Source organism: Astatotilapia calliptera, chromosome 6 (assembly GCF_900246225.1).
Source record: "Astatotilapia calliptera chromosome 6, fAstCal1.2, whole genome shotgun sequence".
NCBI classification, from domain to species: domain Eukaryota; kingdom Metazoa; phylum Chordata; class Actinopteri; order Cichliformes; family Cichlidae; genus Astatotilapia; species Astatotilapia calliptera.
The window spans coordinates 14,891,059-15,179,416 of record NC_039307.1 but is presented as its reverse complement, the minus strand read 5'-3'; the positions used below and the strand labels follow the sequence as shown (position 1 = coordinate 15,179,416).

Sequence of the window (288,358 nt, the reverse complement as noted above, 5' to 3'; positions counted from 1 at the left end):
GTTTGCAGCACCCCCAGAGTAGAAACCTGTCCCCATGGTGACAGATCACCACAGCAACTGCCTCTGATGTTCAGCTTGAAGCTGCATGGGTCTCTGTAGCTGGTGAAGTCAGTAACATATCCCAATACACTGTCCAGCCTTCAGTAATTACACATGCACGCACTTACACTCCTGTCTGCTTTAAAAATTACTTCATAGTGCTACACACAAATAAAACCTTATGCTGCACATACACACTTTATCATTGTTAAAGTCAAGCAGGTTTACACTCACATATTACACTGTATATGCAATACTGATCGCTCTGCAACTCCAGAAGACAACTGTTGTGTCAGTTGTGAGCTAGTCAGGCCCAGTTCTGTAATAGAGAGGTGCACCACAAGCACAGATAGACTGGGCCATGTGCACAGATGATTATGATGGAAATGATCCCACACACTAGTGGGAGGAATTGCTGAATGAGCCATATATTTTTGCCAGACCGTGAAGGCGAGGCTGCTGAATATCTGCTAATGATTGGCTGGCTTGCACGTGATAAGAAAAACTGTCTAGAGATCATTATAAGACTTTTCATCAAATGGAGAATTAAATTACTTGTTTTTTGTAATTTAATTATCCATTTGCACTAGACACCTGCCTACCTGAGAGAGATTTGGCAACTTTATATCACTGTGAGCCTCTCAGACCAGGATTTGTTGGTTGTTCTCCCTCGTATTTAGACTCATACTGTGGATACTTTTTTAATAAAGAAAATTCAAGATGCATTTTAGATCTGCTTTTGGCTAATTAAAATCTATTTAACTGATTTAACTGATTACTGCTGTACAGTGTCTCTAGAAAAATAAAGAATTCCCCCCAAACACCTTAAAAGCAATACACCCTCGAAATAATTTTAATCAAACTCAGAATAGAAAAATCCACGAACCTAGTTGGTCATAATGTCCTGATAAGTATGAAAAGCAACTAAGAGTTTAAAAAAAGTTTTGAATAAACTAGAACTTTGTCTTAAAATGTGGAGTTATGAGAAACACGTTTTGAACTACAGAGACTATATACAAACAGATTTTAAATTTTAAGCTGCAGAAGCCACATTATTGATTAAAAGCAGAGTTTTAAAATTACTTTTTTTTAATGCATACATGCAGACTGGTTTTTTTTTAATGTTATTTAATTTTAAGAGTAGATGCCCAAATATCTCAAACTTCTAAGCACCAGAGTAGCGGTATTTTATACAGTTAAGTAGTGGGTTTTTTTGTCAAGTCAAGTCAGTGGGGGACTTGATCAGTGTCTTGATCCATTCTTTCTTCCATTACTCTGATCTGTCCTAGTAACTCAGCCAGCAGCGAGGACAGAGAGAGCTGCAGATGTGTAGAAGTGACAAAAGCTGAAGGGTGCTGCATAAATCACTGTCATGAAATCGTATGCAGGCAAGGAGCTTGCAAAGAAAAGCGTCTGGACTTCTTTAAGTTACTTGAAGACGTTTCACCTCTCATCCAAGAAGCTTCTTCAGTTCTAAGGTCAAATGGTGGAGAGTCCCAGATATAAACCTAGTGGGAGTATCCCCCCACAGAGGGACAAAAGGACCCCCTGATGATCCTCTAATCGCCTGAGCCAAGGTGTGAAACTGGGTGTGGGTCCCAATCAGCCAGAGTTTCGGGTGTGTTCATTGTGAAACTTGGCCCCACCTTATCATGCGAATTCCTGAGGTCAGATGGCCCAGGATGTGAGTGGGCGTTAAGGCGTCTGGGAAGGGAACTCAAAACTGGATTATAGATGGCAGAGAGTTGGTGTCGTAAACCCCCGCCTCTGTTCAAAGATGGTCGCTCACAGTGGACATAGATGGCTTCTTTCACTCCTCTTTCAAACCATCTGTCCTCTCTGTCCAAAATGTGAACATTGGCATCCTCGAAAGAGTGTCCTTTGTCCTTAAGATGCAGATGGACTGCTGAGTCTTGTCCTGTGGAGGTGGCTCTTCTGTGTTGTGCCATGCGCTTGTGAAGTGGCTGTTTGGTCTCTCCAATGTAGAGGTCTGAGCATTCCTCGCTGCACTGTACAGCATACACCACATTGTTAAGTTGGCGTTTTGTCTTTCGGGTGAACCAGTTTCTGTCTGAGCGTGTTGCTGGGTCTGAAATACACTGGGATGTCATGCTTGGAGAAAACTCTCCTGAGTTTCTCTGATACACCGGCTACATAAGGGATAACAATGTTGTTGCGTCTGTCCTTCTTATCCTCCCTCGCTGGTGTCTGGTCTTCTTTTCTGTGCCTCTTTGCTGACTTTAAGAACGCCCATTTAGGATAGGAACGTCTTCAAGCAACTTAAAGAAGTCCAGACGCTTTTCTTTGCAAGCTCCTTTGACTACGATGACCTGGATGACTGAGAACCTTCACAGACGTATGCAGGCAAAAAAACCCCCAAAAAACTTCATGACATATTCTCATGCAGCAGGTGACAGTCAGCATGTAACTGTTTGATAAATGCTTAATTATCAGCCTTAAGAACAATTTCCAAATGTATCAGAGAAATATTAGGTAACCAAAATAATACACTGCAACTAAGGACCTTGGGGGAAAAAATCATTCAGTATTCCTCAGAGAATTTTAATGAATCAACAGCATGGATTATTTAAAATATGTTAAATAATAAATGAAGAGTTGGGTAAAAACCAAGGCCTTTCCTCTTGCTACCAACTTATGAGCATCAAGCTCACTTTCCCATGAGACACAAGGGTTTTTTTTTTTTACAGCTACCTGAAAAGCTCCGTGGGATCTTTCCCTTATTGTTCATTGTAGCGATGAACAAGACAGTCAGATTCTGGTTAAACTGTGGCACTCTACTCCACAGTCTCCTAGACGAGCTGAACTTATAACACTCCAAGAGCAGCGTCCCTCCTTGGATCAGTTTATACATAAACCCTTCTCATATTCTCCCTCACATACTGGATTGTCTCTAAGGAATCTCTATTCAGGATCCACAACAACCACTCTTTTCCTCTGCCAGAAAAGCTGCTCCCAGTGACAAGATCGATCTCCTTGAGCTTCCTTCATACCAGTTCCTTACCTGTGTCAGATTCCTTTGTAAATAAGCTCTGCTAAACTGTGAAACAGTCTGTTTTAGGGGTTCCTATTTGACTCCGCTTCTCATTCTCATTGCACAGCCCCCACAGGTGGGGTTCACTGGAAGCTACTGCTCACATACTTTCACCCTTCATAGATGTATAACGTTAAATAAGTGTTATCATTAAATATGTGACTATATGTCTCATATGTTTAATTAGGTTCTGTCTTTAGGGTATTTGTGTGAAGATTTGATTTGATGTTTTGGATGTGGTATGATGATGTCTTAGATCCCATTTATGCGAAAATATTAAGTTCTAAAGGGTTGACAAACTTTCAAAGAGTTACTGTACACTCGGTATACAGTGGTGCCTCGCTATAACGCGGTTCACCTTTCACGGCCTCACGGTTTCGTCGATTTTTTTGTGTGCAATTTTGCATGGTTTTTTTCTGCATGTTCTGCGTCCTGATTGGCTGTAGGCCATTGTCAATCAATCTTGTGCCATGTCTCCTGTACAGTACAGAATGCGTTCAGCTTGTAAAATTTACATAAATCGTCGATCGTTATCAGTGTGACTCTGAAGTGCTGCACTGTATGTTTGTAAGTTTTCTCCCCAACAAACAGAACAATGTCGACCGACCAAAGGCGACCGCGGGTGCTTTTGGTGTCATTCTATAATACTGGACTTATTTTTCTATGAAGGTTTGAACTTTGTGAGTGTTTAAACTAGAGATGGCACGATACCACTTTTTTATGTCCGATACCGATACCGATATCATAAATTTGGATATCTGCCGATACCGATATGAATCCGATATAGTGTTTTTTAATCAACAAAACTGTTTTTTAAAATATCTTGCTGCATTTTGCAAGTCTGCAAGTTCATACTCAAGTTTAAAACAACAACTACACTAAAGCTATTCTGTTATACCTGTATACAAAAAAAATATTTCATAGTTCAGCAATACTGATCAATCTAATAAACTTAGACCTACACCATCCTCCCTATTCTGGTATTTTAAAGAGTACTTAGCGTAAATATTAAGCAACCTAACTAATAGGGTTCCAACTCCCAGCAACAACAAAAATAAATAAATAAAAAATAGGGAACCACCCCTCACGCGCCACCTCATGATGCTTAATCGACGTAATCAACCTTAATTTGATGCAGTGTGAAAAAAAATGCACAGAAATCAATTATTTTTCAAGAAATATTAAATAGATTCAACATCTTTCTTCAACAAAATTGCAGACTGCACAGATGGTACCTTCCCAAAGTAAAAAGTACTATAGCTTACTAGGGTATATATTAGACTTAATAGTCACTATATACAGTAATTGACTTCTATTCATTTTACATCAAATTAAAACTTTGGGTGTCAGATAATTATTTATTAAAAGCTCGACATTTTAAATGAGAATAAGAAAGAAAAGTATGTCTTTGTGCCCCCTTTTCCCTGTTCATGCCCTATCGGCCCCCCTGGCTAAACTTTGCTAGATCCGCCCCTGCACAGTTACCAGCGTCAGCTACATAGAAAAAGATCCTGGTGTAGAAAGAAATATTAAATAAATTCTAACAACAGCTTATCAAGCTTAAACGTTCTGCTGTTGTTCAGCCGCTGGTTTCCTCTTTCTGGTGCAAAGTGGGCCAAAAACAAACAAGAGAGACGGACTCGCGACAGAAAAGCCGATCAGCTGATCATTTAAGCAGTTTCATGATTGAAGTAGTAGCCGGAGAGCGAGAGGCAGTCGCTTGTTAAGCTTAACGCAGGAATGCTTTACAAACATTCAGAGATGGACTTACACACTTGCTTTACTTCTCTTGGGGATAACTTTGTCGGAGATGAAATGCCAGGTTGCTAGCGAAGCTCCAAATGCTATCCAGACCACCGACAGGTCCCGCATGCCACAGCTGCTCTATCACGTGATGCATACTGCTCCGACTGCTAACGTTCTGAGGTGAGTTACGGCGCGTTGCAAGTTTTGTGAGGCGCTTTCGTGATATTTAATGGATCGGATTACATTTTTTATTTTTCTCCGATATCCGATCCAGTAATTTAGGTCAGTATCGGACCGATACCGATACGTAATATCGGATCGGTCCATCTCTAGTTTAAACAAGAGAAGTGTGAAAATGTTTGTGCCTGTCTGAGAAAAGTGTAAAGTGTGTAGTGACGAGTTCTACAGCCGTAAAACATCTATAATAATTGTAAAAAATAAAGTTGGCTACTTCGCGGATTTCACCTGTGGCGGGTTAGTTTTGGAATGCAACTCCTGCAATAAACGAAGGACCACTGTATACCGTCTCAAAATGTGTTAGTTAAAAGCAGTTTAAAAAATGGAAAGACAAGTGAAATGAGCTCAGGAAAAAGAAGGCTCTAGAAGGACTGCTTCAAAGATCCTTAAAAATTTCCAGATATAAGCTAGCTCACAGACCTTGTGAGATAAGTTCGAAAAGGAGCACCTAGGAAGCGTGAACCAGTCGAAACCATTCAAAAGCACAAATAATAAGAAAACGCAGGATTAAATTTGCAAAAGAAAATGCAGAAAAACATCGAGAACAGCTGCTTCTGAGACATTTTTTCAGACAATTCCACATTGATCTGTGTGGAAAGTTTGTGCAGAGAGAGCCAGAGAAAGAATTCCCAGACTGCAGTAAGGTACTAAGCATGCAGATGGGATCGTCATGGGCTGGGGCTGTTTTTCTTACAGTAATATAAGTGAACCATTATTAGTATAGCCTAAGAACAACATTACAGAGCTGGGAATGAGCATTATACATGAAATAAATATATTTTAACATAATGAAATTAATGCACTTTTAAATGTGATTTAAGTACTGAAAGACATCCTCTACAAAATGCTTATGTTCCAATGATACTTAGTTGCCCAACTGGAAAAAAAAACAGCAGTTTGAGTACTGTTCTTTATAACTGGCACTCCTTGTGTGTCTTGTTTTAATTAAAGGTTCATATTTTATGTTTGCAATAATGGTACACACAAATCCAGAGGCCTATAAACACATCTACTCTCTCATGGTCACCCCTTCGAGGACAAAGCTATTACAGTATATCCCACTATGAAAGGTCCCAGTCTTTCCATTGAAAGCTCAGTATAACCTGCCCATGATAGATTCCACCTGCTCTCTCCACCACAATTCCCTTTAATAGCCTTTCCCCAATCTAGACTGCAGCTCACGCCTACAGTCCAACCGCACTTATATACACAAATACACTCCAAATAGAAACTAAAACACGCTGCACCCAAACATAAGCACAAAGGAGGAGAAATGAGCAAAACTTTAAAGTGAAGGACATATACTGGTTTAAGGGGAGACAGAAGCTATCAGGGGAAATTTATTTAGGCTTGCAGCTAACACTGAGGCTGGTAAACAGGCTTTATTGGCGTTTGGTGCGAGGTGAATGTTAAGCCCTCTGCAAAGTGAAGCAGAAAGTTTTTCACTGGGTAATGGCTCTGACAACAGTGTGCAGAAGATAAAATTAGGCAGATATATGCAAAAGCCACAAAATCATAACACTTCCTAATGTTTTGCGAAGATAAAGAGCAGGCATGGAGAGAAGGGCAGAATATCGGCCACGGAAAAATATAAAAGAAACAGATTTGAAATTCTAAATACTATTTCATAATTTGTTACTTACATAAATGTGTGTTTTTTAATGTGATTTTTGTGGGTAGAAACTAAAAGCGAAGTTTATTGCTTCACATTAGGACTAAAGCACTCATAAATATGAGCACAGACGCTGTGAAGGAGATGTCAAAGGCCAGAGTCTTGTTCCCCATTAAAGCAACTCAAACAAACAACACAATAAATGTAACCTATAAAACTACAGTAAAGCAGGGGTGGATGAAAAATGCACCTACTATAAAGCCCCCTGTCTTCTGCGGTGTAGGAAAAAGCGATAAAAGAGAGATTTAACACTGGTGTAACACACTTTTTCAAAGTCAAACATCTGCAAAGCTTGAATATGACCAAAATCACAATGCAAAAGCCTTCACAGAGGCAACCGTGCACAGGCGGGCTTTTTTTCTTTAGCCTACTCGTCTTTCAGCGGCCTTATTGTCAAACATATCCCCAATGGTTTTTTCATTTGTGAAGAGAATGAACAGAATGGAGTCAACTGTACATCTTATGTAAATTTGTTCCATCTATTGTCAGTCCTCTCTCTCAGATACACACTGTGAGCACTCCCCAAGGCTTTATATCACTTCCCCTGGTCTTGTCATTATTGTCATCTTATTGCATATATTTTTCCATCATCCCACAGTGTTTCAATTTCTCTAACTTCCTCTTTATTTACTTTCCTCTGTTCTCCCTCTGTGTGCTTTTTCCATTTGTGGTTTACTCCATCACTAATGCTCCTTCCTATCTCGAGTTCCCCGCTGTCTTTAAAACACACACAAAAAGTAAACACACAAACTGGGACAGTGACACTTCATCTCTTATTTTCATAAGCGAACACACATCGACTGTGCCCTTCTCACTTCGTGTGCTCCTCGCACTTCCTGTGTCTGTACAACACAAGTATACACACTGATCCCTCCCCCTTATGTTTAATCTGAGTCAGTCTCCATCGGGCTGACATGCCCGCTCCAGCCAAGGTCGCCTTGGTGACATGATGGAGAGCTCTGCCGAAAACATTTAGCCAGCTTCATTACTACCCTTCCCAGGCCTGTGTGTGTGTGTGTGTGTGTGTGTGTGTGTGTGTGTGTGTGTGTGTGTGTGTGTGTGTGTGTGTGTGTGTGTGTGTGTGAGTGAGAGAGAGAGAGAGAGACTGAACTGTGAAGTGATAAACAGAATCAGGGCTATCAGAGCAGGAGAAAATACAGAATATAGCAGCTCAGAGGGGATAAGAGAAAAGAGGAGAAGACTGGAGAGGCTAGGCTTGTTCATAGTGTATGTGTGTATGGTCATAATTTAGGATTTTCTGTGCACAGTATTCAGTCAGTATGTCTTTCCAACATTTTGGTCTAGAGCAGATGATCTCAGAACTGCGAGGCATGGCTCTGCTAGGAACCTGTTGTCCTGCTGATTTGACATGTTTGCTATTACAGTTACCAGCTATAGTAGCAGGAGAGGGAATGAAAGCTGCAGGATTCATTTAACCTAGCTCTACTTGTCTGACTGTAAAGGCTTCCCACTAAACAAGTACAGGTTAGAGATGGCACGATACCACTTTTTTATGTCCGATACCGATATCATAAATTTGGATATCTGCCGATACCGATATGAATCCGATATAGTGTTTTTTAATCAACAAAACTGTTTTTTAAATATCTTGCTGCATTTTGTATAAGTTCATACTCAAGTTTAAAACAACAACTACACTAAAGCTATTCTGTTATACCTGTATGCAAAAAAAAAATTTCATAGTTCAGCAATACTGATCAATCTAATAAACTTAAACCTACACCATCCTCCCTATTCTGGTATTTTAAAGAGTACTTAGCATAAATATTAAGCAACCTAACTAATAGGGTTCCAACTCCCAGCAACAACAAAAATAAATAAATAAAAAATAGGGAACCACCCCTCACGCTCCACCTCATGGGGCGATCGTGGCTCAAGAGTTGGGAGTTCGCCTTGTAATCGGAAGGTTGCCGGTTCGAGCCCCGGCTTGGACAGTCTCGGTCGTTGTGTCCTTGGGCAAGACACTTCACCCGTTGCCTACTGGTGGTGGTCAGAGGGCCCGGTGGCGCCAGTGTCCGGCAGCCTCGCCTCTGTCAGTGCGCCCCAGGGTGGCTGTGGCTACAATGTAGCTTGCCATCACCAGTGTGTGAATGGGTGGATGACAGGTTGTGTAAAGCGCTTTGGGGTCCTTAGGGACTAGAAATGAGAATAAGAAAGAAAAGTATGTCTTTGTGCCCCCTTTTCCCAGTTAATGCCCTATCAGCCCCCCTGGCTAAACTTTGCTAGATCCGCCCCTGCACAGTTACCAGCCGTCAGCTACGTAGAAAAGATCCTCGAGTAGAAAGTAATAATAAATAAATTCTAACAACAGCTGATCAAGCTTAAACGTGCTGCTGTTGTTCAGCCGCTGGTTTCCTCTTTCTGGTGCAAAATGGGCCAAAAGCAAACCAGAGACACGGACTCGCGACAGAAAAGCCGATCAGCTGATCGTTAAGCAGTTTCATGATTGAAGTAGCAGCAGGAGAGGCAGTCGTTTGTTAAGCTTAAACTGGACTGGGCTAAAAACACCACAGCACTTTACAGGAAGGGCCAGAGTCGTCTCTATTTTTTGAGGCGACTGAGGTCCTTCAACATCTGCCAGAAAATGCTGAGGATTTTCTATGAGTAGGTGGTGGCCAGTGCGATCCTCTATGCTGTTGCATGCTGGGGGAGCAGGCTGAGGGTCGCAGATGCCAACAGACTTAATAAACTGATCCGTAAGGCCAGCAATGTTGTGGGGATGGAGCTGGACTCCCTCAAGGTGGTGTCGGAGAGGCGGATGCTGTCCAAGATAAAGACAATGTTGGATAACACCTCCCACCCACTCCATGACATGTTGGTCAGTCACAGGAGCTCGTTCAGTGAGAGACTGAGATTACCGAAAAGCACCACTGAACGACACAGGAAATCATTCCTGCCTGTGGCCATCTACCTGTACAACGCATCCACTTAACACACTGTTTGCTGCAACAGCTACACATGTTTCTTTTCCAAATATTTATTTATAAGTGACTTATGTATGTATGTATGTATATATATGTATATATTGTACTATTCTTAGTTAGCATATTGTCTGTCTTGTCTTAATGTTGGCTTAAAATGGAGCACTGTAACAAAAAATAATTTCCCCCAGGGATCAATAAAGTATTCTGATTCTGATTCTGATTCTGATTCTGATTAACGCAGGAATGCTTTACAAACATTCAGAGATGGACTTACACACTTGCTTTACTTCTCTCGGGATAACTTTGTCGGAGATGAAATGCCGGGTTGCTAGCGAAGCTCCAAATGCTATCCAGACCACCGACAGGTCCCGCATGCCACAGCCGCTCTATCACGTGATGCATACTGCTCCGACGTGCTAACGTTCTGAGGTGAGTTACGGCGTGTTGCAAGTTTTGTGAGGTGCTTTCGTGATATTTAATGGATCGGATTACATTTTTTAGTTTTCTCCGATATCCGATCCAGTAATTTAGGTCAGTATCGGACCGATACCGATATGTAATATCGGATCGGTCCATCTCTAGTACAGGTATGAACATAAATCAGTGCTGATGTGACTTAACTTTCACCCACTGTTGTCAAGGGCTCTAAAGCTCGAAAACAGAGCCTACACTAGGTTTGGGACACTAGTTAAATTCTAATTAATTAAATGGTAATTATGAACTATGTGTTCAGTAATGCCAAAATATTTGCCTACCCAATCTTCAAGCTTTTTAAAGAAAATTTCGATGTCACGCTCCCGCGCTGTAGATTTATTGTGAATTTTCAGCTGCCGGGAATAAATGATCACTGCGATTGTTCAGTCCGAACACTTACTGAAAGCTAAATATCGATGTGCTGCCTTTCTCTGAACTTACAGTATTTTGGAGAAAACAAAAGTACCCTCGAGGCTGAAGGGTATAGGTTGTTGTTCAAATACCCCAATCATGTACATTTGCTTTGTACAAGAGCAGGCAAAATAAAACCAAAAAATCTACAAGTATGATTTCTTTCAGTCTTCGTGAGGAAAACAAACATCTGAGGATGGATCTGGATAAAGTCAGGCATGCTGTCGTTTATTTACCACAATAGAAATCTATTCTCAAGGTTTTCAAGCTGAGGATGTTGAGGGAGACCATTATCCACAGCATTCACAGTTTGAAGAAAAACTATTGCAGAGTCAAAACAAAAAGTCCAGCCCCCAGCTGCTATAATAAAGATTGTCACAGCAAAGCCCTGCAAACAGTGTTTATCGCCAAATGTGGGAAATCTTACAGAAGAGATTTTTTCCAGTGTTTACATCCTGGTGAGAACATCCAGAGAAGAGAAACTGGGTTCCTTGTAGAAAAAGCAAAGGTCCAATATCTTTCTATGTGGAAACAATTGAAAAACAAAAAAGGGAAGCAGTCTTTGCCGTACAGTAAGAGCAGACTTGATGATAGGTAGCTGGCAACCATTGATCTCTCCAAATCAAATGACCGAAAAGATTGTTTGTGATTGCCCAAAAATCAAAGATGTGACCAGCGATTTATTTTAGGAAGACATTGATGGCTTACAGCTATTACAACAGTTTGGCTCTTTAGCAAAAGAGTCCTGATGCTAGAACTGGCCTTCCTGCAGTCCAAACCAGCATTGTGAAACAAAACCATACAAGCCCCCAAACGGTAAAGCTGCTCAAGTCCTGTCACAGAATAATGGGAAAACATTTTCTTTTTCTAAAGTACAGCAGCTGCTCGGATCAGTTCCCAAACACTTACAGCTCGTATGAAAAGAAGAGGTGATGCAGCACAATGACTAAACTTTTGAAGCCCATTTCTGGAATCAAATTCAAAATTCCCATTTCCCTGTCAAAAAATAATCATATCTCCTTTTGCTTTGTTTTCATGTACTTTTCACACATTATAACTTTGTGGGAAACTAAGTTCTGTATCCACTATGTGTGTACACAACAGGTATTCAAAAAGAAATGGCTTTTATGGCCCCATGCTACTATAGCCAAGGTAGAAGTGCCTCCAAGACCGCAGGAAGGGTGTCACAATGCACATCCCGTGTTGTATTTGCATCTATCTTCAAAGCGTTTCTAATGAACAGATCATGTCACAGCCTTCTGGAGGATTTTATTTCTGTTCACCCATAAGCTTCAAGATATCAAAAGCCACAGTTTAACTTCAGCTGAAACGAAGCTGGAAATTTCCTCTGATGTTACTACACAGTGTGGAAAATCTGAAGCTCACGATCACTGGAAGATTAAAAGAGCCCGAGTGACAGAGTGTGTGACAATGCAAATGTTTTAAGATCACTCAAATCTTCTCTCACATTTAATCTTCTCTCGAGCCACTTTAGTTCAAAAGTATTTCTTTCTTTTTCAGCTTTTCGGTGTCAAAACGTCTGTATGTCACCTGCCTCCCCCCCCCCCCCCCCCCCCATCTATCTAGCTTATGTACACATATGAAACTTGATCTATTTCCAATGAGTGAAGGACTATTACCCTTAATGTTTTTTTAGTTCATAACCAATACCCTGTGACCTTGCAAATGAATATTTTCAAAGGTAATTACCCTCAATCCCTCGAAGTGTGATTAATCATTACAAATGACCCTGAGGAAGTACTGAAATGAACCCGGTATTCATCACATACATAATGTATGCGATCACATTTTAGTCCCCAGCTGAACTTACAGGCAGAGGTGGCAAAAGTACAGACTTCCTTTCTTTAAGTAGAAGTACAGATACCAGGGTTAAAAAAATAAATGCTCCCGTAAAAGTTGAAGTAATGAAGCAACTTTTTTATTCAAGTAAAAGAGAAGAAGTATAGGCTCTGAAATGTACTCAAAGCAAGACAGTAAAAGTAGCTCCTCAAAGGACATTTCTAGTAGCAATCTTTGTACAGAGGTAACTGAACCTTGTGTTATATTAATGTAATAATAAAATATTAATACGTAGGAATATAACAATTATTAAAATTTAAATTCTAATTCAAATGAATGTACTTGAATCTGTTATATAGAACACAAGCAGTGAAGCATAATTTTGAAAAATACCTATTTTCTGTTGCCTGCATTGTAGTGGGTGACTTTGCCTCCACACCTAAACAGTAAAATGAGTACAGTTGAGGTTTACAGTGGGACTCAGCAGGTCGGAAAACCCTAAAATCTCTGTAGTGGCTCAGCAGAGAGAAAATAATCACAACTCACAATAATTTCCAATGTGAGCTTCAGTAGATTTTATTTGTGTATAGACTGTGATCAGCTGGCCTGGTGCACTTTGTAGATTTACACAACTGAATTTAACAAGATGTAAGCCGTTTCACAAGTTATCATGGCTGATGTCCATCCTCTACACTGGCACTATACTGTTTATACTACCTTAATATTAGACAGTATACAGTTGCTATAAAATTGGAATCTAAGCATCCTCAGCTTAAATGCAAATTCACCTCTGCTGCACCTGATGTAACCTAACTCTGACCATAAGCACCACAGCCACTGTGAACCAGAGCTTTAGTGTGAATTCACCACATTAATGCAAGCTAACCTCTTTATCCTGCACAAAACTACCCAGTATTTTCATGCAACATTTGAATAACACAAAGTTAGTATAGCTTTGTTTGTTTTTTTTCAGGACATTTCCCAAAGTTAAAATAATTTATCAAAACACATCATAGATAAATGACGTATGTGATTAAAATTATGACATCACATGTAAGCAGTCCTTACATTACAATTTAACGTCTCTTCTTCATCTCCCTTCCTGTCTTTCTCATTTTCTCCATTTCTGAGTGAAGTTAGCGTTTGGCTATGAAAAACAGCACCTGGCTCTTTAGCTAGCGACACACTGTGAGACAAACTGTAGACACAAACAGTTTGTGCGTCTGAAATTACCTTCCACTTAAACAAACGTAACTTCCTAATGCTTCCTCCTCTTCTGTAGCGTTAGCTAGATTCTGAAGTACCGCAAACACAACATGGGGACAGCTGCATTCCACCCACTCCTGAGCATAAACGGTATAAATGTTACAACTAGACCAAAAGTAACGAGCCTGTTTTGAAAGGGTAAGAAGTACAGATATTTGTGTTTAAAATGTAGCGAGTTAAAGTAAAAAGTTGTCTAAACAAATAAAAATAAATACTCAAGTAAAGTATAGATACCTAAAAATTATACTTAAGTACAGTAAGGAAGTATCTTTACTTCATTAGTTCCCACCTCTGCTTACATGTACGTTAATCAAGTCATTAATATTTTCTCTGACTGAACAGATTACCTCAAGGTAACTGCTGCCTGTAACATGTTCTGTGTCATTGAGAAATAGCATCATATCTAAGCTAACTACCTGTTTCATGTATGTATGAATGTGAGCCACAGTAAATAATGACTTCTCATATATTTGTACAGTACATTAGACATGTCCTAAATCTTGCTTTTTGAATAATCCACATCACATAGAGTTATAAGCTCCCGATCAAAATCCACGCACTAAATGTCAGATGTGGGGTCATGACCGAGTCGACTCAGAATCAAATTTAGCAAGCAATCATTTTCAAAATGACCACAAGCACACACATAAGAGAGCCCAAATTTTCTGATTGACACCGAAATAACTTGATGAAAAAGTACTGACCTAGTTTTCTCTAAACTAAAGAGGAGCCCATTGGTGCCAAGGAGTTATTGGTGCCAGCATCTATTTGCTGGCATTCGCTCCTTTCATGTTGGCTTCAGCTTCAAGCCTGGCTGCCAGTTGGAAAGGCGTCAGAGGGTCCACATTGTATCAAACAAAGGCTTTCCAATGTTTTCTGTTTGCCCTTCTTGGTATGTTGTTGTGCCCATTAGTAGTATTCACGTAGATGTTATCCTTTAAGCTCTCCCTTTGTCTCATCTGTGGCTTCAGACTGAGGCTAATCACTTGCTTTGATTGGGACTAATGATGCTCATCAGGGCTGTTTATAAAGGTTTGGCCCTGAGCGTCTGTGTGTATGAGTGGGTGTGTTGTTGGTGCTTAATGACATGCGGCTTTTCTGACCTCCAGGGAGCCTTTTGGAAAGAAATGCCAGTTGACCAATTACACACACTCTGACCTCATCAAAAGTAGCAGGGTCACCTTGGTTCAATGTCTAACAACGTAAGCTTCCACAGAGAGAAATGGTCTTTGTGGCATAGATTATATCATTTTGTCTTTGTGCATTGTTTATAAATTGTACTGTTATGAGAACAACTATATAAATATATAAACTTATATTCGTATCTTTTGCAAAACTCAAGTTTTTACACTCAACAGCCATTCTATTAGGCACTTCTTGGTAGTAACAGGTTGGGGACGACTTTTGCCTTCAGATCTGTCTTAATCATTCATGGTAGAGATTCATCAAGCTGTAGGAAGGTGTTGGTGTCCTCGGAGATTTTGATTCTTATTAACATGAAAGCATCACACAGTTGCTGCATATTTCTATGATGCAACTCTCCCATTTTATCACATCACAAAGATGCTCTACTGCAATCAGATCTAATGACTGTGGAGGACATCTGAGTCCAGTAAATGCTGTAAGATGTTCAAGAAATCCCTTTGAGATGATCTGAGGTTTGTAAGATTGTGAGTTATCCTGCTGGAAGAAGCCATCATGACGCAGGCAAAGTTTTTCCAGTCTTGTGTTATGTAAGTTTGGTGGTCTGTGCCTCAGTTTCCTGAAAGGAAAGGCACCCCATGTGGCCTCCCTGCTTCAAGGTTCAACTCGTTGTGCATTTAGTAAAGCTGTTCTGCAAACTTGGTAGTAATCAGTGCTTTTTTTTTGTTTGAGTTACAGCTCAAAGCCATCCTACTCTTTCTCCTTCTGCCATGACTCATTTCAGTGTGTTTCATAAGTATCAGTTTCCTAATAATGTGAATTATTCGGCAGAGTATCCATAGTCTGAATCCCTATAAGTTCTTCTGTTCTTGCATATAGACTTTTGCTTTTGAAGGTTATTCAGTCAGCTATCAGATGGCTACCGTAGAGGGTGTTTGTGTATTTGTATTTATGTGTATAGGTGAGAGAGATGCTGTGCACTGTATGAGCAGGTTGAGGTTAACCAGCATCACAAAGGTCCAGCATGTGGAGCTTCTTATCTCTATTCCGACTGATGCATTTGGCCCAGGGGCCAGAGAACAGTCATGCCCCTCACTCTTTTAACACAAACACGCACACTCAAAAATTAGCACACTCATAAATATACATAATGCGCCTACACACATACCTGCCTCACAAGTGATTATCTTGGCTGTGCCTCACTTGGTCCTCTCAAGGCAGGGGGAAAAACACAAACAGGAGGTAAAGTGTGATTATTTAATTCACAGTCAATCCATTTTACTGGGTGTGTTTTTTCTAATGACCTTTTCACTTCAAGCAAAACACAGTCCTATGAGAAGACAGTGCAATTATCATTTCATCTACCAAAACTTATTAGCATAATTAAGTCATTGTTATGGTGCTCCGCAGTCTCTGAGAGCAAAGCAGAGAAAGAAATGTGCTTATGAGTCAAGCTTCAGATCCATTAAAGATCCATGAGCTCAGAGCATCTCATTTGCACAACATGCTTTCATTTCATTTGACCTCTAGGGATCTATTTTTATAAATCATGGATATATGTTTGTTTGTTTTTTTTGTTTTTTTAAAGCGTCAACGCTCACCTTTGCAATGATAAACATTTCGACTTGTCATGTTAGGGAGAGCGCGGATGCAATTAATGACGGCTGGGTTCCATTAAAGGTGCGAGTTTAAAAATAATTTGAAACACTCTAAATTAACTGAAATTGTCAGCAGAATGTGAGGATTTAACAGCAATGATGTTACAGCAAAGACATCTTCATATTTTGCTGCAGAGATATTCAGTGAAATTAGCATGCTACTATGGCCCTTTATGTCATGACTATAGATGTGCATGACTAGTCTACTAGCTGACTATTTGTCACTGTCATCATTAGTCAGATTAAACGACTATTAAGTCTGATGTCAATTGTTACCTAATGCTGGTAAACTGCTGTGTCCTAAATGTTGTTATAATAATAATAATAATAATAATAATAATAATAATAATAATACATTTTATTTAGAGGCGCTTTTCAGACCCTCAAGGTCACCTTACAGTAACACGTAAACAATACCATAAAAAACATAAGAAAAATGTATATATAGCAAACATGGTAAGATAAAATTTAGACATAAACAGTCATAAAAGTATAAAAACTGAGCAAGGTAAAGACAGATCAGGTGTATGCAATTCTAAATAGATGAGTTTTGAGACGTGATTTAAAAGTGGTGAGACAGTGTGTGGTCCGGAGAGCAAGTGGAAGTGCATTCCAAAGTCTCGGGGCAGAACAACTAAAGGCTCTGAGTCCCATGGTAGTCAGGCGAGCAGGTGGAACTGACAGAAGGGAAGCTGAAGAAGAGCGGAGTGTACGAAGGGGTGAGTATGTATGGAGAAGATCGGATAGATATGGAGGAGCAAAGTTATGAAGCGCTTTGAAAGTGAGAAGCAGGATCTTGAAATTGACACGGAGGTGAATTGGGAGCCAATGGAGCTGTTTAAGAACAGGTGTTATATGTTTAGTGGATCTAGTTCTGGAAATAATACGAGCAGCTGTATTTTGAACTAACTGCAATTTATGGAGGGATTTATGAGGTAGATCATAGAGAAGAGAATTACAGTAATCCAGACGAGATGTGACAAGAATATTGACAAGTATGGCGGTACTGTGTGGTGTGAGTGAGGGACGAAGACGGTTAATATTACGAAGATGAAAGTAGGAAGACCGAGTGATATTATTTATATGTGCTGTGAAGGACAGAGTGCTATCAAGGATGACACCAAGACTCTTAACCTGAGGGGAGGGTGTGACAACAGAGTTATCAATAGATAACGAAAGACTGGTTGGAACGGTAGTCAGTTTTGATCTGGTGCCTATTAAAATGAATTCTGTTTTATTGCCATTAAGTTTAAGAAAGTTGTGAGTAAACCAGACCTTGATTTCACTTAAACAGTCAGACATGGATGTGGGTGGGAGAGTAGCTGTGGGTTTGGAGGATAGGTAGAGCTTGGTGTCATCTGCGTAGCAGTGAAACTGGATGTTATGCTTCCTAAAAATATTACCTAGGGGTAGGAGATGGATGATAAAAAGTAAAGGACCCAGGACAGAGCCTTGGGGTACACCGGAATTAACTGGAGTAGATACTGATCTGTGAGGGAGTATTTGAACAAACTGCGAGCGGCCAGAGAGATAAGAAGTAAACCAGGCGAGTACTGTACCATCGATGCCAATAGATGCTAATCTGTGAAGGAGCATGCAGTGGGAGATAGTATCAAAAGCTGCTGTAAGGTCAAGGAGAATGAGGATGGATATAAGTCCAGAATCAGCTGCAAGCAGAAGATCATTGGTGATTTTTACTAGGGCTGTTTCTGTACTGTGACATGAACGGAAGCTGGACTATGTCGTCATCTGCCACCAGATGGCGAATCGTTATTGAGAAACGCCATAAATCTGTTAATAAAAGTGTGGCACTTTTATGTCGCAGTTTATTCGTTTTTAATTTGCTGTATTTTAATGATAAGTTTACATTTTTTGTAGTAGCGTGTTTTCATATCATGTTCAACATTGGCTTGCTTTAAGTGTTTTTCTTCTTCCTTGTCTGTCTGGAACATTGATAATGTTTGATGCATGGTGCCGGACATATAAGGCAAAGTTTCAAATGCCTTTTTTATTAGTTTTTGAGATTTTCCATTAAATGGCTCTCTTTAACTTAATTTAACGTAATATCTGAGTGTTTCTTAGTTTTAGACTACTCAGTCTAATTTTTTTCTACGGTTAGTCTAGTAGGATGTTAGTTGCCAGGATCATCCCTAGTCATGACTTATGCCCAAAATGCTGAATTCAAGTATTTTCATTGTGGGTTCCTGCAACTGTTTGTCGGACTAAAAGGAGCTGCTGCCTCAGAACCTTCTGCTGTCTCTATGAGTCATGCTTTATAAATAATTTATGTTCCATTCATAGTAATTATTTTATAATATTTTGCAGTACTCTGACAATGCATCTTAAAACAGCATTGATGTCAGTTTACATTTCAATAACCTAGATCTTACTTTGTGCTTTTCTCCTGAATATTCACTTCTTATATCTGTCAAATCACCATTATTCATACAGTTTGTCGATTATTGATGATCACATTTTGGAGTGCAGCATTTCTTCCTTTACTTTTTTTTTTTTTACCTCTGCTGGTTTTTGAGATTCCTGAGTGGGTCATTATTCATAATCAATGAGCCAAAATTTGTTGTTGAAAGCCTTGGCTCAGTTGTAAATCTTGCGCTGACCATGAGCCTCTTTACTGCCTACATGTGTAATTTACTGGTTATATTAATTGGCCTGGATTATGGAGACTTAAGGAAGGTTTCTTCCCGTGAAGCATATTTATAGCACTGATGTTAGCAGACGCTTAAAACTAGTGGCATGAAGTCAGCAGTAGTGTAAAGAATGTTTAAATAAATTCAGCAAGTAGGTTTTTAGCATAATTATAGTATGATGCATGTGAAATTTACAACCAATATTTAAATAGTTCTACCTGAATACTGAAAGTATTAATGTTAAATGAGCCAAAGTGTTTATGTCTTTAATTTGACAAACCATAATTTTCCTGTAAATGCAGCACACAGAGAGGACCTAATTGATCCAGTTATATGAGAGAATGGTGCATGCATTATTAAGATTTCTTGCTCAGTGGTGGCAGAAGCATAATACAGTATATATTGCAAAAATAATTCAGTGTATCTCTGGGACATTGTTTAATATAAAATAGATTCTACTTATCAAATTCAAATTCAAATTCAAATTTTATTTGTCACGTACACAGTCATACACAGTACGATATGTAGTGAAATGCTTGGACAACTGCTCGTGACCTAAAGAAAACAAAAAAGGAAAAGGCTATGAATAAGATAGGAAATAAATATGAAAAATTTAAAAAGGTAAATTTAACTAGGAAGGAATAAAATATAAATTAAGGTTAAAAATGAAATAACTGTACAACACAAATTAGAATGAAGGGTAAATTTAACTGGGAAGAATAAGATAAAATATATAAATTAAAGTTGAAAATAAAATAACTGTACAACAAAATACACAATATAGAACTATATAAGAATATATGAAGAAATCTAAATAAATATATACACAATAACAGCAGCTGTACAAGTATTAACTGGAAATTAAGAATATAGTGACCAGTGTTGTGCAATCCACATTATGTCTTGTGCAGTGCAAATATGCTTAAAGTGATTTAAGTGATGAAGTGAAAACAATGTCCAGTGTGTGTGTAAGAATTGTATGTGTGGGTCAGTACTGTGTGGTGGTGTGATTGAGAGACTGTTTCGCCTGCGGGAAGAAGCTCCTCCTCAGTCTCTCTGTGTTGGTCTTCAGGGAGCGGAATCGCTTTCCTGACCTCAACAGAGAGAACAGTCTGTTGTTGGGATGGCTGAGGTCCTTCACGATCTTCCTGGCCTTGGTCCAGCACCGCCTGCTGTAGATTGAGTGCAGGTCAGGGAGCTCGGAGTGGATGGTGCGCTCAGCTGACCGCACAACCCTCTGTAGAGCTCGTCTGTCCTGCATGGTGCTGTTCCCGAACCAGGTTAAGATGTTTCCCGTCAGGATGCTCTCTATGGTGCACGAGTAAAAGTTCCTGAGCACCTTGGAGGGCAGTTGGAAGTCTCTCAAGCGTCTGAGGTGGTAGAGACGCTGTCGGGCCTTTTTCACCACGGTGTTAATGTGACAGGACCATGACAGGTCCTGCGTGATGTGAACTCCGAGGTATTTGAAGCTGTCCACTCTCTCCACTGGGCACTCGTTGATGACAGGGGTCTGGTAGTTCCTCTCCTGCTTAGTGCTGAAGTCCACTATCAGCTCCTTTGTCTTACTGACGTTTAGAAGGAGGTTGTTCCTCTGGCACCAGTTCTCCAGATTCCTAATCTCCTTCAGGTAGGCCGTCTCGTTGTTATCAGAGATCAGGCCCACCACGACGGTGTCGTCAGCAAACTTGATGATGGTGGTGGTATCAATTTTCTTCTACTTGTCCAATTCAGGCTTGCAGTGGGACTGTGTTGAAGCATAAAGTTGTTCATACAAAATATTTACTTTCAACCTCAGAAACTGAAACTGTTTCTGTTGACCCGTGTTGACCCTATTCACCGTTGTATCGATTTGTCATTCTATTGTTGAAGTGGGCACAGAAAGCAAAATAGAAAGTCAATGTAACTTTGCAAAGGCTTAAGAACTGAATCTTCCCTAACTGCAAGCTCCACTTGAGCAATAAAATCATTTCCTTTTGTTTTTAATCACACTGCAGGGCACTAATTTGCTACATTTACATTACTATTCACTTAAAGCAGCGGTCCCCAACCTTTTTTGCGCCACGGACCGTTTATGCCTGACAATATTTTCATGGACCGGCCTTTAAGGTGTCGCGGATAAATACAACAAAATAAAACTAGTACCGGTACCGAAAAAAGAAGATTTATTCATAACACACGTGAAAAGACCCAGGAAAACCGAGTAAACGATAAAAACGATAACAAAATAACGCTGAAAACCGATAAAAACCCTGAAAATTATACATTTCACACCTGAGCCTCAAGTCTCAGCCCGGTACCAAACGACTCACGGACCGGTACTGGTCCGAGGCCCGGGGTTTGGGGACCGCTGACTTAATGTACTGACTTTGCTGTGTTCTAGTCAGCTGCTGCGTTAATTTGATACAGTGTAATTGAATATACAATATTTATATGTAATGAAATTTGATATTGACCTGGTGCAAACTAAAGATAAAAGAGTTGCCTTGACCCATGGGTAATAATAAAGGATTGTTTTTTCAAATAACTTATTAGTCGATCCCATTTGTAATTCATATCCTGCCCTCAATACATAATTTTACACTGCATTATTTAATGATACATGTCAAACAATGCATAAATAAGCAGTAATGAAACAATATTCAGAGCAGTAGTACAAGGAACTGCATAACGTGCCCAGGTGCTTATCGGTTAAAAAAAACAGCACCGTGGACAAAAACGTGAGCTAGTCAACGACAGAAGACAAAAGAGACAAAAGAGTGAACTGGTATTGAGTTTTAGATGTGCATAACATTCAGCTGGAAGGATCATCATTTTTTATATCAACAAGGGGTAGAATTAGAGGTTATTTATGCAAGTTTTCAACCAATTTCAACCAACTGTGCAGCTCTCCTGACCACCAGGTGGTGTTTTAGCACCATTACTCTAACATTTCTGTGGTGAAACTGCGTTTTTTTTTGTGACTTGCAGTTCAAATAATGTACTTACAAGATTAATTACCTATTTTTACAGTCAGTGAACGTGAAGATAAAGATGGAGTGAATTCAATTGAACCTCGGACATTAACCAGGGAGGCTCCGGAACAACAGACATAACATTGTCCAACAATAAGATCATGGTCCCCTTTAGACCCAGCAACACCCGTTGGTAATGGGTAATGATGTTGTGTGTTGCAGTGAGGATTGTTCCGACCTTTACATAGGAGAGGTCAACGAACCACTCCTTAGGTGCACAACATAGGAGAGACATTTCAGCAAGACTCAGTTGTACATCTACACTCTTTCAAGAATGGTAATGTTCACAGTTAAAAGTGAGTTTTTCCTTTGCCAAGTGCCCGCTCATATAGGGTTGTGTGATTATTGAGGTTTCTTTCTAATATTGCAGGATCTCTACCTTAGAATAGAAAGCTGATATTATCCCAGTCACTCATCATCTTTCCTTGTTCCTTCTTGATGTGTGTTGGCTGGATTTCCTTGTCTTCATTGATCTCTGAAAAGAAAGTACTCTTTTCCAAGCCTGACTGCATGCCCTGGTCTGAGTTTGATTCCAATAAACCTGATCATTCATAATAGTTTTGTCCTGCAAATGATTTTTTTCCCTTTAACTACACTTTGTGTAAGCTGATCACCTCCTGTTACGGCCGCTGGCCTCAGGTGGCCCCGCCTTCCTCCCTGGAATCTACAGTGCTCCAGGACTCACGGGGGATTGGCTGGCCCGGACATATGCCCGCCCCAACTTCATGCGGATCCGAGCCTGTCAGACTACACACACCATTGGCTCCCGCAGGAGCCTGGAGTACGACGGACAAGTGACACAGCTGTCTGCAGTTATGACAAGTGACACAGCTGACTGCAGTTACCTGATAGTATAAAAGGCTGAGGAGTCGTCATTCGTCGAGGGACTTGTTGATTTGAACAGACTGTACAGAGAGTCCCTCCCGTTTGCCTGTGTTTTGTGTTGCCTCCTGCGAGACGTTTAGTAGAGCAGTGCTCTACTGGTGCTATTAATCGTGGTGTTTGTTTAACGTTTCTCTGCTGCCTAGTGAGTTGTTTCACTAACGGATTTCAGTTGTGTTAATAAACCTTATGTTTGTCGTCCTATCTAACTCCTTGGTCTCTGGGCTCGTTTATGTTACGTCCGCTGCCGCCTAGCAGAGCCGGGCCGTAACACTCCTTAAAAATAATGTAATTCAGCATACTTTACATAATGAGCCTCAAACAGTTGATTTGTATCTGACCTGATTTTAGGGCTGGGCGATATGACCCGAAATTCATATCTCGATATTTTTTAGCTGGATGGCGATATAAGATATATATCTTGATATTGTTTTAAAGCCATAAAGTAAGAACAAAAAGAGAGTTCTTAGTCAAAGCTGTGTCCCAGATGTCACACAGGCACTTTTATTAACATACAGCATAGATGTACATGAAAAAAACTACTCAAAAATAAATTATGAGCATTTATTAAATAATAATGCTCAGTAAATAAAACAAAACTATGTTGTTTTTTTGCATAACAAAAAGCTCACAATTGTGCAGTCAAAATGTAAACTAAAAGACGCTGAGCATAATAACATAGACAGATTTCACAGCTGCTCTGTTCCCAACTTCTACTGCGTGACTGACAGCCTGGAGTTTGAAATCCGCTTCGTAACCATGTCTCTGAACAGGTGCCATTTATGGTCCTTTTACACAATACTGTAATATTACCTTGAAGCACAATACGTATTACTACATGTAGGAGCCATAATTGAATGTTTTGAATTTTGATGATCACTGGGTTTTTATTTGTTTGGTTGTTATGGGAGTCACGTGGGTGCTAGCGGTGACATAAATGGGCGTTGTCAGTCTGTCATTCACTGGTTTTGATTTTGACAGAGAGGAGGGCTGGGTAGCCGTAGTTTTTGTTGACCGCTACATTAGAGCCTGTGACGTTGTAAGAGTCTGAATCAGGAGCCGATGACATTACTCTGTAAACTCTCAAAGCACTTTAATAAACAAGCAAACAATTCCACCTCTCGCCTTATTGCGTAGAGTTGACAGCGCGTCAGGCAAATAGGCAGGCTTCATCTCCGGCCTCTAGCGACTGTGGAAGTCGCTACACTACGCGAGGCTCCTTGGTAGCCGTAATGCTCCGACAATCCATCAAGCGGTGCAGCTCCGTAGCTTGAAAGGATTTTAGGCCGTGCAGCCGTTAGCATGGTTAGCTTGTTAGCGTGGTTAGCTCGTTAACACATTGATGCCGTCCAGCCCCACGCACGGGGCGATGCGCAGTAACTCGTTAATGGAGATTTGCTGTGTCCATCTTGTCGCTGCCTGCAGGTGAAGCGATGGGGGAGGAGGGGGAGTTGTGTTCAGTGAAGGAGAGGCGAGGCCGAGTAACGTTGCGTAAACACAAAAGTGGACGAAAGAGCGGCAAACTTGTGGCTCCACAACTATAATTATAACATAACATAGACTATATCGATATAAAGGATATTGTCACATCTTATATCTCATATAAAAATATATCGATATTTTTTTTTTAAAACTCAATATATTGCCCAGTCCTACCTGATTTTACATTGTCTGTTTACACTCTCACATCATAAAAACTGTATATACAGGGAGTGCAGAATTATTAGGCAAATGAGTATTTTGTCCACATCATCCTCTTCATGCATGTTGTCTTACTCCAAGCTGTATAGGCTCGAAAGCCTACTACCAATTAAGCATATTAGGTGATGTGCATCTCTGTAATGAGAAGGGGTGTGGTCTAATGACATCAACACCCTATATCAGGTGTGCATAATTATTAGGCAACGTCCTTTCCTTTGGCAAAATGGGTCAAAAGAAGGACTTGACAGGCTCAGAAAAGTCAAAAATAGTGAGATATCTTGCAGAGGGATGCAGCAGTCTCAAAATTGCAAAGCTTCTGAAGCGTGATCATCGAACAATCAAGCGTTTCATTCAAAATAGTCAACAGGGTCGCAAGAAGCGTGTGGAAAAACCAAGGCGCAAAATAACTGCCCATGAACTGAGAAAAGTCAAGCGTGCAGCTGCCAAGATGCCACTTGCCACCAGTTTGGCCATATTTCAGAGCTGCAACATCACTGGAGTGCCCGAAAGCACAAGGTGTGCAATACTCAGAGACATGGCCAAGGTAAGAAAGGCTGAAAGACGACCACCACTGAACAAGACACACAAGCTGAAACGTCAAGACTGGGCCAAGAAATATCTCAAGACTGGTTTTTCTAAGGTTTTATGGACTGATGAAATGAGAGTGAGTCTTGATGGGCCAGATGGATGGGCCCGTGGCTGGATTGGTAAAGGGCAGAGAGCTCCAGTCCGACTCAGACGCCAGCAAGGTGGAGGTGGAGTACTGGTTTGGGCTGGTATCATCAAAGATGAGCTTGTGGGGCCTTTTCGGGTTGAGGATGGAGTCAAGCTCGACTCCCAGTCCTACTGCCAGTTTCTGGAAGACACCTTCTTCAAGCAGTGGTACAGGAAGAAGTCTGCATCCTTCAAGAAAAACATGATTTTCATGCAGGACAATGCTCCATCACAGGCGTCCAAGTACTCCACAGCGTGGCTGGCAAGAAAGGGTATAAAAGAAGACAAACTAATGACATGGCCACCTTGTTCACCTGATCTGAACCCCATTGAGAACCTGTGGTCCATCATCAAATGTGAGATTTACAAGGAGGGAAAACAGTACACCTCTCTGAACAGTGTCTGGGAGGCTGTGGTTGCTGCTGCACGCAATGTTGATGGTGAACAGATCAAAACACTGACAGAATCCATGGATGGCAGGCTTTTGAGTGTCCTTGCAAAGAAAGGTGGCTATATTGGTCGCTGATTTGTTTTTGTTTTGTTTTTGAATGTCAGAAATGTATATTTGTGAATGTGGAGATGTTATATTGGTTTCACTGGTAAAAATAAATAATTGAAATGGGTATATATTTGTTTTTTGTTAAGTTGCCTAATAATTATGCACAGTAATAGTCACCTGCACACACAGATATCCCCCTAAAATAGCTAAAACTAAAACCAAACTAAAAACTACTTCCAAAAACATTCAGCTTTGATATTAATGAGTTTTTTGGGTTCATTGAGAACATGGTTGTTGTTCAATAATAAAATTATTCCTCAAAAATACAACTCGCCTAATAATTCTGCACTCCCTGTAATATAAACCCTGTGAGACTCTGAATATAATCTTTAAAAATTAATTAAACTGTGATGCATTTGTGTATTTATTGATAAAATATTAATTCAACCTCAACATAATGAAAATGGAAAATGAACTCGTGAAATTGTGATTAAAACAGTCATAAAACATAACTTATTGTCAATACTTAATTCTATGAAAATCTAATTATTTAGGGATCAGTTGCTCATACACAAGAGATGAGGTACTACAGTTTAAAACCACTACCTCTTAAGTTGGATGCCATGTTTATTATAGCGAATAAACTGAAATTATTTTTAGAAATATTTTCCTTTCACACATGCATCATTAATTTGTGAAAATGTGCAGTTAGCATGCACATGTGTTATCAAGCAGTAGCAAAAACCCCTCAAGTGTGGCATAGTTTAATGTGCAGTATAACCTTCAGTACAGCAACAACAGAGTGTGATATTTGCTGATATGTGTGCCTTAATCAAGCTTGACTGTGTAATTAGGTTATTTTAGTATGTGGAGCATATAAACACATGCCAAAAGAAACCTATAGTCACATGAGAGGAGGGGTTATATAGCAAACAATCCAGGCAGCTCTGACACTTGATGAGATTACAAGAGTACAACGTCAGCAGAAGAAAAAATACTGACACAACCTCAGCAATACTGGAAACACACCTACTTCGCTGCCTGGCAGTCTGCCAATCATTGGGTTCTCCAGCTGACTCCAGATATGGCAGCAGACCTCAAAGATCAAGTCCAGCTGTCAACCAAAGCCTCCCAGCTCAGTGCAACAAGTCATCCAAATTAAACGACAAAATATGTCGTTGGCCCATGCCCTCCAGGACAACACACAGGAACAGCAGCAGAAATCTGTCCAAATCCTTTGCTAAAGTAAAAGTATGTGAGAAGCTGCCACTTTGTCCCACTGTGAATAGTACAGCAACAAATTAATAGCTAAATAGCTAAATATTTTTAGCATCAGTAAAAAAAAAGTCACTTCTTTTTTTTTTTTAATGAAATGTTTTATTGTTTCAATACCTTAATAGTAAACATATTTGTTAAAATAGCTTATGTAATTTCTCAAGAAAAAGAAAGATGTCCCTACGTGACTTTGAGTATTACCCTTGGAAATTAAATATTTCCTTCAATAATTTTTAAACCTCAAATCAAACACCTAAGCCCCTCTGACAGAGAAGGAGTCTAGTGTGCTTCACAATCAAGCCCAGTGTTCATTAACCTCTTAATACCGTCTCTGGGTGATACCTAAAATAATTTCAAAAATGTCTGTTATCATTCAGACAACTGACTGCTGAATCTCTGGATTAACACCAGATAACACAGAGCAGCAGTATTTGATGCTCTAGGATAAAAACATGTTAAGAGTACTGCTTCCAGACCAGTCTAGTTTGAATTGACAACATGCCTTAAGTCTGTTCTTGAAAATTATAATTTAGATACATATCTCGAGGCTACATCATGGTGACAGGTGCCCTTGAGATAGGCCTTTATCAGACAGTGGTTGCACTTGTACTTGCAAATATTGATGAGATTGTGTTTAGCCGAGCTACAGGAAGGGTATAAATGTGTCTTGAAGCAAATAAAGGGAAAGAGTGTAGATGTACAAAAGGAGGCAGATTTTTTGTTGTCATTGTTGTTCTTTTGCTTTTGTTTTGAAATTAGATCAGATTAGACTTCAACTGTTTGCAAGGAAATTTGTTTTAGAGGCTACAATAAAAAATCTTCACACCTCATAAATGAAAATATATAGGTCTTTAAGGGGTTTTTGGCAGTGTTTGCTTCGAAAAGCAATGAAAAAAATGAAAGCAAGGTTAGCTGCTTTTGTAGCTAAATCATCGTTAATGTCCAATATGTGAATGTAGCATCAAATAGAACACTTGCCTTCTGACTGACAGCTGCTGAGGCTGAAAATCCCTTTTTCACATTGCTCTTTTCCTTCTGTGTCAACACCGAGCTAATACCTCAGTTTTGTGTGCATCAACCTCATGGTCCACCTCCTGTAGATCTATGTTTTATAGTGAAAAAGAAGCGCTTCTTCGTAGTACCTTTATCCTCTGTTTTTTCAATCTAACTGTGCAGGTAGGTCTTAACAGTAGCAGCAAGCACTGCAGGACTGGGGGTTTTTTTGTGTGTTTTTTTACTAGATAAACTATCCTTTTTAGTCTCTAAAATTCTATTTTACAATTCTATTTCAGTAAACTCTCTTGCTGTTGATCACATACATATAGGTTCTCAATAAAAACAGTAAGTATAAACAAATATGTGCATAAAGCCTGAGTACCCTGAATTTGTTCATTCTCTCCTTTACAAATTTCAATCAATGAAGGTCTAGCTGTCTTACAAAGTTTAAACCCACATCTTTGAATTGAATGCTATTACTGTTACTATAACTACTATTACTAATAACAGAATAGAATAGCCCTTTTTTGTCATTGTACATGTACAGCAAAATTGTATGTGTGATTTGCAGGTTAATTGTAAGGTATTTGTTTTTGTGTAGGGTAAGGGCATTTCAACACGTCTTGGTGAACGATACTCACCGAAAGCATATAAAGCATATATATACACACGAGCACACACACGGGCAAATATTGTCCCAAAAAATTTCTTTTTTTCCTTTTTTGGGCAAAAAAACACCACAAACGTTTCATCAAACACTTTTCTCCGAGCAAATCATCACTTTATGAACTACTTTTAAGCATCAGCTTTTCACATCAAAGGAAATCAAATTCATTCGCAAATGCCCTCATTTCTACCATGGTTTAATTTCAGGTTTTTAAAAAAAAAAAAGGAAAGAATGCAGAGCTCAGTGTGCCGATAGCCTACATTCCCACTAAATCCATCAAATTCCTCTTTCATCTGCAGGTTTTTTACTTATAATACTGGTGGCACTGTGTGTGTGTGTGTGTGTGTGTGTGTGTGTGTGTGTGTGTGTGTGTGTGTGTGTGTGTGTGTGTGTGTGTGTGTGTGTGTGTGTGTGTGTGTGTGTGTGTGTGTGTGTGAATAAAAAGATTTCTGTCCGTGAAATTCAACACTACAGATGGAACAACCTTGGGCTACTTTGGTACACCAGATGGTAAAACTTGGGTTTAGTATGGTACATGGTCACTTACAATTAAAATAAATACAAATAGAATCTCATTTAATTGATAGTCTTGAGTAGTAGTGATATCATTTGCTCATCTGTAGGAGATGGATGATGTCAGAAGCTCATCATCATCTAGAAACTCTCATATCGTGTCTTTGTATAGGTATTAAATTGCGAGCAATCAGAGCAATAATAAACAGTTTATGGGTTTGAATCTGCTTGTTTTTACTTGTGTTTACTTATTATTAACAAACAAGAACACAGAGACAAAGACGAGGTCTATTTTTGGTCATGCTACTGGTAATCCCACTCATGCGTCCATTCTTCCATGTGCTGTTTGTATGATACTGAAAAGCCGTCCTTTCACCACTGATCACATGATATGACTTTGACTCTAACACAACCCATCGCTGTGATATTGACTCATTCTAAGAAAATAACAAAACAAAACAGGAGGTTCTGAAGTTATGACTTTTTAGTGTGCCAAAAAAGAAGGCTGCACTATGTCCTTGATAAATGTTTTGTCTTTTGGTTGCTGCTTCTCGACGTAGCTCAAGGTGCCAGGGTGAGTGGAATACACTGTTTTTTATGGCCTATTCTTTGTCTTCATTTTAAATTAAACATTCCCGCTCTGCCTTATAAATTTCCCCTCACACGCACCGAAGCACTCATGACTTGTACGGAGTTTGCTCATTCTTTGATTTATTCATGGCTTCCTGCTCCTGCGTGGAAAGAAAGGAATGGAAGTAACATCGTTTTGGCATCATTTTTGTCTCATCCCTTGATTTTAGTATCAGTTTCACTCTACTCAGTTTCCAAACACAGCAATGATTTTAGACAATGTGACTAAGTTTCTCCAACCAAGAATGTCATTTGGAAGAGCTCAGTGCATGCACAGCAGAGACAGACTGTTTTATTGTTTGTTTGGGTTTTTTAACAGAAACAGAAATGTTGACAAATGAAAATCAAGATGCCTGATGCCTATACCAGAATGTCCAGGGCCCAGGTTAACGACAACCACCAACAATGCCATTGATGACCAAAAACAATAAGATACAAGGGATAAGGTGGTGACGATACACTGCCTTTTATTTTTTTTAGATTGTGGGACATGCTCAGGTGTCGTTTACATTTAAATGTACATTATGTGATTGCACTGCAGTGTGTATAAGGAAAAGATGAAACCCTGTCTCTGTTTAAACATGGTCTGTGGTTCCAAGTTAAAATATTCTATGGGTAGAGAGGAGAACTAGATTCATTGTGTTAGCTTAATATAGTCACGAGAGTGGGTTCAATTTTCCCATCATTTTCTGACCCTAATGACTAGTCTAGGTGCATTTCCAAAAATAGTGCCTTTTTGTAATATGAAAGAGTCACACGCTGAATCTGTTTCACACCGGATTGGTTTTCTATCTGCCATCTGAACCATATCAGAGTTACAGAGTTTGACTTCATTTCCTTTATAATAAAAATGTGATGAACTATAGTTTAACTTCTCAAATGATACAAGCTTCTCCAGCAAAGCTTGTATGGTCCTTTGTTATCTTCACTGAGAACAAAAAAAAAAGATGCTGTGAACCTGTCAGGCAAGACACTCAGAGGAATGAGAAAATTCCACGGGAATTCCCCACCATAGCTGCATAGGAAGCAGATGGGAGGAGGGTAAGGAAGCTGAGAGGAGTCATTTATCTTCATAAGAAGTGCATTCCAGTGGGGTCGGAACAAGCGGAGAAAGAGAGAGTGGGGAATGCAGGGTGGAGTGAGAGGACAGAGAGAGAGATGTTGGTTATCTGCAAATGCTGCAGACTGACATATCTGTGTTAGTCTGTCTGTCTCTGCTGAAGAAAGGTTGCATTTGTTGTCAGCTTGAGGTGCATTTCAGTGCAGATGGGGAGAAAAGGATGTGTGCTTGTGGGGAATAGATGGCGAGTAGCAGTTCAGAATGGGATGCATGGCTGGGGACAGATGGAGTAGGAGGAGGGGGTTCTGGAGTAAAAGACAAGAAGTGAACTGTACCGTCACAACATGCATGCAGTTTTACACCATCTTGGAATCTTGATATTATGCAGAATTATTTTGATAGTTTACTGAAAGTGTACATGGTTGTTCACACTGTGAAATAGAGAAAAAAAATTGTTAACAGAGAAACTGAAGCTGGGAAACTGAATTTAAAGACAGTAGCTAATCTTGCTAACATCACCATGTTATGCTCATATCGTATAATGACCCCCTATGAGCAATCACTTGGTGACAGTGAGAAAGAAAAACTTACTATTTACAGGAAGAAACCTTCAGCAGAACCAGGTTCAGGTATGGGAAGCCATCTACCATGAAACCAATAAAAAGCCATGGATTACCAAAGCTGATCCAAAGGAAAATGTTAAAGCATATATAGAGGTCTCGCCTGATGTCATCCACACATTGCTTGAGAGATGTCTGCCATACTGGATGTGTTGCAACCGCTTCTTGTAAGCGGAAAATATATATTTCCTAGCTTGTTTGTGATTGGTTTTTGGAAGTTTGACTGTCGCCAGGTAAAATTATTTGCAAATATGGTGCTGTAACAAAAATCTCCTTAAGATTACTTTGTCAGTGAGACAGATTGTCTGCAAACACTAGCTACAGTCCTCCAACATGTTCCAACTTTTACTTGAAGGCAATTGGTCTCTTTTTCACTACTGCTTGGGCCGTTTGTCTGAATGAAAACTATAGACAACCCCAACAATCTGGTAGCAATCACAAAGAGGTTTTGCTGACTTTGGCATGCACAAGGTCTCCCTCACAATTGGTTGTTGCCACATGGGCAGAGACTGGTCTCTAGACCTATGTGACTGGGGCTTATCCAATTGACCTTACAGTGTCGCCGTGACTTGATTAATTAAGGTCACATGGTTAGCTGTCAAATGTCTGCAAAACCTCAATACTACAGTGCACCTCGTAGAATTTCACAAGCACACACACCCATCACTGATGGCAGATTTCTCATCCAGGTGTTCATCTGCTGTTTGGAGAAACACTGAGATTAGTGTCTTGTTCAAGGACACCAGCAAGTTTACAGTTAATGGGCAACCTGCTCACCACCTGAGCCATGGCCACCAGTGGTCAGAGTGATGGAGTGGCTCAGTGAAGGAGGAGCCTTATCATGTTATATTAAACAGAAAAATCCAGAAGCAAATTACTGAGAAAGATATTAATAACCAGACAGTAGCATATGGTGCTGAAATGAAATGCTCTAACCAGTATTTCTTGGGAAGATGACTCATTCCCGCCAGCTTACGTTTACATTCTCTATCTCTGCTGTAATGAGTGTGACTGAACCACAGTTAAAAAGCATGTGGCTTAAATCCACTAAAAATCTTTACATAACATCTATTGGTTACAGTGTACCAGCCTGAGCAGCATTTTCTGTCATTTTTTTTCTCGAACCAGCACCAAGTGATCTGTTTTCCAATGTAATTTTCTAAATTTCATGTAAGTGGGTATTAAATATCAAGGGCTAAATCCTATGTGTCCACCCTTACAGCAGCTTTTGAAGAACAAGCTCCCATATTTGTGCCTTTCAAACCCAACACTCCCATATGGGAAATGAAGGATCTAGCAGCCGGCCAAAGGGTAATCCCCACCTCCCAGATGACTGGGATATTTAGGCTTACAAGTCTTGAGGCAGTGCTGCTACTCTACCTGGGAAAAGCTTTTTCCTTGCCTGTCAGTTAGCTGCTGTGAGCCTTAGTGACTGCTAAGAAGGAGGGGGCAGACTAATCAGGAGACCATGGGTGATGGGAGACAAGAGCGTGCTCTGAATAAAACCGGGTTCAAAGCCGCTGTGCTCTGCTGTCACAGTCTGGAGAAAGATAGGAGAGGAAGGCATGAGGGAAAGGGAGTCAGTGAGGTTTAGTGAAAGGAAATGAATTGAAAAACCAAGAATGGGGAGGGGGAACGAGTGATATAAACAGAGAAGATAAGGAGCGAGAGTGAGGGCGAGAAGATCCCTCATCAGCTCCACCACCTACTCACAGTCTGTTGATAAGAGTTTAATTAAAGATCAGGGAGGGTGAGCAGGCAAAGGAGATGAAAGTAACAAAACATTCATTAGTCGTGCAGCAGGAAGATTTTCCAATAAAAATCGTTTGATATGGACGTGATCTGTAACCCATGATTGCCTACATAGTTTGCACATTCCTGCCCACGACTAGTCAAAACCCTCCTTTTGGACTTTGAAAACAGCAAGCCGAGTAGTGTTGAGCTTTCACCATGAGGATTCATGGAGCTCTTTTGTGTATCTGCCTATTCAATGGAACGCAATCGAATCTTAAATGGCAAAAGATACTTTTGCTCATATTGTAGCATTTGGCTCCATCTTGTGGAGCATTGGGAAAGAAAACAGTCTCTGCTGTGCATTATCTGCAAAAGCCTCATAGACATTCATGCCATCAAGAAGCAGCCCTGTGTTTGTCTCAGTTCAGGAAAAATTAAAGGACTGTCCAAGTCAGCTTTTTTTTTTTTTTTTTTTTTTTATCACCGTTTAAATGTTTTTCAAATCTTTGATTTCAATGTTGTGTGTGTATGGGGTTTTTATTAAACTTCCACAAGAGGGAGAAGTTGCTTCAAGTATTCAAGCAGTTCATGGACTCAGTCGGCCAGGTACCATCTCTTCTCCTCAAAAACCAGAGTCTTGCTCTGTTATGTAACTTTACAATGTTTCAAACTTCACACTTCATTAACACCAGAACCATCTGTCAGTGTCAGATTTCAGATTTAGCACATATTCCATTGCACATTATACTATCACTTTGACGAGGGTAGATGTGGTGTATCCACACTGTATCACCTGAGTTCTCACGCACAGCCTCTGTATCTGTCAAAGATAATCAGTGCATGAGTTTTGTTTTGGTTTTTTGGGTTTGGTTTGTTTTTTTTTAAATAACCTTTATTCTTCCGCTGTTTTGAGAAAACAGTGTAACGACCCTGTCATCTCCACTTGCACTTTCTCTTCCTGTGTTTTCTTTAAGCCTCAGTTTCATTCTCCCATCTGTATAATTACCTTTAAATTACCTTTTCTATCATGCGCTTCCTTACATATGTCCATATGTGTTTATAAAAGTCTGTGACCTCTGTATCGTGTAATTTGGTTCATGTGACCTTAAAGGTGGTATGGGCAGTAATCCCAGCTGTCTGTTTGTGTGCGAAATACCATGCCACCAGACTGCCATGTACCCCGTCATGGCAGAGCAGACTAGTCAGCGGGGAACTTGCTCACTCCTCCTCTTGAAAAAACAAATTCTCTTACTTCGAAACACCTGTCACCACAAACCTTCACTTCACCGAACACACATAAACACACTTCTCCTGCCACCCTTGTACATAGTTTTAGTCACTGTTCTTTCCTTTGGATGTTTCCTTATTTTCCCACATCAGCCTTTTCTCATAAAGCTGTCACTCATATTATATATTTTATGTATTGTGCTGCCATTAAAAATGCCGCTCAGCCACATGAGAGAAAAATATATATAACAGTATAGGATCATTCAGCAGCTGACATCACTTTGTTTTTTTAGTGAGTGCACTATACTGCATGTTCTATACATTTCATTATTGTTTTTCCCTCAGGGGCATCGGTTACATATAGTTAGTAATGAGTGGTAACGTAACATTTTGGATTATACTTTGCTTGAGAATTTCTATTTTCCACCACTTAAGATATTTTTTTAAAATTAATAACAACAACAACATACTATTTTTGAACACTCTGCACTGTCCCAAAGTCTTGAGGAACCCCTCATTTTTTTTTATTTTTTGCTATGAAAATGGTAGTAGTGATCTCTACAATGATTAATCAAAAATAGAGTTTTTATAATTTTAACAAGCAGTTGAAAGGCAATTTTTGTTATGGCCACTTTTATTAGTCAACACAGCCTGAACTTTCTTGGCAATCTTTCATGTAAGTTCTTTGAGTAGTCTTCAGGAACGGTTCTCCAGGCTTCTCGATTGACATTCAAAGCTCTTCTTTGGATGTTGACTGCCTTTTGTTCCCTTTTCTGCTTCAGTAATGTTGTTTGGGGCTTTGAGGAGGTCAGTCTATGACTAATAGTGTTCCACTGTGTTTTTCTATCCAGGTTTTACTGCATATCTGGGACCAGTGTGTTTGGGATCATTAGTGTTGGGATCACCATGTTGAGAAATGAAGCTGATGCCAATCCAATGTTTTCAGATGGTATTGCATGATGGATAAAAATTTGATGGTACTTTTCTGGGTCCCCAACACCACTGACTAGAATGCAGCCACAAAGCATGACAGAGCCGACTCTTCTGACCTCTTCCATATGTACTGACAATAATTTCAACCAAAAAGTTCAAATTGAGTTTTTAGGCCTGCTTTTAGGTCTTATTTTCTCCCCCACTTGTCCAGTTTCCTCAAATCTTTTAAGGACACACTATCCCAAGAAATGCCAAGTTTGCAAATAATAGCTCTTTAGGAATCAGGCTCTTTGTGCAACAATACTATTTTAGGAGTTAGGTGCATTTTTTATGTTAGAATGATTCATAGATAAATATTAAGCATTCAGGTACAAGGGATGCACTAAAAAACTTTGAAATATCTTTATAAATCCTGGAGAACTAAAGCTCAAGACCACTTCTGCTCCTTGGAAGTGAAATATAAAGAATTGAGGGATGACTCGACACTTTTGTGCCTTTTATGTCCACTTTTATTGAAAGATCTTGGCATACATACTAAGTAAGGTGCTGAAATGAAACAAAGTTAACATTTCTGTAGTAATCTAATAATAAAAAGGCAATATTCTGTTTGTGAAAGTAACAATTCTTCATTGTGAGTTCTTTAATTTTACACTTGAGTATATTTATTCTCTGATATTGTGTTAGTTACAGTAGTTGGTTTTCATTGCCTTCTCAGAACATTTTATTTAATTTTTATCAAACTCTGGGCAGGCCTTTAATCTATATCAACAGTCCCACCAAATGGAAACAACATTGAGGCCTGTGTGCAACATCAGATTTTGAAAATGTTCCAAACTAAGACAACAAATTTGTGCGCTGCAAATTTTTTTCCATTCTTTTGTCCTCTGGTAATCTTCATACAGCACCTCAAATTTATATGGTGCCCCTTTCTAGGTGCTCAGTCTTTCGCTTGAGAGCCCCCTGGGCTTATGTTACATAACGGTATTTAAAGAATGTCATTATGGTGAAACTGTAGTCCACTTCCTCATTAAATTAGAAGGAAATTTTTCCCAGTAGTCACTTAAACTCTATTTTAATCTCAGCTTGGAGAAAGGTTATTTATATCTCCCACATTAAAGTGTTCTGAGTTAAATGAACATTATAATTCTCTGAAGTAAAGATATTTAGAGGGCTAAAATCCTTCAGATGAACCGCCTTTTTTCAGGGTCACTAAGACACAAATACATAAACAAGCAGAAATCAAATAAAACTATAGAACTACTACAAATCCTAATAAAACTTCTCACAGACAGTTTCCTGCATAAAGTGTTTTCCTGTTTAAAAACAGTCCGATCCCCTTCAGCATTAGCTTTCTACCCTCGTCAAAGTGAAGTGTTCATTCTTCTGATTCTCTCTTATTAGGCATCAGTGGAGACGCTGAGAAAAGAAGTAGTCACAGGACTTTCAGACCTCTCCCTGTACCATGACCACCAGAGGATTAAAATAGATGGGCCATGACTTTGTCTCTCTCGTCATACCATTAGAGCTATGACTGACAGTTTCCGGACGTGGTTTCCTTTTATAAAGCAGGAGCCATGACTCCAGTCAGGAAATTTTAACTGGTGTACTCAATGGAAACACTAGTCCAGTTCTGTCCAGTGTCCACCAGCATCCTTCTTTTTAACACTCCATCTCTCTACAGTGTGTTAACAGTTTAAAATCACAAGTAAGGAAACTCTGTGCCTGTTCAAGATGATTATTCATTTTCAAGATTCAGTTTGTTGACTTGGTGCACCTATAAGATCTGCAGCTTGGGCTCAATGAACTGCTCAACTGAGTGGTGGCACTTTTCTGGGTTGTCAAGTGGGTGCCATCCTTCTTCCGCGTTTCGCTGATAGGAAACAACATCTCCAGAGGGTTCAGTGTTGAATCCAAATGTCCCAGGATTACTCCCAAAACACCGTCTACCCAGATGAGGTGTGTTTTAATGCCTGTGCTCCATACACGATACAAGATTTTCATTGTTATTCTGAAAAAAAGTATATAATCCTGAGTTAATTTAATAATATAAATAAAATAACATATACTGTAAATCAGGATCAGCAAACTGATTCACAAGGCTGCAATCACCACTGGCCAGAATCTGGAGTTGTTTGAGTCAGTGAGGGTCAGGAGGTCAATGAACAAACTGCTTGCCATCATGGAAAATCCATCTAACCTACTCCACTCAGCACTAGTGAGGCAGCAGAGCTCCTTCAATCCTGCTGCCATAAAGAGCGCTTCAGGAAATCATTCCTACCATCCTCTGTGAAATTGTACAATACCTCTTCTTGCTGTGACAGGTGTACACACCTGTTAGGCTTGAGATTCCACACATATATTTCTGTATTATACATTCTTGTAGCTCTTTCTCAGGTTTATAGTGTAGACATTATTTATTAATTCAATTTGCATTACTCTGTTCAACAATCTCAGCCTCTTACATTTTCTGTACCTTAACCTATTTTGTATTTGTTGTTTTTATCACTGTTGTATTCAATTAAAAAATCTCAGGATGCACCTGTGGCACTTTTACTTTAACTATGTTGTTTATATATTTTAGATTGTTCTATTTTTCTTATTTATGTTGCTGTTAGACAAGAATTTCTCTCGTGGGATCAATAATGTATCCATCTATCTATCTACAGAGTTAAACTGTTGTTAGAATATCTATCTGAACCACAAAGCTGGTTTCAAGAAACCAAACCAAAGTCATAAAGCTGATCTTAGAAACTCCCATTACTGATTTAAGAGTGGTTTGCCACATGGCTTTGTCAGGACTGAAATCAGCTTAATGAGTCACAAAATTTTGGTCGCAAAATGAGTCACCAGGAAGACTCATGATGGGAAGGAACAGGAAACATGCATATCTTCCTTGTTTTGACTCTTCATGCTGTAGCAACTGGATTAAAACATTAGTTGGGAACCACCAAATAGCCATGAGATGTGCAGCTGTGCTCCCAAACTGAAGAGCATTGCTTGTCAAGTGATTGCAAACAACATCTAATATATGTCACATGGTAGGAGCACACCGTGGGATTAAGCAGAAGGGTGGGCACCTACAGCAGTGCTCAGTTTCCACAGGAAAATTTCAGAAGGAAGTGGGTTATTTCTTATACAAATATATTATGTGCAGAGCAGTGTGCAGTGAGATTGTCAGTTCCCATTTTCATAGATTGTGACTATTGTTGTGTACAACTGTACGGCAGGCAAGGCAGGACCCAGACGCAGGACTCAGACACAGGGGAATAAACGAAAGGAGACAACTTTATTTGCTGTAATAAGATACTTGAAAATGCAAACATACAAAATACAAACCCAACCCAGGAGGAAACCAGGAAGCTAGGGAACTTGGGATAAACAAGGGAAACACTGCAAATAGGAACAACCAGACAACAAGCAGAGGGAGAGGGGGAACTAAAATCCACACAGGAGAACGTGAGGATGGGCAACAGGTGGGAACACGGCGCTAATACAGACTAACAGGACAGGGGAAGCAGAACTGAACATACTGTACGCAGGACAGGAGACTGTCCAAATAAAGCAGGGAGTACAATAAACACGGAGATGAAGACTAAGCCACACAGGCTTGACACAGGGACACAGGGAGAAACAGACATGGAGACATGACTGACTGGGAAGACAGAAAGTAAACTCCAAACACGGAGACAAGAGAAAAACAAACGTGAAGATAAGACACAGGAGAAGACACTAAGGGAAAAAACTCACAAGTCACAAAGAACTAAAGGCTAACAGAAACATATACATGACATAAAAATAACCACGAGGAAGAATCACATTGAATATCTGAAAATAAACAGCATAATGTCCAGAAGCTTGGAAACACGGGGTCATACACCCAGTACCATGACACCTATATGTACAAATGCACTGAGAAATGCATCTTAAATTGATACATAAAAATATATTTTAGGGGGAAAAAGCAAAGAAATTAGTTAAAATGTAAAAGTTATAAAAAATTACATAATAATAATTTTTGAGTTTTGTTATTATTTTTGAAAATTAAAGCACAGAGCTTTCATCCCTTTAGCTGGAGGTAAAAAATATTTTGAGTGAGTAGTGATGGTAACGCAAATTTTAAAAAATTAAATCCTCTTTAAAGCCTAAAATTAAATGAGCCTATAAACCAGAACTTTACAAGAATACTTTGACATTCATAGCAGGATCCTAACTTTCAAAACACCTACCTATCACGTTACTTTCTTCTAAAGAGGTCTCTGTTTTAGGACAGGCGTGGCTGGAAACCTGTGGTTAAAGAAAGAAAAAAAAAGATGGCAGCGAAAGAGGAGACCGACCAACATGTGTTACCCTTAAAAAAAAAATCTTACTTTTAACCTCAGCTTCACCATTCTTTCCAAGCAATCATATCATCATCATTCCCGTGTCAGCACCATGTGGTTAGAAATAATAGAAACAGGCAGTCCACCTGAATTCACAGCGAAAGCAAAACAATCAAAATCTACACTTAAAAACTTTGGAAACACTTATTCTTAGAACATGATGGACACAGACAAAGTCGAGTATTTTCACTCTGCCCCTCATATTATGTTAATGTTTGTTTAATGCACTCCACTTTAATTTTCTGCCCTGGCTTAGAACAAAAAAAGAAGGAATTCCTCCTGCTCCCTTATTTCCCCAAAGGTGGAGGTCTTATTAATGTTGCATGGCTGTCTGGCTCAGCTGAGTGTGTTTACTCAGTGGTAGCAGGAATGTGCTAAGTGTGACTTGAAAGGAGTTGTTACAATTTCATTTTTAACTCATAAAGCAAACAGAGCGCCCCTGAGATTTTTATCAATGGCTCCATTCATTTCAAAACCCGCCCACCAATCAGCAAACTATCCGCTCGGTAACGTCACGCCCATTGGGGGGGAAAAAGGATCTGGGCTGTTACCTGCACGCTGATTGGTTAGAAGTACGGAGAGAGGCGGGGTCTTACGTAGTCCATCGGCTATAAATTAGAGTTTAGCTCCTCACCCCTTTAGAAAAAAAGGATAGAAGTCCGAGCTAATGAGAAAAAGAAACTAGAATCTTCATGTGAAATTAATTAAGATCAATAATATTTCCCTCGATTTCTGCTTGAAATTGTTGTTTTAAAATTACTTGTAGGGTTTTTTTGTTTGTTTTTTAACTTTTAAGGATAATCATGACATTTCTCATCTATCTGACTCTACTGACAACAGTCGTCATCACACAGGTAAGATTAAGTATGTGAGTCTACTTAAAGATTAAAAGTACTTGTGACAGTAAAAGTGCCCTTAAACTTTGAGCTACCGAGTCTGAACAGCAAACACTCCTTCATTGAAACAAATTAATCCTCATGAGCCAGCAGCAGATTTTACTGTACTTTATCTCGGTCATGTTTAAAGTAATTAAAAAGAGAGAGAGAATGAGAGAAAAGAAAAGAAAAGAAAACGAACACAATAAGGGGAAATAGAGTGCAAGTGAGTTTAACAGTGGCACTGCACCCCCACTTATATAATGACGAATGTTTTTTTCTGATGAAGTTTGCCTTTCTGGTAATCAGCTTGTCTACTCATGTCTTATTTTTTTAGAGCATAGTAGCATGCTGATTCCTAAAACACTGGAACAAGTTGGCTCTAGTACTGAGCCATGACTCAAATCATGAGCCAGCAGGGGGCTGAGTACAAACCCTGAGTTGTCTAGACACTCGGAGAAGGCTGACCAGCAGTAACTTGACTTACTGTAGAGATTTACTACAATGCTTCATATCTGGATGAATGACCAACAAAATGATGATCTGTCACAAACCCTGGGGTGTCTACAAGATAATAGAAATTCAAACATACATGTGCCAGAGCACATCCACACAATTTGGTATCGTAAGAAATGCTGAAATTGGTAGATTAACAGCCTGCTGATGACAGGCAGTCAGAGGGGATGTGGGAATTTTCTGTTCCAAGTACCAGGAGACTTCTTTACAATTGGGTTATAGATGCAAGCCTGTGGGGTTTATTGTTTTTATTTTTGACTGTTTTATTTTGATAATAATAATAACAGTAATAATGGAAAATGCTACACACACACACACACACACACACACACACACACACACATATACAAGTCGTGTTCTGAGCTTTGTCTGAATATGTGAATCTTTCAGGTGACTGCTCGCTGCCCAGCGGTGTGTGAGTGCCCCGCAGAGCCTCCGGTCTGCCCTCCAGGCGTGAGCGCCGTCTCAGACAGGTGTGGATGCTGCAAGGTGTGTGCTGCACAGCTTAACCAAGATTGCAGCCCTGCGAGGCCTTGCGACCACCACAAAGGGCTGGAGTGTAATTATGGCAATGACGTGACCATGGCCTGGGGCATATGCCGAGGTGAGAAAACAATGAATGCTGGGAGGGAAGAAATCTCAGAGGAGGGGGGGGAAAAGCTACATCTGAAGTATTAAAATACAAGAAAATGTAGTTTATATACTGAGTGTAAAAGAAAAGCCAAAATGGTGCGACAAAGGTCATAAGAGAAGCTTTCTTAGGTTTGTGATTTAGAAACATGGAACCTTGCACAGCAGGAGACATTTTAATGAGTAGTAGATGTTTTATGACAGCAACAGGGGGTTTCAGGGATAAAAATACTCTTTCCTTCTGCACCATGCCGGTGCTGCCCCACAAACTATGAATAGCTGGTTCTTCCATGCCTACGAGACGGGGGGGTCTGACTCTTCCTGCTTCTTTGTATCCACTCACTTTTTGATCTCATTTGTCCTGTGGGATTTTTTTAGTGTCCTGTGTCACTGTTGGTGTTGATGAAGTCAGAAGCAGCGAGTAATATGTGTCTTTTCAGCAAAATCGGAGGGACGCACATGTGAGTACAATGGAAGGATCTACCAGAATGGCGAAAGCTTCCGTGCTGGATGTAAACACCAGTGCACCTGCATTGATGGCGCTGTTGGCTGCGCGCCTCTCTGTAGCAACAAGCTGCCACCAGCTTCACCATCCTGCCCCTACCCACGCTTGGTTAGGATACCTGGGCAGTGCTGCTTCACTGTCGACTGCAATAAGGGCACATGGCGCCTTCCACCTAAGCATCAGGTTTGTTACATTGAGTTTGTAAGGAATTTGTGAAACAGTTTGATGATACTGGAGGTAAAAAATCACTGTGGATGAACTTGTTAATTGTGTATTGAATTAAACAATTTGGCCAAAAACTTTTTAAAAACTCAGTTATCAAAAATTATATTTTCTTATTTTGTTTACTATAATTTGGAGTTGCTTTGGCAAACTAATACAAGCCACTGTAGTAAAGCCTCTGGTGCAAGGATGCCGAAACCTTTCTGATTAACAGTATCTGGTTCGCTTGCTGAGAGCAGGTACTGTTATTAAGTGCTTTAAAACACCTAACCCCTTGAAAATCAGGGGTTACGCCCACTGTGGGGAAAAGCACACGAAAGTCGGACACCGTCATGGCAAAGATGAACTGCAACCATCTAATCTTGCGTATCTCTCTGCGCAGGTGCATCCTCCACAACAACACCCGCACAGACCTCGGCTCCATCCTGTGCCGCGCCACCCTGAAAATGACCTGGTCCTAGCCAACCAGCTTACAGACGTCAAACCCAGCAGCTGGCACAGTGAGCGTGGCTACAAACACTTGCCTGGTATGCAAACTGTTTCTCGCAGTGTAGTTCATATTTTAGTAACTTTAAGTACTGCTTATTTACATTGGTTGTATAATATTAAAGATTCTCTATATAGGTAGTTCAATTGTTCTAGGCTGTGTGAATAAGGTGGTAGAAAGGGCTCTTTCTGTCCTCATGCTGAAATATCTTCAGGCCAGACGGTGGTCATGTTATCCCCGGTGGCAGACCAGCACCTTGCATTACCATTCATGTGCAAATGAATGAATGGGTGAATAAGAGGCAACAATTGAAAAGTGTTTCTTAAATCACAAGGTAAAGTTGTTCCATAATGGCAGTACTTTTACTGTACTCTGAGAATATGAGAACAGAGTTTTTCACAATCACAATGTTAGACACAGATGTGCTCACATTTGCCTTTCACAAGAGCAACACTGCAGGAGATCCCAAATTTATCATCTGCTTTGCTCTGATTTGCTATCGGTTACTTATCTGTATTTATATTCTTGGTGACCTTCTATCTTGCTTTTAACAATGAACAAAAGACAATTGGGTAAATAAACCTGACCAGCAGATAAACTATCACTCAATAGTAGTGCTAGATTCAATTTAATTCAGTTCAGGTTTACTTATATAGCACCATTTCACAAAAACAGCTGCCTTGAGGTACTTTATATTGTAAGGTTACAACCCTACTATATTAGATAGAAAGCCCAACAATCGCACAACTCCCTATGAGCAAGCACTTTGTGACACTGGGAAGATAAAACACCCCCATCTGCCACGACCGGCTGGGGATGAATGGAAAGAGAATGAAAAGCCACTAATCACCAAAGCTGATCCAAAAGTGGGGATGAACGTCTGAACCAAATTTCACGGCAGTTTATCTCATAGACATTGACGAGGTACCTGACCTCCAGATCAAGAATCTCTGCTCTAATTGGTGTCATTTTTCTCCCTGCCTTTCACCCACCCTCCGTAACCCTTATACATTCCTCAGTGTGGAGCCCGCTGAAGGAGAACAAGTGTGCAGTACAGACCACCGACTGGTCCCCGTGCTCTCGCAGCTGTGGGATGGGTGTTTCTTCTCGTCTCACCAACAAGAACCCTCAGTGCAAGATGGAGAGACAGACCAGAATCTGCACCATACGGCCGTGTCACAGCCTGGCGGTCCCAGCTAAGGTGAGATGGACTGAGCGTGATCTGAACGAAGGAATGAGACAGACGCAGACAGGGACCATAGTTCAAACAGCCGTATCACTGCCGAGATAACTTGTAATAGCAACTTATCTCTCACGCAGTACTCTGCTGAATTGTGATAACACTTATTATTTAACCTGTATCTGCGTTTGACTCCTCATGCAAAAACAGTACCTTTAATTTTGCTTGAATGAAAAATTAGATGTTCTGGCACTGAGTAAACATGCTCTTAGTGCTAAAGCCATCTTTATCCAGAGCTTAAGAACAGAGATTATCTTAGCGGTACTTTCGGGAAGCTCCACATCCACTGGGAACTGGGCAGTGCTGATTTACTCAGCAGTGTTTTGGTGGCAGCCCGGCGCCTTTTTAAATATAGTCCCCCACCCTCAGCATTCCTGCCAAGCAACTGTCCATAGCTAGGCTCTGTCTGTGTACTCAAGCCCAGGGAAGTTGTGTGTCTATATTAATCCTACACGTTGGACACGGTAAGAACTCTTTTACTCTGCTCCACTGAGTTAAAAGCTCTGCTGCCAAGAGCTGTCATAGGTGTTGGTGTATTTAACAGCAGAGGACACTCAAATGTTGAATAAATATTTAACCTTAAATATAATCACATTTATCTAAAAATAATCCCTCTCTGATTCCCTGCTTTGGAAGTCTAGTCCTCTTAATGTGAAACAGACTATGAGTGTAAAGCTGCTTTAATCTGCCGCTCTGTAAGGCGCAGATGGGGGTATAAATCAGATCTTGTTAGATTATTTATTTATTCATTTATCTTGATTCCAACTAATAATAATCATTATGACCCAGGTTATAACTCTTATCTCTCTGCTTTCATAACTCGATCACAGAAAGGGAAAAGCTGCTCCCCAACTGAGAAAGTCGCAGAGCCAATCCACCTGTCCTATGGGGAATGTGTGAGCATCCGCCTCTACAGGCCCAACTACTGCGGCGTGTGTACGGATGGACGGTGCTGCTCGCCACGTCGCACCCGCACCGTGCCTGTGACCTTTGCGTGCCCGGATGGTGAGCGGTTTCAGAGGCTGTCCATGTTGATCCAGTCATGTAAATGCAGCAGTGATTGCGGCCACCTTAATGAAGTGGCCCTCCCTCCTCAGCACTGGATGTACGGAGACACTCACAAGTTCACAGACTAGAATTGAATTGAGGGTCTTTTTTTTTTTTTTTCTTGCTTGGCTTTTTTTTTTTCCTATTTGACTTTAATGTGACGAGGTTTGTTTTCTTAAAGAAGGAAGCCGCTTGAAGATGAGGAGCCATTTTTTTCCTCACCTGGCTCCAAGTGAATGAAGGCCTCAGGCCACCCGCCTCACTGCAGAGACCATAGGCAGGAAGGACTGCCTTGGTATTATTCATCTTAAAGACAACCCATATTATAATATCTGTGACCCTGTGCTCCTGTTCAAACTGATGTGGGACTTAAATTAGAGCCCCGAAATACTCTGAACTTCCTGCATTTCCTAAGTCCTGCTTCAGGATTTGAGACTCTCCAATCAGCCTGAGAGGACAAATGCTACAAAAGCAACAAAGCACTTTATTTATTTAGCACTGAAACTTTGTGAGCAGTGCACAAGAATCTGACAGGACTGCCTTACCCACAGACGGGTGACAAATGAAAGGGGAGGAAAAAGGTGTTGAGCCACTATGTGCTGCCAGCACAGCTTCACTGTGCCTTGAAGTCTCTAATGGTCTGTTGGAGGGATCTTTCTAATCATTTCCCTCATTTGGTAATGGTGACAGAGAGCCCTGTCATATTGGTCCCAAGCCTCTGATTACAATATTGAGATTTAGTGACTGTAAAGCCATGTTATATCATTCATGCCCTGGATATTGTCAACGGGTTAAAGGTGATCACAAGTTTTTAATTTGACCCTTTGCTGCCAGTTTCTTTCATTGTAGGGGCCAAAGATTATAATTTGTCACCCATTTATTAATCTTTAGCTCAACATACTGTAAATACTTCATATCTCCCAGTGCACTGTGACGACTTGCTGACAACCAGCTGAATTAACTTTTGCAGTTTTATGTAGAAACCTAGAGGATGTTATGCAAATGTGGATGACTTGTTTTATTCAAAACAGAAAATCACCATGGTGTTATAGCTATATCTCTCTATATGGCATGATGCCATGTAAAGCACATGAGTGAATTCCCTTGAAACTCACACTGTTAGATAAGAGACATTATCTTTAACTGATAAGAATTCAGGAAGAACTGAATCAGAGCCAATTGCCTTGGTTTAGCATTTAATACAACTTAGATAAATTTATTAGCCAAATAAATGTTTTCTTGATGTTGGATCACAGTGTATTCTGCAAAACACATTTCTTGATTTTGATCCAAGATTGTATACAATCATGTTCTATTATAGATTAAGACACTGTACAGTGTAGCAGTCACCAGTTTTTTGTTGGTCGATCTATGTGATAAAACTGGCTCCTGTGCTCAAGCTTCATGTGACGTTTTATTTTAATTCAACTTTGACGGTTTCAAATTAAGTTTCTCCACAGTGCAACATCACCAGCTGTTTATCAACAGTGGATACCTCCTCAAACTGTGTGATAGCGCCCTCTGCTTGTGGGTATCAATATCTGCAGATGCCAAGCTATGTCTGGGTCACTCCTGTTATAGTTTTATATGTAATGCTAACATCTGACATGCGTTAAATGTTTAAAGCACACAAAGTGAAGTTCATCACCGTCGAATAAGGTATAAAAGTTTATTTCTTTAACCAAAACAATATATCCACAGATTTTTGCTTCTTTTCTTTTCTTTTTTTTTTAAACAAGGAACACACTAAAACAAACACTCTGCAGCGAGATGACAAAACACGTTTTATCACTATGAACGTGCCTTCACAAATGGTTGGATGGAAACATTAAAATAAATGTTGAAGGTTTCTTTTCTTCCACCAAAACACAGTAACAACAGGGATCACATGATCTTCACTGGAAGGGCGCTTCATTCATCTGGACTGTTCAACTGCAAAGAGACATGAGGTTAACATGAGGTAGAGAAAATTTCTATAATAACTTTATACAGTAGCTATCACACTTGAGTATTTCTACACAGCAGTGATGTAGTATGTGAACATGGCCTGTTATCTGCACATAATTACAGGCTTTCATTTGCAAATGCATGGCTACTTCTTAGTTTAGTTTTAAAGAGGAGCTAAAATCTCAAAATGCATTCAGAATTTTAGCAGTCAAGACAACACAATACATACTAAACAATGTTAATCACCACTTCCTGTAATCAAAAGCGTGATACTACGAAAAGGTTCTCCTAGTGATAAAGAAGAAGAAGTGATGTAGAGTGGTGTGACAACTCCTCAGGGGGTGCCACCAACGGCTATACCTCATAGGGAACTCAACTCCTTTGGAGTCAGCACACCCATCATGATGACTTTTTACTATGCCTTCCTGGAAAGCATCATGACCTTCTCCATTACCTGCTGGTTGGACTCTGTCAGCCTTCAGAACAGGAACAGACTGCAGCACACTGCATCAGTGTGCTCTAAAATCATTGGCCTGCCTGTCAGAACTCTGGCACAGGTTTTCAGCCAGCCGGCCCTTAGACAGGCAGCCAAATTCATCAATGACCCCTCTCACATTCTTCACCCCACATTTCAATGGCTCCCCTCTGGGCGACGCCTCCGCTGCATTTCCTGCAGGACTGAGAGGAGGAGAGCCACCTTTGTCCCCAAAGCCACCCTGCTTTAACTCCAGCCGATAAGACCATTTCCCACACCAGAAACATAAACTACTCTATAAGGCTGGGCCATATCATACCGTTCACGGTAATACCGGTATAACGTTTGGCAAGGATAAGAAAATGAAATATCGCGATAGAATATGAGTAAAGTGCACATGCGCAGTGCCTTTGTTTTCATACGCACATGGCGGAAAAAGCATGACGGCGACAGAGAATGAGAAGAGCGAAAGTGGATCGTTGAATGAAACGAGTTTGTAAAAATGCTGCAACTTCAGTGGCGTGGAACTGGTTTGGCTTTCGTCCTTCAGATACATAACAAAGCACTTTTTTTGGTAGAGCATGCTAGCGGGCCGTCGTTATTACCGTGTTTTTTGGAAAATACGGCACACTTCAAATCAATCCTTTGAGTTTTCTGAAAATCGACAGTGCCCCTTATAATCCCATGTGCCTTATGTATGAATTCTGGTTGTGTTTACTGACCTCAAAACAATTTTATGTCGTACACGGCGCTCGAAAATCTGTCAAATGTTTTAGTGCGACTTTGCTAAGCTACGAACCCGCACCGCTTGATAGATTGTCGGAGCATTACAGCTATCGTAGGCAGGAGCCTCGCGGAGTGATACGTACTGTGCTTCAACATAATATTACAGTGTTGTGTGTGTGTGTGTGTGTGTAACCTCTTTTAAGTTTTGTGGATATTATACATGGTTATGCTGAGGATATGTCGGCCAATTTCCACTGGAAATGCCTTTTGGTTAAACTGTCAGCAAGGAATTTGCATTTGCACTGTTGAATTTTTATATAACTTCATAAAAAACAGCTGCTTCTTTAAGTGAAAATACATTGATGGGTTTTTTTGCACTAATAAAGTTGTGGAGTTGTAAAGTATTTTGTCTAGTGTCAATTATATCGTCAGTTATTATCGCAAATTTTCAAATGTATATCGTGATAAATATTTTTGGTCATATCGTCCTGCTCTACTACTCTAAACTCTTTTTATACTGCTGAGACTTTATTCACTTGTAGTCACTTACAGTTATTTATTCACCTTTAGGTCACTTAAATTTTAAAACTGTGTAATTTTAAAACTGTATATATACTGTATATTCTGTTTGCCTGTTTATGCTCTGTCCTTATCTTCAACGTCATGCTGCTCTATTTATCCCCAAGGGGCAATTAAGATACAACAAAGTCTTTCTGACTCTGATTCTGAAGTTCTCAGTAAACAAATACCTGTTGCAGCTAAGGCCTACAGACCAGTCAGGGAGCTCCTGGAAACCTCCCAACACTAAGAAAAAATGTGCATTCCCTGACCGGTTGGCTAGTGGTTGCTGGCTGTCACTAGGTGAAACTGGTCATAAAGAGGTATACAGTGTGACACCAAAATACTTAGTTAATATTATAATACTTGTATAGTTATTAAATGGGCGTCTTTAAGCCAGGTTCATGACGCCTGCAAGCAACAAGATACTTACTGTAGGAAGAAATATCGATTTCTTCTGGTAGCTCTGCTACATTGACCTCGAAGCGGTCTTGAACCTCATTCAGGGTCTTGGCATCACTCTCGTCTGACACAAAGGTGACGGCCAGGCCTTTAGTCCCAAACCTGCCAGCACGGGCCACCTGAACGATACACAAGAAATTTACTGCTACACATGGCCTCAGCTTTAAAGACCAGAAATGGGAGGTTTGGAAATGAAAATATACCAATGTCTCAAATTAAATATTACTCACTCTGTGAAGGTATGTGTCAGAATCCTCTGGCATGTCATAATTGAAGACAATGTTAACTCGTTCAATGTCCATGCCACGGCCGAACAGGTTGGTTGCCACCAAAATCCGCCGCTGGAAGTCTTTGAACTGCTGATATCGGGATAACCTGGCAGGAGTAGAGAAGCAACAGCATCATGAACTGCAGAACTGAATAAGATTATATCCAAAACTAAGAGTTATTAGTCAGTTGGGTCTAGTTTTAGCCTGTCTTTTACAGGTACTGACACTGTCTACAAGCATTTGAGCCTGGGAAAAAAAAACGTACACAATGAGGACAGTCTCACGTGACAATAACAAAAAATATGACAAACTTAAAAAAAGAAAAACACTCTTCTTTCTAAAGTGACGCAGCACCAACCTCTCTTCCTGCGCCATGCCCCTATGGATGGCTATAGCAGGGAAGTTCTGCTCCACCAGTAGCTGGGACAGAGCAACACAGCGAGCTACAGACTTCACAAAGATCACCACCTGCGAGGAATATAAAAGAAACTGCTGAGTCTTGCATATTTTCCGATTTGTACTGGAAAAGGCAGACATGGGAGGGTTTAAGAGAGGACAAGACACACAAGTTATTTTAGAAAATAAATTAAAAAAAATTAAAAAAGGATAAAAAACAAAGCTGCATTTGTTAACAATTAGCAAGGATTTAAAACAAATAAAATGGACATAACAGATTCCAACTCCTTTCAAAAGTATTACCACTGATACCTGGTTGAACTCGAGCACATCGAGCAGGTCGAACAGCTTTCGGTTCTTCTCGCTGTCCTTCAACTTGCAGTAATACTGCTGTAGACCATGAAGTGTCAACTTGGTCTCATCATCCACAAACACTTCCATCGGCTACACAGCAAAGGACAGAATGACCAGCATTAGTCTCTCAGACAGATCTACAGATTACCTGGAAAAGGACAATTCTAAACTGCTGAGAGGTTCAATTTGCCTGCTTTATGAGCAAATATGACAAAGGCACCAACAAATGGCCAAAAATAAAAGGAAACTCGACTATTTTCCATTACATTTCTGACGATGAGAAAAACAAAAAACAAAACACTGAACATCATTTTAATACTGCTAGCACTCTGCAGGCAGCAACATTTGTAAGTTTAAGGAAATGGAGGTTTTTTTCCATCCTTTTTCAATAAGCTGCTCTCACTGATGACACATTTACTAATTTGCTGCTGCAATCTTCAAACAAAATGCCAGTGGCAGCATTATAGTGCAATAGTAGTGATACAGCACTGTCACCAATGACTTAGCATAAGTAAAATGTAAGGACAAAAGTAGTCTAGATAGTGTTTTCCCTGGAATTTTTTAAGTGTAGGCTTGCTTTGCTGTAGTGCACACTAAGGAACATAATGTTGCGATAGACATTGATGTTTTTGCCATACATGAAGCTGCACAGATATAACGTGTATGGCCACATGTAAACTCACATCCTGCATGAACTTGCGGCACACGGGGCGGATCTCCTTGCTCAGAGTTGCACTGAACATCATAACTTGCTTCTCATGAGGCGTCAGTCGGAAGATTTCCTGGACATCACGTCTCATGTCTTTTGCAAGGAAATAAATGATACATCCAAAATTATATATATATCTATATATGGTGTAATTTCTTAATGATGACCTTTAATAAGCAAAATGTATGTAATCACCATCAGAATTTATCTCAACAATATTTACTTGACACACTCTATCGCCACTCCTACATACTGGTCAAAAACCTTCACCAAGAGTCGACTATAAACAGCTTGGTTCCTCTCACTTACCCAACTGCTCCAGCATCTTATCACACTCATCAAGCACAAAGTGTTTGATGTTCTTCACACTGAGGGTCTTGTTACGAATGAGGGCCAGTGTACGTCCTGGAGTTCCCACAACAATGTGAGGGCAGTTCTTTTTCAGGACTTCCTCATCCTTCTTGATAGCCATGCCACCAAAGAACACTGACACCTTGACAGTGGGCATGTACTTGGAGAAGCGCTCGTACTCTTTGCTGATCTGGAATGCCAACTCTCGTGTGTGGCACATCACGAGGACAGACACCTGCAAGGAAACAACACAGAGGTTTTATCAACGCTTTCATCTTTATATAGCATGTACATTGTTGTTTATCTCATTTCTGTATAATGCTATTACAATATCACAAACTTCCTTTATAAATCCCCCAAATCATGACTACTTTATAATGTGAAAGAGCAAATTAGAAAATACTTAAAAAGATCTTAAAGGCACCGTGCTGGACTAGAAGCTAAAGACATCGGACATGAACTCAAACGCTTCTGGTTCTCATTCAGACAGAGACGTTTTGATTATCTGATTTCATCAAAGCCTGAGTAATTCCAGATTAAAGTTTGCTAATGCTGAACATAACGTCTGTATTGTTTGTAGTCAAAAACACTGGGTGTGTAACACATGCAAATTACAGTAGATAATCATACACCGAAATGTTAACCAACAACACAATCTATAGCAGGGGTGCCCAATCCCAGTCCTCGAGAGCTACCGTCCTGCAGCTTTTAGACGCATCCTTCTTCTGACACACCTGAATCAACTGAATGGCTTGTTATCAGGCCTTTGCCAAACTTGATGGCATGCTGAAGAGGCAATCACACCATTTGATTCAGCTGTGTTGGAGTAGGGATGCATCTAAAAGCTGCAGGATAGTAGAGCTCGAGGACTGGGATTGGGCACCCCTGATCTATAGGCTTGTCTTGGGAGTTCACTTCTACTATTGTAGAAATGTGTTTGAAAATAAATGTGATCAATCAAAAAAAAAAAATTCATATTGATCTGAAAGAAGCCTTTCTTCTTCCTGAACTGTGCTCCCAGAGCATAACAGAGCTACCTGTTCTTTTCGCTGCAGGGGTTAAGGATTCACATCTTTTCTTTAATTTCTTAGCCAACTATGTAACGTCCCATAACAACGCAGAATTAGAGAGCTTGTAAAACTGTAATGACAAACTCACCTGACCATCCACAGGTTCTATCTGCTGCAAGGTGGCTAGCACAAACACTGCTGTCTTTCCCATACCAGACTTGGCCTGACACAGGATATCCATGCCCAGGATAGCTTGAGGGATGCATTCATGTTGAACTGAAAGTAAAACCAATTGGCAATTATACATTTTTCTTTATATACATACTAAGCGTGCAGTTACAACATCATAAGAAATCATTTATTATGTGTGGCTGTAGTTCTATGATCAGGATCATGTCCAGGAGTTTATTTGAACTTTAAATAGCCCTGCTATCCACCTTCTGAGGGATGCTCAAAACCACAGTCAACGATGGCACGGAGCAGCTCTGGTTTGAGGAGAAAGTCTCTGAATCCCGAGCTGTGGATGGATACATATGACCCCTTCACCTCCTTTTTATTTGCTGGGGTCCCACTCTCTGGGACTCCCTGAGGCTCCTCATCCTCTTCATAATCCAGAAGTTCATTATCAAGATTATTCTCTGACATCTGTATAAAAGAATGTACAGCAAGGACATTTGTTATAGTAGAGATTATATCTAAGAACCCTCTTTAATATGTGGATTAATAGTTTATGAGAAAGCCAGGAGGTTTTAAAAGTATGAATAAATAAATCAAATGTATATCTTTATACTTTTTACAATTATTAACCAATAAATAAATCATCATTAGACACGTACCTATATAAATAACAGTGTACATAAATTAACAGATGAACAGTGTTAATAACGAATTGTTGACGTGCTAGGCTGATAGAATAATTAAAAAAATAAGAATAAAAATGCTCAATTAAGTCAAATCTAATCAGCGAATTTAAGGCTGGGGATAGTCAGAATGGACCTCTGTCTGCTCACTGTTTAATGTCTAGTGTAATACAAAGGATAACTATCTCAAGTCAAAATGCAGGTCAGCGTGTGACCCGGTATAAACAATGGAGTCCTTCCCCTTCATTCATACCGGCTAGTTAGCAAGATGGGTCGGCAAACATTTCCATTTATGTAACTCTAATATTGTTAATTACACGGTATTTAAAATATGTGTCTATTTAGAAACAAAATTATCTATTGCACCTAAAGCTAAGCTGTCTATATTAAATCAAAACTGAATCGGAGCGAAGCTAACATGAATTTGCATAGCATGCTAGCTACCGAAGCAACCTTCAAATCAACAAATTTGAGACGGGTGCAAAGCGTTCAAAGCATTTCTTAGTTTTTAAACACGTCTACGCATTTCAGAATGTAATGCAGAAAAAATATGAAGGAACATCAACGTCACCTTGCTATGAAATTTTACACTCCGCGGATTATCGATCTGCGTGAAACTAACGAGCTAGCTAGGAGCTTCTAACGAGCACACACGTATGCTGCGTTCAGGTACAATCTGGATAATGTTTAGCTTTCTGATTCCATTTCCAACATTAATACTTAAATAAAACACTTCGATGGCTGAATTTTCCGGTTCTTCGCCACCTTAACTCTCACGCATGAGCTTACGTACGGTCTATGTTCTTAAGCCAAAAATCATGGTCTTGTCTTTTATACCTATACTTTTTTTTATCATTATTACGGTATTTGGAAGAACACCTGAATGCATCAGCAGAGGGCCGGTGTTGTGCCAAAAAGTGATTGTCTGCCAGTACCGGTATCGATGCTTGTTTTAGTAAAATTATAAAGAAAATGATTATACATACATTACTCTGAAAAGGTCTTCAGGCCCCCCTTCTTTATATTTTGTTAGGAAAATTGAAAATGGGTGCATCGATCGATTGAAACAGGTAAACATACATGGAGATACAGTATATAAGTTTAAAAAAAAAAAAAGCTTGTACAATTCTAACAAGATTTAAAGTCTGTATTTTGTAAAACCACTACCATGCCAATCAGGTGCTTCACAGATGGTTATGCATGGTAGATTTGACTGATTAAACCTTTCTGCAGTCATAATTCCGTAGAAGAGAGAATATCTCCATCAGCACTAATTGAAATGCAGTCCCAAACCACGACAGAGCCTTCACCGTGTTTTACAAATGGCTATAGGCACTCACTGTTGTGTCTCTGTCCTGACGTCCTTTGTATGATTTGAACGAAAGAATAAAAATATGTATTCCATCAATCCATGATTTTCTAAATTTCTTAGTCTTGAGCTGGAGCTGGTATACTACTGTCCGAGACCACTTTAAGAAACCATATTAAGCATGGCTCATTGAAAACAAAATATGAAGAAATGCACAATGTCTCCAAAATTTTGTACACCAACATCCATAAATGCCAATAATTAGATTTAAAATTAATAATAAAACAAACAAAAAAACCAGTAGGTATCAGTTAAGCTGTATTTGCTGCTTTGGGTATGGAAAAGTGTAGTATCCAATTTGTCCACTTGATGGCAATAAAGTAATTGCCCAGATGATGCACATTATCAATACTGTGCACAGTAAGTCAGTCACCCTTCAAGCCCTGCCTTTAGAGAGTAAGAAAATAAAAGTCAATTAAAATATATCCTGTTATTAAAACACCATCATCGTTTGTTGTATTGTGGCATGTCTCAATATGTTAGGTCACATTTCCATATATAACTGAAATTCAAGATGTGAATGTGAATTTGGGGGGAATAGAGGACACTGAGACAATATTTGAATCTAAATGTTTATCACTTTACATTTGTACAGTCCAATTAATCATAGTTTAACTATAAAGTGACAGTTTTGTTAGTCTATTAAAAACCGGGTGTCTCTTGGAAGGTAAAAATAACAGAAACTAACAAAAATAAAGAAAAGAATACTGGGATTATTTTGATTACGTATTGTGTGTTTGTTCACTTGAGTGTTTCCCTGGAACCAGGTCTGCCTTTCCATAGGCAATGTGCAGAATCTCACACCATGTAATATAATTATTTTTACTTCATACACTATGTACGGACTTTCTGACCACGTCATGATCCACCTAATCCCCGCGTACAGACAGAGGCTGAAGCTCTCCAAACCTGTCGTGAGGACCAAAAAACTGTGGAGCAACGAGGCTGTGGAGGAGCTTCGCACGTGTTTGGAGACCACAGACTGGGACACAATGAAGGCTGCTTCTAACAGCTTGGACGAGTTTACGGACACTGTCACCTCCTATATCCACTTCTGTGAGGACAGCATTGTGCCATCACGCACCAGGGTGAGTTATAACAATGACAAACCCTGGTTTACTCCTAAACTCAAAAAGCTGTGGCTGGAAAAGAGAAAGGCGTTCAGAAGCGGAGACAGGGACTGCTACAGAGAGGCCAAGTACAGGTTCACTAAAGAAGTGGACATTGCTAAACATCAGCACTCTGAGAAGATGCAGCAGCAGATCTCAGAGAATGACTCGGCCTCTGTGTGGAAAGGTTTTAGGAATATTACAAACTACAAGCCTAAAACCCCCCACTCCACTGATGACTTGCTCTTAGCCAACACCCTCAACGACTTCTACTGTCGTTTTGACGAGCCATCAGGCAGCCTTCACACCTCCAACGACCCCAACAATAGAGGCACTTTGGACACTCATTCCCCCACCTCTCCCCCCTCCATAGAGCCATCACCACCTTCAAACTGTTTACCTGCAACACCCGCCCCCTCACCCCACACAAAAGAGGATTTCACACCACCTCCTCCGACCACAACTCTTCATATTCATGAAGCAGATGTGAGGAAGCAGTTTAAGAACCTGAATGCTCGGAAAGCTCCCGGCCCAGACGGTGTGTCTCCTGCCACCCTCAGACACTGTGCAAACGAGCTGGCCCCAGTGTTTTCTGGCATCTTCAACTCCTCACTGCAGGCATGTCATGTGCCTGCCTGCTTCAAGTCCTCTACCATAATCCCTGTCCCCAAGAAACCTAGGATCACTGGACTAAATGACTACAGACCCGTGGCTCTGACATCTGTGGTCATGAAGTCATTTGAGCGCCTAGTTCTCTCCCATCTCAAGACCCTCACGGCCCCCCTCCTGGACCCCCTGCAGTTTGCATATAGAGCCAACAGGTCTGTAGACGACGCCATCAACATGGCCCTACACTTCATCCTGCAGCATCTGGACTCCCCAGGAACCTACGCCAGGATCCTGTTTGTGGACTTCAGCTCTGCCTTCAACACCATCCTTCCAGACCATCTCCGAGGCAAGCTTTCCCAGATGAATGTGCCTGATCCCATCTGCCGGTGGATCACTGACTTCCTGACGGACAGGAAGCAGCACGTGAGGCTGGGAAAGAATGTCTCGGACTCCCGGACCATCAGCACCGGCTCCCCTCAGGGCTGTGTTCTTTCTCCTCTGCTCTTCTCCCTGTACACCAACTGCTGCACCTCCACCCACCAGTCTGTCAAGCTAATCAAGTTCGCAGATGACACCACCGTCATTGGGCTCATCTCTGACGGGGATGAGTCTGCCTACAGGAGGGAGGTTGAACGTCTGGTGTCTTGGTGCAGCCACAACAACCTGGTGCTGAATGCCCAGAAGACAGTGGAGATTATTGTGGACTTCAGGAAGCACACAGCCCCACTCCCCCCCATCATCCTGACTGACACCCCCATCACCTCTGTGGACTCATTCCGCTTCCTGGGTACCACCATCACCCAGGACCTGAAGTGGGAGCCCACCATCACCTCCGTCATCAAGAAAGCCCAGCAGAGGATGTACTTCCTGAGGCAGCTGAAGAAATTCAACCTGCCAACACGGACGATGGTGCAATTCTACACTGCAATCATCGAGTCCATCCTCACCTCCTCCATCACCGTGTGGTACGCTGGAGCCACTATCAGGGACAAACAGAGACTGCAGCGTGTTGTGCGCTCTGCTGAGAAGGTGATTGGCTGCAGACTCCCATCTCTGCAGGACCTGTACACCTCCAGGACTCTGCGGCGTGCAGCTCGGATCTCAGCTGACCCTTCTCACCCTGGACACAGTCTGTTTGACCTGCTCCCCTCAGGCAGGAAGCTCCGGTCCATTCGCACCAGAACCTCTCGCCATAAGAACAGTTTCTTCCCCTCTGCTGTGGGACACATGAACAATAACCACATGACTGTCCCCGCCACTAACACATGACCCTACGCTGTGTCACTGCATCATTTCATGTCTGGCACTGATCACCACCTGCACTCATGTATATATCTTTCTACGTAGCACTCATAATTCTTACTCTCATGTATATATGTCTGGCACTGATCACCACCTGCACTCATGTATATATCTTCTACGTAGCACTCATAATTCTTATTCTCATGTACATATCTCATGTATATCTCATGCACATATCTTTCTTTCTACATAGCACTTTAATTCTTATTGTCTGCACTGAAGCACCGCAGCAAATTCCTAATGTTGTAAACCTCAACATCTGGCAATAAACCCATTCTGATTCTGATTCTGATTCTGATGTGAAATGTGCGTGTGTTTTTATTGGCAGCATTGGTAGCAAAGCTGTAGCAGAATTCTCAATGGGGCTATTGTGATTCAAAACTGGCAAGTCTCGGCCAAAGATCTGGCCCAGATGATCTAATCTTGGCTCCTTTTTTCCAGCTTTAAATGCTGTATTACTAACCTCATCTTAAAAGCAACTGCACTTTGATCGCCCCCTTTCTTTACTGAGTTTACATTCTCTAATCAGATCTTGATTGAATCACATCTTGATTGATTAGTTCACATAAGTTCACATTAAACTCAGGAAAGTTAAGGTGTTGTTTCTAGAGAAACAACTAGATGTTTCTCTAGTTGTTATTTAACAGAATAACGTCTCCATACAAATCATTAACATCTCAAATACAAACTAGACTAGTCAATACAATAACTAATAGGTTAGTTTAAATGCTACTTACATATGAGTGATGCATCAGCACTTATAACCTCCAGCACATTTAGTTTTGACAGTTTACATTATACTTATTATACTTATTATTATTATTTTTATTATTATTATGCACTCTCACTATCCAGTAACAGGTAGCTGCTTCTGTCGGTTATAAGATAATCAAAAGTATTACCACAAATTAGTTGAAACAATTACATGTTTTTTATTTTTATTTATTTATTTTTTGTCAGATAATGAATAATATCGTTGCCAAATACCGATAAATCCGTTTAACTGACACCGCTCTGTGACACCTGCGGAGCCCGCCTTCTAACAGAATAAAGCTCCTCGGTGATTGGTTGTATACGTTGTCCTTCCACTGGAATCCCGTAATTCGGCCCTGCCATTGGCTCGTGGCGTGTCGCTCTCGCCTCGTTCCGCTGTTTGATTGGTTCGCCTTACCTCGAGCTCAACCTGAAGCCTAAGAACGCCAGCCATTCTGTGTGATTTACTTGCAATGATTGATGCATCCGTTTATACCACATCCCTGCTGAGCCGTTGACTACATCACACGGCTGTCATGGTTATTTCAGTGGACGCCTCCAGAAATATTTTTCTCCTCTAAATTCGGTTCGCACGCGCACGTCCCCTCTCACCGCGTGCGCTGCCTCGCGACCAGCGAGCGAGAGACGCGGCGCTTCCTCCCCGGTCGAACGGCGGCAGGAGGATGGCACTGTGCTGGACGGCGTATTTGTCCTCGGTGGTTTATTAAGATTTTAATTAGCCGGTAACACACGTTTGACGTTTACGACAGACCGGCTTGGGAGCGACGCTAAACACACCGCTCCGATTATGGAAAAGGAGTGCAGGTAAGCGTTAACGAATCTTATTTGTTTATTTGACGGTTTTATATTTAAATTAAACATTAGCGTTTTCACGAGCAGTCAGTTGAAGGGCTTGCGAGCTTATTGGTTTATTAAATGCTATGATAACTGAACGGGCCGACATCAGTAGCAGCCGCTGCTTCCAGGGTCTGCTCCATTTGTATCAGTGAAAAAAATCCACTGTACAACATGCCAGCGGAGACGCGGCCCATTCATTAGCACATAAACCATATTTCTTGCTAATGCTTAGCACGCTGCTGGTGTGCCATGTTTATATCGTCTTTTCCTCAATGTCCCGTCCTCGTTTCGTGTCGTTACACAATCATGTTGCCGTAGGAAGCCGGAACATTTGGTGCCGCAAAGCGAGAGGATGATGTGTCATTTTGGCCACAGATGTTGATCCAGCCGAGCCATGAGCCGACTGCAGAGCATGCAGGCCCCTGTAGTCCAGGCATTCTTAAGCAACAGCAGCAGGCCAGGATAATGAGCTGTCATGTCCAAACAAACCAGGCCAGTAGATTACAGGATCTTGGAGTATGAGTTTGCAAGATGGGATTATAGATAGCAGAGGGACTGCTACAAATATCTCCCTCCAGATGTTTACTGTACTGCTCATGCATGCCCTCTAACTACTCATCATAGGTGAATCCGGTTGTTCTTGCTGTATTTATCTAATCAGAGTGGGGTTAACAACTAAATCCCTTGTAATGTGCTTGACTGGCTTTACTGCTCTTACTACAGGCGAGTTAAATAACTCACTACTGACTCATGAGGGCAGATATGCTGTATAATTTTAAAAACCCAACTGTAATAACAAAAATAGAGAAAGGGTGGGTCGTTGCCCTGTACCTGTGCATGTGCAATGACAATAAAGTTGAATTCTATTCTATTCTATTCTATTAAATACACCACACGCCTCACTAGTCAAGAAATTAAACAATTCTCCACCCTTCTTCCCCCAAGTACTCTTTCTTATCTTTTTTAAGAGGGCAGACAGTCCAAGGATGCTCCATGAATGAGGGCTTGCACTGAGTAATGGGTGAATAATGGGCTTGTCATGTGTTGATGTGAGATTCAGTGAGATAATGTTTATTTTTACCTGTATAATCCACTCACTGTGCAAAAGCCTTCTCACACATTTTGCTGTCAGGGAAACCGGTATCAGATTCTCACATCCTGGTGACCTTGTTTTTTAAGCGCAAAGGCCTGAAACTTCATCTTTATCTGATCCAGCAAAGAAATAGAAACAAGTGACTAGTACTCTGTGACATGCAAACACACCCTAGTTCTTCCCAGCCAATCTTTTCCTTTGCACTCTGCAACTGACACTGCTTCCTCATTATCTGTGTAAGACTGTGGTGAGCAAAAAGGCTCCGGGCAGTGTCTTAAAGATAAACAATCTCAGAGATGTGTGTACACCTTACATGTGTGCATTTGTTTAATGTGTGTAGCAAGAACAAGAGAAGGGCTATCACCTCACAGCTTTGTCAGTGTACTATACAGATTCTGTACATGCTGCCGTCCAGGGTTATTGTTGTCTGCCACTGTGTGTGGTTGTAGGAGAGGACCATCAGTAATAAACAGGAGCCCCATGTGTGTGTGTCCTCACAAGATGGAAAGATTGATTTTTTTTTTTTCCTCACGCCTGAAACAGGACTGGTCTTTAATGACTGGTCTCAGTAAAGATGTCTCTTCTTTGAAATCTTATGCTAAAGCAAAACATTTGATCTACTATAGTGTCTTAATGCAACAACAGCAGCATAGATTAATAATAAAATAGTGACATTATGATATATTTTTTATTTTTTTGTTAACAGTTCTATTCATTGATTCAATGGGGAATCATTATTATCATATATGCGCAGTTTCTCTTCAGATGGACTTAATTTTTTTCATGTACAGGACAATGATGTTTTACTCAGTGTTTTACTCCCAAGGTTTAAATGCAGCTTTTCCTCACACTGTAGATGTTTTGTTCGCTGATTAGGTTAGTATGCGGTGCTGTGCAAAAGTCTTGTGTCACTCCTTATCTCTTTATATTTTGCTGGGTAAATTGGGAAGTGGCTGTGGTGAATAATAGAAACATAAATGAAAATGCAGTATATGTTTGCATAATTCTAACAAACTTGAAAGTTGATATTTGATATGGTCACCTTTGTTCATCAACAATGCCTGAACCCTCATACGCTCTTCTTTTGATGTTGGCTGCCTTTTGTTTTGATGATCCCTCACTGCTTCAGTAATGTTGATTTCTGGGCTCTGAGTCACGTGCTACTCCATACTGCCCTTATTTATGTTAGTTTTTGCAGTCCTTCTTTATTCTGAGTGCACCTTAATTTACTGTTACACACACACACGTTGCATGCAGGGTGGAGCTGACAGAGACAGATGAAGTGAAGAACTGTTAACACGGCTGGTTACAACATCTTACATTCCTGTAAATGTGGTAAAAGCTTCCAAACACGTACTGCCTCTAAGATACAAATGACAGTGACTTTTCTTTGTCGCCACTGTCTTTTAGTCATACCTGCTCACATTGACCACAGTTGCAGTTAAATTGAAACTACGGCAAACATAAAGAAAAGCTGTTGTTGTAGCCAATGTGAAGGGCCTCCAAACTGCCTTCCTTTGCTGTTAGCTAACTATGCTCTGTTGCCGCTGTGTAGTGTAGTAAACAACATGTAGCTCATCATCACCTATATCCTATCCAGCTTTACAAGTAAGGATTGGACTGGTATGTGATCCAAATATCAGATCACGGCATCCCCAGATGCAATCCATGCAAAATGTGATTAAAGTGTAGATTTATGGTATAGTAATAATAACAGAATAGTGTTCCTTTAAAATACTCTGTTTGGACTGATGCTTGGGGTTCCTGCTTGGTTTGCTGGCTGTCTGTGTTTATGGTTGCCTGGCCATTTGCATGGCACTGCACTTCATTTCTTTTGCTGACACATGGAAACAGGGAGCTGCTTGATGACCTGACTGCTGTGGTTCAAGCTCACTATGACTGCAGCTCCTCCTCAGCCCTCCTCTGTCTGGTTTATTGTTCTCTGCAGATTTGTAACTAGATTTGTGTTACCCTGCAGGTTTCACACAGACTGAATTGTGATCTCATTTTCATACTGCTGCTGCACTTGGGATTTATACCAAAATGTAAATTTGACTTATATACCGTAGGGCCATATTTATCAAGGCTTGTGTACATGAAACTATATTCATTCATTCACCTGTTTGAATAGTAATTTGATGTAGCTTCTTTGGCAAAAAGAATACCAAAAGAATATGTTATTGTTATGTTCATGCCTTTGATTACCAGTATTTATTTATTTTTTTAAACATGGGGTTTTTCTGTACAAAAGATTGATGCCTTGCAACTGAACAGTTAATGTTTAGCTGTCATTTAAAATTAACACGAGGGAATGATTTACCATAGTATGAACCTATGAGAGTATGATTAAAAAAAGTGAGATACTGACATATTATGAAATCCATGTCATCACATGGGGCTCTTGCTGTTGTATAAAGTATAAAGTGGCACCGTTTGTATTTAAAGCCTTAAATGGTCTACCTATCAGCATATCTACAGGGTAGAAATAGTTATCCAACACAAGTTTTTAAATTAAACACAGCATGCTGTGTTTAATTTAAAAACTTGTGTTGGATAACTATTTTGCAAACTCGATAAACAAATATTTAGTCCCTTTACATAAGTAAAAGTTGTAATTCTACCTTAGTATCCTTTAGTGCATCTGTTTTCAAATCAAATATATATTTTAAGTTCCTACAGTAAAAACATTCATTAAGAAAAATGGCCCTTTTCAATCTTTATTAGGGGAGCTGAGCAGTCCTATGCTCCCCCTGAGCTTTATTATATTTCCATTTTCCTGAGAGACTTCAGGCAGTTAAAATTTAATTTGAGAAAATTTAACAAAAAAAAAAAAAAAGATCAAACAAATACAAATTTCCAGCAGCAAACAGCAGATGTTTGTAATCAGAATGGGTGATTAAACAGCTCGACAACTGATTAGTGCTTCTGACGGCACTGCTGGGAAAGTATGAAATCTTTAAATAATGTAATGAATGCAACAGGAAAGCAAAAATAAGTCAGCGACTGAAAAAGCTTAACCACCAACTGGCTTTAGGCACGCCGTGCCAAGCCGTGAAAACATGCGTTTCCTTCCACCCCAGCCTCACAGCAGGGATGGTTGTACTGAGCTACACATCTGTGATCCTGTGAATCTTTGCGGGCTGGAGTTCAGCTTCACTCCTGTAGTCTGAAACAACTAGAAGCTTCATTTATTGTTGACTTCACACCTTTTCAGATCTTCTTTAGGCTAATGGACAGCTTTCTCCTGCTTCACAACATTAGTGTCAGAGAGGATTCTTTTGTTGTGAAAGCCTTTGAAAGAAGTCATTAGTTTAGCAATCATTGCCTGATTGTCACTGTTCAGTACATAGCTTTTTGTGTTTACCTGTATGGAGAAGAAATAGAGTTAACCATTCAGTTATTCTCGGTCTTACCATCTTGTAGTTCACTTTTGACATTATGGATGTTTTACTTTTTTTTTTTTTTTTCCAAAATATTGATTAATCTGACCTGTTCAAATCTGATCATTCAGTGGCACAAAAGAGTCAGCTGTGACTTGAAGTCAACAGTAGGTTGTATGGATGGCCATTTCTAGACAATTTCCTGTCACAATGGCACTCAGGGGAACCAAACCTTCTAGAAAGGGATACTAATTACATTTAGAGCAGGAAACCATCAGTCATAGGAAGTGAGCAGGGTCAGTAGACTTTGTGAAGTCTCAAAACAATATTCATTGGCTTTGTTAGTTAATTTTCCCCAAATGTGTCTCCTCCTCATTTACAGTGGGGCAAAAAAGTATTTAGTCAGCCACCGATTGTGCAAGTTCCCCCACCTAAAATGATGACAGAGGTCAGTAATTTTCACCAGAGGTACACTTCAACTGTGAGAGACAGAATGTGAAAAAAAAATCCATGAATCCACATGGTAGGATTTGTGAAGAATTTATTCGTAAATCAGGGTGGAAAATAAGTATTTGGTCAATAACAAAAATACAACTCAATACTTTGTAACATAACCTTTGTTGGCAATAACAGAGGTCAAACGTTTACTATAGGTCTTTCCCAGGTTTGCACACACAGTAGCTGGTATTTTGGCCCATTCCTCCATGCAGATCTTCTCGAGAGCAGTGATGTTTTGGGGCTGTCGCCGAGCAACACGGACTTTCAACTCCCGCCACAGATTTTCTATGGGGTTGAGGTCTGGAGACTGGCTAGGTCACTCCAGGACTTTCAAATGCTTCTTACGGAGCCACTCCTTTGTTGCCCGGGCGGTGTGTTTTGGATCATTGTCATGTTGGAAGACCCAGCCTCGTTTCATCTTCAAAGTTCTCACTGATGGAAGGAGGTTTTGGCTCAAAATCTCACGATACATGGCCCCATTCATTCTGTCCTTAACACGGATCAGTCGTCCTGTCCCCTTGGCAGAAAAACAGCCCCATAGCATGATGTTTCCACCCCCATGCTTCACAGTAGGTATGGTGTTCTTGGGATGCAACTCAGTATTCTTCCTCCTCCAAACACGACGAGTTGAGTTTAGACCAAAAAGTTCTACTTTGGTTTCATCTGACCACATGACATTCTCCCAATCCTCTGCTGTATCATCCATGTGCTCTCTGGCAAACTTCAGACGGGCCTGGACATGCACTGGCTTCAGCAGCGGAACACGTCTGGCACTGCGGGATTTGATTCCCTGCCGTTGTAGTGTGTTACTGATGGTGACCTTTGTTACTTTGGTCCCAGCTCTCTGCAGGTCATTCACCAGGTCCCCCCGTGTGGTTCTGGGATCTTTGCTCACCGTTCTCATGATCATTTTGACCCCACGGGATGAGATCTTGCGTGGAGCCCCAGATCGAGGGAGATTATCAGTGGTCTTGTATGTCTTCCATTTTCTGATGATTGCTCCCACAGTTGATTTTTTTCACACCAAGCTGCTTGCCTATTGTAGATTCACTCTTCCCAGTCTGGTGCAGGTCTACAATACTTTTCCTGGTGTCCTTCGAAAGCTCTTTGGTCTTGGCCATGGCAGAGTTTGGAGTCTGACTGTTTGAGGCTGTGGACAAGTGTCTTTTATACAGATGATGAGTTCAAACAGGTGCCATTCATACAGGTAATGAGTGGGGGACAGAAAAGCTTCTTACAGAAGACGTTACAGGTCTGTGAGAGCCAGAGGTTTTCCTTGTTTGAGGTGACCAAATACTTATTTTCCACCCTAATTTACGAATAAATTCTTTACAAATCCTACCATGTGAATTCATGGATTTTGTTTTTCACATTCTGTCTCTCACAGTTGAAGTGTACCTCTGGTGCAAATTACTGACCTCTGTCATCATTTTAGGTGGGGGAACTTGCACAATCGGTGGCTGACTAAATACTTTTTTGCCCCACTGTAAATGAGGAGGAGACACATTTGGGGAAAATTAACTAACAAAGCCAATGAATATTGTTTTGAGACTTCACAAAGTCTACTGACCCTGCTCACTTCCTATGACTGATGGTTTCCTGCTCTAAATGTAATTAGTATCCCTTTCTAGAAGGTTTGGTTCCCCTGAGTGCCATTGTGACAGGAAATTGTCTAGAAATGGCCATCCATACAACCTACTGTTGACTTCAAGTCACAGCTGACTCTTTTGTGCCACTGAATGATCAGATTTGAACAGGTCAGATTAATCAATATTTTGGAAAAAAAAAAAAAAAAGTAAAACATCCATAATGTCAAAAGTGAACTACAAGATGGTAAGACCGAGAATAACTGAATGGTTAACTCTATTTCTTCTCCATACAGGTAAACACAAAAAGCTATGTACTGAACAGTGACAATCAGGCAATGATTGCTAAACTAATGACTTCTTTCAAAGGCTTTCACAACAAAAGAATCCTCTCTGACACTAATGTTGTGAAGCAGGAGAAAGCTGTCCATTAGCCTAAAGAAGATCTGAAATTTTAAGTGGGGGAACTTGCACAATCGGTGGCTGACTAAATACTTTTTTGCCCCACTGTATACCTAATACCATAGCATGTTCAAACTTGACAAATCTGGAAAACCTCTGCTGCACTATATGCACATAAACACTCATTGATATATACTGTGCAGTCGATACATGAGAGCTGTTTGGAGCGCAGATTGTCATTACAATACTACTAATGACGGTGGATGATGTCTGCAGGAGTGTCAGGTAGCTGGTGAATATAGACTCAGATTCACTGTTGAATATCTCTAGCAGACGGAAGACAGGATTAGAAAGTATATTGGCTTCACAGATTCAGTGGTAATTAACAACTAGACAAAGCTTTGCCTGGAAGCGGGAGGGAAGCTGGATTTTATGACCTTGACGTCATTTGATTAAAAATCAGTGTACACAGAAGTTAAAAATAGTGACTGAGCTGTGACTTCAGTTATATTCATGAGTTAAATGATCACCCAGAGACAGAGTTTAAAGTAACAGCATGTCTTACTTTTCAGACATTGCACAGAAGTACGCTCCATAGAATGTTAAAATCAAAAATAAGAACATCCCCATCTTACAATGGGATGTTTTGAGCAGTGTGGAGACCAGCAGCAGTCACAAGGATAACGGGTACAGTAGTTGAATAGCGTGCCAGAGAAAAGTCCACGTGTCAGAAGCTAAGCATGAGATCATGTTGGGACAGCGAGGAGGTTAGCAGCTACAGATTAACAAGGGTCATGCTTGTTGTCACAGCAGGAAGACTGTGACAACTTGCTAATTTTTGTGTTTGTTTTTATTTTGTTTTTGTAAATCTTGATATATTTTTTTTAGCTTTGTGTTTTTGTGTTTTTCTTACACCTCCAAGTGTATGTATAATGTAATTCCTCTAAGGAAACTGCGGATCCATCTGTTTATTACTTGATCTCCTAAAGAGATCAAAAGAGAGCATTTTGTTTTTGTCACCCTCCCTATTATAACTGCCTCAGGGTGGATCAGTGTCAAAGTCGAGCCCAGATGGGGACTGTGAAGACTTTTTTTTTTTTTTAAGCACTAATGTTTTGTTAATCGTAAACATCGTAAAGTAAGGTTCCCATGCAATATATGCATATAACATTGTAAATGCAAATTCATGTTAAATCACGGGGGGTGGTGTGTGTTTGTGTGCAGAGGACAGTCAGAGGGGGAGATAATGGCCCTGTCTGTTTGTGTGGACAGTGAGAGCTCGGAGAGGATGCATTCAAGCATAGACTATGCACAATGCCATAATTGTACACAGTGACGCGGTGGTGGAGAAACTAAACATGTGCATCACACAGTCGTTCACATATTTATCAACAAATCATTATCGAGATAGGATTTTATAAACACAGGTTACGAGTGTGGAGAAATGCCACGGCACAACTAAAAACTATCCTTTCATTTGGTGCACACGCATGCTCAGAAAAGCAAATATAAGTGAAATACCATCACCACCACTTATTACCTTAATACTCTCTGTTCTCTGCAGTTCCATGCCCACAATGACATTACTGCAGGCCTGCAGTCATATACAGAACAACAGCCAAGCTCTGAAAATATGGCTTGTTTTGCTTTGCCAGAGACCTTCACAATGTCACTGTGTGTGTGTGTGTGTGTGTGTGTGCGTGTGCTTGTGAGTGAGAGAGACAGAATGGGGCAGGGGGACTTTAAATCCTGCATGACTCACACCTTTTACAGTGTGGGTTGACCACAATGACACGGCTGAATAGTCCTTTGTAGTACTGAAAACCTCTCAAACGTCTTCTCTGTTATTCCTAAAAGGCAGTCCCTTTAGAAGATGCTATAATGGCATGTAGAATATTTTTAATGCAGTACATTAACCCAGTTTTCAATTAATCTAAAGACCTCTTTATTAAGTCTTTATGTATTAGTCTAAGCTTGAGTCGTATTGTTTGGTCAGCAATAATTTAAGCCCAGCAGGGCTTAAGCCAAAGGAAAATCTGGCGTGGATATTTGTCCATATCGCTGTAATAATAGCAGTTTGCTGTCCATAAAGAGTCGGCATTGAGACATATATAATTTAAATATTCTATGATATACTTTTGTGTCTTTGGTGCAAAACATCAAAGCTTGGCCAGGATAGTGAACACGAGCCCTCTGTATTCACCTGCTGCTTGCTGGGAAGCGAGAGCCAGAGGCTAAAATGCCGCAGGTATCTTGTAGAGTTATACATTATGTCAATAACCGAGCTCACTTCAGTCTTGCTGCTGGGGTTGAGGCTTAATTGACAAGGCAGTTTCATCAGGTGCTACACCAGTCTGTCAAATGAGTTTCAGAAGAAAAGGCAGATTGACATCATCTTTTGATTGTTACAGCAAATCCTGTTAAATCAAAGTGATTGTATTTCAGATTGGGTTTTTTTGTTTTTTTGAAGAAGCCCTTTTACAAATGTGATTGGTTTCATAGGCTTGTTAATGGCTCTTTTGATTGGACTGGTTAAGATGCATGAATGTGGGCCTTGTTTCTCCCCATGCACTGTTCAGACAGTTATGCTCCTCTGCTTTCCTCTCCCCTCCTGCAGGCTGTATTTCTGCTTTCCTTGCTGTGTATGTCAGCTTCTTGTGCTTCATGTTTTTCAGGCCAATGAATGTTTCTCTTTAATTTTAATGCCCTGTGACAGAGCTGAATTTCTTTATTGCGCTGTTTTGGAGTTTTTTGATGTGAAGACAGTTTGATCTGAGTCAGTTAGATATGATAGTTTTAATGAATTCACTACACCGCTGTTGTTCGTTGGGATTAAACTGACTATGAATAGACGGATTATACAGATTATTAGCTGACCAGCAGTTTGTGTGTGTGTGTGTGTGTGTGTGTGTGTGTGTGTGTGTGTGTGTGTGTGTGTGTGTGTGTGTGTGTGTGTGTGTGTGACACACACATCTATAAAGCAAGCTTGGGAGATCCAGAGGAGTCAACTGTGACCATTTTTAGCCACTTTACAAAGCAGCACTACTGCTAATGTTCTGCACAGACACACTGTGTCAGTCCCTTCATTTCTGCAGCCCAGTCCCACACCACAATATGTAATGTCTCTGTTAGTCCACAATGCAAAACAGTTTATTTTCAGCGTAAAGACCTGCAAACTGTGAGATGCATACCTTTTGGGTTTTTTTGTTGTTGTTTTTGGTTTAGCTTGTTGTAAGGACAAAACTCATCTGACATCCTATCAAAATGCAAAGTGCAGCAGAGTTAATGTTGTGAATGAGCGTCATCTTCTCCTAACCCAGACTAATTAGTTTTTTGGTGCTTTTTAAATGGAGGTTCATTTCCCCACTTGGTACGGTTCATTTGTGCAGATGCAAACAAATTAATCAAATTTGGGCGCAGACCAAAACAATTGCAGCGAGAACATTTGGAGACAGTGGTGTCAGTCCAGGTCCAAACAAACTCCAGGCACTGAACCCAGTGGCACGCTGCAAGTTTATGCAAACACCTTCTCATCGCCAGTATGTATCTCAGATGTGATAGAGTACCAAGAACATGCGGAATGTAGTAACCAGCCCTAAAATGAACCAAGGGCTCACTAGTCCAAAATTGTCCAGAACACAGCACCTTTTCATGCATTTATTTTTGTTGCTTTTTCTGAGACACATTTGGCCAGTAAATGGACACACCTGGTTTGTAGGGACTCATTTTGTTTTGGAGTTTTCTCTGTGAAAAGAAACTTAATCACAGGAAAAAGCTACAAGTACTCATGTCCTGATTCTAAAAAATTTACAGAGAATTTGGGTTGTCAGATAGTCAAACAAAACGGCAACTAAAATGTAATCTTAAAGTCATGCAAAAATAAATATAATTCTACCACACACGTGCTCTGCAAATGTGTAGCATTTGAGTGAAAGTGGGATTTTTACACACATAGAATAGTTTGTATTTGTATATGTGTTGAGTGAGTATTTGCTTTGCTTGTTTTCTTTGATATGGGTAAAGATTTTTACACTGGCCTTCCATATCCAGATATCTTCAGACATATTAGGATGAAAATGTGGGAAATCCAAGGTCAAAATGTGCTGTCTAAGAGAAGTGGGAATCATTGTTACTGTGATAAAAAGCATTTTGATTTATTGCTTCAAAATAGGACTGTAAAGCAGGCACACTGACCAACACTGCTATTACAAGCTTTCATAAATGTTACATTCACCTGGCCTGCTAAACAGTTTGTATTACAGTCATCTAGCTTAATTGAAAAGGTGTCGACTATTGTACTGTTAAAGGTATTTTGAGCTTAAAATGGCATTCAGCAGTCGCTTTTGTTACTTGTTTTGAACAAGTAAACAAAAGTCTTAGTTTTACATAGCCTTGTATCGAGTAGGTCTGCACATAACGTAGGTGATGAGATTGTGTTACTTTTTTAGCTTATCCCAAATTGGAAGCTTTGTTGAGCTAAGTGTGTTGAGTTTTAGTTTAGTTTAGTTTTTTTCGGTTCAGTTGAATGAACGTTAGCTTTGCCATACTTGGCTAACATCCTCTGTATGTGAGCTGAGATCTTACAGTATGTTTGCACTACTCCCCAAGTACTTTACTTTCATATAATATTCCTTACAAATCCCACATGTCACATCCATATGCTTCATGTTTAAAAAAATAAATATGTCCATGCATCTAATTCAAATGTGGATGATACTTTTCAGATTTTTTTATTTTTTACTTTGCCTGATCCCTGCTTCCACCTTGGGTTTACCAACTTCCTACTGTGCGACTGACGTTACCTCGCTAGAAAAATCATTAAGCTCAATGGCACCATCTGGTGAAGTGAAAAAGTAATTGGTTTTATTATTCTACTGCTGACAAGTTACTTTTTATTTGAAACCATATGATATTGTATCGATATCTGGTGTCTTTGTTTCAACACAGCATCATGGCGATGCTGTGTTGAAACAAAGAATGTTATATCATTCGATTGCTGTATCGATTGCTGTATTGATTTTTTTTTTTTTTTTTAATTACCCAGGCTAACATTAGCTAGTAAAATATTACGTTTATGCCAAGCTTGTGCTTTGTAAGGTCCTTATCGCTGAAAGTATCAAGCACACAAATGCACATGTAGTAGGGCTGGGCGATATATCGAGTTTTTTAAAAAATATCGATATATTTTCATACGAGATATAAGATGTGGCAATATCGTTTATATCGATATAGCCTATGTTACGTTATAATTATACTTGTGGAGCCGCAGGTTTGCCTCTCTTTCGTCCACTTTTGTCTCTACGCAATGTTACTCGGCCTCGCCTCTCCTTCACTGAACACAACTCCGCCTCCCCCATAGCTTCACCTGCAGGCAATGACAAGATGAAAGCGGAAAATCTCCGTTAGCGAGTTACCGCGGATGGCCCTGTGCGTGGGGCTGGATGGCGTCAACGTGTTAGCGAGCTAACCGCGCTAACGACATGCAGCCCGGAGGGGCTGCACGGCCTAAAATCCTTTCATTTTCTCAAAACTCGACAGTGCGCCTTATGTATGAATTCTGGTTGTGCTTACTGACCGCGAACCGATTTTATGTGGTACACAGCGCTCAGCAATCTGTCAAAAAATGTTTTAATATGACTTTGCTAAGCTACGGAGCTGCACGGCTTGATGTCGGAGGATTACGGCTACCGGGGAGGAGCCTCGCGGAGTGATACGTACTGTGTGTGTATAAGGACCACAAATGGCACCTGTTTAGAGACGTGGTGCAGCTGTGAAATCTGTCTCTTTGTTATTACGCTCAGCGTCTATTAGTTTACATTTTGACTGCACAATTGTGAGCTTTTTGTTATGCACAAAAACAACATTGTTTTCTTTTATTTATGGACCATGATTATTTAATAAATGCTGATAATTTATTTTTGAGTAATTTCTTCATGTACATCTACGCTGTATGTAAATAAAAGTGCCCGTGTGACATCTGGGACACAGTGTGACTAAGAACTCTCTTTTTGTTCTTAACTTATGGCTTAAAAAAAAAAATCGAGATATATATCTTATATCGCCATCCAGCTAAAAAATATCGAGATATGAATTTTGGGTCATATCGCCCAGCCCTAACATGTAGCTTCTTTTTCTTCTTTTTTTTAATCCTTTATTAAAGAAATTCAACTACAGCTCAAAAAGCATGATTGCATCAACAATCTGCTGAATGATGAAGCCTTTTTTTTCCTCCTGGGAAATCACACCTCGGTTTATCTTATGAAGAATTCAATTAAAAACTGCCCTCAGCAGGGGCGGAGCGTGGGGGTGGCTTACTGGGCTTAAGCCCGGGTTGTTTTGTCAGAGCCAGCCATACTAAGGAGAGCTTAAGTTTGACCAGGTACCAAAGCAAATCATTCGTACTGTACAAATAATGTAAATATGACGGTGAATCACGAAAGATTGATATCAAACTGATCACTTGACCAATATTACGTTACTTGCTCTTCAAGTGAATCAACAAATGGCGAAATGAAAAGCCGAAGAAATGCTATTTTTTTTTTTTTAGAGAGTCTTAGCTTACGTGTGTTTATTTCATATTTTCAGTTCTTACCCTCCCCGACTAAATCGGTTTCAGTAATGCACTGAAATATAAGACTGGACATTAGAGGGCTCTTTCAAAGAAAAAACTCAGGTAAATGTTATTTTATATATTATGCTTTGTATGTTGTTCAGTATATTTCTATGCAAAACAAGAGGGATTTCAGTACACAGCAGGATATTCACATTTGTAACCAGATATTTACATACACTTTAGGGAGAAAACATAAAACATTTTTACTGTACAACATTAATTTAGAGTAAACTTTTGTTTTAGATAAATATTGAAATGTCTTTTGAATTAGTTAAATGTCAGAATAAAGAGAGACAGCTGTCTATTTGTTATCACTTTCATCAAATTTAGGAGTACATGTACACTAAGTTTATTGTTAATTAATAAGAAAACTGCAGACGATTCCATTCTGAGCTGAAGAAGCTTCTGGTAGGTTAGTAGAGTCCATGTGAGTAAATTGGTGGCACAGCTGTGGATGCATATAAGGCAAAACACAGAGCCTGTTTCTGTGACATGGGAACATCAAGAGATGTCAACCAAAACACCAGGAAAAGAACTGTGGAGCTCCATAAGTGTGGCTCAATTTTGAATACAATTTGGTGTCATTTACAATTAAGAAACACAGATAGGTTCTCTCTTTACTCTTAAAGTTAACAAATATGTTTTTCATATTTATCAATCTAAAAAAATAAACATTTAGTCTGATTTGATGTTACAATTAAAAAAGTGTTTGTGTTTTTATCTGAAGAGTATGTAAATATCTGGTTTCAACTGTATATTTGATGATTGTCAGCACAAAGAGGAAGAAGGAGGAAGAGAGAGGAGAATGAGGACAGATGGAACAAGAGCAGGTGAGACACACATGTTAGTCAAATGGTTGTTTACCAAAAGTATCACCGTATCATAGGTCCTCATGTATCTCGTACCTAGAGCTGGGCGATAGAACGATAACGATATGTATCGCGATATAACTTTTACTCGATAGAGAAATTAAGCTATCGCGATAGACCTCGCCGCTCTTGTCCTCTTTAAAAAAAAAAAAAAAAAAAAAAAAAAGGTCAGCCAATCTAAATTAAGTAGCGCAGAGCCGAACCAATCACAGCCGCAGCGTCACGTCGCGTGACTTGTTACATACAGCACAAGTGCCAAGCCGCACGTGGGTTTGTTTGGGAAGCAGCCAGCGGGTAATGGAGCCAGCGCATAATGGAGGAAATGAGTGTGCCGACTAGAAAAATCAACCGAGCGTGACCGAAGAGAAAACAGATGATGGTTCCAACGCCGGAGAGATTGTCGAACGGAAGAGCCATAGAAGTTCCGTAGTGTGAAGGTATTTCGGCTATTTCAAGTCTGACAAAAAATAGAGTAGCGTGCACTGTAAATTGTGCCGAAAGCAAGTCTGGAAATACAATAAACTGGTGCATGCGTCACACTGCGCCACGTTATTGTTTCGGTGAAATGAATTTCTACAATACTGTTACTGTTAATTCTACTCTCTGCAGTGTTTAAATGCTTACATATACACACAGTTACTGTCCCTCCACACATACGACTCGGTTCTGCTTCTATGCCCCAGCTTTGTTTACTTTTTCCCACCGAGGCTTCTAGACTTCTGATTGGCCAACATTTCTGCACGGTTAGGAATCTAGCGCCACCTGCTGCTTTGGCATGTTCATAGCAGCGTTTTCCTTCATTTCTGCCTTTATGTGTGGACGGGATTATTTTTTAAAACGAAAACGGAAAATCTCCGTTTTCAAAAATACCCGTGTACGTGTGGACGTAGCCTCAGTCTCTGACTGGAAGCGCTAATTCGTCATTCGGCTTTTGTCAGACTAAAGTAACTGTTAAAACTGTTTGAAAAGCTCAGCTATACAACAAGGAGAGATTGAGAATTTCCTTTTAGTTCTCAGTTTATTTGATATTGACAAAAGTTAGTCAGTTTTGTCTGTTCTTCTGTAAAACAAACTAAGATTTATTTTTAGAATTAATATTTTGTTTCTAAGTGGAATTGACAATTTAGTCTGTTTCGTTTGTTCTGTTTTGAAACTTAAACGCTTTAGCGGCTGCCTTTTGTGTAGTTTGCAATATTTGCCTTTATTTATCTGAAAAAGTCTCATGTTCCTTAAGTACATCTACCCTGTTGAACTTATTATGGGAAATAAATATTTAAATAAAAACAAGCTGCTGATTATTTCACATTTTACTTGTGAGCAACAGCACATTTAAATCTTACAAATATAGTTATTTGGCTTATATCGTGATAGATATCGTTATCGCCTGAAATGAAAAAAACATATCGTGATATGAAAAAATCTCATATCGCCCAGCTCTACTCGTACCTAGTGTTTCTTTTTAGGTTTACTATTTTTCAAATTCTATATTTATTAAGTTTTGCAGCTTGTTTGCACAACAAGGCTAAATAATTATATAAACTTTTCTCAATCTAAATAGTGGACTTTGGTAGAATTAAAAAATAAGTGTAGTGGAGGTCTATGATGATTTTTAGTGCTACTATCATCTAGTTCTGATTCTGGTTCTGTCTTGGTTAAATCCTAAGTAGTCCTGATTTTGAACTGTTGTAGTCCTGTTTTAATTCTGGATCAGTTTTGGGTCTGGTTGAATTGGGGTTTAGTCCTCATGTCTTGATACAGCCCCGATTTTGTTCTGCCTTGCTGCTTAATTAAAAAACTAGTTTAAGGTGTCCTGCACATGTGATATATATTTTTCCCTATATGAAGTCATTCTTTTTTGAACAAAACTCAAAACAGAGCCTATTAATCTTTCAGTCATTTCTAAACCCCCCCCCCCCCCAAAAAAAAAAAAAATCCCACATGCATACTACCCTTTAGGTTCTAAGCCCTGGGTGTTTCAAATGTCTGGCTCCGCCTCTGGCCCTCAGCCTTCTGTTCCAAACCAGCGGTGTCAGCTGCTCATAAACTGTGTGAAATCTGAGTTTATCTCTCTGAATTTACTCTGTAATTCATTTGATTTGTTTAATAGTCTGGTTTTAATAAATTCCTCAGCTGCTTGCAGTCATTTTGTGGCACTGTTTCTGAATGTAGATGAATGTGTGACCATGTCTTAGTCCTTCTGAAAGCTGTGCAGTGTGATCTTAACCGAATAACAGTGTAACAAGTAATTTGCAGTAACTTTTTATTGTGATTTTTTTTTTCTTTTTATATGCTGACAGGTCAATTCTTCCCTCTGATGGAGGAAAAAAAAAGTTGTGATTATGTCTGTGTAAACCACATTAGAGCACTCAAATCTGTGATAAAGAGAAAATTAGCTTCATACTTATTGATTTCTGACTCAGAAACTTGATTATTACTATAACTCATTGTTCTACATCAGACTTTCAGCTTCACCTTCTTTATCCTTCATAGAGCAATGACATGAAATTTACACCCCAGGGGCCAAATCAACCCAGTAATAGGTTGCCATCTGGCCCGCAAACAGTTTTCTGTTTTACTAAATGAAACTGACTGAAGAGGATCAAAGCTTTGTTTAATGTTGTGTTAACTCTTTTCAATGTAACCACAGTATTTTTACCTGTAGCTTTAGAATAGATAGAAATGGATTATTAGGTGTGGGTGACATAGCCTCCAAATTATATCACTATATTTCAAGGAAATTCTGATAATATTTCTGACAGTAATGGGAGAAAACATTATTGGAAGCACTTTTTGGTGCTTCCAGCTTACAGGCAGTGGTATTTAGTGGTATTTATTAGTGTGAATAAAAATAAAGGACAGTTTCCATCCTTCTTTTCCAGTGAGTTAATGCCATGTTGACAGAGTACCTGATTCAAAGGGAGAATCTGTTGCTACAAGGCACCAGCAGCAGCAGTACAGTGCAATAGCAGTGACACATTAAATTAAGAACAAAATTAGCCTTCGTACTATTTTCTTTGTAAACTTTAAATCAAATTTGCATAACTGCTAAATACTTTAACAGAAAAGTAACTTAATCATGTAACTCCTGAGGAGTCGGCACAATAGTGTGAAAGTTGAAAAATATGTTGTACCTGGAGTGTTTGATCTTGAGTTGAGCTTGTTAAAAGCTGCTTAAAGCCCACACATGACCAGCTAGCATATAGCTAGCATGTCCGCCTTCATAGACTAGATGTTTTTGATGGTGTGTTTTTTGCCTCAAGTGATGAAACAAGTTTGTTGTTTCCACCTTTAGCAGGAACAGTTTTGTTGCATATTTTGTAAAACGTTGAGCTTTCTTGGAGGTTGTTGTAGTAACTCCCTGCTCCTTGTTAGTAATGCCTGGTTTATTTTTGTCATTGTGTGCACTAAGGAGCATAAACGCTTGATATCGTTTGATATCATGATATGATACTTTCATATCGCATCATTATACTGGTATTATCAGGCAATATAGTATGGCACCTGTGTATTAACTTATCAAGTTAATAATAATGACATGAACTAAACTATGTTTGGTTTTTATTTATTTAGCCTTTGCTCACATACATTTCTTTTAATTCTTGGCAGGTTTGAGGACCTCTGATCATATAGGCTTGCCTGGTGGCCAATCAGGCAACAGCCAGGCTCACTAAGGAGGGAGACATACAGTGAGACTGGGAGACGTTTTTTTTGAGCACACCAGCACTGCTTTACCCACCTCACGCCAACCTCAGCGTCATGTCTATCCCCAGCGGCAGCCCGGAAAGAGAGGGCTCTGGTGGGGCTCCCCCTCAGCTGGAGTGCCCTTCCTCCCCACCTGGCATGGATCCAGATCCCTCATCGAATGGCAGCCCTGTGCTCAGCCCAGACTCCTCTTCCCACGATGCAGTGCTGTCAGCACCTGCAGCCTCCCCAGCAGACTCCGAGAACTTGAGTCCTGATGAATTAGAGCTGCTAGCCAAACTGGAGGAGCAGAACAGGTAAGATCAGTAGTTGTCATTGTTGTGTTAAGCTTTTAAACTGAAAACACAGCAGTTTTTTAGCTTCAATGTGGCCCAGGATTTATTAACTATTTGACTTTTTTTTCTTGTATAGGAAGCCAGTCAAATCTAAGTCTTTGTAACAAACCTTGTAGCACCATATCAGACTAAAAAAAAAAAAAACAACAACTGCGTGAGAGCTGCAAGTTTAATTGCAGTTTTCACAAGAAAATGAAAACTGCATGTTTAAGAACCCTGTTTATGTTTGATGCACTGATTGAGGCATGTGCAAAGTGTTATAGCAGCACAGCATTGTTATCAGAATGCAGTAGTCTCTTTTTGCAGAAAATCTTCCCCAAAAAATCTGCTTCTGCCTTGATTTAACACGGAGATGCCTGAAGAGATTCGCCTGTTCACAGGGAGATGAAGCTGAAAAGACACTAAAGCGTATTGCATGCCAGCAGTTATGACTTCACATTTGGCACACACCACTGAGCACAAGGACAACAGTGAGGATGAACTGCTGTTAGAGTCACCAGGCAAATCTAATAAAAACACTTAAAAAGATTGGCAACTTTGGCCCAAAATAAGCATTTTTTTTTCCTCTGCAGATTTACTCACTATTACATTGTCAATATCTGCCTCATCTCACCTGAAACTCTGAATGAATGTCTTGGTAATTGAAAAATTGGAAAATTACTATTATGTTCATGCCTGTGAGTGTATGTAAACTTCTTACCACAACTGTAGATACTGTGAAGGAACGAGCTGGTTAGGCATGAAGTCACAGAGCAGTTACAGAAAAAGTAGATTTTATTTTATCTAAAATTGCCAAGAAAACCCAACAAATTTTTACAAAAGTTAAAATATTTTTATGAATCCTTGAAAGAGATCAAATAAATAGCTAAACTCAAGTTGTGTTATATAATCCCCTGTTCAGTGTTGGGAAGGTTACTAAAATGTATTCCACTACAGATTACAGAATACATGCCCCAAAATGTATTTTGTAACGTATTCCGTTACATTACTCAATGAGAGTAACATTCTGAATACTTTGGATTACTTAATAATATATTATCATGCTTTTTACAACTACATGACTGTACTATTGCTGTGTGATTTATTACTATTACTGAAGGCTACTCGCCATACCAATACCAACTAGATTTTTAAATCTTAATATAAAATGAGTAACAGTAGGGTGGACATTAGGTAAGGCTGCACTTTTTGCGGCGATCACAAACTATTCAGCACGTATATAAAACAGGTCCCATAGTAAAGGGACCTCTGGCTAATACGTCGGGTTGCGTGTCGGGCTGGTAACCGAAAACTAGTTTTACTTTCTTGCCTGGGTCAACTTTGCTAGCGAGAGGCAGAGAGAGGCGTTGAAAGGCTGCTCCAACAGAACTTATTGTTTCGGAGAAAAACACGAACACAGTGTACAGTCGAGTCTTAATAGCTTACTTACAACTGGGCTACACTGCCCATGAGGCTACATTCTTTAGGGCTATGCCTGTAACACTCTGCCTATTGCCTTCATATTAAATAATTTTTTGAACAATAATTTTTACAAATATTTTGTCACATCATTATGCGGGCCGCAAGTAGAGGTGACAAGGGCCGCGACATTGAAACACAGGCATTAGAGGCTCTTAATGCGTGTTTTGTTTGGGTTTCCACCAGCGTGAAATTACCAAAAATACAGAGGGGACAGCCTAACATATGAAACAGGAAAAGACTCCTGTGTAATCCCTTTTTTTTTTTTTTTTTTTTTTTTTTTTAAATTAACAAAGTAACCGTATTTGGAATACCACCCTTTAAAATGGTAACTGTAATGGAATACAGTTACTCATATTTTGTATTTTATATACGTATTCCATTACTCCCCAACACTGCCCGTGTTAATATTACAACTAACTGCTCAAACAGAACAGACCCAAAATCAGCTTAAACAAACCAAAGACTGACCCGACAAAGGAGAGATAAAAATACTGCCTCATCCGATCAAATGAGAGACACAAGAAGAACATACACTCTAACAAATGAATTCATTAGAAGGAAACAAACCCAAGAGTTATAGTTATAGTAACTATTGGTTACTTTATATTAACATAAATTAATTAGAACTAAAGTCAAGAGTCCAAGGAAATAGTCCTGCATTCCTGGGCATTCCAGGACGTCAGCAGCTAAACGGACTCCACGGCATACTAAGGTTAAACTGTGTACCACAAATAGAACCAAGGTATTTCAATAAATGCTAAACAATTACGAGAATGATGTGCGATATCAAAGATTGTGTTGTCAAGTTTGTGTTCGTGGAACTCAATTATGATGAGAGGTTCCCTGCAGCAAGGAGCCTTCATGGTGTTACGGCTTCTTTCTAGGATTGTTAAAGTTCACATATGGAACAGAAAGGAAACACACAAAGGTACATCTAGATAGAAATTCGCATTGAAATTACCATTTTTGACATCCAAGTGTAATGGAGTCAGGCATGATGGAAAGTAGGATTTATAGCAAATATAAAACTTTTCTGGTTTTCTGATTAATACAGCTGAATTGTGTAGCCTCTGTTAATAGTCACGATAGCGGGAGGGTCACATGAACCACCATGGGGTTCACTCAAGACCAACTTTCTTTAGAGAATAAAATTTTATAATCAAAAAGGATTAAAATAAGATACTTTGCAATTTCTATGTTGTGTGTTACTTCAGGAAGCTCTGTGTTTCAGGATCTATTTTTCCAGGGATAAATTTGAACATTTATTTTCTTGGCTTCAGAGAAAATAATTGTTGTTGTTTTTTTAATTCAAGGTTGAGGTTTAATCTGTGTTAGGTAATGTTTAATCCCACACAACCAGGAGCACTGGCCTTTGCATTGGAATTTGTATTTATAAATGTGTTACCTTAAATAATCCACCACTGCAGAAGGAGTGTTTTCATTAGGCTGTATTTACTGCCATCAAGCTAAAATCCCAAGAAATCACATTGAGAAGAAGAACAACAGTAGCACATTTTCAGCTTCACAGCCAGTCCCAGCAGAATGGTCAGAGTGCTGGACGGAGGTGTAAAGTGACTTAAAAGAAACCGACATTTGAGGTCAAAGTGGACTGAACCTTGGAGTAAAGAGCTGCCCTTCTTAATCACATCACCTCTGCATTTTGCTGCCCTGCTGTACAGCAGACTCCACAAGGACTTAAAGGAAATCACTCGCCCCAGCCTATATTTGAGTTCGAGTTCTTCCAAATTCAAACTCATAGTTCAGGAGCATTTTAGCTTTAGCTTAGCATATAACCATTAAACGCCCTTCCCACCTAAATAAATGAATAAATAAACCAAGGGGAACATGCCTTGCAGCTGCTGGTGCCTCTCTAAATTTAGCATTTTTTGCAATGTCACATTCTGCCTCTCGCTCTCGCTTATCTTAGCTTAACTCTCCAGTGTGTAACATAAATAAGCTCTCCTGTGTGATCAGTCATAAATTCAGCTTCCTGTTCTCATAATCTGTGTCTTCACGCAGGTTGCTGGAGGCTGATTCCAAGTCCATGCGGTCAATGAGTGGCTCGCGACGCAACAGTGGCTCCTCGCTGGTCTCCAGCTCCTCGGCCTCCTCAAACCTGTCGCACCTGGAGGAAGACACGTGGATCTTATGGGGCCGCATCGTCAACGAATGGGAGGAGTGGAGACGCAAGAAGGACAAACTCCTGAAGGTGAGGGGAGAGTCTGGCACTTGAAGTGGAGAATGAAGTATTTGGAAGGCACATGTGGTTTTTTTCACTGAGAATGAGTCACTGAGTGCGATTCAAAATAAGAACACCAGTAAGGAAATTATGAGCCTCCTCATTTTATTTTTATAGTTGGCGGGTCACATTTCACAAGTCGATTTTCCAATTTGTTTCCTAATGTCTGACTCATATTCTAGTTTGCTTTGTTTTTTTTAAGTGGCTGGTTGGTCATTTATAGCTTTGCTCACAGACTATGACTGGTTTATTTCTATTCGTGAAGTCACAGTGGGTGTCCTTTTTCTAGCTGTCTGCAAGTGTGCTCAAAAATGTCTCGCAGTGTTACCCTCAAATTCAGCACAAACAAAAACACTATTGGTATGAAGCTGTCTTTTTTGTTTGTTTGTTTTTAATACAGTAAAATACCAATAATCCCCTCTATCTGCCCTCTGCCTCCCATCCCTCTCTTTGTGTCTCTGTGTCCTCCATCACAAAAAGACTAAACCCCCAGGGAAGACAAGACGGATGAGAGAGGACACAATAAAAATGAGTCAGGGGAACCTGGGAGCTCACACAAAAATCTATAAGCAGGCTATAAATGCTGAAAATAGAAAATAGCAATCCATCATAATTTACAACTGAGTGTGATTACAAAACGATGCTAGATTGTCCTTGTAAATATAAATCTGTTAGCGTTTCATAATTGAGTTTGCATTGATGTCTTTTCTTCTGACGTGCTTTAATATCTGTAAAATGACATCTTTCAGTATATAAAGAGGCTGGGTATTAATAATGGATTGCATTTATATAGCGCTTTTTGGGGCCCTCAAAGCGCTTTACAATTCCACTATTCACTCACACACCGGTGGAGGCAAGCTACAGTTGTAGCCACAGCTGCCCTGGGGCAGACTGACAGAAGTGAGGCTGCCATATCGTGGCTCGGCCCCTCTGGCAATCAGCAGTAGGCAGTAGGTGAAGTGTCTTACCCAAGGACACAACAACCGAGACTGTCCGAGCCGGGGCTCGAACCGGCAACCTTCCGGTTACAAGACAAACTGCCAACTCTTTGAGCCACGACCGCCCTGTACTCTATTTTAATATAACTCGTTTCACTCTCTCTGTCTTCCAGGAGTTGATCAGAAAGGGCATTCCTCATCATTTCCGGGCCATCGTGTGGCAGCTTCTGGGCAACGCCACAGACATGCCGGTGAAGAACCAGTACTCTGAACTGCTGAAGATGTCCTCCCCCTGTGAGAAGCTAATCCGCAGAGATATCGCCCGCACCTACCCTGAGCACGAGTTCTTCAAAGGCCAGGACAGCCTCGGACAGGAGGTCCTCTTCAATGTCATGAAGGTGAGAACTGCAGCGTTTGATCACCTCAAGGTCTGAATTTATCAGGGGGAGGGGCTTTTTTGTGTTTTTGAAACATGGTTTATCATCTGTAAAAACGGACTTATTTACACTGTGAGCTTTGAAATATGTGTATTGGTCACACTGGAGAAAAAATAAGACCAAACCAAAAATGGTTACAAGCACTAAGCGCTGATTTTGGTTGAGCCGCAGTCTTCAATCACTCTGTAGTGTCACTGTAGCACAACAGATGGATGAACAGTCAACTTTCTGGAATTTCCTTCACTTGCTTTCTTAAATGACACATCTACAAATAAATGTCTGGATAAGAACGACTAATATGGATATGTTGATTTAACAGTGGTGTGAAATTATTGTATTTAGCTATTGTATAAATTTTTTTTTTTTAATTCCGACTTTATTTCAGAATGACAGGAAGTGCTGTGTAGTTTTAATGAAACCCTAACATGCAAAACTAAAAGCCATTTTTAAACCTTTAATCTTTCTGCAGCAAATGGAAGGATTTGATTGGCTGTGTCTTTTTGATCAGACTGGGTTTTACCTTCATAATGTGATTTTTTTGTTCCTGGGGAGAAAAACAAATTGCAGAGACACACAAAAATGTGGAAATATGTTTACTATCATGGAGACAAGCTCGTTTCCTGTCTGCAAATCAGTCGAGCTCCCTTGTAGCTGAGCTGCTCAGGAAATGAAGGGACCTCTGTTGACTTGTTGGTCCTGTCGCTAGGTCTGATTGTCCTGTCACAAATAAAGATGTATTTTTCTAAACATACAGAACATAGTAACTGAAATCTGTTGTGTGTGTGCATCCTTTTTTTCCTTTTTTCAGGCGTACTCTCTGGTGGATCGAGAGGTGGGCTACTGCCAGGGCAGCGCATTCATTGTTGGATTGCTTCTAATGCAGGTAATTGTCAAACGGTGTGCTGCAGGAAACTGAACCATAAGAGAATATTTTTGCTTCAAGGCTCAGCACATTTTATCTGTAAACAATGTCTTTATTATAGCCACAGTTATTTATGTAGCAGGTCTTTGAAAAATTAAACTGCAGTTAATTTGTTTTTTGAGATGGTGTATAATACAGAGTCCAGCACAGTTTGATTTCTAACAATCTTCTCGCCTTCTCCCAGATGCCAGAGGAGGAGGCCTTTTGTGTTTTTGTTCGTCTGATGCAGGAGTATCGCCTGAGGGAGCTCTTCAAGCCCAGCATGGCAGAGCTCGGTCTCTGCATCTACCAGTTTGAATATCTGCTACAGGTAAAGAGGAAGCAGGAGCGTGCATCTAAAAAACGATAAATGTTGCAGTGTGAACGCTCTCCACAAAGGGGCAGCAGATCTTTCTTTTCTTTTTTTGTTTTTTTAATCTCCAGCACATCACTTCCTTTTCAGGTATGTTCTCTTGGGTCTATTTTAATTTTTTGAGATGTTAACTTTCTTTCCTGTTTTTGTTTTTTGTTAACATTTGCGATTTCAGGAGCAGCTTCCAGAGCTGAATGTCCATTTCCGGTCCCAGAGTTTCCACACTTCCATGTATGCCTCATCCTGGTTCCTCACGCTTTTTCTCACCTTTCTCCCTCTTCCTGTCGCCACACGCATCTTTGATATTTTCATGTATGAGGTAAGAAATATACAAAGCATACAAAATATCAAAAGATCGGTTATAACTGTGGATATGTTCCACCTTACTAATTGTGTTTTTCATACATATATATATATATATATATATATATATATATATATATATATATATATATATATATATATATATATATATATATATATATATATATATATATATATTATACAATATCTGACCTCTCTGCAGGGCCTAGAGATTATCTTCCGTGTAGGCCTGGCAATCCTGCAGTACAACCAGACTGACCTCATTCAGCTGGACATGGAGGGCATGTCACAGGTACGCAGCTGTAGCTTTGCGGTGCCTTCTGCAGAAATTGTTTTGTGCACAGATTGAGCCATGAGTCAAAGGCTGAACGTCCCACTTTCCTTTTTGCACGCAAGCTTCCTGAGCTACAAATCTAAAGTTATGATCTAATTTGATAAAAATAAGCTGCTCTCGTTTACGTCCATTCAACGTGATTTTATCTGATTGTCTTCTATGAAATGGAACACTGACTTGCTGCTGAATTTCACACTATGTTTGTGTTTAAATTTTGTGTCCGTCAGGCAGCGTCCACAATCTGGATTTACAGCAATTCAGTAGAAAACGTGTAATTTTTTGTTGCTCACTAATAAAAACCTTTTAGATAGGTGAATTTGATCTGGATCTTAATTTCTTATCTTTGATCATTTCTTATCTTTATCTTCCTCACAAAACCTACGGAAAAAACATTAAGTTTGTACCTGTACATTTCCCAGTTTTTTGACTTGCACTGCAAACTTGAATTAATTTGAATACTGTATATGCTTCCAGTTCCTAGAAGTGCATATACATTTTTACGCATGCCAAGTGAGACTGTCATGTCATTAAATCAAAGTATATTAAAATATCTTAGTTTCTTTTTTTGTTTTTGTTTTTTTAAGCAGGAGCTCCTGGCTTGCCTCAAGGCCTTTTGTAAATCTGTGGCTGTTTTTTCTTTACTCATTAAAAAAAAAAAACGAGTCTCTGCATCTTCATTAAATATGAATGACCATCTTTGTCATGTGCGTTTCTCCCTTGGGGTCTGCCAGCATTTCCAGAAGGTGATCCCCCACCAGTTTGACAGCTGCCCAGACAAGCTGATCCTCAGGGCCTACCAGGTCAAATACAACCCCAAGAGGATGAAGAAGTAAGAACGCTCGTTAGTCGGCTAACAAATAGTCAGACTTAAAGCTGGAGAGCCTTTATGTAGACCAGTGAGAGCTTTGTTTGTGTCTTACTAATGCTGAGGTTTCTACACTTAAGCGTGTGCATGGTTGTTGTTGTGCGTTTGAGCTGTTTAGGTAACTTCTGAAAGTTGTTTTTCTGCGCTGTACACCTCAGATCTTTGGCTTTTAAACATTATAATTAAAAACAAGGAAGATTGAGGTAACATTACGTTTTCTTACTGTTGTATCTTTCTCCTCAGACTTGAGAAAGAATACACCACCATCAAGAACAAAGAAATGGAGGAGCAAATTGAAATTAAGGTGCTTATATCTTGTTTGTTTGTACTGCAATAAAATATTTGAAAAGTGAAGTGAAGCAAACATTTTCCACTTGTCTTCCTTCTCTCTGTGTTCAGAGGCTACGCACAGAAAACAGGCTGCTGAAGCAGAGGATCGAAACCTTGGAGAAGGTGAGATAGGCAGATGTGACTTCAGTTTATCTAAATGCTAATAAACATGAGAACTTCACTGAAATAGAGAAATTGGATGAGGCTGAGCTAACACGCTTCACATTTTGATTCTAGTTAAATTCTGTGTGGTTCGGGGTTGAAATTTACAACTGACGAATATATTGTTATTGGTTTTCTTTCCTGTGTGTGTGTGTGTGTGTGTGTGTGTGTGTGTGTGTGTGTGTGCCCGCCTTTTGTGCTGTTTCAGCACGCTGCTTTTGTTCATATTTTCCTCTTCTGTGAAATTGTTTTCTGAATGATCTCACTGCTGCCTCTTTATTCCCTCACAAACATGTCTGTGTTTGGTATCTCAACTTTTTCTTACGTCCCTCCTTTTGGAATTCATCCTGGTTTTTCTTGTTTTATCCTTCCTGGTGACCCACTGCTTTTCACTCTCTTCATCTCTTTATTTTCATCCTCTTGTTCCTCTCCTTCGTTGCGCTGTAGGAGAGTGCTGCTCTTGCAGACAGACTGATACAGGTAGAGTACTGTAAACCACTTTCCCACTGACCTTGCTGTCCTTTGTCGTACTCACACTCTGCTCCTCTACCGTCCTGCATTGCTTCTCTCCCTCTCCTGTAACAGCATCCTGCCAAAAGTGCATGAAAGCTTTTTGTTTACATCGTATATTTGTCTCTAGCCCACAAGACAATCCTTTAATGCCTGAATGCATGTAGTATTTATCCATGATGGAGACTGATGACGTTGTACAATCCTGCATGAGGCATGTTGAAGTTCAGCTATTACTATCATTCATTTATATTTGAATACCTACAATTAAGGAAAATTTGAATGAAATGTGCATTTATTTGCTTTCTTGCTAAACGCTCTAGAAGGTATAGATACGTGATTTGATATTGAATGTGTTTGATTTAATTTGTACAAAATTGTAGAAAAAAATACACCAGAAACTTGTTTTCTTCATGGTCATGCTTGAGATCTAATAATTGTTAAAAAACAGAGACTGAGACTGAGTTTTAAGTTTTTTATTGCTTTCGGATACAGCCAGGTTAGCTTTCTGTCTGTGTTTCAATTCATCATGCTAAACTGAGCTAGTTGGTTGTTAGCTTTAGCTTTAAAGGACAGATGTAAGAGTGTGAGTGATATCCTCAGGTAGGCGATTTACAAGAAAGCAAATAAATCTCCTTACTAAAATGTTGACTCTCAGTATGACATGAAGCAAAGTTCTCTATAACCATTATATTGTTGTTTTGTCTGGAACCACCCTTTTCCCCCTGCATAGTCTGAATTTGAAAATTGCACTCCACTGACGATTTTAAATGTCATCCTATTTTGGTCACACTATTCCAGGGTCAGGTGACTAGGGCGCAGGAAGCAGAGGAGAACTATGTGATCAAGCGAGAGCTGGCGGTGGTGAGGCAGCAGTGCACCACAGCTAGCGAGAGCCTTGAGAAAGCACAGGACACCATCCGAGAGCTACAACAACAGAGGGTAAAAGAATGAATTAATAAATGAACCAAGATAGCAAGATGAACTGTTTCCCTCCTGCCTACAGTCTTTATTTTGTCCTATATTTAACTTACAGATAGGCTCTGTAAGCTGTGTATTTCCTGATAATGCTTTTACTGTTTGTCAGATTATTTGGACTCAAAATCAGGGCACAAATGTCGCAAACGTTTAAGTGATTTCACTAGAATGCAACACAATTTGATCAGATTTCAATGTCAGTATATCAAAAGGTTTACAACTTTGTCAAGTAACCGAATATATCAAAGTTCACTTTGTTGTCAAAGACACACACACACTCTAGTATGATTGTTAGTATGAGCCAGTCATAGACTGTATATGGAAAAAGGACAAAGCCACTATAGCATCATTTGTGAAGCGCCAAAGTTGCCCATCTGGCTGGCGCCATGTTGGCCAATTGTGGAAAAAGTTGGATTGGGAATCTTCCTGGTGACTGATTTCTTAGTCAATTAAACATGGGGTAAAAAATCTGACTAACCGACTAGTCTAAAACCAAGAAACACTCAGATATTAAGTAAATTTGAGAACCGTTTAATGCCAAAAACTAATAACAAAGGCTTTTTAAACACTTAATCAACTTCTTCAACAATGAATCATTCCACTTAACTAGATTAGTCATCTAGTCGACTAGTCGCACACATCCCTAATTTGGATGAGAGAGTGGTGCGCAAACTTGTCAGCTAACTCACGCAAGTTAAATAAAATATAAGTAAAATATATGTATAATTACAAATATACAATTGTTCCAGTACTAACACAGTGGGGAGGTTAAGCTCAGTGAATTAGCAGGAAGCGATTAGCTGAAGCTGGATTGGTACCCGTCAGTCAGTCTTTGCGGCGATGTTTTCAGTTTTCAAACTCAAACGTTGCAGCTTGGTATGAACAGACTGTCAGACTGACTCATAGTAATGGCTCGTTTAAGTTATCCCATGGTGGGAGTGATGTACTAATGCTATATTTTATACAAGCTTGTGGAAAACGGATTAAAAAAAAAACAATTGGGGCCGACTGCGCCTCTCAAATATGGTCAGACTGGTCAGACTAGCGTTGATTTGTTTCCGATATGTTCTTTATGCTGCTTTGATAACAAAGTAGTGAGTCACGCATTTGTATTTTCTCACAAACCTTCAAAGAAAATCGGTGATTAACCCGTGAGCTAACCCCGCAAAGGTGCAAAGCTCAGCACCCAAAAATGAAACCGTTCAAGTTCTGTTTTAGCAAGATGTTTACATACAGATGAGGCACAAAGACTTCTACAGTTTTCACACCATGGAGGTGAGGTGAGGTTTATGAGGTGAAATCTAGTTAGTCTAGCTCTGGAGGAGAGCCAAATAATGTGGAACCTATCACTGTCTAAAAAATACTGTTGGACGCCAGTGAAGCCAGTCTGACTGTTACGGGTGCCATTCAACAAGCTTTTAGTAATGGAAATATAGTTACTCCCAAAGGACAGAACAAAAAGAGATGTGAGCCCCAGCTAAAACAAACAAAGAGGAAGAAGACCATGAACCAATCACACAATGGGCCATCGAATACAGGCTTCTCACTCAAACTAGTCCTGGAAAACTAGAAGAACAGAAACCAAACTGAAAACAGTAGTTCCAGGAGCTCCCGACTCAACCTGTACAGAATAAACAAAGCTATGAAAGCAACAGATTGGTAAAGCTTGTGCTGATGGAGATCTGGTGGGATCCAAGACGCCAATGGCCGACCCTCCTGCTCCACTTTCTCCGGGTTTATATTCATGCAGCAAGCCATCAGCAGCCAACACTAACAATAAATCTGCAAAGAAAGAGGGCGCAGGTTAATCAGGGTGACAATAAAAAACTGGACCAACAGGCTGAGGTCGCACGTAACACTGATGGCGGCTGTAAAGGTTGCACGTGTACATTTTACAGAGCAGCTGTTTGTTGTTTTGAGTTGTTGTACGTGTGATACACAGCCTGATTGAAAGTAATAGTGTGACTATGATTAAATGTTGAAACTTGTTTTGTTAATGTAGCATAGATTATTAAAACGTGGTTTCAGTTAAACACTGAAGGAAAAGCTAATCAAACTGTATTTGGTGCATAGTACTGTAAAGTTAAAAGAAGTGATCCTACATTATAGGATGACTGATTTTTGTTTTTAATTCATTCAAGTTCTGTGAGTCACATGATATTGGAATTATTATACAAATTAGAGTTGGGTGTAATTTAACATGTAATTCATGTATGAACTGTTTTTGCCTCCCAAAACAGTATAAATAACATATTTTAATATTATTTATTTATTTATTTTTACATATAATATTGTTCAAGGAAAAATATGAAAACTGACTTTCCAAACATTTTTATATGTACGAGAGACTCTGCTTCTCTACTGTGAATTTCTAGTAAATATGATGTTTAGTATAGTATTTAGTATTTAACGCCACATTGGGTTTAACAGAGAACACCCACGTTTGCTTTTCCACATGAGTAAATGTATGCATGTCAGTTTCTGTATGTTCCGCAACCGCTTTACTGACTTACTCAAAAAAAAAAAAGTTTTGTGGTCTTTGCCAGTGCTGTTAACCAAAGCTTTGCTCTTAATATTTATAGGTTCAACTCACACCTACCTGTGGGAAGGTGGTGTGAAGAGCAACAGCACGATGTGAAGGGAGCAGATGGTTCACTAAAATTATAATTTGCTTTGCTTTAAAAGAAAAACTCCAGTCACTGATTTTTCTCTAAATGATGTCATTGTTACGTGTGCGTCTATTCCAGCTCAGATTGCTGGTACCCATCACCCACCAGGGTTCACACACCTCCAGACACTCTCAATCTTCTTTGATAACCAAGACTGAGAAGCCAAAAATGACAAATCACGAATCTTGCAGTCACGCTATGTACTTGCCCGATTTCAAGCGTTTGTAATTTGCCTCATTGGAAAGTATTTTTCCACTCAGCTCTCTCTTTTTTTTTTTTTTTTTTTTCTTTGCTGCTTTCATATTCATAGCTTTGCAGTTTCCCCTTGATGTGGTGACATGTTAGTGTACAGTAGCATGCTGACATCACAGACAGCGGGACACAAGTGCACCTTCATGGCAGCTAAATTTAGGTTGTCGGCTGTTTTGAAGGTTGTACACAGACATTTCTAGGCGTAGGTAACATATTTGGATTTTACTCGCTCACTAGTTGCAGTTGAGAATGGATGCTTTTGGTTTATTTTTTAGAAAAGTGTAAGTCTAACGCTGCTGCTGGGAATCACGTCCATTTATTCCCCCACAAATAGCTCGTTGATAGGTCATGTTTCCATCTCTCTGTGGAATTCCTTGTCTCCCGTTTCTTCCTTTTTCAGGAAACTAAATGTAAAAAAAAAGAAAGACAGATACATAACACTACCTTGAGTTTTCACCCCTTGCAAGATTGTGGTAATCTTAGCTGAACTGTTAAACTGGTCTGCAAATGAGAGTGAAATGGAAGCCAAGCTCTGTTCAAAAACCTAATTGTCTCATCAATAAATAAATATCAGTATACAAATACCAGGTAGAAAAGGCTGCTCAACTAAAACTAAAATAAATAAAAGTTGACCTACATTATATCTTTAACACTAGGATGTTTGTTTCAGTACACAGAGCAGTTTGTGAGCAATCTGCAGACCGAGCTGGAGCAGTCGAGGCTCCGCGAGGCCGAACTGCTTGGAGCTCTGAAGGAAATGCAAGACAAGGTGCTCGATCTGGAAAAGGTGAGCTCACAAACATGCCTTTTTTTTTTCTTTTTCTTTTTTTTGAAACTGTGTGAAAGAGAATAGTGTGAACAGCAAGCAGACAGAAGGCGTGTGATTCTGTGAATGTGGTAAAGTCTGTCTGACCGTTAACCAACCTGTCTAACGTTTAATCCAAACACTCAAACAAATGACAGACGCGTTCCATTTCTCAAGCTTTCATTTTCACTTGATGAGGTGTTGGAACACAAACGCTCTGCTGCTTCCCGATGAAGATTTTACTGAAAATTAACTCAAAACTGGACAAACCTTTTGTTTGCTTATACAGCGTCTCAAAGATTGACAAACCTGCTGGTTTGTAGTCAGGAGGTAAACATGCTAATGTTTTTATTAGTGGGTTGTTGCACCACTTTGGTTAGGAGTGAAACAACCTCACAACTGTCTGATGTCTGAACAAAATTTCATATATCAGATAGTTGTATTAATCTATTCCTGTCCCTCTCATACTACATTTAATAAGTCTGTCGACTCCTGGTCGTCAGGATACAGATGCCGCTGATTAGGCATGGTCACATTTAGCAAATGTAATATCTGATCAAAACTGAGGTTTTCATTCAGCAGCGTCACAAAGCAGGTCAGTTGCTACATCGGCCCCCTCGTCACCAATTTCAAATTATCTGCTAAAAAACTTGATTCTGTTTTTGACCAGCATTTGAACGCTTGGCGAGCTAAAGCTGTTTTTCTTATCTAGGAAAAACAACATTTCATGTAAGTCAATAATTTGAAACTAAACTCCTATGCTTTCCCATGTCTAGATTATTTTATCTCCCATGAATGTGCACCCCTCAGTCTCCTCTGGTCCATCTTCATTTCAGCCAGAAGTTCTCACCACTGCTCACACATCAGCTCTATCATTGCTTTCTTTTAGTCCTGTAAGATTTAGAATTTTAAAATTAGATTACCTACATGCAAAGCCTCATGTGACCAGGCTCGTGTTTAGATATAGCAGATCTGCTGAGACCTTACTCTAGCAGTCAGCTTCTCTTATCATCTGATCAGGGCCCATTTCAGCTGTGGTTCACACCACTGTTTGTATATATTATATATTATATATTATATATTAAGATGCATACAATTCTTTAATGTGTGGTTTCTATTCAAGTGTTACAAAAGTAGTTATTGTTAATTATTATTATTATTATTATTATTATTATTATTAACAATAACGATAATGATGATAATAATAATAACAATAATGTTGTAGGTACTGTGGTACATTCTGTATTAATCACCAAGGTATATTGTGTTTCACTGAAATCTAATAAGGATTCCCTTCCTCATAAAACCTTTCCCATGTACGTCTTCATATATGCATTAGGCTGCGTGTGTGAATTTGCTAACTTATAACCGTGAAATGTTTACTATCTAGAGGAGCAGTTGCCTGCCAGATGAGAACAACTTGGCGACCCTGCAGGAAGAAGTGAAGCAAATGAAGCTGAGGGAGCTGGAGACGCTGCGCTCATTCAGGGAGATGCAGGAGGCTGTCACTGAGCTGAACCAGCGCTGGCAGGTAAAATGGGAACAGATCTCTCATCTGTTTGGTGGAGTGCATGAGTGCGCATAATGTACCAGCGGCCAGTTACACCTGTCTGCTCTTTCGCAGCATCATATGTCCCGTAGCAGCAGCACTGGTGGTGGGGGCGGGCACTGGAAGGAATCGCCGAAGAAGAACGCCATGAATGAGCTGCAGGACAAACTGATGACGGTTAGGCTGAGGGAGGCTCAAGCCCAGGCGGAGCTCCGAGAGGTTAAACTTAAAGCCCTGCAGCTGGAGAGTCAGGTAGGTGCTGTATAACTACATTGTACTGTCACACTGCAGCAGTGGGCTTGTGAGTCCTTCTCTGATGTATGCATGATTGTGAAGCATAAAAGTTGTCATGTTTGTTTATTTTACACATTTATAAGAATGAATATAACTTGCTGAACTAGGGAAATCAGCCCTGTGGTGTTGGGATATTACATTTTGTTTTGCTTTTTCAATTATGAATGTGCATCGTGCCTGACATGCACATAATGAAAATGAAACAAAGTATAACTGAATCAGAACAGATTTTATTGTTTGTTAATTGTTAGACCATAGTGCCACTTGTGAGATGTTTTTGTTTTCATTTATTGGGTTTTGTTGTTGTTGTTGTTTCATAAATATAAGAGCTCTACTCTCACCATCTACCATTTAACCTCTTGTTTTAGAACCAGATCCACAGCAAACTGATCGGACGCAACGAGCAGGAACGCTCTGCCCTGCAGGATCGACTCCAGATGGTGGCCAATCAGAACAAAGCTCTGCAGGCCCAGCTCAACGAGATGAAGAGGAAGCAGGCCGAATCAGACTGCAAGGTCTGGATAGTGAAAGGTGGAAAGAGAGGCAGAGGAGCAGATTTAACAGAAAAGAGCAGAGTGACGTGGAGAGCAGCATTTTCTTATTATTATCGCCTCTGTCAGTGCGCCCCAGGGTGGCTGTGGCTACAATGTAGCTTGCCATCACCAGTGTGTGAATGTGTGAATGACTGGATATGTAAAGCGCTTTGGGGTCCTTAGGGACTAGTAAAGCGCTATATAAATACAGGCCATTTACCATTTTACCATTTAAGAATTATTAATAGGAAACTAAAATCTGTAATAGAAAAAGAAACCTTTTGACTGAAGACAAAAAAAAAAAGATGCCTGGAACAGAGAAGATAAAAAGATACATGAGAAATGTTGAAAAATGGTCAGAGCATAAATTCTGGGGTTCACATCCTGAAAAAGATCAACAGATGTAATAGAGGAAGTCTAGAATGAAAGATGAATGACACAGCAGGATGTAGAGACAATTTATTGTTCTTTACTATCTCTAATTGAAATCCATTAAAAGGTTGTCATTATAAAGGCTCACTTATTACCCAGAAAATATTGTTTAACTTTTTTTTTTTTCTTCCTGTCAATGTGCTTCCTTCCTCCCTGTGATGCGTGTAGAGTAAAGAGGAGGTGATGGCAGTGCGACTGAGGGAAGCTGACAGTATGGCTGCGATGGCTGAACTCAGGCAGAAGATCGCTGAACTTGAGATTCAGGTGTGTGTGCTCGTGTACTTCAGTGTCTGTCTGAGTGCATCCTTGAATAAACATTTGGATCTGTGGTCTTAGCCAGTTAAGTGATCAATGTATTAATCAAAGTAAATTCAGCTTTAACCTTGTGTGTCTGAAATTTGATTTTTAGAAGGAGGAAGGGCTGATCCAGGGCCAGCTGAACCACTCTGACTCCAGACAGTACATCAACCAGCTCCGGGACCAGATTGCCGAGCTCAAGAACGAGGTGAGGCAACCTTCTCCACATAGTCACAGACGAGCAGGCTCACATATTCAAGTCAGCCACTTGTCTGAAATGCTGGGTGCAAACAAAAAAACACCCTATTTGTAGGGTTTTATACTAAAACACAGCAAACCTGTAGCTGTTAAAACTACATACCAATGCAGTATTCACCATGGAAACATGAAACAATAGAAACATTTTTCAAAGCTGCCTGATTTTTTTGTTGTTGTTTTTTTCCACTCCAAATGATTAATTAATTGAATATTTGTCAGAATAATGAGTAGTTTAAACCATTTCATGCTTTGCTATACTGGGAAGAAAAAAAGGAAACAAGTTACGGCAGTTAAAAACATGTAGTGATATTTTAATCCCACTGATGTAAATGTCAGTTCATGGAAGCAGATGTTAGAAGTGGTTACCTGATAAAGATCTTAGACTTAGACTTAGAGAAGCAATTGTCCCTGCCCATCAGTCTGGGGTGGGTTACATCCATTTCCAAAAAAGCTGTCAGTCATTCTACTGTGAGAAATATTATTTACAAGTGGAAAGCATTTATGAGAGTGGCCAGTCTTCCCTGGAGTGGACATCCCAACAAATTCACTTCAAGGTCCGACCGTGCAATGTTCAGACAAATTACAAGAAACCTGAGATACATCTCTTACTCTACAGGCCTCAGTGATCATGTTAAATGTCAACAGTCATGACAGTACAGTTAGAAAAAGACTGAACGAGTACGGCTTGTTTGGAAGGACTACCAGGAGAAACCCTCTTCTCTCTAAAAGGAACATGCCAACATGGCTTAGGTTTAAAATGTTGCTTCAGAGCAAACAAGACTCCTGGAACAATGACATTAGGACAGTCAAGACCAAAGTGGTGGTGTTTTGTCATAATGCACAGCACCACGTTAGGTCAACACCTAATATCAGCACATATCATATGCATATCAGCACAAACACCTCATACAGACTGTCAAACGTGATAATAGTGGAGGGGCAATTTGCGTTTGTTTTGCAGCCACAGGATGTGGGAACTTTGCAATCACTGAGTCACATGTGAACATCCCTGTATACCAAAGTATTCTAGAGTCAAATGCGAGCCCATTTGTCCATGTTTCCACTGAAGTTTCCACCCAAATTTGGTCATCCAATGGGTCGGTGATCCGAAGCACAGAACATCTAGAAAATCTACAACAAGAAGGCTGAAAAGAAAAGAATCAAAGTGTTTCAATGAGGTCAAAGTCCAGAGCTCAAGCCTTGTGAAATGTTGTGGCATGATCTTATCAGAGATGTGCATAAACAAATGCCCACACACCTCAGTGAATTAAGTAATGAGGAGTGGCCAAAATGTTCCACAAAAACAGATAGTTATACAGAAAATGATTGTTTTCTCTGATTTTTCTGATTTTTATCAGAAATATTTTTTGCTTTTTTATCATGGACAAAAACAGGACATCCAGTCCAGATAAGTTTTCAAGACACCATTAAATAGAAAGAAGCAGAGACAGACTGGAAACCTGGCCGGTGGACTTTTTAACCATACTGAACACAATCATGGAGAGTGAGAGGATGCCTGAGGAATGGGGAGGAAGTGTACTCAAACTGGTTTTCATGCCAAGGGTGATGTGCAGAACTGTAGTAACTATGGAGATAGAGTTGAAGAGCCACACCATGAAGGTGTTGGACACAGTTGCTGAAGCTAGGTTAAGAAGAGAGGTGATCATCAGGCATCAGCAGTATGGCTTTTGATGTGATGTTTGCTTCAAGTGTTGATGGAGTAGGTCAGAGAAGATCAGAAGGAGCTTCGCTCAGGGTCTGTGGATCTAGAGCAGGGGTGTCGAACTCTTGGTCCGTATATTGACGTGAAGAAATATCATGCAATTTGACCCTTGAAGTTACTTTTTTGTTAGGGAGGATTTGTTTGTTATTGAGTGCGATGTTAAAATAAGTTCTTTAAAAAGCCAAAGATTATTTAACATGAAGTCAATATGAGCAGAGAGTACAAACGTGTTGAGGGATTGGCTGTGTTAGTTCAGTGTGAGAGTTTTTTGTAAAGAAAACAATTTTAACTAGCTGTCAAAAACTAATGTTTAAACTTGTGTCTGCATTTTTATTTTGTTAAATACGAACACAATTATAGCAGAAGTGCTGCCGCGTGTCTGACCAGAAGGAGAGTACCAATTTGTTTATTTGGTAGTTCAATGAAAGGTTGTAGTTAGTTAAGAGTGAGGGGGAATTTTTTATTTTTATTTTTTTGTAGTTTTTCTTGTTATACAATATTTTAAATTTTAAAAAAACAAAACACTATATTTTCAGAAATATTTGTGGGTGTTTGTTTGGGTTTTTTGTACTACTTGAACACTAAAGTTCCCTCCAATGAGATGGCAGTGACAGCAGTGGCCCACAGTTCATTTAAGTTTGAGACCCCTGATCTAGAGGAAGAATGTGGTAGAAGGCCAAAAGAGGAACTGTGACACTGCATGAGGAAGTCAAGAGTGACAGAGAAGTAGTGAGGGTGATGAGGTGTGCAGTAAGAGAGGCAAATGGGTTTAAGGTGAGGGTGACAATAGATCATCGAGTGGCTTTGAGATTCTTGTTTTCAATGGTGATGGACAAGCTAACCAATGGGGTCAGGCAGGATTCTCTGTGGACCACGATATTATGTTGCTTGCTACGATGTTGACAAAGGAATTCCAGATATATTAGACAAAGGATGGTAGATGTGGTGTTGCTAGGCAGCAGGAAAGGCAGGCAGGAAGTCCTCAGAGGAGCTTCATGGATGTAGTTAAGGAGGACATGCCAGGCGGTTGGTGTGATGCTAGCGTGAGATGGAGGCAGATGATCCCCTGTGGGGGGCAGCTGGGGGGAAAGAAGAAGACAAAGACAGAGTATTGCCAATAATTAAAAACATTTCTAAAGGAATAATCCAAGCTGATGTCTCTTCCACATTTTAGGAACAAAAGCAGCTAAATTACAAGCACTCAGATTACTAAAATTACTTATTTATTTTTGTCAGCATACTAAAAAAATCTCTGGATATTTACCAAGAATTCATTAAATGCATCCATTCATTATTTCATTAACACGTCACTTACTGTAGACTCAGTCACTTGGTCAGTTAGGTAGCTTTGAAAGGATATGACACCATCCTGGATTTCAGCTACTAAGCTGTGATTGGTCGATTATTTCTTCAACAGGAAAAAAAAAATTCAGACCGGTTTGAATCTTGGCCGCGGTTCGATGCTGTGTTGAAACCTGCGAAAGCATTTAAGCCATTTTTTCATTAGCTATTGATACGTATAAATGTGTGATCATTTATTAGGGGTATAAATGAACAATTTGTTTCACTTTTTCTGGCTTTTCAAAATGGCGTGTGACACACAGATGCACATTGTGTGTGTGTGTGTGTGTGTGTGTGTGTGTGTGTGTGTGTGTGTGTGTGTGTGTGTGTGTGTGTGTGTGTGTGTGTGTGTGTGTGTGTGTGTGTATAAGATGCTCTGCAGCTTTTGGTAACCACCACAGATGAATCTTGTCATTTATGTACAGTCTCAGAACAGATACCACTTCCACCCCGACACACGCTCAGTTGTTTCAATGTCTTTCTCGTAACAAGAGATCAATTTTCTTCTTAACAGCTGTGTTCTCATTGTTTAGTTCACACTGGACTTTAATTCTGAAAACGGGGGGTCGAAAAGAATACAGAAGCCCTGCTCAATAACTTGTTTTTGGTCTGTTATAGGCTGAGCCCACAGCTCGAGTTCTGCTGATTTTTATGATGTAATTTGACAACATTTAGTGTTATCTTGGGTTCATGAGGATAATCTCCAGCCCTGATTGGAGACAGAAAGTTATCAGTCAGCATACACTTGGGTTTGTTCATTCAGAGAGTGTCTGTGCGTGACTAGGAGGAGGGAGTATGTTTAAACTTCAGAGTGAGGGGGCGTGATGAGACGGCCCTGCCCTTTAGCGCTCCTCTCCTCTTTTCTTCTTGTCACCCCACCACTTTTGATCAAAGCCGTGGTTTTCATAAATGAGACCGAAACTTGCGTGAGTACAGATGAGGAAGCAATGAACCATTTAGAAAAATCTCAGTATAGAGCTGAAAGCGATCATCGTACGATTGAGTCATATTGGCGTTGCTGACACATAATGAGCCATTTTATAAAATGCAGCTGAATTAATTTTACATTTTTACTCGCGCACATTTATTTTGATTCAGGTGGACATTGATTTTTTTGTGAAAGCAAATACTTTTCCATAGCATTTGGAGACTTAATTGTCTGCCAATTTTGATGTTCCTGTTCATATTGAGAGAGACTGGAGAGAATATAACCTATGAAGCCCGGTACCTTCTTATGTTTCTCTGCTGTAGCGTGAAGAGCTCAGACACAGTCAAAATATTTCCACTGGTTAACCACCGGTTTCCCCCTCCCCCCCACCTGCCCGCCCTGCAGCTAGCTTGAGTTTATGATTGGGGGGAAAACAAAAACCTCTGAGATTTGTCATGAGTCACTGTGGTACATACAAGGCTAACATGCAAAAGGCATGCATGTGAAAAGTGGTGGCATCGCTGCTGCTCACAAGAAGAACTCTGCACTCTGCTAGTTGGACATCAGCCGCGGAGTAGAAACATGCAAACGCGTCCTTTTATGCTTGTACGTTTCCACAAAGCTACTTTTCTTGTCAACTTGAATAAAATTCAAATCGTACCACCACCTTCACCCTAATGACAGGTGCACGCTCAGATTTAGCTGTAAAGATCCCACAGTCCTATTTGCACATCTTTTAATGGTAAGAAAAAAATGCATCAGTGGGTTTCACAGGGTTTAGGGTTTTTTTGGTTTTTGGTTTTTTTAACACCCAACAACCTGTTTAAAAAAATTCCAATCACCTGACATTTAGTGGCTTTGCAAAGACGTGTCAAACGTATTTAAAAGCATTAAAAACCACTAGGCCTCATGCTACAGTAGTGTTCAGTAACATACACTCATTTGTCCTGTTACTTGCAAAATTCTTAACCTTTTGTCAACAGGTATTTAGGAGGAGAACGTTTAAGATAATACTGTTTATTGCACGGACGTACTGATGAAATTTCTATAAAAAGAAGTTTGCAGGCAGATGGGAGAGAGGTTGTTTTTTTTTTTCCCTCTGAAATGTAAATACTGTAAATTATATCACTTCAGGGAATTATCTGGGAAGGGATCGGCTTTTGGGAGATGGACTTTGCACATAAACCTTATTGTTTCATCCAAACTGAAGGCATTTTGCTTTTTTTCTGGCTATTGAGTAAGCAAAAAGTCTTTTATGCTGGAGTAAATGAAAATTGCCACCATAATTAATAAATGGTGCTAATTTTTCCCTGGCTCTGCTTAAAACGTTTTTCTGGGGTATTGAGAAAAAATTTCCTTTTTTAGATTTTCCTTCCTCAAAAACATTTTGACCCTTCTTGTTGACGTAATAAAGTATGAAGGACCCAATTCAAGTAATCAGGTTTTAAGAAACAGCTGTGAGTTTGTTAACCCGGCGCTTAAGGAAACTGAGATAACTGAGTTCTCAGAATTAACTAATGGTAACACACTCTGTTTCTAGGTCAGAAAATCCCAGAACGTTGATTAAATTTGAAGTTAAAGTTTGTTAAATGCGCTTCCTGGAATAAAACCCAGAGGTGCTATAGTTAATGTGCCGTGCCGCTGCCACTAAATGTGTCACGTCTAACCCCAAAAAGAAAACGTGTAAACTAACGGAAGGAAGCTTGAATTCAGGAACTAAAAACAATCTGGATCAGTAACCAGGGTCCACCAAACTGGTCATAAACGTGTTTTTCTACTGTTAAAAATAATCAGCACCAAATACAAATGCTTTTTCCTGTTTTAATAATGCTGCTCTATATACATCTATGTGAGCCAGTTCAGCATGAACATACGGTCTATATTTCAGTGCAATCAGCGTTTTCACAAGATGTTCTAACAACCTGTACTGGCTGGTGATTTTATCCAGATTAGCTGAGGGTGGGGGGGAAATACATCTGAACCACAGCCAGCCTACCTTTGACTAAAAACCTCCTTCTTTGTTCTCAGATCAGGCAGCTGCGAGGACAGAAGGTGACCCCCAGCTCCAGGGTCACCAGTGGAGGGGGAAGTACCAACTACCAGGATCTCTGCCTGGCCAGCCCCGCCTCCGCTGAGGGGGACTTCCTCAGCTCAGATGAGGACCTCCTTCCCAGCCCACTGCCGGCCACCGCCCTTTACCCCAGTCTTTCTGGCCAATGTCACCCGTCTCCACGCCTCGACAGCGAGGGCAGCACGGACAGCGAGGCAGAAGAGCGGGTGCAGACGCATCCGGACCCACAGCAGCTTTATGGCAGCATTGTGTGCGCCGAGGCACTGGATAACTGAGACCTCGGGAGGGTGCTGAGATCCCCTATGATCTGAAGAGACGCTGGAACTGGGATTGTAGTATCCAGTCAAGTCCTCCTCCTCGGCCTCTCCAGTCTTTATCTTTTACTTGATGCAGACATAGTGGCATTGATTGGACCTGTGCTGATCATCACTACCTGTTGTCTCTGCTCCTCGTTACTGTCTCCAACACCTGTTTCCCACACTGTCGCTCCCTGGCAAAGAGCTTACGTACAGCCTCCCTCCTCATCCCCACGTGTAACTGTGCCACAGACTGTCAAAATACACGTCTATCAAAAACATGAACAAATCACATACGAACAAAATGTACCGCTCGCTGCTCAAAATCTACCACTGGACCTGAATCTGTGACTGTGGCCACGAGTGAAAGACGAGTACACACAGAAGGAAAATCCTTCCTCCCTCTAAGCTGAGTAAGACATATGACGCACTGTATACTCTGGCCACCCCTATACGACTCTTCTCCCTGATTAGTTCAGAGTTAAATACATCCTTATCCTCCCCTTTCGCCCTCATCCATCTTCACTGCCTTTAAAAGAAACTTCTAGCCGCCACCTGTTCATCTCTGTGTTTTAAAAAAAAAAAAAAAAAGGAAAGACAAAAAGGAAAAAGAAATTTAAGTGGTGATGATTATACGAAGAAGTGGTCCGGAGCAGGAATACGCACACATCTGTATCAAACTCTACAGGCATATCACGTAAAGGCATTCCTAAATGAACCCTTAGCATACTGAGTACTTGTGCTGCCTGTGTGTGGCCTGCAGAAGGCAAGTGAGTTACACGCACAACCGTTCACGTTCACAGCAACCCACAAAAAGGCAGAAACTCAGTGTTGCCAAATCTTTTTGTTTGGTTTTTTTATGTGTTGTAATTTATTTTGATATTGTTTTTTTTTATATATCTATATGAAACTTGTAGGAGTGTAGACATACTGAAAGAGGCCAAACTTTCTACAACGTCCTTTGTGCCAACTAGAGTCATCTGTCACGGGCTCACTGTGACACACGCCGAGTGCTTCAGAGACAGAAAATGTGCTGCTATGATTTGACTTATTTCCTCCATTATTGTATTTTTTTGTTCTGTTATTTTATTTTATTTTTGTCAGTCTTGTGAGGTTACCATCCAACCTCAAGATTAACTCTATATCAATGTAGATTACTACTTGGAGTAATGTCTAAAAAACTGAATGGTTTAACTTTCTCCCAGAAGCTTTTCAGCTTTTAGCACCAGACTCTGTTGGGAGTACTTCAACATATTGGCAAATGCCTTTATTCCCTGTCAGACTGAGACCGAGATGAGACCACTCTGATATCTGTGTAAAGCTACAACTTGGATGGAGTTGGCTGATTTCATGCACAGCTTTGTTTTTACACTTTTTTGTATGGATTCAAGTAAGACTGCGTAGAGTTTGACGGACACGTTATATTTGCTATTATGGACTAGTTATCAGCAACTCGGCATACTAAACCAAGTAGCTAAGGCTGTAGCTGCTAATAAACTTTTGAGAGTGCTGAAAGTCAGACTTCTTTATATTTGGACAGCCCTGAGCTTATGCTGTGCTAACCAGTTTCCATTACTTAGCCTTCATATTCAAGACAGAAATGAGAGTGATCAAATGATTCCAGGAAACAAAGTAGATAAACCCAAGTAATCTGGCTCTTATCGCTTTCTGACAGCTAAAAGTGTGGGCCAATGACTGCAGAGGGTTGTTTCCTTGGCAAAGGTCAGTGTCTTCACGACAGGAGAGAGCATGGGTAGAAAAACGTTTAACATATCAAACAACATATTCTATTTAAAAAAATGGCTGTAAAATGAATGGAAACATATGAAATATACTGTGTGACAGGAACATATAGATGATATTTAAAGCTGTACTGGAGTGTGTATAGTTTATCAAACAGGGTGTTATATCTACAGAGCAGTGATCTTTGCTTTTTGCACTACAGAGAAAGACACGCCCAGCTTTGTGGCGCTGAGCCGTGAGAGCTGGTGTGGATTCGTGGAGTCGTGGTGGGATCATTTTTCAACATGTGCATTTCTTCAGAGGGACCTTAAAGATAGTCTTTGTCTTGTGTTTCTTCACTCTATGGACCAACTGTCTCTAAATCCTTTAGAGGCTTTCTGCTTCATAACAAAGTATGTTTTATGTAATGCAAATCTAAAAAGAGCAGAGCGTTATTGCCATCCTCTCAGAAATTAAGTAATTGGATCTTCCAGTAATGGCCTTCAAAGAACTAAAGAGGATGTCAGTTTGCCCACCATACTGTTGCAAGTAACAGCTTTTTAGTGGTCACTGATGGTTGTGGCAACTGAAATCTCTACCCTGGAATCACTGCTAAGATATTGTCAAACCAAAATGACCGTTGTACAAGCGTTTCAGTTTTACAAATTTGCATCTGCTCTGTTTAGTATGAGAGTTGGACCCTTGTGTGTGTGGCCTGCAGAAGGCAAGTGAGTTACATGACATGATATTTTGCATCATGTCAGACTAAATTTCATGCAGAAGGTCATAATCATCACGATTTCTGGATATATCGGGCCCCCTCTATAGGGATGCTTTGATTTCAGTGCATTTATGTAATGCAATTAGCCCTTTTTTCATTATGGAAGACATAAAAGGCCGTGCTGTAAATGGGAAAAGAAACTCGATCTATTAGAGGCTTAAAATGCGAGCAACCATGAATAATTAGATTTATCAAGAATCACACAGAGGCTATAATTTTCTCAAATAAATGCACGGAATACCCTCATTTTTATGACTGCTTTTCATGGTTTGAGGTTTAAACTGCACTCTTTTAATACATTATCTTACTGCACATTCAGGAGCAGTGTAATAATATAATTAGCTCCTAAAAATATTGGCTGAAAATTATCATCAATTTCCCTTTTTATTGACGATTTTCTGGACATTTTGTGTCAAGTTTGCACCATATTTTGAGGAAAATCTGTCTATTTACTTTCTTCTTCATTAATGCATTAAACATACTTCAAACTAAACTTAAACCTAACCCACCACTATTAAAACCTTTAGGATTTGAGTACAGTTTGTATTCCAGTCCAAAAGAACCCCAAGAAGAAAACACATCAACTAATTGAAGAAAGCTTGAATTCAGGAACTTTCCATAATTAACCAAAAATATGGATCAGTAAATTAGGGTCCCTCAACACATCTGTAAACAGCTGTTCAGTAACGGTGCTTCTGTTCTCACTTCTGTCTGAATTCAGCTCTTACCTACTGTGATGAAGCATTTTGATATGTTTGTAAATCAGTTTTGAATACGGTTCTAGCCTTCATCCTTCATGTTGGTTTTTTAGAATTCCCATCCGTACTTTGGCTCGTCCCGCTAACAGCATTACACATGATGATGGTGATTAAATGTCATGATGTGCCATAAAAGTAGAGAGATTTACACACTTTGTTGCTTTACGTCACACTGTGTTACTCCAGATTCATCATCTTAAAACTGGAACATCCGCCACGTTTTCCCTGATTCGAAGCAGAAAAAGAAATAAGAGGAGAAGATTTTTCTCTTGTCAGATGGTGTCAGTCTGGCCTAGAGTTTCTCAGATTTATGTACTGTATGTGGCGACTGTTTGAGATCCACAGCCGCATCATTCATCATCCATCCTCTCTCTTTCTCTCTCTCTCTTGCAGTTCAGCTGATGTTGTCAAATATATTAAATGACAGTAAAAATTATATAAAATTCCAGTATGATGGGGAAAAATGCATTTCAGTGTTCTGTATCCTACGAATGATACAAAATAAACTTTGACATTGCACCTTTGCAACCGCCTGATTTCTCTTTTAAACTTGTCTTAGTCGCTAACGAGAGATGCATTGTCACCGTGCTGCATAGTGTTGCATAACAAATTGATTGTTGCGTGAGGTTAAAACACGTACACGTACTCTCTTTTCTACTAAAGACATGTTTAGTTTAAAGACTAAAAACATGGCAGACTGAGTGAGAGGGAGGCAGGTGGAAAGGTGAACATGCAGAGCAGGACGAGTTTAAATACCTTGTGAAAGTCATACTATGGAAAATAAACAGGAAATGATAATATGATAAAATCACACTCTGTAACAGTCTTCACTGGTCAAATTAGCATAACAGAATAGTTTTGACTCATTCTGGCCTACATCAGTATTACTAAGTCTGAAACTTCTCGATCTGTTCGTGCAAAAATCGAGTGAAATCTTTATTTATAATAACAAGACTGTAAACACAGATGAGCTTTTACATATGGATTAAAATTCAGGGTTGCATGCTGACGTACGAGTGTAACAGCCTACTCGGTAGCTATGAACTATGAATCACCAGGTTGTTGTTAGTAAGACTTGAGAAAGGATTTCACACGCAAACGTAGTAAGATTATTACAAAACGGTGATGCAGCCCAGTTCAGGGGAGCATGGTTTGGTCATAAACTGAGCATTTATGAGTAATGTGTGGTATGAGGTTTTGAGATAATGTAGAACAACATGTCAAATTTTGCCAAAGTATTTACAAAGATTAATGTGTGTCTGATTTGCCTTTTTTCCATCCTGCCTCAGAGGGATGCTGAAAACTAGGTAATTCATTTATTATTTATAGGCTGGACTACCAACATAGCAAAATGTGTATGGCCTGAATGTGGCCCACACAATGTGCTTACACATGGCCCACATACCGCAAAGAATGACGGCCCTTTGGTGGCCCAGATCTGGTTTGCCAGAGGTGGCCCACACATGGGCCAGCACAAGGCCAGTTGCAGACACACTGGTGGTCCTGTGCAGGCCCATATGTGGATCACCTCTGGCAAACCTGATCTGGGCCACCAAAGGGCCGTCATTCTTTGCCGGTGGGCCATGGGTAAGTTGTGTGCATCCATGGGCCGGTTGCAGACACACTGCTGGCCCAGAACAGTTTCAGCTCTGGCCCCAGATGTCAGCCTAATGAGTACCTTAATTAAGCCATGTAAAAACAACAAGTGCATAACAGTGCAAAAGTAACATGACGAAACTCTGTTCAGACAGTGAATGGACTGATTCTTATATAACATTTTTCAACTCTCCCAGATTACTCAAAGTGCTCTATACAACATGCCACATTCACCCAACCAGACACTTTCTCTTAACCAAGTGCTTCCTAACTACATTCATACACATTTACACTCACAACATGCAGACTGGAGGAACCAGGGATCGAACCACTAACCTTCAGATCAATAGGTGACCTGCTCTACCAACGTGGGAAAAAAACTTGCAGCAAAGATGAGCCATTAGTTATTATAAATCTCTGCCTCTCTTCAACAGCGTGCCTTTTGTCCTGTCTCCCTCCCATCACCCCCACGGTCGCAGCAGATGACCGCCCCCTCCCTTTATATTGGAGGTTACTTCCAGTATAAAAGGAGTTTGTCCTTCTCACTGTTGCCAAGTGCTTGTGTTTCTCTGTATTATTGCAGGGTCTTAAAATATTAAGCGCACTGAGGAAACTGTTATTGTGATTTTGTGCTAATTAAATAAAATAGACTTAGTATCCAAAGGAAATGCGCCAACTGTGTTTAAAAATATTTGGTCAAAACTGCTTCCTGTTATACGACATGGAAACAGTTAAATATGTAGAGCACGCATCCATTTATCCAGGTCACAGGGGCACAGCGGCCTGTTCCAGCTGTGATGGGCCGAGAGGTGGGGTGCACCCTGGATATTCACACCTGCGGCCACTGTCAAAGGAAACCAGAGTACCCACACAGGCACAAGGAGAACATGCTGGTTTCACACGTTAAAGCCTCGGTCACTAATTTCAAATCCAGGTCCTCCGTGCTGTGAGGCGACAGTTCTAACCAGGAGAGTCGCTCCGAGGTCTGCTTTAGTGAAACGTAGGCGGTAATATTTCATTTGTGTATGAAAGTATTTCTCAAAACCTTCCACAGAAATGTATTCACACTTGTCCCTCTTGTGTTTATTTGTCACTGATGTTTTAGCTTAATGATTTCATTAAATTCTATGGAAAGGAATCTGCCGTTGCATCAGCCGAGCTTCTTTATAAGTTTCACCTCACTGGTGTGTTTGGTAACAACACTGTGTCAACACAAGAGTGTCAAAACTTTCCTAAGAACTTTCAGCACAGTCCATCCACTTCCTCTCTGATTTATGCCGGTGTGTTTTTGTGCGACGTGTCATGTATCTGCACATTTTTTTTAAAGTAAAACTGGACTGATTTTGCGCTGCTGCTGCTGCTGCTGCTGCTGCGAGTGTTTGTGTGTGTTTTGTCTGAGGAAGCTGTGTGGTTGGAGTGTCAAATCTAAAATACTTCCTCATCCTCTTGTGCTCGCATTAGAGCGACCTTCAGATGTCAGCAGCGTCTCACAGTCCACCTCGGCGGCAGACTGATCGCACATGTGACCGTTTTAACTCCATTTCAGGGGTTCCCGTATTATTTTATGCAAAGTGCGTATGAAGCTCAGAAGTGCTGGGAGGAGAACTTTGGTGAGTATTTACACTTTTATTTCTTTTCTCTTTTTTTGTAGATTTTTTTTTCTCATTCCAACTCAGGTTAAGTTAGATTTTAAAATTATATATAGAAAAGAAATGAGGTGGATTACTGCAAGCGTTACCTGACTGATTCAGATTATGACTTACTTTAAGAGGCCATGTTTTGTTTTATGCAGCAGACTCAAAAAATGTGGAAAAGTTTCATCTAGAAGTACCTTCTTGTCATTTTATCATCCTTAAAAGAAAGGATCTTAGTCAGGGCAGAGTTAAGCTGGTGGCATGCAAAGCTTTTTGTATGCCAGGCCAGATTTTCTGGTGCAAAGATGTAGAAATAAACCGCTTTCTTCCTTCATCTAGCTGCCCATTCATACCGAAAGTGGCTGCAGCATGTCGACATGTATGTCAGATCTAAATTTTGTCAGACACTTCACAAAACACATTAACATGGGCAGCGGTCCACACCTGTCTGAACACGTCATTTCTTTGTCTAAAAATGCACTGCAGCAGTTGTTTTACTGCAATATGTAGCGGTGTTTTTGTTAAACATCTCTCATCTAATAAAGAAAATTTGAGGTGAATGACTAAACTTTTAAGTCAGTGCACATATATGTCAACATCAGGCCTCTGAAAGCTCTGTAAGCTCACTTGATGTTAAATCAAAGGCAAAGAGTTAGTTCTCCTTCATCCATAAATCTACCCTGAGCAAAACAAATCATCAGCAAGTCAGCAGCGCAGACCTGATCTTATCTGATTTCCAGAAATTTAAATCAGTTTACTTTGTCTGTAATAACTACATAAGGAAATAACTTTCAGTAGCTAAATATCAATAAAGCGGTGAAATTACATTTACTAAACAGATTTCTGTTACCTGTACTTGAGGATTTGCACCTAGTTTATTTCTATGCATTACTAAAGTTCAGACTGAAATAATTTACTACCCCATTGTTTTTGTCTGATGCTGTTTTTTTAAAGAGTAAGATTGTATATATGAAAAAAACATGAAAAACACCAAAGCGCTGCAGACGTTTTCGCAGAGTTGTCACGTTTCTCTATTCGAGGCGCAAACACGTTAAATTCATTCCATATTTTGCACAGAAAACATAATTGAAGGCTCAAAATTTATTGCAAACTTGTGTGCCAGAAGTTTATTTTTGTTTTTTCCTGTATAATGATCTACACATATTTATCATGCAACATTTAGGAGGGGCCCTCCTGCCCCAGATTGGGAACCCAGTTAGGAAACTACCTAAATGCAGAATATGCTGTTAAAATAAAAATAGCCTTACTTCGGTTGCAATAAAATAACATTTATGAATCTCCGCAGCACTTTTATTTAAAATAAGTCAGGACATGGGGCCGTTTTTCTATAGAACAAGTTATTTTTAAGTACGTTTTTGCATTTTACTACTTTTAATACAGGATATTTACTTTTTTTTTTTATTGTTCTTCTTATTGCTACCTTTACCCAAGTAACAGATCTGAGGGCTTCTTTCATCACTGTAAACAAGCTTACAAACTTGGGCTTGAGTATCTGGGAAGCTTCTTTCATTTTAAGAATTCACCTACAGCTCCTGGTACTACAGACAGGTGACAGGTTCGAAGAAAAACCAGAACAAAGACTCTCAGTGAGGTGTTTGGCCACCAGATAAGAGCCTGTGCATCCTGGTATTTGTTCTGTAAATCACTTGTACTCTTCTGGAGATATTTATCATCCATCCTTTTACTCATTTACCCATTATATAATAGATATTTGGTATTCTTCATATGTTGATGGTGGTGGTGCTGTCTCAGATGTCGATCCAAGCTCTGCAAGGGCTCTTCAGCTGCTTTGATATCCAGTGAGCACATAGCGTGTGACATTTTTATGCTCATCATGCTTTGAATCAGCGGCGTCTCTCTGGATGGAGGGTTCGTCGTACTAGAACAGACCACATTAGGATAAAGACGATCGCTCCAAATGCTTTGCATTGATTTGCACCTTGAACAGAGCCTTCAGCCGTCCGCTCACTGCTACTTTATTTAACTTGTCACCCATGTGCAAGTCCTATCAGTTAAACCATATTTTTGCTTCATTTGAAAAAAACGATTTTAAAGCTGCAGCGTTTTTTGTTTGTTTGTTTTTTATTCGTGGTGTGATACCTCAGTTTCTGCACAGCATGCACATTTGTGCACTGAGTCATGATTTGTGGTGCTGTTAAGTGACATTTTCACAGCTCTGATATGACTCCGAATGTCTGAAACCACATTTGGAGAAAAGATGATGATGTCAATAAAAAATAATACTATTTCTAGCCTTCAGTGTTAACTAATGAAACAAAACAAAAGGTGTGAGGAGTTTAACTTGTTTTTCTTCAGGAAGCAGAGATCCTCGCTGTCATCTGTGATGGAAAAACTTTGTCCTGTGTGCACAAGAGTAAACCTTAAACAAGCTGGCAAAACTAAGAAGTTCAATAAAGTAGTTAAATAAATTAAAGGGCACCAAAGGTTGCCATTCTAAATGAAGTTGGAGACAAATTAAAGTTAAAAGTTTAGGCACACTTGATAATAGTGGAAGTTTTTTGTTTTGTTTTGGGGTTTTTTTAGCATTTTATAGCAAAATAATCACAGCAACAAAACAATATCAGCTGAGTTTTTCAGTGGCTGACAGCGAGCTGAGCTTTCTTCGCTAAACTGAAGGAGGAAATTGTGTTTCTCCCAGACGTGTGCACTCTGGTCCTGGCTCACGTTTCTGCTAAATAACAGTTTCAGATAAATCGTCAGCAGCCCAGTGAGAGGAAAGCTAAACCACAGATGCACCCTTATAGGCACACAGAGTGCAACTCAAGATTCCAGATTGGTATTTACAGATAAACACAGGCTAAAAATCAGGATGACTTCACTTTAAAATGTCTCACTTCCAAACATCACCAATGAGGTCACAGGAATTTTATTTGTTCTGATGAAATTTTAAGAAATTTGAATTTATAAAGAACTCGCTGCGCGCTGGCTTCATGCTCAGTCTGTGTTAGTTTCATTTTGTGCATTTGTGCCTCGTAGTTGTTCCTAAAGCTTGTCTCAGTTTATCCACATCCACACCCTCAGGTGTATCTGTGCAATAAGTATTGCACCCCAAATAAGCATTTAATGTAACTTTAATGTTTAAAATTATTTACATTTACAGAACATAAAAGGGTGAGAAGCAGCCTCATCAATAATTGTTACATTAATCAATAAATACACATTTTGGGTTGTTTTTTCTGATTTACTTATCAGAAAAACAGTATCTGCTGAACAGTCTAACTCTGTATATGTATTTGACTTTCAAGCAGGAAACTATATAGAAAGTACAGTTCTACTGCCCTCTTTTGGGTATTATAGACACAATGTGTGACCTGTTGGTCATTCACCTTGTTTTATGTCTTTAGTGTAAAATTTTACTGTGTGCATAAAAAACTTACTTTAGTTGCTTTATTTCTTACATCTTTTACAACAGGCTGTTTACATATATTGCATTTGAATTAACTTTATTTTCATTTTCTAGGTACCTTAAAAACAGGATTACAGCAGGAGCAAAAGACCCCGGAGCAATGCCTCGTTCTTTCCTGGTGAAGCGCGGTGGGCTGCACCACCTTCGTCACGTGGCAAGAAGCCCCAGCCCTGGAGCCACTGCAGTAATGTTCAGTGAACTGGAAAAAAGGGCGGGAGCCTGGGACGCATCCCTGGAGTACACCAAACCGAAGACAAACGGTGATAATGCAATCGCCGCTGTGTTATTACAGCAGGACTTAAAGTTCTGTAATGAAAATGGGAGCCGTCACCCATTCAGTCCTCAATCATACGGTGGGTGACAACGTCTTTTGTTTGTTTTAGCTCTCCTAAGACTAAACTTTACACTTTTAAATGTGATCAGCAGCAGCTCTGTTTGGTCCGATAAAAGAACAAGGACCCAACTTTTTTTCCCGTGTTAATTAAAGAAAAAAAAACATATTTTTCATATTTTTCAAAAACTGTCTGTCTGCTTTTCTTTTCAGACCACAGTTCTGCTGAGGCCTGCAGTCCTGTCAACGCAAATATTTTTAGCCAAGTGGAGAAAGTTGTTTCTCAGCCTCCCAAACCAGAAGTATTGTCGAGTCTTCAGGTGAGGTCTGGATATCCAGACAAACTGTCCGAACTGAGAGAGTTGGAGCACCATCAGATCCTGAGAGAGACCAGGAGCAGCAGCTGCTCTAAGATCTGCGCTCCGAGGCAGGAGTGCCTACTATGTGGAAAGGTTACAACAATTTTTTTTATGAAGTTCCTGTTTTTATTTCATTTTGACTTTTTATTTTTAGATTTATTTTCTATGATTTTTACAGAAGTACTATTTCATTGGATTTTATTGCATTTTAGTTTTTTATTATGTACTGGGTATTAGTATATTATTATTATTATTGCTGTTGTTGTTATATTATTATATTTTATTATTATTGTGTAATAATAATATTATTATATATCTATAAAGATATCTTTACTTAAGACAGATTAACAAACATCCACCAGAAGACAAAGACTAAAAAGACATATATCATCAATCAATCAGCATCAGCATAGGGCCGCAAGACATATATCGTAGATTGTGTTTATTGGAGTCATTTTTACAACAAATAAAATATTAAAATGCACAATACAGTTATTTATTTATTACGTTTCATTTTAGAAATGCCTTTTTTCAGTTATTCTGAAGGTGATGCAATTTTTTTGATGGGTAACCTTCCATATATTCATAAAAATCCTCCGAATGTCCTCCAAGAGACCCATGAACCATGAACTAGGCTCAACAATTTCAGTCATGTAAAAGTTTATAGACTGAAGAAACACAATATTAACTAATGAATACATCAGTGCTCCTTAGCTTCCTTTGATTGTTTGAAAAGTCTAACCTCTAATGAGCCATAACTTAAAAATTCCTCATTGATATGTTAAATTGTTGCAACTTGTCTTTGCAGATATTTTCATGTCTGTCAAGTCTGAAAACTCACATATGTAAGAGTCACAGAGGCAGAGCCCGTATGTCAGTGGCACACATCAAGTCCGGCAGGGCTGGTAATGAGCAGGCACCTTGCAGGGGGAAGGTCAGCATCACTTTGCCTTTAAATGCATTATTCTGTTACATCTTTGGATGTAAAATCAACCATTTATTGGGATAGAGCTTTGTCAGATCCATGACTGTCTGCTGTTTTCAGGAGCGGACATTCAGCTGTACGGTGTGTGCAAAAGTGTTCAAGCGCTCCTCCACCCTCTCCACTCACCTGCTCATTCATTCAGACACCCGGCCCTATCCCTGCCAGTACTGCGGCAAACGCTTCCACCAGAAGTCTGACATGAAGAAACACACCTTCATCCACACCGGTGAGTTGGTGCACTCCTGCTCTCAGTAAACCAGTCTGGTGTTTTCTGCTAAAATGAGCACTACTAACATACGTGTGTATATTAGTATCCTTTAAGTTAGTCAGTTTGCCTAATATGAAATCTGGCTCATTAAAATTGGCATAAAAGTCAGACTGTAAAAAGGCTCAGACTACTTCCTGATGATGTTTCCAGCACACGTAAAAGTACAACGTTTTACGTTATTAATGACCTTCAGATCCACTACACAGAGTTAGTACATATGTAATTCCTTTATATGTCTTTTTATTCTCAGGCTCTACTAGAGTAGCGTTGACTTTTTTTAATAATAAAGCTTATATTACATATATATATTCCTGGACTTTGTTGCCACCCTTTCGTTTATCCACTGTCTGAAACAAGCAGTTTTAGCACCATTTTAGCCAGCTTTCTTGTGATTGGCTGCCCCTCAGATGGTGGGTGGGGCTTTCTGTGTTCAAAAGTGTTCATCTTAGATGACGATATCCTCTCTGTTTGATGTCATACACATCGAAGACCAAAAAAAATCTGAGCTCTTTGCCCACAGGGATTATTATAGAGCACACTAAGCTCATTATTATCCACCTTTGTAAAAGCAACAAATATGAAAGAAAGGAAAACATAACAGTTCCCTTTGATAAATCTTTTAACCTTAGATTCTAAACCTGATTGGTTAGTTTTTGTGTCATATCTGGATTCTGAAAGCAAACAATAACAGCGTTCAATTCTCTCTGTTTGTCTGCCAGGGGAGAAGCCCCACGTGTGTCAGATATGTGGCAAAGCATTCAGCCAGAGCTCCAACCTCATCACCCACAGCCGAAAGCACAGGGATGACAGGCCCTACCGCTGCCCACAATGCCTTTACAGCTTCCAGCATAAAGTGGACCTGCGGCAGCACCAGGAGCAACACTGCGCCTACCGCTGATTCTGCCCCACTCGAGACTTTAACCTTCTCAACGAAGAGGAACAGGAACTTGGATCTAAATCTTTGACTGTGTTGCTCCCAAGACAGCGTTTAATATTTCATGCAAAGCTGTGTACAGTGTTGGAGGTGTATTATATACCACAGGCATTGTGGTAGGGTGTGTTGAGTCTCAGCAGTGTAGTGAAATGACTTTATTTATGTGAAGGAAAGTACAAAAAACAGTACTGGTTACAACAATACTTTAATAATTTAAATTGTAAATGCAAAATACATCCTCGGTCAGTGCATTTGATTTAACTGATGCTTATTTTTCAGGTGTACTTAGTGATATCGAGCTATTTGTTTTTTGTTTTGTTTCTTTCCACATACTGAGGAATATAGTTGTACAGGAAAAATCACAGCACTGTTAATGTTTCCATCCATCTTCTTTATAGCTTATCCAAAGTCAGAGTCACTATTGTTATATTAGTGATCATTATTATTATTTCAGTTAAGCTGTGTTTAGACTTTAATTCTTGTGGACATGTGGTGTGTTTTCCAGTGTTTTTGTATTAACGGGACACCAAGTATGAGACTCCCACTGATTAATCATTCCTGGTTAGATATTCAGAGTTATTGTTCAAATATTAATAAAAGCAGTGCTGTGTGCAACAAAAGCTGAGCTCTTAATATAGTATAATGTTGTGTATATGTACTCTTAACTTTGTAATAATTAAAAAAAATTGAAGAAGAAAGAAATATTGATAGGGGATTCTTTTGAGTTTATTCGTTTTAAGATTTGCTAAAGTAAGGTGTATCGTCCAAAGACAGGGTCTGATAAACACATCCTACTACATGGAAAAGAGGATAAAGTCTGAATAAGTTAAAGTAGTACAAAGAATTTTACTGATCTCAGTTTGTCCGTCAAGCAGTAATGTTTGATACTACGAGCGTGGTTGGAGCTTTAACTTATCTAAACTAAGGCTTTTAAAGTGCACTTAACTTAGAGGTGAGTAGTATAGCAACAGTTGTAATTTTCTTTGTTGTACTTGATCAAGGTTTTAACAGTTAACTAAAACCAAACTAAAACTAGATGTGCAAAAAAACATTTCGATTAACTTAAAAAATAAAAACTAGGCTTTACTTCAATACCTTTGGAAACCTATAATTAAATACAACTAAAATAAAAAAAACATAGAGAGGAAATATCCTTAGTTGTAATATTTGTTAGTTTGGTATAATTTTATTAAAACTTGTGTGTCTATTGAGACTGTGGAGACTAACACTGAGCTAATAAAAACTAAAGATAAACACATTGAAACAATAAAAACTAAACTGAAACCAGAAAAAACCCGACCAGGAAACGAACTGAAACGAAACTGAACCAAAAGCAAAAAAATTCTAAATTAAATGAAGATAAAAACCTAAAAGATACAAAACTATGATAACTCTGCACTGGATTCAGGGTAGCATGACTTATCCACCTTAAACATGGCACACTCAATATACAAAGGTCAGCAGTGCTTCCCCCTCTCCTATGTGGCATTGCATAACTGCAAAGGTTACACATTTGTTTTAACTGAAGCCAAGTTATCAAGTTTTTCCTCTTGTACAATTGATCCCACATGAGTCAGAGTGAATCAACATTTCAGCCTGTTTGGGGAAGAAAACTCTGGCATCTGTTCAAATGGTAAAATAATTCATTTAATTTGATTTTACTCAATTGTGTTCAGAAGATTTCTTCACACCACACGTACCCGACTGTTGTGGTAATTTTGTTTTTATTGAAACCGAAAACAAAAAATACAGACAACTTTGTCTAAAGTCATGAATCATCATTTTTGTTCAACTCTTTGAATCAACGCTGACAGCCTGCACTTCAGTCACATACTAATCTGAATTTCAGTGGGGTTGTATACAGAGGCAAAACCACAAAATCTGTTTTTGTCCAGCAAATTATGGACCGAACTGTTTAAAGTAAGTACTTAAAATTAACATGATGTTGTTCATACTTAAGAAGAGATCTTTACCATTTGGTTATGCATGGCATGCAAAGATATTTCAAAATTTACATTAGTATGTTTTAGAAATAGGGCAGTAAATAACGTCTCTGCAAGCCTCCCACTGGTCCTAACATGTGGTCAAAACACCCTCGGTGTTAAATTGTGCAAGAAACAGGAAGTGATGGACGACGACCCTTTGAACTTTTACGATGCTTCTGAAACATGGTTTAAATCCTGGGCAGTTCCTTGTATTTCAAAACTAATGCTTGCAAAAACACTATTAGCAATATTGCCACAGTGATCAGCATGTGTTTACAAATGTTTTCATTTCATTTCATTTTTGAGATTTTTTGAGATTTTCTAGTTAATTAAAAGCACCGAGGCCAAAAGAGAGCGCCGTGTAGCTCAGTGGAGCCTGGAGATGCACCTCTGTTTACACACACACACACACAGGCACAAAGTGGACAGTAGTTTGAGTGATTTTGGCCTGGGTTTATTTTCAGGTATGCAAGATTGTGACAAATCCTTTTAGAATGTCATGTTTCTGTCATAGTTATCTCCACCATGGAGGTTATGTTTTTGGTAGCAATCGCATGTGCATCATTCTGTTTCTACACACAATAGTGGAAAACGTTTTGAATGAATTCTGATTCAGCTTTGTAAGAGTGCAGATTGAGGTCATGTTATCAATTTGTTCAAATTTGTCTTAAAGCCACCAAAGTCTTAAAAGTCAACTTCATGATTTATTGGTTGAAAAATAACACAAAAAAACTACAACTTAGAAATGATTCTTACAAGTGTCATGTCTATTATCATATAGAAAGTACTGTGTAAAATTTTAAATATACTACATTTGACCTTTGACCTCTCGTTGAAGGTCAATAGATTGATTCAAAGGTCAAAATGAGACATTTTTAGGTTATTAAAACTGGCTCTTACTGCCATTGTTTGTATTGAAAAAATGGGGAATGATCTATGACAGCGGTCCCCAACCCCCGGGCCACGAGTCGTTTGGTACCGGGCCGCGAGAGTTGAGGCTCGGGTGTGAAATTTATGGTGTTCAGGGTTTTTATCATTAACTCGGTTTCCCTGGGTCTTTTCCCGGGTTGTAGTTGTGCGTCTTATTTTGAAAGAAATATCTACACGTTACCATAGCGACCAGAGAGCATTAAGGGGCAGAGAGGAGGATGTTACTCTCAATGTTGTTAGCGCATTTCAGGAGGACGCTGCTAATAAAGTTACACAATTACACAGTGAATTTGCCTTTATTAATATATTTACAAAATACTACAGTTTTTGTCTTGGCCGTGTCATTTTATTTTGTTGTATTTATCCGCGACACCTTAAAGGCCGGTCCGTGAAAATATTGTCTGACATTAAACCGGTCCGTGGTGCAGAAAAGGTTGGGGACTGCTGATCTATGAGGATTTTAACTATCGCGTTATGTTATATTGGCTTTGTTATTACTTTTTTTTAACCACATAAAGTTGTGTTAAATATGTTTTTCAATTGATTTTTATTACTAAACGGGTGAAATGAATATTACACATGTATTATAGCCACATAAATTATAAAATATATATTAAAAAAACTCTACCTTAATCCTGTCTGGGATATTAAAATGAATTTAAACGGGTCAAATAACAAAAGCCTGCAGTTTTCACTTGCTTTTACTGAACTACAAACATAAAAAACAAAAAACAAAAACAGGTAACAGCTGACGGCGAGCCACACACACAGGCGCCATCTTGACTATCTGACATCTCAGAGCATATTTATAAAGAAGAAGGAAAATGAATCTAAACAAAATACAAAAATATTCCTATAAAAGTAAATACGACTAACAGAGTGTGTAGTTCTAATGCATTTCTGAAATCTAAAAGAAGTCATCTTATCCATATTGTCAGCTAGCCAAACAATCTTTTTCTGTTATAAAGATATCTGAGACCTGCTGGAGTCTCGAGCTACTTTTATTTTTGTTAATAAATGCTTTATAAAGCATAAATAGTCCTCATTTGACATGAGCTCACGCAAAATACTTAATTCACTTGTAACTGCCTGAATTAACCATGAATTACAATATGAAATAACTATTAATGAAACCTTTATCAACACACTCACAAAAAGCTTATAAAACTTTATAAATGCTCAATTAACTGCTTATTAATAACTTACTAATGCTTAATAGTGTGACATTATTATAAAGTGCTATATGACTCACTCAAAACAAAATGATTCATAAACTTCCAAAAACTCAAAGCCCGGGTCCAAAACCTCAGCTTTCATGTCTCCCTGAGCTCAAAGAGAAGGGTTAGCGATATAAAACTCACTAATATGATCTCTGGCTGTGCAGCGCCACCCTCTGGTTAAACTGTGTTTTTGCAAGGGAATACACTGTGCTAGCTGTACCGATCAAATGTATTACTGCGGCTTTGGCTGTACTCTTACCTGTAATTCATTAATGTGTGATATTATGTGCACATTTATTTAAAGCTAGATTTATCTTATGTAAATGTAATCATTACACCTCAAGGTTACTTAGCATATTTGATACATGTGGTATTTTTTGTTTAGTTTTTATAATTTGTTTTGTTCAGTTTTTTTCCTAGTATAAGTAGTTTGAGGTATACTAATACTAATATTAGTAATATTTGTTTGTTTGGCTGGTGAAGGAAGTTCAGTATTAAAACTCTTACTTATTTAGAAACTCCCAGCCCCCAAACAGAGAACGTTGTCTGCCCATGTGAGCACAGAAGTCCAAGGTCTATGTGTGGATGGACTTTGGTTTTCTCCTCTACAGCACACAGAAACAGAACTTTGACACAGACTGGCAAAACTACAGGATTTAATTACACCTCTCACTCTAATAGCAGTGGAGCAGCTTCTGTGTCAAATAAATGATCACAACCCAGATGCCACCTTAGCACCACTGCAATTAAAAACCTTTTATTACTGTTACACAACTCTTAATTAGTGATACAGCATAATGAGCTCTGCCAACACCCTCATTTGTGTCGTGTTTATGTGCTGCTGCTATCCCTCCTGCAGACAGAAATATAGAAGTGTGCTGCATGTACAAGTTCCAGTAAAACTACTGCACCAGTAAGGAAAGCAGATATTGGCTATAAAATCCACCAAGGTCCTTGCGACAGGACAGAGATGTTTTCAGTGTCTCAGAATTAAATGGGATGAATGTAAAATGACGATAAGAAGTGCTCCAAACAAAAAACACTTAACTGAACATATCCAATAACCTGTAAAAGCCCCTGAACAACGCCCCGGATTAATCCAATCTATACACATAATTATGTTTAGTTATTTTTTTTAATACTGTACATAATTCGTTGTTTTATGGTTTTCTCAGATGCACTAATTGGCTTAAACCTGTAGATGGTGCTGATGTCTTCTACAGAGTAACCACGAAAGAATGAAACAGAAACATGTTTAAACAACAGCTGACGTGTTTCAGGGCTGCTGATACTCTTTGATAAATTCTTAATGGTTCAATGAGTCACACTAGGACTCCAAGTCTGTCTTTGAATTTGACACCACATACAGTCCATTCCTAAATTTTGTTTACACATTTTCCCTATCCATCCATCCGTTCATTCTCTTCCACTTATCCTTGTCAGGGTCACGGATGGAAGCTGGAGCCTATCCCAGCTGTCTTAGGGCGAGACGCATTTCCACTAATCAAACAAATGTTAATATTAAACAGATATTAATTTGATTAAATTTTATATTTTATTTATATAGCACCAAATCACAAAAACAGTCACTCCAAGATCCCAACAATGAAATGGCCCCCTTTAAACAAACACTTGGCAACCGTAGGAAGTAGAAACTCCCTTTTAATAGGAAGAAACCTCCGGCAGAACCAGCTTCAGGGAGGGGCAGACGTCTGCCACGACTGGCTGGGGGTGAGGAGAGGAAGACGGGACAAAAGGCATGCTGTTGAAGACAGGCAGAGCTTAATAATAACTAATGATTCATCTCTGCTGTAAGGTTTTTCCATTTGTGGATAATAGCTCTCACTGTGGTTTGCTGGAGTCCCGATGACCTAGAAATAACTTTGTAACTCTTTCCAGACTGGTTACAACTTTGTTTCTCATCTGGTTTGAGTTTCTCTAGATTGTGTCATGATGTGTTGCTCTTTCAGATCCTTTCACCTACTTTACATAGTCAGACAGCTTCTATTTCCATTATTTTTTCATTGAACAGGTCTTGCAGTAATCAGGCCCAGGTGTGGCTGATGAGACTGTTTTGTTGCATAATCTTTATCAAAAGCTTTCTCCTGTCACACAGACTGGCGAGCTGTTGGTGCTGATGTCTCTCTGGGTTCACTGTCTCAACAGCTGCACTGTGAAGCCATAGCTACTTTAGTGTTTTCCTCTGGAAAGCTTTTTGCAGCGTTCATATGATGGACTTTACACAGTAAACAATCTGTCAGATCAGGTTATTTATCGTCAGCATGAGGAGAAATGGGTCAGTTTAAAGTGCAGAAGCATGAGAAAACATGCTCATGGGATTCTGTTGGTCCCAGCAAAAGTGAGTGACCTGTTGAAATCAAGTTGCATAGATTTTTACACCTGTGTTTTCTTTTCTTTCTTTCTTTTTCCAAAGAAACACACAATAGACATCGATTTCATTAACGTAATTTCAATAAATACAGAAATTAATTTACCAATGACATTTTGACTGAGGTCTATGACCTCTTAATGGAATAGCATTCATTAAAAATGTTAAACATGCAGCACAAATCTACAGTTTTGGGCCATAAACTAGTCATTCTGAATCAAAAAAGAAAAAGAGACACCCACGAGTGTTACTGTCAGTGTCCTGGGTCAGTGACCCAGTGTTTTGGTTTGTTTCATTATTATTATTATTATGATCAATCTTTGGTTTCATCTTGGTTTATTACTACCAGTGTTTTGGTTTTTTGTATTTTAAGCTCCCTCTGTTCTGTCCAGTTTGTCTCTGTGCCTGTCGTGTGCTTCCTGTTTTACTTTAAAAGTCCATGTCTCATGTCAGTGTTTCTGGTTTTGCTTCCCTTGTCTTGTTAAGTCTGATTTCTCCCAGCTGTGTTACCCTCCTGTCCCCCAGTCTCTGAGTACTCCAGTGTGTATTTAAGCCCTGTGTTTTTCTTGCTCTGTGTCGTGTTGTAGCCTCATTTTGCCTGTCTTCCCAGTCTCTGTAGCACCTAGTTTTTTGGTTTCTTGTTTTCCAGTTCCCCGAGTCCCTGGTTTGTCAGTTCTAGTCACTATACTTCGTCTTTTGTTTTCTGTGTTTCCCACAGAAAACTAAGCTGCACTTTCGGGTAATCTTCCTTCTTTTGGGTCCTGCACTTGGGTCCTGCCACACAGCACATCCTGACCGTTACAGCTGTAATAGTGTCACACAGTGAAAATTTGTATTTATCTTCTATATTGATTTTATTCTGATTTTTAGTGTTTATTTATGAGTGTAATTTTTACTTGCATGGTTTTATTCTGTTTCTATTGCATGGTTTTTAGTGTTTTATTTGACATGGTTTTAATCCACTGTGGCGTGGCAGAGCATGGGATATATTAGTTGATAGGGATCACCTGCTGAGGCATGGGTGTGTCCAGAGGTGGCCTATCAGCTGTTTAAAGACCAATTAAAAGCAGGCTAGTGGAGCACTATGAGGAGAGAGGCCCCCGAAATGAGGAGGAATGTGCGAAGGCCACGTGAAAAGAGGGACCCGCTGCCTGATCGTGGGGGTGCGACACCTAATCAGTGTGACGTGGCGACCCAGTCCTGACAGCAAGGAACGGCAACAGTAGGAGACAACACGTGTTTTTGGCAGCAGGGCAGAGGTGTACCTCTACCTGCATTTGTGAGTAGTGTCTACACTGTCGTTCATTGGGTGCAGTCGTGTTGGGTGAGGGTCGCCATGCATATAAGTCAGGGCAGCTTCCGGGACCATTGTTCTGGCCCCTATTTATTTACAGGGCACTGACACGAGGGGAGCCGTGGTGGCATCGCATGACGGATTCGGGTGCAGAACGCGAGCTGGGATGGGATGTGATGGGCCCAGTGAAGGGACAAGAGGAGGATGAGAGGTTCCTCCTCGTCTGCCTGAGACGAGGCTGGCATGGACTCCGCTCTGGAGAAGAAATTCCTGGCCTGCTGGTGGACCCATAATGAACGTGTGGCATAATTACATCAGGGGATTCTTATGAATGTAGAAAATTGTATTTTTACGGGTTTTAGAATTGTTTTTAGTCTTCATGGGGATTTTGGTATACTGACAATATTTTATTACATACATTTTTAAGAGTTGTTGTTGTTGTTGTTGTTGTTGTTATTGTTATTATTATTATTATTATTGTTATTATTATTATTATTTTCTGCTTCCTGGCCTGGAAATGAACTGTTTCTGATCAGACCTCCCACCATCTCTGTGCCTTGGGTTTCTGACTGGCTTGCTCCCTCCTTGTATTCAAGAACCATCCTCTTTTGTATTACATTCTGGCGCGACTGCTTCAGTATCTGCGTTACAATAGAACAAAACTGACATTTTTAATACGCAGTCACATTAAACACTATTCGACCGTCTCTTTGTTCGTCTCTCTTTAGTGTGTCCGCTTCCTGCAAAATTCAAACAGAATGGAAAATTTTGTTTTGTGAAGACATTTTTTTTTTACTTTCAGACAATTAACAATAACATGATCAGACATGTACTCATAGCACTAATATGTAGCAAAGGTGTATTTTATCATCATCCTCAGTAACGAGTGTTTGTTCCTTATTGGTTTTTCCTGAAAGAAAGAGAAATCTTATTCTCTTGAACTGTTGCTTTTGAGTGCACTAATTTTTATTTGTAACTACATTTACAAATGAATAGCATATATTTTTCTCGAGTTTTAAGGTATCGGCAAGCAGTACTTGAGTAGTTAATACGAAGCATTGCGTACAAAGCAACATTTGTATTTAGCATTATTTGGAATGGATCGTAATGTGAAGCTCGGCCTGAAAACAAATGCAAGCCATCAGTTTTGAATGTTATTTGCCTGTTGAAACCTCCCATCTGAGCCTGCGAGTAGGAACAGTAGGACACGTACTGGCCACACCGTGAGTACTGATAATTAAGACTGTTTATCCACCCATATATCACCCAGAGGACTGATAAATAACATTCATTTGATTGATAATTGGGTGGATAAACATACTGACCAGCTGATTAATAGGTATAGTACATCATGGTACCACTTTGTATGCTGGATCTAAGCAGAATTCATTTCTTTCTGCACTGAACTATGCAAATTTTAAATGTGACCTCTACATTAATAAGATAGAATGATCCAGAGTATAAGACATTTCCAAAAGTAGTGATGAACCTTTGATGACAGAATGCTGCCTGTCCTCTTATTCGCTGAAATGCTCCCAGGTTCTTATTTCTGAAAAGAAGGCGTCTCCAGGGCAGGCGGTGTAGTTCACCACCTGTCTGTGGCCATGGATGATGAAATTGGAAACCAGTCCTCCTCCGTGTAAAGCACATTGGACAAGTCGATGACGTAGCAGGTCCATGGCATAGCGAGATGGCAGGGTGGCAGTGTAGTTACCGATGATTGACACGCCATACCCAATGGCATTGTGTCCCCTGGTGTGAGTGCCGAGATGATGCCAACCCCTACCCTCATAAACGTAGCCGTCAGACCCAACCACAAAGCTGAAAGTGCAAAAATATGAGAGCAGGTGATCAATGGATGAGGTGGATGGTTCCTAGTCTGCAGACAAATAGAGCGAAATGCTGAGAATTTATTCCAGCATATGTGATGAATTTTCAGCAATACAGCGTTTTAACAGCATTCCTGAAAATTCTCCCGCTAATAACATAGATATGAAATATGGCTACTTAAATGAATGTTTTGGCATTTTAGGAATTTTCTGTTGTAGTTTTTTTTTTTTTTTCCGAATCACCACTCCCATGTTCATTTCCTACCACTTCAAGCACCTGTAAATCTTACAATTTACAAAAATAAAAGTATAAAAACAAGAATTTGTTCAATTAGAAGAATTATTTTTGACAGAATATGACCAGAATTTGACATTTTTACAGGAAAGGCAAACTATAGTGATTAGTTTCAAAGGTCGCTAAAGAGTAGGCAGCACCTGTCTACAGCAGATCCATATTTTGAGGCAGTGACAGTTGTATACATCTGTTGTATACAACTAACAAACACTGCAACAACGTGTAAAAATACATTTCCCTAGATTTCCAATGATTCCTTTAAAGTTTTGTTACCTGTATCCGATGTCAGCCCACCCACGGTCCTCCTGGTGGAAACGCTGCATGGACCTCATGTCACGAGAACAGCTTGGGAAGGATAAGCAGGGTGATGATGGCTCATAAGTATGATGAATGTACAGATACTGGAGGGGAAGAGAGAGCGGGATAGGTGTACCTCGGTGGGGCTTTGCCCCCCACTGACAGCGAGGGATGATTTGAGGGCAGTCTGTGGGTAGGAGGAGACAAGGTGAGGATTAGGAAAGTAATAACACTCCAGACCTTGATAGGCTGCAACAGAACATATGGGCTAGTGTCTAAAAAAAGGTCTTTGTGACAGCTCGGAAATAATGACTCAGTTTGTCCAGCATCAATGAGCTTATTACTTAAACAAGCTTGTTTTTCCAACTGTTTAAGCCCAGTGTAGTGCACACAACATCTTTCTTTAAGGTCTAAAATCTGTCAGTGTTTTTACCAGATGACTGCTTGTGGTTGGTGCAGTTTTTTGGAAATGGAGCTTTGACCTTTGAAACATCCGAAACGTGGGAGTGATGTTTGAAAAACTGATTACAGTTTATAGATAATGAATATAGCAGAGACCTGCCAGAACTGTTCTGACAAATGTGGGACATTTTCAAAAGTGAAATTTGCTTAGAAAGAGGATGGCATAATGTTTGCACCAGGAAGGACTGTGCAGTAAGTCCTTTAGAATAATCTCATGAAATTGTTGTCCACACACTTAATTTTATCAGAGCCAAAAGTCTGAATAATTTGCAAACTTACAGAACTTACATTTCCCACACCAGAAGCAAGGCAGCTAAGCCAAGCATGGACGAATTCCTTTGTAATAACATTTGACTGAATGTGGAAAAACTGAAACATACTTCTTTCAGTCTGTTTTGTAAATGGACTGAAATGTTGAATGTTAACATTTCCAGAATGAACTTGAGCTTCCATGACTAAAAAATTGAATGGTTTGTGTCTTTTTATTCATTTTAAAGTTGAGCCTTTAAAGTATAAAGTATCAATGGATCACAGGACCAAGATGACTGAAAACTAAAAAAATACTATAAAAGAAATACCTCTTCCTCTATGAGGCCTAACTATTTAACGGTGGATTTAATCCAGTCTCCACGGGCATAGTGATCACAACATGCAATTGCAGTTAAAAACTTCATAATGAGTTTCATAATAATGTTGGTAAAAGCCTTGCACTATTTCAGTGCTGGCTTTCACTTCAAATTGAGTTTTTTTCGACTGGCCGGCAGCCAAAATACACAAATGTTAACTGAAGTTAAAGATAGTTAAGTAAAAAATATGTTTGAATTTACAAGGTTTTTACGAGTTCATGGTGAGATTACTGTTTAACCTAGTGTGACGTTATCCTCTTTAGATCCTTATCAAAAATATTTGTCTCATAAACAAAAATTTAATTCTGATTATTTTAACTGCAAAGTTTGATGAAAACATCCAGGTTCACTAGACTCTTGCACAAAAGAATGATTAAATGTCTTCATTCATAGCTCACCCCAGTACTTCTTGACAAATGTCTCCAATCCATCTTTCACCGCCTTTCCCACCCCAGTGTCCATAGAAATCCATTCTGTCTTCTCCAGTTTCCAGACCAACGCTAGTGTCTCCATCACCTGGCTGTGAAGATCAACAGACTCTAGGATGGATCTAGAGAGCTCCCTCCTCCTTGGGCTAATCTGACTGCTCACAGCATCCATGCCCTGCCCCTCACTCAGAGTAAAATTGTAGTATCCTCTCAGAATCTCACTGAGGGCCTGTGGCTGTTCAGATGCAGTTAAATTGCTGAGGTCTGTGCCCAGTATAAGGCCATCCATGCCCCCATTGATCATGGCATCGGTGGCTAGAGTGGCAGGCTGAGACAGTTTGAACACCCTGGGGTGCTCCACGTTGTCCCAGCACCCGTCAGGCCCCAAACGGTGAGATGGTGGGAAGTCCTGGAGGCTGAGAAATGATAAGCCCAGTGTCCTGCCGAAGGTGAGAGGGAAGATCCCAGCTGCTGCCACCTCTTCCATCTTGGCGTTCAGTCCTGATTCAATTCCTAGTAATAAGGGTACAAGCGCCACCGTAGTTCCATCTCTTGTGAGAACCACCCCTCGTTCTTCTCCATGGTCCGTCACAATGTGGTGGATGGCCTTATCAAAAAAGCTGAAGGATGAGGTGTTGAGAATGGCCGTCTCCAGGAGGTCAGCATCGCTGAGATTATTGGAAGCGCCCAAGAAATGGATGGTCATCACGTCATCATGGCCTGCAGTCCTCCGCAAGGCCCTGACCAGAGCCAGCGGGGGCAGACCAGGGTTGGAGTGTTCAACCTGCTGCACGGCTTGAATAAAGCCTTCCATGTTACGCAGGTGGACGCCTGACAACAACACAAGCCGAGAAAAGTGCATTAATCCCTCAGTGAATGAAATGTTCAGTTACTTCAGAATGAAACAGTGGTCCTTGCTCAATATTAGTGTAAAGCCGGTTTAGCAAACCATTCATTTATCTGTCTTAACAGCTTATGCAATTTACAGGCATTAGAGTCTGTCTGAAGTGATATAGAGTTCACATCAGCTAAGTTATGAACTGGGGATTAAAGAAGGTGGAAACTGATAGCACGACAAGAGGTTGTTGCCCTATAACTAGCATGACTTCCTCAAATGCTATACAGATGGGAAAGAACTATACCAACACTGAGAGAATGAGTGGAGGAGCTCAAACATACAGCTGAAGCAATGTACATTTAAGATCAGGCATTAGACACACTTCCATAGTATACTGAGTTTGTGCTACCAAATACAGTATATGTCTTTGTCTTACTCTTTTAAGACCTATATTTTGGGAACAGTTGAATAGCCTTTCTAATTGATCAGTTAATAACCCAATACTTAAAGAAAGAGGGAAAGCTTTTTTTTTTAGTTTGAGAAAGAAAGGAAAGAGAGAAAATTCCCGATTACAGATAACAAGGAACAAGTGAGTCAAAACACATCAGGTTGCCCAAAGAGAAAATATTCCTTATCAACATGCCAAGCAGGTACACTGTGGCCTGTAATGGAAATTCTAATGCAAGATAACTGAATGCTTGCATGTTTTAAATAACTGCGCTTACCTGTCGGCCTGCTGTAGACAGTAACAAGGTAAAATAAAGTCAGAAGAAAAAATGTGAGTCCACAGAAAGCCATTCTGCATCTCCCGGTTAGTGCTTCTTAAATCGTTTTATTGTTTTATTTTTATTCTTGCAAAACAAATGAACCTAAACAGTGAAATTGAAAGAATCTCTGCAATAATCCAAAATGTGTGGGGCTCCCTCACTTGTCTAGATGTATTTAAGTAGGTGTACGTGCATGACAGCAGTGCTCTGTCTCAGAGGGAAGAGTACTCTCTGTACACAGATGGCCCCAAATATTGATTTAACCTACAGCACATCAAAGAGCAAAATTTCTCTTCCATTTATTTCAGTTTTCATCACAAATTTATTTTATTATTATTATTATTATTATATTATTTATGTTTCACTTTTTTTTTTACTTCATGCAGTTTCCTTTGTATATGCCTGGACAAAAACAATAGAAGCGAGGGATAAAGTCAGTTATGGTTAATGTTTACAGTCCCCTGTAATATGTACGTCTGATATGTGCTCACCTGTGCCGGGAAACAGCTTAGTCACATGAACAAACAAGTAGACGTGGACTTGGTGGCAAAAAACAACACAAGCTGATTTGGTTTGTATTGTATGGTTATTCATACAATCATGTACATTTAGGTTTGTTAAACCAAAATCTTGAATTAACTTTCTAATTTTGATTGACTACAAGTCACACACACACACACACACACACACACACACACACACACACACACACACACTTTGCAGTCAAATTAGCTAGCTACCCCGCCGAAAAGCAATAAATAAATCCCTCGTGGACTTCGTGGACTCCGTAGCTGTGAATCGATCGGTGAGGTCATGTGACAAGTTACGTTTTTAATAAACAGGAAGTACTCAAACCTTAACAACTCAGGTGTAGGAAGTGATCGGGTGAGTGTTGATTATAGTCTTAAAGAAAGCTGAGTTGAAAGATACTAATTTTAATAACTGAATAATTTTCGTAAATGTCATATTTGTGTTTCTCGCGTGCCTGTAGCACCTTGGTTAGCATTAGCAGTTAGCCTGTAGTTAGTTGCAGCCTCACTAACAATAATAATCTCCTCGGTGTTTCCTCTTACAGCTGTCCGTTAAATCATAATGGAGGCTCGCTTCACCAGAGGCAAGTCAGCTATTCTCGAGAGGCCTTTGAGCCGGCCGAAAACCGAGGTGAGCGTGAGCGCCTTCACCCTGCTCTTCTCAGAGGTGGTGCAGTACTGCCAGAGCCGTGTGTACTCGGTGTCCGAGCTGCAGGCTCGCCTAGCGGAGCTGGGGCAGCGAGTGGGAGGCAGCCTACTGGACGTGCTAGTGCTGAGGGAGAAAAACGGCAAGAGGGAGACCAAAGTGCTAAACATACTGCTGTTCATCAAGGTATACTGTGTGTGTGTCAGGATTTCATTCAGACCGCTCACAAAGATCTTCCTCACTAACTAATAATAACTTTGCAATGATGAATATTAAAATCAAGCATATATTAGTGTAAATACAGCTCCACATAATACTTGCTGTGAATGCAGAACATCAGCAGTAGGGATGGGTGTCATTTAGGTTTTATCCGATTCCAGTGCCAAACCGGTACTTTTGAAACTGTGCCGGTGCTTAAACTGTGCTCGAACCGGTGCTTAAAGAATCAAGAACACAAACTTTGTCCAAAAACCTCTCATGTTTAGCTGGGGGGTTTTTTTGTAAAAAGATAACAATGTTAGCCTTTTCTGCAGCTATAGGGCATATATGGTATCACTCTTGGCTGGAAACAGTGCTTAAACAATGAAAAAAACACAAACTTTGTCCAAAAACCTCTCATGTTTAGCCGTTTTCCACTTTTTCTTTGGTCATTTTAGCCTTTTTGGCCAGGGTGAAGGGAGTATCTGCCATCAAAAAGGAGACAGCCGCATGTAACTACGACGGTGTTTGCTAGTTCACCTTACATGCATTAATTTAATAACGTGGTTAGCCTACACAATGTAAATTACACACGAACAACATTAAGCTACTCGCCCAGAGAAGAACGGCTGCTGCTGCCATCATCATCCGTCATCATTTCTGCTACACTGGCAGGGCTAGGGGCCAGGACTCTACTCTTCGGGTTCTTGCTAACTCCGGGTCCGAGGCACCACTTCCCGCAGTAGATGTACTCGATGTGAGGTCTCACAACAAGCTATCAAATACGACGCATTTCTCAGCTTTAAAAAAAAACGCTATGCGTCGCCAGGTTCGTCGTCAGATTCGAGGTGTTACCTCCTTTGCACAGTATCAGCTTAAAGCACTTGTTGCAGGCTGCTGAGTTTGCATCTTTTGCTGACTGTTTGCAGACTGTCTTTGTGTTTGCTGATTCAGCAAAACCTAAAACTCCAGTCTGAGATGAGGGATATCATAATGTTACACCAGGTGATCATTTGAGTTCATATGTAAATATATTCATTAATCTGCTTAGTTCAGGCTCAGTGCTGAATTTTAATTGCTCATGAGATGACTGCATGTTAGAGCTCTGAAAGATTAAAACTGTTCATCACTGTCTGTCCCATGTTGCGTAACAGACACATGGAAATTACATTAGTTTTTGCATAAACAAAGGTAAAATAGATCTTGGCACTATTTAAATGACTAAGTTTGCCATTTTCTTTTAAATTTTTATCTCAGTTGTGTTATCTTTGTTATGCCTCTACCTTTAGCTGCAGAAAAAAGTCATTGCCTGTCACTTTGCACACTTTCTCCCAAAGCAAATAAAGTAATTTTTTTTTGGATTGCACATGTTTTGTGCATCCCCTGTCATCCTGTCATTTTCTTTGTCCTTCTCAGGTATCTGTGTGGAGAGCACTCTTTGGTAAGGAAGCAGACAAGCTTGAGCAAGCCAACGACGATGACAAGACTTACTACATCATAGAGAAGGAGCCCCTCGTCAACACCTACATCTCTGTTCCCAAGGAGAACAGCACCTTAAACTGCGCGGCCTTCACGGGAGGGATCATAGAGGCCATTCTCACCCACAGCGGCTTCCCTGCCAAGGTCACCGTCCACTGGCACAAGGGCACCACGCTCATGATAAAGTTCGATGAGGCTGTCATCGCTAGAGACAAAGTACTGGAAGGAAGATAGGAGGGAGTTGGATAAATGGCTGGAGACTTGTCGTCATTATGGATTCTAAGGATTCAAGTGGTATTAAAATTCACGTTCAACTATAAAACGAGTTCTTTATGTTAGAGAAGCAGGATTAACAAAGCTGTGAAGAACATGACTTTACAGCCTTTCAGTGGAGGTTGAGATTTGGGAGGAGTTCAGAATGTAAACAAAACACTACAAGCTCTTTATTTAAAGCCTTTGTTGCTCTAGTGCTCTTAAAAAAGGGGTTTTGTTTTACCGCACAATGTAGACCGACATCAGCAGCTCCCAAACCAAACAGCTGATAGAAAATGTCCCATTTCCTCATATTAGCTAAAGTTAGTGACTGAATCTGTGTTGGCAGGCCTGATGTCAGCACAGGTGTCCACATGTTTGTACTGCAGGGTCACCGCAATGCTGCTACCTCGACCTATTCAAGAGGTGAGGCAGCGGCTTTGCGGTTAGCATGTGTTTATGCTAAATAATGTTTGTACATGCATTTTGTTATTATAAAATATAAGTAAATGTATAAGAAAATGTTTGGGAATGGATGTTTTTTTCTGTCTTTTTTTTATTTTTTACTTTTTGGTATTTATAAAAGAAACTGTGGTGGTTTCACCAGAAACTAGAAAATTCAGTATTGGTAAACCAGGGAGGGGCAGTGAGTCATTTGTCTCAGAAAGAAAATAAAAGCACTGCTCTTGTTTCTTAAACTCACAAATATGAAAGTAAATGCTGTGCTGTGAAAAAAGCATTGACCCATTTCCTTATTTCTTCATTTCTCCTCATTTCTCTTTTTTTTTTTTTTTTTGCATATTCGTCACATGTTCGTCACAAAATGTAATAATTAAAAAAAAAAAATCGTATTTAATTGGGTTATATTTGTTATATTAAATTTTTAAAAATTTGATGATCGCAAACATGCCAGCATGACAAAAGTACAACTGAAAGTTAGAACGGGATAAAAGAATTTCCACAGCACGGAAGGTGGTAAATGGTAGAGTCAGGTGCCGAGGGTGGCCCTTTTTTAGCCAGTAATCCTTATTAAAACAAATTAAATTTGTACTGCATTCAGTTAATTTTCACATGTTCACTTTTTTTGCGGACAAGGCTTTGTCTAATTATCGCTAACGAGAGTGTTACTGCCCAAATCAGACAGGGATTGGAGTCCCTTTCGTCAATCATAAAAGCTTATTAATGGAATCTTTTTCATCATGCTTTTTTTTTTTTTTTTTTTTTTTTTTAACCAGTGTTTTGATGCTCACATCAACTCTTTGAACCACTCTTGTTTTCCATTTAAGAAATACTGTTAAACTCAGGACTGTTGCCTTGAAAGCCGCCCCCAAGACCTTATGGAAATAGTCCCATCTCTATTTTCCTGTTACTTATAAGCCTTTTACTTTTTTTTTTTTTTTTTTTTTATCTCTTTGGACCTCAGATTATACAATATCCTGTAAAAGTACTTTAAACTCATCTGTTCAGACAAGCACATATATGTCCACTTTACCTTTGGTATGAGAAACGTTTCATTTATTTACTCATTTAAAAACCATGTACCTCTGTAAATCACTTTGGACCGTTCTTGGTCTCAAAACTAAACTGTACTTACTACTATAATTCATTTACAGGTGACTATGCATTTATGTTGTAACTTTTTTCCCTTATTCAGTAAAAGGACTAGATGTTATAGTCCCTGATATTGCATTGCTTTAAATGGAGAGAATCTTGAGGGATGGCTGTTATGAGGAAAGGCAGCCCACAAACTACCGGCAGCACACATCGTTGTGTGCCTCAACTTTCGGTCTTTTACCCAAGCTAATCTGCCATTTTTGGGGATTAGAGATCTGATCTAGATTATCATATTAAGATTTGGTACACATCGTCAGTAGTGGACCTTGGATTCATCGGGTGTTTTGGCCATCATCACAAGACACCCTCATCCAAGGAGGCCCTGCCAGGGTTGATCAGGCCCTGGAGTGTGTCACTGGTTTATGTCAAATTGTTATTTCATTTCTCCTCTTCTTTCTTCTGTTTAGTTTTCTACAGTTTATTTTCTCCTATCTATTCACTGCATCCAAAAAAAATAATTATTACCTCTTTAGCATTTATGGAGCCTCACTTCTTCAAAGGGATAGAAAAGGTGATAAAGAGAAGTAAGACAAAAGGGAGAAGAGAGGAGAGCCGGAAGGGGGGCACCCAATCTGACTTCCGAGACCTCCCAAGTCCCCGCCGTATCGGGCTGTACGCTCTACCTCCCCACTGCCTCCCAGAAAAGGGAAGAAGAGCGGAATATTTTCTTCTCGCGCGGTTAGCTGACTGCCTTAGCTGCCCAAGTGATGTTAGCCCTTTTTAACCATAGCCAGTGACTGGTCCTCTTAGCAGTGTTAGCTAATTCTCTTATAGCCTGCTGTTGTGCCTGTCCTCTGATCGGCGATGACAATATCCCGTCGCTATAGAGTCCAACGCTGCTGAGGCATTTGGGAAGTCTGAGCCAATTCTTAACGTAGGAGCTCACTAGCCACTCTAGTCGATTGGCATGATTGAGTGAGACCTCATACATTGTCAACGGCCACAGTAGTCTGGGTAATAACCCAAACTGGAAGCACCAAAGCTTCAGTTTCCCTGGGAGTGCAGCGTTTTTAATCCGCTTGAGGTCATTAGCCATTTTCTGCCTTAGTTGTTCTAGTTGCCACGAATCATTGAGGTCTGCATTATACCACCGTCCCAGGCTCTTTATGGGCTTCTCTCAGACTGTTGGAATTGGTTCTCCACTGAAATAGAATTGCTCGGCTGTCAGTTTTCGTTTTATGATGGAGATGCTGCGAGATTTACTTGGCTTAAACTCCATTCTTGTCCATTCGATGTTTTCCTGGAGCTTCTGTAGCAATCGCCTAGTACATGGTTTTGTTGTTGTAATGATGGTCATGTCATCCATGTAGGCTCTAATGGGCGGAAGACGAAGGCCACACTTGAGTCTCTCACCTCCCACTACCCACCGAGATGCCCGCATGACCAACTCCATTGCCATAATATATGCCAGAGGGGAAATCGTGCAGCCTGCCATAACCCCAATTCCCAGGTGCTGCCAGGCTGTGGTGGTTTTCTCAGCTGTCACACAAAACTGTAAATCTTGAAAGTAGGTCTTGACCAGTCCTGTGATGTGGTTTGGTACGCTGAAATAGTTGAAGGTCATCCACAAGATCTTGTGCGGAACTGACCCAAAGGCGTTGGCAAGGTCTAAAAAGACCACGTCAAGGTCTCTTTGTTCTTTCTTGGCAGTTTGAATCTGGTGCCAAATGACGCTGGCATGCTTCCACAGGTACAGTGGGGCAAAAAAGTATTTAGTCAGCCACCGATTGTGCAAGTTCCCCCACCTAAAATGAAGACAAAGGTCAGTAATTTGCACCAGAGGTACACTTCAACTGTGAGAGACAGAATGTGAAAAAAAAAAATCCATGAATCCACATGGTAGGATTTGTAAAGAATTTATTCGTAAATCAGGGTGGAAAATAAGTATTTGGTCAATAACAAAAATACAACTCAATACTTTGTAACATAACCTTTGTTGGCAATAACAGAGGTCAAACGTTTACTATAGGTCTTTACCAGGTTTGCACACACAGTAGCTGGTATTTTGGCCCATTCCTCCATGCAGATCTTCTCGAGAGCAGTGATGTTTTGGGGCTGTCGCCGATCAACACGGACTTTCAACTCCCGCCACAGATTTTCTATGGGGTTGAGGTCTGGAGACTGGCTAGGCCACTCCAGGACTTTCAAATGCTTCTTACGGAGCCACTCCTTTGTTGCCCGGGCGGTGTGTTTTGGATCATTGTCATGTTGGAAGACCCAGCCTCGTTTCATCTTCAAAGTTCTCACTGATGGAAGGAGGTTTTGGCTCAAAATCTCACGATACATGGCCCCATTCATTCTGTCCTTAACACGGATCAGTCGTCCTGTCCCCTTGGCAGAAAAACAGCCCCATAGCATGATGTTTCCACCCCCATGCTTCACAGTAGGTATGGTGTTCTTGGGATGCAACTCAGTATTCTTCTTCCTCCAAACACGACGAGTTGAGTTTATACCAAAAAGTTCTACTTTGGTTTCATCTGACCACATGACATTCTCCCAATCCTCTGCTGTATCATCCATGTGCTCTCTGGCAAACTTCAGACGGGCCTGGACATGCACTGGCTTCAGCAGCGGAACACGTCTGGCACTGCGGGATTTGATTCCCTGCCGTTGTAGTGTGTTACTGATGGTGACCTTTGTTACTTTGGTCCCAGCTCTCTGCAGGTCATTCACCAGGTCCCCCCGTGTGGTTCTGGGATCTTTGCTCACCGTTCTCATGATCATTTTGACCCCACGGGATGAGATCTTGCGTGGAGCCCCAGATCGAGGGAGATTATCAGTGGTCTTGTATGTCTTCCATTTTCTGATGATTGCTCCCACAGTTGATTTTTTCACACCAAGCTGCTTGCCTATTGTAGATTCACTCTTCCCAGTCTGGTGCAGGTCTACAATACTTTTCCTGGTGTCCTTCGAAAGCTCTTTGGTCTTGGCCATGGCGGAGTTTGGAGTCTGACTGTTTGAGGCTGTGGACAGGTGTCTTTTATACAGATGATGAGTTCAAACAGGTGCCATTCATACAGGTAACGAGTGGGGGACAGAAAAGCTTCTTACAGAAGACGTTACAGGTCTGTGAGAGCCAGAGATTTTCCTTGTTTGAGGTGACCAAATACTTATTTTCCACCCTAATTTACGAATAAATTCTTTACAAATCCTACCATGTGGATTCATGGATTTTTTTTTCACATTCTGTCTCTCACAGTTGAAGTGTACCTCTGGTGCAAATTACTGACCTCTGTCATCATTTTAGGTGGGGGAACTTGCACAATCGGTGGCTGACTAAATACTTTTTTGCCCCACTGTATTTGAGGACTCGTGGGGGTGTTTTTATAGAGCCTATATGAGATGCCATTAGGTCCTGGAGCCGATGCTGCTCTTGCCTGCTTCACTACCTTCTCTACTTCACTCCATGTAGGTGGTCTTTGACCATTTTGTGTCCAGGTGCCTGGATAGGAGGCATATTACTCGGAATGGTAACTGGCTCGTGCCTTGGATCCTCAGAGTAAGTTTTTCTCGGATGATCTTCCAGGTCTTTAATGGGCATTTTTAAGGCACCCGCTCTTCTCTTCAACAAAAAGGCCCATAACAAAGTTGTATGGGTTGCTGTAGAAAAGGCCCTCCTCCACTGTTTCCTCAGTTGTCTTCTCTCTTTCACTAATCTGTCAATTTCCCACAGTCTCCTGGACTTTAACTGGTTATTCATTGGCTCTGGGCCACAGAATCTGATCTTTCCTACCTTCTATCTTCCTTTCCCTTGCTGGTAGTGGTTGGCTAGACTCAGTGTTGGAAGATTCTGTTGGTTGTTTCTGGATGAGCTCTGGGCTGGAACATGGTGTTGATTATGGCTGGCTTACATCTGTACACAAATCAAATCACTTTTATTGTCACATCACATGTGCAGGTACATTGGTACAGCACATGTGAGTGAAATTCTTGTGTGCGAGCTTCACAAGCAACAGAGTTGTGCAAAATACAATAATGTAAACAAGCAAAATACAAGAATGGCTACATCTGAAACTAATAAATATATGTACAATATGTACAAAATGTGTTGCTAGCTGTTGGTGGCTAACCTCCAACCTAGGGGCTGATATTAAATGGCCGGGTCCTGGGCTAGAATCTAATATTGGGTGTGGCTGACTAAGCTCTAGACTGGGAACTGCTACTGGCTGGATCTGACTGAGCTCCAATCTGGAGACTATGAGAGGGTCTGTACGACAAAGAACTTCGAACGGGGTGCTGATACCCTGAGGACTGTGGGGATTCTCCTGCCTCTGAACTTCCATCGACTGATATGACTTACTTCTTAAAAAGTATGTGTCAATGCGAGGCCCCTTTCTCAGCTCGCTGAGGCACTTCTTCCTGCCTTGGTGGATTTTACGGCCCATGTCAGTTGTTAGTTTTGACCAGCCACAAATGCAGTTCTGCAGCTTCTTTCCTACCATCATTGATGGTCCATTATTTGCAATGCTGGTTCATCTATTCATCATTGGTGCTGTTCCGTGGTTCATTGCAATTAAATCCGTCCAGAAAGGGTATTTATTTATTTATTTTTATTTTTTTATTGAGGATGTAGATGTAGATTTTGAATAGTTAAAAAAAAATTTTTTTTAAAAAAAAAAAAAAAACATTAGCTAACAAAGTTGCTATGGTTAATCAAAGTTAAACTAAAAAGCAAAACTGGATGTGCACAAAGAACATTTTAAAATAATAGCTTTTAAAAGTTAAACCATACTGATTTTCCTAAATATTTTCTCTGATATATACCATAGTGTGATAATTTAAGAAAGACTAAAACTAACATTAAAAGTACTAATAATTATAATTTAATATTAATAAAAGTAAAACAATATATTTCCTCAACGAAAATATATAATTACAGTAGAATGGATGTTCCAAAAGAATGAACAAACCATTGTATTTTAGGTTTATTTATGTCTTACACAGCATCCCAACTTTTTAGCGAACGTAATAACTTGAGCTAAAGTAAATAATTGTTTAGTCTAATTAATTAGTGCACAAGGTTCTGCACAAAGCTTTTATGATCTTCAAGGGGTGGTGTGGGGCCGGGGCTATTATAAGCTAGGGTGACCATATTTTGATTTCCAAAAAAGAGAACACTTGGCCCAGTCATGAAGAACTTTAATAATACTGTTTGCTTAAAGAAAATTTTAACATATTTAAACGATGCCTTCTCTGTGCGGTTAATGAATGGTGAAACAAAAATGTCATATAGGCTTTTACAAGTCAACAAGGGCAAAAAAACTTAAAAACCTCTGGAATTAAATAATGGTACAGAAATAAGGCCTCATCTGTATAAGAAAAATTATCAGTACCGGGACGGTACGAAGGAAATTTCTTTTGCAGTTCGTCTGAAAAGCTGCAGTTGCGCTTTGGCATTTTCGAAACATCACCAGGCGCGCTGTTGCGCCCCGTCTGTCCCGTCTGTGAGGGCAGAACAACATTTTTTTTTTAAGGGAAGAACAACAACACAAAGCAGCACCTCGGGGATGACGTCACACATATGGGTCCTCTGTAGGAAAACCCGGACATTTTCATTAATCTCGAAAATCCCCCCCCGGACGTCCCGGACAGAACATGAAAAGTGCACATGTCCTGGGAAAAGAGGACGGTTGGTCACGTTATTATAAGCGGGTCAGACCCCATGTCCCTGAAGTGATTGGGCTGTCCTGGACCCACGTGTTCCTTGTTGAGCTTCCGTGATTGGCCATGCCAGAGGGCGCTTCCCATAGTGAGATACTGAGGGAGGTTTGAAAAAAAGAAATAAACTTAAACAAATAATCAAACAATAAAAATTAACCTGAAACAAGAAAACTCTGGAAACGGAAATAAACTAAGCTGAAAGCAAATAGTCAAACGAATTAGAAAATAGAAAACCATATAAACTGTTAAAAATGTCAGCGCGAGAGGGTTCCTGCAGGAGTCACGTGGTCAAAATTGATATAGGTCACGTGCTCTGCACAGAGCGGAAACGCTTTTAGTTTTTAACCTCGTCAGTGATCAACAGTTACAGCTCCCGAGAAAGCACCCGCTTGGCGATAGGTTTAACCGTTTTCTTCACCTATTTATGTATTTTAACAGATAACTACATGGCTACGACAGGACGGAAGGACTCCTCTGGTAATGTAGCGCTAACATTTAACTACATAATTTATCTTATCCGTAACGACTGTGGTTTTGTTTACTTTGGTTTCTAGTACACTCCCCTGCTGCTGGCTCTTTGCGATGCGTAAATTAGCTTCAACCTGATTTTTTTGTGTTTAAAAGCTAACAGGTAATGAGTTTAAACCTGAGTAACATTGCAACCTCAGACGAAACTGTTTTTCTGCTCTGTCATCTTCTGGGCTGCTAAGTACAGCACTCAGTGTCATCAAGTGGTTTTTGTGTCCAAATGTTCCGCTAACATCAGTTCTTTTTTTTGCTCCATGACTACATATTTGAATCCTTGTTGACAAAGTGGGATTTTCCTTCTTTTGCTCCTCCATCAGACATGCAACTCGGACATGATATCATGATATACTGCATGTTTAACTCTAAAAGATTAACACAGAAGTTGTTCGGGGCGCTGTTTTAACGCAGAGCATTAAAAACCAATAAATGCAAATCAAAAACACATTATGACACAAAGAGAAAGATCTGCTGTTTTTATTAATTTTGCAACACTGCATTTAATATCTTTGTATTTTGTCATAAGTTTAGCTCGTGTGGATTCATCCTATAATGTCCTTTCTCTAAGATGTATGAACGGTGGGATTATTGGTTAATCTTGAAACTCTGGTAGTTATGTCATTGTTTTCGTTTTTAATGATGTTGATACCTTCAACTGCATGCATTCCAGACTGTAATTACTAGATTATAATAAAATTAGATGCCTTGGTACTAATTAGTAGTTATTGTGAAATCCTCCAATAAAATATCATCCATATGCAGTTTTCAACATAATAATGCCAGTGATAGTGGTCCCTCTAATCATAGTCTCAAGCTAACCTGTGAAGCAAACCTTTCTTCCAATAACTGTCTTCACATTATAGGAAGGGTATGGGGATCAGTACTGGAAGTAACAGAATAAGAAGGTGACAGTCGTAGTGTTCTTGTACATTCTTGTACTTTTGAAACTTTACTTTTTGAAAGCTGTGTGTGGACTGCAAAAGTGTTTAAAGGGAGCACAGCATTTAATTTCATTTGTTTTAAAACTTGATTTACTGACTATTTTGCAGCCAATATGAATCTGCTGATAAATGATGCACTGTTTTTATAGATTAAAATGTACAGCAGTGTATAAAGTTATTTCCAGTGAAGGAAAAGTATTACTATGGTAATGAAGACTGTCTCCCCAAACCCAGATCAAATCCTGCACTACAACCATGAAGACCACCACCCTTTTTAGCAAACCTATGAAATCAGCATCCGAAGTCTTTCATGCATAGTCACACTGCCTCTGTCTGATAAGCTACTTACATGCATGGTTGAGTCTCTGTTTTCTGATGGATTATTAGTGTGTATAAAATGAAGTACAGCTCCAGTGAGACATGCTGATGAGAATTTTCTAACTGATAGTGAAAGTCTGTTTTTGACCTCAAGAGAAGAAAATTGACTTAACTGAAGTAACCTTTTGAGACTTTCTGACAGTGTTGAAAACTTACAGTAAGCAACAAACCTCAACGAACCTCAACGAGACACATGTTAAATATTCCTAAAATATGTATGAGCAATAACTTAAAATTAAGGATTGTTTCGCCCTCCCCTTGCTGGTGACAAGTTACTCATGTGCACAGACTGTAGTTTCAGGTTGTACATCAGACATCTTCGTGACTTCGTGTACAATATTTCTAGAACTATGATAAACTGTTGAGTTTTTCTAAGCAGTAAAATGACATTAAACTTGTTTTTAGTGGCAGCACCGTGGTGCAGTACTACCATAGTCCTCTCACAGCAAGAAGGTTCTGGATTTGAACCTGCTGACTTGCTGGAGCCTTTTTTTGTGGCATTTGCATGCTTTTCCTGTGTGTGTGGGTTCTGGACAAAGGAATGCCTATTAGGTTGTGATCCTAAATGTATCTGTAATTGTGGGTGTGAGAGCGTGGGGTTATCCACCGATCCACCCATATGACATTCCTGTAAAGAGGAAAAATGGATGGATGTTGAGTTTTTAACTTGTATTTCTTTACCTTCTAGTTTCTCACATATTTGTAACAGAACTTTGAGAGATGGCTATATAAAAAAATTAGCATATAAAACCATTATCAAGGCTTTTTCACTTCCAAAGAAGATAAACCTGAAAAAAATCTTAACCAAATGCTTAAAGTTGACAAGATGGCGCCAGTATGTTCGGCTCGCTGTCACTCCACCTGTTTTCTGTTTGCTGTTCTTGCATCGCCTCCAACTGGTGCAGAACGCTGCTGCTCGCATGCTGACCGGTTCCAAAAAGAGAGACCACATCACTCCGGTCCTCTGCTCTCTCCACTGGCTCCCAGTTGCTTTTAGGATTGATTTAAAAATTTTACTGCTGGTTTTTAAGGTTCTTAACGGTACTGCACCTCCTTACCTGGCAGAGCTTCTTAGCATTTACCGCCCCAGGAGATCTTTGAGGTCAGCAGACCTGATGCTTTTAGATGTTCCCAGGTACAGATTAAAGACTAGGGGAGAGAGGGCTTTTGCTGTGGCTGCACCCAGACTGTGGAACAGTTTACCTCCTCACATCAGATTCTCCACAAGCCTAGGAACTTTTAAAACTGCTCTTAAAACTCACCTCTTCTCATTGGCTTTTAGCAAGGTTTAACTTATTGTTTTAATTTATTGTTTTATCAGTGAGGTGTTTTATGTACTTGCGTTTTATTGTATTTTATATTTGTATTTTATTGTACAGCACTTTGGTCAGCCTTGGTTGTTTTTAAATGTGCTTCATAAATAAACTTGACTTGACTAAAGTTAAGCATATTGCTGCAGAACAAAGACCAATTTAAGTTCACTCATGGATCACTTCCTACGTGCAAAACAACCCTGAACACAGCTGCCAGTCTTTCTGTTTTCATTTAAGATTTATCCTTTAAGTTTTTTTTTATAAGTGGAAGAGTTTGATTCTTAGCCTGTGTGTGGCCTTTTACTTTGGACAACTAGACTAGATCTAAACACTGATATGAGAGATTTCCAGTTTTTGATTGATAGAAAGGCAACTTTATCAGTGTTTCTGCGAGTGCCACAGGCGACAGTGAACCAGAAGAGCCAGATATTTCTATAGATTTCTGCGGCATCTGAGATCCTGTCTTTTAAGTGTCAAATGGGATGGCTTAGTCATTGGCCTGCGCCCACTTTTGTTTGTTTGATTGCTATCTGCCATGTCAATCAATGCACTCCTACGATCATAGATATAAATGAATGCTGCCCCAGTTGTCTGCGTAAAATGTTAAGTTGTTGGATTCTTTTGGATGCTTCACATTCCTCTCACCGAGGCACGCAACCAAAGCCCGGCCTCCTTTCTAGCTGAGATAATTAAAAAACTGTTTCCATCATACTGTGCTAACACCAAATGTTCATTGGTGTGTTATTTATTTAACTTTACAGCCAAAAATTCTCACAGGTTAACTGCAGGTGTTGGTTACAGCAGGAAGTGACCCCTACAAATATGGCTTTGGTTTACTGCAGTTTACCACATGCAGATTCCATAAAATCTCCTTTTACTGTTGATTTCCTAAATTAAGCAATGTATTTTACTCAACCTTAGATATAAAAAAGCAAAACTGTGACATTTAAACTATGACATTGATTTAAATACATCTCAGATATGCTTGTCACTTGAAACAAAAGCATGCGGACTGCTCCTTTAACAGTCCAAGAAGCCATTCATCAATCACCTGTCAAAACTTTCCGCCTGCATCCATGTCAGTAGAAGTAAGACTAACAGCCGTTCTCTCCTTTTGAGGTTTCTTGTTTGTTTACTTTTGTGTCACGGGTAATTACTTGCAAAAAGAGGCTTTTCCTTTCAGGAACGGTAATCTTATAAACAAAGTGAAGGAATATTGCACGACAAACCTGGCGTTATTCCAGCTCCAAACTTTGCTGTGTAAAGTTATTTCGCTGAACTTTCTTCTTACAGGTAATGCTGACTAATACTGGACACAACAGGGTTTACTTCTCCTGTTTTACTTCCCATTTGCAAGAGACACTGCTAAGCTGGTAGTTTGCTCTGCTGACACGTCGAGAATGATTAACAGGTTTTGCCTCCCTAATTCAATCGTGTATGTGATCTTGCAAGTGATCATTTTGAGAAATAACTCATAACTGTCGATTAAAGGTCAGTAAACAGATTACGTAAAGAGTTTTAGGTTTATTGCCACCGTGTTGTTTCCTCAGTATAAAGCGAACAAACTGAATGACCCTGTTCTTTGTTCCTTTCTTTATAATAAGCAGGGTAAGCGAACCAAAAAACATGTGACAAGTATTAGCTGTGATTGGGTCACAGTGTGTGAGTGGGGCTTTTTTTTGTTTGTTTTTTTATAAAGGCAGTGTTAAAACATGATATATTGTCTTGTGGATGAATGGATAGGATTGATTTATTTCAAACATTTAAAAGAATGAAATACAATTGATCTGTATGGACATTCGCAAAACAAAAGTTTTGATATGTGCATATGCACTTAATATGGACACGTTCTTTGTATCATTTTATATTTGATATTTATTGTATAATTATCTTGTGTGTGTTTGTCTGCAGTATGTAAAAGCTGCTGATTACTGTGAACAGATGAAGTTTTATCATTTTTTTTAAAGCATCTGGCTCAGTTCAAAGTGCCGATAGAGTCAGGGGTTTTGTTAATTTGCACACGTGCACATTAACACACATTTCACTCAGCTCATCAGAGAAAAGGTTTTCTTTTAAAGTGCATTTATCTAAATTTGATATTAGATACAAGAAGTGCTCGGTCATGGAAACCCATGCCATGAAGCTCCTGGCGCAGTTTTTCTGCTGATGTTAATGCCAGAGTCAGGAGTGTGCTGGTGACATTTACGCACTATGCACCTCTGCACACAGTGACCCCACTCTGTAACTTCATGTGGTCTGCCACTTCATGGCTGAGGTGCTGTAGTTCCTCAATGCTTCCACTTTGCAGTAATACCACTTTCTGTTAATTGTGGAATATGTAGGTGGGAAGAAGTCCGTGAACTGACTTACAGTGGTGGCATCCTTTTATAGTACCACACTCGAATTCAGTGAGCTCTTTAGAGCCACCCCTTCTTTCACAAATGTTTGTAAAGACAGACTGCATGCGTAGATGCTTGATTTTAGACACCTGTGGCAACAGGACTGAAAAACCTGACACAGCTGTACCTGTCTGTCATTGATATATGCTTGCGAAACAGCTGCTATCTGTGATGTTCCAGAACTCTCCATCAGACTTACATTAAGGATTTCATGAGTGTCATAACGTCTCTTTATGTAACTTATCTGATATAACCAGTGTCATAGAAGGAAAAAACTAAACCTGACATCTTGTTTGTGTAATTTCAACTGCAAAAACCCATGACACGTAAACATCACACCACAGTGTGTTTTGCATTTGATATCAAAAGCACCTTATCATCGGGCCGAGGTCAAAATCAGTGTGCCCTTACTTCTCTGTTCTTAGCCGTGGCTAACAAAGTCGGGCCAGATTTATCATCTCTTACCAATCGCAGAAACCAGATACTTGATATCTGCAACGGTCTCTTATGACTCTTTTGGGAGAGCAGTCTCTTCAGGAATATAGAGTTTCAGACTTTCTCACAAACTTTTCTATTTTTTTCTCAAGAAGGAAAAAGTGGAAAGTAAAACTACTCAATAAACCTAAACAGAGTGAATGAATCGGCGTCATTTAAAAAAAACTACGTTAGAGACTAAAAGCGTGTTGGTTAATTGAGAGCAGCATTTCTTCTTTCACATGAGTCTGAATAGACTCTGAGTTGGACAGGTTAGCTATCGTGTGATGCAGAGCTGACCTCACTGAGATAATGAGATCTGAGATAAAGAGAAAGTATTAGACACAATGAGGACTATGATGGGTTCCAAGAAAACCGTGGTGTGTTCAGGAATCTGTTTCTAGAAGTAGTCTGGGGAAGATTAAATCACGTATTCCAGGAAATGATTGCAGTGTTATTCCTGAAGAGAGGACTTTTAGGCCTAGAGGTTCTTTTCAGTCACCAACATTGTAACTGTAAAATGCTGTTAAGTGGAGTTTCATTTACTCAAGCATGGACATTTTATTCAATAGTCAGAAATAACAGAAAATGCATTCATTTCCTAATTTCCTTTTACCAGTCATTTACCAATCATGCTTGGATGCACAGTCAGCCCATAAATGACTGGTCTCAGCTGAAAAAAAACTTAGATATGTGAAATTTGCTCAATTCACATGACGGCTGCTTTCCTTGCAACACGTGGTTGCAAGGAAAGCAGCCCAACTGCTTGATTGCACAAAAAGGAATTTCTGTGTTTTGCATAATTACTTCATTGCCACAATTTATCTTTGCCTTTGCCTTTTTAGCTTATCGTGATTTAAGTTTAGCAGTTAAGTTCATCTTTTTATTTCACCACAACAAGGCATGTTATCATTATAAATAAGCATCTGATATAGATTATATTAAAGTCAATAAAATGCAAAGATTTTTGCGATTATCAAAGTGTTACTGACTGAGAGGAACAAGCTGCGTTTTCAAAAATGAATAAAAAAAACAACTGCATGAAGAGTGAGTAAACTAAAGTAAGTTCAGCAGAAGTTTCCAGTAGTTCGAGAAAAACGCTGCACATGTGGGTTTACCTTTCTTAACATTGATGAATACCAGTCCTCAGATACAATGCTGTGTTATGTGAATAATGAAAACCAGACCTGAAAGATTTCACAGCATGTTCTATTGGACCAAAGTCTGCTTCAGATGTTGGATTTCAGTTCTAGTCTTGCATATATTCTACGCCATTATCAACTAACGTGTTGCATTAGTAGACCAGGTCAGTTTATTGGTAAATTACTGATACATTGGACAATATTTTTTACTGAACAACCAGGGTCTCATTGTAAACTTGTTGGCCAATTTAAAGAGTGTTTTTAAAAAGATATATTTTAGAAAAATTAAAATCTTTTTTTTTTTTTTCCCCAATCAGAGCGGGAAAGACTTCCCTCTCCGGTGACTCGCTACGGCTCCACAGACAGCAGTGGCGAGGATGACTATCAAATTAACAGTCATGACAACAACTGTAACCACCACCGGTTTGCCACAGCAGCAGGATGTCACTGGGTCCACGCTGGAGAGGAAGAGGAGGCGATTTGCAGGAAGCTAAAATACTTCTTTATGAGCCCTTGTGATAAATATCATGCCAAGGGGCGCTATCCTTTTAAACTGATCCTGCAGCTAGCCAAAATTTTTTTTGTCACCACTCAGGTACATCATATATTATACTTGGGGGTGCTCTTGATTTGGATACATTTCTGGTTCTGTACATTTTAATGGGAATCACGCTGATGATGTAGAAGTTTCAACATTCACACAAATTGAATATCAAATATGAAACATTATCTGTTTAGGGGCTGTAACAGTAACGCACCACATAAGGGTTTTTTCTTTGTCACAGCTTCTTATCGTCCTCACATCATTCTCTATACCCCGTGCCTGTTTTTGCTGCAGTTGGTGCTGTTTGGCCTCAGTAACCAGGTGGTGGTGACCTTTAAGGAGGAGAACACTATGACCTTCAAGCACATCTTCCTCAAGGACTACGATGAGTCCTCAGATGACTCCTTTGCCGTTTACACACAGCAGGACGTCTACGACCACATCTTCTACGCCGTGGATCAGGTGATAATCTTTTCTTTTTTTTTTTAACTGAAATTTGTAACCGTTTATCTTTAAACAACTTTTTAAACAGAATTTCCTGATTAGCCACAGCATGAAAATTTTCTGCTTTATATTATTGAAGTCTCCATCATTCTCCCCAAACATGGGCTAAATTATAAGTCTATGGGAATCATTGTAGCGTGAGTATGGTTTGCTACTGTACTCGCTTTATTCCCATAGATAAACACTGAGTGAAGTTAGAAACTGATCTGCACGAATGTTTGGGTGTGTGGTCCATGTCACAGTGTCCTCCATTTAAATACCAGAATCTGAGATTCTCCAGCCAAACTTTGCATTGCAATAGATCATCAGTGCTATTCACTGCTCACCTGTTCCACACATTCAGTCTTATATACCCAAATTTGACTGTATAAATATGAAAGTAAGCCTCATGAAGTTTTATTACCATGGTTTACAAAATAAGTCGCTGTCAAGGATGTCAGCAACGCTGATTAGATCTGCACACAGTGGGTCTGACATACAGCTCACTTCCTGTTTCTCTGCCTGTGCTTTCACGTTATTTCAATGTCACAGTCAAATAAATCTATAGTATGAACGAGGCTAAAAGGTGTTGGACAGTGAAGACATTACATTATTTGGTTGATAACTAGAAGACAAAGGGCAGAGCCTACACATACAGCACGTGCATAGTTTAGTTGGTGAGCTGTAGAAAGCTGACAACATAAAATCTGACAGTTTTATTTGACTCCAGACAGCAACGCCATTCCCTCGAAGTTAAGTGTTTGACTTTCATTCTTGTATTGATTGTACTGATATTAGCTGAAAGCTAAGACCTGTGTGGCCTGTTTCTATGGAAGCTTGTATTCTCTTCACTTCATAAAACCCAGTGATAATCCTGAATTAGTCTAATCTCATCCTTTTTCCCAGTATCTGGCCTTGCCAGAGACCACAGTGGGACGCTATGCATATGTCTATGACCGTGCCGAGAATGGCAGTGCCCTCTTTCTCTGCCAGCAGTACTACAAGAAGGGACACATCGACCCCGCCAACGACACGTTCAGCATAGACCCCCGTGTCATCAAAGGTAGGCAGCGTGAACTACATTGTACAAAAGAACAGTCTGTACAGTCTGCAGAGTCCTCGCCTCTGCAGACTGCTAATGTGTGAAATTTTTTTCTCGATGTGACAAGACGTTGGTTCTGTAAAATGACAGTTCACGTTTACTGGTGGCGGGTTGCATATGAAGAGTTTTTGCCTTTGTGTACCAAGTAGTTCAGCAGAGAATTTTGTCAAACACACTCAAAGAAATGAAATCTGGGCTCCCACTTTACAACAATGCAAGAAAAATGCAGAGATTACTACAGAGAGAGAGAGACCAGATTAAAAAAAAAAAAATCTTCTATGGAAAGTGGTTAGGGGCAGGATTTCACACATATTAGAGGTCAAGCAGAGTGTGGTTATTTGCAAAAAGTCCCCAGTTGCATTTGTTGCCTGAGGTGGGCATCACAATGTGTTCTGTCACTTTAAAAGGAAAAGTCTGACTCAGAGGAGCAGCTGTATTACAGAGCAGTACATTCCCCACAGATTTCAAATAATTAAGTTAAATGACTAATGTCTTGTCATTTTTGTCAAGTCATGACTGGTCAATAGATCATAACAGGCTCAACTAATCGTATTTTGGATGTAATAATATGCAACGCAAAGAACTTTCTCTCTCCAAAGCAGAATTTGTTTATCTTGTCGACAATGCAGCTATAACTCTTTGGGATTCAGTTTCAAGAAATAAAGTGTTAAATTACAGAAAGTCTATTTTTTTTTTGTTGATTTACAGAAAACATTCTTTGTCGACCAACTATAAAAACTGAAATCTATAGTAGATTTTTTTTTAAAAACAGGAACTTTTCTGTTATTTAATTGTTTAAATAACAGAAAGTAATTTAAACAATGACTTTCTGTCATTTAAACAATGACTAACAAAGTAGGTTGGTGCAGTGTACAGGAGGTCTTTATCAGCAGGGGAAGCTGTAAAGCAATACAGTTAAGTCTGAAATTGCTGTCCTCCTTTCTATAAATGATTAAAATTGAGGGCATTAAAGGGACTACCAGTCACCAGCTTTTCTTGACGTATTACATCAAACATGTGTCATAACGATAGTTCCTATTACAGAAGTTGTTGCACAGCCTAAGAGTTTCTTACTTCCTCATGCCAGTGTCTGTTTCATTTAGTTTATCAACGTTAAGAAAAAAGATTAGCAGTTGAAAAATGATGTTGTGCTTCCTGTATATAAAATAAGAAAGCAAATTCAAGTTTGACAGTAGTTTCTCAGCATGATATTCCTCTCTCTTCTTTGTTTGTAATCTTTAGAGTGTGTTGGCGTGAACCCCATGACGATCCCCCAGGGTCCGCTCACAAGCAACTACAAGAACTTTACACTCAAGTTCCACAAGTACGGCTTCATTTTTCACATGGCTTCGTTTCCTCTTTGTTGACAAGATTATCTAATGATCACATACCTCTGCAGCACACATAGACAAACAAACAAACACAAGCATGTATACAAGGACAGCGACTCAAACCCACAGAGATATGATATGAATCATGTTGTGTTTCTTGTCCTGCATGTGTGCCTCTGGTCATTCTTTTAGTCACCTTGGTTTCATTGTTAGAAATTAGATGTTTTTGTGTTCATTTGTTTGTTTTCTTTTTCTTTTAAAACAGGTTGATTAATGTTACCATAGAGTTCCAGCTGAAGGCTATAAATATCCAGACTATCATCAACAACGAGATCCCAGACTGCTACACCTTTCATATAACAGTGAGTTAAAGACTTTCAGACTCAACACATGCTTGAGCTGTCATATGTCAAGGCTAGAAAAACATTACAGGCTGTGCATTAGAATTTAGTGAGGGTGGTCTTTCCCCATACATCTACCCTTGGAAGAACCCAGAAACTATTCTAATGGTTGTCAAACCAAGTCTTTACTGATATAACTTAGGGTATCGAAGCTACAGGGGGAGGTTGTAGAATATGGGGGAAAGAGTTAAAGTGAAAACAAACAAACCAGCCTCAGCGCAGTCCATTTATGAAACCAGCCGTGTAAGTTTACTCTTTAGTTCCAGTTGACTGCCGCTCGCAAACAGGTTTAAACAGCTGCTGTGCTCGCAGGCCGAGCTGTGTGCGTCATTTAAAACCTTCTTCTCTCTTTTACAGATAGTTCTGGACAACAAGGCTCATAGTGGCAAGGTGAAGATCCGGCTAGATAACCAGGCGTCAATAAAGGAGTGCAAAGACCCGAGCATCTCTGGACAAGGTGAGAAAACAGAAAAGAAGAAGCATCTGTTAGTGGTCATGGGACTACTGTGCAAGTAGTACAGCAAGAAAAATATGATACCAGTGATGAAACTAGAAACATGTAAGCAAAGGTGTTACAAAATATCACAAAGTTGTTTCTAGTTCACAATAATGAACCAACAGGAAGTTACAATGAGTGAAGTTATTTATACAGAAGTGTGTAGCAGTAGGCTTAGACTGCAGCCATGAAGAGGAGACAGACTGCTCACATCTTTTTTTTCTCCTCTTTAACCTCCAGTTCAGACGTACGCACGTTTGGCATTTGATATTATTGTGGTTCTGATCTGCATGCTGTCGCTGGTGCTGTGTGGACGCTCCATAATACGAGGCATCATGCTGCAATGGGTAAAGAAAATCTCCAATACAACTTTACTATCACCTGGGGCCACTCACATTAGAGGAACATCAGGTTCTAAGGAAATGTCAGACTAGTAGTGAATAGTAGGTTCTAGAGATGGAACGATCCGATATTACGTATCAGTCCGATACTGACGTAAATTACTGGATCGAATATTGGAGAGAAATAAAAAATGTAATCCGATCCATTAAATATCAAAAAAGCACCTCACAAAACTTGCGACACGGCGTAACTCGGCTCATAACTGTAGCACCTGATAGAGCGGCTGTGTGTATTTGTAGCCTCGCTACCAATCCGGCATTTCATCTCCGAGGAAGTTATCCCAGAGAGAAGTAAAGCAAATGTGTAAGTTCATCTCTGTTTGTAAACCATCCCCGCGTTAAGCTTTACAACCGATATATGGAGCGACTGTCTCTTCTCTCTTCCTCCCTCTCCTGCTGCTACTTCAATCATGAAACTGATTAATGATCAGCTGATCAGCTTTTCTGTCGCGAGTCCGTCTCTCTTGTTTGTTTATCTCCCACTTCGCGCCAGAAAGAGGAAACCAGCGGCTGAACAACAGCAGCACGTTTAAGCTTGATCAGCTGTTGTTAGAATTTATTTACGATCTACACCAGGATCCTTTTCTACGTAGCTGACAGCTGGTAACTGTGCAGGGGCGGATCTAGCAAAGTTTAGCCAGGGGGGCCGATAGAGCATGAACAGGGAAAATGGGGCACAAAGACATACTTTTCTTTCTTATTCTCATTTAAAATGTCTAGCTTTTAATAAATAATTATCCGAATCTTACACCCAAAGTTTTAATCTTATGTAAAATATATAGAAGTCCATTACTGTATATAGTAACTATTAAGTCTAATATACCCTAGTAAGCTATAGTACCTTTTCCTTTGGGAAGGCTGTGCAGTCTGCAATTCTGTTGAAGAAAGATGTTGAATCTATTTACTTATTCTTGAAAAATATTTTATTTCTGTGCATTTTTTTTCCACACTGCATCAAATTAAAGTTGATTATGTCAATTAAGCATCATGAGGTGGAGGGTGGTTCCCTATTTCTTTTATTTTTTATTTTTATTTTTTATTTTTTGCTGGGAGTTTTAGAGCCCTATTAGTTAGGTTGCTTACTAGGGGTGCAACGATATTCGTATCGATATTGAACCGTTCGATACAGTGCTTTCGGTTCGGTACGCATATGTATCGAACAATACAAAATTTGTAATTTATTTTATCAACTTTCCTTCTGACGATGCTGTCTGTGTTGAGCGCTCAGTGAATCTGCGTTCGACTACTCTGCCTAGGCTGCACTGTGGAGCGCAGATCCACTGAGCGTTCAACACAAACAGCAGAAGGAAGAGCGCAGGGCAAGCTAGCAAGACAGAAGTTAAGCTCTCCTGGCAACATGGCAAATTGAACCTCCCCCACCCTCATTCAGATCTGGCGTTTGGAATTATTTTGGTTTTCATGTGACGTATGACCCTGAAGGTAAGCGCGTCATGGACTAAAGTAAAACAGTATGTCGGATGTTCCACGCAATGCTCAATTACATGGGTGGGAGCTAGTGTGTTAGCGCAGTTAGCTCGTTAACGTGTTGGCCGTCTAGCCCCACGCAGGGGTAGCCGTTAACGGAGATTTGCCGTGTTGTGGCGTTAACGTCATTTCAACGAGATTAACGCTGACAGCACTAGTGGGAACACAACGAATATGACTGCACATTTACGCCGACATCATCCTAGTGCAAAGACAAGTGGAAGCAGACAAAAACAACAAGCATGCTACAAACTTTACCCGAGTCATTTAGACAGCCGTTAGCACATGATTCTCCTTATGGGGACCTGATATGTTTAATATTGTGGCGAGCTCAGACAAGGAGGAGACGGAGGTAACGTTTGGTCTCGCTCTCACATCTGCAGAAGAACACTCCCGCTAGCTAACTGCTCAGCGCGGCAACCGCACAGCAACAACATCAACAACACACAGGGCACCCTCTGACCCCGGAAGGACACACCGTCGCAGCGAGAAGGCGTCACCCGTCACTATGGCAACATAAACAAAACATAACTGTACAAACAGAACCCCGAACAGCCCTGACCCGCTACATAGCCCCCCACCTAAGGGGTCAGTCGTCCCCGACGACCCCATTGCCCCACACAAAGTCCTGCAAATGTCCAGGTGCCTTCTTTTGGCGCACCGGCCGGTCACGACCGGCGGGGGAAAAGTCACTCGGGTCAGAACATGGGGTGCCACCATCATCCCACTTCTGACACCAATGTGGCGAGCTCAGACAACGAGGAGACGGAGGTGTCGTTTGGTCTTGCTTCCCGTGAGCTAGCCAGGGAGCACAGCCGTTTATTGAAATCTGCAGAAGAACACTGCCGCTAGCTAACTGCTCAGCGCGGCAACCGCCCAGCAACAACAACAACACACAGGGCGCCCTCTGACCCCGGAAGGACACACCGTCGCAGCGAGAGGGCGTCACCCGTCACTATGGCAACATAAACAAAACATAACTGTACAAACAGAACCCCGAACAGCCCTGACCCGCTACAATATGCTGCTGAGAATATAGCCCAGAAGAAGCGTATAGTATAGCTTTTATTTTGGAAAGAGACATTTCTCTGTAATAAACTCTCTTTTCCAAAGATGAGTGATTCCTCAATCAGATACAGCGCTCGCAAAATCACTAGCTCGACGTACCGTGGCTAGCGATTTTTCCAGTCGGGCTACCAAAATCTATCTCTGCCCTGCCCGTCGGGCTATTGTAGGAAAAATATATGTCAATGCTTTTGCATTCTTTCAGAAATGTAGCTGGGTAATTATGTCATTGGCATCGGTGAGCCACTGTCAATATGTGACATATTGAAATCGCGTTTGAATTTGCGCTTGTTTTTTTGCTTTCACTTTGCAATCGTGCGAACTGTGTATAGATATAGAGAGCGACAGCACTGATCTGTGAGTGATGATAATTTGCGCACCAATTCCTCTGACATCGTCTTATTAATCGTTAGCTTACTATGCAAACATGACAAGTGAAATCTCCCGCAGCAAGCTTAAACATGTGAGAGGTTGATCGCGCAGAGAATCGCTGACCGTTATGTGTGTGTGTGTGTGTAAAAGCAGCAGGATATATATTTTAGTTCTGCTGAGCCAAATAAGACAGGTCAGGGTGAAGAAGTGACAGCCAAAGAAAAGCTTACCACAAAACTGAAAAGTTATGACAAATCAGACTATAAGGCAAAAAGAAAGTGCAGCTTTATGGTTTCATGGACAAAAGAATTTCTGTGGCTGCAATATGACGAGCTATATAACTGGGGCTGCACATAAGTGGTCCGCAGGTGCGCATTCGCTGTCAAAAAAACCCCCCAAAAAACTGCGCACAAGATATGAAGTTGCAACGCATGTTTGCATACATAAGATTTTCTGGAGGACAGACATTTGTTTAAGACTCTTAAAGATGTCGAAGAAGCTCCTTTAAGCAATTACTTTGGTGTTCCTCTACCTCCAAAGAAATGTCAGAAGGAGTCCGAACCACAAAAGAAGCGCGTATTCTCGGAAAAGTGGTTGCAGGAGGTGAGCTGGCTTCAAACAAATGATGAACGCACAGAGATGTGGTGCGGAATCTGCCGTGAAAATCCCACTCTAGCGGACAAAAACAGTGCTTTTTATATGGACGCAAACGCGCGTTGCAACTTCTTATCTGGTGCCCGTCTTTTATTTTGACAGCGAATGCGCACATGCGGACCACTTATGTGCACCCGTGTAAATAACATAATGTTCTGCCGGGTGTGTTGTTGGTTTTCTCTCGATTTCTGAGTCGACAAGCGCCTTTGTTACTGGGACCAGTCATTTTAAGAAAGGCCCCCATTAGAACCATGAGAAATGCAAGAAATGCATTATTGCTCAGTCTGCAATATCTTTCCCAGAACAAACACCAATTGCAAATAACATACTAAAAATAAACCTGAAAAATCTGTTTAGAACAGCGTACTATGTTGCAAAGAGTGAACTAACACTGGCAAAATTTAGCAGTCTTTGCAAACTTCAAAAAGCAAATGGCCTCGATCTTGGTTCCACTTGTCTCTTACCCGTGGCTTCAGTGGAAATTTCAAATTCAGGATCTGACACAGACTGATTCATGTTCTACACAGTTCTTACAAGTTCATAGAAATTTCTGTTCAATTAGAACCAAGTATTTGAGTTGATGATTGTAATTTTTATACAATGTTGTAATTTGTTTTTCAACAATTTTTTGATTAATGTTTTGTTTCCTTTACAATATTATACATTAATGTATAATATTGTAAAGGAAACAAAACAAGAAACAAAACATCAATCAAAAAATTGCTCTCTTTTTTTATTTGGGCTACTTAAATTTATTTTGGGCTACCAAAAACTGAAGAGTCCCTGCCCGAAGGGCTGCCAGGGATTTTGAAATTTTAAGAGCCCTGAGATATATTTCTTTTTTTAATTACTTTTGTTTCAGCAACATTAAATTTAAAAACTGTACTTTTGAGTTAAAATATATATTTATAATTTTAATAAATGACAAATTAAAAAGGCATGAACATTTTTTTTTTTTTGTATCGAAAAAATATCGAACCGTAACACCAAAGTATCAAACTGAACCGTGAATTTTGTGTATCGTTGCACCCCTATTGCTTACTCTTTAAAATACCAGAATAGGGAGGATGGTGCAGGTTTAAGTTTATTAGATTGATCAGTATTGCTGAACTATGAAATATTTTGCGTGCAGTGCATTTTTTGCATACAGGTATAACAGAATAGCTTCAGTGGGGTTTTTTTTTTGTTTGTTTTTTTTACTTGAGTATGAACTTATACAAAAAGCAGCAAGATATAAAAAAAAACGGGTTTATTGATTAAAAAACACACTATATCGGATTCATATTGGTATCGGCAGATATCCAAATTTATGATATCGGTATTGGACATGAAAAAGTGGTATCGTGCCATCTCTAGTAGGTTCTCATTCTAACCTTTAAATGTTTTTCTTGAATAATTTTGTGAAAGCTTATAGTAGCCTGACTGGGGATCCATATTGTATTAGGGATGAGTTTCAGTAATTGATTTATTGATTAAAATCGATTTTAGCTTTAACAAACCATATCGATTCATTAAAATCCTGAATCGATTTTTAAATATTAATATATTTTGCCAGAAACGCCAGAATCTCAGGTTAAACCTCACAAAACGATTTCAACAACCACCAAACAGCTAAAATAGCAAACGAGAGCAGGTAAACAGATTCTGTAAAAAGATGTGAACACAAAGCGTGGACCCGACGCATCAGAATCCGTGAGATGTTGGCTTTCTCACCCGGCGCCACGTACGATTCCGATTCGTACAGAGCTCTCTCTCTCCCTCTCTCAGTTTAATTTGAGAGCAGTTTCCCATCTAAAAAGCTCAATTTTCTGCATTTTTCACTTCCTTATTACCCAACAGTCTACCGTTGTGTACAGCACTGTCGGCCACTGTTTAGGTTTTTTTTTGTTTTGTTTGGTTTGGGTTTTTTTTATGACTTCCGACAAGAAAGCCTCATTTCTGCTGTTCAAAACCTGTGTAACTTTGCTCTGCTTCACTTCAGCAGCATCAGGTTCATATACTGAGTCATGGTTTTCTTCCGTTTTTGTTCTACTGCAGAATATTTTCAAAGTTGTCTGCTATAAAAAGTCAGGCCAAGAAAATCTCCTTCATGTTCTTCTGTGTTTTTTGCTCACTTACTTTGACACAAACGCATCTGCTGTGATGCTCACACCTCTGATGAAGTGTCAGTACTGATAAATGATCAGAATTATAATATTTCTGACTGTTTGAGGCAAAATTTCCCGATTTAAATCGAATCGAAATCGTGGCTCGAATCGATTTGGGACCTTGCGAATCGGAATCAAATCGATTCTAAAAGTCAGTGACGATATTGTATTCTACTGATGTGTGTAAACATGGCTAATCTCTCTTTCTCTTTGCTCTGCAGGAGTTTGTGAAGTTCTTTAAGACGACGCTAGATCGTAAAGTGTGCTGGGGAGACCGGCTTGAGTTTATTAACGGCTGGTATATCCTCCTCATCATCAGTGACATCTTCACAATCACTGGCAGTTTCATCAAAATCGGCATCGAGACAAAGGTCTAATATCAGCTTTAGTTTTGGGGGGTTTTGTTTTAGCGTTGACACACATTAACATGTACATGTAGTCTTAGCTTTTTTTAAAAGCCGATTCCTTTGGGTTTTTCCCAACAGAATATATCCTCCTATGACCTCTGTGCCATCCTATTGGGAACCTCCACTCTCTTAGTGTGGGTGGGAGTCATTCGCTACCTCACATTCTTCCAGAAGTACAATGTAAGTTGCAGATGTGCTGGTGCACAGCTTCTGATAACATTGTTACATGCTGCTGATTTAATAACTTGTGAGAAAGTGAGAAGTTCCTCCTGTGGGTTGATGTAATGTAGAAAGCCATTTAATTTAGTGTCTCTGGGCTCTCTCACACTGTAATTTGATCTGTGTTGTGTTTCTGCACCTCCCTGCTGCAGATCCTTATCGTGACACTTCGAGCAGCTTTCCCCAATGTTATTCGGTTCTGCTGCTGTGTGGCTGTCATCTATCTGGGCTACTGCTTCTGTGGCTGGATCGTCCTGGGACCATACCATGTCAAGGTGAATTAAATGTGGGAAAAACTCAATGTCAAAAACTTGTTTCCACTCCTTGGAATTTTAAGTTTTCCTTTCGAAGTTTTAGTTCACTTGCACCGACCAGGGATAACATTATGACCACTCACAGGTGACGTGAATAACTGATAGTGGGTGGGATATGAATGTTGATGCAGTAGAAGCAGGAAAAATGGCAAACTGTAATGAAAGAAGGTGTCTTGGTCTCGTGAATGACATCTTTTTTTTCACATTTAGTTGATGGCCGGGTGTGTGTGCGTCACTTACCTGGGGAACACCTGGCACCATGATTTAAATGTGCCAGGTGTTTGCCTTTGCCTTATTCTCACTATGAGAATAAGGCAAGGCTGACGGAGGCAGTGTGATGTTTGGGCAATGTTCTGCTGGGAAACCTTGGGTGGTGCCACAAAGCAAACAGGGTTCAGGAATGAGTTTGAGGTGCTGGCTTGGCCTCCAAATTCCCCCTATCTCAACCCAGTCCAGCATCTGTGGGATTTGCTGGAAAAACAAGTCTGATCCATGGAAGCTCCGCCTCAAAACTTAAAGGATCTGCTGCTAACATCTTGGTGCCAGATACCAGCGCACATGTGCTGGGGTCTTGTGGTGTCTTACCAGGTCAGGGCTGTTTTGGCAGCAAAAAGGAGAACAGCACAATCTTAGGCAGGGGGTCATGACGTTATGTCTGATCGGTGTATATGAGTAAATGTGAACACACAAAACGTGCCTATTTAAAAAAAAAAAAATTTAGTAGGCCACACAAATGCCATTCAGCAATAATATCTAAGTTGTGTAACAGAGAAGATAATTAAACAGTTTTGGACTTCCTTCTTTCTTTCGGACATTTCTCCGTCCACTGAGTAAATCAGTGGAACAGAAACATGAACTACAGTTTATTCTGACTTTTAAACTGCTTTCAAAAACTTGACCTTTTCTCTTAACTTTGATAATTAAAATACCTTTTTTAAAATATATATTTACAGTTCCGCTCTCTGTCCATGGTGTCCGAGTGTCTGTTCTCCCTCATTAACGGCGACGACATGTTCGTGACGTTCGCAGAGATGCAGGAGACCAGTTCTCTAGTGTGGCTGTTTAGCCAGGTTTACCTGTACACCTTCATCTCCCTCTTCATCTACATGGTGCTGTCTCTGTTCATCGCTCTCATCACAGGAGCGTACGAGACCATCAAGGTAGGAAATCGCTGCCTATAAAAAGGATCCGTTTATTTACAATGTGTAGAATCACTCAGTCTGCATTACAAAGAACTCACCGTAGCATCCAAACTGTTGCTTCTGTATTTACTGTGGACTACAAATAAAGAGCAGAAAAGTAACAGTAGTGTCTTTTTTTTTTGCTGTTGTTGTTGATTTCCACAGCATCAAACCCAAGAACCAATCCACATAACAGATCTGCACGCCTTCATAGCAGAGTGCACAGATGCACCGAATTCTGGGAAGTTCAGAGGTTTGGAGACTTCACCTTGCTCCTTCTTCTGCTGCTGTGACAGGTGAGTGAGTCTCCTGTGACCCCCCTGAAAGCTTAAACATATACATTAAATTAACATAATGCTACATTTCTAAAGACCAAAGCAGATAAATGCGACAGCGGGCTTTATTAAACAACCACAAAACCTGTGAAGTCTGACTCCCTAATTTAAGCTGACAGCACAAAAATATCAACCTCACAATTATGTCGCAAAGTAAGTTGATTACATTTTTGGCTGCTGATGAGGAGAAAAAGAGAGAGAAAGACGATATTTCTCTACCATTTATACTGGTGTTAATTATCAGGCTCTGACCAAGCACACTGGAAGGAAATCAGGTCATTTTCTCTTTCCTCACTTTTATACATCCTTTGTCCTATTTACATCTAGTTCTCCTGGTATCCTGTTCTCATGTCTTAGTCTTTCCAAACACATATTCAAATCAATTTTGTTCATATAGCACCAAATTTACTCAACAGTCACCTCAAGGTGCTTTAATTGGTAAGATAAAGACACTAAAATAATACAGAGAAAACCCCGACAACCAGATGACCCCCCCCCCCCCCCCCCCCCCCCCCCCCCATGAGCAAGCACTTTGGCGACAGTGGGAAGGAAAAATCCCTTTTAAGAGGAAGAAACCTTCAGTAGAACCATGCAATGTGAACAGAGAGAGGAGGTGAGGTAATCAAAGTGCAAACAGTAGTTACTTTGTTAAATCCCAACTACTGTTTTTTTATGATCTTAGTCCCAGGGATGGGGGTTTAAATGTTTAAGAGTCCTCCTCCTGATATGTGTGTGTTTCAGGTTTGTGCTGTGCCTCCTTTTATAGATGAACACTTCCACAACGAATAAACCTTTGCTTCATAGGTTATAGCTCAGGAACAAGATAAGAAGGCACAAATTAGAGACATAAAAAAGCCTGAACACATATTTAACATTAAAAGAAATGCTTAGTTTGGCCAGCAGAGGGAGCATATTTAGGTCCTTAAAATCCTTAAAATGATCAGCACTGAAAAAGACGTAAAGTTGCATACATGATTATGAACACACCAATATTTTATCCTTAATTTTAAAAACATAATACAGTTTTCAGCTCGATTTTTTTAAAATAACATAGTGCAGTGGTTTACCTAATCACCTAACACGCAACCTAACCCGGTTCAGGTTCAGTCCTGGGAAGAGACACGGATGCCTTTGGAGTTTTTGGGAATGACAACCACTGTAAAAATAAATATTTAAACCAAAAATCTGCTAAATCAAACATTCCTGCTGTGGTGAAAGTTGCTTTCTTACAATACTCTACATCATATCACGTCAAAAATGCGTCCGTGAATATCGTGTTGTTTTTGTTAAAATTGTTAAAATATGTCCCGTAAATATTACCATAAGAAACTGTAATTACAGAGATAATAATATTAAACATCCTAACTGTAGTAAGTCATCAAACCTTATTTTCCCCTCAGAACAACCACGTATGAAGATGTCCTGCTGGTGAACTGAAATCAACCTCACCAATCTCTGAAACCTCACTAGCCTCCCCTGCTGACCAGTGGGGCACACTGCATCCACCCAACACCCGGTGTCTCCGTGTATCTGGGTCAAACCAAACGACTGTTCCAAAGTGGGAGTTGCGATTGGCTGGAACTGCGCTCTGCAGAGGAAACGTGGAACAGATGAAGAGCTGGGCCTTTTCCTCTGTATGAACAGCAGCATCGAAGAAGGCTATTGCACAGACATTTCTCTTGGTTCTAGTGTGGGTTTTTTTGAAACATTATTCAGTATTTTTTAATATATCTGGTGTATTTTATGCTCACCCAGACTAGGAACTCTTTGGTGCTGTCTATGTTTTGTTTTTTGTTTGTTTTACTTTTGAAGTATTTCAAATCGGTTGGCTCCTGAGGAGGAGACTCTTAAAATTAGATATTTATATCATATTCAGCAACATTTTATTGTACAGAACTCGTTTTAAAAATTTAAATAATCTAATATCTCTTAAATTAGCCAAAGCTAATTTGCTAGCTGGAGAATCATGACATGACATTTAAACAGAACAGGACAAAAAAATCCCCCATGTGATTGTTTTTACAGAGTTCCAAAACATATCAGGAAACGCAGATGGGCGTTCGGCGTGGAATTGATTCATTTTCTTTGTGAGCTGCACATTTATTAGAAAGTTTCGACCAGTGTCATTAGCGGCGGCTGTGCTGCATCATGTTGCCTTCAAATGTAGATCCCAGTTTATTTCATTTTTATTGCTTCGTTTTCTTTCAGTAATGATCAGGGTAATGGGACGCAATCGTTCACTAACAAAGCACTTAGCTTTTGCCTGACCTTGGCTGCAGTTTCTTCTTCAGACCCACATTTTTTTTTAATGAAGCTGAAGTATTAAAAAGAAACTCGGTCTATCAAAAGTGCTGCACCCCTGTTTGTAGACTGCGTTGATGACCATTAGCAAACTGGATCTGACTTATTTTAAGCACAATAAGTAGCTCTAAGTAAAGCGGAGTCTGGTTTGGGAGAGATGACAAGAAAGAAAACAACAGATTGTCCTGTTTTAGTGGCTTGCTCTGCTTTTTTTTGTTGTTTGTTGCCTTCATAATGATGTCTCTAACTGCTGCCTACTGACTTGATCTTTAGTAGAAACTTGAATAATGTATGTTTGTTTGTCTTTTTATCTCAAAAAAACGCACAATAGTTTAAGGAGTTTTTAAGTCTGGACTCCAAATACCATTTAGCGAGAGGAGCTATGGGTCAGGGAGGAGTAGGTAAATGAAGTATAAGATGTTTTTTTCAGCCTTTTCATTTTCTGCCTGAAACACCAGCAGAGTAAATTGTAAGCTAAATATACAGATGGACTTTGGATTTCCATGGACAACATGTCTAAATTATAGATAACTTTAAATGTTGCATCTTGTGTTTCCCTGGAGTTTTTTTATCTTGTTTTTGTTTTGTGTTGTTGTGTTTGTTTTTTATGAATTACCTGCACTTGAACTGTACTTGTGAGGGACAACACGTAGTGTGACCTGTCATACTTGTCAAACTACTGATTAAATTTTCCTGGTCTGATCTAAGTCAACAAGCTGTTTCCTGCTGTTCCACCTAACCATCAGCAGAGGGAGGAAGTAGTTCATGTGTCGGGATGGTGATTCACGCAACCTTGCATGATCGTGTGTGTGTGTGTGTGTGTGTGTGTGTGTGTGTGTGTGTGGACATTTTTACCAAGATTACTCAAAAGCTACACTTAGATTTCAATCTTATTGTCATTAAATACACACCAAGTGTACAAGGGATAAAATAACATTCCAACTGGTACAACACAGGATTTAAAAAAAACAAACAAAAAAAGAACTATATTTAAATGTATAGCAGCAAAAATACTACAAAGTGCAATAATAAAAATGACCTGTGGAGTTGTGGCGTATCTTCGTTTTGATTTCAGAAGTCTGATGACCCTGGGGGAAAGCTATTGCAGAAGCTGGTGGGAACGGTCTGTGATGGAGGGTGTGAGAAGTCACTGATAATGGTTCTGGCTCTTCGGTCCAACTTCCTGAATGGAGAAGTCCCAGTGGTTTTCTCCTCTATCCAAAATTATTGATGGATTTGTATGAACAATTTACTGATCCAAATTTGGAACTTAATGGTTCTGTCTTCAAAAATAGACTGCATTGCCTCACAGAAACAAAGTCTGGGGTTAAAATCCACCAGCTGGCTGCAAACGTCCTATGTGGAGTTTGCATGTTCTGTCCAGGTTCTAAAGACTCGTGTTTTAGGTTGATTGGTGACTTTAAATTAGCTTTCGAGTAACTAATCAATGGTTTCATGTCTGTGTGTTAGCCCCGTGATAGACTGCAAGCAAGCAAGCAAGCAATTTATTTATATAGCACTTTCAGATCAGCCCCCAGCACAAAGTGCTGTACACTTGACATGCCAGAAATGATACATTGAACAAGTTAAAAAAAATAAATAAATAATATAAAATAAAGAAAAAATATTTTAAAAAATAAGATGATAATTAAAATGACATTTAAAATAATAAAATTGGCACAAATAGCAAAAACAATAATAAAATAGTATAAAATGATCATTAGAATTACATTTAAAACAATAAAGTCAGCACATTAGATTAAAACAATAAAATCAGGTTCAGACTATGTCATAAGCCAAGGAGTAAAAATGGGTTTTAATGATCTGTCCAAGGGGTACACTGGCTCTCACCCTATGACAGCCTATCATATGGGGATAGGCTCCACCCTTACTGTGACCCTGAATTCGATAAGTGGAAGAAAATGAAAAGATGGGTAATTCTTAAAAAAGATCTTCCAGAGAGGGTAGATTGCAATTCTTTTGTTAGAGAACACATGAGCTCATTTCCTGGTTGCTGAGCGTCCTAAGTAAGCTTTGGCAGCAGCTCATGTAGCCCATCTTTGCCTTCCACCCACTTAACCTAATATCATCATGCATTATGTAGCCAACCGCTCTGATGGTGCCTCGTGTTGGAGTGTGTAAGGCAGAAGGAAAGGTCCACAGTGTAATGTCTCTCATAAACATGGCCCATCCATCTTGTTGGATTAGAGGCTGTCACTATTTTCTTCCACTTGATGTGTGTGAATGTGTAGGACTACTTCACTCAGCACCTTTGATGTTCAGTGAAAGCCCAGAGGGAAAATCGTCTTTCCAAAAGCTTCTAATGGTCTCAGTTGTAGCAGTATGCTATTGTCAGGTGTGGTCCTTTTGTTGATCCCAGTTTGATGCCGCTTGTTCATTTGTGACTCGCCGTTTGAACTTCACAGGCTTTTAAATTAACAAAGCATCCCAGATCAAAAACGCAGGCCTGCAGCAGGAGCAGTGGCAGCGGCGAGGACCGTCTCCTTCCCCCTCATCTTACGCGCCGTGTCACTCAATCTGTATCAGCGCCTGAGTTCCGTTTGGTGTGTCAGCATGTGTGTCTCTGTGTGTGGGGGAGCTTTGTTTTGTGTGTGCAGCTGTCCTTACTGTGAGGTGTTTGGGGAGATGGGTGAGTGAAGACCACAGCAAAGAAGCAGATTTAAAAACAAGACAGTGTGTGCATAAAAGCCTTTCAAATTCTCAGTCTATCCTAATTCTGTTAAGGATTTTTTTTTTTTTTTAACCGCTGAGCCACACCCTTGTGTAACAACATTATGATCATCTGAAATGGATGAGCAGGATGTGTGGGGATAACAGCTTTTTTTCAGTCCTGTGAAATAATGATGGATTCCATTAGTTTTCAGTTCATGCAACTAAAAGATGGAGACTAAAAATCGTTTCGGTTTTTAGGTTTCAGTTTGCATAAAAAAAACAGGAAGTGAATAAATCTCCTTAACGCTTTCCTCCATAAACACAACATTGAACGACCTCTCCCGTGGCAAGTTTTGACACCTCAGTACAGATCAGTAAAGATTTGGTTTGATGACCATTAAAATAGTTTCCAAGGGCAGCTGCACAGAGAGAGATCACCTTTCCTAACCTCTGATGCATACCCAGTCGTTTTGTGTCATAATGAGGCAGAAATTATGACAGAAAGCACTCAGTTTAGAAAAGAGCTTCAAGGGTTACTTCTAGTAGGCTTTCAGAGGAGGCAACGAGTTAAAATAAGAATTAGTTAAACTTTTGGAGGAGCTTTGGGTTTTCCCCTCTCGCTCTGGCGCAGGGCCCCTTCCCGACTGGAAAGGATGACAGGCAGCTGATGAAACAACTGCCAGAGTCCTGAAAGGAGCAGGGATGGAGAGACACATGATTCACACACACTCTCTCTCTCTGTTTCTCAGTCTCCATCGAAGTGTAGTGAGAACTTGTACACCAGCGAGTCCAAGGCTGAGGATTTTTTTTGCTAAACCTTCATTCTTCCCCTTCACTCAGATTTCTCTCTTTACCCACGGCCTCTCTTTTTAAATAACCTCATTCTTTCTCCGTGCTCATAAGAGAAAACAACAGCTGATGTCAGCTGTCCAAACCCATTTTGCTCGTCTTTGTATCCTTCTGTCTTTTCAGTGTTTCACTGAGCCTGCAGCTGCAGCTCAAAGTCTCATTGTGATAAGAAAATAAAAGCATGCGTCTAAAACCTATTGTGGGTTCGTACCATAGGGCGGTGGACACTGTACCAAAGTGTGAGCACAGATAATTAACAATTTCAATCTCTTATTCGCTTTCTTTGGATATAACTATCCAAACCTGTTGTGCAGCTCTTGCAGTTCTTTGTCAGGAATTTTGGTTTTAAGTACAGATCGCAAACATGTGGGTGAAGGAATCTGAGGCAGAGAGTTTCAGTGGCGTTGTCCCCGCGGAGAAGCAGAGATTCTTGGAAAACTCCTGGTTGAATAAATCACCGCTGGCTCCTAATGAACTGTAGCTTGAATTTAAAAGGACAAAAACAACTCGTATTCTTCTTCTCCTTCTTTAAGCTGCTCCCATAGTAACAACAGCAGCTCGTCTCCTTCCTTCTCACCCTATCCCCACATCCTTCTCTGTCACATCGATGTCCTCTTCCCCTAAATCCTTGAATCTTCCCTGAGGTTTTCCTCTTTTCCTCCTGCTTTCCAGCTCCATGTTCAACATCCTTTCTCCAGTATATCCGCTTTCCCTCTTCTGTACATGTCCAAAGCGCTCGACCTGAGCTGTCCCTCTGATCTACTCATTTCTAATCCTGTCCATCCTGCTCACTCCCAGTTACTCCCATCTTTGTGTCAGGACTACCATCTTCAAACCGTACTTCATAGCAGGTCTCGATATCATCTTGTAAACCTTCCCTTTCACTCTTGCTGCTATTCTTCAGCCAGAAGCACTCCTGACACTAATTTTCACCCGATCCAACCTGCCTGCACTCTGTTCTTCACCTATCTCGTGCAATAATAGGGTGAAAATTACACAAAAATGTAAGCAAAATCAACAAGAGAATAGGAAAAAGTAAAGTAAAAGATTAATATTTCACAGAGGAGCTTCATGAGTAAAAATCTGGGGGTAAAAGATTTTCTCTATCCACAGTTGTGGGAAAAGATGATAAAACAAGGTAGAGGCATGCTGTGCATAAGGCCTATAAGAGGAGTTTAATCTGATATGGTTCCTGTTGTTTACTCTGTGCAGCAGCAGGATTAGGTCGTATCTACAAACTGGAGATACTCCATCTTGTTATCCTGGCTTAGGGAGGATGAAATTGGAAAAAGGACAAGGTTATCTCAGCTTGGTCAGAGCATGTGCTTGTGTTTTAAAAGATGTGTGTGTCTGCAGGACAAAGCAATGCTGTTGAAGCCACAAATTTGCAGGGGCTAAATTCTAGAGGTGGGCAGATTGATCCAAATATTGACAGTATCAATACCAACACTGGTATTGGTAGTGGATGATACTAGAGTGAAAGGATCGATACTTTGTTTCTCTCCTCTAAGTTCCGTATATAGCCTACTGAATGGTGTTATTTATTTATTAAAAATGAAAAAATGTATCTCAAACATGAATATATTTTATTTATCCCTATAGGACATTTAAAAAGAGGTTGACATAAAGTCCTTTAAAAACAGGCACATTTAAATTCCAGCCCACCCCCCTCAAAAAAACAAAAACGACCCTGAAAAGTGTGTGTGTGTGTGTGTGTGTGTGTGTGTGTGTGTGTGTGTGTGTGTGTGTGTGTGTGTGTAGCCTTAAAACGTGTTCACAACTTGCCAGTTGATTATGACTCATGTCATATGTCATGACACACTGTTATGTATTGGCAATACTGGCCCTGTATTTATTTGATATCGGATCGATACCAAAATTTGTAGCATCGCACAGCACTACTGAATTCCTCCCGGACCACCTTGATTTCCAATTTTAAAGTCACGCGCTCACACAGGGACACGGTTTGACTACCACGTCACTCCTGCTTTGCATAACCGCCGGGGCTCGCGCCTTTGATTGGGCCGGCGGTGGGATTTAATCTGCGTTTTCTTTTATGACCGCCACGCTTCGCCTTCAGTCTGCAGCCGGACTCCTCCGCCACTCCTCCCCTTCGGGTCCGTCCTTCATTAAGGGGAGCAGCCCGTCGCCTCCTGCCGCTGCTCAAACGTGAAGGGAAGGACACGAGGAGGGACGCCCGCCGCTGAACGCGCGGCTCTATTGTTAGTTCAGTAAAATATACGGCTTCGCCTGCATATTTAGTGCGTTTCGCGTCGTCTGAGGGGCAGAAAGGGGCCGACTGTTTGTTTCCTCGGGAGTCTTAACGACGGCTGAAAGGTAACGGACAATTTACTACGCTGTAACGTTTCTGCCGCGAGCGACATCATTCGAGTTAGGCTACATCTTTGCACAGTTTTCTGCTAAATTTAAAAATTACAGTTCTGCCTAGAAGGGCTCACCCTCTTTGTTTTATTTTAGCATCTCTTAAATGAAGAAAGCAGCGTTTGTTTTGAAGCCAGACGCCCTCTTTGTGGTGTGGAGTGGTCGGTGTGTAGCTTGATGGGATGATGGATGTGAAACGTTAGCACGGAGCTGGGCGGTGGTTCCGGTGTGCCGTTCTGTCTCGGGGTGAAATTTATCCCGATGTACGGTGCTCCAGGTTCTCTGTTTGACAGGGTCTCCGTTGGCATCAGATTCAGTTTACTCAGCAGCTTCACGCCAGCCTCCCTGGCGTACACACGCTATTGTTCTGCGAGGCAGAACGACGGGGCCCTCTGCTAATCGGTGTTATTAAAGCTCCCTTTGAGGCGTTTAAATCACCCAGAAACTCTAAACCAGACTATTGGGGAGGTAAAATTGGAACCAGGCGTGCAAAGTTGGATATGTGGGCATCTTGTGTTTTCTTTTCCTCATGTGGTGTATCTTTAGGCGTTCATCTGAGAATCTTACTTTGCCATTCATGCGTTAAGTTCCCCAGTCATTTTAAGCACCGTGCACCCTTTGTTTTCTTGGCACTGCCAGCTTAGTAGTTTCTTTCCAAGATTACCATCAAGGCCTGTTTTCATATTTGCATCTCTGCACATGGGGTGATCTCACTCTCCACCTGGCAAAGCAGTAAGTAAGGCAGACTATCAGAGGCACCGTCTGCAGATCTCAATGATAGAGCGATGCTGTTTATCCTTCAGGTTTTGGCTGTGAGTCTGCATTACATAATCACTGTGTTTTGGGGCTTGACTGGGTGTGGTGTGGCAGGGCTTTTGGAATCAGGACCAGTGACTGTCCCTGGCTTCAGAAATGTTATTTACATGCAGGCCCTTGCATTTGGGTGTGTGTTTCTTACTCCCAAACCCATTTCATCACTTGGATGTGACACAGGGTGTGGATGACACAGCCACATGACACCCACCCTTCTCTGTTTATTCTGACTGTCTGGCTAAGCTCTTAGAGGGTCATTACAGGTTCACTGCTGCTGTGTCCTACTTCAGAGGATGAATCTGGCAAAATCTGCACTTCTGCCCCATTTAAAAGGCTCATCGGAAACGAATGGAGAAATGCAGTCACCTTTTAACTGAATTTGAGTGACTTGGCTGGTGTATTTGTGCACTTCCTGGTCACAGATGTCGAGCATATGAAGATGCATCAGATATCTACTGTTTTAGCAGCATATGATGGAGTGTAGCTTTAAAGTTAAGTAAAAGGCTCTCATATTTTGCCAGCCTGTGAACTTGGACACAGCTGTGTTTGGTTGGGTTTTTTTTTTTTTTTTTTTTTTTTTTTCTCCCCTCATACTGTACAGCCACTTCCCCTGCCCACACCCCCGTTTCCTCTTCCTCTTCCCAAAGGTCAAAGCAACCGAGAAGAAGGGCTTGAAATAGTTTTCTCATTTCAGTGTCTTCTGTAACCTTAAACTTCAATGGCTGGATAAAGGGGGATTTATAAACAGGAATGTGCAAGTATTATGAACTCCTTTTTAAAATCCAAACTATCAGTAGCACATGAAACATTTTTACATTATTAGTACAAGAACTTAAAAAAAAAAACCCCAAAACAAACTACTATGTTGAATCGGAGGAATTGATTTAAGCATTTGCTTCAAGTTCTCCGCACATCCTTAAGCCCTGGTATGCTTGGCTTGTAAACTTTAAGGCTTGTTTTATGACTGAGCCTGGGCAGTGGTGCCTAATGGGGAGACTGCAGTTGTTGTTTTATTTCAGGCGTGACGGTCTGTGCGAAAAATGCAGGTGGCTGCGTTTGAGAAATCTAGTGTGACTGGCTTGTGTAAATGGGTACAGTGCACTAGGGAGCAAGTCTGTAACTGATTAACAAACCTGTCCTTTTGTTTTGCATGGAATGCTTCAGATACCTCCTTGTCAAACCTTGCCAGCTACGAGGCGCCTTCAGGTGGATTCTTGGTCGCGTTTGTGTCTGGTTGGAAAAATGCAGAAAGATTAAAAAAAAAATAAAAGCACTAACAGTGGCTGCAGCGCTTAGTTGTTTTTTTTAACATTCAATTCTCTACACTCCAAACATGTTGCCTATTATGACTTCTCTATGACAGGAAAAAGGTAAAGGACCAGCAACAGTATAAACAACTGTTACAACACTAACAGACTGTCAGTGCTGGGATTGTTATTTGAGGTGATGGGTAAATAAAAGTGGCAATTTTATGTCTCAAGTTTCACTTTCAGTTTGATAACTGCAGTGATATTCTATAGCATTATTCCTGATTTTTGGCTATTTATTCAGCTTTGCATTGGCTCATCATGTGTGCATCGGCTCTGAGTGGATATGATGTCTGGGGTTCAAATCGTATTCAGTTCAACTCAGGTTTATTCATGTAGTGCTAAATCACTACAGCAGACACTTAAAGACATTTATATTGGAAGGTAAATGCACTAGAATTTTAGAAAGAAACCCCAACAATCCCATGGCCCACTATGAGCAAGCACTTGGTGACTGTGGGAAGAAAAAAAGTCCCTTTTAACAGGAAGAAACTTCTGAAAAGATGCTGTAGGTAGTCCAAAAAAAAGACCTACTGGCAAATTTAAAAAGAAGGCAAGTTTAACCAATAGAGTATTAATGCCCCTGTGAAATCATTCTTGTATTAATCATTTAAATTTTGAAAAGAAATTAGAGCTCATGTCAATCAGTCACCTTATTTCATGTCAAAAGTCGGAGCAGATGAATGAAAAGCGCATAACCCTTGCACAGCATGGAGTATTTGCATTTTCCTGGAAGTGAGCTGGTTACATCTTGTAACCAGAGTCCGTCTCAGTCCCACACTCATGGAAATTCAATCCACACTTTTGTCGTACTATACTCATGTCTGATCTGGTGGAAAGTTCATATGATGATCTTTTTAAAAATTCTGATCAGAATGAAAAATTCCCAATAGCTAGATGTTAACCACCTCCATATCAACAAACCAAACGTGTGAGTGGTTGTGAGGTAATTAGAATGATGCTCGGTGCTCACACTATGGGACTTTGATATGCAATTAAATTTGCAAACAAAAGGCAGAAAAATGGCTGCAAAAAGACAAATATCCTAAGAGAAACCAAAGGGGTTCGGATACAGCATCTCATTTTTCTAGTCAAGCATTGTGGTAATTTTTATTTATTTATTTTTATTAAATAAAAATGGAGCCAGAAGTGCTCATATTTAAGGGAGCTTTGCTGAGTTATCAGCTTTTACATGCGGTTTATTCGTTTATAATAAACTCACTGGGAAGAAACTCACATTTAGGGTTTTGTTTTCTATTTAAATTGTATTTTATTTATATATACATTTTTACTTTTAACCCCTAAAAGTTGTCTCATGATCGTTTTAGTAGATTGGACACCAGCAGATTTGCATAATGTTAGAGTGGCTCAGAGTCCACTCATGGGAATTTTGAAAATAAAATACTTGCAGCCAGGGGATGAAGTGGGATTTTTGCAGGCAAGATCTCATTATTTGCACTGTGGGACCAAAAAAGCAACCACAGAATTTGTGCTCTTAACCTCTCATAGATTTGTTTTCTTTGTGAGCCGGCTTGTGATTGGCTGTCTTGTACAGTCTATTGAGTTACATGTTAACTGGCACAAAAGAGCATGATCTTTAAACTGATGGTCACACACCTACAGTAACACTCTCCCCCTCTGCACTAGGTCACATTAGTTAACTATTGTCAGTTTTACCACAACACTGCAGAGTTTGCCGATCCACAGCCGATTCGGCATTCCCAGATAGCCTTTTAAGTAACACATTATTAGCCTTCATTTTACTTGTTATGAAATAAATAGATAATTTCAATACCTTTCTATGAAATGTCATTTGTTTGGTTGAAAGCTATAGTTGTGATATTTGAAAGTAAATGGTAAATTCTATCATGTTGATTAATGCGGACTCCTCTTCTGTAGCGCTATGCTAGTTGCTAAAGTTGGCTAAAAAGTGGTACCACAGCTTTGGTTTCCATCAGTGTCTACATGCATGAATGTCAAAAAGCTGGATTAATTGTGAGTGCAGGGCTGTGAGGCTACCACCAGTGTGCTTGAACCCTGCTCCACTACATCTGTTTAGGAAGACTTTAAGGGTTAAACTTTATTTCATCCTTCACCCTTGTTGCCTGTGTTTCTCTCTGTAGCTGTGGGATGGTAAGGATGTAATGCTCATCACTGTGGTTTGGAGGCTGGTACTTTGCTGCCCATTAGGATAGAGTAGTGGATGCTGGCGCTGCATTTTTTTTGGTACTCTGTCTGGAACTGAAGCCAGTCTCAATGCACTGTAATTATTGAAACGGTACTTCAGCACTTTAGAAATATGTCTGTTAGCTCACTATGGTAGCCTTGAATGCCTTCCTAAAGCCAGATATTTTGTGGTTGTAGAATACAGCAAAATGGTTTTTAAAGATGTTTTAAAAATACATTTATAGGGTGTATTTATATTATAGGGTGTATTTGTGTTGTAGCATTACAAAGAACAGGTAATGAGAGAACTGTAAACAATGAGTCCTGTGTTTGTGTGTGGCTAAATGCCAACGGTTTTAACTAGATTAGTTTTTGTATTGTATGAGTAATATGATGCCTCAGAGCTTGTCCCCTCTTTGACACGTGCAGCCTTCATGTCCGCTAAAGCACGAATTGAGTTTTCTGGCTCTGAATCGGCCTTTAGGAGGTGACTGTGTATGTAAGTTGGTCTGTATTACCTTAAGTCTACCATTTTACTCTTATGTGTGACCATTTCAATGAAAAACAAATATATTTTATGTTTGAATTAATCCTGCACTTCTAAATAATATTATATTCATATTGTGTTTTTGGCTAGTCTCATTTATCCTGGTAATTTCCCTAAGAAAGGGTAAAACATCTTTGTTGGGTACCACAGTTTATTTATTTTTTGCATACAGGAAAACTGAGAACTATTGATAACTAGATAACTGCCAGAGAAGAAGCAAAGTTCACAACAACAATAAAATGTGTGTTTGTTTTGGATTGGCTGTGTATCTTTTATTATCCTTTGCCTCTTTCATGTGCATGAAAGTCTGCCAATGTGTATTTAGTTATGTGTGTGACAGTTCAGGGGTGTGGCTATCAGAAGCATGGAGGCAAGGTGTGGGATCGGTATCCATCTGTCCTCACCTTACCCGGCCCGGTCACAGAGATCGTAACTAATCTGGCTGCGGGCTCTTCAGTGTTATTGACTATCCGCCTGTCTATAACCAGTTGGCTGGTGGACAGGGAGTAGCCACTGAGTTGATTTAATATGCCAAAAGTGATGTCATCTCTGGTTTCTCTACAGCCCAGCCATTCTCGATTTTCGATCGAAACTCGTAATTGGCTCTTGTTTTGAATTGAAGTTGTGGAAAATGTAACAGGCCTGTAACATAATGGCATATTTCTTCAATCTCCCTTGGACTACATTTAACTGCATTTGTCTTTTATCTATGTGTTTCTTATGGGGCTAAATTCTAGAGTTGGGCAGATTGATCCAAATATTGACAGTATCAATACCAACACTGGAATTGGTAGTGGATTATACTAGTGTGAAAGGATCGATACTTTGTTTCTCTCCTCTAAGTTCAGTATATAGCCTACTGAATTGTGTTATTTGTTTATTTATGTCTGTGAAGGTTCTCAGTCATCCAGGTCATCGTAGTCAAAGGAGCTTGCAAAGAAAAGCGTCTGGACTTCTTTAAGTTGCTTCTTTAAGTTGCTTGAAGCAACTTGAAGTCCAGACGCTTTTCTTTGCAAGCTCCTTTGACTATTTGTTTATTTAGTTAGTTATTAAAAATGAAGAAATGTATCTCAAACATGAACCTTTTTTGTTGACTGTCACATTATTTATTTATCACCTATAGAACATTTAAACAGAAGTTGACATAAAGTCCTTTAAAGACAGGCACATTTAGATTCCAGCCCACACCCCCTTAAAAAACAAAAACAATCCTGAAAGCTGTAGGGTTTTGTGTTAACTAATTATTGTCAATTTAGTGGTCTTTAAAACAAATTCAGAATTTGCAAATGTCATGACACACTGCTCCCAAGGTAGTATTGGTATTGATGATGGCAATACTGGCCCTGTATTTACTTGGTATCGGCTCGATATCGAAATCTGTAGTATCGCACATCACTACTGAATTCCTCCCGGATCCCCTTGATTTCCAATTTTAAAGTCACGCCTCACACGTTTCTCGGTTTGATTACTACGGCACCCCTGCTTTGAGTGGGGTAATAGATTAGAGACTATGCTATTTTGAAAGGTAATATTTAACTCGTGGGCCAGGGCAGCTCCAACCAGCAATAAAATGTAAGTAACCATTTGGTGCGGTAAGGGTTGACCGATGGCAGATTTGAATGCTTCACTGTGTGTTCAGTATATAAGAATGGGGTAGGCTTCACACAAGTGTCCCTAGTCTTACAGGTGAAGTTTCAGTGCCAGCTGCTCCTCTGTCCCGCTGTTCCAGTTAATCCTCTGAGCACCCACCCCCCCATTCTCCTTAGCACCAAGCCTGAGTGAGGTACACACAATGGGGTCTGAATGTCCCCCCCCTCATAGCACTGTGATGTAAAACTCATTTATGCACACGAACATGTAAGAAGATCAGATGCGATTGCACAGAAATATTTCCATTCCTCTCCTCACTACTTAGATTTTTACCTCATTGCTGTTATTATTTGTTCCATTGTCAGGTTGTCCTTATGCCAGCAGGAAAGCCTGGCTTTTGCTTTTGAAAACCCTCCCAGGTTTGGAACAGATTGCAGCCCACTTCTCTGCAGTCCTTTAGACCACATCACTGCCAATAGCTGGGAGTCCATCTTGTTTTATTGCCACTCCCTTAAGGGCTAGCTGGCTAAGTCCATTTAACTTGTAGGTTCACTTAACCACCTGCTCCTAATGACAGTGTTGAGGAGCTTACAGTCACTTAGCACCTGTTAGTCTCCTGTATGGAATTGATTAAGCTGCATGCTTAACATTTAGTCCAACTCTAGTGATGAAAGTGTTTTTCTTTTTCTCTTTGCCAGGAACATTGATTATTGTCAGTAAGCACTTTTTTTTTTTTTTTTTTTTTTTTTTTGGTATCTGTGCAGAATGTTTTGCTGAAGTACTCCAAACACTTGTTTCTGGACAAGTGTTTTGTTGAAGACCGATAGACAACTTCTTGGCACGGTCTGGATAAACATTCATCAGTACAAATGCAGTCTTGGGTGCTGTGATGTAGGGCTTGTCAACACCAGCACATGGTTCAGTTATTTGGACAGAAGAAAAGAAACCAGTTAAGCTGCAAGATCACTCAAGGTTAATGTGGTTCTTTGTTAACGGATAACGAGGTTCTTGAGTGCCATTTGTTGTGTTGATGGGTTTTCTTCAAAGAGTGAGGAGCATGTGTAGGTAGTGCTGCCTTACATGCTTCAAGAGAATTTCATTGATGTTCATATTGGAACCATTGATAATGCAAAATGTAATGTTTTTGCTTTTCATTTCATGAATCTGTATTGATAGACTTGAGAGGATGTAGTCTAACTTTTTTTTTTTTTTTTTTTTTTTTTTCCCCCCTGTGGCTTACCTTTTGTGGTAGAACAGGTCATGTGGGTTACAAAACATTATGACTGGTAACAAGGAAATTGTGTTAAGCCACAGCTTAAGTCACAGCTCAGAAAAAATGTCTCAAGGAGGTAATGAATTGAGTTGCGCTGTTTTAGAAGATTAGTGAAGTAACAGGTTTTGTTTATCAGAAGTGTGGAAATGAGTGGAAAATGTATAGAATTCTGTTAAATAAGATAACGGACCCTTTTCTTTAAAATATGCACGAATGGTCACACCCAAAAGATCCACTTTGAGGTAATGTCTTCGATAGCAAATTTTTGGCCTTAACAGTTAATTTATGACAGATGCAAGGAATTTCTACAGTTTCTCACTAGCTCTTTGTAACTGCTGGAAAGTAGAGCTGGGCGATATATCGAGTTTTTAAAAAATATCGATATATTTTTATACGAGATATAAGATGTGACCATATCCTTTATATCGATATAGTCTATGTTACGTTATAATTATACTTGCGGAGCCGCAAGTTTGCCTTTCTTTCGTCCACTTTCGTCTTTACGCAACGTTACTCGGCCTCGCCTCTCCTTCACTGAACACAACTCCCCCTCCTCCCCCATCGCTTCACCTGCAGGAAGCGACAAGATGGACACGGCAAATCTCCGTTAACGAGTTACTGCGCATCGCCCCGTGCGTGGGGCTGGACGGCGTCAACGTGTTAGCTAGCTAACCACGCTAACGAGCTAACCACGCTAACGCCATGCAGCCCAGAGGTGCTGCACGGACTAAAATCCTTTCATTTTCTCAAAAGTTGACAGCGCGCCTTATGTATGAATTCTGGTTGTGCTTGATGGCCGCGAACCGATTTTATGTGGAACACGGCGCTCAGCAATCTGTCAAAAAATGTTTTAGTACGACTTTGGTAAGCTACGGGGCTGCACCGCTTGATGGATTGTCGGAGCATTACGGCTGAGCCTCGCGGAGTGATACGTACTGTGCTTCAACGTAATATTACCTTACTGTGTATAAGGACCATAAATGGCACCTGTTAAGAGACGTGGTTGCGAAGCGGATTACAAACTCCAGGCTGTCAGTCACGCAGTACAAGTGGGGAACAGAGCAGCTGTGAAATCTGTCTTTGTTATAGTGCTCGTCTTTTACTTTTCATTTTGACTGCACATTTGTGAGCTTTTTGTTATGCACAAAAACAACATTGTTTTCTTTTATTTATGGAGCATTATTATTTAATAAATGCTCATAATTTATTTTTGAGTAAATTTTATGTACATCTGCTCTATGTTAATAAAAGTGCCTGTGTGACATCTGGGACACAGCTTTGACTAAGAACTCTCTTTTTGTTCTTACTTTATGGCTTTAAAAAAAGATATATCGAGATATATATCTTATATCGCCATCCAGCTAAAAAATATCGAGATATGAATTTTGGGTCATATCGCCCAGCCCTACTGGAAAGCTACATAAAGTCAATAATCCAATCGCTGTATTACACTGCCCCCCGATAGTAGCTGACAAGCTGCCCCATCCTTCACTGACTTCCTGTTTACTGATTATTTATAACTTGGTACGAGCTGTCACCTTTTTTAAATATTTAATTATCTTGGATCAATTTGATCAAGTGAAGGGTTGTTCACAAAACATGGAGCAGGATGTATTTTCCACTATCTGTGCCATCAGATAGTGAATTACTCTTTGCAAGTGCATTCAGCCAGACCAGGTCTGGCTGTACACACCCACTGGGCAGTCTGCTGACTTAGCCTGTGGATCAGTGGCTTCTGGATCTAACAGCAGATTTCTAGGCCAACAGTTAATATTTTAATGGTTGGTTATCATTTACAGGGCTCGCAAAATCACTAGCCCGACGTCCCGGAGCTAGCGATATCTCCGGTCGGGCGACCAAAATCTATCTCAGCCCTGCCCGTCGGGTTATCATATAGCCCAACGGGCGGGGCTGAGATAGATTTTATATCTAGTCCGTGGTTTCAAGAGAGAATTGTGGCAAATGACATCTCCGTTTTGCTCTTTATATGGACTCCTTGAGCTGCACGAAGCCATGGTCTTCTAACTCATAATTTGGTCCAATGAACTAGACTAGAAACTAAAAACTAGAGCTCCTACCAGACAGCTCATTTCCTGCTTTTTGAAATGCAGATTGGGTCGAAAGTGACTAATAAGAACCCAATCAATACCTGTTACTGAAAGTCGCAGTAATTTCCTTCTTGGATATGTAGAAATTTTGACAGGAAATTATGTGGAGGTATATTGACTCACCAGTGGTTTGTAATTGGGGAGAGTGGCTTAATGCACAGAGACTGAACTGTTAAGACGTTTGTTTTCCAAGAGCCAATTGGTTTCCTTTTCATTCTCTGTGAACTAAACACTGACTTGGTGATGAAGCAGAAACGCCACTACTACCTTGTATGGTCAAGAGAAGCATGGATTTACACACACAGCCCCCGTTTACTTGGACTCAGTTTTCCTACCTACTTTTAGATTCTTGTTTGAAGGCTCGTTCTGTAAATCCTAAAGGTTTATGAAGTGGTGAGTACAGTAGGATTGAGTGAATGAGAGTAGGTTTCTTCATTTTTTTTAATTTTTATTTTAATGAGGATGAAGCCTGAGCTCAAGGTTAGGAAAACCCCTGCCTTTCCCCAAACACCATTAAATGTCTTGATTTGTTTTTCTTGTAATTTGAGTGCCAGAAATCGAACACCCTCTTCCTGTTTGCCCTTTTTACACACTCATTTGAGCTCTCACTTGAACTGAATACCGCCTGTGTTTTTTCCTGTGTCGTACATGCATCTTGCTCAAACTCACACCAGAGGAAAGTTAATGATCAGTCAACCCATTTGTATACTTGGCCCTACTTCACTCTAGTGCTGAACACTCCCAGGCCTGAAACAACGGTCAAATTCACTACGGCAGCTTCCGTTTGCTTGAAAAACAATCTCCGAAGGTGTGGCTGTAGTAAGAATGCAGCGATGAATCAAGTGTGCCTGTGGAATTGCTGGAATGTAGGCAGGCCAGCAAATTCTGGTTTTCACTTTTTTCTGGCTGTCTCATTAATGGCAATGGATATTTTCATGTCACTCACACTTTGAACCTGCACCCTCTGCTCGTTCATACACTGCATCTTTGTGCATGTACACACAGCCCACGCATTCATCACTCTCCATTTGACCCTTGCACTGTTACTCATCTCATGCACATAAACGGACATGCACGCAGCCAGCTGTCGTTGCGTAGCCCCAAGGAGTCTTGAGGAAGTCAGAGCTGGAATGTGGATGGGGCGGATGTGCACTCGATACTGCTGCAGCTTTTAGGCCTTAACTTTCTTTTATTCTTCACTTTGAAGACGATGCAGCATCGACATGGATCATAAAGTAAAAGCTCAACCTTAATAAACTGATGTGGTCAGTTTCATGTAGCACTAACACATTTGCATTATGGATTTATCCTTTTTCTTAAATAATTTGATTTAACTGTGGGGTTCAGTTCTAAGTCTTATAGCCCAGTGTCTGACACACTGCTTTTTCAGCTAGCAGTCCAGAATGCACAATATTAGATGTATTGACACAATCCTCGTGGCCGTGTGACGCATAGACTAAGTTACAACGAAATGCGTAGGGGACAACTGTGCATTGAATAGCTGAAATATTTTCCTGTTTTACTTCACTGGCTTTTTCCCATTTATCTACAGTTTCTAAGCATACAGTCTGTCATGTGTATTTATGTCTCTGATATTTCATATTTACAACATCATTAGCAGTCTGGTGTAAATCTGCAGTTGACAGCATCTCTATCAACAGATCACCTTTAGCAGTCTGCACAATGCATCCCAAACCTCTGTCGTGCTCTAAACACAGCTAAATCCCCCTGTGCTTGTATTAACACAGTATTAAAAGTGACCCATTTTGTCAGGCACCACTTCTAACGTCTGGATGTGCAGAGGGCGAGACTGAGAGATGGGTTACGACAGATGCAATTAAACTGCTTGAAGACAGAAGTCCGAAATAAAATGTAATGACACATATTTCTATTGCAGTGCAATGTAAATGCCACAAAGACTACAGAGTTCTTGCTCTGTAGACACACTCCCTCTAACAGTCTAATAAAGTAATGACTGCATTAAATAACACTCTCCTCTCCTGCTTTTGGCCAAATGCACTGCTGCAGTCTGTTAGCCTTCAGGCATTTGCTTTCATCACAAAATCTGCAAAATGTACTAGATGTCAGGCATATTGAGTGATGTTGACTAGAAAAGGGTACGCTGCACTCATGAGGATTATGGCTCTTCAGTGAACTGAATTTCGAACACAAAATCTTCAGTTCTAAATAAAAAAATAATGAATTTAAAGAGCAGAATTGGCCAAAAGTTGCTCTGCAGAGCAACCTCGCCGTAAGACATCGCTTATCTCTGCACGACCGTGCGGCTGGGAGTTTGTATATCTTTTTGCTTCCCATCTGTGCTACGTCACAAAGAGTCAGCTGGTCACAGATGATGCCTTTTACTTGCCCAAAAGTTGATTCTGTTCATCTGGACGTAGCGTTTTGTGGGAGAAACGCTTCGTCACTCATCCAAGTGACTCCTTCAGGCTCAGCTGACTGCAGGTTTCACCAATCTTATAAACAGTACATTTGCATAATGACTGAAACAAATGTACTGTTCATACAGCTGAGACTGAAGAAGTCACTTGGATGAGTGACGAAACGTTTCTCCCACAAAACGCTACGTCCAGATGAACAGAATCAACTTTTGGAGATTTACTTACCTGGATGATTGAGCATGCATCAAGACGTTGCCCGAAACAGGGTCACCATCTCAGAAGGAATGTGCTTTGAGCTTCTGTTTGCTAAGCTCCTAGCATTAGTAGCTTGACTGGCAAAACTATGCCAAGTACAGTACTGTCTGAGTAATCTGGGTAAAGTTTATTGAGAAGAATAACCAGAATGTCTCCTCCAAGAGCTACACCCCAATAAATGTCAGTGCAAATATATTAAAATGGCTGAGAAGTGGTGAGGGGGATGTGAAAACAAACTTAATTTGCATACCACTATTCTAAGAGCTTTGCACATTTGGCTAATTAATCCTCATGTGAAGCTTGATGTTTTCCATGAGATGACACAAAATTACATTCGGTGCACTGCTCTCTCCCAACTTTGCTTACTTTGTGAGATTTTTAGCCACAAGAATCAGAGAAGGAAACATATGGAGTAGATTGAAACAACCGTAAAATCTGAAGTTAGCAAAGCAAATGGGTTGGGTCAGTTATTTAAAAGTAACACAGAAAAGGACTCTGTAGCTTTTATCGGCAGCTTTGGGGGTTGTGGTGGGGAGTTTAGTTTGGTTTAAAGACACCAAAAACTCTAAACAGACTAGTCAAACAAGTTCCTCCAGAATTTCCAACCAATAGTCCATGATGAATTTGCATTTAGAGGCATGAATCAGTAGTTATTGTTAAGACTTGATATCGAAAAGAAAATATTTAACCTTCTTGCTGTGGGAGAAAAAGTCTGGGATCTCTGAAAAAATGACGGGGAAAAAAAAGTTACTGTAGTGCATGCTGTTGTACACAGTGTGGCTTTATAAATGCACTGAGTAATCTGATGTCTGTGGAAACTCTTGCTCCTTGGAACTGTTAGTTTATGTCAGATGTTTTTGCTTATCTGTAGGGGTTTAGGACTTTTACAAATATTTAGAGTAGAGGAGAGTGCATTTGCCATAAAATGCAGGTCATTAAGTTTCTATAGTGGAAAAGCAGCTTTGCTCTCTTGGTTTACCTAATTTAACTACTTGACCATTTTCTAGAAGATATTTGCTGGGGGGGTTTCCTGTCCATCTTTATTCATTTGCCCAGTTTGTTTGCTGTACCATGCAGGACTTCTGCTTGCTAGATCATCCATCTGTATAGCAATTGACTGGTTCTAGATCTAAATGCAGGGGAAGTAGAGAAGGGGGTGGGTGGGGGGGCTATAGAAAACCAGGAGATGAGTGTTTAGGAGGGGGTTGGTAGAGGGCTCTGTGGTCAAAAGGGCAAAGACACGGGGCCTGTGGGTAAAAGGGATGATTGAGGGAGGGGATAAATCCATTAAGCATCTGGGAACAGCTTTGTCCCGTCATAGCAATATAAATTCCAGTTTGATGGTTAATAAGCTAAAGATCTGCGACTCGACTAGCACGCAATCTCCAGATTGCCCCTCGGGCTTTGTTTTCGTCACTTCTTCACCACAGCTTCTTTTATAATTAATGTCAAGTTCTGATTTTCCACAATTTCTGTCTGCATTTTTGCCATTGCACTAAAACTGTTAAACAGTCATAGGATGATATTTGTATTACACTGCATCTGTTCAACACAAAACTATCGACAACAAATGGGTTATTTGATGCTCGTTTCCCACCGTCTCATCGCCTGTGGGCTCTCAACTAGGAAAACCTCTCCTGGTTTTCAGCTCTCCAAACCACAGATTTTTTTTTTTTTTTTTTTTCCTCCACTGAGTTTTAAGCTGCTGGAAGCAATTTGGAGCAGTGGTGTGGTGTTTGGTTTTTTTTTTTTTTTTGGGGGGGGGGGGGGGGTTTGGGTTTTTTCCCCTAAAACGTACAGTTAAAGCAATTCACTTTCTCTTTATTGTGGTATTTTAATGGTAATTGCCTTTAGTTTAAGTAGATTCTTGGCCATTATTGATGCATTATTGTCATGGTTGTGCCACATTAGTTGATGGAGTAGTCACTCTAGAGGAGGGTGATTTTTAGTGAGAATATTTGCTGGCATCTCAGGCTGCTTGCTTCCTGTGTTTCTTAAACTCTCCCAAATTCCACTGAGGCCCCTTACCATAACTACCGTTTCCTTTGGCTGACAGGGACATAATTTATCATGTGAATCCATGATATTGCAGCATAGTTTAATTCAGCTTTAAGTTGAAGTACAGTCAAAACTGAGCTTGGAGGTTAACCCACATTTTTGTATTCTTTTTCAGCAGGACGTCCTTGTTAAGGATAAGAGGAACTGACCGTTCAGGACAGGTGTGAGCCCGTAGACGTAGATATCTGCATCAACTCTAGCAGCATCCACACGTTTCTGAAGTAGGGTATGAAACCGGATGGGGTTAGCATGGAAACCACAGAGCCCAGTGAAGGTGAAGCTGCTACTGTAACAGAGCCTTCCTCATTACAAGAAAACATAACTGAACAAGCCCCATCACAGGCAGATGATGTAGCAAATGATACTGCATTAACAGCTGCTCCAAAGGCCAATGGCAAACCAGTGCCTGCGCAGGCCAAAGTTAAACCAAAAGCTGGTGGGCCTCAAACGAAGCTTTTGGCCTCTGCTGGGGCTTCCAGCTCACGGCCTGGTACTGCCTCAAATCGCACTGCGAATGATGTCAGATCTGCCTCCGGTGTTTCTGCTGCTCCAGGCAAGAAGACTGCAGCAACATCTACGGTAAAAACATCTTCGTTAGCAGGAGCTGTACCCAAAAGACCACTGGGTACATCAGCAGTTTCCACAACAGCCAATAACCAAACTAGAGTGCCTGACAAGAGGTCTACTGGACTTGCCAGGACTACCTCTGTGGCTGCTGCCACAGTAACAAATGGTACCAAACCATCAGTGAATGGCACACCTAAGAAGAAACTTGCAACGGAGACTGTTAATGGAGCTAAACCCAAAACTACAGGTGAGTCTTAAGGAGCTGTGACAGCTTAAGGTTCAACACAGTCCTCTAAATAAGGTATGATGAATAAACTGTCTTGTTCTGATTTCTCTGTCGTCTCATTGTCTTTTCTGTTTGTTTGTTTTTTTTGTTTGTTTTTTTTTAGCTGTTGCCAGCAGAGCCCCTTCTACTGCTCCAAAAACCAGTGCTTTGACCACAGCTAAAGCTGCTGGTCCTGCTGCATCAAAAACCACAAGGTATGGCTTTCTGTCATAAACTGGGAACAGGTTCCAGCAGTTTACAAGTCTAGTAGCACAGTCTGTGAAAATGTGGGTGGAAAGCCCCTTTATTTTATCAGTGGTGTGCTAACAGATACCCCTCTCTTACTTCCTCCATCCTCTTCTGTTTCTTTCATACATGTCTTCCTTTTCTCTGATCTCCCTCTGACATGAGAGTTTTGTAATCCCCTTTCAAACTGGATGAGAGGATGACTTTATCTCAATGCCCTGAAAAGGAGCAGTGAAGAACGATGCTCATTGTGGTCTTTGGGCCATTATTGAGTCAAATTTCACTTAAAGTGTGTGAGTCATGTTAGCAGAAATAACCTGAAACAGAGGGCCTTAACAGAACCAGTGATACTGAAGAACTACTGCTTTGTCATGGGCAGACCCCCCCTGGCAGAAACCAGACCCACCTCCCCAGGGCAGAGAGCTGTTGACTTGGATCATAATCCCTTCTCATACTGGGTTGGTGGTTTGGATAGAGCGCTCTAGTTGGACTAAACAAAGCACGAATGATCCTTTTGTGTGCTGTAGAATTTAGCAGTTGACCCAGTCACTGCTGTCACTTCCACTAGTAAGCTTTTGTTATGCATTTATTATGTACTGTGTAGAACGATTGCTACCTGAAAGCCCAAGCATGAGAAACGAGTCATTGCAAAGTTTTTGATTTTGTGAGACATCCACAAATGAAGAGTTCTTTTGTTATACTTCACAAAGAATTGGACATAATAGACCAATCCAGCATCTTTCTACAGGATGTGATGTTCTGTATGGAGAGGCTTTATTAGATTTGATCTCCCCTTGCCTTTCCTCTTAATGCCCTCTTATTGAATAAAGGAATAATGTGCTGCATTGTCATTCCTTTAAGCAACAAAGACCCATTATGTTCTTATTTGGCTGAAAGTAACTATCATGCTGTAGATACCTGTTTATAAACTCTAACTAGTTTCAGTACCATTTGTGAAACTGGTGCAAAAATTTGTACTAGGCTTGAGGATGGAAAGGAATAATGCAAAATCATTTTATTACTTGCTCAGAGATGTTTTTTTTTTTTTTTTTTGTTGTTGTTTTTTTTTTTTTGTTAAATCATATTTTCAGTTTCCCTTAATCTCAGAAGTTCATTAAGCTTTAGCTGCTGAGATATATTTAAGTTATTAATACTCTGTGTTGTCTGTGTTTTTAATCAGTGGATTCCTCCTTGCATTACTATTCCAAACGATGCGGTGGCTGAATCCATCTAAGATCACAGGTCTAAAAACTCAGTGATATTTGTTTTACAATGATATAAAAAGGAGAAATGGTTAAAACTCCCAGACCAGAGAGAAGATGATGTGGTTTTTGGTTAATCAGCTATTCATCTTTTTTTTTTTTTTTTTTTTTTTTTTTTTTCCCAACCAGTGGCCAAGATCATTTTATAAAAGGAAAAAAAATCCAAAGCGGCACCAGGTGGTCTGTCCAGATAGCTGGAACTATTTTCTGTTACTCTGTACAAGTGTGGTAGGGTGTGTACATGAAGAAGCAGATCCTCTGAATTAATTAGATGAGGCATTTCAAGTGTCAGAGTCTGATTACACTGCTGCATCATCCTTATGTGATTGTTTCCTGGCTGGTTTCCTGGGACTTGGCATCAGGCACTCTGCTTTCAGGAGAACGGCAGCAGGTGGCTTTTTTTTTTCTCTTTTTTTTTTTTTTTTTTTTTTTTTTGGATGAGGGGGGTGACACGGTAAAGTCAGTAGCGTGTCAAATCCAATGTGTAGGGACATTAGTGGTGGTGTGCATTTCCCTTGGTGTTTGTACTAGCCCTCTGTTAGAGTCGGGCACAAACATCAGCGAGACATGACGTGCATTAGTCCTAAGCCTTGAATAGGGCTTGGCATTATGACAACTTTTTGGGTTTATATTTTTGTGTTATGCATTAATTTATACATTAATAGGATGCAGACAGTGTTATCCACACAACTGGATTCTACACATGCATGCACGAAGAGTATGTGTGAGCAATAATCAGCCTCCTTTCAAGTGAATTCTTCAGCCAGACACAAATTTCTTTGAGAACAGACACAAATTTGTTTTTCTTAAGCTCTGCATGTAAACTGTAGTCCATATTTTGTGTAGCGGCACATGAGTTCCTGCTGCCGGTTCTGGTCAGAATAATAGTTACTTAAATTCACTGAAATCAGTTTACCCTGTGACTGTACAGTATTATGATTGTTTAAACTTTAAATGGCTCCTGACTGAGAAACTGACTGCGTTTAGAAATCGTCCTACTATTTAATAATGTATAAAGCATTTTCCCCAAATTTGTATCTTTTTATTTTTTTCTTTAAAGATGATTTCTGGTTCACACTATTCAGCAGTATTCTTCTTTATTGCTCCAATCTTTGATAGAAATGCATACAACAGGCTTTAATGGTGGTGGGGGAAGACCTGCACAAAAGGGATCTCCTGTTGCTTGTAATTTCAGCTCTGCTTTGTGTACTGTATTATTATACTGCTATGAAAACAGTAGTTATTGTTAGCCAAACTATCCTGCAGGAGGAAGCCATATTGACAATTTCGTACATGTAAATATTTCATGTGGACTTGAGTAGCAGCACACTGCCTGAGACTAACCTCTTTCTCTCCCAACAGGAGAAGTGACTTAAAGTAATAAATCATTTAAAAAATAATTTTACCAATGGAGAAAGTGAATGAAGGGTACATAGGATTTGAAGATTGTGTTAGACTTATGAGCTTTTAAAAAATGGAATTGGTGCCTGGGAACAGTGGGGAATAAAATCTGATTGATCAGCAGTGCTGGGTCTGTGAACACTCATGAACAGTGAAGTCAGGAATGTTTTATTTATTTCAGGGTTTCTTAGCTACACCATGTAACAGACACAACATCACTGGGACAGAGACATCCTCCAGTCCTCTGAAGCAGATTAAGATTAATAACTGGAGTAGAAGCCAAATGCTGTCAGATCTGACATTTGCTTTGGTCCACTCTCCTCCGATGATGGGCTGTGGTGTCCTTGCACTGACTGAGCAATCCGTTCTTGTCCACCCCACCCCCTCTTCCCTTCTCTCTTCTCTGCCTCTTCATCCCTTTTCCCCCTGCCTTCTGTACATGCACAGTGCTGGGAATTTGGCCAGGAACTCCTTAAGTCCTCCTTAAAACTTCCACATCCATCTAAAATTCAAACTAATGTATCATTTACCTGCATGCACAATAAAATGCAGCCCATGTCATGTTCCTGAACAGTCTATAAGATGATTAATATTCAAAGGGTCACCATGGGAAATGGACAGAATTGCTGGTGGGCAGTTCTCCTGGATATGTAGACTTGGGATGCTAAAAGCAAAATTGCAATCGAAAATGCATTCAAATTTTATTTTATTTTTTTAAATTTTTTTTTGCATTATCCCTTTAGGGATGAAACAGTCATTTCTCACCAACAGTGTTGGCAGGGAGCAGGATTACTCCAACAGGAAAGACCCATGGCATCTGTCACACTGACAGTGGGTGCCTAGAGCATTAGAGCCAAAAACTGGCTGCACAGCTACCGCTAGGCTCCAGACTGCACTGAGTTGATTCATGCCTTGACTCTTTATTGTCAAGGAGATAACAAAGTCCATACAAGCCTTAGGAATGTGTGTGCCTCTGTGGAAGGAGTAAATCAGCTAGTTTTGGACAGGCTACAAACCAAACAAGGTACTGCAGGAGCTATCCATCTCACTCTACACCATTTGAAGTGATGTGAGTGGAAAGGGACTGTGGGGGGGGCAAAGACAAAAGATTGTATAATTAAACTACAATCTGTCCAGTAGATCAGTAAAATAAAAATGTCTTATTTTTTTTTAAGGATAAACTGATTTGATTAAAGTATAATGGATATACTTTTTATTTTGTTGAATATTCTGGTGTATTATATAAATGTGTCAAATTCAATAAAGCAAAGTGCAACAAAAAACAACACTGACTTACTAGATGTAGGAAAGGGGGTTGTAGATGGAGTAGGTGTGGCTTCCAAAAGCCCCTCAAGCTCATGTTTACACTTCCAGTTTTGGCAAAACAGATGTTGCAGATGCTCAGTGCATTAATGGCATGGGCATATTACGGCATCTGCTCTAAATATTAATATGACTGCATGGCACGGAAAGCCCATTAGTTATCAGTGACTCCCCTCCTTTGTCGACCTTTGGCTTTCTGATGACCTCATGTTAGGACATTAACATCACATGGATGGCTGTTCAGAGCCTCTCATCTCTTTGGACTGTGGTTTGTATTGATTTCAGGCCTCTGTTGGCAGGAAATGTAATCTGTACTATTACATCAACAGCAGAACCACCAGCCACCACCCATAGACCATGTGTGAAGGCATTAATGGGGACTGTCTTTTCCTCTTTGCGCTGGTTCTCTGGATCAAAATTGATGAGTTGTGACTTGCTATAAAACAGTGGAAGGCAGAGCAGGGTTGTTTGAGGTTATGTCTGTGAACTCCTGCTACTCTCTATGCCCATCACTTTACTGTCTTTTCTCTCTCACTCGCTCCCCCTGTAGATAAAGTCATTAACTCAATTTTGTCCACCTTGATTCCTCTTGTAATTGGGTGGTGCTTTCAGGTTATATTTTGCTTGGATGCAGTATTGGATAGGAAACGACTTCAGTAATTTTTTTCATAGTGGTGTGTTTTTTGTTTGTTTTTGTTTTTTTCCTGCTTTTTATCAGTACCCAAACTTAAGTCTGGGCTGATATTATCTCAATGTATGGCACAATTTGCTGTGTTTGGGCTGCCCTTTACATTACGATCCAAATCATCTGTCTGATAGCAGCCAATTACAACATCCCTTAGCTATGTCTGTACAGTGGCTGTCTGATCTCTAGGAAAACAGATGGCCATTGTAATGGTTATTGTAATGTGGGAGAAGCATGCAACCCAACTGAAAGGCATCAACATTATTGTGCATTCTCCTGTTCATGTCTGTATCAGCTACCAAATCAGCAGGCCAGGTCAAAAAGAGGAAGACGCAAGGAAGATTTTTGTGCTTGTGAAGAGTCCTCGTAGTTCCTGAAGGAAAAACTAGTCCGTCTTTGTTAGAAAAATGGTTTGCATGTGAATTTTTTACAGGCTGAGATTTTGCATTGTTTGTTCAATGTTTGTTCAATGAGTGCTGGACCTGCCTGCAGCTGCAATTTGCTCATTTAACCAGCTCTCTTTACTTGTAGGTCAGTTAAAGAAGTAGTGTACGACAGCCCAGGTGGTCGACTCATTTAATTAAAAATAAAAAATATAAATAAAATTGACAACACCTATGACAAATTATTAGTCAGCGAAATTACCTTCGCCACCTGCTAAAATTAAGCATGTTTAAAGCATTTATGTACTGGGTTCACTGTTCAAACCTGGAATCTTTTACAGTCTTTGTCTTGGAGCTTGCAGGCTAAAGACTGCCTAATGTCTGATGCACAAAGGCTGTTGATTGCTTCAGTGTGCTCCTGCTTATAGTCTGGTGCATTCATAGCTACTGAATAGGCGGCATGTACTTCTTTCTCCACACTGTCCACACAACGTCCTTTCTCATTAGTATTTCCAGTAGTGTGTATTCATCTGAAGCAAAATATTTCCTGCTGCGTGTCACATGTGAGGAAGAAAAACTGGAAATAATTGAGACTTGAAGCTGTCAGAAGCTCATGTATGAAAGTGTCTATAATGTAATATGAGACTCTGTTGTAGGCATAGTGTAAATGACGTGCGGAGGCAGATATAGTGTGAAGGACTTACTAGGGAAGCAGTAAAAGGTGAGGTGTGTGGCAATAGTATGAGTTTTTGTAGTTGCAGTTGGTGTGACTTAGTAGATCACTGCAGTGTCTCATGAGAACTCCAGACTGAGTAGCAAATCAGGACCTTGGTGAAGAAGAGACTGTAAAATGTTCTTTGGGCCTTTTATGGCTATTAGTTCCCATTTCTCTTCTCACTGTGCTTTAATCTTCAGTTGGTTGGGGATTTATTTTTTTTTCGTTATTTTTTAGGGGGGGGGGTGAAGAAGGCATTATTACGTGGCTGTAGATGAAAGGTGCTGTTAATGGATTCCCATTGTTGAAATTACCTTTGTGGCTTATGTGTAGTTGATCATTTATTTATGCTCGTAAATGCATACAGAGGTGGAGTCTTTGATTTCATGCTTGGACTTTTGTTAACAAAATGAATGAACCACACAATAAAGCTGTGTGTTTTAGGGTTTGTTTGTTTTTTTTTTTTTTCACCCTTCATTGTTTTTCTCTGCCTGCAGGCCTTCTCCAGGTCTCTCAACTTCTAGACCTACGTCTGCTACATCCAGGCCTCCCACAGCTACAACCAAGCTCTCCACCGCTGCAACTGCCAAAACTGTTTCCAGAGTTAATACAGCCCCATCTACTGGCAGGACCACATCAGCACAGCCTAAACCACCAGCAGCAGCTGCTGCTAAGAAAGGTGAGAAGACAAGATACTCTTCTGAAGCAAAGTCCAATTTGACTCTGTATATCGGAGACCTATATAATGGTCAGATTTAATATCTGTAGTAAGTCTCAGCATATGTTTTTAGATATTAGTGAAAAAATGTTTGTGTGAATCTTTGGAATAGAAATGCCTTGTATTTGTTTCTACTTTAGCACTTTGTACTCAAATTAAAATAGTCAGCTACCTGCATTTGACTACTCATACATCAGCTGCATGATGATCAACCAGTAGGAGTGTATGAATTTATGTTTTATTAATTTTTATTCATCTTCTCACCAGATGTCACTCGACCACCACTTACTACAGCAGTCAAGAAACCCACAACAGCTGCAGCTGCTACTACCAAAAAACCCGAACCCTTTAAACCTGTGGCCACCGTAAAGGTGAGCACTACATCTAAATCATCCACGACGAAGCCAGTGGACTCAAAGGCATCACAGTTCAAACCAACACAGCCTGCAAAACATGCCCTCACAAAGAAACCCGTCGCTTCTCAACGATCACTTGCCACTAGCAGACCACCCTTTGGCCAAACGCCACCTTCCTCTCCAGCCAACAAAGCGGCAAACGACATGCCCTCTAAAACAAAACGTGGACCCAAACCCACTCAGACTGTCCCACCATTCTCTGCCACCAAGAAGAAAGACGTTTCAAACACTACCACATCTGCTGAAGCGTCAGAGAGTAACGCAGCAGCTGCAGTAGCCGCTACTGCAGCTGCAGTTGCAGCTGGTACTGCAGCAGCAGCTGTGCTAACTGCTTTGGCAGAGGCCAAAGCAGCCTTACCACAAGAGTCATCCTTTGCTGCACCAGAGGAGGTGCCTGCCCCAGCTTTGCCTCAGGAGACCACTGCAGAGATGGCACCTCAAGAGGCCCCTCAAAGCCAAGAAGTGGCTCACTCTCCTCCACCGTGTTCTGAGACAACCTTACCAGAGAAGTCTCTGCTCAAAAAAGAAGTTGAAGGCAGTGCTCCCTTAACAACAACAGCACAGGAGCCAACCCCTTCGTCAGTCATGCCTTCATTATCACCCGAGGCCTCAACTCCAGACTTGTCAGAAGCGAATGTTGACTTGTTAACAGACCAGGCCTCCTCTGCATCTGCAGTCCTTCCAGCAGCGGCAAATGCTGTCCCTCAGATAGTCCCTCCGGCCAATCTAAATGAGGAAGAAGATGAAGAGGAGAGAGAGGGAAGCCAGCTGGTTTCTGTGTCTGAAATGAGTGGAACCACACAGCCCACAGAGGAGTCCCGCCCTGGGTCAGCTGGACTAGTTGGGGGGTCTGCTTGGAGAGCCGGTGGTGCCTTGCTCTCTGAGCTGGACTCTGAGGAGGTGAGCGGCAGTCAGCAGGGTGCATCTGAACTGAGCGCCCCTGGTGTCCTGGAGGGCACAGAAAGCACTGATGATCTGGGAGATGGTAGTCTCAAAGGAGCCATTGACATGGAAGGAGCCTCAGCAGGTTCTCCTGACTTTGAGAAGGTTCCTGACATACCAGTTAATGATTTTGATGAAGACGAAGATGACGATGAGGACGAGAATGATCGGGTGATTGACATGGATGTAGGCTCCGAGCGGGCAGATGAACCGCCAAGACCCAGGCATGACAATGATGTAGAAGAGGAGGAAGACGATGATGTGGAGATGGCGAGTGAGGGGGTGACTGAAAGTGGGTTAGAAAGCTACGGGAATGCAGATGAGGATGACTTTGCTGAGGATGAAAGGCTGGACAACTTGAACAGGGTGGCCCAACCACCACCTCCGCCGCCTCTGCTGCCTGCTGCACCAGCTGCTCAGTGGGAACAGCTAAACCCTTTTGCAGATCCCTGGGCAGAACATCAACAGCAACAGCAACAGCGGGTTCTTGATCCTGAGCTGGTGGGAGCAGCTGCAGCAAGCCCTTTAGCAGACCCTTTGCGAGCAGATTCTGAGACCCCAACGCAGACCTCAGCTCATGCCTGGCTGGAAATGGGATCTGCCCCTTTTGTTCATGAAAGCTTAGAAGTTCCCCATCATTTGTCTATCAAAGAGGAGCCACAAAATCTAGAGGGCCAAATGTACTTTGATCAGACCAATACAGCTCCAATGCAGACTGCGCACCCACCCCCCCTCTCTGCACCTGGAATGTCTCTGTCAAGCACCGTTAGCAGTGAGACCAGCACACCTGAGGAACTGGGGGACTATAACCGAGACGTAAAGCTCCAGCCACAAAGTTCACAAACCCCAGTGCTTTCTCCACAGCCTGATCTGGAGGGAGGAGATGAGGAAGAAACTGAGCCAGAGACCCTCCCTGCTGATGAAGTTTTGGGAGGCCCTGCAACTGCCCCAACCTCCAACCCGTCCTCATCCTCAGTAACAGAAGATGAGGCCAGTGACACGGAAGGAGAAGCTCAGCTGGATGATTCCTTGGAGACGCCACTAGTCTCCAACATAACCTTTGACAGCCAGCCTTCAGCCCAGCGCTGCCTGTCCACTGTGGAAGAGGGAGAGGAGGCTGAGACGGAGACAGAGGGCCGTGCAGGGGAAGACACCACTCCACCCTCGGCTACTTCACTGGCATCCTATGGCTTTGACACAATCACCACAACTTCAAACTCCAACGCTCAGTCCACAGGGGAGAACTGTATCAAAAGCCCTGGTATTTTCTCCTTGGAGGAGCTGCCCGAGGAAGCCAAGGAGTCCTGTTTGATCCCACAGCCGTGTCTCGCAGAGCAGCAGTACATAGAGTGTGGGAAGCAGGAAGGAGAGTCGGCTCAACATGTCAGAGAGGAAGCGCCGGGGTCAGATGAAGCGCCAGATCGTTCATCCACTCACCGTTTACAGCAACCAGAGGAAAACCTGGATGATGCCCAGCCTCCATACTATTCTGCTGTGTGTGATAAAACTGAGGACTCTTTTGCAGGTAACGTATAGTTCATCATCTCCCTAACAGCCCAAATCATGACCCTGTCCTCCTTTTGGCCCTGTAGACCAGTCTCCCCTTAATATCAGTTAGATTTCTTGTTGTTTGATCTGCAATCTTTGGGTGTGGATGTAATCAAAGTTAAACTCCCAAAAAAAGGAAAAAAGAAACGGAGAGCAAAAACAGGACAACCATGGCACTTCAACCTGATATTAAATTTCCATTTAGAGCATATGGCTTCAATTCCTGTATGTGCAATAGCTATGTCTATTTCCATGTAATGTGTGAGCGTGCCTGGGTTTTGGTTTCTGTTCAACACAGAATTTTGTGGCTGCCCTGAACTGGCATGGATGTGACTTGTCTGTTTACAGCTCTTAACGACGGAAACATAACAAAAGAAATGTGGAATGATGTTTCCATGTGTATTTATCCTGTTGCATTTTACTGAACTAAGAAGCTAATGGCTAATCATGAGATTCTGATTGTATGTTCATGTTTGAGTTTGCTCTCCTACATTACACAGGCTTAATCTTCTTGCACTTTAAATTGTACCCTGTCCTTTTTTTCTTTTGTTCGTCCATCTTTTTGGAGTAATGAACCTTAAAACTTTAAATAAAGATTAGATTTTTACTGTGATTTATCCTCCTACTCTACAGTTTATTTTTAAGTGGGCATTTGGGAACGGCGTGTAAATGCTTTTCATTGATATATGGATTTGTATCTATAATAAGTCCTCACATTACTGCTATTAAACGTATCTCCTTTTAATAACTGTCATACACTTGCAGAGAAACATACTTGAGTTATACTTTTATCTTGAAAATCGGACTTGGTAAGCAGTGAGACTCATCAAATGGTCTAAATATCACAAACTGAATGAGTGAACTGATCATTCGCTAAATCAGACCCTCGAACACATCTCAAGCAGCCAAGAAGTTTGAAGCCTCATCGTCGGGCATCGATGGAACCAGCTCTGCTCATTCTTCTTCTACTACTGCAATTTCCCTCCAGTTCACTGAGGGTGTGTTGCTATTTCAGCTCTTTTCTACTACCCTTTTAAGCATTCTCGCTGCACTGTGTTAATGTTAACAGAGCTTATGCATGTCAGTGTTGCACACTGGGTTGATTTCATCTCATTACTTTGGATTGGTGTGTTTGGGGACAGCTCGATAGCTTGGCTCTAGAACAATATCTACCTTTTTTCTTTTTCCATTTGAGTTCTTCTAAAGCCAAGCTATGATTTTTGGTTTCTCTTGTGATGCTGGATGTCTGAAAATGCATGGAGAGCTTTTGCATGCATCACTGGTTGTCTAACTATAAACTCTGTTCACGGGTGATGACTGTCAAGAGCTTGCAGTAAGCTTTTCTTTGGTTGTTCATGTCTCACTGTATTTGATAGTGATTGCATATACAGGAAGTTTGGCTGCTTTTTTTTGCATATTTACAAAAAAGAAAAACACGAAACAAACCTTTTGCTCTCTGCACAAATTTCCCACCCTCGGCCCAGTCACTGCCCTGAGTCACCTCACCTTAGGAAACAATTTTATTGTTTTGTTTTGGTGTGTTGAGATTTTTTTTTCTTCTCATTATTGTTTTAATTATTTAAACCCCTCTGACAATGCCACACTGTCACTTGCAAAATTACAGATAACTGCTGGTCACTTTGGTGCTGTAGGCTACCGGCAGACGTTCGGCCTTGGCTTTACAGCGCTTTCATCATTTCTTTATCTAGTACAAGCCTTTAAAGGCTGCCCTTTCCCTCTACACCCTTTCTGCTTGTACTCACACTGCACCGCTGTCACTGTCCTGCTGCCTGTTACCTTCTGTTGTATGTCATGCTACTTGAATCTTCCTTCCCACTTCCTCTCTCACAGGCTTCACTGCACTACCGCACCCTCACCGCCGCGATCACGCAGCATACACCAGAGCCTACTATGACATTATCAAACCTCACAGCGCCGGCGTTACCCCACCGAGGTTGACCTGTGCCGACCTCCCTCCCAGGAGCCTCGAGCAGCAGGCGCTGAGCCCTCAGCTCCGCAGGCTGGAGCAACATCAGAGACAGCTGCAGGAGCTGGAACAACGTAGGGAACAACAGAGCAAACCACTTGAGGAGGCGGAGCAGGAGAGGAAGAGGAGGCAGGAAGAGGAGCAGAGAAGGAAGAAAGAGGAAGCTGAAGAAGAAATAAAGCGCAATAAAGAGGAGGCAAGGCGGATAAAGGAGCAAGCAGAGGCAGCCAAGAAAGAGGAGGAGGAGCTTAGACAGAGGAGAGACCTGGAGCTGCAGCTGCAGCAGCAACAAGAGGAGCTGAAGCAAAGGCAGCAAATCATGCAATGGCAGCAGGAGCTACAGCAGTCTAACAAAGGTCAGACGGTGTTGCTGTCCCCCTCCTCTGCCCTCTGCACCATCTACGAAGCCCTGGAGAACAGTGATGAAGAGGAAGTGGATGGTGAGGAAGAAATAAACGAGCTAAAACCTACTAAACACAAGGAACCTAAGCAAAAGGACGTTCACCATCCTTCCCAGGATGGAGAAAGTTCCTCCCCTTCCCAGTCTCCAGAGCGGCCTCCACCCTTGGATCTGGACTGGGGGAAGAAAGTGGACATAGTCCAACAGCTGATTAATCAGACCCTGCTACTGAATGGAGATAGTTGCTCCTCGCTGCTGTTGTTGCCAGGAGGTGCAGGAGGCACACTAAGCCCCCTGGAGAGCAGCATGTGGCCCAGTCTGCTGCCTTCACTCGCTCCTCCCTCTGCCACGGTCACCTCCGTGAGTAGTTTCTCCCCCGAGGCCACGGGCAGTTCGCCACAGGGGGAGTGGACGGTGGTAGAGCTGGAGACTCACCACTGAAGGACCAGTCACGCATTCATACAGAGAACGTGACACAAGTCCTGCCAGTTTATGCACACACCACAGGGTGACGAACAGTCTACTGTATAAACTCCCGATGTTCACTCCTGGAGAAGAGCCGTATGGATTGAGGTAAACATTTTGGGCTGGGCATCATCAATATTACATAATCTGATAAGGAACATAAATGAGATCACACTTAAGTCACTTGCAATTTTCAGAGTACACGAAGGGATCACAAAGGCAAATTGTATTACTCTGCCCAGACCCATGATCATGTGGTGCTGTAGATCAGTGGTTCCCAACCAGGGTGGCGAATGACTTTGTTCCACGCACTCTTTATTTTTTTTAGACTTTCTTTGAATCTTGTTTTTCTTCCAAACTACTGAGTATGTCTACTTACTGGGGGCTTTGAAAGCAGCTAAAATTCAGAGCTGTGGCAAAAAGTGACCAATGTTATTTTTAAGAGATGGAACCACTGCCCCGAGTTAATTTCAGAGATGATGGTTTTTCTTCCTGTACTGTGAAAACAAGCACAAACAAAACTGTTACCAATGTTTGGTGGTGCTACAGTTGAATTATTGGCTGGTTCTCCAAACACGTTGCTGTTAATTAATGCAAAAAAGTTAATGAGTAAGACTCTCAGGCAGTATTTAAGATGGTAAATTAAACTAAATGGACTGAAAAGGTGAAACGTCTTTAGGTAAATATTTAAAATTCTTCTCTGCAAGTAGGAAAAATGTTCATTGCCAACACTATAAAGAGAAATGTATCCATAGCGTCAGTTACCGTATGTTTGGTTGTATTTCTATGCTCGTTTATTTTTACTATTCTGAATGAGAAAAGGGATCAGATTAGAGCCCGAGCTGAAAGGACAGCAAGGACAATTTTAAAGAAAACAAACAAACAAATCAACCAATGTCAAATTTTTGAATTGCCAAACATTAGTCTTAAAATTCTAAATCAGTCAGGCTTGACTGATATTCAAACCCGATTTTTAGGTCTTCTTTAACGTGCATGTAAAACCAGGCAAGACTGAAGAACAGGACCTGAGCTGTGACACCGCCTGAGAGCCTCCGCTGAAAGCTTCTCACTCTGCAGGCGAAGAACCCGAGCTTCATCTCTGCCGATGAAACTCAAGCAGATGAGCACAACCTGACGCCGCACGCTGAAACTCAGCACCTCACTTACCTCTCGCACAACTCTAAACACCAACTTTACACACTAGAACATCACACACCTGAAACCATACGATCACTAACAGACTCCCATCATGCACCACATCTATTGACTGACAGGGTGGAACTGGACACTGTTGCTGAATCTCTGTACTCACGCGCACACAGTGCCAAACAGCAACTGCTGATCCCAGTAAGGCAAACTGTTCCTCACTTGAACCTGCGAAATTTTTTTTTTTTTTTTTTTTTTTTTTTTTTTTGTTGTTGTGTGGGTTTTTTTTTTTTTTTTTTTTTTTTTTAATCAAAGCCATACCTGTTAATTTGTTTGTGTTTACATGCATCATCATCACTTTAGGTAAAAGTGGGAACACACTCAGATTGCACTTAATTCAATTCCTTATAGTGTTTTAAGTTTTTACCCGTTCAAATCTAGTTATTCTTGAGGCCTAGACGTCCCTGTTGTCCTATTTTAATGTAAGTTATTCCAGATTGAGGTAAAAGAAATCGTTAGATTAGGACAAGATGAAGGAAATGATGTCAGTCTGAGCTGCTCAGATCGCATTTCCTCACCAAAGGTCAGTACAACCTGTGGTCTGTGCAACCCCTTTGAAACACTGGAATCAGGTTTTAGTAAGCTTGTGTTCTTATCATTATTATCATTGTTTAGAATGGACAGAACTGGTTAGTGTTTAAATGCTTTTGCAGGATCTGTAGCCCAACGTTATATTTAAAGTCTTCCTTAGGTTCTCATACTTGCGTTGCTTCAGTGACAGACTGCATGCTTTAAGGCCAGCTGTCAGATGCAGATTCAACGCAACCACTGAGCTCTGGGTTTAACCGACACTGCTGTGAGGTGCGAGGAGATGTTTAAAAGTGCCATATGTTGATGTCCGTTTGTGTTTAATTCTGCTTCTAGTTGTGAATCTAAATGGAGGGCTCATAAATCTGGCACTCGTCGCCCCTCCCCTCCATCCACATCCTGTTGAGTCAGTTCTTGGCTCGCTGCCTTGGCCTTTCCGCTGTGGATCAGTGGCATAAAGACCGAATTGTGTTTGATAATGGAATTCAAAGCAGGGACCCGAATATTAAACCGCAGACTGAGACTCGATGTTCGGTACTTTTGCCCTTTCCCACGATTGGCTCCAGCAGAGAGTCCGCCACATGTTCGAGCGTATTCTAAAGTTTGCATTCCTGCAGCTCCAGGCGGGGAACACGTGGCGCTCAGTATTTTTTATGTCCTTGGTGTGTTTTCAAGTATTTGCGGGTATATCATTAAAGACTGATCACTGTAATGAAGGGATACTCCACTTTACTTTTGTACTTCAGAGTTTTAGAGTTATAGTAGCAGTTTTAAGAGTTATATTTAGATTTTTATTGAATAGAGAATGAAAGATGTTGAGTGTAAATGGTAGTTTTTATTCTAAGTAAATTGCCTTTCTTCATGTTCAACCAACAGAACTAATGAGCTGAATGGTTACAAGGTCAAACTGAACACATTTCGTTATTTACTTGGGCTCAGAGTCCGTCGGGCTCTCATTTGCTTTGTAATTTATTGAAAAGGAAGCCTGTGTGTGCTCCTTTAATGTCTTCATGAACCGGGTGAAATGAACCGAATCGGGCCGTCTCGCTCAAGGCCCAGACCGTGGCAGCTTGTTCTGAAGTGTAATGTCTTTGTTCATTTCTGTAGGCAAATCTGTGATTGTGTGTAATTATTACAATGCAATGTTTCATGTAAATAAAATGGGGTTTTTTTAATAACACTTTGCCTTTTCTCAACATGAGCGATTACAAATTGTACAACTGTGGGAATGTTGAAAACATCAGACATGAACTCTGCAGAAATCTTTTACAACCTAAAAACCATACATGCAAACTTCACAGTATTGAACAACTTCACCTCCTCAGGTTTTCAGGCGCCTGTGTTTTTACAGCTAACAAAAGTAGAACAGTTTCTCTTCTGATGTCCAGATGCAAACTAAAAGACACTGAACCTTCTAACAGCTGGACATTCTAGGGTTCGTGCGCAACAGGCTTTGTCTACTTTAAAATATGATGGCATGTGCACTAATAGAGACACGACCTATTTACAGCCCCTTCAGACATGCACCGCTTTCCCAGAGTTCCCACAGATGTGTTTAAGACGCTGTCCTTTTATTTTTAAGGTTAAGGATTGGTTTCCAGATGTCATCTGAACAGCTCAGCTTCAGGTCTAAAGGTGCCTCCTGGTCTATTGCCATCAACAGCTGTGATGCTAATATGACTGAAGTAAATGTAGTAGGATTTGTTTATGCCGAGTCACAGTAGTACAAGACTCTAGATGTCGATATGGGTTAATCAGATGAGCAGAGAACAGCCTCTTTATTGTTTGCAGTAACGTTAAAGCATGTCCACTCTCAGCCCGTCTGGGTGGGGCAGGACACAACTCTCAATCACTGCTGCAGGAGTGTCTGAATGAAGCGGTGAACGTAAAAGTAGCATGCCTGAATGCAGTCGCTGTGACCAACCAGTGAAGTGGTCACGTATCGCAAACAACACGGAAACACACAAATACTTAATTCTTGCTCTGACGTCCAAACTGAAACTAGATGTTCAAACGTCTCGCATCAGCTGGATGCAGATGAATCGGCAACACGCTGCATTCAACGTACTTTAAACCTTGAACAGTTTCTTAGGTCTTGTATAAGGCACCAAAACGATGCTCGTTGCTAATCTGTCTCCAGAGTCAAAAGCAGCTTCATCAGGGAGTCTGTAGCCTTGCAGCTAGACGGCTCGTCCTCACCCAGAAACAAGAGTCTGTGGTAGTTGGCCAGAGGGACCTCACACAAGATCCTGAGACATGAACACAGATGAGTCAGAAAATCCTAATCGGGGACACAGCTCAGAGTTTTCATAAATAGCAGCCTACCAGTCATTTATATCATCTGAGTTGGGATCCGGGTCCACCTGCACCCAGCGACCAATGGACCAGATCCCCTTCAGATCATCATGACTGCAGCTATCATCAGCCTCTCTGTGTGGCCTGAAATCCTCACAGCACAGGAAGTAGCTTGAAACCCAGGAATGACACATGAAAGGTGAGAAGTTTTAATGACTTAAAGTGAGCAAGAAATAGGAAACGGAACATGGAGATGCTTCAACATCCAGACTCACTAATCAGTTTCTGCCTCTTTCTCTTCATCGTTGTGGAGTTTCTCCACGTTCCAGCGCATGCGTTTGTACAGCCCCGTGTTGACCTGGGAGAGGTACGGCGTGGGTACACAGTAACGGAAAACGGTCAGCCTCAGGTGGCCGAGCTGACTCTGGCCGATGCAGAACTGAGACACGCTGGGAACAAAAACGCAAAAGACGTTGATGTTCAGAGTGAAAGGTTTATAGCAACAGTCACAGTGTTGGGGTTGTGCAGAGAAGACGAAAATGATGGGAGTATTAAAAAAAAGAATCACAAAATGCTGATTCTCAACAGTAGGTTCTGCACGCAGGTGCAAAGAAAATGTGAAGTAATCTGTAGGACAGGGAAGAAATGTGACCACATGAGGTTTAAAATTATTACAGGTTTATGTGTGACAGCTAAACAGTACTAGATATAAAATGTGGACATGAGCAGAAACAACAGGAGGATGAGGATTTGGAGAATCATAAGTTAGTCACATTGATAACTTGTAATGACGTAACAGTTTCAAAAGTTTAAATAAATACATCAGTGGCATGAATGTCATGGTAAATTTTGGCTTTTTTTATTATAGAATCGAACTGTTCTTTTTCCAGGGTGGAATAATTGCACCGTATACATCTTCAGTAACAATTGGGTGCACAAGTTTGAATTTATTTTGGATTGACTCTAATCCATACAGAGTCAAAGTATACATACATTCCCGCTAATATGCTCATGGAATAATTCTGGCTGGATATTGGCTCCAGCAGTTTCATGGCAGGCTTGAGCTTTGCTGGCTCCTGGATGGTTCCTGAGCATCCTAACCGATCCCATCTGTGGGTGACCGTTTGGGTCTGCAGTTAGAAATGGCTCCAAAAGAAGACCTTCCTGACTTCTATAAATCTACAATTCTCCTCCTTAGATCTTCAGAGTTCCTCGGACTTTCTCATTGTTCTAAATCCAATGTGTGCTGTCCAACAAATCGTTTTTATGCAGCAAAGAGAAACTACCAGTTTTAGTCAATCATGATCACTAACACAAGGTTAATGTGTATTAGTCAGGCTTGGCCTTGTCAAGTTAGAGTTCATTATAGAATCTCCATCTCCACTTATTACAGGGCTTGAGTGAGTTAATTTATATTTTTTGACTTTAGAGAAAATCCAAAATAAATTCAAACTTGTGCACCCAATTCTTGAAAAAGAACAGTTCAAAATTTTAAAAGCATGACATTCATTCCCATAATGAGTGGATGCAAACTTCCACCCACAACTGTAGCTCGATAAGACTAAATTCTGCTTCATAGTACAAACACACTGTAAACAAAAGCAAGTATTCGTTTGCATAAGCGTGCACCTTTGGGGCTCCTTCTCATCCAAACTGAGAAGATTGTAGCTGGAACACCTCAGCAGCATCTGCTCCAACTTGTCACACAGCTGCTGTGAGAAGTCCAGCAGCTGCACACACACATACACACAGTTTAGAGTAAATATAAACCACAAAATTTTCAAGTTGTAGACACACACGGCACCGATACACCTTCCGCTCGGGCAGTTTGTTCCAACAGCTGATGCACACACTGTTCTGAAGCGACTGACCACAACAACATAGGATTCATTTCTTATATGAAGTGCAATAAGCTTTCTGTCAAATACATAATTTAACTACTCAACAGATGAACCTGTTGCTTCCAATCAAAGTCAACTACAGTGGTGCAAAAAGTGTTTGTTGCCTACATGATTTCCTTTATTTGAGATTTTCAAATCAATTTAATTAACAAGTAAACAAATGTTTTTTCTAAATGCAGGTGTTTATCATCAAGAGGTAGGTGGGGGGTAAAAAAAAAACCCTACAACTTCAGCAATGTTTATGGTGTTTGAAATTCCTTTTAGCTTGCAATCTGAGCATGGTAACTTTCCAAACTTTTCATATGCATGAGGAAAAAAATGCTATAAAACTGTGAAAATTTACCCTTGTGCAACTCTCAGCTGGCAGAGGGTTGCTTTGGGACACGATGCTTCTGGTTAGGTGTTCCAGGTGGTTAAAGAAAGGCTGACAGGTGTACAGGAAATTCTGCACAGCAGTAACTACAGTGTCCCTGCTTACACACTTCTGCCTGCCAGGACACAAAAAACCTTCATGATACAGAGAAATGACCAAAATGAGTGCAACAAAGCAGGAACCTACCCCTGGATGAGGCAGTCAAGTACGCAATCTGTTTTGCTCAAGAAGAACTGGAGCTGCAGCCAGATGCTTTTCTCAACCTGGCTCAAGTCTGGGCAGCTGCAGCACCCATATTTACCACAGGATGGCGCCACAGCAACGTCAGCTAAAAACGATAGTTGCTTCTCCGCCTCTGAAACACCTAATCATGTGCATAAACACAGAGAACAGCATGATGATGATCGCTTCACAGTGTTCTTTCATTAAGGTTTAATATTTTCTGAAAAAGAAATACAAGAATTAGAAACTTTGGAGACAGAGATATTTTTAGAGTAATGCTGACTGCAAAGAAAGCCATTACCAAAAACGTCTCCATACTGTTTACTACATGATGGAGAGGCTGATGTTCTCCTGTAGGTTTAAACCACATCAATTTACAGGGTTTTGGATCAGACTGGAACGATTTCATTTTGATTGGTTTGTTTCTTCAAATGTTTATGAATTTATGAAAGAAAAATTATAAAAGTAACAGTAAATTAAAAGGGTTGTTAGATGTTTATTTACATTTTATGTTGTTTTTTAAAATTGGTTTTCTTTTCTTGAATTAGTATTATGTTTTTTCCGATTCATTATTTATTCATTTTCTACTTTTTATTTTTTTTAGGAGAAAAACCATGCACGCCTGTGATCAAAACCATTTTTCACTTTATATTTATTACTAAACATTTAAAAGAATTTTACTAAACCATAAAATGAATGGTGCACATGTGCTATACCCACATAAATTAAAACATAATAGAAAACAGATGATGGTAAAACACCTCTTTATACAGCCTCCTGTGTTCCAGTCTCTACATCACTTTTGTGGTGCGATTACACTAAAACAAATGTGTAACCGTGATGTTCCTACAAATTCATGTATCGATCAGCTGACTCTAACTTTATGTCCAAACTACTCAAACTGAGCTAATGCACTCATTTCTAATCTCTCCTGCTCACTCTGCCTCCTGTCATTTTGCTAATGCTGGCGTCTCCAAACCATACATCATAGCAGGTCTCACTACCATAATGCAACTTTATCACTCTTTCTGCTTCTCCAAACAGTCATCTCGACCCACTCCACCCTCCAATCACTGTCTGCTTCACCTTTCTTGTGCACTATCCATTAAATTGGATGGTTGAACCCAGATATTTCAATTCAGCTACCTTTACTTACTGTCCTTCTTGTATCTTCACTGTTACACCTCAGACTCATGTATTCTGTCTCGCTTCTATTGACTTTCATTCCTCTTCTCTCCAGAGCATACCTCCACCTCCTCCTCATTAATCCATCTGTTATTCCTACCACACACCTGTATTCATACATGTCCTGCTGGCCAGCCTTGTAATCCTCTATCAAGGCACCGACAGCAAATTCTTAGTAGTGCTCTTTGTCATCATTAAACCATACTGGCGATCAGCGATTGCCACCTCTCTCCTTAAACTAGCTTAAACGATTCTTTCCCACAGCTTCATAGTATGTCTCATCGGCTTTATCCCTCTGTTGTTACTACAGCTCTACACTTTTGTTCTTGAAAATAATTACCACTTCTTCCCCGTTTCTTCCTCTAACTCTCCAAAACGGTGTTAAACGGTGCCCTCTCTTTTAAACATCTTCATACCTCCACAGGTATGTGATCCGGACCAGCCACCTGCCCACTCTTCATCCTCCTCCTAACAGCCAATTTTCTTTTGCACTGACATGTACTACAGTGTCTTCTACCCTCTGACCTGTATATGTGCCGATTTGCAGACGGTCCTTGCCGTCTGAATCCTGTAGATCCAGATCCAGGTGTTGCCCTGATGCTGACACTTCAGTGACCGACATGCTTCCCGCTGCAGGCAAGTGGACGTTAACTGAACAGCTGCTGAAAATCAAACTACATTAGAGAAGCATTTCTGGCTTTGCCACAGGCATCACGAGTGAACTCTTTACTAACGTCCTGCTAATTCACGATAACACAGCGATCTAGCTAGCTATGAGACGCAAACACGAGAAGAAAGTGAAATTTGGCAGCAAAATACTGTTTTTATTAGAATTAACGAAAATGATTGTTAAATGTTATGCTGGGATCGCCCCAGCTCACTAGCACGTTTACTGGGAGCCGGAGTTTACCATTAACAACTTCGCTAGCTTAGCTGTTAGCCGTTACCCTTCTTTTGCACGTCAGCCTCTTGTCCAAGGTCAAAGGTCCCTGCCTAGCAACAAAAAAGTAAATAAAAAAATAAATCACGTAAAGTTATAAGCTTCACGATTTTACACTGCCTGCAATTGTGCGTTTTCTTTATTTTTCTTTATTTTTTAATTTAATTTTTTATTTGACACTGAAAAGCAACAGAACAAAACCACATAAATGGGTCTCTGAGTCAAAATTTCCACCTAATAAATTGAAATTTCAAGATATCTTGAAATTCCGAATTAACTTTCGAGATACTTAATTCATAACTGAAAATTTTGACTCAAGTCCCTGAGACTTGGTTTAACTTTTATTTAATTTTTTAATTCATTATTTTCCCTGTGGCAGAAAGAAACCGATTTTTTTTTCTTTTTCTCCTGCAGCACAAATATGCTAAAACAGATGCGCTGGAGCAAATGATAGCTGATTATTATTGATTTTATGCCACATATTTGAATTATTGTTATTGTGAAATTGGGGGAAATCTTAAACTAACACTGAAACTAATACAAATCAAACTGAAAATGAACAGTTTCTACAGTTGAAAACTAAAGTGAAACTTTCAATGCGGCTCTGGAAAATGACTGAAACTAAACTAAACTGAAACCTAAATACTACTACTAATAATAATAATAATGAAAACAAATTGAAAACACTACATTTTAATAGGTCCTCTTTAAACATTTGTTTATAGGCAGATATCAGCCAATATGACAAATACCAATATAAAACTAGTGCTTGCATTTCAAAGCTTGTGCAAATACACCTAATTTTGTTTTCAGTCCCTCCTTCATACAGAGAGAGATTAACCATCATGCCGTGCTCTGTTAGCAGATATCACCGAGATAAGAAAAGTTTTTCATAACCTAAATAACTCCACCCCTCAGAACAACTGGACTAAAACATCTGTGTGGAAATTTTAACAGTTTATTACAGACATCTGTTTGCCTTATCATGAGTTATTGCTGCCTTTCACTGCTCGAGTCAGCTCTTTGATGACCGTAGGTGACTCAGCTGTATTAAGTTTATCGTTATGAGCCTACACATTTAACATATATTTAGGATATGGTATGTGAGTCCTCTGTCCCTGCTCTTGTCCTCTGCCCCCGCTGAAAGATTTTCATGATGCAAATGAGATATGCAAATGTGCATCAGTTTATCTTTGTTAAATCTAACACAGACACCCACTCACACCACCCTAACATCAACTGACCCTGTCATGAGCTTCTCTCTCCCACACGCAGGGTTTGTATTACATTATTATTAACATTTCTGCTCAATGAGAGAGTATCAGCCTGTTAAACAGGTGGGCCTCCATAGCTGTAAATCTGGGTTTTTTTATGGCTTTTCAAAGGCAGGGTTTTTCTTTATTGATGTAAACGTGAAAGTGGGATGGCTAATGGTGTGTTATAATCTGTATTATGTGTTGTTCCAATGGCAAATTACTTGTCTTCAGACACTTGAGACCTGTAGTTTTGGTCATAAAGGGCTGGAAGTGGTCAGCAGCAATACTGGAGTAAGCTGGGGTGTTTAAATGATGCTCTTTCGGTACAAAGGGGCCCAAAGTGTGCCAAGAAAATATCCACCACAAAATTACACCACCACTACCAGGCTGAGCTGTTGATAAGGGGCAGGATGGATCCACGGTTTCATGTTGTTTTACGCTGACCGTTTGGGTGTTGGAGCAGAAAATAAGACTCGTCAGACCAGCAAATTTCATCCAAATTTTCTGATGCCCAGATAATTTGGGGTGAGACTGTGCAACTTTTAGCCTCAGTTTCCTGTCTTTAGCCGACAGGAGTGTTAGTTTCCATTTAATATTATTTATAAAACAATATATAATAATCAGGTACCTTCAGGCTGAAGTTGTACTGCGGTTGTTATTCTTCATTTTTCGGTGAGACAGGCTGTTGTACATACTGATGTAGATCTATTTTGTTTATGTATTTGTGTGTATTTACTGAATAGAATCACCATGAGGCAGGTAAAGGCTCTGCGTGCTTTACAAATTCAACAGTTGGTTCATTACAAGGTAACAAGCAGCGCTGCAGCATGTCACATGACCTATCCTGCGCGCCCCCGCTGCCCCGCTCTGGACCAATGAGCAGCCCGGTCGATTTGGAAGGGCGTCGGGAGCGCGCGGCCGGGGTCTCGCGTACAAGTGTTGCGTGCTGCCGCTTTGCCGTCAGTTAACCGCTGCCTGGATGTCTCACGGCGGGTGAGGCTGTCCATCTCGAGCGGCAAAACAAAGAAGGAGCTCTTTTGTGGTGTTTTTTGACTTGAGCCCAGAGTGGGATGTGTAACGCCCAGGTTAGCTTCCCGCTGTCCTGGGTTTGCGGCTGTGTGAAGGACTGACAGGCGGGTTTTTTCTTCTTGTAAGGCATGTGATAAGAGAGAGGAGGCTGTGAGGCGTGTTCACGGATGTAACCGGGAGCTGGGGAGAGGGAAGACGGGGGATCTCCTCTGGTTTCATGTCGGCTGTGGATGTGACCGTTCAGCAGGGACGTGCTGCTGGATTTTTAGCTGTTGAATGGCAGATACTCACAGAAGAGGATGGTGATGAATGACTGCGGAGCTCAGTAGTTTGCAGTTATCTGAATGACTTGTGTCTCTTGTTAAAACGCGCACACACGGTGGAGCCGTTTTGATTGTTCGTGGAGTGGAGTGGGGGCTAACGCTGGTTAAACAACACAGGGTGGATCGGTTCAGGCGCGGCCACAGGCGGACCTACAATGCGGATTACCCCTTGACTGTTTGCCTTTGTGTTATTACACATTTGCCTGAAGTTGAGATAAGACTCGCAGGCCTATACGAGTATCTTTTCTTATTTTATTGTCTTAAGAAAGGAGACATCGCGTTCATCTGTGGGCCGAATCCCCACATGTGCACAAGTTGTCCGTGAATCTGCACGGACTGAAGGCAGCAACAGGGACAGCCATGGCGAACGACTCCATTCAAGTAAGTTTTATCAAGTTGGATGTCCTGAAGCCTGCAAACGTGGTCTGAATAAAGCCAAAACTGGCTCACAGATACTCATCCTTTGAAATCCAGACATTTCTGTTGACACAAGTTGTGTGAAGCCAAAATAGCTGTTTTAACTTTTTAAGTTAAGCAGTATTGTTTTTTTATAGAAAGTTTCCCCCTACAAATGTAACGAGAATAGTGGATTTAACTGACCCATGTTTTGTTAAAATTTGGCACAAATTTCCACAGGATCTTAGAGCCTAAGATGGGTTTTCCAAAGCTCAGAAACATGAGCTCATTCTGACATTCGAGTCTCCCAATCAATTGTTTGGTGAAAAATTAGTAGTTGGTGATTGCTATTATCTTAATTGATTATTGGTGGTGGCTTGGTGCTGGAGGCCATTAGTGGCCCCCGTACCACACTGTAAGAACCAACAACCTGTCAGTATAAGTGGAAATGGATAGTTTGCTTCTTGTTAATAATGTATGATGGGTCCACTGTCTGGTCCTGCAAAGAGCTTGTGCAGAGATCTCCTGCACCTTGCTTTGTTTGGCTGTTTGCTGTGACCTGGTGAAGCTTGTTTTGTCCAAAGCTTTGTTGCTTTCATAGTGTTGTGTGTGTGTATATAGGAAAGGCAGGTGCATGCAGGCACAATACTGGTGTTTGCTGTAAAACAACACTCACTATTTCCAGCTGCCTTCAGGCATCACTTGAATGTGAATGCTTTAGCAAAACAGGAAGGAGTGCTTAGTTTGCATTTACAGGGAATAGGTGTGTGCTGAGTTAAAGAGAAACATGATTTCCTGAAGTGGCGTTTAGGTAATGAGTTAATTGCTTTAAGTCATCTAGGCTGAAACTGAAGAACATGAAGGGGGCAGATAAGTTTTATGAGATTCATACACACTGGATTTGAGAAGCTGTTGACATTTAGAGCTGTGTGTCAGCTGATGTACAAGCCTGGAGCTGCGTGCAGCTGAGAAATGGGTGTGTCCGTGTCGTCACGCAGATGACGTCGGTGTACAGGTTGTCTACTACTTTGAATTCCTATTTGTAATTTAGGAACGTTAATGCCAATTATTCACGGCTGAAAAATTGGCATTGGTTTACTCTGTAATTAGAGGTTTGGAACGTATGCAAGTGAAAATACAGAAGATGAAGAAGATAATAGAGGTGATAGCTCCAGAACAGACGGGCTCCTTGCAATAATAATGAAATATGAAATTTATAACCAGTGTGCAAGTCTACGAGTTCCTGTTGCCATAAAGTGTTGACTAAACTCAAATGTTGTTTGCCCACATTCTGTCATTTCACCCATGCTGCCACTTCCCTCCAGTACATTATAACCAAATAAGGTGTGTTGATCTGCAAACGCATTCATGGATGCAGGCACACATGAGAACTCGTGCTCTCACTGGATTTTGAGGGTTACCTGGTGACAAAGCTTGTAGTTTTCCTCCAGTAGCTAGGTTGTTGCTCATGGGGCCTGTACTATGAGGGAAGTTCAATAAACCCAAGACAGCTTTTTCTCTTAACTAGCTTCACTTACACTAACATGGATCATCAGGCTAAGCAATCACACAAAGGTGGTTATCCACATTTTACAGGAGGTAAATGGGAAATGGACTGGTTCTGCTATAATAATAATAATAATAATAATAATAATACATTTTATTTATGAGCGCCTTTCAAGTCACCCAAGGACACTTTACAATAGGATATAGCTATAGCTCTTTTCTGTTTTATTACTCAAAGCACTTCACACAACAAATGTCATTCACCCATTCTTACAAGCACTTTTTATATTCTTAAGTGCTTTCTGTGTAACATTCACGCTCTGATGGATGAATGGAAGAGGAACTTGAGCTTAGGATCTTGCCAGACATGGAACCACCAACCATCCAATTAATAGATGCCAAGAGCCACCTCCTCGCCTCCTTCCTGTTGACATACTAAAGTATTTCCAAGTGAGCTGAGAGACATGCTCTCTCCATTGTGTCCTTACTGAGTCTGCCCACAGTAGGAGAAGCCTGAGACACATCATCTAAGAAACATTCATGTAGCTATTCTGATTAAATCCCCAAAGACTACTTTCCAATTCAGAAACCCCTATAAAGAGGAATAAAACAAGAGACTGTTAGTCTGCCAAATACAGAGTTCCTGTGGTCCCATCAAACAGCCAGGCCAGAGGGGTTCACTATATGGGCGTAGGGATTTGATGCTATGTGGCTTGGATAGCGGCTGGGTGCCACAGTCCGAGAGGTCTGGTCGGGTAAAGATACCATTCAGTCAGAGCAGCTTGTGTTTGTGAGATGGGAAATTTAAAAAAGCAGCATGATAAATTGATGGAAAGGGGTATGGATACTAAATTGATTTAATTAAACAGTAAGTAAAGTTGCTAAAGTGTGTAAGTTGCTACACGTATCTTTATCACAGATCTATGGTCTTGTGATTGTAATGTCATATCCCATTAAATGAATTAATTAATGTGTTGCTTTCAGTGTTTTATTACAGCATGTAAAACTGTTTCTGCAATTTCCTTTCAAAAAGAAAAGCTAAAAAAATTCTTTAAGTTCAGTAAGTACAAGAGAATTGCTTCTTTGTATTACGATCATGTCACTTTTAAGGCTTCTAACAATAGTACTCCTTTAAAACTACTCAAAGCCAGAAGGGAAACAAACAAAAAACAGAGTAAAGGTTGGTTTGAAGGATAAAGCATTTTCCAAGGAAAAAAGGGATTTGGATACAAAACATTTAGGAAAAGAACTTTCAAATGTTTGCGTTGGTATATCAAGTCTAATTCATCAAGAGACTAGTCTAAGAATGACTGTTAGCTACAAAGACAGCGACTTTATTAGATTTCCCCCTTTTATTTGTGTCAGGAAGCTATGAGCACCAGCATGTGTCTTTAGGAAAATGAGCCCAGTTAATTATGCTGCTTGACTACACCGTATTATGTGACTGCTTTTAAAAGCTTTCTGCCTCTTTAACCAATTCTAGCCTCGTTGTCCTTGACGTTAAAGTGCCAATACACGCACTCTGTGTCAGACGTCCTCACCGGGTAAACAACTATCTGCCCAGTCTGTTTGGCATAGATTTTTTCTGTACTATGCCAAACAGATAGGTCTAATTTTGGTTCCCCTACTCCGCTGACCAATGTGCGAGATGTGCCATTGATTGGAATTTGTAAATTTGAATCAACCACCTAATGAGAGCGCCTACAGTTTAAAGCCAGATGTTTTTTTGTGCCTCCCACAAAAGATGTGGTTATGTTTTTCTTTCTAAGAATATCGCAAGACTCCAATAATCAGGAGGCAAACAGCAGCACTAAGAGCAGTTTGATATTTCTCTGGTCTGCTGTGTACATGTTTTGTTTTTATCATGGTCTCAGGAGATTTGGAGTCTATGGAGAAGGATGGTCAGTAAAAGAAGGAAAACAGAAGGAGATCTAGACATGGACTTGGGTCTTTGATCTTTTCCAGTAAAGTTGAAAAGGGAGAGGCTACTTTAAGTGGCAACTGCTTCAGCAGAATTGGAAACCCCCTTTTGTCCACAGGAGCTGATGATGATGTACTGGTGGAACTTCCTCATGTTTTCATGGAGCGGGTGCATCAGTTGGAAGCGGTCTGCGGGGCATTCATCTCTAAATTTATCTTATATGTGCTGATGCAGGGTTTCAGCACTTGTCCAACTTCTTCAGCACTAATTGTATGACACAAAGAAATACTAGTTTTTTTCCTGCTTCCAGTGTATTAAGGGAAGCTGTTCGTATGACTAAATCTATGTAGTAGTCAGTAGACATAAGAACTGTATCAAGTCATGGCAAAGGTCTTATTTTCTTCTTTTGATTTCATTGATGTTTATTTTTGCCCTTAACCCTCTTCTTTATTATTTTTTAAACTTCTTCACTTGTTTTTTCAAACAGACACATGTAATATTTGAGCCTTATTTCTAATGGCTACTGAGGTACATTACCTTAAAGTTTGTAGCTTTTGTCCTAGGTAGTAAAACACCTTTGTGTAGTCAGGACATGGCAGGTCTCCAGGCTTCCTAGTTGATGCATAAATCAGTCTGTTTCTTTTTTTATTTTATGGGGTTTCCATTTTCAATCTTCATCTTTAACCAACACAGACTGAAGTAACTTAACTTGAGTTATCTTATCACCTCTCTAAGGATTTATTTGTTCAGATATGCAGAACTCCTCCACAAGTCCTGCAAACACGTCTTGATGTGTAAAGTTCCTGGAGTTCCCCTCTTAAGTTCCCATTTTTGTACATCAGAGGCAGGCAGTGAAGCTCTACAACCTTCCCCTGGTGTGCCGCTTGTTTGCCCCCACAGGAAAACCATGTGAAACAGCCCCAATAGAAGCCTGAATCCAACTGCGTCACACTTCCCTGCGAAGGTTAGAAAGCGGACAATAGTGGAGTCGAGGGGAGATGTGTCACTTCTTGTATGTGGATGGATCTGTTGCGTGGAAAATTTTGAAAATCCTGTATTTGTTCATTAATGACAAACTTCTTTTTTTTTCTTTTTTTTTTTACACAATTTACATGAGCACACATTCAGGTCTAATATTTAAAGACACACACAGAGTCAGACACTCCAGGGAATGCATAGGAGAGCTTCCCATAAGCCTCACAATGACGTAAGGAGACAGTTATGCACACAAAATAGACTTTTCTCAGCCCCGTGGCCATGTAGGCAGACAGAATCCACAGTAACGCATCAAGGAACTGTTGCGAAACCGGAGACTCTGAGAGGAAATTAATATCCACATTCATTTTCATAGCAGGCCTCTCAGTTTAATAAAACAATGTGGACTAATGGGGTCATGTACTCCCTATCATGTGATGTATTCACTCGCATGAATGTTTCTGTTTTTAGGCTTGTAACACATGATCAGAACCTCCTACCAGCTCTACTGCATGTCTGCCTAATCTCATCTGACCTTCGTGGAATTTTATAGCATCTACAAAACCATTAACACTAGTTGTTTCTACTGAGAAGTCAAAGGTCAAATGAGTGTCATCAGAAGCGTTAGCAATTCAAACCAGTTTGACGATGATTAAAATGAGGTTTTAAAAGCCCACCAACGCTATTCCTCTACCACACATAATCCATGTTTCAATCATAGGCAGTATAAAACATGGATGTAGCCACCATGGTGTGAGACATTGGTTTTGGAGAGCCAGACTAATAAAAACTGTCATCAGAACTGAGGCACTGACTTCTTAGTGTCATGTGGTGGTTTGAGTTGGAACATCTGTCAAAAATGTGGTGACGCCCCTAACTCCAGTATCCAGGTGGATAATTTCAGGAACAGTAGAGATGTTATTAAGGGTAGAAGCTACACATAGAGTTAAAAAACAGCTGTTTTGTCCCAGGTTCTAAACCTGCTTTTTGATCCTGTAGAGTTGGGCATTTTAACATTAGACCGTTCGTACCTGTCAATGCAGCAAAACTAAGGGAGGATTTAGGATCACCTGATTCAGCACTAACCATGTGCTTTACCAGGAAGGAAAGTTTTAAGGTTAATCTGAAAAGTAGAGATAATGTCCGTCTCTCGAATCCAAGCTGGGAGCTGGTTCCACAGAAGAGGGGCCTGAGATCTGAAGGGTCTGTCTCCCATTCTACTAAATATTCTAGGAACCACAGGTAAGCTCACAATATCACACCAATGGAGAGTAAAATGCTCTATTGGTGTGAGATTGTGTTATTGGGTCTCTAAGATAAGATGGGGTGTGATTGTTGTCAACTATTACAGTTGCTCTGTTTCTGCTCTCCCTATTATAGCAGCCTGCCAAAGATCTTCTCAGTTTTGTCATGCATTAAATTATTTTGCCCCTCTCACTTCTCAAATTTGTTAATCTGTTGAAATGAGTGTAAAGGAACCACATAAGAGCCAATAAACGTCTCATTAGCAGGCAAATCAGTCTTTTAACAGCGTCTAAAAATGGGGTGTTTTCTTACAGTAAGTTACATGTTTGGTACTGATGGGAAAACAAAATAAGAGCTTTAATAGCACTGGCTCATTGCTTGGATCGTTGGTGCCCTGATAGGAGCATTTCAGATGGGGGCAAAGTTTTGCAAGGGCACAACAGTGGAGGGAAGAGGAGGGGCCACGGGGCGATGTGCTGATGATGAGGCTCTACGGCCGCAGCGGTACAATAGGTTGCATTGTCTGACAGTAGCAGCCCAGATCACATTCAGTTCACTATGAGTTTATTTTCCTCATCCTTGTTGGAGCGTGTTAGTGACCACACCCTCACTAACCAACCAGCCCAGCTGCCCACCCTCAGGCAAGGTATTAAAGTCCGATACTGTTAATAGTTTTTTGGGTGGAGGGGTGGAGGTGTTTGTTTTTCTTAAACTGAGAGCCTGCCTGTGTGCTTGGTAGATGTGATGAGCTGCAGCAGCTATTGTAAACTGGCGTTCCTGTCCGTGGATTTTTTTCCCCTCCCTGTTTCTTTATCTTTGTTTCACATCTTGCCTTCCCTCTGTGCAAACATCCCATAATTCCCATGACCTCATAGCGATGTACCCCTGCATTCCAGCTTCGCATGGACCCCTCCTTCTCCCCAGACGCTCGCACACAGGCCAGCGAGGCTGAGCTCACACACTGTTGTGACATCACCTATCACCCCTGGCCAGTTAACCTCCGCCAGCTTTCTGGGTGAGAACTGGGAGGGCCGGAGTGATCAGGAGTGAGTGGCTCAGGGCGGGTCACTCAATTAAAACATAAATGAAACAGACATTTCACTGCCTGTGGCTGTTTTTCGTCGCATGAGGCCAGGCCACAGATGCCGAAGTTCTGCCCTCACATCTGCATCCGTTAAAGTTGGATACCACCTCTTTTTTTAATGTCAAGTCTTTGAAGTTTCATTATACGATGGCAGTAGTTCCTCACTTTCGTGCTCATTTGGGTCCCGGCCTGGCTTGTCAAAACCAGCAACCTTGCACTCGACATACCTCGACCCCTGACCCCTTCCTCATTATGGCAGTGCCCAGGGCCCCTCGGGACACATACATCGATCCCAGCCTCATCGGTCAGTCCTGCCGTGCAGTTTAAACAGCCACTCAGTTACGTTAACTGTCTCTGAACCTACCAGAGGACACTTTATATATTTAGAACAAACTCAGTCTTTGCTGAAACAATCAGGGAATTGGGACGGACAACTGAATGCATGGCTGCTGTGATGTTATCCTAAGGATTTGTGCTTTAAAGTGTAGGTTACAATCCTTCTGAAAGAACTCGAATAGCAAATAAACCAAATAATTTAGTCTGCCTTAAACTGTGGTGCATTTAAAACCCAACGCTGAGCTTGCGTCTAAAGGTCAGAGACCTTTGTTTTTAGGAAAAATAAATCAACAGAGAGCATTATGCTGTAATCTCTGGTGTTGCCGGAGGGAGAGTGTTTCAGGGAAATGCGCTCTTCCTCTAATAGGATAAGATATTTGGAGATTTAAGCTGATGCAGTTTTAGAGTTTTGATTGGTTCTGAGGAGAAATAATCAGGAAATGGAGTGTTTTATGTGTTGTATAGTAAGCATTAGGCATGAATGTTGATGAACAAAGTGCAGGCCTGCACAAACCCTGATTGTCTCTCATGCTGCCGTCCTTAAGCGAGCGATGCTCTCATCCTCCTGTACACAATATGAAATTTAATCCTGGTGATTTTCCTCACAGCGGGGGGGCAGCTGGTAAACAGTCCATGAACAAAGCAATACACCATCAGTTAATGGAATAAGCTGGGCATGCTTCGCTGTGTGCTGTATGAGTGAGCCTCATGGGGCAGCCGGGGGATTTGCTTCCTATTAAACAAAAAGATGGCTTCTTCAGTTATTATTTTATCTGACCTTTTTTAAACAGAGTTTCTGGCACAAATGTGGGTTTATTGAGCAAGTAGTCACAAAATTGCTCTTATATGCTGATCATTTTTTTCTGTTTAAGCCAGCCTCACTGCCAGGTTGAAATCTGGTCGACTGGACACATTTGGAAAGTGGTGCTGAGAGTTCAGTACACCGCGGGTCAAGAAAATACTATAAAATGGACAAAAAAGCAAGCAAAGTAAGAAAATACCATCACAGATTTTGCATAGAAGGATGTACAGCTTTTAGAGACGTTGCCAAAAAGAGAAGAAAACACCAGCAAATACAGAAATGCTATATAGCACTAAAGTGGAAATACTGTTACCAGAAACAATTTTGTATTGTCTGTGCGTACTTGTTTGCTTTGTGTCTCCAACACTGCAGATCTGCCGTGATTTGACATAAACGTGTGGTTTAGGACAAAAGAAAGGGTGTGTGGGGACGGTCTGTGGGGATGTGGTGACGCTGTAGAAACAGATAACAGGCTGATGCTGGAGTTTCCAGAAGTCAGACTGTGGGTTCAAGAATTTTCTTTTAATTTTGTGGGTGTTATGGTCTCTACTTTTTTGGTGTGTGTGAGTGTGCAATGATTGGTCATTAAAATGACAAAAAGTGACGGCAAGATGGTGAACGTGTTGTGAGGAAATGATGGAAATGAGCAGCAGAAATGTCAGAATGTGAGACTGATGGTGGCAGATTGCTGTGTCATCTATTGTGCCTGCAGGAGAGCCTGAAACCTTCATATGGCAGATAAGATTTACTTGTTTCAGCATGATGCAACGTATGATCGGTGTCGCAATCTGTAGCGCACTTAAGTGAGACGTCTTCAGACCGAATTGACAGCCAGACATCTAATTTAGCGGCCAGCATTGGCAGAATGATGTCTCCCCCCCCCCCCCCCCCCCCCCCTTACTGTACAGTGCTAATGATCGTGATGAAATTACAGTATGTAAGGCAAAAAACTGAGTTTATACAATACTAATGAGCTTGAAAGTCAATATTTGGTGTTGCCACCTTTATTCTTAAGCACAGCAAACTTCCTTGTAATTTCTCTTAGTAGTCTTTAGGAATAGTTCTCCAGGTTTCTTGAAGGACATCCAAAGCGCTTCTTTTATTCTGTTTTCTGTCAAGATGACCCCACATTACTTCAATAATATTGAAGTTCGGGCTCTGGGGAGGCCAATCCATGACTGATAGTTAGGGATGGGAATCAAAAACCGGTTGACAGTTGTGTTTATACTACACCAAATATCTGTATAAAAATGTATACAGATGTCTGTCAAACAATTCCCCTCATTGGCTGAATATTCTGATGCTAATCTTGGAGTCAGTTGCTACTGAGAGAGCTGGTTATGATGGTTTAACTCTCTTAAACGGGACCAACTAGACAATTTTGCTTGTCAGACTTCCTTAAAACGTATTTATTTAAGAGCTACGTAGGTCCCCTCCTCTGTTGAAGGATTTTCAGACATAGTACCTCGTCCTGTGAGTGTAGTATTTGCAGTGCTGTGTTAATGGTGCTCTCCACATTTCTAAGGAAACCGCCGCATGAACAAACGTTCATCACAAATGGTACTGGATCAGCAACATTTGCGAAAGTAAAGCAAGCGCCACGTTGGTCTTGCGTTATCATTTACTCCTCCTGCTGTCTCATCCCTCCTCCTTCTCCTTGCTGTGTACCAGCTGCTCCTCCAGCTTTCTTCCCCCATGTTTACCCGTGTGGCTTGTTGGCTCTAAAGAGCTGTCCTCCGCTAGGGATAATTAGAAGGAAAGCTTTTAGTTTCAAGACATCTTGTTGCTCTTAATCAGCTTAAAGCCAAGTAGACTAAACATATGTAGACATGGGTAATTTACTAAAATAATTCTTGCTACGTTATAACACCATCCTGTTGGTGTCATACACACTCTCGGTCTGTGAACATATCACCAGACTGTTGTTGGTTCGCTGCATTATCTCAGTGTGCAAACTTGTTTGCTGTCACATCTAGAGTTAATAGATAACCCACTGTATGAAAACGTACTTAAAGTATTTTTTTTCTTTGCTTTAATGTGACTGTTGGCAGACAGTTACGAGACGGTCTTTATCAAAGTTTGTGGCACATGTCGTGGGTGTGCCTGTGTGCTTTTATAGTGCGTCATACGCAGTGTGTGACTTACAAGATATAAATAGGCTGCGGGAGTTATTAAAGTCTCCCCACAAACAATCCCTCTCATTACAAAGGGCTGGAGATCAAGTTGCACTGATAACATTTGGCCTACTGGGAGTTTCACCAGCTCGGGGCCTCAGTTCAATGGATGGTTGGATAACTGGGTGGAGCTGCAGTTAAATCACTTTGAATTAAATCAAATCAAGATGCAAAAGGTATTTGCATCAGTGCCCTTATTATGGGAGAGGATATGATGAGTGTGCCTTACTAAAGAGAGAAATTAAAAGGGGAAAAAGGAGACGGTTGGTGTGCAGGACTTTCAGTCTGAACATGTCCTTCAATACAACAATACACAGATAGCCTTTTATAATCATTACTTTGAGGACAATGAAGTGAAATACGCTGCTGAAAGACTCAACGACTTGTTTAGGCAAGGCAAGTTTACTTAAGTAGCACCTTTCAAACACTACAATCCCTTAATGTACTTTACAGGATCAACTCCAAACTAAAAAATAATAGACAGAAATAATATTAACAATCATGATACAGCTACCTGATTCATTCAAAGCAGCAGTGAATAATCCTTATTTTTGCCTCTTTTTAAAAAAAAAAATGGCTGAGGCTGGAGATGATCTGACCTCAGTGGGTACTTGGTTCCAGTTATGTGCAGATAAATGACCCTGTTTAGCTTCATTAAACAAGTCTTACGTAGGACCCAAGCCATTTAATTACTAATATAAACAGTGAGCAATACTTTGAATTCCGTATTTTACTGGAGGCCAGTACAGGGAGCTGATATCCTCTGTCTTCCTGTTTTTGTTAAAATTTGAGTCGCAGCATTCTGAACTAAACTAAACAGTCTAAAAGAAAAAGAGCAATGCATGAAATAAAGGCATGAATAAGCTTCTCTAGCTCTTGCTTGGCCACAGCTGTGTTTCTAAGATGCCAAAAAGCAGGATCATCCAGGATTATGGCAAACTTTTCGTGATATCCAACAAACAGTGAACGCTGCCTAAGCGAAAACCTGTAGTGATCCCGTATGTGTCAGGAGTATCGGAGCAGTTGAGACGCTTTTAAAAAAAAAAAAAAAAACGGGTCTCTGTGGCTTTTAAACCCCAAAACACGCTGCGCCAAAAATTTGTCCACCCCAAGGATCGGGTCCCCCGACACAAACAGAGTAGCACAGTGTACGCTGTTAAGTGCCAGGAGGATTGCCAGGATTTATACATCGAGGAAACCAAACAACCTCTGGTGAAGCGGATGGCACAACCCAGAAGAGCTACCTCGTCAGGCCAGGACTCTGCAGTCTATTTACACCTACAGGCCAGTGGACACTCTTTCAAGGATGAGGATGTACACATCCTGGACAGGGAGGAACGCTGGTTTGAGCGAAGAGTCAAGGAGGCCATTTATGTGAAAAGGGAAAGACCATCTCTGAATCGAGGAGGGGGCCTAAGGGTACATCTTTCGCCATCTTACAATGCTGTGATTGCAGCCAATCCCCAACTCTCTGTGAATGGTACTCATGGCCATTGATCAGTGGGTTTTAGTCAGTGGTTGCTGATCAATGGTCATGAGAATTTGCATAATTAAGATTAAGAAACTGACCTCCCAGCCCATTGTTCCTCAGTGGGCTGGTTTCAGTCATTATGCAAATGTACTGTTTATAAGATTGGGGGAAACCTGCAGTCAGCTGAGACTGAAGAAGGATGAGTGACAAAACGTTTCTCCCACAAAACGCTACGTCCAGATGAACAGAATCAACTTTTGGAAACAAACAGTGATGTTATTTAAAAAAAAAAAACAGAAAGGGTTAGGATTAGGCATACGTTACTCAGTGTTGCACTTAATGAGGGACCGAGCACTCTTCTCCCAAGTCTGTTTACACGTCAACACTTTTTCTGGACACTTTAATGAGAGTGGCCTCTTAGAGGACAATTAACTAAGCGTAGTCTCTAGAATTATATTTGGCTATGTAATTAGAGATGGGACTGAGATGCTTTGAGCCTTCACACTTGATTAAACAGTGGTTACACAATCATTATCCCCCCCCCCGAATACTTTATATAACCTGATACAAACCCACCAAAACATGAACCTTAACCTTTCTCTGCTTTAGATTCAGTTACACAAAGTCTTCCACTTTTACGAGGTATAGTAACTCACCCACCTTCCACAGAACTGATCTGCTGCCTCGATAATATCAACGTATTTCAAAAGTCGGCTCTTTTTGTTTTATTTAGATGCAGGAGAAGTTGTTGTCTGAAGGTCTGTAAGGCTGAGCAAAGCTGGCTGCTTTTAACAATATTAAAAATGAGATTTTTTGCAGATTAAACTGAAATGATGTAAGGGGATAATCTTCATATGAACCCCTAAAATGTTCTTGCACAACCACAACCTGCGTGGCAGATGTTTGATTAAATTGCCTGCTAAAGTTGACCGATTTTTAAAAACTAAATAAATAGAAGAGTTCATTTGTTCAGTCGCAGCGTATTTCTCCTGCCATCTGCAGGTATTCAGTTACCTGAGAGTAGAGATGTTTTTAGATTCACATTTGTCACATTTTCAGTTATTCTTGATATATGTAGCTGAAAATTAGGGACATTAGTTTGATTTACCACAAATGTGTATGTATATGAGTTATGTCTCTCCAACTGTGACCACACAACCGCTGTTGGTGAGCTGAACTTGTCTCTGCAGGCTGTTTAAACATAAACCCAGAGACCTGCTGCACTGGTCTCTGCTCCTGCTGCCACACCTGAGCCCAACTGTCATAACCGTAAATGTTGTGACACACACACACACGCGCACACAGACACACTCACAATGAATCCCCAGGGTGCTCTTGGGGCATGTTAACATGCATTTCGACTCTGTTTTTCTCTTTTCACCAGCCACGCACCCTCAGTCTCCCTCGGGTGCTTTAAAACACAAATGTGACGTACTTTCTACCCACATTGCTCACACAGTCAGTTCACGTGGCTTTTTCACACACGCGCGCACACTGTGGCAATCACACATATTGTAACGTGCAGGTGTGGCTTGCTCGTGGTCAACTCTTAGTCATGCTGTGCTTAAAGAGCAAACCTGACATGTTTTCTAAAGAACTAAAAGTCACTGCAACAGAAAAATGAATATTTACTCTCGAGCTAGTTTGTCTGACATCTGTGACTGCCGTTGGTTAGATTTTATTGGAACAGTTCACTGGACCACAACACAGGCACTGTGACAAATTGTTTAATGGTATTGATCGTATAAACTGGTGAAAAACAACAGATTGAATAGAAGACAAAGGAGATCAGCATGTTTGTTTTTTGATGAAAATAACTTTTCTGTTGGTCCAGATGTTCTATACTCCATATATGGAAAAGAAATAGTAAAAACTTATATGATTTACTCATGAAAGTGGCCACTTCCTCATTACTTTCATATATTGTTTTAGTAAGTATCCAAAACATACAAGTTTCATTATATAATTTTTCAAGGGATCTTATATCTGTTTTCACTCTTGTATGCTTTTCATACAAGTTTCACCCAAGACAGATACAAACTTTATAAGATTTATATATATCTTTTCCATATGGGCTTCAGAGCTGCATAATAACTGTGCTAATAACTGAAGATTAGGGTGCTAACATCATGAACTAATGTGGTAAAGAGACAGCTTATTTGTCCCATATTAGCTTCTCTTTATTGGCTCCCTGTTCAATCCAGCCTTCCAATTTAAAATCCTTCTCCTCACATACAAAGTCTTGGATAATCAGGCAAAATCTTAAAGACCTCATTGTACCATATCATCCCATTAGAGCACGTTGCTCCTGAATCCTCCCTTAGTTATGCTGCAAACAGTCTGGGCTCCTGGGGACTTCCCATGATGAGTGTTTCTTCTTCGCTCGCTTTTTTCACTCCCTATGTGTTTATACACCACTCTGCATTTAATCATTATTTATTATTAATCTCTGGTTCTGTTCCACAGCATGTCTTTGTCCTGTTGTCCTCTCCACACCCCCAACTGGCCACAGCAGATGGCCGTCCCTCCCTGAGTCTGGTTTCTTCCGGTTAAAAGGGAGTTTTTCCTTCCCACTGTCGCCAGATGCTTGTTCATAGGGGGGTCATCTGATTGTTGGAGTTTTCACTATATTATTTTGTGGTTTTACCTGACAATATAAAGCGTCTTGAGGCGACTGTTTTTGTGATTTGGTGCTATATAAAATGTATACTGAATTGAATCGAACTTGAAATTAGCAGACTCTTTGTAACTGAACAACACTCTGCAGTCACAATAATGACTACCAAACTTTATGTCCTTGGGGGCATTTCATTTCAGTGGTTTGGAAATACCTGTTCTGAAATTCTTAAATCTTGTCAAAGACAAATACCAACCACATTAACATAAATTAAACTCAAACTAAGACTGAAACTAATTAAAACACTAAAGTGAAACTGTAACTCATTCTGGGAAACTGGAAACAAAAAAAAATGAAAACTAATGAAAAATGCCAACCTTTAAAAACTCTGCTCCAGACTCAGGAAGCTGTTACATTATAGAAAAGGCATCGTGTGACACTAGAAGGAACGAACTGTCCCCACAGGAAGCAATAGATTAAAAATCCCCCCCCCTTTGAAGGTATGATGCTTCGCCTCTACGTCTGTACCATTGGACTGCTCACAACGTAATAATAAAAATGTCAAAAAAAAAAAAAGAGATTTATAAATATCATTTGATGTACAGAATCTGTTGGGTCTGTGTTTCCACAAGCCCCACTAATTCTAGAGACTTATTCATCATGAAGAAAACAAGACAGTCGATCGATCGATTATTTGCACAAGGGAGTTCTCGTCTGTGTCCACCACGAAAATGACCCCCAGATCTGACTTCCTCCTGCTACCTTTTATTGAGAGACAGTTCACACAAAACACGTCAGAACAAAGCCACGCCCCCTTGGTTCTAAGACAAAGCATTTTATGTATATGTGTGAACTTCTGTAAGAGTGTGTGTGTGTGTGTGTGTCAGACCTCCTGCTGACCAAAGGGTCGTAAACGCAGGAAGCCTACATCAAAAGAAGCAGATCTTCCAGATAGGATGTATCTACAATAAAACCTCCCCCAGCACAGAGTGGTTGGAGAGGTGGTCAGGATCAAAGGAATGGCTTTGATCCTACTGCTTGAACCAAGACTGTACAAATTTAAGAAACACAATGGCAACATTCAACAATTAGACTTAACAGAATCAAAATTGTTTTTAACCTCCTAAGACACGAACTCTTCCATGGCATGCATTTTTAATTTCTCTTTGCACCCGATGAATGTAAAAACAACATGGAATATATATATCCATATATATATTTGGACGCCAGGTCCTAGGAGGTTAAATTTGTTTAATGTAACTTTTAGTACATTTGACAGTAAAGACTCTGCCATCATCTTTAATCCCGTACCGTTTACCACCTTATAATGTACAGTCACCTGGACTGAGTGAATGGGTATTGGTGTTCAAAGTTAAGTTCACTGTAACCTCTTTTTGTCCATCAATCAAGAATTAATTCAATGACTCTGAAGAAATGTCAGGATAAAAATTTAATTATTAAGTTCTCACATTTTACATCCAAAGGTCTGGACAGTCTTTCATTGTAGCTGCATCTTGCCTGGCGGGTAAAAGAAAACAGTCAATGAGATACATTTAGTTTCTTTTTCCATCCATCAATTTACTTCTGCTTATCCAATTTAGGGTTGAGGGGGCGACGGAGCCTATCCCAGCTACCACATGACGAGAGGTGGGGTGCACAGTGGACAGGTCACCAGTCTGTCACGGGGCTAGCTTCTTTCAAATCAGAGTTACTCTTTTTAAAAGTGTTTCGTGTTCCTCTCTCTTCAGCAACAAACGGCCAATTTCAACTTCTTTAACACTTTTGTTCACAATCTGCCATTTTCGTCTTCCATTTAAATACACACACACAAGTCTCACAAGCTAGCCTGACACTGGAGTTGCAGTTTTATGATTTATTCATGTATTAACTCCTTCAGTGGCTTTATTTCAGTGTACAACACTGACCTCAAGCTTCACATCTAGCGAAATTTAAATGCTGGCTGCATACTGTTGTTTGACAGAGCTGTGAACCCCGGTCTCCCTCTTGTTCTTGTCTTTACTCGCAGCAAGTCTTCCCTCCCTCGCTGTTTCCATCTCTGGCTATGACGCTCCCTCCTGCTTCCCATCACATACAGTGTTATTTGCCTTTGGACTGCAGGATGCCTGGAGGCCCAAATAAGAAATGTTTCTTTAAAAAGACCCTCACTTGAAATGCAGGGAGATTATTTCGATTTCAGAAATGGTTTAAAACATGTAGAATATTTAAAAAAAATAAAAACTACAGTGCCTCCCTCACTGATTGTTTTTGATCTTTGGGAGGATGATTTAATGTTCAGCCCTGCACTCTATATATCAGACTGCTGTACTCTGCCCAAAGTGCTCTCAATGAACTCTTCTCCACCCATGAACACAGGCTCTCATCCTCCTCCTTCCCCTCATGTGTCTGATGTCTGTGCATTTGGCAGCCAGTCTGGCCTCCCAGCATGCTCTCACATGCTCTTTTATCTATTATTCGCCTCTGGCTCTGAGGGCCAACCATCCTCCCTTGCTCCTCCACCTGCTTCTTTATCACTTTTTGGCTGACCATCTCTCTTCCCCTCTCCTCCCTTTCCTTCTGTCTCTTACTCTCTTGCTGTCCACCTCCTTCAGCCTGTCTGTCTCTCTCTCTCTCTCTGCTTGGAGGCTTTTTTGGCCTTTTTGTCTGTCTCGTGGGGAAGGGTGGTCTCTGTCTTTTTTTCTTTTCCCCCTCCAGTCTCATCCTTCCCTCTGCTTTCAGAAAATTAGATGAAAAGAAGTGTCACCAAGGGAGACTGGAACAAAATGGGAAGCTCATAGAGTTCACTATATACTGAAATTAAATTTTCTGCCATGTTGTGTTAAGTATCAACCAGAAAGGACTGGCTGCTCCCTTCAGGGTTTGTCACAGCAGAGCATCTGCCTCCATCTCACCCCATCTCTAGCATCCTCCTTTGTCACACTAACCCTCTTCATGACCTCCTTCACTACATCCATGAGCCTCCTGTGTGGTCTTCCTCTTTTCCCCCTGCCTGGCATCAGTAGTCAACATCCTTTGTCCCTCCTCTGTTCAGTGTCCAAACCATCTCAGCCTGAGCTGTCCCAATTATTTAGTCATGTCTAATCTTGTCCATTCTGCCATTCCTAGTAAACATCTTCAGCTCGGCCTCCTGTGTTTTTTATCTTCAAACAGTAGTACACCACCACCTCTCCATCTCCAGCCTCTCTTCCACCTCCTCCTTACTATCACTATACAGGGAGTGCAGAATTATTAGGCAAATGAGTATTTTGTCCACATCATCCTCTTCATGCATGTTGTCTTACTCCAAGCTGTATAGGCTCGAAAGCCTACTACCAATTAAGCATATTAGGTGATGTGCATCTCTGTAATGAGAAGGGGTGTGGTCTAATGACATCAACACCCTATATCAGGTGTGCATAATTATTAGGCAACGTCCTTTCCTTTGGCAAAATGGGTCAAAAGAAGGACTTGACAGGCTCAGAAAAGTCAAAAATAGTGAGATATCTTGCAGAGGGATGCAGCAGTCTCAAAATTGCAAAGCTTCTGAAGCGTGATCATCGAACAATCAAGCGTTTCATTCAAAATAGTCAACAGGGTCGCAAGAAGCGTGTGGAAAAACCAAGGCGCAAAATAACTGCCCGTGAACTGAGAAAAGTCAAGCGTGCAGCTGCCAAGATGCCACTTGCCACCAGTTTGGCCATATTTCAGAGCTGCAACATCACTGGAGTGCCCAAAAGCACAAGGTGTGCAATACTCAGAGACATGGCCAAGATAAGAAAGGCTGAAAGACGACCACCACTGAACAAGACACACAAGCTGAAACGTCAAGACTGGGCCAAGAAATATCTCAAGACTGGTTTTTCTAAGGTTTTATGGACTGATGAAATGAGAGTGAGTCTTGATGGGCCAGATGGATGGGCCCGTGGCTGGATTGGTAAAGGGCAGAGAGCTCCAGTCTGACTCAGATGCCAACAAGGTGGAGGTGGAGTACTGGTTTGGGCTGGTATCATCAAAGATGAGCTTGTGGGGCCTTTTCGGGTTGAGGATGGAGTCAAGCTCGACTCCCAGTCCTACTGCCAGTTTCTGGAAGACACCTTCTTCAAGCAGTGGTACAGGAAGAAGTCTGCATCCTTCAAGAAAACATGATTTTCATGCAGGACAATGCTCCATCACACGCGTCCAAGTACTCCACAGCGTGGCTGGCAAGAAAGGGTATATAAGAAGAAAAACTAATGACATGGCCACCTTGTTCACCTGATCTGAACCCCATTGAGAACCTGTGGTCCATCATCAAATGTGAGCTTTACAAGGAGGGAAAACAGTACACCTCTCTGAACAGTGTCTGGGAGGCTGTGGTTGCTGCTGCACGCAATGTTGATGGTGAACAGATCAAAACACTGACAGAATCCATGGATGGCAGGCTTTTGAGTGTCCTTGCAAAGAAAGGTGGCTATATTGGTCGCTGATTTGTTTTTGTTTTGTTTTTGAATGTCAGAAATGTATATTTGTCAATGTGGAGATGTTATATTGGTTTCACTGGTAAAAATAAATAATTGAAATGGGTATATATTTGTTTTTTGTTTAGTTGCCTAATAATTATGCACAGTAATAGTCACCTGCACACACAGATATCCCCCTAAAATAGCTAAAACTAAAAAACAAACTAAAAACTACTTCCAAAAACATTCAGCTTTGATATTAATGAGTTTTTTGGGTTCATTGAGAACATGGTTGTTGTTCAATAATAAAATCATTCCTCAGAAATACAACTTGCCTAATAATTCTGCACTCCCTGTAGATTACAGCACAAGCACAAGGAGAACATACAAACACCACACAGGAGAGCCTTACACCCTGTAAGGAAAGTTTTAAGCCTAATCTTCAATACATGCATGACCTTTTAGCTGTGAAGCAGCAGTCCAAACCACAAACTAGAAGAATAGTCCTGCATTTATTCAGGCTTAAATAAAGCCTGAATAAAGCTTTGTTTATTTGTCATTTTGTCTGAACTCTAGAGAAGATTAGCTTCTGCTAATATTCTGTCAACACCAGTTATGTGAATAAAAAAATATTGTACTTTGAAATAAATGGAACTGGAGCAGTTTACAGCCACTCTGGAATGTCTGGAATGTCCAAAACAGTAAGGCTGCGAATACAAACAGCCAAAGTGAGTTTCCTCTGTAGAGTTGCTGGGCTTTACTGTAGCATTAGAGATGGAGCACGAACACCCGGAGAACCGCTGCTCCTGCATGTAGGAACGAGCCAGTTGAAGTGGTTTGGGCATCTGGTTAGGACGTGTCACAGCAACCTCCCTTTGGAGGTTTTCAGTGCACGCCCGGGGTTAAACCCAGAATCTGCTGGAGAGACTGTGCATCCCATCTGGCCTGGGAATGCCTCAGGAGGACCTGGAAGGTGTGAATGGGGAGAAGGATGCATGGATGGTTAGTTAGTTCACTTCACTGTTTTTTAAGTAGATCAACTCAGTTAAACTGGAAGAATCTAGAAGTGCTTTGTCTGCTCTGTAAAGAAGTGCTATCTAAAAACCAGTGAAGTAAGAATATGTCTTTAAATATTAATAGGATACCCCTATAACTAAATCAATCTCTGTGCTGTTAAATGACAAATGATGGTAAAAGAATATTAGACACTGGTCCTGCTTTTATTCTTCCAGTACTGATCAGTATCTGCCGCTACTGTCTGAAACAGTCCTCACAGTTCAGTTTTTGACAGCACCTCTAATTTAAAAGATTTTCTGTGTGGTCCATGTCGACTCGTCCGCTACCTTTCCTTTCATCCTTTCCTCTCTCCTCCCCTTCTTTCCTGCCAGGTTGGCTGTTGTCATCACTCAGGCATCTCAGAAATGCCTCCAGATGTTTTCTTTGACTCACACATACACACTTGCAGTCTGCTGGACACATTTCCTTTGGCGTGCTGCTCATAAGCAAAGTGAAGCATACATTGTTTTGACTTCAGGTGGAAGTTTGCATGTAACCTTTGGCCTCAAATCCCCGTGTAGTCAACACATCCGGGAATGCTTCTTCTCTGCTGTTTTTCATGCTTTTTATGCGTGACAAAACTAAACTGGCAACACATTAGTGCTACATAGCAAGTCAGGCCTGCAGAACCATTTCAGTCCCTTCACTTCAGAATTAACACACACACACACACACGCTGAAAGACACATGAAGTGCAGTGATATCAGTTTAGTTTGTGCAGCTCTGCAGTGCTGTTTTTCCTTGAAGCTCATCTCAGACAATACCCCAGACCTGTCAAAGCAATTACCGAGACATCTCTACAAGAGCTGCCTACACACACACACAAACACACACACACACACACTTTCAGATATGTGCTACCACTTTATTACTCTGTGACGAATGTTTAGTGTTATCAGCAGCATCTGCGTTACATTTTTTTTTCTGTCTCTCAACCACTGAAACTGAAAAAGTACATTAAGAAGTCCACAAGATTTGATCTTGCTGCTGTTGACCTGCATTAGTGCTTCAGCAGGCTGCACTGGGTGATGCACGGCTGGGAGGACTTGGTAGTTTCAGTTCTTGGTTTATAAATATGTAAATACGCTTTTGTCTGCTTTTTACTTTGTCCTGCAATCGTAACTACAGAGTTGTTACTGGTCAGTCTGACATGAGCTTTAAATTCATCGTCTTATTAAACCTACACATGGGCGTACTGTTTACCTTTTTGTCCACTGATGGCGTCACAGTTAATATTTGTACAACTGAAAGTGGAAGGTTGGTCTGTTTGTCCACCCTACAGTCCTACTAAGTACATCCCATGATTCAGTAGCTCCTGGAACCACATTTAGCGTCAATAACTTGAAGTAATTGTTTTATGTATGACTTTCTGAGTCTCTAACATCACTGGGGGGATTTTTTTCCCACTCTTACAATCTTGTTTGTGTTTATTGTGGTTTGCGGTCAGTCGAGTTGAGGTCTAGACTTGGGTCATTGTAGCATCTTCATTCTTTTCTTTTTCAGCCAGTCTGTTGTAGATTTGTTGTGCGACCCAATTTTAGGGAAGCTTCAGCTGACAGACGCATGACCTCCCATTTAAGTCTAGAATACTTTGGTACAGAGAGGAGTTCATGGTCGGTTTCTTCTGTCTTTTGATTTGTTCACATGCAATATTGCAACCCTAAGCTGTGCTGCCATGTTCTTTTTAGAGAGAAACAGCTTTATCCTTCCGGAAATGTCAAACTTTTTCAGTCTTTTTCTAATAATAATGAACTGGGATGTTCACTACTTGGATGAATGTGAGATTGGGTTAACACAGACCACCACCATCAGAGCTGGTCACACTTGCTGATGATCAGTTAATCAGTTGCATTTGATTAGCAGCACCTGGCTGTTACTTGCCCTCATATGTCCTAAGCAGTAAGGGTATACTTCGTTTGTATAATTTTGACTTTATTTTGTTTTATGTGTTTTGTTTTTTAAAGTTGTGTCATTCTAATGTGTGCTTATGCACATGTGTGCCTGTCACTTAAAAATAGATGTTAAACCTCAGATGACTTCCTAGTTAAGTAAAGGTTAAATTGTCACATGACTCTATGTTTCCAATGACTGTACTTCCTTCCAAAGTGCAACCGATTGGATTTAAGTAACATTAGATTTTTTTTCAGAACTTTCCAGGAAGTTCTGCGATTTCACTAACTTTTCCCCAAACCCCCTGTTTTGTTTTGTCTCTATGGAAAAGTAAAGTCAAACAGAGCTGCCCACCGTCAGCAGCACTAACCGTGTTCTCCATTGTAATTATTACAAAAATAACTAGAATAAACATGTGGGAGAATCTCAACAATCGTAGACTTTGGACGCATACATTTTTCACCAAAGTTGAAATATTTGTATGGATTTAGCTCCGTTCATGTCAACTTCACTTTTCATTTGGCCTGAAGACGCCATCAGGGAGCTTTTTATTTAAACGCTGTAGTTGACATTCACTCTGTTCTTTTGCTTGTTGTAATTTAAAAACTCTGCACGCCCACTCAGGTAGCGGTATTTCTCTGACTGAGAGAGCGATTTTCCTCGGTTTTCTGGTGCTTACATAGTTTCATGTAAAAGAGTTCACATGTACTATGTATAACTTTTAAAATGGGTCTTTCTTTCTCCTACTCCTCTTCCTTGCACACAGACAGGTCTATGAGCGCAATCTGGTTTTATGAGAAGCTGAACATTTCAGGTAAAGCCCCTCTGTGCTCAGTCAGTCATGTTGGCATGTTGTAAGGTCAGCTATTCTACTTATGTATTGTCGCTAGACAGCTGCCGACCTTCTTCACTGACTCAGCGGGGATTGGACAGTGATTGACAGGTGTGGTCTGTCAATAAGTACCTCTGGAGCAGAAGGTGATTGACAGGAGACCTGCTGTGCTGAGGGTCTCCCAGCCCCCCAGCTGATGAAGGGGATTAATGCAGCAGCTATCCTCTAAAGACTAACCGTCTGAATAGCTGCTTCTTTCTTGCCTTCGCCTCCTTTTCTCTCCTTCTCGGTTCCTGGAATGGTTTTGTGATTATGGAAGCAAGTTCAAGGAGGGAAAAGGTCTGTGTTTACATTCCCACCTGGCGATATTTGTCATGTAAACGTCCAGCTCTGTTTACTGAAGTCTTTTTATGATTGATTCATCTTTAACCTTTGTCTCTAAACATTTGTGGCTCCGTGGCTTTCAGCCATTTTTCATTAACATTTATTTTTACCTGTTGCTTCTCTCGCTGCAAAGATCTGGTTTTCGTTGGGCTGCACTTCTTTCAGTTTGCCTGTAAATTATTAGAAAATGACGAGAAACAGTGTCTCGAAGGATGCATCTATTTTTGAGTCATCAAAAGACTAATAAATGTATTTTCCATCACCGACTCAAAGAAGATCCTAGTAATTCTAATCATTTTCAACTATCGACTATTCTTTGACGTGATACATTATCAGATCATAGGATCAGTGTTATTGTTTTATAACTGCTATCTGCATTTGAATCACAGTGATCACAAGTAAAGAAGTTATGCTTGTTGTAAGGGTGTCAGCTTTCTTCGAAGTTTTAGCTTTTCCATCAGGAAATCACAGTTGAGTCTCTGATGGATCGATGTTAAGTTAGTTTCACTTTTAATGGGGTGATCGTGGCTCAAGAGTTGGCAGTTCGTCTTGTAATCGGAAGGTTACCGGTTCGAGCCCCGGCTCCGACAGTCTCGATCGTTGTGTCCTTGCCTACTGGTGGTCGTCAGAGTCCCCGGTGGCGCCAGTGTCCGGCAGCTTCACCTCTGTCAGTGCCCCAGGGCAGCTGTGGCTACAGTGTAGCTTGCCATCACCAGTGTGTGAATGTGTGTGTGAATGGGTGGATGACCGAATGTAGTGTAAAGTGCTTTGGGGTCCTTACGGACTAAGTAAAGCGCTATACAAATACAGGCCCTTTACCATTTAAAATTTCCCTTGCAGTATATATCTCACACTTCATTAATAACCTGTATAAGTTCAATAATAACCAATATAAGGTCATTAATAACTAGTAACAGTGTGCTGTGCATATTGTGCAAGGTGTTTATTTAATCTGATTACTCACTGCCGTTGTGGGGCTCTCTTGAACGTTCAACTTAAAACAAAATAATTTTGTGTTTACTTTGTATAAGATGTTCAGTTTTTGCATGTGTGAAAGTTATAAATGAAAGCAAAAAGAATGGGGGTCTAAAGGGGGGGGGGGGTTACGAATCCTTTTTTTTTTCTTGGACGTTTTGCACCTGCTGTTGGACACGTAACAGGTAATGTATCTGTGTAGTGGCTTTGTTTGTGTCTGCTGTAGGATATCAGTAGTAATCCAGGTGAGAATCCAGGACTCCACCCAAAAGTTTGCATAACAAAGCAGCTTACTGACGTGTCAGGGAAATGAGGAAAAGACATAAGGAAAGATTTGAAACTGGGAGCCACCGTTTGACCTGCACGTTTCACTACTGCAAATACCTGAAGAAGGTTTCCTTTTGCTCTGAAACTGGTCAGCTCTGTCTGCTCTGAGTCTGTTTGTTCCAGCAGAGGTTTTGAGTAAGCAGCTAAAGAAAGTAAAACCAAGTAAACATTGCAGATAAAGAGGTGGATGGAAGGAAAATGGATACCTGGATATGGGTAAGGCAGTAAGACTTGACTTTGCATGTCCAGCATTGAGTGTATATGAAAACATTAGCACCTGTTGTTTTGAGTGTAAGCCGACAAATTTCAGGTTTGGACAGAGCACATTTTAGAAAAGGTCAGCCTCATTTTGACTTGTGTGTCTTGATAAATGTTCTGTTTTATGTGTTTCTGGACACAGTTGTTCTAATATGTCTAGAAACACATAATGTGCCCATAGACACAAGAGATAAGATTTAAAATCTCTCTGGGGCCAATTGGAGACGTTACTCTTTTAATTTAGGATTGTAGGTAGAGTAGTATTTGTCCAACACATTAAAAAGCATTTTTGATTGAAACATGGTTGATGCAGAGTCTACAGGAGGATGCGTAATAATCTCATAATGTTCTAGTTCATAGTAAGTCTGCTCTGAATGGTTATCTCGCTGTTGAGGCTTTATTTTCAGTCATTAAGAGTTTTCTTAAAGAGAGATACAGAATAATCCATCTCTAATGGAAAGAGGCCATGAGTGTATTATTTTAGATGGGTTTACTAATTACCGTAGGAATCAGATCATGGTTTAAATACAATGGCTGCCACTTTTCTCAGTTGCTTGAGCGAAGTATCCCAGCTGAAGATTCTCCACAAACAATGCTCTGGAAAAAATGTTGCCCCTTTCTGGATTTCAGTCTTACACATGTCAAAGATAATGTTGTTTTCATTTATTAAGCTGAAAAAGCTATCCAAACCTACCTGGCCCTAAATGAAAAAGTAATTGCCCTCCCTAAACGTAATAACTGGTTGTGCCATCTTTGGTCACAAGATCTGCAATCAGGTGTTTGTGGTAACTGGCAATGCTTCTTTCAAAATGCTATGCAGGAATTTTGGCCCATTCTTCTTTGCAGAATTGTTCAAATTTAGCCTCATTGGAAGGTTTTCAAGCTTGAACAGTCCGTTTAAGGTCATGCCAAATCATCTGGACTGGACTAACCCACTCCAAAACCTTCTCAGCTTCTCTCTTTTTGTTTTTGGAGCTGCTGGTATGTTTTGGATAATTGTTCTGCTTCATAGCCCGAGTGAGCTTGAGCTTCAGGGTCATGAACTGATGGTCAAACCTTTTCTGGTAGAGACTGAAATTGATTGTTCCATCAATTACAATAAGTCGTCCTGAAGCAGCAAAGAAGCCCCAGAGGATCACATTACCATCACTGTGTTTGACTGTTCTCGTGTTTTTTTTTTTATGAAATGCTGTGTTAGTTTTATACCACATGTAACAGGACTAAAACACTTGGGAATTATTAAGATGGGTTTTTTCCCCTATTTTTTGGCAAAATTTGCAATGATCCCTTGTGTCCTTTTTAGTCAGCAGTGGTTTTCTCATTGGATCTTCCATGGATGCCTTTTTTTTTTTTAATTTTCTTATTATTCTTATTGGTGAATCATGAACTCTGACCTTAACTGAGACAAGTGAGGCCTGGAGTTCTTTAGATGTTGTTCCTGGTGACGTCCTGCATCACTTGTCGATGGAGTCATTTCCGTGGTCTGGGACGGTTCACCACTGTTCCAGGTTTTCTCCATTTGTGGCTAATGGCTTTCAACATGGTTCTAGCGCTGATGTAGTCAAGTTTTTTTGTTTTTTGTTATAAGACTTTACAAGTTAGCTGTAAAGTGAACGAGTGTGCAGTCATTTTGGGGAAAACTGGCTGCAGCTGACAGAGTTCAGTTTCCTCCACCAGTGCAAAATTGAAGTGGCCAGTAGGACGTGAGAACAATGGCCTTCAGATTCAGTGATGGCTTGCCATTTGAGCTAACACAAGACAACAAAGTGAGATTCTTAAATTGAAATACGTGTTTTTTGCCTTAAAGATCATTGATTTTTTTTTGTATGAATTTCCTTTTTAAGGTGGCGGCGATGACACTAAACGATGTGGCACAAAACAAATTAGAGCCTGAAAACTTGGCCAGAAAGGTTGGAGATGATGAAGATAAAAGGGGGGATTGTACTGGAAGGCTTGGAAGTTGTGAATATAACAACCGGGACTTCCCATCTTTGCCCTCATTCTCATGATTATGCTTTTACATGAGCATTTATAAGTTGTGGGTCAGGCCACGCCGTCCCAATTATAGTCATTATGTTCTCCTATAGCATTTTTTTTTTTTAGTCCTATTTTATTTAAGCTCCTCCTCCTAAATAAGATGTGTATCTAATGGAGCTGAAACAAAAAACCTCTATGCTAATCATTTCAATCAGTTCTGTAGCATAAAAAACATTTAGTGGTTCCAGCTTGCAAACATGCAAGGAGGAGGAATCTTTCGGGTTTGGAGTCCAAAGATAAAAAAGTTATTTAAAAGTCATGCTAGCTCTTTGGAATGCTATAATGGGCATTTTTCCATTGTTGTAAATGGAAATATCACTGTTATCATTTCCAGTTAGCCCTTTATTGGTGGTTTTTGTGTCAGAGGCATTTATTAATACTGTAATATAAACGCTAGAAAGATGGAGCAAAAAAAGCAACCTTGCCATTGCTCCAGATATATAAAGACCTGAGCCAGCAGCCACTTTGCTTTGCTGTCTACGAGCTACTGTGGTGAATACTTGACTGGCCCAGTTCTTGCACATTGTAGTTGTAGTGTGCGGTTGCTGATTCATTGCCGTTCTCTGCCCCCCGTCCTGCCTGCGTCAACCCCGTGGCTCTCTCAGCCGCCTCGGCGGTCTCTCTCTCCTCCCTCTCTTCCTGTCCCCTCGCCACTCTCTCTTTGTTTGCTCCGTCTGTCTCTCTGCCCCTCTTGGCCCATCGCTAACCACTTCTCTCTCCTTTTCTTTAGCGTGACTCCACATTTTGGCTGTTACTCTCACCAGTCTGTATTTTCTTTGACCTGAGCGAGCCATTTGAATATCGTTGATGCACTTCTTACTAAAATTTGCATGTTAATGACTTTTGATCTAAGGTCAAAACTGGCTATGCAAACCACCGTTTCCCTTCAACTGTTTTGTTTTTTTATTTCCATCTTTCTTCTTGTATGCTCTCCGTTTCTGGGCATCATACCACTCTCTGCTTATTAGTCCCACTCCCTGTCCTTGCCTCTGTGCCTTGCAGTCCATCAGCATGACAAGAATAGGAAATGGTGTTTCCTGAGATCCTGAGTTTCATCTTTTTAGTACAATAGTTCGAAATGACCCATATGCGAGTGGAAGAGGTCTGCAGGAAATGACATACAAGTTACTGTAAATCCATTAGAGGAACCCCGTGCTGAATCATGGTTCTGCCATTGTTGTTTGTGTGTATGTGTGTGTGTTACAGAAACATGATCTCTTCATCGCCCTCGTCCTGGAGTACATGGACTGTTAAGTCATGGTAGCAGCAATTTTACTTTGCTGCTTCAGTTCCAGCAGTTTGGTTCAGATGATAGATATGTGTGCTGTTTTGTTCAGTCATTGTTCACAAAACATGGATCCTGCTAATGGCATTTGCATTATCATGACTTTAATTAGCATAGATTAATAGGATAATATTAAAAATCTAAAGAAATATAAACATCACAGAGCTGCTAGTCTTAGGCACAAATACAATCCACTCTCTACACCCTCTCCTTACTCACTTTCACTCCTTTTAAATGTTTACTTCAAGGGTCGGCCACATTAACTGCTGGGTTATAAAACCCTCCAAAACAGAGAGTGCAGTGATGCAGGGTTACTAACCACACACCATGAAGGTGCACCATCTGTTTTGTGACTGATGTGGAGGAAACAGTAAACACTTACAGATATGACTTCTGCCTTCCCCTTTCTAGCCATGCAGCATGTGCAGTTCCCAAACATTATCGTGGTTATTGATCACATGAGGAATTCCTTTTTGCTTCTGTTGCTCACCACTGCGTTCTTGGTTTCAGCTGTTAGTGAAAAACGTTTGCATAAATGAAAGTGCGTGTCAGCAGAAACAAGGACTATGATTAGGCTTATATTTCTTTCTGTTTTGGTTCTTTAAGTTTTGTTCACCACATCTTTACCTTAATGGCTAATCCCTACACTTTCCTGACTGAACAGTAAAGGAAAGAAGAGGTGGCTGCGTGCTTTGAAGATGCATTTATTTGGATTTATTTTAGCTTCCTTTTATTTGGCTGAATTGCCTAGGAAGTTTGCACAGACTCCTCAACATCTGCTTCTTCAACAGTTAAAACTTTGTGGTGTAAAAGAATAACAATCACCCGTTGTATGGGATCCTGGTGCAACAATGTCTCAGTGAAAAAAATAGCACTCTGCAACAGTGGGAATAAAGAACTCCCTTTAACAGGAAGAGACTCATGTCGCTTTTTCCTTATTAATGGTGAACTGAGCTGCTCACTCAATATCAGTCTGGTCTTAATAAACCATCAGGCAATATCTGCTTTGCTCCTCAGTAACTACTCTTAGATTTGTGTATCACATTCTGTTACGCCGTGTATGTTTTTAGGAAACCATAGCTAGGCTCAGGACTAACAGAAGTAAATAAATTTGCTGCTAAGAGCAAAATGACTAATTACTAATATTTTTTTCCAAGACTTATCCATACACACATTCATTCTAACTTCACTTGTGGCTCCCATGTGCACAGAGATCCAAATGTAGCTAATGCTAAACAAGTACCACATAAACTAAGAGAAAGACTGAGGCCATTCTTCTTCTTAGACTGTGTATACAATATTTACATGGATGTAGCTTCTTGTTTTTAGCTTTTGATCATCATCATTTTTTACACTTGCACCTTAGCTCTCAGACTATAACTGCATGAGAGGCTAAGTTATGTTCATTCAGAAAGATGAATTGAAACACAGTATTGGTGCATTAACACAGGCATAGACACCTGCTAATGAGAGCACATGAATAGAAGGAGTTTACGCAACAATACTCAATCAATTATTTATCACATTATTGCAATGGAACTGCACATTTTTCAGTCCTAAAGGTTGCCACGTGGGTTTTCCCTTTAACAAAGCTAAGAGTAATAAGTTAACATACATGACTCGTGAAATGCTGCTCTTTTGGCCCTTATAAATAGTCATCATCTGTTGATTAAAATAGTTATGCGTTTCCTTGTTGAGTGTAGAGACTGAACCACTGGTGCTATCTCATACTTATATATATTTTTTATTTCTTTATGAAATGCTTCCTGAAGCGTATCGTTCTTCTTCCTCTTCTCTCTTCTTCCTCCTCTATTATTAGCCCATCTGTCCTTCCTCTATCACGACAGAACAGGCGTCCAGTCATTTTTTTCTTTTTTAAAAATGGCATTCTCACTTCTCATCATGTTTGCCAGGCCACTCTGAAAAGGGTGCGCTATGACCACCAGAGTACACCGATCCCACCCTCTACAATAACATCACGTTGTCAGCCTGAACTGGGCTGAGCTGTGTGGCCTTGCTCCCCAGGAGACATGTGGTCATGTTTCACTGGAACCTGACGTGGTGGGGTTTGGTTTTTTTTTTTTGCTTGTTTTGAGTGTCTGTGTCTGTGCATTCAAAGTGAATATCTGTCCTCCTATTTTTGCCTGGCACCGCCTTTCCCTGACCTCTGTGTGGACACTCTCTCTGAACTGACTGGTCATTATCGCTCACTTGGAAAACTCCAGCCATTGTATCACACTGGAGAAAATATGCGTGTTGGAGAAAATGGGCAAGGCTCTTCCTCATGACAACTTAACACAGCGAAGACTTCTTTGAAGCGTCAAAATTTCCATGTTGCAGGGTTACCATTTGTCCAGAATATTAACAGACACCTAAAGTCTGCATAAGAATAGAATAGAAAGACTCTCAGAGCCATGTCTTTCCTCTGTGTGGACACTATCTCTGAACTGAGTGGTCGTTATCACTCAGTTGGAAAACTCCAGCTATTGTACTCACAGTGGAGTACATGCACACACCAAAAAAAACCCTGCACTCTACCCCGATCCTGCCTTGTCCATCTCCGTCCAGCCCTAGGCTCCTCTGTGCTGCTCACACAGTCTGATTGAATTAACCTCGCTTGGTGCCGTTATCTATTGAATTAGCCCGTCATTGCTTCCCTGGACACTGCAGCTGTATGTTCCTCCCTGGGCTAGTTCACTAACAAGCTGCACGAGGTGAGTCATTCATGTCCCTTAGCTGTCGCCGTCTTTGCACTGCTCCACAGGGGTCAGCAGATGGAAAGTGACGTTGTTTTTTGGACTGTATCGGCTTTATTTACGTCAGGTGAGAACAGCGTCAGTTTCACCGTGACCATTATGACTCACTTGGTGCTTCCTCTTTGTGCTGCCTACATATCTGTGTCAGATCGCATTATTCAGACATCTGAATGCTGCTGACATGTCTTTAGCAGATGTTGTGCTGGAAGGTAACAAGTGGCACATCCTGAAGCCTGCTGGTCTGAGGGTTGATTGTTTTAAGACTGAATATTTATTTCTTAAAAATAAGAACCAATTTCAGAGTAAAACCGGTAAAAAGTCATCCATACATTTATTTTCTGTTAGTATTGCAACTCTCTCTCCTCCCTGGTATGGACAAAAGTCAGTCGTTCGCCTCAAAACGGTTCAAAAAAGTTTTTACTGACAACATCACATCACCCCAGCCTAGTCGCTTCTCTCCGTTAACTTCCTTTGCGGAGTCTGGTGCTGCGAAGCAGGTCCAAAACATCTCCTGTGGACGCTACCATCCAAACATCACCTTCTTAAACACACACAGAAATAGAGACCCAAGTGAAATGAAGATAACATAATACCATAAATAAAAATTTTGAATTAAATTTCATATTTCATAGTGCAAATGATCTTAAGATTGCAAAACAATAGGATTTATTGCAGTTTTTGTGACAATATACAGTCCAGAAACTAGTTATTGCTATGAGTCCCTTTAATGTGAAAGAAAAGACAGAAAAAGTATGGCCATAGTTACACAACATTAAAGAATTCAGCGCGTCACAAAAGCATTGAGCTAAGATACAGTCTAATGTAACCTTTGGAGAAACTACAACCAAACCTATAGACCAGATACAGTTTACATCAAAAAGAAGAAATTTGAGCTTTAGAGCTTCTACTTTAACATAATGACAATTGTATTTAAACAGTGTGCCTTAAAACTAAGCGCACAGTGAGAGGAAACTAAAGGTCGCTGCTCTCCTAGTTTTGTGTTACTGAAAATGAGAAGATAGTGGTCGTTCTAATTTCTTAAAATTCTCTTCGTCACTGAACAATCTCTGCTCGGATCAGAAACTTGTTCAAGAAAACCAAAGCAGCCACCAGATGTCTTGCAGTCCAACACTTGTCTCTGCTGCCTTGTTATGTAGCCGCATTTTTAAGGAGGTACACATCAAAAGCAGCGCAGTGAATCAAGCTTTATTTGTAACATGACTCCATTTTATTGGCATCTCTGCCCAAAATTGTGGATAACAGGAGAGTATATGCAAAGTAGGAGAACTTAAACAGCCTCCCTCTGGCTCAGTTACACAATCACTTCACCATCTCACTGATAATCACTTGATAGTGAGGAACAGCACAAACACAGCAATGCACGATTACTCAAACACTTCAGCCTTTTTTTAGCAACAGCAGATCGTCTGCTGGAAATAAAGCAAACGTTTAGTCTGGTTTTTTGTTTGTGTGTTTGTTTTTACAGCTGCAGGTGTGGATTACGTGTATATATGTATACAACGAGGTGGAGACGCAAATGTAGACGTGGAGGATTGTGTCGTGTTAAAGTGACGTCTTGGCATCAATGAGCTTTCTCCTCGTCTTCATCAGTCACTCTGGATTAAGAGGGGTCACAGCCTTAGAATAACAGCCGCCACCCAGAAGGCTCATATTTGCTCATAAAGACAAGAGTCTCTGCTTTAAAAAGTCAACATTTCCTTTCAAAGATGGTCGTTGGTGATATTAAGAGCAGCGCTGCGTGATTAGTGGTAAAGTTATAAATGTCTTTATTTTGGTTTACAGCCTTTAGGAGCCACAGAGACCCTTTTTACTTGCTGTTTTTAATGATATCGCATAGAACTCACAGATGTGACTGCTTTAACTTTTATTGTGCTTGAGGTGTTATGCAGTTATTTTTTAGATTGTATAGATTTATCCAACCACTTCACAAACACTCGGGATTATCATAGTGTGGCCTGCTAGTCTTTATTAGCCCTTGGTAATGTTTCATGTGGTCCTCAGGCATGACAAAGAAGAAAATGACATTGCTGTACATTTTAATAATCCACAGTTCATGTCAAGCAATGAAATGCCAGCACAGAATATCCTAACAGTGTATTTTTCTTCAGTTTTAACTTATTTTTATAAAAAATGAATCATAACAGACTAAAGCTTACTGACAAATGCAGTCAAAGTCCCTCTTTTCCAATTAAAGGAAGCAATTATATTAAATTTAGACAGAGATGAGTCAACTTTATGTGGACACACAGACAAATTGCAAAATCACAGATAATTAGTCCCGTCTGCACTCAGGTTCTCCCAATATGACAAAAAAAAACCCATTTTTACACGCTTCCCTAAATAGAAATCATAGAATCCAGTTAAAACACTTCATCGTTAGTCATCATGAAAGGCCCGTCACTGCTGACCTCATGACTTTGGTTGTTGTGATTGCTATCAGTGACTGCTTACAGAAGGGCACCTAATGAGCTGCATTCATTTTTGCTGTGGCAAAGTGATGTCAGCATGCTAATAGCATACTCTTGCCTTTCTGTATACTTGCATCCTGTTTTTCACTCACTCTGTTATAAGCTAGATGCTAATGATTTATTAAACAGGAAAGATTTTAAGTTTTAAAGAGTAATATGTCCACTTAGTTTGGATTGCTCCAACTAAGAAGTGAAAGGCAGTCCTACTCCTTGGTCTTATGCAGTTTTGATCACAGGTTTAAATATGAATGTCATGATCATTTTGTGCTTTTCTTTGATCTGTTCTTTTTCAGGTGCGGAATGATTGTACAGCATAGATCTTTAATAACTTAACTAAAAAAATAAGTATTGGGTGCACAAGTTTGAATTTATCTTGCATTTTCTCTAATCCACACAGGGTCGAAACTATACATTCAGGCTCAAATACATTCGTGTACCTTCACTTATATTTGGTTAAATGACCCTTAGCAAGTAGTACCAAGACCAATCTCATTTGTTTGTGGCATAATTCTGGCTGAATATTTGACCACTTTTCCAGGCAGAACCAGTAGAATTCATTCAAACTCGTCCGACCTCCAGCCTGTTGGTTTCAACAGCTTTGGGAACGCCGTTCCAGGCGCTTAATGTTAGCCTGCTTTATCCATTCAAAACCAGTTTTGATGTGTTTGGGACCATTGTGGTGTTGGGACACCCAGCTATGTCCAAGTTTCAACTATCTAGATGTTGATTTGAGGTGAAGTTCTTCTCCATTCTTATCCCATTCACTTTGTGTGATGTGCCCCTAGAACCGCTGGCAGCAAAGCGGCCTCTGAGCATGATGCTACCACAACCATGCTTGATGGTTGGGACAGTGCTATTAGGTTTGAAAGTGTCACCTCTATTTCAAATATAGCTCTTGTCATTTTGGCCAAATAGCTCAATTCTTGTTGCATCCTTGACTACAAAACACCCTCTCAGTCCATGGTGATGGAAAACTGATTTCACTGTGCACAGTAACGTTGGTGTTGCAGCAGTTTCCAGTTCATGGCAGGCTTGGGCTTTGGGGGCTCCTAAGTGGTTCCTGAACATCCTTGCAGATCGTGGTTTCTTCCGGATCTTGGCAAAGTGGTGACACCTCTGAATAACTTACATACACTTGTTTGAACTGATGATCTTGGAATCTGCAATTGTTTAGAAAGGGCTCCAAGTTACTTTCTCAACTTGTGTAAATCTACAATTCTCCTTCTTAGATCTTTACTGAGTTTCTTGGACTTACATTTCAAACCTGTGCACCCAATTTTTTTCTTCGTTGTCAATGTCATTAAAGATGTATGCTGTACAATCATTCCACCCTGGAAAAAAGAGCAGTTCAAAGAAATCATTAAAATCCCCAAATTACCATGACATTCATTCCCATGATGAGTGTATATGATCTGAATTATACTGACACACATCCACTGATGAGTAATGGCGTGTTTTGTATACCAAAAATCGTCTGTTTCAAGGTTGTAATTTTCATAATTACATTCTCTTAAATGTGGTTGTAGTGGGTAAGCTATCAGCCAATCATCATGCAGCAGGAAACGAGTCATAGAATAACAGGACTCACAGCACTGTGGCCAAGCCTCAAAACTCAACAACAGCACGGGGGGACGATCAAAACTCGGCATGTTTTTGTTTCTTCTGAGACCACCGGGCTACAAATCACAGCTATTTGTCAGATAATCCTGTATCTCAAAACTGATATTGTACAACATGACACAGACTACTCACTCTTTGTCTTATAGTTTAAAGGATCATCAAGGTTTTTCCTGCCCTTTGGAAGTTTTTGCCAATAACCAAAGGAAAATCCCTTTCTCCTTCCTAATGCGGTCATAAAATCATTTACTAACTGGTTCTATTTATTAGAGTTTCAGCGTAATAGACATTTTGCTTGTCATGTGGTCAGACCTACAGGAAAATGCATCAATTTCTTCTAAATAAGGCTGATTATGAGTCAGCCATAGTTCTAATAATGTTGGAGTCCACCCACTGTAGCTTCTATAGCGATGTTATCATATTTTAAGAAGGCTTTCTATAAGCGATGGGGAATCACCACTGGGGTTTGTAGATGTCGAGCCCAAAGGAAATGGGAGGTCAAGCAGGCAGCAGTAATGCGTCCAAACCTTACTCTCTGGCTCTGATCCCATACTTAGAAAACGCATCCTTCCCCCTGTTTCCGCCCTTAAGATCATATCAACCATCAAATTAAGAGTGTTTAAAAAAAACATAGCTGTCACAAATTCACTTCTAGCCAGATCAGATTAAGCAGTGAACTTAATGGCTTTGTGTCACAGATACAATAATAATTGACTAAAGCTTTAACAGGGAGAATGCATTCTTTATGTGCTGAGCCGCGACCCTCTTCTGTGTCTCACTCGCCACTGACAGCAGCAAAATCGCAGAGGAAACAGGAAAGGCCTGAGCAGCTTGGTGTTGGGACGGATATCCTCTTTTGGAGGCGTTCCCCCTCCTCCCTCACTTAACTCTCCTTCTCTTTATCTCTTTTTATCGTTTTTCTCCCCTTAGCCCTTGTCGCACTCTGTGTGGCATTAACAGTTTGGCGGAGCTCAGAAGCGTGCCGCAAGGTTTTTGCTCCTCTGTAGATTATTTGGGACGTCAAAATCCGAGGGAATTATGTGTTGGCATGGTGACGAGGAGGATGAGGACAGCTCTGAGGTGAAGTGTTGGCTTGTTTGTTTGATTTGTGAGTTCCTGTAATAGTGGCTGAGTGACTGTGATTTCGAGTAACCCGGAGTCTTTCTCTGCTGCCGGGTTCCTGATGACTTATTTTATAGTAAGCTGTAGCTCTGCTCGAGACCAGACAATATGTAAATAGCCTCCTAGTACAGAAGAAAAAGTTGTGGTGTGAGTGGAGTCCCTTCACGTTGTAGTACCTATATGTTGTTGTGCTGTTGTTTTTCATGTACTTTCAGACAATCGTTGGATTTCTCGCACAGAAGAGAGGGACTGGCTCGTGAGAAAGCTCTGAATGAATACAATGGCCAGTCTGGGTCATGGGACAGATCTGTAATTCACTTTGATCCTTGTGTGTAGTCTGAGTTTCATTTGGCAGACAAATTTCCTGAAAATAGCATCTCTAATGGTATTCCTGAACATCAGTAGTTTCAAAGCGCTGCTTGTAAACAGGTTAAACGTTGCAGAGTTTGTTTGAAAGTATTGTAAACAGCAACTGAAGAAGACTTTTGCCATTCCTCGACGCTCCTCCTGCATCTTTTTCCCATCCTCCTGCTTCCTTTTGTAGCTTTCTTGTTTGCCCTTTTCCTCTCTACCCCCACCAATCCCTCACGCCAATCACTATCATGTCTTGCTCTCTTTCCCCCCATTACTGCCTTATCTTGCTCACCATCTCTTCCTCTTCTGTCTTTCCCACTCTCAACACCCCATCTAACCAGGCTAAGGCAGAGTGATTTGATTGTTGATTTCGTCTAATCATCTCCTCGTTTTTTCCCGCTCCGTCTCTCCTCTTGTCCAGAGTGACCCAGGCGGGCTGTCGGTTCTGGAGCAGCTTGGTCTGGACCAAAACTCGGACTTCTCGGACTCCAGTGTTCAGCAGCTTCTGGATGAGCAGCGGGAAAGGATCCGTAGGGAAATTCGCAAGGAGCTAAAGATCAAGGAGGGAGCCGAGAACTTGCGCAGGGCGACGACTGACAAGAGGAATGCACAGCAGGTAGGGTTTTATTTAAATCCAAAAAGCTCCAGGTATCATGCTTATTAATGGGAACTGATGAAATAAATGACATTAAAGACTTTGCAGTGATTTTTTTTTTGTTAATAAGACAGGCAAAACCTCTATAGCTTGGCAAGGTAGGAAAAAATAAGGTTATCAGAGCAGCCCTATTTAGTTACTCAGTTTTACCACAGTAATAACAGGAAACTGGTTCAATTACAGTGTTTTGGAAATGAGGCCGGTGAATCAGGAGTACATGAGTTTACCGGAGCTGAACAGATTTGTTAGCATGCTAAGTTGCTATGCTGTTTGTTTGTTTTCAGTAGACTGGGACTTTCCAAAGTGTGGAGATTTCTGGGCACCTATCTCCACACTGTGAAGTGTCCTCAATCCTTCACACAGGCACATATGCTGTTTTTACATATGCAAAGCACTGAACACTGGTGTTACTGCATTGTAGACAGCACACTCGCCTAAACAGCCTGAACATTTCCAGTGAAAACACATTTGAAGTGGACTATCTCCTGCTGTGTGCTCATGCTCATGACACATGTAAACAGGAATTTCTAAACAACTGCAGAAAACAGGTCACTTCCCAGAGTGTCAGACTTTGCCTGCGGCACGACTCACTGCCCACTTTATCAGTTATACTTGTTCAACTGCTTTTTAATGCAAATATATAATCAGCATATCACGTGGCAGCAACTTAATTCATGTAGCCATGTAGACGTGATCACGATGACTTGCTAAAGTTCAAACTGAGCAAGGAGTGGAAAAATGGTGATTTTTGAACGTGGCTGGTCTGAGTAAGAAAAAGTACAGAAAATGCTGTCTACTGGGATTTTCCCACACAATCACAGAAAAAAAGAGAAAATATCACTATAGCATTTCTCTGGGTGAAAATGTCCTGTTTAGGGGAATGACTACACTCCTTTGAGCTGACAGGAAGGCAACAGGAACTTAAATAAACACTCATTACAACCATGGTATGCAGAAGAGCATCATGGAACATAAAATAAGTCAAACCTTGATGCACATGGCATATTGCAGTAGAAGACCACTCCTGTCAGCTAAGAACATATATAAAGTTGCAAAACTGGACAGTAGATAATTGGAAAAATGTTGCTGGGTTTCATGAGTCTTGATTTCAGCTGCATTATTTGGATGGTGGGGTCAAAATGTGGCGTAAACAACATGAAAGCAGAGGTGGTGACGTAATGGTGTGGGGATATTTTGTTGACCCTCCTGAGCACATAAATGCCAAAGCCAGAATATTGATCCTGACCATGTCCATCATTTTATGTCAACATTGTATGCATCTCTTACTGGGTGCTTCCTGCAGGATAATACGCCATGTCACAAAGCTCAAATTGGTGTCTTGAACTTGACAATGAGTTCCGTCCATCCATTTATTCAGCTTCTACTTATTCACTTTAGGGTGGTGGGTGAGTTGCAGCCTATCCCAGCTTATACCCACATAGCAAAATTGGTATGGCCCGGATGTGGCCCACACAATGTGGCTACACATGGCCCACATACCGCAAAGAATGACGGCCATTTGGTGGCCCAGATCAGGTTTGCCAGAGGTGGCCCACACATGGGCCAGCACAAGGCCAGTTGCAGACACACTGGTGGTCCTGTGCTGGCCCATGTGTGGATTACCTCTGGAAAACCTGATCGGGGCCACCAAAGGGCCGCCATTCTTTGCGGTATGTGGGCCAGGTGTAAGTTGTGTGCAGCCACGGGCCAGTTGCAGACACACTGCTGGCCCAGAACAGTTTCAGCTCTGGCCCCAGATGTCAGCCTAATGTCCACTTTAATCAAGCCATGTAATAACAACATGTGCCGGAACATAAAAGTGCAAAAGTCACATGACGAAAACTCCGCTCAGATGGTGAATGGACTGATTCTTATATAGCGCTTTTCTACTCTCCCAGATTACTCAAAGTGCTCTATACAACATGCTACTTTCACCCAATCACACACTTTATCTACACTGAGTGCTTCCTAACTACATTCATACACATTTACCCTCTTGACATGCAGACCTAGGGATCGAACCACTAAACTTTCAGTACTTTCAGATCAGTAGGAGACCTGCTCTACCTCCTGAGCTACAGCCACCCGGTGGTAAACATGAGTAAACCCTCACTAGGTTTTGGATAAAGTGTACACTCACAAACCTGTGAAACCTGTATTTGGAAAGTTGGCTACCATAGCAGTATAGTATTGCAACATGGCATTTTAGGTCTTCGAACTAAAATGGGAAAATAAATAGTGCCTCATTGCCAGACCTGGCCCACATCATGGTTACTCCCTGCCATGATACCAGTCAGTCAGAAGTGCCAGCTTGATGCCAGATCCAGGCCAGACCTGTTTTCTATGAGCCTGGGCCACATAAACCAATCAACCACAATCGGGCAAGATGTAGCATGCCATACATACACAGTGCCACCTACGCCAGGCCTGGCCCATATCTGGATGACATACCACTTACCATGCCAGAAGTCAGCCATCAGTGCTGGCTTGACACCAGATCCGGGCCAGACCTGTCTACTATGTGGGTACAGGGATCAAATAAACCACAGACAGGTCACTCTACTCACATGGCGTACCTTTACTACTTGTGGATTTGTTTTCAGGAGATTTTTTTTCAAGGAGCGTGAATGACTACTTTGTCATTTACTTTGTAACCTGCATTTTTCCTCTGATGCAAAATCTGTCACAACGGCACCTTTTTGAAACGTACATCAGCTACTTTAATATTAAAAAGGATTGCCTAGACACTGCTGCTCACAGAGTATGCATCAAACCGTTGTGCTATCATTATACTGGAGCAGTTTTATAGATGGAAGATTCTTAAAGTTTCAGGCTGTGTTTGTGTAAAGCCATAAAAAAGTCATGACTATTCAAAGGGAAAGAACTGTAGCTCACTCTCATGCAATTACACCTGTTTTATTACTGAGCGAGCACAGAAATATGTCACCTTCAGGTTAATAGTTTTCACTTGTCAGCAAATTACCCAGCAGCATTAATGGAGAACTATTTATGGCTTTTCTTTTGTTTCCTGCAGAGCCTGTGGGTGTAATGGCATTGTGTGTGAACTAACTACTTAAAAAAACAAAGATTAATGCAGAAGGTCAACATAACAAAATAATAAATTCTTTGATGACTTTCAGGCTCAGATGTTGTTTCAAGAAAATTACTGAGAGCTTAAGTGGATCGATTCTCTTTACAGCAGCTTTGGCTCACTTAGAAATTAAAATAATCTTTATTTATCCCATCCTGGGCCTTGGATTAGCACCTTACTTTATTCTCTGTCTGAAACAAGCCATTAAGTCCACTTTCACTTCACTGAGTGCCCTTTGTAAACAAGTTTTGAGTGTTCTGCCTGAGATGACCATATTAGGGATATCCCCTCTTTTTGATGTCATACACAGCCAAGAGTATAAAAAAACAGTCTGAATCACAGTGTTTAGAGCACTGCGCAGCATGTTTATTATAGGGAAAATAAAGGAAAGCTTAATTTAATGTCTTTGAATTGGTTCAAAGATTGACATCTTCTCTTGCTTGTCATTGTGTTCTTGCATGTCTTGTTAGTGGTCCACACGTTGTCCGGCATGTTATTCACTGGTGGGCGTGTACACTGACGATTTTATGTAGATAATATGGTTTCCATAACAGCAATGGTTTTATGTCTTCAGGTGGACAGTCAGCTGCGCTCTTCAAACCGCAAGTTGGAGAACCTGCATGCTCAGCTGCAGGAACTGGACGCTCATATTGTGGTGAAGGGAGGAGAAGAGAATCGAGGTGTGTATGCTAGAAACTGTCGCTCCGTTATCTTTAGTCATTAATCTTCAGTAATTAATTCAGTGCATAAGCTGGTGTAATGACCAGCATACTAAGTACAAGTGTGTTTGTGGCAGAGATACTACATGTTTGGACTGTAGTGACTTGTTAATCAAAACGTTCATCCACCCTAACACACAGCCTGCTTTATCAGCCTTTTTGGCTCTGATAGGGAACATCGTTTAGAGAACAGACAACAAGTTTTATTTAATGAGAATTGACAGCAGCAATTGAGAACATATACTCGTTAACTTTACTTTTCATATCCAAAAGCTGTGTGAGTCTTGTGCAGCTAGGACCACAATAGTAGTTTTTTAATCATGCAATCAAGGTGTGGTTTAAATGCAAACTTTCAGCTTTAATTCAAGCGTTAAATCTTTGAGGAATTACAGCCATTTTTATACACCGTTTCAGAGGACCAAAAGTAATTAACTAACAAGTTCATTGGAAATCTCAGAATGAGGCCCAGAAAGAGGTATTTGCAAGTAAGGGAAGCAATCGTTAGACTGAAGAAACAAAATAAACCAATCAGAGACAGCAAAAACTTTGGAAGTGACCATATCTGCAGTGTCATTCATTCTTACATAGAAAGAATGTACTGGTCAGCTCAGGAACACCAAAAATGGCCTGGAAGACCACAGAAGACAGTTTAAGTGGGCGATGACAGAATTATTTCCATGGTTTTAAAAAAACACAAACAAACTAACCAAGTCAAGAGCACTTGACTTGGTACATGCTACAAAACTGATCAAGCAATCTCAGCCAAACAGCGCTTGCTTTTCAGTTATTAATCAAATCAAGTGATTTGATTTGAAATACAAAACTGACTGCAGACAGACCCACAGACAAGCAGCAACTGAGGGTGGCTGCAATAAATGCTGTGTGTGCATCTCAAGAGAGCAAACACAGCATTTCATGATGTGGATTATAGACAGTCATAAACTGCAAAGGATTTTTTTAAATCCTTATATTTAAAATGTTAGTTTGTCCAATTTCCTTTGAGCCTCTTGGAATAGAAGTCTGTGTATTTAAAGTGCTGTAATTCCTAAACAGTTCATGCTAAATGTGTCTTAAACCCCTAAATTAAAGCTCAGCGTACACTTCAATCACATCCTGATTGCTTGATGTAAAATGTGGTGGAGCACAGACTCAAAACATAATGATCTAACTTTGTATAACATGAACAAGGGAAGCCATTTTTAGTATGAGCTCAGTCCTCAGCATCTGCAGTCATGTAGTATTTCTTTTCCTCCTACTTTACAACTTATTAGAAAATTTGCTTTTGCTTATTCAAGATTCAAGATTCTTTATTTGTCACGTGTTTGGTTATACAGGTATAACACGCAGTGAAATGTGACCTGATACGCTCCTCGACTGTGCAAAGAAAAAAAGAGACAGACAGAACTTTATATATATACAGTGAATGAGTATTCAACACACGAATGGCCTGATAAAAACTCCCCTTGAGCCTCTCTGTTCTTGTTCGGATGGTGCAGAACCTTCTGCCTGATTTCAGAAGCTGGAACAGTTCGTTGCTGGGATGGGACGGGTCCTTCAAAATCTCAGTTGCTCTAGTCCAGCATCTCCTGACGTAAATGTCCTGTAGGGAAGGGAGAGCAGTCCTGCAGCAGCGTTCTGCCACGCGGATCACTCTCTGAATAGCTTTTTTATCCTCGACACAGCTGTTTCCATACCAGGATGTGATGTTCTGTGTGAGGATGCTCTCCACAGCGCCTGCATAGAAATTTTTATGTTATTATTTATATTATATCATCTTGCTTGACATTGTTTGCTACAGCTTGTTTCTTCCCTTATGGCTGTGGTTGATCTCTGATCTTAAGTCACTGGATCAGTTTCCTGTACTCTCCACACAGAAATACAGTGCAATGTTATTGGAGTACTCTTGTAATTCCCTAAAGGGTATTTTCACTTTAGAGCACACCATGTGAACCCTCATCTTGTTCCTTATTTTATACTTTCCAACCTTTACTTGTTGCCACAGATGAGTGTCCTCAGTCTCCGGGGGCTGAGAGTCGTACGTCAGCCCACAAGGAACGCATCGCAGCCCTGGAGAGACAGCTCAACATTGAGCTCAAAGTCAAACAGGGAGTTGAAAATATGATCCCTGTTTACTCCAATGGATCCACCAAGGTACGGAACAGCCTACACACACACATGCACACACACACACACACACACATGCACACACTGTCAAGCACAGCTGAACAGGAGAAAGTGTACAGCACTGACTGCAAGGGTTAAAATGTCCAAGACAAAGATTCCCCCCTCCCAAGTGGCAGACTGTGTGCACACTTTCATGTTAGTAACCTTGCCATCTGCTGACTCATAAATACCTGATTACCTTTATTACTATATACATTGCCTTTGTTTCGTTGTCTTTTAGCCTTTCTGTTCCATCTCCACTTGTCTTACTGCTGCAGGGATATGGCACCCTGTTGATTCGTCAGTAGAATTAGTTATTTATTTGCTTTTGTTTTTGTAAAGTGACAAACATCATTCCTTTAACCTTGTATTTTATATATATGGTGAGATCTTATAATCTCATAATCAGGATCTTATAATATTTTTTTATATTTTGTCTCATATACATCCTAGTTTCTTTTTTTTTAAAAGATTTTATATCTTTAGCTTTAGATTTATTGATTTATAATGTTTAATCTGATGGCAAGTAAATGCAGGAAAACCTTGTTGTGATGTTCACTAACTGGTGCATAGTCTTAATGACAGTTATAATTGTCTACTTTTTCTGTCTTGTGATGTGGCTTGCTTACTGTTTGGTTCCCCAGGATAAGAAGATGCTGCAGACGGCGCAGCAGATGCTTCAGGACAGTAAGACCAAGATCGACATCATCCGCATGCAAATTCGAAAAGCTGTTCAGGCCACGGAGCATAATGACGACACACAGGGTGAGTTTAAAGGGATATAGACACATTTAACCACATTGATTGCTCTTCTTTTGTAGTACCTGTGCTTTTTGACCATGGTCTTTTCATTTCCCGAGGTACATTTTAGTGCATTTTTTATATGTCTATAAAGTAGAGAGCCATCAGAGGTTACAATTACACAGTCAGGACCATAAAGCATCAGTGCACCCATTGCTGATCCAAATCACAGTAAATTGGTCTGTTGGCAGTAAATCAGTGTGGATACAGAAATTAAATCCAACCTGCTCTATTGCATATAAAGCCAGAAAGAGTGTTAAGTTGGCCCGTACTTACATAATGTGTGAACTAAACGATCGCATATTAAATCTTGTGGTCAGCTGGCAGTGACAAGGTGCTTTTAGTCAGGTGTGTTCAATCTCACTATCCCTTTGTGGCATTTGCAGTCTCTTTTTTCTTCTTCTCTGCGTGTAATACGTTTTGTCCTGAGCAGCAGCTCCAGACAGCAGACATGAGAGAGCATAAACAGATCAATGAAGAGCCGACTCTGTTTTCATCTCTCTGCCTGGGAGAAGAAGATGAAGAGGATAGTTGGAGTTGACGCGCTGAAAGCTGTGCGTGCGTGTGTGTGTCTGTTTATATCGGTGTGGTGGCCAACTAAGGGACAGAAAAGCCTGTGAAATAGCCCACCTGGTATATTAGCACAATCAATTCGATTCACACAAAGATGCACACAAAAAAGCCTACAAAAAATGTGGTGGGCAGATTAAAAGTCTCTTTATTTTCATGTTAACGAAACACATCAGGTGTGCAGCAGTTGCATGGATATAAACACACATACCGAAGTGCAGTTGTAGATACAGTCAAACAAACATTTATTTTTTTTAACTGTGTGCTTTCTCCCTTTACTGTTGGACATTCATATTATGTGTTGTGGCAGGGCGATCAATGCCAGGGCAGGTGAACATGCCGCTATAGGGCACTAAGTGCTGTGGACCATTAAGACCCCTCTGCTGGGAAAACAGGCCGACTGATGCCGGTCACGGGAGGTGAATAGTCTGGTAAAATGTACCAGGAGAGCAGAGGGAGAGCGATGGGAGGGGGTGGAAGTAAAAAACAGATTTAAAGACGGTATATTCCCTTTGGGGCTATCTATTCCTTTCTGCTCTTGTCAGACGAGCGCCGATGGCTGTTAAAAGACAGGGTGTCTTCTAAGGGAATGAAGATGATGTCCATTTGGAAGGATTATTTAAGGGCCTTTTAAGGGCATACTTTATCCATCTGTGTCCTCCATGTGGAAAACCTAAAGGGTTTTTAATGATCTGGAGTTCTTTCCACTGCTCCGACGATTAAGAGGATGAAAAGCAATGCAGCCAAGCCACAGCTTTGGCAGCATAAAAGTATCAACATATACGAACATCGTTTACAAATACGTACACTCATAGTCCACTTCATTAGGTACATCCGTTTAGCTCATCTAATGAGCCAGTAACATGGCAGCAGATTAATGCATTTAGATATCAAGTTGTGGTCAAAATGAGCTGCTGAAGCTCAAACTGAGCATCTGAATGGGAGAAGAAAGCTGGGGTTTACAGAGAATGTTCTGAAAAGCATAAGTTCTCTGGGTGAAAATGTCTTGTTTAGAGGAATATTCAGATTGCTTTGAGCTAGTAGTAAAATAACAGAAACAACCAAGGTATGCAGAAGAGCATTTCTGAATGCTAACCTTGAACCCAGATGGGCTACAGCAGCAGAAGACTACACTGGGTGCCACTCCCGTCAGCTAAGAACAGGAAACTGAGGCTACAGTTCAGGCTACTCACTAAAACTGGACAGTAGCACATGAGAAATCATTGCTTGGTCTCATGATTCAATTTTTGCTGTACATTTACTTGGTAGGGTCAGAATTTGATGTAAGCAACATGAAAGCATGGATCCATCTTGCCTTGAATCATTGGTTAAGGCTGCTGATGGTGGTGTAATGGTTTGGGGAAGCAGTAGGTGAGTGTATGTGTGTTGGCTGACAAAATAGCATTTAAATATCAGTGGCTGAAATCTGTTGTCATATCAGTTTTACACCAGTTAAATCTTTCTAAAATGTTAGTTTCTTGTCTTCACTGGAATAAAAGGAGGAATAATTAACAACAAAGCAGGCAAAATGTGAAAAAACAGTACACTGTCTCCATTGGCTGTGATCGTAAAGTGTTATTGTAAACATCTGTGTTGGTATTGACCCAGAATCCAACAGTCTGTGCATCTCTAATTGGATTTTCATGCTCTGATACAGAGCACAAAGGGGTGTGTTATACTAGCAGCAGCTAATGGTTCTCCAGCAGAGTTTAAAATGATGCTGCACAGCCAGATTTGGCTTTTTCTTAAACTACAATTTCAGCTTGAGCTAATGTTCGTGTTTATCAGACTAAATTGATCAACCACCACACACCCCTCCCTTTCTTTGTATTTCTTCTCTATTTGATTGTCTCTAACAGCAACCACGGCTGTATATTCTCTGGCTCTGATTCTGTCTCTCTTCTTTAAACCACACACACACACACACACACACACACCATATCACAGGGCTGTGTGTATGGTGTACACAGACAGTCTCCAGGCACCACACCCGGTGGAGGGGTCATCTAGCAGAGGTCTGTGCTCCAGGCAGAACACCTTATTAGGAGATAAAAGCACCCACTTCGTTCTCCACCCCTACCTCCCTCCTGTCCTTGCTTTCTCTTCTGTCTCCTGCAGTTATTTGAGCAGCTCAGAATTGTAAAAACCATCCATCCTGGTCTTCTGTCCTTCTTCTAAACCAATCTGGTGTTTGAAAGTCAAATGCATCATCTTTGAATGCCATTTGTCCAATTGTCCTTTTCCTTATCACGCTCGCACACCTCCTTCCGGCTCTTCCCATATCTGAGTGCTCTCAGTTTGTTGCCCATCATTTGAAGGCTGTATTGGTGCCATTAAGCTAAGCACTTTGCTCTAATTTGTGCTGTAGGGTGCTGCTCTTATGCTGATTCTCATATCTGGTCTTTTAAGTGAGGGAGCTTGAGCATGTTTTTAGATTTTGAGTTGAAAGCACTGCATCTCATTATAAGACTTTCTGTTTCCCACTAATGTACATTTATGAGGTACTATATTTCTGAGAAAAGGAGAGATGAAGCTACAAATTTAGAGCAGTGTTTTTGCTTTAGTCTTGCTAGCTGTTTTAAAAATGTAAATAGGTGAGAGACTTATTTTGTTTGGTTGCTCTGTTTGCTTTTAGAGCAGGGATATGGGGCTATTTGGAAGGAGAGGCTGGAATTATGCTAAGCACTGCTTGCTGGGGAACAGTCAGAGGCTGCTTACCTCCCTCTAGGCCTCGCTAATGTTTTCTTTGTTCGCCTCTTGTGTAATGCATGACAGGCATTAAGGCATTAACCTAACTTAGTATGCCCAGGGGAGTTCCCTGTAACACGCCATTGGCAAAACAGGAAAGCCTTAACGTAGCTGCCACGCGCGCAGCACAGAGACTGCGTAGGAGATTGCCATCGTGTCGGCTGTGCAGTAATGTTGTTTGCCCCTTTCCTTCACGCAGGTAACCAAGACGTGTGCGGGATGGAGCTGCGTATCGAAGAGCTGAGACATCACTACAGGGTGGAGCATGCTGTTGCTGAGGGGGCCAAAAACGTCCTCAGGCTCCTGGGGGCCAGCAAAGTTCAGGACAAGAAAGCTCTGTCTGAGGTTAGAGCGGATCCTGCTGATGTTTCGCTTTCACACACTTCAAAGCGCACACAGACACGTGTGAGACGGCAGCTGTACCGATGACATCATGCTGACACACACACCTGTAGATCTTCTTCAGATCTGCTCCTTTTGTTTTCCGCTATCTCTTACTTCTGAGACTTCAGCTATCTTTGGCTTTGCCTTAGATCCTTCACAAAAATTTGATCTCTTATCAACTGTTTTTTTTTTTTTTTTTGTTTGTTCACCAACATTATGGCATCTTGAGTTGTCTGGGTCTGATATGGTTTCTCGTTATACGTCGAGGAAACTCAGAGCAGGAGTGTCCCGTGATGTCAGATCCCTCGCAGAACAGTTTCAGCTGCTGAACTCTGCAATCTGTTCATAAAAATATTTGAGAGAGAGCCTCACAACAGCAGCTGCCGCGTAACGTGCTGCATTTTACCCCCACAGTGACAATGAACCACTTCTTTTCTCACCACATGCCGTGAGAGTTCTGCCGTTTGAATCCTCACTCGCACGCCTTTACTTACTCTATAAATGAACATAAAAACTCGCTCAAGCCTAACATTGTCTTTCTGCATGCACTTAAAAGCAGCAGGTCACAAAAAATGTGATTAAATTAAGGTGTGCTACTGTGATATGTGCGCACTGAGAAGTAGCATAGGACTTCTTGTTTTTTTTATGTCTGTCTGAGAGTTTAAAAGGTAGATATCGTCTGTTTCGATGCTCTGCAGGCACAGTCTCGTCTGAGCGAGGCTTCCCAGCGTTTGGACCTGCTGAGAGATTCTCTTGACCAGCGCCTGGCAGAGCTGCCAGAGGACCATCCAAAGGCCAGCATCATCAAAGAGGAGCTGGTCTTGGCCTCCTCACCTGCCTTCAGCTCCCGCCACGGCGCCCCCTACCTTCAAAACCAGTATACTACCCTCAGCAAGCCATCGCCTCTCACTGGTATGTCATACAGGCTCAGGAGAATCCTACAATATGAAGAAGAAGGTACAGAAGCGAGGAATGCATTCAGGTTGTGCCTACATTGTTTTCCTCTGTCTTCAGGTACATTACAAGTGCAGCTGCTGGGCTGTGTTGGGTTACTAGAGGTGGTCCCAGGGCGCAATAAAGGGACACCTCTCATGCTGCCCTGCTACAGCCCCGGAGACACGCGGTCCTTCATGAGGGGCAGCAAGGGGCTCTACGGACGCAGTGGCTCCGTCAGCGGGAAGACGCCAAGCAAGACAGAGGAGCTCTCCTGTGAGTGACTGTATGAGTGTGCACGTGGTGCATTTAAGGTTTTCATTTCAGCTTTTTATGTCTTCTTTGTTGGCTGTATTGGCTTTTTTTCCCCTCAACTTTGTCGTGGGTCCCTTTAGGCTCATCAGGTTAGATATTATTTGTCAGGTCGTGACAGATGCTTTAACCTCCTAAGACTTGAACTCCTCCACAACATGCATTTTAATTTCTCTTTGATATTTGGGCATATTGGGACCCGATGAAAGTAAAAACAAAGAATTACCAGATTTTTTTTTTTACCTTATTTTTGTTTTTAAGAAAAATGAGAGCCACATATGAGGATATTTGTTTAAAATTTTGATAGAACAGTTGCAGTAAAATGTCCTCGTAAGTGGATATTAGGCCCATGTAGAGCAAAATTGAGTATTTTGGTCTAAATAACCCAAAATATGATGTCCACATATGTGGACGCCAGGTCCTAGGAGGTTAAAGGCAGTTTGCAAACAGCTTTTTATAAGGTCTTAGTCCTTTTTTCCATATCTCAAAGGAACCTATTGGTCGGCGTTAATTTTTTTTTATTATTTTGTGCATTTTTGGATTCATTAATGAAGGAAATCATTGGTTTGCGTGTGTGTTTAGCTGAGGTGAGTGCGGTGCTGAAGCTGGATAACACAGTGGTGGGTCAGACTGCTTGGAAGACTGTGGGAGAGCAGGCCTGGGACCAGACGTTCACTGTGGAGCTTGAAAGGGTCAGTATACAATCTCCTTCCCACAAACTTGCACGCAGGCACCAAAGAGTTTATTTAAGGCAGCTTTTCTCTCTGTTGATACCGCTGGGTGCCTGCGCTTCAGTCGAGGGAGATGGAGATCGCAGTTTACTGGAAGGACTACCGCTCGCTGTGCGCTCTTAAGTACCTGAAGCTGGAGGAGTTCCTGGACAACCAGAAGCACAGAGTTCAGCTGGAGCTGGAGCCTCAGGGCCTGCTGCTGGCTGAGGTACACACATACCACACACCTGCAAAAAAGAAACAGCGAAATGAATGGCGAATCACTCGTACTCAAACACACACTCAGATGTGCGCGCCCACCCGTGAGCTGCCACATGCACCTGTGCTGGAAAGCGTTGCTTTGATACGTCACACTTGAAAGGCTGTTTCTGAGCGTAAAAATAAAATATGGGTGGGTTTTTTTGGTCGTTTCTTTTCATGTTTTGTTTTGTGTGTTTTCCAGGTGACCTTCTTTAACCCGGTTATTGAGAGAGTCCCGCGCCTGCGGAGGCAGAAGAAAGTCTTTTCTAAGCAACAAGGTGGGGAGCAGACAGAGCAGCGAAGAAACATTACACATTTTCTATTTCTCTTCCATTTTCTATTCAGCAGCCTGAGGGCAGTTTTATATGGAGAAACAGTAAAACTTTAAAAGTTTTATCATGACAGGAAGATGGACACTACCTGCAGTAAAACATACAACTGCTTATGCCATCAGTTCCCTGCTTTTTTTATTTAGACCACAGCACCCTCTAGTGGTGACTATTATTTTTTTTTACCTTCATTTCTATAGGAAAGCAAACAGAATATAAAAACTTGAGCTAAACTCTGTAAAGGTCTGGCGTTTTTTTGTCTTATAAAAACATAAACGTGTCTTATAAAAAATATTTTTTTATGATCTTGTAATTGTTAATCTGCCAGTATGTGAAAACTCTTAAATTAACATTATGTTTTTAATGCTGAAATATTATTTCTGTTTTCATCTATGAAATTTCCATTTTTAATTTTAACATTTTTTATTAAGATGCTAAATATCAGCATTCCTGAACAGAAACAAAATAGTTTTAGTGGCTGAATGTTATGTTTGATTAATTTCTGACTCTGACTAGATGTGTGTGTTTGTGCATTTTTCAGGCAAGGCGTTCCTCCGGGCTCGTCAGATGAACGTGGATATCGGAACGTGGGTGAGGCTGCTTCGAAACGCCATCCCCACCGTCAACAACTCAGGAACCTACAGTCCCAACGCACAAAGCCTCACACTCAACTCTGGGTGAGACGCATTGAGATATGTACACGCAGGTGCACACGCTTCGGTCTTTCATCGGGAGTGACGTTTGATAACCGTCAGTCAGACTTTGCTATCAAACGTAGCAGCTTTCCTTGAACCTTTTTTCCTTTTGTTTCCAGACAAAGAATAAAGCAAACGATGCCTTCCCAGCCCCGTGTCTAACTACCCTTCTGTGTTGTTCTGTCTGTTTGTCTGTGTTACACGTTGGTCTATTTGTGTGTGTGTGTGTGTGTATTTGTTGGTCTTTCAGGGAGATCTCAGTGGAAAAGTTGAGTCTGGACAGCGACTCTCCAATAAGAGGCGATTACAAGAGAGACATGGACATTAACACTCCAGTGAGACCGATGGAGCGAGAGGAAACCCGGGAGTTAGGGGAGGTGTGTGATGAGGGACGGGGCTTTCCTAACTAAAAAAGAAACTAAAAGTTCGAATTGGCAGGGAAAGAAAGGCGTAACAGCATCAAATACAAGTAGTGTTAAGTAATGCAGTTTAAGTAATTTTTAAAAATGTATACATTCTGGGTAAGTTTCGATGAAAGGAGGCAAGTATCAGAGAAAAAATTACAAATAAATAAAATCAAATATTTCCCCATCTTACATTGTAAGCACACTGTACTTTTCAGGGCTTGGGATGTGTTCTAGTGCCTTAACCTTGTCTAACTCCCAGGTAGCTTGCAGGAGCACAAACACTCCTTTTTTGAACACTGATTGTGAAAGAAAAAATAATTATGTTAGACTTGGCTCCATCATTATAAAGTCACATAAGCCTGTAAATCATTTTAATGACAGGAGATTTAGTTATTAAGTTAATATAATTTTAGGCATTTAACATTTAAATAATGGTCATGTGACATGAGTCTGATTTACAAGAAAATGACTGAAAGAGGAAGAGTTTACGGTATGAGTAAATACTGCAAATATTGCTGCTTTACGTCAGCTCTCCTTCTGATGTGAACAGAGACGTAAAATCGACCCACTCTCTGCTCTGTTACGGTGTCCTTCCTGTTAGCAGCACAGCCACACCTGGATGTAAAGGACTGTGGTCGACCTGGTATTTGCGGGGTTTAAAGATTTAAAATCCAGCGCAGGGTCAGTCACCATCAGCTCCAGACTGCGTCTCCTGTCTTCCATTTCATGTTGTTTTATAATCTCTGTCTCTGCACGTCTGTTCCTTTTTTGTCTCTTCCCTCGCATGTCCTCCGATAGGACCAACATCTAGTCATCGATCCCCTCTCCCCCCGAGGCCTCGCCCCTGAGTCCCCTGTCCGAACCCATTCAGTTAGCAGGTATACGCACGCACACTCACCGAAACACTTTTACTTCTTTGTTTTCTAAAATGGATTTGTTTGGATTTTAATGATAAATGATGATATATAATAATGAGGATGAAGTTTATCAGACAAAAAAACATTTTGAAATGTGGCAGTAGGAAAAGCACAGGTGGAAATAAAACCAGCCATCATCTGTTTTATGCCGTTTATCTGGGGCTCGGTTGTGAGGGCAGAGAAGCCCAGACCTCTCTCCCCCCAGCCTCCCAGGCCAGCCAAGAGACAATCTCTCCAGCGTATCCTGCGTTTATCACAGGGCCTCCTCCGGTTAGGAAACGTACAGAGGTCGTTTGAGCTGTTTTGGTCTTTCAGTGGATTTGAATTCTTATTACTTTGTCTAAAACACCCAACCAACGACACCTAAATTTTCTAACTGACTTTCTACATCACAATTACTTGTGAATTGTGAAAGATCACGAGCCGGATGAGCAGCTGATCTTTGACTTTCTGGTTAAATCTCACGTCCAAGCCAGAATGTTTCTGGGCTTGAGCCTTTAGACCATACAGGCCTTTTTATGTACAGGTTAATTATGAATTGCTCAATATTTGAATGCAAGTGTGAATGAATGACCCTGACTCTTACCTACCATCTGCTGGTGTTCGCCTCAGCCTCCCTACAACCCTCCAAGCATAAAGGCCTGAAGCTTATGGATGGAGGAAACCCACTACATGTGTTCTGTTTTTTTCCCTGATGTCCTCAAAGCGACATCAGCATGGCGACAGGCTGAGCATTTTTTCTGTGCTCATCGCTACACATCTATCTTTTTTCTGGTTTTAAGAGAGTTACAAATGTAACCAGCTGCATGCACCACTGTCACTTTTTACCCAGCTGTCTAAGCACAGTGGAAGTGGGAGAAACGCTACAGCAAACCTCTGTCACAAGTTTTAAGTGCTGCTGTCCAAGTGTGCACACGTGCAAGTGTGCGTATTAACATTAAAATAATACTATGAGGAATATTTGGTTTCCTGTGCGTGTGTGAGTAAAAGCAGCAGTCAGACAGAGAGTCAGGTACCTGCAGCAGATTACGTCTGTGTACTTTCTGTATCATAGCAACCAAACACTCACCTGGAGGCACAGCGTGCCTCCAAAGCCTTTCAAGCGCTCTCAAGCGCTCCCAGCTGGGCGTTTTCAGGAGAGCAGCTGCTGCGTTATTAGCTGTCAAAAATCTTCAGACACCCGAATAAAACAGAATCATTGATGTTTTTGATAAATCCTCTGCTTTTCCTCCTGTTGCAGCTTAAAATGTCTGCTCCCCATTATTACATGTATGTATTAATGTATTATTCAGCTTGTATTATCCACACGTACACAGTCCTTATATGTGTGTCATGTAATATCAGCAGTTGTTACTTTTTGGTGTCTAGTTTAAATGTTCTTCCTCACCGTGCCTGTTGGTTTCTCCAGCAAGCAGAAGAAAGGTCCGCTGTCCCTCCAGGACTTCAGGCTCATTGCTGTTTTGGGTCGTGGACACTTTGGGAAGGTACGATTTCTTTCTAATCCAGAAAAAAAACAAAACTGGAACAACCGAACCAATTAATAACAACACAAAGAACAAGAGTCTTTTTCTTATTATTCCCTCAAATATACTGAAGGTCACAACAGCAAAAAAGTCCCAGATTAACAGCTTCTCTGTTTGTGGATTCTCACAATGTGACTGTCACAACTACAATCAGGCAAACAAAAATAAAAGACAGTTTGTAAAAAAGAAAGCTTGTTTTCCTTATGCTGTTAGGTGCACATGAAGGCCACATTTTAAGTATTGGTGACTGCAGGGGGAAAAAGAAACCATATCACACGTGGATCCACTGAGAAGTTTTAAAAGCTCTAATAAAAGAAGATTTTTTTAAAAAAAAACAATGCTTTATATGTGTTAGAGTTAATCAGAGTGTGTCTATGTGTCTACAGGTGTTATTGTCTGAGTACAAGAAGACCGGCACGATGTATGCCATCAAAGCCCTGAAAAAAGGAGATATCGTTGCTCGGGATGAGGTGGATAGGTGTGTGCTGATGTTTATTCCTCAGCCCTGTGCTTGTGTGATGTGTGGTTGTTGTTTTTAGCCCAGAGATTAAGCGCTCCAGTAGTAGATTTACTCACAGGATTTAATTTGTGTCTTGAATCACTGTGATTACAGTTCATCTGTGGGCTGAGTGTGGGTTTTCTCATAGGCTAAAATAAACACTATCTAATTATGTTTAAATGGCCCTCTAATCTTTTTTTTTTCTCTCCTCCTCTTGCCTCTTCGTCCACTCTTTCCTTCTCTCCTTCCTCCCCTAGTCTGATGTGCGAGAAGCGCATCTTTGAGATCGTCAACATGTCGCACCATCCCTTCCTGATCAACCTGTTTGCGTGCTTCCAGACACCAGAGCACGTGTGTTTTGTTATGGAGTACACAGCAGGAGGCGACCTGATGATGCACATCCACACAGACGTCTTCACAGAGCCACGGGCCGTGTACGTAATAAATGGATTATCCTTGAAGTATTTCCATGCAAATTTTAGGCTTTCCCAGAGATTAGTCCTGATGAATTTAGTCAACCTCAGGGATCAGTTATAAACACTCATTTTATGTAGTAATCGCCCATATGTACATTAAAACACAGAGATTGTAAACAGATCCCTTCTTAAAACATCAGTTACATTAACGAGAATCCGTCAAGCACGATATCTCGACCTTCACCTCAGAGTGGGAGTCAATACTGTTAAATACACCAGTGTTTTTTCCCACTTTTTCCCACAGGGCAAACAAATCAGGGCGCTGTTCATCTGTAGTGAGTGTAGGCTGTCAGTCCACTGTTTACCTCAGCTTTCAATATGTGTGGACTTATATTTACTCTGGAGGAGGCTGTAAAATTTTGTGGAAAGAGTCCGATCGATACGTTGATGAGACGGTGAAGCGATACTGAACTGAGTTGTTGAGGATATCCTGAACTTTTTTGACATTAACAGCTGCTTTTGCCACTGTTAGCCAGTATTAGTGACATTTTCTTTGAAGTGGATCTAACTTTGTCCAACTCTGATACAATATGAGAATTTAGTCGAACTGTTTATCAAAGAGAAAGCGTGATTTTTTTTTTTTTTTTTTTTTTAGACATTTGAGCCTAACATTAGCCGGAATAACGTTAGCTTATGCCAACTGTTGTTGTTGTTTAGCCAGAGATAGAAGGGTCACATATATGTAATCTGTTGACAATAACTAACTGTGACAAAGTTGAGAGCAAAAAGTATCTTTGTGCACGTCTTCATGTGTTAGAGCCCTGATTTAAGCTCAGGACATGAGACTTCAGGTGAGGAGGAAGTAAGGGCGGAGAGAGGGCAGTTGTCATGAAAAGAAATTATGAAAAGGAGAAAAAAATGAAAGAGAGGTGAAAAACATATACATGTACAAATATTAAAGGGTCATATTTAGTGTGAAATAGCCGTCTGCGATCTTTAAATTCAAAGTAACTTATGTACCGTGTATGTGGCACGTCTCTTGGCACATAAGCCATACTTACACAAGACATACTAACATGATTTACAGGTACAATACACAATCTGTACCTTTTCTAAATATTCTTAATTACTTAAACATCTTCCAGTACCCTGCTCTGTTTGCACACTACAGCCTGGGTTTGCCATTTTTATCTGTACTTTACTCTTAATAACTGTACAGTACTCTGTTTTTGTAACTTTTGTCCATAATGTAAATATGTTTGTGTGCGTTTCTGTTCTGTGTCCTGTTCTGTTTGTATGTGTGCGTTGTTTTTGCTGCTGTTACAACCAATTTTCCCTTGTGGGACAATTAAAGGATTATTCTATTCTATTTTATGATTTGTACATGTGCGCTGCTGAGCATTAGGACAGATGTGAAAACCTTTTAGAGATGCGCTGTATTAGACTGAATGTTTTAAAGGCCTTCCATCCTCCAGAAATCTGTTGAAGTTATGTTTGTTTATTTGTTAGATTTCTGCACAAGTTGAATTTATCCTGGGATTATCATGAGGTCACCAAACTCTCATCAGTGAAGAGAAATGAGGGAGACGCCACAGCATAAGCACACCCACACAGTCTAAAAAGATCCGCTGAAATAAGTGAAGCCATCTGTATGAGGTTTACAGTGGGTGTGCAGGGTCTTTTAAGGACATAATGCCAGAAAACCCTCAGCACTATTACTGCTGTCCCCATACCGAGGAGTTCAACAGCTGGGGAGCAGCTGTTTGTCAGGCCTCAGACAGCAGATTTGGTTACAGTGGCTAGTGGTCTGAAAGCAGTATGTCTGTTATTAATATGAAGTTCCCATTTTATCGCGTCTAACTGGAGGTTGATTTTCTCTGCTTTTGGCTTCAGGTTTTACGCAGCCTGTGTGGTTCTCGGACTTCAGTTCCTCCACGACCATAAGATTGTGTACAGGTGAGTCGAGCCCACACAAACCTCTTAACTGATGTAAAACTGAGCTTTCTTTCACCTCAGGAAGCATCAGACTAATAGAAACGTCAAAGATCGATGTTAAATCGAGCTCTTAATTTCTAAACATTTCTGCCAGCATAGGTTGAAATGTCAGTCTAAGTTTTGCAGTTCAGTTAGAGGACCCAGATACAGCAAATAGGAGCTTCAACAGTGGGAGGTTTATTTTATGAAACTTTACACACTTTGCCTCATTATGGGGCAGGAAAATCCCAAAAGTTAAATAATCCAAAAGAAACCAGAGCAAGGTAAACAGACAGTCTGACAAAGGAAAGAGTGTTTATACACTTGGTGTGACTGACAATCAGCAGGAAACCAAAAACCCCAGAGACACACAAAGGCTGAAACACTTTCAAAATAAAGGCGCAAACAAGGAATAACACAAAACCCGAAGCTGAAAAAATATCAGGTACCACATGCTGGATCATTCAGGGCATCCAGAAGCTGTAGGATTCATCCCCGGGGTACTGAGTGTCGCACCATCAGGCTGACGTTTGCTGTGAGCATTATTGTACAGGCTCAGTTTAGTACAGTCTGCTGGGATTACAGTCAGTTCACAGAGAGAGTTTGTATCTAAATGCTGTACGAAGATACTGATTCTCACTTGCATGTTTTCTCCCTTTCAGAGATCTCAAGCTCGACAACCTGCTGCTAGACACAGATGGTTATGTGAAGATCGCTGACTTTGGACTCTGCAAAGAAGGTGGATCTGTGTATTACTGACAGACGGTCTTTTATTTGTTTTTGTCTTTGCTTCGGGATACAAATTTACTTACAACCGGAAAACAGTGTGATGTTTTTAGTCTGTCAGGGAGCCTGAAAAGCAGGTCAACCGAACCCTGCCTTGAGCTCAGAAACACCATAGGTGACCTATTAGCTTCTCCATATTATCCAACATCTGTTTGTATGGTTACAATGAAGGGTGCCCATATTAAACATGGCCTCAATATCAAATAATAAGGTCAGCATATGAAAAAGCTGCTGTTGCCCAAGCCTTTGTTACAAGGGGTCACCACAGCAGGTATCTCCACATCCCCAATCACGAGAAAGTTGAGGCTGAGGCAGAGGATAGGCTGATGGGCTGCAAAAAAAGCCTCTGTGTAAGATAAATAACCCTCATTTTGAACTGTGAATCATGGAAAATGTCTCCAGTAAAGCAGTTGGAAATTGGCGTAATACCTCCACTCGATTCTGAAATTTAAACAGATGTCGGAATATGAGTGATTAAACAGTACAGAGCGGCAGGTTTTCATCATCTGAAGTTCAGGTAAATTAAGAAGTGATTTTGTTTCTCTTTTAGCTTTCAGAGATCATTTTTTTCGTTTTTTTTCTGCAGGAATGGGTTTTGGTGACCGGACCAGCACCTTCTGTGGGACTCCGGAGTTTTTAGCCCCCGAGGTCCTGACAGACACGTCTTACACCAGAGCCGTAGACTGGTGGGGCCTGGGGGTCCTCATCTATGAAATGCTGGTGGGAGAGGTAAGAGCTAGCTCTCTGTCACTGGTCATGGAGTTATTATAGCCACGTGTTAGTTTGATCTGGTGCCGATTAATTACTCGTGTTCGCTGTAGTTAAATGCTGATTTTGTTTTAAATGACAGAATATCAAAAGTGGATTCAGTGAACTGTGCTTTTGTGTGACCGGTGTATTTTTTTGTAGTCTCCTTTCCCAGGGGATGATGAAGAGGAGGTGTTTGACAGCATTGTGAATGATGAAGTCCGCTACCCACGCTTCCTCTCCACTGAGGCTATTGGCATCATGAGGAGGGTAAAGCAAAAACACACACACACACACATTCGCTCGCTCATGCACACAAACTGTATGTGACAAATGCTGCACTTACACGTGAAACACTGAATCAGTCCGACATCCTCACTTACTCACAGTCAGACAGTTGATGCTTCACTGTTATAGCCACTCGTCATTTCCTATTCTCGTGTGTCTGTGTGCAGCTGTTAAGGAGGAACCCAGAGAGAAGGTTGGGATCTGGTGAGAAGGATGCAGAGGAGGTGAAGAAGCAGCCATTTTTCAGAGTAAGTAGACTTAAAGGTACCTAGGCAACTTGTTGGGGGTGAGAACGCAAGATGGAGATTCGTTAGCAAACACTGAGAGGTGGAAGAGGTTTTTCTCGTGTGTTTACAGCCAGACTGTTATGGTGGTTGTTTCGAAGCCCTTTGAATTGCAGCTTTAATTGCTCTTCTTGCTCTTATTCTTGTCCGTCTCTCCCTCCAGAGCATGGACTGGGAGGCGCTGCTGCAGAAGAAGTTGCCCCCTCCCTTCGTCCCGTCCATCGGCGGCAAAGAAGACGTCAGTAACTTTGACGAGGAGTTCACCACGGAACCTCCGACGCTCACGCCTCCACGTGAGCCCCGTGCGCTCTCCCGCAAAGACCAGGACAGTTTCCGGGACTTTGACTACGTCTCTGACCTCTGCTAGTGGACCCGAAGCCAACAGATCTCGAGGAACGTTGGATTTCGACGACTTCGCGAGAGTTTCAGCCGGAGCACAGAGATATGTCTCAAGCTGACTGTCCGTGCTCGTCTGTTGCTTCTTGTTACACTGTGAATGAATGAAACTGAAGACGAAGAGACTGTGTTTTGTGTGTCTGCAGAGTTTTAAAGATCATGGACTGAGCAAATGAAAGCCTGGACAGAAATTAGTTGGGGTTATAATGTTTTATCACAAACAAAGGCCCCCCTTTCCAGTCATTGTACGAAACTGCAGTGGGTTTTGTATCTTGCAGACTTTTAAAAGTCTCTTCCCGTCGTCTTAGACGTCTCGGCAGTCGCCAGTGCAGCTGTGAGAGGAGGAGCTTGCTGTATTTTTGTACTTTTGACTGTTTAGGGGTTGCTCAGTGGCCTCTCATACCAATGCCTTACATTTATACTTGTATTTGTTCCACAGAAAAAAAGCATTTTGTTTTACTTTGTGGCCCTTTGTGTACAGCAGCGGGGCGAGGAGGGATACAGTGTGCTGCAGAAACTCCTCTATGTTTTTGGAAGAGAAAAAAAAGACACTCAGAGCTGATACCCATCAGTCTTTTGACTGCTTTTAGGTGTATTATTAGTTAACTAATGGGTAAAGAACCACTGTCCTGCTTCGCTGCAGTGGACCTTCCTTTGGATGTCCACCAACTACTTTTTAAACTTGGGTTGCTCGGATTTTACAAGAGCAGTTGACTCGTCCTTTTTAGTTGAATGTTTGGGTTTTAGGAAGAATTTGATATAAATGTGTAGCACACACACACACACACACACACACACACACATAACCGTCAGCATAAAAGCTTTGAGGAAAACATTTATTATTCCAAAAGCAAAAATCTGAACACTAAACTGTGATGTACAAGTAATAAACTGCTCTTTATGGGTTTGGAGACACGTTCATCCAGTCACCTGAGTGCTACCAGAGTTTTGTGAACATGAAGTAAGTGATTTCCCTCCGAGGCGATTAAATCTTTAACCTCACTGGCTGTAAAAGTTGTTTTAGTGTCTGTTTTCGGCGCTTAAGCCCTGACAGGTTACGCTCTGGCTGCTGCGGTCGCTGTGGCGGTTTCCGAAACTTGTTGATGTCTAAGTACTTGTGGAAACTCTGCGGGGCGCCATAAGCAAAACAAACATGAGCTGCTTTTCCACAGTAGAGCCAATTAGAGAGGCGAGAGCTGGCGTAGACCTCTGGTAATACCTTTGATGATATCTGTAGGAAAACCATGAGCCAACAGTGAAAACCTGTGTAACACACAAGAGCAGTGGTTTGTTGTTAAGATGTATGTGCGGTGGTGTGGATTTTACCTGTCTTGTGTACAACAGTACAGAACCATGTGAGTATGAGATGACATATTTTATAAAGAAAACCGTGAGTGAATGTGTGTTTATTGTCATCATGGGACGGGGGAAAGGGGCATCTCAAATTCATTTAAATAAAAATAACGCAGTAATGTATAGATGGATGCACGTTTAATTTAGTATTTGTGAATGAATGGAGCAGGATGCAGATGGCTACTCACCTGCTGCAGTGATTGAATAAATACTCACCGGCCACTTTATTAGATACGCCTGTTTTACTGCTCATTAACTCAAACATCTAATCAGCCAATCACATGGCAGCAACTACGTGCACTTATGCACCTCTAGACCTCTAGAAGCAGAACGTGCACATCTGTCACTGCAATTTAGAGAATAGTCCAAAAAAGAGGAAATATACAGTGATTTGGCGGTTTTCTGAGTGAAAATGTCTTATTGATGTAAGAGGAGTGAGGTCAGGAAAAAAAGAACCACTTGCTAAATACAAAGTATGTAGAAGAGCATGTCTAAACGTGCAACGTGTTGAACATTAAAGCAGATGGGCTACAGCAGCAGAAGACCACTATGGCTATACGAGCTGAAGTCAGCATGAAATCATGGGTCCATCCTGACTGTTATCAGTGGTTCAGGCTACTGCTGTGTAATGCTGTGGATTACATTTTAAGACAGTTCTCAAATGGTATTAGCAAGGTGTACCCAATAAAATGGCTGGTGAGCGTATACAGCCCATTATCACAGATTCTGTATCAACATTTTTCAGTACATTCATTCAAACCTGCCAGAGCAGGACTAAAATGAAATTAGAGGATAAATAGTTTATTCTCCTGATGGACAAAGTCAAATTATGTCATTTCTTCTTCTCGTGATATTACATCAGAGAAAAATGCATCAAAAATGTGACTGTAGTGAGCATCTGTTTTAATATGTGAGTCAGAATTTTAGAAGAAAAAAGACTCCTCGTGGCAGTTTTAACCATATCACAGGACTTCAAACAAGACTAGTGAGCAAATCACTTTAACTGGATTCACTGTATTTGCACCAACTCCTGGAGTCTCCCTGACTTTTGACCGGCTGCTAAAGAAGAAAGCATCACCAATGGAAAAACATCAGAACTGGTCCTTAATGGTCGACCTTTCGTGGAAACACGAGTGCCTGGATCCGCAATGATAAGTGCTGATCTGCATCTTATCCTCATGTACTCTCAGCACCATGTAAACAGTAAATTCCAGTAATAATAAATAAATCATTTCACTTCAAATTATCTCAGTAAATGTCCACTACCTGCAGGGAAATTTACCAGATAGAGTTATTTTAACATGTGTGCAACCTTATTGTGTTGCCTTTCCTGGACTGCGCTGTGCACATTGAACAGAACGGCAAACTCAACATCGAAGTTTACCGGAAGCCCGCACACACGGACCAGTACCTCCTCTTTGACTCCCATCACCCTCTGGAACACAAACTTGGAGTAATTAGGACCCTACACCACCGGGCAGAACATGTTCCCTCTAAGCCTGAAGGGAAAAAGAAGGAACACACACATGTAAAGGAAGCACTCAAAACCTGCGGCTATCCTAAATGGGCGTTCTTAAAGTCAGCAAAGAGGCACAGAAAAGAAGACCAGACACCAGCGAGGGAGGATAAGAAGGACAGACGCAACAACATTGTCATCCCCTATGTAGCCGGTGTATCAGAGAAGCTCAGGAGAGTTTTCTCCAAGCATGACATCCCAGTGTATTTCAGACCCAGCAACACGCTCAGACAGAAACTGGTTCACCCGAAAGACAAAACGCCAAAACACAGACTTAACAATGTGGTGTATGCTGTACAGTGCAGCGAGGAATGCCCAGACCTCTACATCGGAGAGACCAAACAGCCACTTCACAAGTGCATGGCACAACACAGAAGAGCCACCTCCACAGGACAAGACTCAGCAGTCCATCTGCATCTTAAGGATAAAGGACGCTCTTTCGAGGATGCCAATGTTCACATTTTGGACAGAGAGGACAGATGGTTTGAAAGAGGAGTTAAAGAAGCCATCTATGTCCACTGTGAGCGACCATCTTTGAACAGAGGCGGGGGTTTACGACACCAACTCTCTGCCATCTATAATCCAGTTTTGAGTTCCCTTCCCAGACGCCTTAATGCCCACTCACATCCTGGGCCATCTGATCTCAGGAATTCGCATGATAAGGTGGGGCCAGGTTTCACAATGAACACACCCGAAACTCTGGCTGATTGGGACCCACACCCAGTTTCGCACCTTGGCTCAGGGGATTAGAGGATCATCAGGGGGTCCTTTTGTCCCTCTGTGGGGGGATACTCCCACTAGGTTTATATCTGGGACTCTCCACCATTTGACCTTAGAACAGAAGAAGCTTCTCGGATGAGAGGTGAAACGTCTTCAAGTAACTTAAAGAAGTCCAGACGCTTTTCTTCGCAAGCTCCTTTGACTACGATGACCTGGATGACTGAGAACCTTCACAGACAACCTTATTGTGTGATTTTTATATCTAAGATACTCTGAACACTTTATATTAGATTGGATTGATGTTCATTTCATGCATAGAGGGGTGGAAGTACTGAAAACAACTGCTGTAACAATGAGGATGTTGTACATACTATAAACTCCTAGTGTAATCTACCTGTTCAGCAGCATTCGACTCGAACCCGGTCTAGTCTCACTACCAGTTTTAAACCTCCCCTCTCAGTCTTGCTGCTACAAATTATACTGAAATTAACACCTAAACGTGCATTTTGTGCACGTCCTAAAATGCAAACAAACTCTGATTTCTGCTTGCTGCCCAGTAACTGTTTTTTTTCCAATCCTGAAAATGGGTAATTAATTGGTAATTGCTACCAAGAATATTTGTTTTTAGCAGTATTAGGGTATAAATTATGATTTTCTTTAGGTGGGCACCAAAAATCTATGGGGGAAAAAGAATGAGTGTGGCAGTGGGTCTTTAGGACACACGTGTTACTGCAGCGTGTGTGTGCGCGCGCGTGTGTTGTGTGTATATGTGTGTGTCAGTCAGTCAGTCAGTCAGTGTGCTGCTGGCCTGCCTGCCAGAGAGGGGAGTCGAGAGCTCTGCTGGGAACTACATGGTGCTCAATTTTTCAAGATGTCGTCGCTGGAACAGAGGCTGTCGCGAATCGAAGAGAAACTAAAGCAGGAGAATGAAGAAGCTCGCCGGAGAATCGACCTCAACATCGACATGAGTCCACAGCGGTCACGACCGAGGCCGAGTGAGTGTCCACTGGGGAGGACCGGGGTGTCGGTAACGGCCAGAATAGCAGGGGGAAAGATCGGAGCTGCGGGGCCGGAGAGCGGGGGGAGAGGAGAGGAGAGGAGCGGAGTGAAGGAGTCGGGGCTGTTATGCTGCTGCTACCTTCATGCTAACAGGCTAGCTACATAAACAAACACAGACTCAGGCTGGCCCGCTTATTTTATTGCCAAATTAATAATTAAATAAGTGGGACATTTTCTGTAGTGAGTAACGTAAAGGAAAAGTATACAAACCGAAGCGATGTTACGAAACATCTTGCCGGTAGACGTGTCCCTGAATCTGTTTTGATTGTCCTGTCAAACATGCTAAGCTAGCAGGCTAGCAGACGCTCTGATAGTCTGTGGCGGGGCCCAGCGTCAGAAAATGTAATGCAGTTTCAGTTTGCGCATGAAAAGCTGTGGTCCTGCCAGTCAGCCGCAGAGCATCTATACACTCTGAAAACCTGCAAGCGGTACATTTGATCGTGATTTTTGCCATAGACTTTGTTTTAGTTGCCATTTTGATCTTGACGAAACATGCTAATTTGAGCAGGCTAAATAACGCTAGCTCTGGATGCGTTAACTTAACGTAGGTTACGGCTTGGCTGTTGTGGCAAACACTGGTGCGACGTAACAAATCTTGTGAAAATTGAGATTTGTCGCACATATATTGAATGAAGCGTTCCACGGGTGTTAGTGGACAAACACTCTGTGTCACAGGAGCTGGTGTTAGCAGTGATGTTGGGGCCCTTTCGGGCGAAAAGTCAAGCAGCAGGGAGGTCTGCAGCCTGCCTCTGCTGTGGTTTACACACCAAAGCTCTTCATTATCTTTACATTCTTACCAGCAGACTTTCAAAGTGTTAGCAATCTGAACCCCATTTTTTTCCTGCAGATCTTGTTGTCCGTTCATTAGGTTCGAGACCACAAACCTTTTTCCTCCTGTTATTTGAATTGTTTGTTATGAAGCTGATTATGTTGTCACAAAGAGAGTGAATGGGTTAAATCCGAAGTTTTTTCTTATTGTTGAAATCTCATTTGAAGTCTACAACCTCCTAAAAATCTGCTCCCTTGGATTCAAATCCTGGTGATAAAGGTCATTTCTGCGAGATTAGAGCTTGATTTATTGCCAACAAAGGTGCAAAATTGGCTTTTTTTCCACCTTGTGTTATTACATGAAAAGTCTGATTGACTCCATTAGAATCACTTGTTTTTAACTTTGGCGTCATTAATGTCTAATGAAGCCATGCAAAACCCATCATGACACTTTTCCAACACGACAGGCCCTCTGTGCTTTTTGATCCACCTTATTTTCTTGATAGCGTCACAAATGCAGGCAATGGTCACATAAAAATTGACTGAATAACAACAATAACTGTTTAAAAACTACAACAAGATAAGTGTTATCCCCACTCTGTACTGACTGGAGATAAAATGTTCTTTTCTACAGAATTAGGATGCACCAGTCTAATATCTGGACAAAATATCGAAATATGATTCCTCCAGTGTTTAAATACTGCAGTTTCCCGGTTTAGGCGAAAATTGTGAAATCACCCACCAATGTGTACTTAAGGGCCCGTACCTCAGAGTATTTACTGAATGACGGTCAAATTTTGCATGGTTTCAGTAAATACACTAAAGTTACTGTATAAGGACAAAAAACAGCTGATTGATGGAGCTTTTTTCAGATTTGACTGGTTTCATATGAAGTGACACAGTAAGCTACTGACCCACTTTTTCTTGAACCTTCAATACGTGGCCTTATTTTAAATCCTGGGAAAAGAGTGCCAAAGAAAATATAAGAAACACTATGATTCATTAATGTGCAATGTAATTGATTTTAGTCTTCATGAGATTAATAGACAATAAGAAAAAGTTCAATTTAAGTTTAAACCACTCAAGTTATGTTGTGAAGAAATGAGCGAGTGATGTGTGTGTGTGTGGTGAGGTTTTTTTGTTTGTTTTTGAGGGATTTTTATGATTTGTGTGTGTGCAAAAGATGTGCGATTGTCTCCGTAGAACACTGCACTAATGTGCGTGTGTGTGTATTTTCTTTCCTCCGTCTAGTCATCGTGATCCAGCTCAGTCCTGCTCCAGCCCCTTCCCAGCGTGCAGGTATCATTCAGTCCATCGCTCTCTCTGCCACTGCACCCCCCCCACCTTACCAACACCTTTGTCCTCCATTGCATCATCCACTCCCTCTTCCTTCATCTTCTCTCTTTCTTGTTTTTTGTTTTTAGTATAAATGCACACTTCTTTAGACCTATAAGACAAGAATAACTTTGGCTGCTTCTCACATTCTCAATAGTTTTCTTCGTTCTGGCCCTGCAAGTAAAGCTTAAAAAACACCTCGATACCACGACGTTCTCCACGTTTCTCTTAACATCCAGTTTAATTTAGAGGTTGAATGGATAGGGCTATGGTGAGAAATATGATACTGTGTTTACAAATGGCTAGTGTTAAATCTGACCACCACCTAATATGGGGTTATATCGTCTAGGCAGACTAGAATAGACTTTGAATAACTCATAAAAGTAACTTATGTGAAAGATATGGATTACCATCAGCAGGCCAGCATATAAGCATCCAGTTTTATTTCCTACTCAATAAGGATGCGCCGATCATACAATCTAAATATTGGATAATGGTGATAATACTGTGATTCAACAAGACAATGCTTTTTTTTTTCTCTCTAACCATTGTTATCATTGTTTAGTCTCACACTTGTGTGGAAGCTTTTCCTGGACTTCATACAAAGAAACGTGTTTTCTGTCGTCTCTGTTGAAGCAACTTTCAGCAGCTCTCTTATTCACACGGGGTGGTGGGTAGCTCCACATATTTGATTGGGTTGACTTTTACTCTGGATTACTCTTCCTGACGTGAGTTCAAAGCAGGGATCGACTCCATACTGTCATTTCACTTCACTTGTATCCTGACAGCTCCGCATCCAACACGGGTTTGTGAGGAGCGGTGAAAGGAGGTGCGTTTGGACTGAGAGAAGGAAAGGACAACTGTAAATGAGAGCTATGCACAGTAGCCTGTGATTCTTACAGTGAGCTAGCGCAGATAAATTGGAAAAGCTGGATCGGTGCGTCCCTGCTTCGTGTGGTCATCCTACAGCTGAATCAGTTTAATCCCTGTTTATGAATCCAGCGCTGTTATTTTATCCCAGCAGTCATTTACACCTCCTCTACACTCACATCATCCCTCCATCTTTCCATCTCTGCTCCTCCCTCTGTGTGAATGCGTGTCAGTGGCAGGGAAGTGTTGGTATTTGTTAATGTTCACTGTGTGTGTGTGTGGACATGTGTCGGATGATTAACCTGTGTTTCGCTGGAGGCAGAGAATCACGGTGCATGTGGCTTTTTTGCACGGCACGATGGGTTTTTTTTGTTTTGTTTTTTGGGGGTTGTGTTTTGTTTGACACAGTCTCTAATCCAGCATCCCCACTGGTCGGCCTGCAGGAGTGCTGCGAGCACTCCGGCCTCCCTCTCCCTCTTCGCTGTTTTCTTTGTGTGTCGACTGAAGACTTGCCTTCCTGTCCAAGAGTGACTGTCTGTCTGACTTCCAGCCTCAGTCTGTGCTATGCAGTTTTGGCCGAATCTCTTCTGTCTCTCTCACATCGGATCGTTTGATGTTGTGTGTTTTCTCATCTTCTGGCACCCTCCCCTTCCTTTTACAGCGGCACTGTGTGAGCAGGAGGCGGTGCAGCAGTGCCTGCGAGTATCTGTGTTTGTGCGTCTCTCCCTTCCCTCGCTCTGTCTGCTCATCAATCCTCCCATCCGTCCATCTGGAGCCAGTCGAACTGTGGAGATGCAATTTGTGCCAAAGACCGCCTGAATCCTCCTTTCTTGTTACACTAACCCCCTCCTCTCCTTCACTAACTGGTTCTCCCCTTACAGGCTTCATTCATACAGGTGACTCACGGATCCAAACGCCCGCTGGCTCTCTACAAAAAAGCTCCAAATCGTATTAACAACAACACTGCATGGTCCTTGAGATACGTTGCATACTGGTTGCAAACCTTTAAGACGATGATGGGAGATTGCTGTTAACCTGTCTGTAATAATATTTACGTTCAGGGTGGTCACTGCAGCTGCTGACTTTCTGTCTGAGAATTTGGTGCATGACCGGTACTAATACTACTGCAGATCGTTTCTTCCTGAAATTCTTTAATACGTCTATTATTGAGGATGAGTTTGTGCTTGTTTTGCATATGAACCTGATATTACACGGCTGGTGGCGTTTTTAACATGTCTTCGAATGCATGATTTGGACTTATCTTTATAAAGGGCTAGAAGCATCTGGTATTCACCGTCTTGATTTCCTTTGCAGCCAAACCACACCTACAGCGCTTTAACAGTTTAACCAAAATATTGTAAAATCGTCTGCAGTTTTTTAAATTTATCAAAAGAAAAATAAGATGAAATGTGACTTCTCACTTGTATTTGCTCTCACTAATCATTCATGTGTTTAGTCCCCCTTTCAAGCCAGGAAAAGCTAAATAATGCTGCCTGACTTTATTTAAATAATAATTCTTTTATTTGATACTACAGTCTGTCGCCTTATTTTTTTTAAATTTTTATTTTTTGGTCATGTTTTAGGTTTTCTTTCCTGCAGTTGGTTTTATGGTTAAGATTAGTGGTGCAACGGATCAAAAATCTCACTGTTCGGATCGGATCACAGTTTTAAGTCACGGATCGGATCAATTTTCGGATCAGTGAAAAAAGACAAAAATTGAACATTTAATTATTTACTTATTGAAGTATTTTTTTTTTCCTGTTTAAAAACATTCAACTCTAGTCTCATTCCACACAATTATTTAAAAAAAAATTATGGTACAGTATAGGGCAGTACAGGGCTTTGTATCTACCACTCAATTCAATTTTATTTTATTTATAAAGCGCCAAATCACAACAACAGTTACCTCAAGGCGCTTTATATTGTAAGGTAGACCCTACAATAATACACACCGCTCATTATATCGCACTTCGCTGTGATATAATGAGCTGTCACGGTCACGTAGCTTACGTTGCCCTGGAGGTCCACCCAGTTGTAGTAGTTAGGGCAACAGAAGATGCCTGGGACAGTTCAGCCATAACTTTAAACTTTTCCTGCTCATACATGCTTGGAACAGGACATCATAGTGTGGCTCAAGCACGTTCATCATAGTTTAAACCCCTTGTTTTGCACAACGGAATACGGCCTCCCGTCTGCAGCTAAACACCCCAATAGCTTTTGTAATAGCTTTAGCCCGGTCGGATTGGGCAGCAAAGGGCTGCTTAAATACCGAAATCGCCTCTGCTCCTCCACTTGGACCGCTAGCACTGGCCATAACTATCGCTTGACAGACCCACCACGCGCACCATACACATACTTTTTTTTTTTTTTCTCCTTCTTTTTCGAATCTTCGGATCACGTGCGTGCCGAACCGTGGAGTGGGATCGGTTTGGATTATGGATCAACCGTGAGCCGTTGCACCACTAATTAAGATAAGTCAGTACTTGATAAAATCTGAAATTGCTGGCAATCTAAGGACACATTAAATATGTGCTTCCTCATTACAGGGTTAACCCCTGGTTCAGGTTTTCCTTTGCAGCGCAGGCTAATTAACAGCCTCTTTTGGTGCAGGGGTTTGTGCTTGTACTGTTTCCCGCTAGATCGCTTCGTTCTAAGATCTGTAATGAGTAAAATACTTTCATATTCAAAATCGCGGCCTGAAGCAGTAAAAATGAAACCCGTGTTGTAATGAACTTGTAGTTTTCCTCTTAAAAACAAACTGTGACTCCCAAACTGTGCATTAAATCTGTGCAGTTTCTCTCTGTCTGAGAATAGTGCTCTGAGATAACCGTCCTGTTTGTTTTAACGTTTGGTCAGGACATCAGCGGAACCAAAACAAAGCTGTAACGCTCAAAGAGGAGGGGAAAGAAAAAAAACAAGTTCCAGTAATGGCTAAATAATGTGCAGGATCTAGGTCATAGCGATGTAATGAGCAAACTCTTTGACCTCAGCAAGCATCATATCTTTCTTTTATTGTGCAGAGAACAGTCAGAATACCATTAAAAACGCCACATTATGGCCTTCTTTACTGGTGGTCAGCAGCTTTAAGTAGCTACCATCCCTTTAAGCAACAGTACCATCATCATCCATCTTCTCCTTTCAGGGTCTAATTTTTCATATCCCCTCTCCCCCAGCGCTCCAGCTGCCCCTGGCTAACGATGGAGGCAGCCGTTCGTCATCTTCAGAGAGCTCGCCCCAGCACCACCCGTACCCCAGCCGCCCACGACACATGCTAACCCTGCCCACGCCTCCGTATGGCCTACAGAAGAGCCTAGAGAAGTGCGTTCACATTTTAAGCATGTTCTGTTCTGATTACAAGGAAAAAAAGCATTTACAGGTTTTACTGTGTCCTCGTGGTCCTATAATAAATGGTAATGGTTTTGATTAAAAAATCAGTAACCTTTCTGGGAGTATCCCAGTACTCCCATTAATTTGTAAGACAAAGAAGGAACACAGAGAGTAGATGCACACTCTGTGTTGTGTGTTATGGATCTACATGCAGAGTGTGGGTGAAAGAGACGCTCAGTAATCCACTCCATTTATGAGTCAGGTCTCTCATCTGGCAGCGTAGGTTGTACGCACTTCCTGTTGCATTTCCTGACACTGATTTCTTTTCCTTTTTGTCCTCCGCCTCCCCTGCAGTGCAGAGATTGACCAGAAATTGCAGGAGATCATGAAACAGACGGGTTATTTGAAGATCGACGGGCAGGTGAGAGACGTTGTAGTTACAGAAGTGAAACTAAGAATGAGGACGCAGATGTGATGTGGCTTTTGCTTTGTGTCTCTGTGAGCTGACGCTTTTTAGCAAACGCTGTCTGTGCAACCAAACCTCAACGCTCAATCTTCTTCCAAAACAATAAAAAAAAAAAATGTTTTTAAAAATAGCGTCTGGCACTCAGGCGTGAATCAAGCTATAATTGTGACCTCTTTTCCCCCCCAAAGATTTATATCCTGTTAACGGGCCTGGTTAGTTGTACTACAAAGAAAGTAGGAAAATAATAAATAGTAAATGGACTGGTTTTTATATAGCACTCAAGTACTCTACTTGAGTGCTCATAGCACTTTAATCGGTGTGTCTCATTCACGTAAGCACATTTTTCTACATCTGAGTCTACACACACTTACTCCCAACGTGTTTACCAAAGATGCTTTGTCATGCAGACTGGAATAGGCAGGGATCAAACTGCAAACCTTCCAAGTAGTAGATAATTTGCTCTACGACAGCTTCCAGCACCTGGTATTCCCACTTCCAATAGGAACCAAGCCCAAACCCGTTTAGCCTCTGAGATCAGGTGAGGTCAGGGTGGTATAGCTGGCTAACTGGCTAATAATATACAGAAATTAAGCCAGACGTATTTGTTAGTTGCGGTGCGGTATACTTACAGGTTACATGGTGTGTGTTTGTACGCACGCTCTCTCCGGGTTCTCCGGCTTCCTCCCACAGTCCAAAGACGTGCTCTTAGTCAACAAGGTGCTGGAAACCTTCAAGATTTTGGTCCATGTTGACGTGACAGCGTCACACATTTGCTGCAGATTTGTCAGCTGCAGGTCTGTGATGTAAATCTCCACAATATCCCAGAGGTCCTCTATTGAGACCTTGTGACTCTGGAGGTCGTTTGAGTACACTGAAAGAAACCAGTTTGAGATGATTTGATGTGGTCTGTACTGTCACAGGGCCTGTCTGGCATCCAAAACCATGCCATGTTCAAAATCCACCTAATTCTCCATTCTGATGCTCAGTTTGAACTTCGGCAGGTTGTCTTGAGCATGTTTACATTCCTAAGTGCTGCCATGTGATTGGCTGATTAGAAATGTCATGAAGGAGCAGTTGAAGAGGTCCACCTAATAAATAAATAAATAAATAAGCACAGAGAACAGTGTTAAATCGGGTCCACGTCCAGCATGTTCTTGGGCAGTGCACAGACAGCAAACAGAGCATCATGCACACCAGCAACAACCTTGGCATGTCTGCTGTTTGCTGAACAATGTCTGGCCTTGTTTAGTTTGTGTGTTTTTTCTCCCTCTTCCAGCCTTCAGGTCTAGTTTCATACCGAGTGCCAGTCGGAGTTTGAAGATGCTTGAGAAAATTATGTGACTCATTACTGCTCTCCAGATTGTTTGTTCTTCTTCTCATTAGCCCAAAGGCTCTGCTACATAATGCACTCAGTGAGCTGTCACTCACTGCAGCACAGTCAACAGTGACTTATTTTTAACAAAGCAAGGCAATTACGCATCTTCTCACTGTGTGCTGCTATTCTTTAGCCTTGGCTGATCCACAGATCCAAGCGTTTGTTCTTAAGTATCACAGAGCAGTTCAGTGTTGCTGCATGATGCAGAAAGTCTTCAGGTTGTTAAAGAGTTTGTATTTGTATTGTTTTAACATTTGAATCACTAAAATACTTGAAACACAGAGTCTGAAATGTTGTTTCAGCGGTATCCAGCAGAGGTAACAGACCTGTTCAGCGAGGGGGAGATCGGCAGCGGGACTTGTGGACAAGTCTTCAAAGTGCGATTCAAGAAGACGGGCCATGTCATTGCGGTCAAAGTAAGATAGTTGTTTTGTTTGTTTGTTTTTTAAAATGGGCAAAAAAGAAAAAACAAGCCAAAAAAATGCAAAACTGATCAAAATTAAACACTATACACACAAATATTGCATTTGTCTTTGCAAGACTTGATAATAATGCAATAAATGGAGAACGAGGCGATGTAGGATTTTGAAATTCTTACCATTATGTATGTATGTATGTACGTACGTATGTGTAAAATCTCAGACAAGTTTGAATCCTGGTGACTTTCACCTCAACGTCAAGGTTTTTACTCATAAAGGGGTTCGGGTGAAGAGTGAAGCTGGGACCCAGCCCCGGATCAGGATAGATGGATGGACACGCCTGGTTCATCACATCACTTCATAATGTAGTTGTACTCATTCGTTTTGTTCCCCATTGTCAGAAAGTTAGAGGCGCAGGAAATTACTGATACTGGCTCTCAAATATCAGCCGTCTTTAAAATGTTTGCAGCTGCAGATAAAAATAGATTTTTCATGACATTATCAAACTGTGTGAAATTTATAATGGTGACATTTCTAAAATGTTAATGACAGAGGCAGGAAATGTAGTGATTCGTGAAAGATCCCTGCTTCGACCCCCAGGAGGAGACATCCGGCGTAAAAATCAGCCAAGTTAAATAATGTGGCGCTACCCGCTGTGGCGACTCCTCAGCTGCAGTCGTGTTTGTGCTTGTAAACCGTGGAAAATATCTGCACGCTAAACACAATCGTACATGGTTCTGCTGCAGCGCAGATACCCCTGCTTCTCAGAAGTTTTTGGACTAGATTGAAACCACAGCGTTATGGCGACTTAGCTTAGATGCTGTGAACACTCACATGGACACGTTTATTTGTATTTCCTTTTCTTGGATGGCTGGCCGGCTGAAATGTGGATCCCAGCTCAGTTACTTTGTCCTTTATTGTATGAACGCCTATATTTTATTAATCTTGGTTTTTGCAATTTGAATAAAACTGCGCTTCTTAATGTGAGTATTTTTTGGACTAACTGTAGTCCAGACGTGTTTGTCTGCTCATAGTAGATGATGGGAACACACATTCTCTAACTTCAGGTACCATAATCAAAATACTGGGACTAAATCCAAACAGAGAGCCAGAGATTGAAGGCACTCAAGGCTCTGCTCAGTGTAGTCTCACTGTTTTAATTTTCCTTTGTACTTTAATTGTGAATAGTTTACCAACAGAGGAGCAGTTACAGCCCCATATAACAAACCCGCTATTAATGAGATCATTTAATTGTAGCCCTTCTGGGATGTTTAATAATAAGGCAGTCAGTCAAAGCACCAGGGGAGCCTTTGTTTTATTAAAGCCTACACTCGGAGTAGTGCCTGTGTTCATTTACGTTGTCTGTGTGTCACCAGCAAATGCGTCGCACAGGAAACAAAGACGAGAACAAGCGGATCTTGATGGACCTGGACGTGGTGCTGAAGAGTCATGACTGCCCTTACATCATCCAGTGCTACGGCGCCATAGTGACCAACGTGGGTGTTCCCAAAATACTTAACTGTTTGTAATCACAGCAATAAAATTATAGTACTGTAACAGTGCAGCCCCAGGTTTATTTTATATATCTGCACCCAGGGTGTTTTTGACTCTTATTTTAGTGAACTCCCAAGCTCCCAGACCTTAGCTACTAACTGTGTGTTTGTGTGTATGTGTGCAGACGGATGTATTCATCGCCATGGAGCTGATGGGAACTTGTGCTGAGAAGCTAAAGAAGAGAATCCAGGGTCCCATCCCAGAGCGAATCCTCGGAAAGATGACGGTGGCAGTAAGTGGCAGGAACACACACAAACCACTCTGCTCCTATGTTCGTTTTTGTTCTTACAATCTGTGTGTGTGTGTGTGTGTGTGTCCTATGTAGATAGTGAAAGCGTTGCTGTACCTGAAAGAGAAACACGGCGTTATCCACCGGGACGTCAAACCCTCTAACATCCTGTTAGACGCTAAAGGTCAGATTAAACTGTGCGACTTCGGCATCAGCGGACGCCTCGTCGACTCCAAGGCCAAGACCCGCAGCGCCGGCTGTGCTGCCTACATGGCAGTAAGTGAAAACACACATACACACAGTCTAGCCGTTAAGGGGATGTGTGTACACTGCTTAAAAACTTGTAGACACACTTTAGCATCGAGTCGGTTAAGCTTCTGTGATATTGATCTGGTCAGTTAAGTAGCCGAGACGGTTGTTAATTAGTTTCAGTTAATTAGTTATGTTACATTTGAGTCTGATGCCACCAGGCTTCACCTCAGGCTGTCCTGGAGCTGAGTGATGCCCTGAACCAGATCTGGGAGGAGATCCCCAAACGAGGGTAGTCTCATTAGTTTACTTTAATTTTCGGGTGTCTTAGAATTCAACCCTGATAACCTGTTATTGCTGCTTTGTTGTGGACAGTGCTATGCAGGATAACTTGGTGAGAGTAGAAGATTTTAATAAATCAAGTATAAACGAACTGACTACAAACTAAGTGAGGGAACCACAGAGCAGGTTTAGTGGTGACTGTCACGATGGTGTAAGATAAAGCACAAGACTTGAACGTGTTCAAACTTTGAGTGTTTATGAGGCTGTGCTTGCAGAAATCCCACTCCACACAATGCACACTCTCGGGACAGCTAACCTTAGTGTTGCCTGTTCTTTTCTTTCTTTTTCTTTTTTTTTGTTGTTTTCTTTTTTTTTCTCGTTCTTGCAGCCTGAAAGAATAGACCCTCCAGATCCCACCAAACCTGACTATGACATCCGGGCAGACGTGTGGAGCCTCGGCATCTCTCTGGTAAGTCTGTCATTTCAGTCTGTGCCCTTGGTCGTAATATTTACATCGATGACACTGAAAGACAGTTGCAAAATAAGAACCGAACGGCAGATCCATTCACATTAAAACAGCTGTTTGAATGTGCAGCTGTGATGCATGAGGTGATGCAGCGATAAGATGTGGTAATAACGGCATGTCGCAAATCGACTAACATTTTTAACGAGTGTGGTCATAACTGCATCGGTTTCTAGTGGCTGCGAATACTGGGAGTTAAGTAGGTCAGATTACAAGTAGTGTAGACCAGCGTGTAGCATTTTGTGTGTGCGCGCAAACTAAAATTGTTCATGTCCAACCATTTAGATTAGCAAATATGTTGCAACACAACACGAGTGCATAAATTTGACCTGTGATGTTTAAAATTTATAGATTCTCTGTCTTATTACTTATCATGTTTTTTTTGTTTTTTTTAAAATTGAGTATAGTTTGTTATAACCAGATAGGAACGGTTGGAGTTGCGTATTCGTTGACACAAACTGTAATCTAAAAGTTCACTCTTGGGCTCAAAAACCAAAGTACAAAGTGACAGAAATGTTTTTGTTTCTATTTGTAGATCACTTGAGGGCATTAACAGGTTGCTTGTGGTTCTTCCAGGTGGAGTTGGCTACAGGACAGTTTCCCTACAAGAACTGCAAGACAGACTTTGAGGTTCTGACCAAAGTGCTGCAGGAGGACCCTCCTCTTCTGCCTCTCGGCATGGGTTTCTCCCTCGACTTCCAGTCCTTTGTCAAAGACTGGTGAGTGAAAATTCCACTGTAAAGCTGGTGCTCACTGACAGCAGTCCACTCTAGAGCCATCATGTGATCAGGGTGATGACTGGACAGCTGTGTCCACATTAAAAGTAAATGTTTCTGTTCTCTCAGGCTTATAATTCATCTGTGTGCACGAATGTGTGTGCAGTTTGTGTATATTTAAATGGGTGTTTTGTTGTTATTTGTCTTGTATTTCAGTCTTTCTGATCTCTTGTGTACTTCTGTAAAACACATGCCTAATTTTCCTGTAACAAAATGTGCAATAGAAATAACATTGATGCTAAGTTCATTAAAAATTTGCGTAAAATGCATTTATCTCTCTATAGCCTCACAAAGGATCACAGAAAAAGGCCAAAATACCATCAGCTGCTGGTGAGTCGCCTTTTTTTCTAATGGTCGACCCAGATCTTTTAAATTACTCACAGCACAACTGTAGGTAAATGCAATATTTATCTTTTCTCCTCCATTTTAGGAGCATAGTTTCATTCGGCGTTACGAGGTGCTCGACGTAGACGTGGCTGGTTGGTTTCAGGTGGTGATGGATCGCACCGAGTCGCCTCGCAGCAGCCAGTGTTACAGCCATCAGCATCAACTCCACTCGCTCTTTAGTAGGTAGCCTAGCCTCGACCAGCCTGGCGTCAGCTTAGCCGTACGCTAGACTAGCCTAGCTTTAGCTTTGCCAAGCCCAGACTCAGTCTATTCTAGTCTAGCCGTCCGCAGCTACGCCAAGCGCTACACCCATCCCGTCTGTCCATCTGTCCCCTGGGGAAGAAGAGACCTGAAGATCCCACAGAGGAGGGAGGCACGAAGACTCAGTGGAGGACTCTGGATGGACAGATTAAGCAATGGAGCGACAGAGGGATGGATGGCTGACGCAGGTGGTTCTGGTTATTAGGGTGCTGAATCTGGACAGACAGACACGGGGTTGGGGGGGGGATGCACGCTGTAGTGAGCTTCATTTGGTTTAGACACTGTTAGCGCTCACCACGCTATCATCACATCACAGTGTGTGTTGCAGCCAGACACTCACATACAAACTGTGTGTGTAGCTTGTATATGCTTTTACATTTTCTCCTCTTTTCAGTAGTTTTACACACACGTCTGTCTGTCGCCGACATTGATCCAAGCAATTGGATTCGTAAACAGAGTAGTCACTACACACTGGAACAAAGCATCTGCTACTTCAGCAAAAACAAGCCGCTCTTGTACATAAACGATTTAGAGGACAGAACAAAGTCTGGTGCAATTATGATTCTTCAGGTGTTTCTACCATCACACATTCTCAGGCTGTATCTATATGTAGTGTGTCTGTGTGCGTGTGTATATGTCAGTGTGAGCATTTCTATGTATGGATAACTATAACGACTCACTCACCGGCTTTTAATAGTGAGGTTGTATTTCCTCGTTAATTCACCTTCACACTACAGCTCTAACACACAAACGAGAACAGATTAATCTGTTGGCTGTGCTTTTAATTTGAAAGGCTTTTGTTTTTTTTGTTTTGTTTGTTTGTTTGTTTGTTTTAAATAGCATAATTTTTTGTGTTTGGGAGAAACAATGAAAAACACTCACAAAAAAATTAGCGTTGCATTTTAGCTTTATAGAAAATAAGTCGTGTATTGTTTTGAAGACGGGTTTGTTTTTTTTGGGTTTTTTTTGGTGATCGATGCGTGCCGCGAGTACATCCACACTGACGTTTTTGTTTTAAAAAGTGTAGTTTTTACTACATGTGCGATGAACATCCACACAGCAAGGCTGTAGTGGGTCATGCTCCGTCATTCAACGACCTCCAGTCTATAGCCCAGGTTCACACACACATTTGGCTGTTAACGGGTCTGTAAATTAGGCAGCAGGGTATGATGAGGTACCTTCTGATTGGTCAGACATAAGCTGGAACTTGCAATACTAATCAGAGTTCAGTTTATTTAGGCATTTAAAACACTACAAAAAGCAGCCACGTGTCATTCTGTTATTTGTACTTTCAACAAAAGCAGTAATGTAACTTAATTATGAGCCAATTTTAAAAATCCAAACATGCACAAAGTTTGGAAAGACACAAAGAGTGTGGTTTGTAATGGAGAGCCCACTTCCAATCAAGCTAGGTTGTAGTAGACCCTGTGCATGAATGTGAACAGTACAGGGAGAAGCTTGGAAACTGCGACAGTCTCTTGTGTTACGTTCAGAAGCCGTCTCGCCTCATTTGTCCAAGCAGAAAAGCTTCTTGCAGTTGGCTTTGTTGCTCTGGAGTATTTTCCTGAAGCTACCGGCCCTCTGCTTCCTGTTTACACTGGCACACTTGTTCACGTTGTATGCGATATATCAGCGTGATATAGTGTTACAGGCGTGTTTAGTGTAGACGGAGATTTTTAATGAAAAACGCCGTTTTAAAATGAAACGTATTAGTGTGGATGTAGCTTGAACTTCTTCTGGAAGATTGAAAGTTGAAAGATTTAACAAATGTTACAAGAGCGAGAGCAGCTGGGTGATTTTAAAAAATGGGAGCGTTTTTGGGGGAGAATTTAAAAGGTGTAGATCTTATGACCTGTGGAGCATTTCTTTACTTCACTCTCTGTTCATCTACCTCTTCCTTTTTGTCCACCTCTCTGCCTCCGTAGTGCTCCACAGTGTTCTTAGACCAAAGGCTGCACGTGGGTTGTTGGCGGAGGCCGAGAGACTTAGATTTGCTCCTGCAAACCTTCAGATATTAAGAATCCACGGAGGAGAGTCTGAGCAGTGCTGGTGTGTTTTTTAGGAGGCTAAAACTGTCAGGCTGGGGCCTGTAATTCCATTTTGCTTGTATTGGATCATTATCCTGTTTTTACCGAGCTTTTGGATGAATATCAATGATATGCCATTAATTTCTGCTGATTTATCGGAGTCATTTCTTTTCCCCCAATTCTCCTTTTATTCTTCAGCTGCACAGTGGATTACTGGACTGATTTGGTTTCATTATTATATACTGAGACCAAGAATTGTTACAGTCAAGATGTAAAAGATGACTAGGAGGTGGAAAAAAGAGGAGTTGTTACCTTTTGCAGAATTACTTTAATTGATTAGGTAAAAAAATCCCCATTCAAAGCTCTTTTTTTTTTTTTTTTTTCACTCCCTGTTTATTTCTACAAAAGAAAACAGGCTGACCACTGGCACATGAGTTACAGTTTGAGAACCCAGCTTAAAGGATGTGTGTACATATACTGTGTAAACGTGAGTGCAAGTCTACATAGGCCGACTGAGCAGAGCGCTAATATCTCCCTTCTTGCGGGACCACAGCCAAAGCATGCTAGATGTTCAGACTACATCCCACAAACACCAAATCGCTGTTAGACAGAACAGAGGAGAGGCGATGACTGAGAGGGGGAAACGCGAAGTCAGAGAGACGGAGAGGGGTCCGGGAATGTTGTCAAGATGGTAGAAATGAGTGTGGGGTGGGGCAACGTGAGGTGACGAGGAGGATAAAGAAAGCGTGGTGGCAAGTTCAAGGAAAGTCAGAGACAAGCTGAGTGACAGGAAGTAAGTGTAAGAGAGGAAGCAGTTTCACACAGGAGTGCTGAGCTCTGAGGCTAGCTGTTTGTTTTTGTTTGTTTCGGGGGGGGGTTTGTAAAGAGCTTTCATGGTGTTACGCCAACCTACCAATTCTGATTTTAGCGATTTAGCTTGTTGCGTTTGTGACGTTTACTGTTCTGTTCGGACTGTTATTTATTTGCATTGCTGCTGCTACTGTTTTTTTTTGTTTTTGTTTTTTTTTTTATTGCGTTAGACGCTGCTGTCACTTCTTTTCCCCAAAGGACGAATATTTTATTCTTGTTCTTTTAAGCCAAATAAGTGAAATAATGCAATGTCCATACACGTGTTACCAAAATAAGCAAGTCTGAAGAGAGCAAAAGCAAGTGAGAGAAGCTTGGATAGATTAGAGAAGGACGTGCAGAAAGGTTGGCTTCACGCAAGTACTAACTCACGCCTCACCTCAAATGTACCTCTTGTGTGTTTTGAAAGCAGTTAATTGTCATATCCTGATGCCACACTACACACTACTACTCTGTACAGTGTAGTTATGATTTGGGGGTTGGGCGGGTCTGTCTGTCTGTCCAGATGCTTTGTGCCACATCCATCCAACACTCTGTCCATCCACTCCTCCATCTGTCTGCAGGTCCCCTGCAAGCTTGACAACCTTGATAGTTCACACCAAAGGTGACCACAACTTAACAAAAAGACGAAAGAGCGTTGTTGTTATCATTATGAGTCTTGTTATTGACATTATAATTGATTACTCTTAGCTATGATTATATATGAAATCTCTCTAGCTAGTGGGAGAGGATGTGTGTGTATGTGTGTGGGGGGAGTATGTCCCATGTATGTGTCATATACAGTACAGAGGGAGACTGGTGCAATAATACATGACCAGCTGGCTCAAACTCACCGCAGGCCTGAGTCAGGAACTGAGCTCACCTGACTCTTGGCATCACTGAGCACCTGAATGTTAGCCGTTCGGGATAAGCGGTGTCACACCGCTGCTACACAACTGGCTCTGTTAGCTCTGGGCTTACCGATCTGAGTGTGTCCTCTTCAGTCAAGTTATTGAAGCCGCAAAAAAGGTGTTAAAGGTTAAGAGGTATACCGTTAATGTAAAACATTAAAAGTGACATTGTGCTCATTTCTAACTCCATATTTTTAGTAAGAGAATCAACTAGAGTAGCTTTGCACGATTCAGCCCCAGCATAGATTCAGCTTCTAAGCCCCACCTCCTTATAACCATATAAGGAAATATGTAGGAAAGTGATTATCCAGTGTTACAGTATCTGTATAATGCAGAAAATAAAGCATAATGGGAATTGGAAGCGCACATTTCCTTACTTGGCTAAAATAATCCTGATAATTTAAGAAGACTCATCAACACAAACTGAAATTAATGTTTGATTTATAACCAATATTCTCACACACGGACCTTTAATGTCGTGTACAGATGATGCTGCGTCTTTAAAATACACTCATTGATAATTCAGACCCAATTAGAGTCTTTCTGTGGTTTTTATCTGTAGATGCTGATTGATTAGGTTGCTGGCTTGGTAAGCTCGCTCCAAGTTGTTAAATGTTTCTGAATGATGACTGCGGAGTGACCCGATCATGTTAATTAGTCCCAGTTAAAGGTGGGCCAGCTTTGTGATGCAGAAAAACCCGGCTTGATCCTGACTCACTGACCCAGGCCTCTGAGCAGATGTGAGGTGGAGTTGGCCTGACTCCGTTAGTTCAGCCATTCTCTGGTTGTCATACGGACACCGGATGTGAGCTGGAACCGATTTAAAGTGGTGCACACTTCCATACGACGGGTGAACACCCCCCCCCCTCCCCTCAAAACTATTATATACAGCCCTGGTTCTGGTGCTCTGCCATCACAGCAGCCTGAGCTCTTCTCATCGGTGCAGTTTCAAATACAAGCTCGGCAGTACACGCCGCACTTCCTATTCAGCGCTCAGTGTTCAAACTGTGCGTGCATGCGTGTGCCTCGGCTAACTCGTGATAAAGCTGGACCCAGTCTCCCGCTGTCGAGGTTCTCTGTTATTAAGCTGACATGTATTTCACAAACGCGCGCACACACTTGCCGACCGTGCCGTTGGTGTGCATTTTCACTTGGTTGGCTGACGGTGCCACACACCACCTTTAAATCCTGTCACATGTAATTGCTTGTATGTGTGTTTGTGTGAGAGTCGGGGGGGATTAAACATCTGATTACTAAACTAGACACACACACACACACCAAATGTATAAAGTTATCCCATTCTACACAGCAATGCTGGCTACTGCCGATAGTGGCTTTATGTGTATATTAGCTTGTGAGGGAGTCTGTGTGTGCGCGTGTGCGTGTTGTAACCCCATCTGTAAGTAAACCAAATATCATTTTCACTATGCAGTCATTCAAACCATGTCAGCTTGCTTCAGATTTGTTTGTTTTTAAAATTTGCTTTCATCTGGTGAGGTGGGGGGGAGATGCTTCGTGTACATACAGAGTTGGCATCGATGCATTTTTAAAAAAAAAAAACCCCCCCCCCCCCCCTTCTCGAGCTCCACCTCCCTCCTTCCTTCCCTCCCTCCCCCCCTGTGTGATTAATATCACCGGCTTCAGCGAGAAAGCAAAAGAGATGTTTTGAATGAGCTGACAAATATTTAAGGAATGTATTGGGGTCGGGGAGGGACGAGGGGGGGGTCAGACTGGGGTTTGTATTTTTTTTTTGTCTTTTGTTGTTGGTTTGTTTTTGGGGGGTTTTGGCGAAGGGGGAGGTAACAGATCAATGCTGTAAAGTATATCGATTGCATGTTATTGTCACCGCTGTAACTGCCATTGTTTTGTTTTTATTGTTTCTTTGTTTTCTTCCAAGACAATGGTCGGTTGGGACGGGGATGCACAAAACTTTATTCTTATTTATGATTTTTACACGTGTACTCTGTATTTTTGCTTTTGCAACAAAAAAGTTGAATTTTTGTGTAATTAGGAAAAGAGAATTTGTTTGGTTTTTTTTTCCCCAACATGCTTTTTCACTTCAGACCCGTCACTATGTGTTGAGGAGGATGAGGAGGAGCTGGATCTTTATTAGCAGACAGTGTTTGTCCTGTTTTCGCCTCGTTCGTGTGCACAGTTTCTCTTTTCAGTTAGCCGCGTGGAGAGTGTGCGTGATGGTTAATCGTCTACCAAAAGTCTTTTATTGATGGTGATTATTATTATTAGCGTTTATTTTATTTTTTTTATTATCATCACAATTACTATTATTACTGTTTTTATTATTGTTGTTAATATTATTATTATTCAGGGCAAAGATGACACCAAATTGAACAAGGAAATAAGTGGGTGATAGAGAGCGGGGCGGTCCGTCTTTCTAAAGGTTTCCTTTTTATAGGCGAGGTGGAGCAGTTGGTTTTTCCCGTTACGCTGTAGTTGGTCTGTCCACCTTTGTCAAACCGCCACATAAAAGATGACCTCTGAACTCAAAGTCTAATAGTATTTTTATTTTTTTTATTATTTTGATTGTTATTATATATTGTTTTCCTTTTGATCAGATATCATGATCAGTTTATTTCTTGTTACCCCAGTTTGGGTCATAAATTGTGTGCTTTTTTTTTTTTGTGTTTTGGTTTGGGGTTTTTTGTCCCTTTTTTATTTTTTTTATTTTTATTTTTATTATTCTTTCTGGTTTGCTCTAGTAGTGAGCTGATGGTAAAACACCAGAGCTTTCTTTTTCTTTTTTAATTGCTGAGACTGTTGTGACTGATGTTGCACTTGTGATGGTTTTATTTTTGTTTTGTGTTGCAGATTGTTGTGC

The 288,358-nt window shown here is 40.8% G+C and overlaps 11 protein-coding genes across 27 annotated transcripts; 8 read left to right on the top strand and 3 right to left on the bottom strand.

Annotated features, from left to right (window-relative positions):
- The first annotated feature begins 40,592 nt into the window (after window positions 1–40,592).
- LOC113023990 (protein CYR61-like) lies at window positions 40,593–45,585 on the top strand. The gene is made up of 6 exons (XM_026170527.1): window positions 40,593–40,786; window positions 41,714–41,927; window positions 42,394–42,641; window positions 43,063–43,207; window positions 44,187–44,368; window positions 45,238–45,585. The coding sequence occupies exons 1-6, from the start codon at window positions 40,736–40,738 to the stop codon at window positions 45,541–45,543; spliced, it is 1,146 nt and encodes a 381-aa protein (XP_026026312.1). The 5' UTR covers window positions 40,593–40,735; the 3' UTR covers window positions 45,544–45,585.
- Window positions 45,586–47,098: 1,513 nt separating this feature from the next.
- On the bottom strand, window positions 47,099–54,352 carry LOC113023989 (ATP-dependent RNA helicase DDX39A-like). The gene is made up of 10 exons (XM_026170526.1): window positions 54,143–54,352; window positions 53,149–53,356; window positions 52,860–52,987; window positions 51,660–51,936; window positions 51,325–51,443; window positions 50,600–50,731; window positions 50,250–50,359; window positions 49,853–49,997; window positions 49,594–49,741; window positions 47,099–47,386 (listed from the first exon to the last, which is right to left on the bottom strand). Exons 2-10 carry the CDS (start codon window positions 53,354–53,356, stop codon window positions 47,370–47,372), a joined length of 1,284 nt encoding a protein of 427 aa, XP_026026311.1. The 5' UTR covers window positions 54,143–54,352; the 3' UTR covers window positions 47,099–47,369.
- A 4,749-nt stretch (window positions 54,353–59,101) lies between these two features.
- evi5l (ecotropic viral integration site 5 like) lies at window positions 59,102–105,138 on the top strand. 3 transcript variants are annotated; one of them, XM_026170522.1, is made up of 20 exons: window positions 59,102–59,538; window positions 77,619–78,010; window positions 81,530–81,719; window positions 82,861–83,085; window positions 83,933–84,007; window positions 84,231–84,356; window positions 84,574–84,717; window positions 84,925–85,014; window positions 85,788–85,885; window positions 86,165–86,225; window positions 86,321–86,374; window positions 86,861–86,893; window positions 87,725–87,865; window positions 91,493–91,609; window positions 93,018–93,158; window positions 93,252–93,428; window positions 93,839–93,985; window positions 94,604–94,699; window positions 94,845–94,940; window positions 101,011–105,138. In XM_026170522.1, exons 2-20 carry the CDS (start codon window positions 77,769–77,771, stop codon window positions 101,326–101,328), a joined length of 2,571 nt encoding a protein of 856 aa, XP_026026307.1. In that variant the 5' UTR covers window positions 59,102–59,538; window positions 77,619–77,768; the 3' UTR covers window positions 101,329–105,138. The 3 variants fall into 3 exon arrangements, with proteins under 3 accessions (XP_026026307.1, XP_026026309.1, XP_026026308.1); XM_026170523.1 differs by lacking the exon at window positions 59,102–59,538 and adding an exon at window positions 73,943–73,973; XM_026170524.1 differs by lacking the exon at window positions 86,861–86,893 and having other exon boundaries at window positions 59,103–59,538.
- A 2,582-nt stretch (window positions 105,139–107,720) lies between these two features.
- Window positions 107,721–114,785, top strand: LOC113023258 (zinc finger protein Gfi-1b-like). Its single transcript, XM_026169282.1, has 6 exons — window positions 107,721–107,816; window positions 111,343–111,641; window positions 111,833–112,071; window positions 112,787–112,912; window positions 113,024–113,189; window positions 113,951–114,785. Exons 2-6 carry the CDS (start codon window positions 111,389–111,391, stop codon window positions 114,127–114,129), a joined length of 963 nt encoding a protein of 320 aa, XP_026025067.1. The 5' UTR covers window positions 107,721–107,816; window positions 111,343–111,388; the 3' UTR covers window positions 114,130–114,785.
- A 7,684-nt stretch (window positions 114,786–122,469) lies between these two features.
- On the bottom strand, window positions 122,470–128,176 carry LOC113023986 (N-acetylmuramoyl-L-alanine amidase-like). Of its 2 annotated transcripts, none has more exons than XM_026170519.1 (4): window positions 128,017–128,176; window positions 125,891–126,751; window positions 124,381–124,591; window positions 122,470–123,804 (listed from the first exon to the last, which is right to left on the bottom strand). In XM_026170519.1, the coding sequence occupies exons 1-4, from the start codon at window positions 128,117–128,119 to the stop codon at window positions 123,501–123,503; spliced, it is 1,479 nt and encodes a 492-aa protein (XP_026026304.1). In that variant the 5' UTR covers window positions 128,120–128,176; the 3' UTR covers window positions 122,470–123,500. The 2 variants fall into 2 exon arrangements, with proteins under 2 accessions (XP_026026304.1, XP_026026305.1); XM_026170520.1 differs by lacking the exon at window positions 128,017–128,176 and adding an exon at window positions 127,484–127,812.
- Window positions 128,177–128,306: 130 nt separating this feature from the next.
- On the top strand, window positions 128,307–131,154 carry trappc5 (trafficking protein particle complex subunit 5). Its single transcript, XM_026170521.1, has 3 exons — window positions 128,307–128,410; window positions 128,601–128,887; window positions 130,316–131,154. Exons 2-3 carry the CDS (start codon window positions 128,618–128,620, stop codon window positions 130,610–130,612), a joined length of 567 nt encoding a protein of 188 aa, XP_026026306.1. The 5' UTR covers window positions 128,307–128,410; window positions 128,601–128,617; the 3' UTR covers window positions 130,613–131,154.
- Window positions 131,155–138,219: 7,065 nt separating this feature from the next.
- On the top strand, window positions 138,220–161,361 carry mcoln1a (mucolipin TRP cation channel 1a). The gene is made up of 14 exons (XM_026170518.1): window positions 138,220–138,382; window positions 145,395–145,672; window positions 145,916–146,083; window positions 147,011–147,167; window positions 148,449–148,530; window positions 148,803–148,899; window positions 149,296–149,395; window positions 149,675–149,781; window positions 155,780–155,929; window positions 156,044–156,145; window positions 156,337–156,459; window positions 157,452–157,658; window positions 157,845–157,975; window positions 159,415–161,361. The coding sequence occupies exons 1-14, from the start codon at window positions 138,352–138,354 to the stop codon at window positions 159,449–159,451; spliced, it is 1,770 nt and encodes a 589-aa protein (XP_026026303.1). The 5' UTR covers window positions 138,220–138,351; the 3' UTR covers window positions 159,452–161,361.
- Window positions 161,362–165,836: 4,475 nt separating this feature from the next.
- Window positions 165,837–195,432, top strand: prr36a (proline rich 36a). Of its 3 annotated transcripts, XR_003272622.1 has the most exons (7): window positions 165,837–166,174; window positions 180,851–181,549; window positions 181,692–181,782; window positions 188,080–188,261; window positions 188,568–191,183; window positions 193,058–194,166; window positions 195,036–195,432. XR_003272622.1 is itself a non-coding variant. In XM_026170517.1 (6 exons), the coding sequence occupies exons 2-6, from the start codon at window positions 180,964–180,966 to the stop codon at window positions 194,032–194,034; spliced, it is 4,452 nt and encodes a 1,483-aa protein (XP_026026302.1). In that variant the 5' UTR covers window positions 165,837–166,174; window positions 180,854–180,963; the 3' UTR covers window positions 194,035–195,432. The 3 variants fall into 3 exon arrangements, 2 of the variants coding, with proteins under 2 accessions (XP_026026302.1, XP_026026300.1); XM_026170517.1 differs by having other exon boundaries at window positions 180,854–181,549; window positions 193,058–195,432; XM_026170515.1 differs by having other exon boundaries at window positions 193,058–195,432.
- Window positions 195,433–196,937: 1,505 nt separating this feature from the next.
- c6h19orf67 (chromosome 6 C19orf67 homolog) lies at window positions 196,938–204,735 on the bottom strand. 9 transcript variants are annotated; one of them, XM_026170514.1, is made up of 8 exons: window positions 204,593–204,735; window positions 202,294–202,398; window positions 200,548–200,725; window positions 200,332–200,476; window positions 199,717–199,817; window positions 198,363–198,536; window positions 198,118–198,258; window positions 196,938–198,041 (listed from the first exon to the last, which is right to left on the bottom strand). In XM_026170514.1, the coding sequence occupies exons 2-8, from the start codon at window positions 202,388–202,390 to the stop codon at window positions 197,918–197,920; spliced, it is 960 nt and encodes a 319-aa protein (XP_026026299.1). In that variant the 5' UTR covers window positions 202,391–202,398; window positions 204,593–204,735; the 3' UTR covers window positions 196,938–197,917. The 9 variants fall into 9 exon arrangements, with proteins under 9 accessions (XP_026026299.1, XP_026026296.1, XP_026026297.1 ...); XM_026170511.1 differs by having other exon boundaries at window positions 202,294–202,430; window positions 204,593–204,734; XM_026170512.1 differs by lacking the exon at window positions 204,593–204,735 and adding an exon at window positions 202,716–202,793.
- A 158-nt stretch (window positions 204,736–204,893) lies between these two features.
- pkn1a (protein kinase N1a) lies at window positions 204,894–265,668 on the top strand. 3 transcript variants are annotated; one of them, XM_026170505.1, is made up of 23 exons: window positions 204,894–205,697; window positions 242,083–242,277; window positions 245,982–246,087; window positions 248,129–248,277; window positions 248,934–249,054; window positions 252,608–252,753; window positions 253,491–253,704; window positions 253,807–254,001; window positions 254,620–254,729; window positions 254,833–254,976; window positions 255,211–255,286; window positions 255,879–256,014; window positions 256,283–256,409; window positions 257,238–257,317; window positions 258,765–258,840; window positions 259,266–259,357; window positions 259,636–259,812; window positions 261,688–261,750; window positions 262,431–262,507; window positions 263,141–263,283; window positions 263,464–263,571; window positions 263,757–263,837; window positions 264,037–265,668. In XM_026170505.1, the coding sequence occupies exons 1-23, from the start codon at window positions 205,677–205,679 to the stop codon at window positions 264,238–264,240; spliced, it is 2,841 nt and encodes a 946-aa protein (XP_026026290.1). In that variant the 5' UTR covers window positions 204,894–205,676; the 3' UTR covers window positions 264,241–265,668. The 3 variants fall into 3 exon arrangements, with proteins under 3 accessions (XP_026026290.1, XP_026026289.1, XP_026026288.1); XM_026170504.1 differs by lacking the exon at window positions 204,894–205,697 and adding an exon at window positions 228,318–228,396; XM_026170503.1 differs by lacking the exon at window positions 204,894–205,697 and adding an exon at window positions 241,103–241,265.
- A 2,973-nt stretch (window positions 265,669–268,641) lies between these two features.
- Window positions 268,642–282,558, top strand: map2k7 (mitogen-activated protein kinase kinase 7). 2 transcript variants are annotated; one of them, XM_026170500.1, is made up of 12 exons: window positions 268,642–268,853; window positions 270,937–270,984; window positions 275,064–275,208; window positions 275,572–275,638; window positions 277,361–277,474; window positions 278,854–278,973; window positions 279,156–279,263; window positions 279,357–279,536; window positions 280,180–280,260; window positions 280,891–281,033; window positions 281,375–281,420; window positions 281,521–282,558. In XM_026170500.1, exons 1-12 carry the CDS (start codon window positions 268,730–268,732, stop codon window positions 281,662–281,664), a joined length of 1,320 nt encoding a protein of 439 aa, XP_026026285.1. In that variant the 5' UTR covers window positions 268,642–268,729; the 3' UTR covers window positions 281,665–282,558. The 2 variants fall into 2 exon arrangements, with proteins under 2 accessions (XP_026026285.1, XP_026026286.1); XM_026170501.1 differs by lacking the exon at window positions 270,937–270,984.
- The last annotated feature ends 5,800 nt before the right edge of the window (window positions 282,559–288,358 follow it).

Bases quoted from the DNA above. Each gene is read 5' to 3' on its own strand.
- map2k7 (XM_026170500.1), top strand. From the start codon at position 268,730: ATGTCGTCGCTGGAACAGAGGCTGTCGCGAATCGAAGAGAAACTAAAG. The intron at 275,639-277,360 runs GTGAGAGACGTT...ATGTTGTTTCAG, and splicing joins ATTTGAAGATCGACGGGCAG to CGGTATCCAGCAGAGGTAAC. The intron at 279,264-279,356 runs GTAAGTGGCAGG...TGTCCTATGTAG, and splicing joins TCGGAAAGATGACGGTGGCA to ATAGTGAAAGCGTTGCTGTA.
- mcoln1a (XM_026170518.1), top strand. From the start codon at position 138,352: ATGGCTACGACAGGACGGAAGGACTCCTCTG. The intron at 138,383-145,394 runs GTAATGTAGCGC...TTCCCCAATCAG, and splicing joins AGGACGGAAGGACTCCTCTG to AGCGGGAAAGACTTCCCTCT. The intron at 148,900-149,295 runs GTGAGTTAAAGA...TCTCTTTTACAG, and splicing joins GCTACACCTTTCATATAACA to ATAGTTCTGGACAACAAGGC.
- prr36a (XM_026170517.1), top strand. From the start codon at position 180,964: ATGAAACCGGATGGGGTTAGCATGGAAACCACAGAGCCCAGTGAAGGT. The intron at 181,550-181,691 runs GTGAGTCTTAAG...GTTTTTTTTTAG, and splicing joins AGCTAAACCCAAAACTACAG to CTGTTGCCAGCAGAGCCCCT. The intron at 181,783-188,079 runs GTATGGCTTTCT...CTCTGCCTGCAG, and splicing joins GCTGCATCAAAAACCACAAG to GCCTTCTCCAGGTCTCTCAA.
- LOC113023258 (XM_026169282.1), top strand. From the start codon at position 111,389: ATGCCTCGTTCTTTCCTGGTGAAGCGCGGTGGGCTGCACCACCTTCGT. The intron at 112,072-112,786 runs GTTACAACAATT...TTGTCTTTGCAG, and splicing joins AGTGCCTACTATGTGGAAAG to ATATTTTCATGTCTGTCAAG. The intron at 112,913-113,023 runs GTCAGCATCACT...TGCTGTTTTCAG, and splicing joins AGGCACCTTGCAGGGGGAAG to GAGCGGACATTCAGCTGTAC.
- evi5l (XM_026170522.1), top strand. From the start codon at position 77,769: ATGTCTATCCCCAGCGGCAGCCCGGAAAGAGAGGGCTCTGGTGGGGCT. The intron at 84,718-84,924 runs GTAAGAAATATA...ACCTCTCTGCAG, and splicing joins TTGATATTTTCATGTATGAG to GGCCTAGAGATTATCTTCCG. The intron at 93,986-94,603 runs GTCTGGATAGTG...TGATGCGTGTAG, and splicing joins AGGCCGAATCAGACTGCAAG to AGTAAAGAGGAGGTGATGGC.
- LOC113023986 (XM_026170519.1), bottom strand. From the start codon at position 128,119: ATGAATAACCATACAATACAAACCAAATCAGCTTGTGTTGTTTTTTGC. The intron at 126,752-128,016 runs GTGAGCACATAT...TGTTGTTGTCAG, and splicing joins TAAGCTGTTTCCCGGCACAG to GCGTCCACCTGCGTAACATG. The intron at 124,592-125,890 runs GTGAGCTATGAA...TCCTACCCACAG, and splicing joins ATTTGTCAAGAAGTACTGGG to ACTGCCCTCAAATCATCCCT.
- pkn1a (XM_026170503.1), top strand. From the start codon at position 241,224: ATGTGTTGGCATGGTGACGAGGAGGATGAGGACAGCTCTGAG. The intron at 257,318-258,764 runs GTATACGCACGC...TGGTTTCTCCAG, and splicing joins CGAACCCATTCAGTTAGCAG to CAAGCAGAAGAAAGGTCCGC. The intron at 258,841-259,265 runs GTACGATTTCTT...ATGTGTCTACAG, and splicing joins GTCGTGGACACTTTGGGAAG to GTGTTATTGTCTGAGTACAA.
- trappc5 (XM_026170521.1), top strand. From the start codon at position 128,618: ATGGAGGCTCGCTTCACCAGAGGCAAGTCAGCTATTCTCGAGAGGCCT. The intron at 128,888-130,315 runs GTATACTGTGTG...TGTCCTTCTCAG, and splicing joins ACATACTGCTGTTCATCAAG to GTATCTGTGTGGAGAGCACT.
- c6h19orf67 (XM_026170514.1), bottom strand. From the start codon at position 202,390: ATGTCGGTCACTGAAGTGTCAGCATCAGGGCAACACCTGGATCTGGAT. The intron at 200,477-200,547 runs GTAGGTTCCTGC...GTGTCCTGGCAG, and splicing joins CTTGACTGCCTCATCCAGGG to GCAGAAGTGTGTAAGCAGGG. The intron at 198,537-199,716 runs GTGCACGCTTAT...TTTTGTTCCCAG, and splicing joins GATGAGAAGGAGCCCCAAAG to CGTGTCTCAGTTCTGCATCG.
- LOC113023990 (XM_026170527.1), top strand. From the start codon at position 40,736: ATGACATTTCTCATCTATCTGACTCTACTGACAACAGTCGTCATCACA. The intron at 40,787-41,713 runs GTAAGATTAAGT...TGAATCTTTCAG, and splicing joins CAACAGTCGTCATCACACAG to GTGACTGCTCGCTGCCCAGC. The intron at 41,928-42,393 runs GTGAGAAAACAA...GTGTCTTTTCAG, and splicing joins GGCCTGGGGCATATGCCGAG to CAAAATCGGAGGGACGCACA.
- LOC113023989 (XM_026170526.1), bottom strand. From the start codon at position 53,356: ATGTCAGAGAATAATCTTGATAATGAACTTCTGGATTATGAAGAGGAT. The intron at 50,732-51,324 runs GTGAGTTTACAT...TTTGCTGTGTAG, and splicing joins GCCGCAAGTTCATGCAGGAT to CCGATGGAAGTGTTTGTGGA. The intron at 50,360-50,599 runs GTATCAGTGGTA...TATTCCTCGCAG, and splicing joins ATGTGCTCGAGTTCAACCAG to GTGGTGATCTTTGTGAAGTC.